At 44.2% G+C, this 246905-nt stretch overlaps 3 protein-coding genes and 1 long non-coding RNA gene across 5 annotated transcripts; 1 reads left to right on the forward strand and 3 right to left on the reverse strand.

Annotated features, from left to right (window-relative positions):
• Nucleotides 1-20672: 20672 nt before the first annotated feature.
• Nucleotides 20673-111104, reverse strand: LOC120940329 (tetratricopeptide repeat protein 30A). 2 transcript variants are annotated; one of them, XM_040353106.1, is made up of 20 exons: nucleotides 110955-111104; nucleotides 110040-110105; nucleotides 106736-106945; nucleotides 105314-105370; nucleotides 100872-101007; nucleotides 98774-98878; nucleotides 92779-92907; nucleotides 87805-87854; nucleotides 82679-82831; nucleotides 77057-77122; nucleotides 74023-74076; nucleotides 72897-72962; nucleotides 70446-70522; nucleotides 66130-66340; nucleotides 58074-58121; nucleotides 51958-52029; nucleotides 36685-36788; nucleotides 33448-33526; nucleotides 28193-28322; nucleotides 20673-20942 (listed from the first exon to the last, which is right to left on the reverse strand). In XM_040353106.1, the coding sequence occupies exons 1-20, from the start codon at nucleotides 111006-111008 to the stop codon at nucleotides 20806-20808; spliced, it is 2004 nt and encodes a 667-aa protein (XP_040209040.1). In that variant the 5' UTR covers nucleotides 111009-111104; the 3' UTR covers nucleotides 20673-20805. The 2 variants fall into 2 exon arrangements, with proteins under 2 accessions (XP_040209040.1, XP_040209041.1); XM_040353107.1 differs by lacking the exon at nucleotides 58074-58121.
• An 82-nt stretch (nucleotides 111105-111186) lies between these two features.
• NPHP3 (nephrocystin 3) lies at nucleotides 111187-226886 on the forward strand. Its single transcript, XM_040353105.1, has 28 exons — nucleotides 111187-111274; nucleotides 119504-119881; nucleotides 132621-132746; nucleotides 136445-136595; nucleotides 138734-138886; nucleotides 140259-140392; nucleotides 140476-140636; nucleotides 142826-142976; nucleotides 147614-147688; nucleotides 148774-148938; nucleotides 151211-151314; nucleotides 152681-152795; nucleotides 156592-156735; nucleotides 157972-158069; nucleotides 161914-162016; nucleotides 163474-163556; nucleotides 167767-167905; nucleotides 168832-168996; nucleotides 171286-171383; nucleotides 175897-176019; nucleotides 176192-176381; nucleotides 179330-179571; nucleotides 179673-179748; nucleotides 183904-184031; nucleotides 194335-194575; nucleotides 205578-205703; nucleotides 210609-210724; nucleotides 226516-226886. The coding sequence occupies exons 2-28, from the start codon at nucleotides 119558-119560 to the stop codon at nucleotides 226685-226687; spliced, it is 3903 nt and encodes a 1300-aa protein (XP_040209039.1). The 5' UTR covers nucleotides 111187-111274; nucleotides 119504-119557; the 3' UTR covers nucleotides 226688-226886.
• LOC120940330 (60S ribosomal protein L13-like) lies at nucleotides 153006-153755 on the reverse strand. The gene is given in 2 exon segments (XM_040353108.1): nucleotides 153006-153625; nucleotides 153627-153755. Coding segments are annotated over 2 exon segments (636 nt in total). The 5' UTR covers nucleotides 153693-153755; the 3' UTR covers nucleotides 153006-153055.
• On the reverse strand, nucleotides 185310-185682 carry LOC120940331. The gene is made up of 2 exons (XR_005749420.1): nucleotides 185609-185682; nucleotides 185310-185509 (listed from the first exon to the last, which is right to left on the reverse strand). It is a non-coding gene; the product is annotated as an uncharacterized LOC120940331 (long non-coding RNA).
• Nucleotides 226887-246905: the final 20019 nt, after the last annotated feature.

Here is a 246905-nt window from a genome sequence, read left to right on the forward strand (position 1 = left end):
CTATGGCCATAATTTCTAGGACCTATTTTGGGCAACAAAAAGGACTTCTCCTTTTTATTAACAACTCCCTTTTTGAAGGCAGTGTCAACCAATTTTGCAAGTTCCGCTTGGTCAGAGAAGGGGTCAGAACTAAGTTTCAGATACGTCGGAGACTCTTTACTACATGATCAGTCGTGTCCAATCACGGCTGATGCCCACACTGGACCACCAGGGATGCCCACCACAGGTATGCCACCCTAGACCACCAGGGATGCCAATCAGAAATAAATAATGGATGCCTAATGGATGCCAATCAGTACCCACAATGGATGCCAATCAGTGCCCACAATGGGCATCACTGATTGGCTGGCATTATTGTTTGGCACTGATTGGCATCCATTAGTACAGCACATTACAGTACATCAGTGCCACCTATAAGTGCCCATCCGTGCCACCTTTTAGTGCCCATCCATGCCCATCCGTGCCACCTATCAGTGCCCACCCATGCCACCTATTAGTGCCCATCCATGCCACCTATCAGTGCCCATCCGTGTCGCCTATCCATGCCCATCCATACTGCCTATCAATGCCCATCCCTGCCGCCTATCAATGCTCATCCGTGCCACCTATCGGTGCCCATCCGCGCTGCATATCAGTGCCCATCAGTGCCGCATATTAGTGCCCATCATCAGTGCCCATCAATGCCACCTCATCAGTGCCACCTCATTGGTGCCCATCAGTGCCGCCTTATCAGTACCCGTTTGTGGGAACAAAATTATAAAAATGTAGTTTGGCTACAGTGTAGCATGACCGCGCAATTGTCATTCAAAGTGCAACAGCGCCGAAAGCTGAAAATTGGTCTGGGCAGGAAGGTGTATAAGTGCCCTGTATGGAAGTGGTTAAAATAAACCTTTACCTAATACAATATAATGATGTCTTTACAGTTCTGGGGGAAGGATTATCTGTGACCCCTAAAAATATTTAAAAGTAATCCCTACTATAGGCATTGTCTGTGTACATTCAGCAGTATATTTCCATTGTCTGTAATGAAGAAAACCTGGATTCAGGACTGAAGGAAAAGCTTACAGATTGTAACTTTAGTGTACAGTACATCCAGAAAGGATGTTTCTTCTCATATAGAAGGATTATTCAATTTTTATACAGCAGACCTGTGTCATCTGACGGTGCTAACTACTGGGTTTCAGGATCTTTTCCAAGATCTTAATATTCTTCACTATGCCCTCACATTGTGATGGCTACTAGTACTTTCTGGCTTAAGTGCCTTCAATCTTCTCTTCGAAGCCAAGGGCATTTCTCTGCAATGAACTACAATAATGTAACTCAAAGCTGCCCCAAAAGACCTCAGTAAAAGCAAAAGTTCTCTGTTTACTGTTAAAACTTCTCATGTTTACGAGCTTTTGTATAATAAACCATTCAGAAGGTAGAACTTGGAATGAGATTTTGAGAATCTATAGCAAATGTCTGTCAAGTTCTATCTCAAAGGCTTCCCAACCTCTGACACCTTTCAATTCAAAAACAATAAATAATGCTGCATAAAAGTAGGTGCCCCTTTAACAATCTTCCTCCTTAGGGGCCCTTGTAACAGAGGCAGTTTTAAGTCCTAATAGGACCCTCTAGGCAGGATAGACAGGCAGGATGACAATGCACAGCAAGAGGAATCCAATTATTGTTTATGATACCTGTTTCCATCTATGCAATCTGCTTCCATTCGACTTGGAAAAGGTGCAGTCGCTTCTTTTGGTTCATTTTGATCCCATAGACTTCAATAGGATGGCATGAACGAGATAAGCAAGAGCATAAAAATGACTGAAAAACACATGACAGTCAGCCTTAGCCAGCCACACCAGCTGCATTCCATGTGGGACATGTACCCAAGAAGCAGTGGTTTTAGTAATGCTTAACGAAGAAGTTCAGCCAAAAGCTGGTTTGGTTGGGCTTCTCTTATGGGTCACAGGAGTGCAATTAGTTTTGACTGAAGCCTGCTCTCTGCTGACATCACAGAAACCTTGCGGATCCAGACTTTATTGTTGGGATGATGCAGTGCCTGGACTGATGCCCGTCTCAGGCTCTCAGCGAGTTGCTGAGAGCCTGAGATGGCCAATCCACCCCTCCACAACTCAGTGCTCCAGTAAGCATGGGGGGAGAGCGGAGAGCTGCTGACTGAACAGGCAGCAGCTGTCTGCTCGGGGAGCTGAGAGAACCGAGCTATTGGCGGGTTTCAATCGTGCTCCACCCAGGTAAGTATGATGGGCAAAAAAAAAACCTTCTCTTTTAAAGTAAAACAATAAAAAAGCAAAATAACATGCATTAAATAACATGCATAAGGTATGCCCTGACCCTGCCTGCGAAGTGGGGCATATGCAACCTCATACTTCCCAACTTGAGTATGATGCACACTAGAGGAAGGGAGAAATTATGGGCGGAAAAATGTGGGTGTGGCCAACCTAATAATGGGTGGGGCTTAAGATGGTTAAACAAAACCCAGACATCAGTGTCACCCACCATTAGCCCCCCTTTATCTGTCCCCAGCCATTAATCTCCCCCTCATCTGTCCCCGCCCTCAGTGTCCCCCCTCATTTGTCCCCACCATCAGTGTCCCCCTCATCTGTCTCCCGTGATCAGTGTTGCCCTCATCTGTATCCCTGCCATCAGTGTCCCCCTCATCTGTCTCCCGCCATCAGTGTCCCCCTCATCTGTCTCCCGCCATCAGTGTCCCCCCTCATCTGTCCTCACCATCAGTGTCCCCCTCATCTGTACCCTGCCATCAGTGTCCCCCCTCATATGTTCTCCACCATCGGTGTCCCCCTCATTTGTCCCCCACCATCAGTGTCCCCCTCATCTGTCCCCCCCATCAATGTCCCTGGCATCAGTGTCCCCCTCATCTGTCCTCACCATCAGTCTTCCCCTCATCTGTCTCCCACCAACAGTGTCCCCCACCATCAGTCTCCCCCTCATATGTCCCCCGCCATCAGTGTTCCACCTCATCTGTCCCCCGCAATCAGTGTTCCTGCTATCATTGTCCCCCTCAACTATCCCCCACCATCAGTGTCCCCCTCATCTGTCCCCCGCCATCAGTGTCCACCAGTCCCCCACCATCATAGTTCCCCACCATCAGTTTCCCCCTCATCTGTCCCCCACCAACAGTGTCCCCCTCATCTGTCCCCAACCATCAGTGTCCCCCTCATCTGTCCCCCGCCATCAGTGTCCCCTTCTTCTGTCCCCCACCATCAGTCTCCCCCCTCATCTGTCCCCCACCCCCGCAATCAGTCTCCCCCTCATCTGTCCCCCACCATCAGTGTCCCCCTCATCTGTCCCCCACCATCAGTCTCCCCATCATCTGTCCCCCACCATCAGTTTCCCCCTTATCTGTCCCCCACCATCAGTGTCCCCCCTCATCTGTCCCCCGCCATCAGTGTCCCCCGCCATCAGTGTTCCCGCTATCTGTGTCTGTGCCATCAGTGTCTACCTCATCTGTCCCCACCATCAGTCTCCCCCTCATCTGTCCCTCACCATCAGTCTCCCCCTCATCAGTCTCCCCCTCATCTGTCCCTCACCATCAGTCTCCCCCTCATCAGTCTCCCCCTCATCAGTCCCCCATCATCAGTCTCCCCCTCATCTGTCCCACACCATGAGTCTCCCCCTCATCTGTCCCCCAATATCAGTCTCCCCCTCATTGCATCATGGTCAGATAATGATTCAACACATCCCATGACTCATGATTGCAGGTGGCCCCAATCCTGCCAGCCTCATACTAGTCTTGAGGCTCTAGGAATTGAACAGGTTAGAAAACCTCTCCTGGTCACCACTAGGGTTACCAACCACCCATAAATTTACGGACAGTTTGTAAAAAACATACAAATTTTCCCTGCCTGTAAATGTCCAGGCATGAGCACCAAGTGCCCGTAAAAAAGATGGCTGTGGTCATGTAAGGGGGCTCTGGTGAAAAAAGACCCCCTTACATCAGAGTTTCTCTTTACATCAGAGTCCACAGCATTCTCCCTTACATCAGAGTGTAACAGGCGCTCTCAACGCCGTATTGCGTTCCACACTGGAACGCATACGGCGACCGCACAATGACGTCATCGCCCGGCGCCGCGTGCGTTCCACCGTGGAACACGGAAGTGCGCCGCAAATTAGTGCCTTACGCACTACAGCTGTCCTGCTCCTATAAACAGAACAGTGTGCAGACTGCACACTGTTCTATTATTGTCGGCCGTAGCCGGCTTGGCTACCAAAGAACTACAGCTACTATCCATCCCTGAGCTGGAGACCATCCCACTCCTGGAGCTGCGCTGCTAACCTTGCTAGAGTTGCTGCGGACACCCCAAGCTATCCCCCACCAAGAGACCATCCATAGAAGAATCCCATTGCTGCTGCAATACTTTGGAAAACACTCATCCCTGCAAAATGGATAAGTACTATTTCTGCTCTAGAATTACCCGCTTCACATATAGCCTTTACAAGTACTGTATTTAAAATTAGCTTATTTAATGCTATTCTGCTGCTTGGGATTATATTGGTGTGTCTTCAGCTGACCGCTGTGCAATATCTTAAAGGGACATACACTCTCAACTCAGTTACGCTAAAGTTGTCTCTCTTAAGTAATTTGCTATTTCATACAGTATTCTCATATGCTACGTGCTTGACATACGTTGTTACTTGTATACGGGCTTCCGCCCTTAAATACTAAATATGTTCATTATATCTTTTTCTGGGTAAGGTTGGAAGCTATGATGTAATACCTCCTCCCTTAGTAGCCCAATGCATTCCTATATGTGAGAGAGATGATGTAGTGACCCCCCAAACTCCTGTTTTCTGATTGGAGTGACGCCTGGGGCCTAGTACTGAAATCTCACAAAACATAGGGAGGTGCATTGGATTCTTTCCTTAAACGCAGTTGTGGTTCACGTCCGTTCACCATAGTTTGTGACACAGGGTCTACAGAGTCCCCCCTTGCAATGTAAGGGGGACCTTGCAGACTCTGATATAGGGGGAACCCTGTAGACTGTTGTAAAGGGGAACTCTGTAGACTCTGATGCAAGGGGGAACTCTGTGACCTCTGATGTAAGGGGGAACTCTGTGATGTAAAGGGAAACACTAATGTAAAGGTGGACTCTGATGTAAAGAGCGACTCTTGGAACCCTGATGTATAGGGAAATGTATAGGGAAATGCTGAGGACTTTGATATGAGGGGACATTGATGTCTACACATGGTTCATCCTGACTGCTGGACTTTATATTTATAAGGTAGACTAAGTCAGTCAGTCCTTTTTATGTGCACGAAAGCTTATGCAATGGAAATGTTTAAATTTAAAAAAGTTTATTTGAGTCTGTAAGGCTATCAGTTGTGATACAGTAATTAGGAATACTTTGTGGATACAAGGACTGTTGTATGTGTGCAGTGTATATGGCGACTAGGTACAAATTCTGTCCTCCCTTTAAGCCCCTTGCAACTGTTAGTCAAAAGCTAGCCATGTATTCTGATCACCGCAACGTGCTAAGCAAGCCACAGAACTTATTTTTTCATTTCATCCCAGGGTGCCCCAGGTCTTTTATCCTAGTTGTGCTCACATGTTGCCATTTTGTTTGGATTTTTTCATTGTAAAGCCTGCAGATTACTTGTTCTGCGTATTTTTAATGCTTACATATTGTTTAAACCAGCCTTTTTCAACCATGGTGCCTTGTGGTTTCTTCAGGGGTGCCCTGACAAAATGCCTAAAAATTGCCCAAACATTGTATACAAGGCGGTGTGAGGATAAAGCCTGCCTTTTAGTTACACGGAGCCACAGTTTTTCATTGTGCACCATTACGACCTTCTAGCTGCCAACCTGCTAACGACCAATGACATCATCAGTTGATAAGGAGGATGTCAGTCGCCTGTATAGCATCCTTGTTTGACCCCCCCCCCTCTCCATCAGCTTTGGGGTCACATTAGCTGAATGATGGAGAAAAACTGAGGAAGGGGAACATTAGAATACTAGTCAGTACCAGTTCACACCTCTAACATTGGGTCACCTACGTGTGTGGATGTTGCATTATGTAAAAGATTAGAATAGTGTTTACATTTTAGTTTCTGTCATATTTCAGGATGTCAGTAAAAAATGTGCTCTGTCAGAAAATTGTGCATGTTTTGTCAGTAAAACAAAGTCACTGGAGGCTGGCAATCCTGGTCACCACTTTTATCCTAAAATGTGGAAACCTCTACATCTTCCTGCGCCCGAGAGAGGTAGGATTGTTTGTGCATGACCAATTACTCTCTAAAGTTTGTGGGCAGCTTAGGATCTGCTATTGTATTATTAATATGATTATAATACACTTACCCGATAACATTAAATTCCTGGCAGCTATAAACCATGAATTTTAGAATATATTCCACTTCATAAATAAAAAATGGAATAGGAATGCTAAATGTATTTGGTCACAGTCATCTATTACATTTTTTATGGATATTAAACAGTGAATAGCAGTCAGTATATACAGTATACAGACAATTTTTACTTATGTTATCTTCTACTGAACCATCATTTGCACTTTAATGCCGCTACACACGATCATTTTTCGGCATGAAAGAAAACTTTGTTTTTCAGCATGTCCAAAAAACGACGTTTTTCCAACTTCATCATTAAAAACGACGTTGCCCACACACCATCGTTTTAAAAAAATTACGAACAAAGCGCAGTGACGTACAACACGTACAACGGCACTCTAAGGCCTTGTACACACGGTCGTTCCAAACCGATGAGAATGGTCCGACAGTCCGTTTTTATCGGTTCAGCGCTGAAGTGGCCTGATGGTCTGATGTGTGTACACACCATCATTCCAAAAACCGATCGGGTCAGAACGCGGTGACGTAAAACACACGACGTGCTGAATAAAACAAAGTTTAATGCTTCCAAGCATGCGTCGACTTGATTCTGAGCATGCGCGGGTTTTGAACCGATGCTTTTCTGTTCTAACCATCGGTTTGGACCGATCGGGCAGCGGTCCATCGGTTCGGTTTTGAAGCATGTTTTAAAATTTTGGACCGAAGGAAAACAGACCGATGGGCTATACACACGGTCGGTTTGGACCGATGAAACTGAACCTCGGTCCATTCTCATCGGTTTTGTCCGACCGTGTGTACGGGGCCTAAAGGGGAAGTTCTATTCGCCTTTGGGCTGCTTTAGCTGATTCCTTGTTAGTAAAAGACGATTTGCGCTTTTCTGTCTGTTACAGCGTGATGAATGTGCTTACTCCATTATGAACGGTAGTTTTACCAGAACGAGCGCTCCCATCTCATAACTTGCTTCTGAGCATGCGCGGGTTTAAAACGTTGTTTTAGCCCACACACTATCATGTTTTACAACCCGAAAAACTGAAAAACTATGTGCAGCCCACACACGATCATTTTAAATGAAGTTTTTAAAAACAGTGCTTATTTTCATGCCGAAAAATTATCGTGTGTACACGGCATAATGCCTAGTACACAGGATTGGTTTTCCTTTTGACTGTCGGGAAAATTGATCGCGTGTACTTGGCATTAGGAAACTAATGTGAGCAATAAAAATGTCCTTCACTTTCTTTTTATAAAACATATCAAATAAAAAAAGCCAGGACAGTACAACCGTACAACCCCCCCTCCTCCCACCCCATTTTGGAAAAGGTGATCTAATTTTTTTGCCCCTGTTTTTTGCAAATTAAAAAAATCTGGCATTGGAGTGGAAAAAACAGTGATGCCGCGTACACACAACCGTTTTTTCGGGTTCTAAAAAATGACGTTTTTAAGGGTCAAGAAAAAACAATGTTTTTTTCCCCCTGATCATTAACATGGCCTTGCCTACACACAATCATGAAAAAAAAATGCTCTAGCAAAGCGCGGTGATGTACAACACGTACGACAGCACTATAAAGGGGAAGTTCCATTCGTATGGCGCCACCCTTGGGGCTGCTTTTGCTGATTTCGTGTGAGTAAAAGACGATTCGCGCTTTTCAGTCTGTTACTGCGTGATGAATGTGCTTACTCCATTACAAACGCTAGTTTTACCAGAACGAGTGCTCCCATCTCATAACTTGCTTCTGAGCATGCGTGTTTTTTTCACGTCGTTAAAGCCCACACACGACCATTTTTTACAACCTTAAAAACGTTGTGAAAAAATAGAGCATGTTCGAAATTTCTAATGGCCATTTTTTAGACCGTGAAAAATGCTCTGGAGCCCACACACGTTTTTAATGACATTTAAAAAAAAACGTAATTTTTTAGAACCCGAAAAACGGTTGTGTGTACGCAGCATTAAACATGGAATTAGGTAATGGTGCATTAGATACAGCACATCATTATACATTAGTGCAGGTTATACAAAGAGGCAGGAAGAGGTGAAGGGATTATTGTACAGGGCACACATTAGGGGATAAGGGGGTTAATGTGCAGGATAATGAACGTGAAGGGTTATGCCGCGTATACACAACCGTTTTTCATAAAGTGAAAAATGCCATTTTTTTAATTGGTCATTAAAAACGACCGTGTGTAGGCTCCAGAGCATTTTTCTCAACGTGAAAAATAGGCATTAAAAATGTAGAACATGCTCTAATTTTTCTCGTCGTTTTTCATGTTGTTGTTTTTCACATCGTGAAAAACAGTCGTGTGTAGGCTTTAACGACTGGAAAAAAATGCGCATGCTCAGAAGCAAGTTATGAGATGGGAGCACTCGTTCTGGTAAAACTAGCGTTTGTAATGGAGATAGCACATTCGTCACGCTGTAACAGACTGAAAAGCATGAAGACTGAAAATCACGAATCGTCTCTCATCAAGGGTGGCACAATCTGAATGGAACTTCCCCTTTATAGTGCCGTCGTACGTGTTGTACGTTACTGTGCTTTGTTCGAGCATTTTTTTTTCACGATCGTGTGTATGCAAGGCAGGCTTGACAAGAATCACGTTGAGAAAAACATAGTTTTTTCTAGGACATTAAAAATGGTCGTGTATACTTGGATAAGGGTCTGGTATGGAATTTAGGGGGACCCCCACGTATTTTATTTGTTATTTTTGAATGACTTTCAATGACTTTGATCTGTATTGCCGGGACCCGACAATTCATTATAGCCGTGGGTAGTTTTAAATTACTTTTTTCCCTTAGAAATGTAATTTTGTGCAGAGATTGTTATAAACATGGGAAGCATGTGCTATTTTACAGGCATGCTATAGACACCCCCCAGTTACGAAATTTAAAGGAATAGTTCATATTTATTGTTTCACTTTTAGCATTATTAAAATCACTGTTCCCAAAAAACTTTTTTTGCATTGATACATGTTACCTGGGGCAGGACCCGGGTCCCCAAACACTTGCATATTAACCACTTCCATACAGGGCATTTTCACCTCCTTCCTGCCCAGACCAATTTTTAGTTTTCAGCGCTGTTGCACTCTGAATGACAATTGCGCCGTCATGTAACACTGTATCCAAATGAAATCTTTATGTTTTTCCCCCCACAAATAGTTTGGTGGTATTTGATCATCTCTGCGGTTTTTATTTTTTGCGCTATAAACAAAAGAAGACAATTTTGAAAAAACACCATATTTTTTACTTTTTGATTTAATAAATATCAACATTTTTTTTTTTTAAAACAATTCTTTCCTCAGTTTAGACCGATACATATTCTTCTACATATTTTTGGTATAAAAAAAAAAATCGCAATAAGCGTATATTGATTGGTTTGCGCAAAAGTTATAGCGTCTACAAAATAGGGGATAGATTTATGGCATTTTTTTTTTTTTACTAGTAATGGCGGCGATCTGCGATTTTTATTGTGACCGTGACATTGCGGCAGACATATCGGACACTTTTGACACGTTTTTGGGACCATTCACATTTATACAGCAATTAGTGCTATAAAACTGCACTGCTTACTGTGTAAATGTGACTGGCAGGGAAGGGTTTAACACTAGGGGGCGCTGAAGGGGTTAATATGTTCCCTGGGAGTGATTTCTAACTGTAGGGGCAGGGGGACTCACAAGGGGAGGAGACCGATCTGTGTTCCCCCAGTACAGAGGAACACAGAACGATCTGTGTTCCTCTGTACTGGGAACACACATCGGTCTCCTCACCTCTGACAGGAGGTGGATCTGTGTGTTTACACACACAGATCCACACTCCTGCCGTGATTGCCGGCAATCGCGGGTGCCCGGTGGACATTGCAACCGCCGGGCACGCGCACCGGGTTGCAAGCTTTGCCGCGGGCGCTCCCTAGCGGCCTCGATGCACAGGACGTCATATGACGTCCACTCTGAAGGACAGACAGTTCCTGCCGACGTCATATTATTATGGCTCAGTAGGGAACTGGTTAACCTTTAAAATGAGCACTTTAGATTTCTCCTATAGACTTTTAAAGGGTGCTCCACGGCTTTTCTAATTTGCCGCGAACACCCTAAATTGTTTGCTGTTCGGTGAGCCGGCGAACAGCCAATGTTTGAGTCAAACTCATGTTTCACCCGAACATAAAGCTCATCCCTAGTCATTTGGTGCAAGTGTAGCACAGGATGAGGGGGCATGAAAGAGGGGGGGGGGGGGTTCAGAGGGAAGGAGGTAAAACATATTTGAGAAACTTCACTTTTTTCCACATGGAGTCACTGAGTAGGCCAGCTCCCATTATAAGACCCATTTACTGCAGTATTAAACCCACGCTGTAGAGGGTGGTGTATGCTGGCAGCTTGGGTCATGCACAGGGAGAGTGGTCCGAGGTGTGCAGGGAAGCCAGGGGAAAAAATTGTGACAAAAGATAAATCAGTAAACAGGTTTTAACATTTCAGCAGTATTTAAAACAGTAGAAAGGTTCGGCCTACCAGGAAGTGGAGTACCTGGTGAGGAGGAGAGAACAAAACTGTGAAGCCCTGTACACACGGGCCAGAATCTCGTCAGGAATTTTTTTTCGTTTTTCCTGACGAGATTCTTGGCAAGAATCTATTGCCGCCCGAGTGTAAAGACACTCCTTTCAAAAGAACCGCGATTCTTTTGAAAGGCAAGAACGCGGTGATGTCATCGCGTACGATGAGCATGCGCTCGTCACAATCTTGCTGCACCCTACCTATGCCTAGGAAGCTACCGCGCATGCGTCAAAGTCATTTTGAGCATGCACGGGTTTCCACGGAGACAGGTAAGTATACACACTCTCAAGTTTCTCGGCAGGAAAACACTGCCGAGAATCCCAACGAGAATATAGAGAACATGTTCTCTATTTTTCTTGTCGAGATTTTAGGCAGTTTTCTTGACGAGAAACCTGAAAGCCTTGTACACACGCTCGGTATACTCGGCCAACCGAGCGTGTGTACGAGTAAACCAAGCGTGTGTACGAGGTTTGAGAGTCATCTTAGCTGGGGTTGAGCCAGCATGGCCGGTTGGAGAGCCATTCTGACACCAAAATGGTGCCGTAAGAGCACTCTCAATGAGGTGTGGAGGGATGTTGGTCTGGGCCTGAGGCTCTGAACCATTTTGAAGAGTCTTTGTGTGGGCTCCTTTGGTCTAGAGCAGTGATGGCGAACCTTTTTGAGCCCAAGTGCCCAAACCGCGACGCAAAACCAACCTATTTCTTTCAAAGTGCCAACACAGAATTAAACCTACCAGCGGCTCTGTACAGAGGATTGGACTGATCATCCCTCTCTGAATGAGACCCAAGGGACCAAAAACATAGGATTCTGTCAGATTTGCTCAGAATGCAGGGTTCAGTAATGCATTGTGCTCAGAATGCACTGTGCAACATACACTGACCTACCTGACACATGCATTTACCTACCTGACCATTATAATCACCTACCTGACACATGCACTTACCTACCTGACCATTATACTCACCTACCTGACACATGCACTCACCTACCTGACCATTACAGTGACCTACCTGACACATGCACTCACCTACCTGATACATGCACTTGCCTACTTGGCCATTACACTCACCTACCTGACACATGCACTCATCTACCTGACCATTACACTCGCCTACCTGATCATTACACTCGCCTACCTGACCATTACACTGACCTACCTGACACATGTACTCACCTATCTGACACATGCACTCACCTACCTGACCATTACACTGACCTACCTGACACATGCACTCACCTACCTGACACATGCAATGACACCAATAATGAGGCACAAGGTTTCCCAATGACACCAATAATGAGGCACAATGACACCAATGATGGGGCACAATGTTTCCCAATGACACTTATAATGAGGCTGTTCTTTTTGCACAATTGATTGTTTGCAGAGCTATCACCTGATGTCTGAGAGTGGGGCAGGACTGGAGCGGTGTGAACCCTTTTTTGCTTACGACTGACAAGACAACTGTACTGTACACTTCACAATAACACTTGTCTCCCAGTGTCTCACCTTGCTCCAGCAGCTCATTCCCGCCTGCACGTCTACTCTGATTCCAGCCGCGTGTTCTCCCAGTCAAGCCCAGCACGTCACCGCTGATTTGTTTGATGGTGGGTGCGGTGTAGATAAGACAGCTACTTTGATTGGATTAGTGTGCGCATGCACGCACGTCACCCCTGGCACTTCTTTTTTGTCACTCCCACTCTGACATGTCACAGCTAGCCTTGAGAACTGTGGGAGATGTAGTTTGCAGTGCGGTGTGGAAGAATGTATTTTAGTGTGTGCTTTTCTCATTTTTCATGGCGTGCCCACATAGAGGGCTCGGCATGCCAGCAGCGGCACGCGTGCCATGGGTTCACCATCACTGGTCTAGTACACGGTTGATAGAAGCTGGTCTGGAAGAGGGGCTGAGGTGTGGACCTGCGTGTAGTGATCTTAGAAAGGCCTCTGCCTCGAAATGATTGTGAAAGGAGAGCTGGTCACCATTAGGGGCTTTATACCAGAGGGTAGCTGGGGAGGCCAAGGTGAATTTGATTTGTTGCTGGTGTAGCTCCGAGCAGATTTGTTGGAATATTTTCCTTTTCTTGGATACTTCTATAAAGTAGTCCGCGAAAATCAGGATCTTTATTCCATTGATCTGGAGAGATCTGGATTGCCTGAATTTCTGTAGGATGAAAGGTTTGTCCGAGTAATTGTGGTATTTGGCAATTATAGGTCGGGGCGATTTGCGATCCGAGTTAAAAGTTCCCATGCGTATGGTGCAGGGGCCTGGGAGGCCTAGCGCTTTGGGAATGCGCCTCGCGCAAAGGTCTGTGAGGGCTGAAGGCTGTAGTTATTCTGGGATGCCCACGAATCGCAGATTGCTCCTTTTGGACCTATTTTCCAAGTCGTCTAATTTCTGAAGAATGTATCTGTTCGTCTTGTCTTGGGTCTGTTCTGTGGATTGTTCCAGATACAGTTCCTCCTCTATATTAGCTATGCTGTGCTCAGCTTCATTCAGCCTGGAGGCATGTTCCCCTATCTGGGCCTAGAGCTGTTGCATTCCTGCGCTGACAGCTTTAACCACAGAGGCTGTTATCATTGGGGAGAGGAGAGCTGCCACAGCATGTGCAATAAGGTCTGTGTTGTGGTCCCCTATGTGCTGTGTTTGGGGTGACCACATTTCCAAACTACCATTCAGGGACACCACCTCTTCCCAAAAATCAGCTTGTGCTGTAACGAATCACAGCACAGTCATTGGACACAAGAGGTGGGATTTATGATTTCCCCAATCACAAGCAGGGGGCGTGGATTGTGCTCCTCCAGGCATCCCTGGCAAGGACAAGTAATGTCAGTGAGTTAAGCGGTGATGTGGTGGCCTTTTTTGGGGCCATCAGATTGGACCAGGGGGTGGCTGTGTCAGTTTTATTCCAGGACACTGTATTGTCCTAGCATAAAGGTACCCCGGACAGACCTGCAAAAAACGGGACTGTCCCGGGCAATCCGGGACACGTGGTCACCCTAGCTGTGTTGCAGTGTCAGTTAGTGAGGAGGAGGGGGCCGAACCGCCACTTACCTCCATGTCAGGCCCCATCTCTGTGGTGGGATCCGTGTAGGCCAAAGCTGGGGCCTCGATTTGCGGCTGTGCTGTTTGCGCCGTCACGGCCACGTGCAAATCGGTTCATCTTGTGACTGGGTGTTAGGTGGAGGGTCTGCCGATAAATGTGTTAGGTTTGCGGGCATTATATGCCGTTTTAGGAGTATAGCTGGGGGAGCTGGGTTGAAGGGCAGCTACTCCATGCGGCGTCGGAACCGGAAGTGATTAATCGTTTTAATATACTGCACTCAGATGAGCGCCGCTGTTCTCCACATTATATATCTGCTGAGATGTTCACATCCACCAAAATTCTCGGTCCTGTGGCTCCATGTTATTTTGAAAAAGGGTTCCATCTCCCTTAATGACCACAGTTGTAGGCAGGACTTTCAAGCATGCCCCTTTACCTCCCCAGTGGGCAGCATTCAGCAGAGGTGATGGTGGATATTACCTCAGGGGGACATGATATACATATGAATGCCACCTCTATTTACATAGCAATGCTGCCGGTCTGCGGCTATTTACATATTAATGCCACTATTGACATATCAATGCCAGTTAATTACATGTAAACACAGGGTCTACAGGTGTGTCATCTTTACATGGCAATAGAGCAGAGCTGGGCAGCATTAGTAACAGAACTTTACACTGAGATATCGGGACACAGCACAGGACTAAACCTTCAAAGGAGAAGGGAATTTAAACTGGGATAGTTGGCAAGTATGAGGCAGCTGCTTTGGGCCCCACAACAATGATGGGGCCCAGGGCAGCTTCCACCCTTGCCCTGCCTTAAAGACAGTCCTGATGTGGGAGCACGCCCCCAAACGCACCCAGGGTGATGTTTTGGGATAGACATGATGGGGACTGCCGTCACAGGGTTACATGTATGCAATACCTGTACATCCCCATGCCAGTAAAATACGGCCTTGCCCAGGGCACGGATGTACAGTAATTGCCCATGTGAACAAGGCCTATGTAAAAATTGCCATACCTAAACTTCAGCTTTAACAAGTATACAGCACTGGATACAGCAATACTATAAATATTACACAATTTATTACAATGAACAACAATTTGATGGCAGAGGAATGACAAAGTTGTTCCTGCCACAAGCAGAGGAATAAATTCTGAAAGGCAAAGAGCAAAAATCTCATAAAACACCAAAGCAATGATTTTTTACTATGAAAGGTTTGGCTATTTATCAAAGGTACGGCAGACATAAAAAGCAATTTCCAAGAACATTTATATAGAAAGCCTTGATTTTACATGTAGAGTTAGTATTTCTTGCTCTGATATGTCACCACAGATTGTGACAAAGAAGCTCAGGTATAATCAGCTCAGGCATACACCAGGAATTTAATCACACCTTCAATCTGCAGCCTTCCAGCTCGGCTTTCTGCTGGGGTCAGGCAGGCCACTTCGACATCCATGTTTCCTACGATTACTTGTCAGACCTCTGGACCATTATTACTTTCTCCTTTCTGCTTTGGAGTTACTCCAGCTATGAGTGTTAATGTGATTCATGAGGCAGAGATAGGTGTTTATAGGTTTAGGCTTTCAGATCCATTAAAGGAAGCAAGTTATCAGGCCCATTGTAAAGCTGTCTGCACAGGTGTGCGTGGCGTAGATTGGGAGCCATGTTTATTTCATTCACAGTAGATTAATTTATTTGTTTGATTTTAGGCTTTATACATTAGATATGACAAGGCGTTCACCTCTTTCTGTAATGAAAAGAGTTGCACACATCATATCTAGCTCCCTAGGGCTCCTTCACAACAGAGGGTGCGCTGTGATGCATTGTTGCAACATATTAAATTGCTTCCTTTATTTTTATTTTTTTAAAACTTAATTCTATGGGCTGACACAAGTTGTAATTTTTGTGCACTGCGCTGAACAGAAATGCAGCATGTCTACATTGTTCCTTAGCACATATCAACACACTGCTTTGAAGTGAACAGGGCACATAGAAAACAATAGCGTTTGCTGTGTCCTGCATTAAGCAACTCAGACCAACACAGGTCAACAAACTAGGGTGTGTATTTATATAAAAAAAAAAAATGCATGTACATTCATTCTGTGCAAAAGCCAACAAAACCCAATGCAATTTTCTCTCCAGGCCTGAAAATACTGCATTATAGCCACTAGATGGGGCCGATGATAATAGGAAGTATTTATTATCTATGATCATCAGCTCCATCTAGTGGCCATAATGCAACATTTTTTATTCACTGGAAGACCCCTTTCACACTGAAGCACCTCTAAAACAGCGTTAAAGCCTAGGTCATTTTCGTAGTGCTTTCATGGCAATGTGATCTTAAAAAATATATGTATTAAAAAAACAGAATAACAACAGTTTAAGGCGCTTCGGAAGAGCTGCCTATTCATTTCAATGGGCAGGGGCATTTTTGGAGTGCTTTTTACAGTGCTCCAAACCCACCCCACAGATGCTGCTTGCAATGTCCCGCAAGTGCACCGCCCGAGTGTCAAAGCACTTATGCAAATGAATGGGAGGCAGTTTTCAGGTGCTATTTCAAGCACTAAAACGCCTAAAAAACTGCCTCAGTGTTAAAGGGCTTTTACAAGGACGGGCACATTTTTCAGGGGTTGAGATCTACCTGGACAACCCCTGATCTGCCCCTTCACATCTCCCCCCACAGTAGTGTTCTGTAAACCCCCAACACAGTGTCCTCTGTCCCCTGCACATCACCCTGCCTGTAGTGTCCTCTGCCCCTTCAACCCCCCCCCCTCAACTGTAGTGTCCTCTGCCCCCTCCTTTCCCCCCAGTAGTGTCCTGTACCCCCAAAACAGTGTCATCTGACCTCTTCACATCAAGCCCCCCCGTAGTGTCCTCTGTGCCCCTGCCACAGTGTACTGCCACCACAAGTGTAGGTAGCATTTACCTGCCAGTGTGTGTGCATCAAAGAGGAGATCAGGAGACAGCATAGTGCTGGGTGGAGGGTGGGAGTGAAAACCGCCGGTGATTGGTTGCTAAATTTTTTTAGAACTTGCTTTAAAATTGAACCGATGGACGCCTAACCGTTCGGTCAAAACCAACGGTTAGTACGCAAAAGCATCGGTTCATAACCCGTGCATGCTCAGAATCAAGTCGAAGCATGCTTGGAAGCATTGAACTTCATTTTTCTCAGCACGACGTTGTGTTTTACGTCACTGCGTTGGACTTGATCGGTTTTTTAACTGATGGTGTGCAGGCACATCAGACCATCAGTCAGCTTCATCGGTTAACCGATGAGAACGGTCCTTCGGACCGTTCGCATCGGATGGACCGACCGTGTGTACGCGGCCTAAGGCCGGCCTGATTCACACCTATACATTTTTGAGTGCGGTTTCAGGTTTGCAGAAACACACTACAATACATTTACCATGATTTTCTATGGGTCACATTCACATTTGTGCATGTTATGCAAAGGGCCAGGGACCAGCAGGTTGTGTTCTTGGTTTCATAGACTTTAATGGATCAAAAACGTGTATTAAAAAATGCAAAATGCATGGAATATACATCAACTGCGACCTGCATAGGTGTTAATCAGGCCTTAGTATAATTTTACACCTTCTTCCCATCGACAACTTTTTGGCAGAGGGCAGCAAATTTTCATCAAGAATTTGACTGTATTTTTCCCAATCAATTTTCCCATCTATCCTAACAAGTGCTCCCATCCCTGCTGCAGAGAAACACCCCCATAACAGGATATTACCACCTATATGCTTTACTGTACTGTAGAAATTGTGTTATTTAGATGGTGAGCTGTATTGGATTTCCACCAGACATATCATTTAGTGTTGAGGCCAAATAGGTACATTTTAGTCTCATCGGACCATAACCCCTTTTTTTTCTATGTAGCCTCAGAATCTTCAAGGTGCGTTCTGGCAAAGCTCATTCATGACTACATGTGGCCTTCCTTAAGTTGTGGTCTTTTTCTTGTCACCCTCCAATTCAAGCCACAATTGTGGAGAATATGTGTTGTCACATGCACACAATGACCACTCTTGGTCATAAATTCCTGCAACTACTTTAGAGTTGCTGAAGGCCTCTTGGTAGCCTCTCTGACCAGTTTCCTTCTGGCTCTTTCATCCAGTTTGGAGCGACATCCTGATCCAGAGGTCTGTGATGTACCAAATACCTTCAACGTCTTAATAGACTTCACTGTGCTTCTAGGCATTGATAAAGCCTTTGATTTATTTTTTTGCATCCATCTCCTGACTTGTGCCTGTCCACTACTTTATCCTGGAGATCTTTTGACAGTGCTGTGCCACCCATAGTTATTTTTTTTTGGTTCAGTTGCACTAACAGGCACTAAAATGCTGAGCTAATCAAAATAACTGCAGCTGATCACACTTGAAAGTCAAATGGCTTTGTGTGCCATTGAGGAGGTGATTAGCTACACCTGATTGAGTTCACAAGTCATTTGTAGGTGGGGGGGATCCTTTTTCCAACTCAGTGATTTTTTACTTATTTTGTATTCTTTTTTTTTTCTGACATGTTGGTGTTATCTTTCACTTAGATGTTACAAGTTGCATTGAGTAAATACAGCTGGATGTTTTTGGAGTAAAAAATAAAATCATAAGCGTATATTGATTGGTTTGCGCAAAAGTTATCGCGTCTACTAACTATGGGATTTTTTCTTAATTTTTATTTTCAGTAGTAATGGCAGCGATCAGTGTTTTTTTGCTGGACTGCGACATTGCAGCAGACAAATGGGACACCGAGGCCGCGTACACACGGTCGATCCATCCGATGAGAATGGTTCACCGATGAAGCAGACTGATGGCCTGATGTGCGTATACACCATCGTTCCAAAAACCGATCGGGTCAGAACGCGGTGAGGTAAAACACACGACGTGCTGAAAAAAAACGAAGTTCAATGCTTCCAAGCATGCGTCGACTTGATTCTGAGCATGCGCGGGTTTTGAACCGATGCTTTTGTGTACTAACCATCGGTTTGGACCTATCGGTCAGCGGTCCATCGGTTCGATTTTAAAGCAAGTTCTCTAACTTTTGTCCGAAGGACGAAAGACTGATGGGGCGTACACACGGACGGTTTGGACCGATGAAACTGAACTTCGGTCCGTTTTCATTGGTTTGGACCGACCGTGTGTACGTGGCCTTAAGTGATACTTTTTGGGGACTCAGTAACACTAATACAATGTTCAGTGCTAAAAAAATGCACCCTCACTGTATTAATGACACTGGCAGGGAAGAAGTAAAGTCTTCCTGTTTAATTGTGCCTACAGGTAAGCCTATAATAAGGCTTACCTGTAGGTACTGTAAATATCTCCTAAACTTGCACCATTTAGGAGATATTTACTATATACGCCACCACCGACGTCATCGGCACATGACCTCTGAAGAAACATACGCTCGTGCGGCTTCTTCAGGGCCCTGTGCTGTGACCGGCAGCTCCCGCGCATGCGCTGAAGTGTACCGGAACCCACAAACCCGAAAGAAACACTAGGGAAGATGTCAGTCACCTCTGTGATGTGCGCGTGCCGCTGAAGAGCTTTGCTCTTTGCTCTATGGTAAGCATTTCATAATGAGCTAGTATGGGGGGGTTTTTTGGGGGGGTTTACAACCTCTTTAACATCAGGGCTAATAAAAGGGTTAAATGTGCTCCTAGGGAGTGATTTCTAACTGTCTGGGGGGGTGGCTTAACTGGAGGAACACAGAGATCCGTGTTTCTGCTTAGCAGAAACACAAGATCTCCATTATCTTCTCTGACAGAACGACGGCCTGCCTTGTTTACATAGGCAGACTGTTCTGCCTCTCCTGGCAACGATCGGCGAACATCGCGTCCGCCGGACCTGTTGATTGGCTCCCGCTGTGTCCAATCACAGTAGGAGCATGTCGCGGGTGACGTGCGCCCCAGACCAGGAAGAAGAGACAACATACAAGTAAGTTGTTTCATGCAGCCGGGCTGCACTGCTGCAGTAAATGTGTGATGGGTGGTCCGGAAGCGGTTAAAGTGGTTTTAAACTCAATTTTTTTTTCACTTTAATGCATTATATGCATGATGGTAAAAAATAAAACCTTACCATATTTGTTCTCTCCCCTTCCCTATACACTTACCTAAGGCCTCTCACACTCCAGTGCTGCTCTCTCTTCCTTGATTCACATCATACACTGGAAACAAGGGGAGCCAAAAGCTCCTGCTGCTGTCAGTAAAATCCTGTGGGGGAGGCTGAGCCTCGCTGTGTGTGTCTATGGATGCAAACAGCCCAAACCTGGTAGCATGTCCGCACAGGTGCCCCCATAGCACATGGCTTGCTATATGGGCACCTGCAAGAAGAAGGAGCAGACAGCACTGGTGGGGGACTCCAGAAGAGGAGGTCAGGGGTCTGGTCTGGGCAATATTATTGTAAAAAGCAGGTAAGAAAAAAAAATGATGCTTAATATCACTTGAAATTGGCTGTGCAAGGAGGATTACAAGTATTATTGTCTACTCCGCTGCAAAACTGGATACTACTTGAGTAATGGACAGCAACCAGTGAAAGAGTTTATAACATTTATTCAAAACTACTACCAGATAGTTTTGTATTTTGTAATGGCTACAGTGGTTACTCTGTTTCAACATCCATCAGCATATATTATTACATTAGGAGTGGATTTATTTCTCATGCTTTTAGGATGGTTAGTGACTTTTATACATCTTTGCGGACACCAATTGAATTTTTTTTTATACTTTGGCTTTCATTTAATTTTCAAAAAAAGTTGTTTTTCTAAAACCAGAAAATGTAACTATTATTTATTTTTTAACAAAACGGTTTTATTGATACTATAAAATGACATTACCACATAATAAACACACAAAAAAATATATAAATATATAAATCAGCAAAACTGGAATGTACTTTTGCAATAAATTATATACTCCAGGAGGTTATTTCATAGATTAATGCTTTAAGTTGTCTGGATTCATACGTGACTGTGTTCTTGCCAATGTGCATTCTCTTCTCTTCCAGTGGTTGTTCAATTAAAGCCGTAATATTTTTACCATAAACTGAAAATACAAAATATGAACATGTACAAATTTCCAGCATGCGGGGGAAAGAAAGTCTAGATTAATTCTGAATGGTAAATGATAAAACGTATTCACAGGATTTGGAAAATACAGCTAATCTTTCTAACCACATTAACCATGAGTTATGGTGACCATGAATGTATTTTTTCTATGGTTGTGTTCACACTGGTGCGAATTGGATGCGGTTTCTGCATCCAATTCGCATGACAGGAGATTGTGACCGTCTCTCTATGGAACCGGTTCACATATCTCCATTGTGGCTGCGGAGCGGCTTGCACAGGGGTCCTGTGCGTCTTTGGCTCCATTTCAGGGCCAAATTCAGGCAAAAATTTTTCTCCGATTCGTCCCCGAAACAGATAAAGTGACACACCGGACCCCTGCTGCGAGCCGCATCCGTCGGCGGTGTGAACCCAGCCTAAAGATGCAGAAGCAGAAAAACAACTCAGTTAGGCCAAATTAACCTTCTGAATTTATTACTGTAAGGCAGTCTGGCTGCATATACAGAAAGCCCTGATTCACCCTACTGCGACTTTGCATTCTTGCTTGACTTTATTGCGGCTTGCATACAACAGAAGTCAATGTAAGTCATGTTGAAGTTACACCAAATGTAGTGCAGGAACCTTTTAATAAGTTGGAGCGATTTGAGTCGCACCAATTAGAACGGTTCCATTGCCGTGAGACTTTGAACTCTCAGGTCACATGACAAGTCCCGATAGTGTGAACCAGGGCGTATACTTGTCTATGTTATTTGTTTCTTTTCACTTACCGTGTGCTGCAGCAAAGGTTAAAATGACATAGTGTATGCAATACATTTATTTCACTTTTTGCACCAGTTTATCAAGATTTTCCATTGCGTAACAAAAGCATCATATTTAGAGGATGTAGGAGGAAGTAGGTAGTTCTCCACTTTCTTATTAGTAATAGTACTTGCTGCCAGAAAGATATGTGTGACAACATTGCAGACAACTATCAATTCCCACATTAGGGATTGCTATATTTGTAGTGGGAGGAGTTAACATTCCGGTAACTTCGGAGATAATCTGGAAAATCTCCCGCCAGAAGCAAGTAAGATTAGAACATGCCCATAGCATGTGCATCAGGTGCCCTACATGGCCACATCCCTGCCAGTATGCTGAAGAGGTGGAGGAAGATAATTTGGCTAAACGGTATGGGGTATAATACCAAAAATGTGTTACTCTTTGCGATAGTTCCCAATGATAGTATGTAGCGCCCCCTTACTTTCAGTATGGGCACTACGCTAAAGTTAGTGGGGAATGGGAGAGTTATTTTGCTCCCATTCACAATTTGTTAAATTGCAGGGCTGCTGTCCTTTCAGAACTGTCTTGTAGGTCAGTCTGCGCTTCAGGGGTGCCTTTCCACCTCTGGGCGGCAGTTGGCGCTAGAAGGGTTCTGGCGGAGCCACCTTTGCCCAGCAGCCAATTAGAGGAGTTTTTCCCTCGTTGGGCGTGCTGGGAAAGGGTATATCTGGGGCAGACGCCATTGATTCTGAGGCCTAGTACACACGAGAGGATTTATCCGCGGATACGGTCCAGCGGACCGTTTCCGCGGATAAATTCTCTCGAGGATTTCAGCGGATTTGGATCCGATGGAGTGTACTCACCATAGGATCGAAATCCGCGCCGAAATCCCCTCGCGATGACGTGTCGTGCCGTCGCCGCGATGATGACGCGGCGACGAGCACGACGCTGTCATATAAGGAATTCCACGCATGCGTCGAATCATTACGACGCATGCGGGGGATCCCTTCGGACGGATTGATCCGGTGAGTCTGTACAGACCAGCGGATCAATCCGTTGGGATCGATTCAATCGGATAGATTTGTAGACATGTCTACAAATTTTTATCTGCTGGAATCGTGAAATTCCCGCGGATAAATATCCGCAGGAATGTACACACCATAGAATCTATCCGCTGAAACTGATCCGCTGAGATTTTTCAGCGGATAGATTCTATGGTGTGTACGGGGCCTAAGTCCTTTTTCGCGGGGTCCGAGTTCCAGGTGCGGCATCCACCTTCAGGGTGCGTGCATCCATGGACCCCGCCACCGTGGCCTACCTGGCCGGAGTTGCGCACCATGCGGAGCTCCATCCTGTTGCTGAAAGGGGCCCAAGCGACTTGCTGGGTCCCACCCTTTGCTAAGAGGGTCCTAAGCTGGGAGCTGTACGGTGGGGAATCAGCTCAGGAAGAACCCGGAAAGAGGTTATCCAGGAGGCTTGAACGAACCATCGGGGATCTGGTCACCATGATGCTGACAGGTACATTGCAGCTGTCAACCGGTGACTTTAACTGAATTTACTAGGAGGATTTGCTCGTTCCTATCATCGCTCATTGAAGTCCTAAGCCTGGGGCAGAGGCCTGCTTCCTCCCAGCGATCTACAAGTGACACCTCGGTTGCCAGGCTTGTGACAGAGGTCTGTCCGGGGGCACTTCTCCCACTCTGGCTGGAGTGGCGATGAACTGATTTCATTACTACAAAGAGCAGGACTGCTCTTCTCATATCCAAGGCCTGATACTAAAGTTGTTCTTATGGTTCATCAACCTCTCCTATCTTGTCTTATGTTGATGTTGGCCATGTTGGGCCTTGGAATAAAGCATTGAAGAAAATCCAATTAATGATTGGACCTTCGCTCATTGCCTCAACTCACTAGTATCACCCCTAGACACCCTGCAAGGTAACTTAATACGCTAATCCCACAAACAACCAGCGGCTCCTGCGGGGGTAGTGCTACAAGTGCAAATCCACTTTGCACTACAAGTGCAAAGTGCACTTGGAATTGCAGTCGCTGTAGATCCGAGGGGGACATGCAAGGAAAAAAAAAAACAGCATTTTAGCTTGTACATGATTGGATAATAAAATCAGCAGAGCTTTCCCTCATTTTAGATATACCCCTCAGATTTACAGCGACTGAACTTCCAAGTACACTTTCAGTGCAATTTTAAGTGCACTTTGTACTTGTAGTGCGAAGTGGATTTGCCTTTCGTAAATAACCCCCAGTGTGTCGCCTTATAATTAGAATACGCAGCTTTTTTGAAAATTGTAAAATTTCGAGTGTAAGCTCTAACGAGCAGGGCCCTCCGATTCTTCCGATTCCTACTCTATTAAATTGCATTGTAATTGAACTGTCTGCCCTGATGTTGTAAAGCGCTGCATAAACTGTTGGTGCTATATAAATCATGTATAATAATAATAAAAACAAACTTATAGTATGCTTGTGCCTTTAGAGGCTTGTGTTGATGGGCTTTTGTTTGCATCAGACAGGTTTTTCATTCCCATACAAGTCTAGGTAAATGCAAAACCTGCTTGAAGCGGGTCAAGTGAAGCCCCTTTCAATTAATTCCGAATAACGTAAGCAGCATTTCAAGCTGATGTCATCGACACAAGCCAAAAGCCCATAGACACAGGCCCTAAAATGTCAAAAGAACTAGAATTTTTAGTAATTGGATTTAGACATCATCCTACTTTTTTACTTGAAAAGAAGGCCTGCTTTAAAGCTGATCCTCAAGCAACATCAAAATTAGCCTATCAACCAAGGTTCTGTCAAATCCTAGGGTTCCTTCAAAGGTGGCTAGGGGTTCATTGAGTAATAAGCAATCTGAGGGTGATTTACTAAAACTGGAGAGTGCAAAATCTGGTGCAGTTGTGCAAGACAGCCAATCAGATTCTAACTTTAGCTTGTTCAATTAAGCTTTGACAAAGTAACTTGGAAGCTGGTTGGTTTCTTTACAGAGCTGCACCAGATTTTGTACTGTCCAGGTTTAGTAAATCAACCCCTCTGTCTGTCTCTTATCCCCCCTGGCGGTATTCCCGAGTCTGGCTCGGGGTGGAATTTCAGGACCAAAAGCGGTAACCCCGAGCCAGACTCGGGAACGCCTCGCAGAGTCCACAGGCACAAGTTACTTACCTTGTCCCTGGATCCTGCGATGCCGCCCCGCCGTGTGATCGAGCGGTGTCCTCCTCGCTCGATTCACACTGCCGAGTGCCGCCGATGTTACGACACACGTGAGCGGAGATCGGCGCCAAATTGAAAAAAGTAAATAAAACACAATACATACAGTATACTGTAATCTTATATATTACAGTACTGTATGTAAAAAATACACAACTCCTTTGTCCCTAGTGGTCTGTCCAGTTTCCTACATGCACTTTTATATAATAAAAACATTTTTTTCTGCCTGGAAACTGGAGATTGTCCATAGCAACCAAAAAGTGTTTCTTTATGTCAAAAGTGGTTTTAGACCAGCTAGAAAACAGCGATAATAAATTAGAATCACTTGCAGAATTGAGAGATAGTGATTTGTTTGGAAATTCGTAATCAAAAAATGAAAAGTAATAATTGTTATTATTATTATATTATTTGTTATAACTATTTGTATTTATTTATTGTTTTATAATTTATGATTTTGTGTTTCAAATTGTATTACACCCGGGATGTCTACTAGACTCTTGTTTGGACAGATTTAAGTGAGTTATTCCTAAGAATTACAGGCCTACAATATAAAACGCCAAATTTCCACGCAAAATAATGGTACTACTTTCAGCACCTACAATCTGAATTAATCATACCGCCAGGGAGGTTAAATAAGTAACCACTGACACCAATCATCCCCCGTACACACGATCAGGCTTTTGCCTGGCCAAACTCACATCGGAATTCCTCCGATGGGGCATACACACGGTCGAAATTTCCGATGGAATAAGTCTGTCTGACTTTTTCCATCGGAAATTCCGATCGTGTGTACGAGGCTTTAGGCTAATTGTGAGATGGGAATTTTTCAGATTGTGAAATGAAAAATGCAAATGTTGCACGCTGCCACCTAACTCCAATACCTACTGTAAATCTCAGTAGCTGCAACGACTAAATGTGTTCCCACATGAAAGTGCAAAATACAAAAACAATATGTGGTTGCGCTGCCCAAATGCTTGAGATGCTTAAATAATATTTAAATTAAACTAAACAAGGATTGATGGAGGTTTAATTTTTATTTGAGCATCACAAGCATTTGGGCAGCACAACCCCATATTGTTTTTTTAATTTTTCACATTGTCTGTGTAAACAATGCTCCTTGCATTGGCAGTCAATCAGTGTAAGCCCAGGTTCACACTGGGCTGCGGGAATGAAGCCGTGAGAGTTCAGCTGAACTCACACGATTTTACTCCCGCTTGTAAGTGCCGATTTCGGCTGAAATTACAGAGACATCTGTGCAGGTTTCTGCAGAGATGTCAATGTAAATCGCATCCCGAAGTTGCAAAAAGTAGTACAGAAATTACTTTTTTAAATCGGTGCAGCGCAGCAGATGCGGCATTGCACTGATTAGGACGGTGCTATTGCCGGCAAATGCCGCCGATTTGACATGTCAAAACGCACCAGTGTGAACCAGGGTTTAAGGGAACCTTTTTCCAGTGACTACCAATTTAAGAGGGTAATTTTACCACTTGCCACCAATTTAAAACGGGCCATTCTCCACTAACCACTAACATAAGGGGACACTTTTCGAATAACAATCAATGATCATTTTGTACTTTTTTTTTTCTTTTCTGGACATTATTTTTTTATTTCATTGTTATTCCTGGAAACTATTTTTTTCCGTAAAGAACAGTCCTGTTTATCAAAACTAATGCAAAGTATTCCTCATTCTTTATTTTCTTTATTCTTAAACCTCAACCCACTCTTTACTCTATTGTACCGTAACGTAGACATAATTATTATCAGGGGTTCCCTGATACCCTAAAGCTACTGCAAGGGTTCTTGTTCCTGTTAAAAGGATTGAGAAACACCGATCTAAATGGTTGAATATATATGTGAACTTTTGATTTACCAAAGGATTTGTAATTCTGTTAGGCCAGGTATGTAATGCAGGCGCAGTAAAGCCAGGTCAGTGATCCCACTTTTTTCACAGTGGAAAGCAACACAGTTTGGTGACGGACTCATACATAGCGTGTTGCTGGGCAATAAAGGGGCAACAGGTTACAGATGAAGTCATCACTTGCTTTCTGTTTCTGCTAACAAGCTCTGAGTTGTTTAACTTGCATCACTGAGCAATGCAGACAAGACTGGTAGGCTGAGAGTTCTGCTCACCTCTCTTTCACTCTTACTTCTGCAATACAGGTCACTGCCCACCGTGGATATACGTTGTTACTTTGACGTTAAATACTGTTGTTATGGCAGCAGATAGCTGCTAAAACCCTGGTATTTTTTTATTATAAGAAACTAATAGGTCCTTGTACTAGTATTTTAACCACCATTTATTATTTTTAATTGAATGCATAGGCAATCCTCCTGTATCTAGAAAAAAAACAGAATTGCCACGCTAAAATAGGAGGTGATAAAACCAAAATACTAATTATATATACAGTGATAAGTCCATGAGAACATCTAAAATATTAATGTTCAAATTATAAAAGTTCTTGAATATTCGTGTCTCAGTGATGATAAACGATTGAACACCAAAAGTAGATTTCACCCTACTAGTTTCGTCATAATTGACATCATCGGGGGTGTCAGTTATGACGAAACTAGTACGGTGTAGTCTATGCTAATTCTCAACACGCTAGTTCCTGTTTGATCTGCAGATTGTTTTTTACTTTGGAAACTTTTATATCCTTGTCTGTTTGGACTTATGCTACCTCAATAAACCATCACGGTTTTATGCTATGTTAGCATTCTTCTCCTTCCTTTTATCATACTTGGGAGCGAGAAACAAAGAGAGCAGCCAACTGTGTTGATACTTTCATCATCCTGTTTGTATCCAAAAGACGGGTTGTGTGTGTTACACCAACCCACGCTTTGTTAGGCTCCTATAACGTGGAGTCTAGTGGTAAGGGCACAGCCTTTCTTTTTTCATGATGAAAGGTGCACTTTTGGTGTTCAATCTTTTATCATCACTGAGATATAAATGTTTAAGAACGTTATTTATGTTGAATTTCTTCACGCATTTGAACATTAATATTTTAGATGTTCTCGTGGACTTATCACTGTATATATAATTTATATTTTGGTTTCATCACCTCCTATTTTAGCGCGGCAATTCTGAGTTTTCTATTTTTTATGCACCAATATTCTGTTGTGCAATTGCCAGCTGCTGTTTTGATTATTTAGTATTTCACCTGCGCAATTTCTATCCATATAGTCCTGTATCTGCCTTGAGTTCAACTTTTAACATACAATATTTCAACCCATGCATGATTATCTAATTTTCTAAAAACTTACTTTCACAGTGTTCCAGAAATTGAATGCACTCATAGACGACACCGTCCTGGAGCATGATCATGTGCTTCGCCATATTTTCTAGCAAGGAGAGGAAACATCGCTTTGCATAATACCATGTGTCTGTTCCAAGCTGAAAACCAATAAATTAATTGATTAAATTACAATCTTTACCAGACAAACACACATCTGGGCTAGATTAAGTGGTTTTGGATTCTGGAAAAAAAAATTTATCTTTTGAAAAAATCCAAGAAAAAAAAAAAAAAGAACATTGGGCCTGATTCCCAAAAAAGCTGCCTAACTTAACTTTCAGCAGTTAAGTTACACTGACTTAAAATTTCTACCTAAGTGCCTGATCCACAAAGCACTTACCTAGAAATTTCAGGCCGTGTAACTTAAGTGCCGCCGTCGCAAGGCGGTCCTCCGCTCCGGGGGGCGTTTAAAATTTAAATGAGGCGCGCTCCCGCGCCGGCCGTACTGCGCATGCGTGTGACGTAATTTTCCCGACGTGCAGCGCGCGAACGTAATTGACGCCGGGCTTTGTGGATTGCGACGGGACACTAAAGTTGCGACGGGTGAAAAAAAATATACGCGCCGGGAAAACAAATAATTATAAAAAAAAATGACAGCGTCGCTCAGCATGCATTCCTGAGAGGGAGAACTCCATGCCAATTTTCAAAGAAAAAAACGGCATGGGTTCCCCCCCCCCCCCAAGAGCATACCAGGCCCTTAGGTCTGGTATGGGTTGTAAGGAGACCCCCCCCACGCCGAAAATTCGACGTAGGGGGTCCCCCTACAATCCATACCAGACCCGTATCCAAAGCACGCTACCCGGCCGGTCAGGAAGGGAGTGGGGACGAGCGAGCGCCCCCCCCCTCCTGAGCCGTGCCAGGCCGCATGCCCTCAACATGGGGGGGTTGGGTGCTCTGGGGCAGGGGGGCGCACTGCGGGCCCCCCCACCCCAGAGCACCCTGTCCCCATGTTGATGAGGACAGGACCTCTTCCCGACAACCCTTGCCGTTGGTTGTCGGGGTCTGCGGGCGGGGGCTTATCGGAATCTGGGAGTCCCCTCAAATAAGGGGGCCCCCAGATACCGGCCCCCCACCCTAAGTGAATGGATATGGGGTACATCGTACCCCTACCCATTCACCTGGAGGCAAAAAGTAAAAGTTATTAAACACACAACACAAGGGTTTTTAAAATAATTTATTATTCTGCTCCGGAGGCCCCCCCTGTCTTATTTATTAGCTCTAACACCAGGGGGGGCTTCTTCTTCCACTCTCCGGGGGTCTTCTCCGCTCTCCGGGGGGGGTTTCTTCTTCCGCTCTCCGGGGGGGGGTCTTCTTCGCTCTCCGGGGGTCTTCTTCTATCTTCGCCGCTCTCCGCTGTTGACTCGGCGAACCCCGGTTCTTCTGCAGCTGTCCGGTGCCTTCTTCTTCAGCGCTGGCTGCCTGCTATCTTCGTGTGTTAGCTCAATTACTAGCAGGCAGCCATCGCGGTCTTCTGTGACGTCAGGTTCTTCTTCTCCCCTCTTCCGATGTTGACTCGTCGCATCTTGACACTGCAATGATGGAAGCGCGCCTTGCATCCCATTTATATAGGCATCACCGTCCCATCATGCTCCGGTAGGTACCCATGTGGTGGGTGCACGTGGGTAGGCACCCACCACGTGGGTACCTGCCGGAGCATGATGGGACGGTGATGCCTATATAAATGGGATGCAAGGCGCGCTTCCATCATTGCAGTGACAAGAGGCGACGAGTCAACATCGGAAGAGGGGAGAAGAACAGAAGAGAAGAACCTGACGTCACAGAAGACCGCGATGGCTGCCTGCTAGTAATTGAGCTAACACACGAAGATAGCAGGCAGCCAGCGCTGAAGAAGAAGGCACCGGACAGCTGCAGAAGAACCGGGGTTCGCCGAGTCAACAGCGGAGAGCGGCGAAGATAGAAGAAGACCCCCGGAGAGCGGAGAAGCCCCCCCCCCGGAGAGCGGAAGAAGAAACCCCCCCGGAGAGTGGAAGAAGACCCCCGGAGAGCGGAAGAAGCCCCCCCTGGTATTAGAGCTAATAAAGAAGACAGGGGGGGCCTCCGGAGCAGAATAATAAATTATTTTAAAAACCCTTGTGTTGTGTGTTTAATAACTTTTACTTTTTGCCTCCAGGTGAATGGGTAGGGGTACGATGTACCCCATATCCATTCACTTAGGGTGGGGGGCCGGTATCTGGGGGCCCCCTTATTTGAGGGGACTCCCAGATTCCGATAAGCCCCCGCCCGCAGACCCCGACAACCAACGGCAAGGGTTGTCGGGAAGAGGTCCTGTCCTCATCAACATGGGGACAGGGTGCTCTGGGGTGGGGGGGCCCGCAGTGCGCCCCCCTGCCCCAGAGCACCCAACCCCCCCATGTTGAGGGCATGCGGCCTGGCACGGCTCAGGAGGGGGGGGGGCGCTCGCTCGTCCCCACTCCCTTCCTGACCGGCCGGGTAGCGTGCTTTGGATACGGGTCTGGTATGGATTGTAGGGGGACCCCCTACGTCGATTTTTCGGCGTAGGGGGGTCTCCTTACAACCCATACCAGACCTAAGGGCCTGGTATGCTCCTGGGGGGGGAACCCATGCCGGTTTTGAATTTAAAAATTGCCGTGGAGTTCTCCCTCAGGAATGCATACCAAATGCCGTCGCTTGAATGGGCCTTTACAAGGTGTGACTAACTTTCCACATTGTAAAACCAGTCCTAGTTTTGCGCAAGCAAATGGGAACTTACGCAAAAATCACAGTGCTGAAAAGCTGATGAAAAGCGTTGTGGATCTGCTTAAGTCCTCATTTGAATACTCAAAGCTGCATTTCCATGAGAAATGCCCCCAGCGGCGGATGCGGTACTGCATCCTAAGATCTGACCGTGTAAGTGTCTTACACATGTCAGATTTTCTGCCTAACTTTGGAAAAAGCCTTTTGAGGATCGTTTCCAAAGTTAGGCACAGACTGAACAGCAGTTCCGCCTGCGTATCTCTTTTGGGAATCAGGCCCATTGAGTTTAAGGAAACCTGTATAGAGAGAGAATAGGGGGCTCTCATTAAAAAACACTCCTTCTGAAAATGCTAGTTGTTTGGCTTCTATGTTGACCAAAGACTTTAGTATCTTCTGTGCCACTTATCTGGAACAGATCATAATTCTAGCATAATTCTAGCATCATCTCTATGATCCTCGGTGGCCAGAAGCAACGTCACTTCTGGCGTTTGCAGATGTAAACACTGCCATTTTTTGCTGGAAAGCCTTAGATCATTTTTTTTCCATCTCAGGCTTTCCAGTTTAGAGGAGAGATCTCTCCAGCATAGAGGAGAGATCTGGTCCACGGTTAGCTTTATAGTAAACTGTCGCACAAGCGGTTTCATTCTCCGGCTCTCTGATTGCACGGACAAGCCGGGGAAGATGTACCGAAGGCCATTTAGCCGCTATGAAGGCTTTTACTTTGCAGGGAATCACCTGCTGAAAAGAAAGATATCTGAATAATGCCTGGAGCTGCAGGCATCATTCAGATATCTCCACTCAAAGTCAAGGACGGCATATGATGTCCTACGGGCAGGAAGTGGTTAAGGGGGGGGTGAGTCTTTTCTATACCTACTGTATGTTTGCTTTTTTGGTTTAATAATGCTTTAAATTAAGCCATCACCATTTTCAAAAGAAGGTTAGCAATGGTAGTGTCCATATTTATCTCAGTACAGACTTTCACCACCGTGGATATACGTTGCTACTTTGATGTTAACTACCATTGTTATGGCAGCAGATAGCTGCTAAAACCCTGGTATTTTTTTTTCAACCATGGGGAGGTCTGCTTTAGGATAAAAGTGGTCTCCATGGCGGATTTGCCGCAAGATCGCTTTTAGCCGCGGTTCAAACCACATGTGAGGTATCGCTTGTTAGGGTCCCAACAAAAATGAGATAGGCCTTCAGTACATCAGGTGTGATCAGATGTGATAATTTTTTATGATTTGCACTATAGCTTGTAGACTCTAAAACTTTCACACAGACCAAATAATTTCCAAAAACTTTGGGTTATTTTTATCAAAGACATGTAGCAGTATAAATTGTGGCCAAAATTTATGAAGAAAAATTAATAATTTGCAAAATTTTATCACAGAAACTAAGAAAAAAATTGTTTTTTCCCAAATTTTCGGTCTTTTTTCATTAATAGCGCAAAAAATAAAAAACGCAGAGGTGATCAAATACCACCAAAAGAAAGCTCTATTTGTGGGAAAAAAAGGACAAAAAAATCATTTGGGTGCAGTGTTGCATGACTGAGCAATTGTCATTCAAAGTGTGAGAGCCCTGAAAGCTGAAAATTGGTCTGGTCAGGAGGGTGTTTAAGTGCCCAGTATGGAAGTGGTTAATTAAAAAAAGTGTATTTTCCCCCAAAAATTTGTTTATAAGACCGCTGCGCAAATACAGTGTGACAAAGTATTGCACCGACCGCCATCTTTTCCTCTGGGGTGTGTATATATATATATATATATATATATATATATATATATATATATATATATATATATATATATATATATAGTTTGGGGGTTCCAAGTAATTTTCTAGCAAAAAATATATTTTAACTTGTAAACAAGTGTGAAAACTATGCTTGGTCCCTGGTAAGTGGTTAAAACTTTCAATTAAAGATAAATAAATCATAAGTTAGTGGTACGCAGTTACGCATTTAGTTATATACCATATTCTACAACTTATGGTGGGCAGGGCTCTTTGATTTTCTGCATCTCTCTGGAGTTGTTGGGAGCTTCTTCATACATATGAGGCAGATACAGCCAAGTTAGTGTAATCTCCAGTAGATTTACATAAAATCTATTTTGGTTTTACAGTGTCGGCCACTTTAGTAATATTATTGATACTACACTGCTGCAAAACTGGCACTATATATCTATTTAAGTATTCTATAAGCAAATATTTTACATTTTGCAAAATAGAGTAGGAACTGAACAGACAGCAGTCACTTTGACTTAGCTGGCCAGCTTGATCATGTATTGCAATATACAGTATGTGAACCAAGAATCCCTGTTTTTTTTGCAAGTTTGCTAAAAATATATATAGGGGGGGTATAGCAATGTGCGAAGAGTTGTTTCAGTATCTTTAACGTCAACATATGGCCACATCCCTTTACCCCTAATGTGTTTTATATCTATGCAAGTTATTTGGGTTTGAGCAAAAAACATCTTTGTTTCCACTGCACCAGCACTACACCCAGCTTATACTTGCCTTTTTGTTGTATGGTTCAAGGCTTTTGATGACTCGAGAAATACCAAATTCATAGTTTCCTTTAGCACAATAAAGAGTCCTGTTAAAAAGTAGCAAACATGAAATATTCAGTGTAAGTATCAGTATTAAGCTGGCCATACAGTTTTTTTTCCCGCTTAGTCTGTGGGGTAAACAAAAAAAATCTCACCAATTCCTCCATCCCTGCAGTACAGCGTGTATGGACAAATCTCACAGACTGTCAAAATACCCAAACAATCTGATTGGATACAGCTGCTGCTTGGTCAACAATTTTCTGCCCGAGTGAGAAGTGGCTGACAGTCCCACCCAACTAGGCAAATTTCAGACAGTTCATCAGGAACCAGACACAATTCACACATTGTGTATGTCCAGCTTTATTATAAATATCAGACAAAGATAAACTAACCAAAGATAAACCAGCATGGATTAAACCTAAATTTTAACATGGCAGTAAACCCACAATCCATACGTTTCCTCATTAGAAGCAGTGTGCTATAACTTACTGGTCATGGTCAGCTTCACCATCCTCACTTGAGCCCGTTCATAGCTGTAGCCTGCTTTCTACTTTAGTGAAATGACCAGCGCATGTGCGATTTGTCCGTCAGTCAAGACGGCCTCCTGCCGTTCACGTATCACCTTTACTCATGGCATTGCATTTTAATATAGCAAGAGTACCATTCCTCAGCCATGCTCCTGAAACACTCTATGTGACTAGCCATGTCACAAGGGGTGTTACTCGGAGCAAGCAAGTAAACCAAGCAAGTAAAAGTTAACCTTGCTGGCTACAGTTTTCCTTGCAGTGAACATCCTTACAAACAAAAACGAAAATAAATAATATGGCTGGAATCTTTTGAACTAAGACTGAGAACGAGGCTTGGGTAATTCATAATGCGCATGTGCGAGTTTACGTGCTGTTATTAGAGAGAGAAGGCGGAAGCATTATCACGCTGTATTCAGAAAATACCACCCAAGATGGCGCAGGCTTCGGCCGGGATATATATAAGTGTAAGTAAAAAAAAACAAAAAACACATACAATATGAAATTTTCCATGAAATAATATGGTCATTATTTAACCTATTGCCCTTATGTTTTATGTTTCTAGTCATGGCGGCTGAGTTTACTACTGCTTTAAAGCTGACTCCCAACACCAACTCTTAAGGCCCTTTCACACGAACGTGTCCGTGTACGGGCTCCGCTTTGCTCAGCAGGGATCACTCCATCGATCCCCGATGAGCAGGCAGATGACAGGTCTGTCTCTGCACACTGTGCAGGGACCGACCTGTCAGAGCGCCGCTCTCCTCTATGGGGGATCAGATGAAGACGGACATTAGAGTCCCAGATCGCAGCAGGTCGAATGTCAGCGGACATGTCACCCCTGACATCCATCGCTCCATAGAAGTGCACGGAGCGTCCATTCAGGTCCGCCTTAAAAAACCTGACAGGCAGACCTAAACGATCCAGCAGTGTGAAAGGGGCCTTAGGCTGAAAAAATAGAAACTTGACAAGGATAATAAAAAAGTATCTATGCCTAGATTAAGCACACAAAACATAGTTGACCAACTGTTGGGCCACATACTCCCAACAGACCAGGTCTAATAAGTGACTTTACCAGCCATAATAAGCCATCCAAAGACTACACCTGTTTAAAGCCAATTGGACATTTAGTTGAAATCAGCTAAATACATACCAGGTGCATTAAAACAAAAAATATTTTAAAAATATTCTAAAGAAGTCACAAGCTAAGCAGAAGAGCCTGTTCCTTGCCAATACTGATTTAGCACGATCTTCAGGCCGGTCACGTGAATCACAGCCGATTTCCAGGGCTACTGCAGGAGGGGCTGAGTGGCCATGTGACCTCCCCGGCTGACGTCAGAGGGAGTTCTTGGCCCCTCCTGCAGTAGCCATGTATCGGAACTGTACATCGGCCGCAAGTCACTTGACCAGCCTAGAGATCGCTCTAAAATGGTATTTACAAGCCTAGTTTTTATAAAAGACTAATACAGTGTGCTATGCCTGCCTATAATAGAGGGGTTGGCAGTGATTTGTATATATGAGATTACAAACACTTTAATTGCATATTTTCTTTCTAGTGGCTATATGCATAAAAAGCAGTAAAATCAGTAATGCTAAATGACTGCTGAAATGAGACAATGGAGAGTTTGGTGTCTGCAAATGGAGCAAACTGAGAAGCTTGCTCTAAAGCGGGGTACAGTTTTTGTTGTTCAACCAGCAGGTTAAATGAAAACAAAACCTTACAGATTCCTGCATCCAAATAAACGATGTAGACACAGGAATCTCTCCCGCTGTGTTAATGTATTCTGACAGAGGGGACTCCTCCTCCCGTTAGAATACACTGTTCAGTGCGCAGCCATTGGCTGCAGTGGCTGACCAAATGCTGGTTTTCCAATAGGACTGTTCAAAAGAAGCCCAACAATTGGCTTCTATTGAACAGAGAGGGCTACACACAAATTGGTTTCTGCTGAATCGGCTGAATTTCAATATATGTGTAACCAGCTTAAGGGAGATAAACAGTAATTTACAAATTTACAAATCAATGCAAATGTGGACCCAAACTCAAAAAGTGAAGTTTTGCTATGGTAAAGGGGACATCAAATTTTGTTAAGTGTGCCTGAAAAATAAATAAATTTTGTCTTAAATTCCTATGCAATAACTGTGCATTTCCTGATATCTAAGGGTGCCTAGGCACTCATGTGGTCATATCCTCATAGCTGTATATCTGTAGTGTGAAAGGCACTACTACTTTTTATTACTAGCCTCAGGAAATATGGAGTGAGATTTGTTAGAGGTTGTGACATGAGAGGACAAAGTCTTGCCTCTACCAAGATGGTACAAACAGACACAGTGAAGAACAAGAGGCCAGGGCATGGTAAGTCAGTAGTAGGGAAGAGATCATCTGCAAAGTGGCCACTGGCAATACTGGTGACTAGTCCCTTGTCCTCTTCCGAGTTATTTTTTTTTTTTTAGACACAGTTCTGTTTCTCTTTGAAAATGCCCGTAATGTAAAAATGGAAAGACTGGATTGAAGGTCGGGACCTCAAGGAGAGCACCTAGATGGAGCTTCATTTATAGGTTCACTTCAAGATACATTGATCATCATGTAGGGGTGCAAAAGCACTTATCAGAACTGGAAATGTTTAGTACATGGCCTCATTTTGTACCATATTTCTTTAAGCAAACAAACAAAAAAAAACACTTACCCAATAACCAAGTTAACAATGCAGAGATGGTAGATTTTCTTATCAGGGTAATCATAAGCAATCTGTTCCTCCTCTTTTTCAATTTTTCTCATTAATTCTTCTGCCTAGCAAGGACAAATTTAAAGGAATTCTAAGACTCAGTGATAATGATGGGAACCCTAAATTACAATACAACTTTTTTTTTTTTTCAAATGTTTTTTATTGTATTTTTCAAAGATACACAATAAAGCACAAATAAGAGTCATAACAATACAACAGTTTCTTAGTCATACTTTGTGTTCAACAGTGTGCCTGGGTAGGCTTCAAATTATCATTTTACTAAACAGTAACCATATAGGGCCTTAGTCCAGTTGGATAGTGGTCAGATGCTTAAACAAGTAACTAGCAATCCCTGTTTACCCCAACGGGATCATGCTGTAAACAAGGGATTATGGCTCATTATCTTATATTATATTATAAAATCAAAATTAACATAAAGGGGTATCAAGGGAAAGAGGGGAGGGGAAGGTGAGTAGGAAGTTATCTTTTACATCCGGTCTAGTTTAGGAGTGTAGTCGTTCAGGAACACACTTAATAATTATTAAAATTCTTCAGAAAATTTGAGGCCCTAGGATGAGTAATCCATTCATTCCAATTTTTAATGAATTTACTTATGGTTCCTTTCCTATGTGCTAACATTAGCTCATAGTGAGCCTGAGTATTGAGTCTCTGGACAACATCAGATAAGTTAGGTGCTAAGGTAGATTTCCATAGTTTTGTTATGGTGAGTCTCGCTGCTGTAAGGAAGTTGGCAACTATAGTTCTAAATTGAGGAGGATAGACATCTAGATTTAAACCTAGTAGGGCTAATTCAGGTGTGAGTATTTTTAGATTACCAGTGAAGGATGCGATAAAGGAGGATACATTATTCCAGAAGCTAGATAAGGTTTTACAATCCCAGAGGGTATGTAACAAATTGCCAGTGTGGGATTCACATCTCCAGCATATGGGAGAGGAGCTAGGGAATATTTTGGATAGTCTGTAAGGGATCAAATACCAGCGGTTTAGTATTTTCTGGGCGTTCTCCCAATGTTCTACACATGCAGAAGAAGAACTGTTAATATGGATGGCTTTTTGCCATTCTTCCCACGTAAAAGTTAGTGATAGATCCTTCTCCCATTTAATCATATTTAAAGTTTTGGTTTGAATTGGAAAAGATGAAAGTAGTTTATATATATGGGATATGCCTCTCTTCCCACTTATTTTATAGGAAATTAAGAATTCCCACAGCGCCCTAGGGAGTTCCACACTTTTCTTTGGGTCAAAGTTTTTATTGAACGGTTTGGCTATGAGTTTATTTGTTATTTTATGTATGTCATCGGGTGATAGCTGATCAAAAAAATTGATTCCCTGTTTGGACCAGGGTGTGGTAGTAATTCTTACTTTACAGTAATCGATTACTCCTAGTGGTATTGGCATTAGGACTGGGTTACATGTCGGCTGTAATTTTGTTAGAGCAAACTTCCAGGCTGCCAGAGTAGCTCTAATTGTTAGGAAGTTGGATGTATTAATTTTTGGTAGAGCATAGCAGGCCATGGAAAGGGAAAATAGATCCTTCCCTTTAGACACTTCTCGTTCAATGTTCAACCATAATTTATCATTTGAATATCTGAACCAGTATCTCATTTGATCAAGGAGTGAGGCGAAGTAATATAGGCATAAATCTGGGAGGTTTAGGCCTCCTTTAGCTTTAACCAATGACATAGTAGATAAAGCAATTCTAGGTTTCTTTCCCAACCAGACCAAGTTGCTCAATTTCGAGTTAATTTGTGTGAAAAATTTAGTCGGTAATGGGATGGGGAGGGAGCGGAAGTAATATAGAATTTTTGGTAACGTCTTCATTTTAAAGGCTGCTATTCTTCCAATCCAAGATAGTTGTGTCTTTTTAATAGACTGTGTATCTTGAGTGATTTGAGTTAATAAGAAGAGATAATTTGCTTCATACAGTTTATTAGGTGGGTAAGTAAGTTGAATCCCAAGATAGGTAATGGAGGGGTTGTCCCAATTGTAGCTAGATTGTTGTTTTAGTTTAACAACTAGGTCTGGCGGGATGTTCATAGGTAGTACAAAACATTTACTATGATTAATCTTATAATAAGAGACTGATCCAAATTTATCTAGGATAGCGGTTACATCTTCTAGTAGTGTGTCGGTAGCGGATAAAGTTAAAAGAACGTCGTCCGCGAATAATCCCAATTTATGTTCTACAATACAACTTTTAAGGTTTTTTCACAGTTAATAGTGGTTTTAGTTTACTGCAGTTGTAGGTACTATAGTGCTGCTGTAACAAAGAGGAAGACCCCACTGAATTTAAATCTCCACAAAAGGGCAACCAATCTAAAAACACTTTCAGCAACTCTCACATCAATGGCTGCATTATTGCTGTTAGTAATGTGATCTTTATGGCTTTATATAAAAAACAATTTTCAACATTACTGAAAGTGCGAAAGAATTGATCCATGGAATACTTAAAGCGGAGTTCCGGCCACAAATTTAAAAATAAAAACTTTTTAAATATGAAAACCCCTGTAATACACAAGCTTAATGTATTCTACTACAGTTAGTCTGTAAACTAAGGTCCGTTTTGTTAGGTTGTTACAGCATTTAGACACTTTATAAAACAGAAATTGACTGGGGCCATCTTAAGTGTGGGCATCATGAAGCCAGACTGTATGACTTCCTGGATTTCAGCCTTCCAGATCTCGCACACGCTCAGTGCTGCACAAGTCTTTTAGACTCTTCTGATGGAATGCTGCCACATTTTGACTTTATTGATAGGACATTATTGCTTTTAGACTCTACTGATGAGACGCGGTCACATTTTGAATCCTTTTGAAGGAAAGCTGTCACATTTAAATGACATTATCAAGTCAAATGTAACAACACTTTAAAAGTATTTATGTGAATACTAAGCAGCCACAATCATATCGTGAAGACTTTATGAATCAATGTGCAGTGGAGGTGCAAGGTTTTTTTATTTTCCTGTGATGGCACAAACTTTACCAAGCATCTTCTCCGTACCATCAGCCTTGGGGGCGATGTGCAGCTTCCCTGTAGCAGCAGCAGACACCGGGGGTGCTTCGCACAAAACTGATGGTGTGTTGGGAGTGAATGACAGCGGTGCCTTGTGTAAGAATGTGAATGAATGAAGTGTTGCTGTGCAGGTCTCTGTGTATAATGGCATGGATGACGGAGCTGGTGCTGTGCAGGTCTCTGTGTATAAGGGCATGGATGATGGAGCTGGTGCTGTGCAGGTCTCTGTGTATAAGGGCATGGATGACGGAGCTGGTGCTGTGCAGGTCTCTGTGTATAAGGGCATGGATGACGGAGCTGGTGCTGTGCAGGTCTCTGTGTATAAGGGCATGGATGACGGAGCTGGTGCTGTGCAGGTCTCTGTGTATAAGGGCATGGATGACGGAGCTGGTGCTGTGCAGGTCTCTGTGTATAAGGGCATGGATGATGGAGCTGGTGCTGTGCAGGTCTCTGTGTATAAGGGCATGGATGACGGAGCTGGTGCTGTGCAGGTCTCTGTGTATAAGGGCATGGATGATGGAGCTGGTGCTGTGCAGGTCTCTGTGTATAAGGGCATGGATGGATGACGGAGCTGGTGCAGGTCTCTGGATAAAGGGGGATGGATGGTGAAACTGATGCTGTGTCTGGATCTGTTACGGAACCATGAACCAGACGTACAACAAGAGATAAGTGAAAATAAGAAGGCTTTATTGAAAATCAAGCTGTAAAGCAAAAGTCCAACGGATGGTGAAACCAGAGGTCAGGAACCAGAAGGGTAGTCAGACGAAGCCAGGATCAGGAACCAGCAGGGAAGTCAGACGAAGCCAGGATCAGGAACCAGCAGGGAAGTCAGACGAGGCCAGGATCAGGAACCAGCAGAGAAGTCAGACGAAGCCAGGATCAGAACCAGAAGTCTTAGAAGCATGTGCACACAGGAGGACCAAGCAAGGAACTGAAGTCACAGACCTCCTATATATGTGAGCCAGGTATCCAGCTCCTCCCAGGGGGAAGGAGGAGCCGCAGGGTGGGAGGCTACAAGAGACCTAGAAACCAAGATGGCCGCCAGCACATGTCAAACGAAGGAGACAGGAGAGAGGTAAGACCATGACAGTACCTCCCCCTCAAGGGCCCCTCCTCCGCGGTGCAAAAAACGGTTTCTGAGGGAAGCGTGCGTGGAAGGCTCGGAGCAAGGCAGGAGCATGGACATCTGCGGAGGGAATCCAGGAACGCTCCTCAGGACCATAACCACGCCAGTGGACCAAAAACTGCACCCGACCGCGGACCAGGCGTGAGTCCAGGATATTGCTCACCTCATACTCCTCGTGATTGCCCACTTGGACCGGACGAGGCCGAGGAACCGAGGAAGTGAAGCGATTGCACACCAGTGGCTTCAACAGGGAGACATGAAACACGTTGGAGATCCGCATGCCAGGTGGAAGCGCAAGGGCATAGGCTACCGGGTTTACCCTGCGAAGCACTCGGAAGGGACCAACAAAGCGAGGAGCCAGCTTGGGAGTGGGCACTCGAAGGTTGAGGTTGCGGGTGGACAACCATACACGGTCTCCGACCTGGTAGGAAGGAGCAGGCGCTCGTCTGCGATCAGCCTGGAGTTTCTGGCGCTGCGCAGAGACCTCAAGGGACCTCTGGATCTGTACCCAAGAAGCACGTAGAGCAGAAAGGTGATCCTCCACAGCCGGAATATCCTGGGGAGAGAATGCCTCCGGTAACACGGCAGGTTGGAACCCATAATTGGCCATGAAGGGAGACGTCCCAGAGGAAGAGTTCACAGCCGTGTTCCTGGCAAACTCAGCCCAAGGCAGGAGGTCAACCCAATTGTCCTGGTGATCGGAGACATAGCAACGAAGGAATTGCTCCAAGGCCTGATTGGATCGTTCTGCGGCCCCATTGGACTGAGGGTGGTAGGCCGAGGAGAAGGAGAGATGAATCCCCAACTGGGAGCAAAAGGCGCGCCAGAACCTGGACACAAACTGACTCCCCCGATCCGACACTATCTCCTTGGGCAAACCGTGCAACCGGAAGACCTCCCGGGCAAAAATCGTGGCCAACTCCTGTGCAGAGGGTAACTTCTTGAGAGGAACACAGTGGCACATTTTGGAAAACCGATCCACAATCATGAGAATGACCGTATGGCCTCGGGATGCAGGGAGGTCCACAATGAAATCCATCCCCAGGTGTGACCATGGGCGCTCCCCGGTGGCTATGGGTTGCAGCAGACCCAACGGAAGGTGCCGAGGGGACTTACTTTGGGCACAAACGGAGCATGCCGCTACATATGCGGCGATGTCGGAACGTAGGGAAGGCCACCAGAACAGACGTGAAACAGCCCAGGACAGCTGATTCTTACCAGGATGCCCCGCGGTCTTGGAGTTATGGTAGGTTCGCAACAACCGAGTGCGCAACTCCTCAGGCACAAAACATCTGCCGTTGGGTGTCCCAGAGGGAGCACCAGACTGAGCCGCCAAAATCTGCACACCAAGGGGAGAGGTCAGGCTGGTGCGAATGGCGGCCAGGATCTGATTCGGAGGTATGACCGAAGTCGGTATAGATTCCTCCCTGGACAGCTCGGAGTACTGCCGTGATAAGGCATCCGCCCTGATGTTCTTGGAACCAGGTAGGTAGGAGACCACGTAATTAAAACGTGACAAGAACAGAGCCCATCTGGCCTGACGTGGTGTCAATCTCTTGGCCTCAGAAAGGTAGGTCAGATTCTTGTGGTCCGTCAGGATGAGAACCGGAACCACCGAGCCCTCGAGCAAGTGCCTCCACTCTTTGAGAGCCTGCACTATGGCCAATAACTCCCTGTCACCAATCTGATAGTTGCACTCCGCGGGTGACAGTTTCCGGGAGTAAAACCCACAAGGAAGCAGCGGACCCTCTGGTGTCCTACGCTGAGACAGAAGGGCGCCTACTCCCGTCTCGGACGCGTCCACCTCGAGGACAAAGGGCAACCCAGGGTTGGGATGAGACAGAATCGGAGCCGACACAAAGGCGGATTTTAGGGCCTCAAAAGCCCGGATGGCCTCGAGCGGCCAGACCTGGGAATTACTGCCCTTCCTGGTCAGATCCGTGAGAGGCTTGGCCAGCATGGAGAAGTCCCTGATGAACTTCCGATAATAATTGGCGAAGCCCAAAAAACGCTGCAAGGAACGAAGACCACTGGGCTGAGGCCACTGTAAGACAGCCGAAACCTTCTCAGGATCCATGGAGAACCCCTCAGCGGAAATGATGTAACCTAGGAAGGTTACCTGGGATCGGTGAAATTCGCATTTCTCAAGCTTACCGAACAGCTTGTTCTCTCGTAACCGTTGCAACACTCGTTTGACATCCAGAATGTGGGCCTCCCTGGATTCAGAATATACCAAGATGTCATCCAAATAGACCACCACACACTGCTGCAACAGGTCACGGAAAACATCGTTGATGAATTCCTGAAAGACTGCGGGCGCATTGCACAACCCAAAGGGCATAACCAAGGATTCATAATGACCGGTCCTGGTGTTAAAGGCGGTCTTCCACTCATCGCCCGCCTTGATCCTTACCAGGTTATATGCCGCCCTCAGGTCGAGTTTGGTAAAGACCGTGGCCCCTTTAAGGCGATCGAACAGCTCGGAAATCAAGGGTATCGGGTAAGCGTTCTTGATCGTGATGCGATTGAGACCCCTGTAATCGATACAAGGCCTCAACTCACCGCCCTTCTTTTTCACAAAGAAAAATCCAGCCCCTGCCGGGGACGAGGATTTGCGAATGTGACCACGGGACAGCGCCTCCATCACGTACTCCTCCATGGCCTCATTCTCCGCAACCGACAGTGGATAGACCTTGCCGCGAGGAGGAACGGCACCAGGTTGTAACTCAATGGCACAATCATATGGGCGGTGCGGAGGTAGGGCAACTGCGCGTACCTTATCGAATACATCCCGGTACTCCTCGTATTCAGGAGGCAACAGAGAGTCCGAGGAAGTACACAGCAACTTGACAGACCCATGAATGCACTTAGCCCCACACTGTGGTGACCATGAGAGGATCTCGGCCGATCTCCAGTCAAAAGTCGGATTATGCTTCTGGAGCCAGGGGTACCCCAAGACCACCGAGTAGTGTGGAGACGAAATAACTTGGAAGCAGACCGACTCTCTGTGAGCGGCACCAATGGCTACCCCCACTGGAAGGGTTTCATGAGTCACGTGTGACGGTTGGAGGGGTCTGCCGTCTATCGCCTCTAGAGCCAGCGGGGAACCTCGAGCCTGTAGAGGAATGGAATTGGCGGCAGCGAACTCACTATCAATGAAAAAACCACCAGCACCAGAGTCCACCAACGCCTGGGTCGTCACCGAGCCCCCGACCCAGGAGAGGACAACAGTGATCAGTGGTTTATCAACACGGGAAACCGGGGACGAGGAGACTCCACCCAAGATCTGCCCCCGACAGGATCTCAGGTGCGAGCGTTTCCCGGACGGTTAGGACATGCCAACCGAAAATGCCCATCGAGACCACAGTACATGCATCGGCCCTCGCGTCTCCGGAGTACCCTCTCCCCCTCGGACAAGCGAGCAAACCCCAGCTGCGAGGGTTCACCCCCAGACAAGTCAACACCAGGAGGCGTGGGAGGAGAGGGAGGCACGGGTGGGACAGCAAACGTAGGCGCCAAACTGTTAGGAGGCCTCCGCAGGCTCACCTTAAAGGAAGGTCTCTCCCTGAGTCTGGTGTCAATCAAAATCAGGAAAGAAATAAGAGCCTCGAGCTCCACTGGTAGATCCTTAGCTGCAACCTCATCCTTCAAGGCATCCGAGAGACCATGAGAGAAAGCAGCGACCAGGGCCTCATTATTCCAACCTACCTCTGCTGCCAGGGTACGAAACTCAATGGCGTATTCGGCTACGGATCGTGAACCCTGTCTGACGGACATAAGGAGCTTCGCAGCAGAGGCGGCGCGAGCCGGCACATCGAATACCTTCCGAAGAGAAGCAACAAAACCGGAAAACTCGGCAACCACCGGATTGTTGTTCTCCCATAAAGGACTGGCCCAGGCCAAGGCCTTGTCCGAGAGCAGCGAGATCAAGAACCCCACCTTTGATCTCTCAGTGGGAAAGGCATGTGGCAGCAACTCGAAATAAATGCCCACTTGGTTAAGGAAACCTCGGCACTGAGTTGGCTCTCCCCCAAATCGCTGTGGAAGGGGGGCAGAACCGGACATACCCCGAAACACCGCAGGCGCAACAACAGGTGTCGAGGTAGACTCTGGCGCAACAGTCGGATCGGCCGTAGGAGCGGGCCCAGGAGCGACGACCGACCCATCGGCAACGGGAGCGAAATGAGCCGTGCGTTCAAGCAGGGTCTGCAACGCCACGGCGAACTGACTCATCAGGGACTCCAGCTGAACAAGTCTGGCAACCAGCGTGGGTAGCGAGGATGGCTCTGTACCGTCAAAATTCATGGCTTGGTCCTAATGTTACGGAACCATGAACCAGACGTACAACAAGAGATAAGTGAAAATAAGAAGGCTTTATTGAAAATCAAGCTGTAAAGCAAAAGTCCAACGGATGGTGAAACCAGAGGTCAGGAACCAGAAGGGTAGTCAGACGAAGCCAGGATCAGGAACCAGCAGGGAAGTCAGACGAAGCCAGGATCAGGAACCAGCAGGGAAGTCAGACGAGGCCAGGATCAGGAACCAGCAGAGAAGTCAGACGAAGCCAGGATCAGAACCAGAAGCAGCAGCAGTCTTAGAAGCATGTGCACACAGGAGGACCAAGCAAGGAACTGAAGTCACAGACCTCCTATATATGTGAGCCAGGTATCCAGCTCCTCCCAGGGGGAAGGAGGAGCCGCAGGGTGGGAGGCTACAAGAGACCTAGAAACCAAGATGGCCGCCAGCACATGTCAAACGAAGGAGACAGGAGAGAGGTAAGACCATGACAGGATCTCTGAAGGCATCAGTCTCCCTGCGGTCAGACAAGGGTTAATTCCTCCTGTTTCGTCCTGACTGATTCCAGCCAGGAAGATAGGAAGCAGCTGTTTTTTTTTTTTGTGAGCGGGGGGAGGGAATGTACCTGGTCACACAGACACTGGAGGAGATAGAGACACACACGATGCCATAGCTGAGCATCTGTGATAGAGGCAGCCTGAAAAACATCGAGCGAGTCTGCTCACACTGCACTGAAGAGGAGCCTACGATGGCATATAGCAGCACTCCCCCCCTGCACCGCAGAGACAGGACCCCCACACCTTACCGCAGAGTCACAGCAGCCAGCTCTATATGCCATCGTAGGCTCCTCTTCAGTGCAGTGTGAGCAGACTCGCTCGATGTTTTTCAGGCTGCCTCTATCACAGATGCTCAGCTATGGCATCGTGTGTGTCTATCTCCTCCAGGATCTGTGTGACCAGGTACAGTCCCTCCCCCCGCTCACAAAAAAAAAAAAAACAGCTGCTTCCTATCGTCCTGGCTGGAATCAGTCAGGACGATACAGCTATGGCTTCAGTGCACTGCGGAGTGTGAGCAGACTCGCTCGAGGTGTTTTTCAGCTGCGGCCGAAGTCCCGCGATACTTCAGCCCAGCCTCCTGGGATCGAGGAAAAACATCTCCCAGGAGGCATACATAGCAGCGCTGCCGCCGCGGCGGGAGTAATAAACTCACGGCAAGAACACAGTGAGTTTTCAAATAAAAAAAAAAAACATGCCAAATGTAATTAAGGGGGCAGTGTTAAATAGAATGATATAAACTTGAAAAAAAGGGTGGAGCTCCACTTTAAGTATATCTATAAATAATTATTTATTACAACATTATTCTGTCCGATTCTAAAATTTGTGCGCTCATGTTTGAGCAAGGAACAAAATGTTGTTGTGATGCATATCCTACGCTAAGAGTTTCTTATGCAAAGGCATTTTTACCTCTACAACTTCAAGGAGGCACATGGAAAAGAAGTTAATGGGTCACACTAACCCACACACTACCAGTTTCACCGTTTTTTTTTTTTGAGGTTCACATACACATAAGCCAATACAGTAATGGATAAACTCCTCACAGTGTCAATGGGCAAAGCAAAATCAAATAAAGAAGTGAGTGAGAGAGTGATACCTTGCACAAGGCCCTTATGAAAATAGATAAATAAATAAAATGTAGGCTGAGACTTTTATGCTCAAAAAGAAAAAAGAAGAACTTTGGACCCAGTAACTATTCGTGTGAAGTATTGTGCGCACAAACGGCTAGATTCACGTACGGCGGCGTATCTTTCTGCCGGCGTAGCGCATCCCATTTGCACTACGCCGACGTAAGATAGTGAGTCAAGTACTCTATTCACAAAGTACTTTCCTCCTAAGTTACGTTGGCGTAGCGCAAATGGCCCGGTGTAACGCCTAATTCAAAATAGGCAGGTAGAGGGCGTGTTGTATGGTAATGAATTCACAATTCATTACCATACACGTAAATGAAGCGCCGATCGTACGGAGCATGCTCAGTATCACGTCGCAATACTTCTTGCTTTCGACGTGAACGTAACCTACGCCCAGCCCCATTCTGAATCGGCTTACGCAAACGACGTGAAATTCGACGGCTGTCCGACGTCCATACTTAGCATTGGCTGCGCCATCTTTTTTGGTGGTTTATCTTTACGCCTGAAAACGCCTTACGTAAACGGCGTATCTTAGATGCGAGGGGCAAGCGTACGTGCGTGAATAGGCGTATCTACGTCATTTACATATTCTCTGCGTAAATCGACGTACACGCCCCTAGCGGCCAGTGTAAATATGCAACTAAGATACGATGGCGTAAGAGACTTACGCCGGTCGTATCTTAGCAACATTTAAGCGTATCTCAATTTGAGCATACCGCTTAAAGATACGACGGCGTGGATTCGGACTTACGACGGCGTATCTACTGATACGCCTTGGTAAGTCTTTATGAATCTAACCCATAGTTTCCTTTGGGGATATGGCCATATCTTCATCAGAAACTCTCCAGGCCATATGTCACGTACACACGAGCGGTTTTCCCTTCGAAAAAAATAAATACAAAACAATGGAATTCCTCTCAAGCCTGCCTTGCATACACATAATGTGGTCACACAAAAGTCTGGTTAACTTTTGACTGCCAAGAACGAGGTGACGTAAAAGACTACGACGAGCCGACAAAATTAGGTTCTATGCTTCCAAGCATGAGTCAAATTGTTTCCGGGCATGCATGTTTTTTTTTCCTGTCGGAAAAGCATACAGACAGTTTTCCCGCAAGATTTTTTCCTGACAGGAAAAAAGAGATCCTGCTCTCTTTTTTTTCGGCAGTTTTCCTGTGGGAAAAAGTCAGATGAAGCATACACATGATCGGGATTCCCTGAAGAAAAGCTCTCATCGCAGTTTTTCCGACGGGAAGACCGGTTGTGTGTACGGGGCATTACAGTACAATGTCCCTGCAAACAGTTTCCTGCTTCCATCTCTATTCCCTTGTAACCACATGAATCCATTATTTGACCACCGAATTTGATTCTGCATTGCAAAAAAATCCTGAAGCTAACATTCTGCTATAGAACAGCGAGTTGTTTCTAAATAGTATTGTGCATGAAGTAAAGGTCATTTTACTAAGCCAAAATCGGGTGGGCAATCAGTCTTAAAGAAGACGTTTCATCATATGTACCTGGTCCCATGGAGGATTTAACAGCAATTTAGTAGTTGTTATGATACTATATTTTAGCGTGGTGAGTACACAGCATGCTTAGTTAATAGGTTGGCAACAACAAATAGAAGTTTGCAAAATGGCCGAAAATATTGGCAGCTTTCCACGTGTGTATGTGCAATTTTAAAAAGTAACATGTTCAGTAACTATTTACTCAGCGTAACATTGTTTATAATTTTACCCAAAAAAATGAATTACCGTATTTATCGGCATATAACATGTACAGGCGTATAACACGCACCCTAACTTTAAGAGGGAAGTTTCAGGAAACAACATTTTCCACAGCCCCCTGCGTATAAAACGCAGGCACAGTTTACCCTCTATTTTCAGGGTAAAAAAGTGAGTGTTATACGCCAATAAATACAGTATATAGTGCTTTTTTTTGCATTAAAATTCCTTAAAGTGTATTTTTTCAGAAAAAATGCATTTGAAAAAACACTGCACATAAAAAATTATAATGACCGGCATTTTATTCTCTAGGGTCTCTGCTAAAAAATATAGAATGTTTAGGGGTTCCAAGTAATTTTCTTGCAAAAGATAGATTTTAACTTGTAAAAAAAATTATCAGAAGAAGGGCCTGGTCTTAAAGTGGTTAAATCAAGACTGGAGGCTTTTAGTGGATTTAACTAATACAATATATGTTTCCATTTTCCCACCCCTTGCCATCACTTATTGTTCTGAGCAAATACAATACCCATTTGCCTTCTGCACATCTTATCTTTATGGCCCAGATTCAGCAGTATAAGTTGTACAGGTAGAGTGTTACTCATTCTTTTGTGTGCCCAAGATTTACCTATATTAAGATATACTCATGGGAGGGTGAATGGAATGGCATTAATTCTTAATGGCACCCCCACACATCTAGGAAACATGCAATACTATGCATTTTGGTGCAGCGTGACTCTAAAAATTGTCAGCATTTTTTTTCTGCATTTCTCATTAATAGAGAAGTCCTTTTTAAATTAATAGGCTACCCTAAAGCAGGACACATGGGAACATGCAAAAAAGCATGCCGCATGAACGCACCTGTTGGTGTAATGGAGGCCTCGGTTTATTGAGTATTTTTACTGGATGTGAAATACAACATTTGAATTTTAAACTGGATCTTATAAAATTGCGTGCACTTGTATTTAATGTTGCTTTTAAGTGATAAGAGATCATTATTTTATTGTCATTGCAATAATGTACAATGGAATTTCTTCATATAAAAACACCCACCATACATCATATTACTGTACTTTGTTTTATTTTCCTTCATACAAATTAATATCGATGCATTTAAAACCAGTGGCGGCTGGTGCTCAAAAGTTTTGGGGGGCGCAAACAAAAAAACAAAAAAAAATTGCAGCCTCACTGTGCACATCAAATGCAGCCACTGTGCCATCAATTGTCACCACTGTGTCATGCCATCAAACGCAGCCACTGTGCCATCAATTGTCACCACTGTGCCATGCCATCAAACGCAGCCACTGTGCCATCATTTGTCACCACTGTGCCATGCCATCAAATGCAGCCACTGTGCCATCAATTATCACCACTGTGCCATGCCATCAAATGCAGTCACTATGCCATCAATTCGCACCACTGTGCCATGCCATCAAAACGCAGTCACTGTGCCATGCCATCAAACGCAGCCACTGTGCCATGTCATCAAACGCAGCCACTGTGCCATGCCATCAAACACAGCCACTGTGCCATCAATTGTCACCTCTGTGCCATGCCATCAAACGCAGCCACTGTGCCATCAATTGTCACCACTGTGCCATGCCATCAAACGCAGCCACTGTGCCATGCCATCAAACACAGCCACTGTGCCATCAATTGTCACCTCTGTGTCATGCCATCAAACACAGCCACTGTGCCATCAATTGTCACCACTGTGCCATGCCATCAAACGCAGCCACTGTGCCATGCCATCAAACACAGCCACTGTGCCATCAATTGTCACCTCTGTGCCATGCCATCAAACACAGCCACTGTGCCATCAATTGTCACCACTGTGCCATGCCATCAAACGCAGCCACTGTGCCATCAATTGTCGCCACTGTGCCAATTGTCACCACTGTGCCCTTTAATTGTTGCCACTGTGCCCATTGTCACCACTGTGCCCTTTGTCACCACTGTGCCCTTGTTGCCACTGTGCATGTCACTGTGCCCTTTGTCACCACTGTACCCATTGATGCCACTGTGCCCTTTGTAGCCTCTGTGCCCATTGTGGCCGCTGTGCCCTGTAAAATGCACTTACCTTTCTGCTTCCAAGTCCCTCGATGTCCTCTCCCTCCCTTGATGATGCTTTAGCCAATCAGGTTACCGATAACCAGAATCGGTGAACATGATTGGCTGAGACGGCCGTCAGTCTTATCCAAGGGACGCAGCCCCCTTACGTTCCGAGGATAAGACATCCGGGAGCCGAGGGGCTGTACTCGGAAAGCCTATCAGAGCCGCTGGCTCTGATAGGCACTTCCGCACAGCACACTAGCTGCCGTTATTCAGGTATCCGGCGCCCTATGTCCGGCTATCTGAATAGACCAGTGGCAGCTGGCCACAATAACATACATTCATGCAATGCATGAATGTATGTTATTTGCGAGAGCCAGAGGGGGCGGGGCTGCAGAACGACATTCTAAATGTCTTAAAGGGCCCATTTTTTTTTTATGACTACAGGAGGGGGGGGGGGGGGCACCCGGGCGCCCCCTATGGACAGGCCGCCACTGTTTAAAACCCATCCTAAACTGATCGCCAACTGAGGTTGAGCTGATATTATAGAATCTTAAACCTTGTACACACGATCGGATTTCCATCGGACAAATCCGTGGAATATTGTGCGAAGGGCGTCGGTCGTAAACTTGTTGTGCATGCAGACCGCAGAACTTTTTCAGCCAACATACACAAAACTACATTGTTTTTCAGCTATTTACCACCACCCTTTGGGCAACTTCTGCTAATGTTGTGCTATGGTGAGCATTGGTTCGGAGCATGCGTGATTGTACTTAGGATTTTTTCCCCCCGACGGATTTGTGTACACACGATCGCATAATCCGACATCACACATTTGTTGTCGGACAGTTTTAACGCATGCTATAAAACATTTGTTGTTGGAAAATCCGACAACAATTGTCCGATGGAGCATACAAAAGGTCGGATTTTCTGACAAAACCCTTCCATCACACATTTGTTGTTGGAAAATCCGACAATAATTGCTTGATGAGCATGCAAAAGGTTGGATTTTCTGACAGAACCCTTCCATCACACATTTGTTGTCGGAAAATTTGATCGTGAGTACGAGACTTATGAATGACCTCAATTGCAAACCATTTTTCTGCATTTTACTTGCATGTTAGTCTGAAGCCAATGTGAACTAGCCCTAAAAATATACACCTCAGTATACAAAGATATGTGGATCCAACACTAAACGTAAGTAAAAGGTTTCTTGTACAAAAACTGTATAGAAATATGTAAAATACTGGCAGTTAAGAAACAAAACATAATGACAGTAATTATAAATACTGCTAATTAAAAAATAACGATTACAACAAAAAGCATACCAGATCATTTTGACTTGTCATGATGTAGGAAACACACAAATTTGCAAGAACAATTGCACTGACATTCAAGATCTGAAAAAAAGACAAAATATGGATGCTTAATTAGTACTTATGTTACATTATTATTAGGAATACAAAAGTTATCATGTAGACAAGAACAATGAACATGCTATTGCATGAAAGTCACTCACAAAGCTAGTGTTTCATCATAAATTAGCAATACACTAAATACAAATAATATACAAACACAGCTTTCTAGATTAGAAAATACATTGATTTGTATATAATACGTGTATGAACACAAAGCCAAGATTTATGGGCCAGATTGACGTAGCCCGGGCGCAGCGTAACGTAACCGATTTAGGTTACACCGCCGCAAATTTTCTGTCTAAGTGCCCGATCCACAAAGCACTTACCTGGAAATTTGCGGCGTTGTATCCTAAATCTGTCCGGCGCAAGGCGGGCCAATTCAAATGGGGCGGGTACCATTTAAATTAGGCGCGCTCCCGCGCCGGACGTACTGCGCATGCTCCCGACGCAAATTTCCCGACGCGCTTTGCGCGAAATTACGACGCGCCAACGTTTTGTGAATCGCGACGTGAAAAAAAAAAAGACTTGCGCCGGGAAAAAATAAATAAAAAAAATATTCAAAAGCGACGCGGGAAAGACGGGTATACTTTTACATGGTGTACTAATTTTACACTTTGTAAAAGGTGCCCTATCTTTGCGACGGCAAACTAACACTTGCGGCGACGTAACGACGGGAAAAAGTTTTGTGGATCGCCGTAACTGCTAATTTGCATACCCGACGCTGGTTTACGACGCAAACTCCCCCCAGCGGTGGCCGCGGTACTGCATCCTAAGATCCGACAGTGAGAAACTATTACACCTGTCGGATCTTAGGGATATCTATGCGTAACTGATTCTATGAATCAGTCGCATAGATAGAAACAGAGATACGACGGCGTACAAGCAGATACGCCGTCGTATCCCTTTTGTGAATCTGGCCCTTAGTTTCTACTTTCAAAAATTCTGGTGGCAAAATGTTGCCACTGCAGTCACTGATATCTTATTTCTACAGATGTTACAATGAACCACTGAGAACTCCCTCTAGTGGATAACATACAGCTCTCTATTTTTACCAATAAAAATCTGAAAAAACTTGGAAAATTGTGAGTCATATACATTGCATGTAAAGTTGATTAAGGCCTTGTTCACATCTTTACGGGTGCAGGATTCGCAGCGATACCGGCAACCACCCACATTCAAAACGCATGGGGCTGCCATTCATTCTGAAGCCTCATACACACGACTGGTTTTCCCGGCAGGAAAACTGCCAGGAGAGCATTTGGCCGGGAATCCCGACCGTGTGTATGCTCCCTAGTAGTTTTCCCGAAAGGAAAACTGCCCGGAAAAATAGGAGAACCTGCTCTCCATTTTCCCGTCAGAATTCCCGGCAGAGTGTTTCCTTCTGAGAAAACCGGTCGTCTGTATGCTTACCTGTTCCATTGGAAACCCGCGCATGCTCGATAAGAGTTTGACGCATGCGCGGTAGCATACAAGTTTAGTGTGGGGTGTAGCAAGATGGCGGCGACGGCATCAAATGTGACGAGCTGTTTACACACACAGCTCCCGGTCCTGTCAGGGGGGGAAATGACCCATCGTCTGTTCATACAACGTATGAACAGCGATTCGTCATTTCCCCATGTCAGTCCACCCCCTCCTTCAGTTAGAACACACCCAGGAAACATGATAAACCCCTTCCTCGCCCCCTAGTGTTAACCCCTTCACTGCCAGTGGCATTTTTATAGTAATCAATGCATTTTTATAGCACTGATCGCTATAAAAAGGCCAATGGTTCCAAAAATGTGTCAAAAGTGTCCGCCATAATGTCGCAGTACCGATAAAAATCGCTGATCGCCGCCATTATCATGGCCGGCGTATCGTGGGCGCATATTTACGCTGGCGCTCCCATTGATTTTCGATTCAAATATGGAAATGAGGCAAGTACGGCGATTCACAAAGTACTTGCGCCCGGCGCATAATATACACGGTTTGCGTAAGTCGTACGTCCGGCGTAAAGTTATTCCCCATATATGAGGCGCAACCCATGCAAAGGTATGGACCAGGGAACACAAGCCGTCGTATTTTACGTAGTTTACGTTGTACGTGATTATGGCTGGGCGTAGGTTATGTTGTTTCGGCGTGATTCTGAGCATGCGCACTGGGATGCGTCCACGGGACGGCGCATGCGCCGTTCATTATCCGTATGTGTCTGGCGCTTGGCCCATCATTTGCATGGAGTCACGCCTCATTAGCATGGCTCACGCCCACTTCCACCTACGCCGGATTACGCCGAGGAAACCCAGCGCAGTTTGGGAGGCAAGTGTTTTGTCAATTCTGTGCTTGCCTCTCTGCACTGCGTCGGCGTAGCGTATATTAGATACGCTACGGCCGCATAAATATGCGCCGATGTATGTGAATCCGGGCCTATGTCTGTAATTTGATTCTAATCCGTTATGTTTAATTTTAAAATATTGTATAGTAGAGCTGCACGATTCTGGGAAAAATGAGAATCACGATTCTTTTGCTTAGAATGAAGATCACGATTCTCTCACGATTCTCAAAAACTTTTTTATTTGAAAAATGCACAATCTCTGACTTAAAATACCGGCAACCACTGAATATTATTACCACAGTAGTACAGTCTGATTCAGCTATCCGTACCCATATTATCAATATTACCACAGTCAGTCAGCTACCCCAGACTCTGGGTAGCTGACTGTTGTAATATTCATAATATGGGTAGCTGGCGCAGACTGTGGTAATATTCATAATTATAACGGGACACTGGTTGCCGGTATTTTAAGTCCTCTCCTGACAGGCTCACATGCCCCATTTTAATAGCCTGACTGTCATCTGCAAGCAAGGTCTGGGCCTCAGGCTATTAAAAGGGGGCATGTGAGGAGTGGACTTAAAATACTGGCAACCACTGTCCCTTATAATATATTATGAATATTACCACAGTCTGAGTCAGATACACATATTATGAATATTACCACAGTCAGCTACCCCAAACTCTGGGTAGCACTAGCTAGCCGACTCCTGTGATAATAATCATAATAATTATGGGGTAGCTGTAGCTCAGACTAGGTAATATTCATAATAATAAGGGACAGTGGTCCACTCATTGCTCGGCTCACTCACATGCTCATATGCCCCCCTTTAATAGCCGTGACTGTCATCATCTGCTGCAAGCCAGGCCTGGGCCGGAGGGAAGCTGACTCACGGTGTGTGTTCACGGTGTGCGCGGTGTTCATAATATAATATGTTATAGTACAAGTACAGTAAAGTTAGTGGCCCATGCAAGGAAGCTCAATTACGTTTTTTTAAATCAGATCCGGCGTGCACAGCACACTCACACAGTGCGCACTCACTGCTGTGCTCGTTTCCCGGCCAAGACTCAGAGTGAGTCAGTGAGACACTGTCTGTACCGCCCATGCCCAAGCATCACCAGCGGCAGAGATCGACATCTAGCGCGGTGCCACATTATGCTCTGAAGACTGACGTCAGTTCCGGTTGCTGACATCAGTTCCGATATCCGCCATTTGCGTTCCATGCTGGTTACGTGAAACCGGCGGAGACATATGAAAATCACGGGTCATCCAGCCTGGAGATCGCGGGGGTTAATCGAGTTTGCGATCTTTTCGCGATTAATTGTGCAGCTCTATTGTATAGTGTAAACACTCTGTATGGAATGCCCCTGAAGAAAGGGCTCCTAATTAGTGCTGAAACGTGTTGGGCTCACTAATAGGAGACTGTGGGACAGATCCACAAAGATCTGCCCCGGCGCAGCGTATCTGAGATACGCTATGCCGCCGTAACTTACTTTTTTTGTTTCGAATCCTGGAAGAAGTTACGGCGGCGTAGTGTATCTCTCGCGGCGTAATGGCGCCTAATTCAAATCGGCGAGTAGGGGGGTGTGTTTCATTTAAATGAAGCGCGTCCCCGCGCCAAACGAACTGCGCATGCGCCGTCCCTAAATTTCCCGCCGTGCATTGCGCTAAATGACGTCGCAAGGACGTCATTGTTTTGACGTGGACGTAAATTACGTCCTACACGATTCACGGACGACTTACGCAAACGAAAAAAATAAATTAAAATGATACGCGGGAACGACGGCCATACTTAACATTGAGTACGCCACCAAACAGCAGCTTTAACTATACGCCGAAAAAAAGCCGACTAGAGACGACGTAAAAGAATGCGACGGCCGCTCGTACGTTCGTGGATCGTCGGAAATAGCTAATTTGCATACTCGACGCAGAAAAACGAGGAGAACGCCACCCAGCGGACGCCAAAGAATTGCATCTTAGATCCGAAGGCGTACGAAGACGTACGCCTGTCGGATCTAACCCAGATGCCGTCGTATCTTGTTTTGAGGATTCAAAACAAAGATACGACGCGGGAAATTTAAAAGTACGCCGGCGTATCAGTAGATACGCCGGCGTACTCGCTTTGTGGATCTGCCCCTATATATTCATATGATCCGATTCTGCTATTTTTTTTATGTACTTTGATATATGGTGAGAAAAGAAATGGCTGCACATCCAGGAATTCCGATTGCCTTTTATTGTTCAAAGTGATAACACCAAAGACACCAACACAAGGTCACGTAGATGTGTTTCACAAAAACATATTGTGCTTAATCATTACTATTGATTACTAATGATTAAGCACAAGATGTATGTGTGAAACGCGTCTGCGTGACCTCGTGTTGATGTCTTTGGTGTTATCACTTTGAACAATAAAAGGCAATCGGAAATTCCTGGATGTACAGCCATTTCTTTTCTTACAAGTTTCCCACGGAGGCGGGTCGGGGCTGGCACTCTACGAGATATTCCACCTCGGGTTATCATCATACACCTGGAGCAGCGGCTCTTTTTATTTGTATATTGATATATGGTGAGGTATGCACCACATTTTTTACATTTCCAATAAAATGTGTATATTATTATAATTCTTTTGTTTATTAGTTGCCCTTAAAGTCCCTTGAGTACATTTCTGGGGGGTACCGTCTCTATATGGTAGCGGCGTAGTGCTGTTTATTTTGTTTGAAGATAGGAAATAACATACAAAAAGATTAATTTCTATTAATTTTCTGCCTTATAACCAAAATGAAGTGAGAGAAAGTGACAGAATCTCTGGCTGTCACCAGAACAATTGTCCCTACTGGAAGATTTCTTCTCTATTCCAGTTCTGGTGGCAACCCGAATTATGAGATTTTCACTTTTACTCTCGGTGATAACAGTAAAAAGGACTAACAGAGAGAGTGAACCTTTGTGACAGGGGCACAGGTGACCTGACAGGTGTTCTAATCCCTCACGACTCTATCCAAAACTGAAAAGTTTTGATCTTTAGTTATACTTTAGGTCAGGGGTCTCCAAACTTTTCAAACAAAGAGCCAGTTTATTGTTCTTCAGCCTTTAGGAGGGCCGGATTGTGGTCAACGGGGGCAGAAAAAGCCCTGGGCCCAGCATTGGTGAGAATAAATACAGCCTCATAGTTTGCAATCAGTAGGATAAGGATTAGTGCCCCTATTAGTAGGAGTAATTGTATCTCATCATTGGTATCAGTGGAAGAAAAAGTGCCCCCTTGTTGGAGTCAGTGGGAAAAATAGTGCCTCATATCAGTGGGAGGAATAAAGCCCTGGGGGCCGGATAAAGGCTGGCAAAGGGCCGCATCTGGCCCTCGGGCCGCAGTTTGGAGACCCCTGCTTTAGGTTATAACAAATTAGTGGTTTTTACGAGACCAAATGCAACAACCTTACGAGCAGCATAGGTAAGGCAAGTAGATTAAACTGTTCATGAAAAATGTAATTACTATACCTTCCATCCTAAGAAAAAAAAATGCATATTATCTATAGAGTAATAGTCATTATACAAGTCCACTATGAAAACCATTTACACAGATGACACCAGGCTGTGATAGACAAAGTGCATACTTGCAGGCCTGATAAATAGCAGCACACAGTACAGAGACAAGCACTCTGAAAAGCCATGCAACCAAAGCAAAGGAGAAAATATTAAAACAAAAATGACAAACGCTCAGTTTACCGAAACTTTTCTCTTGCAAGGACATTCTTCAATGTTACATTGTCCCAGCTGAGATGCACAGGAGAAAAATTATGCAAAGATGATGCATATGCTTCAGTAAACAGTAATAGAAAGAGCATTTGCCAAAGGTTGATTTAAGCAACTGATCAATCTCCAAATATATTGTAAGAATTAAATCTGATCTTCAATCGTTTGGTTTTATGTAATGGTTGAGAGTAATGAAAGACAGATGCTAATGAATCAGAACATGACTTGTGTACCCTTTTGGAAAATAATTTTAAATCTGAGCAGAAACATCTTAAAACTAAACTTCAGACCAACAGCACACATGAACCCACCACAGAGTTGTATTGTGCCCATTCATTCCTTAAAGCGGTGCTCCACCCAAAAGGGAAGTTCCACTTTAAGCAATTCCTCCCCCTCCTATGCCACATTTGGCATGTAATAAAAAAAAAAAAAAAAAAAGGTACCCAGTTTTGACAGGTACCTGCTCCCATTTCCACCCGGGCATCATAGGCGACTCAAATGGAAGTTCTCCTCTCCCCCTCCCTCTCATCTTCTGGTACATGTCACAGTTCCCAGAAGACTGCCCGACCATTGGAGGCCCAGTATGCACCCGGCTGTGAAGCCGCAATCTGTCACAGCCGGGTGCCCACACTTGTAATGCGATTGCCAGGGAGAGGTGAAGGAAAGAAGCAAGGGTTCGGCGGCCATATCACTGGATCCTGGGACAGGCGAGTGTGTTTATTAAAAGCCAGCAGCTACAATTTTTGTAGCTGCTGACTTTAACACAAAAACTACAGAAATGAAGCATAAAGCATTGTACTTACTACTAGTTTTTTTTTTTGTTCAACCCAGAGGGCTGAAAAAAAAAAAAATTGACAGCTCGGGAGGAGCCGCTGTGGAAAAAAAGGATTTTTGTACTCACCGTAAAATCCATTTCTCTGAGTTCATAGACGGACACAGCCTTCATTGACCTTAGGGTTATGCTTCTTCCTACCAGGAGATTTAGGCAGAATTCTACAGCACGTAAGGTGTTAAAAACTTTCCTTAATGCCGCTCCTCCCAGGGGGCGTGGCTCCCCCAGGCATAACCCACACCCTGCTCTAGCAGCCTCAGTTCGTAACAAGCAGTACAAACAAAGGAGGGGTGGGTGCTGTGTCCGTCTATGAAGTCAGAGAAATTGATTTTACGGTGAGTACAAAAATCCTTTTTTCTCTTTCGTTCATAGACGGACACAGCCTTCATTGACCTTAGGGACGTCCCCAAGCAGTGTCAAAAAATTCGAGGGGTGGGAAAAATAACACAGCAAAAACAGGTTACACCCCAAACAAAAACCGGAGTTACTCAACGGAGGAACTCCAACCTTAAACTGCCGCCTGTAACACCTGCGGCTGAAAGAGACATCAGAAGATGCACTCACCTCCACCTTATAAAACTTTGAAAAAGCGTGGACCAACGACCAGGTCGCAGCCTTACACACCTGTAACACAGAGGCTTGGTGTCGGAAAGCCCAAGAGGCCCCGATCGCCCTGGTCGAATGCGCCATGACCCGAAAGGGGGGCGCCCGCCCTTCAGGGCATAGGCCTGAAGCACAACCTGTCGGATCCACCTGGAAATGGTGGCCGACGAGACTGCCAGGCCCTTACTGGGACCGGACACAGACACGAACAGCGAGTCCGACTTCCGGAAAAGAGCTGTCGCCGACAAGTAAACTCGAAGGGCCCGAACCACATCCAGAGAATGTAAAGTGGCCTCCTTCGGGTTCTTCGGCTGAGGACATAAGGATGGAAGAACAATGTCCTCGTTAATGTGAAAAGCCGAAACGACCTTCGGAAGAAAAGAGGGCTGCGGGCGCAGCACCGCCTTATCCTGATGGATAACCAAGTAGGGGACCTTGCAGGACAAGGCCGCCAGTTCAGACACTCGTCTGATAGAGGTAATAGCTACCAGAAAAAAACACCTTCTGCGACAGATTCAGCAAAGGGATCTCCCGAATGTTCTCAAAGGGAGCATGCTAAAGCGCCGAGAGGACCAAATTCAAGTCCCATGAATGCAGTGGAGGGCGCACCGGAGGGGCCACATGGCGGACCCCCTGCACAAACGTGCAAATCAAGGAGTGCGCCGCCAAGGGACGCTGAAAGTAAACAGCCAGAGCAGAAATCTGACTCTTGATAGTGCTCAAGGCAAGAGTCTAGTCCACTCCCCGCTGCAGGAACAGCAGTATCCAGGACACCACGTAAGTACGGGGGTGCCAGTTCATCTCCCCACACACAGAGATGTAGGCCTTCCATGTATGAGGAAAAAAACCTACGTGAGGTAGACCTCCGTGCACGCAGCACGGTAGAGACCACCGAGCCCAATAGGCCTCGGTCCTTAAGCCCCTGGCTCTCAACAGCCGCGCCGCTAAGGCCGGTGGCTGTGAAAACAGGGTGGAAGATCGGACCCTGTATCAGAAGATCATTTTCCAGGGGAAGACGCTAGGGGGCATCTGCCACCAGACGCATTAGGACCGCGTACAAGAAGCGACGCGGCCAAACCGGAGCAATCAGAACTGATAGGATCCCCACAGCTTCCACCCAGCTCAGCAGGCGAGGAAGAAGCTTCCGAGGAGGGAAGGTGTAAAGTAGGCGATAGTGACCCCAAGGAGCCACCAACGCGTCTGACGCGTCCGCCCACGGGTCCTTAAACCCGGCCACGAACCGTGGCACCTACCGATAGAGATCGGTAGGTGCCATCGGACAGGATCCTGACCGGTCGGCCCTGTAGGTCCAGGGACCACCTGGCAAGGCAAGCTTGATTGCTCGGAGCTCCAGAACGTTGATCAGTAGGCAGACCTGAGTCCAGTGCCCCTGGGCTGACTGGGTGCCCCAAGCGCCCCTCCCCAACCGGAGAGGCTGGCATCCGTCGTGACCACTGTCCAGTGGCCAGCAGAAAAAATGACTTTCCGGCCCGAAGCACCGGAAACGCCAGCCACCACACCAGGGGAGACATGATCAGATGACTCAATTGAATCTGGTAATCCAGAGATGACGGAAGATAGTCCCATCGTGACAGCAGTTCCCTCCGTAGTACCCTGGCGTGGAACTGGGCATACGGAACCGCCTCGAAAGAGGCTACCAACTGACCCAGAACCTTCCTGCAGAATCGCAGAGATGACCGCTTCTGGGTCGGCAACTGCTGCACAGCAGACAGCAGAGTCTGAAGTTTTTACGTTAAGAGAAAAACACAGCCGCCACACGAGGCAGACGAAAATAGGAAAAACGGACGCCGAATGCAAAACAGCATAGGACTACAAGAAAATGGCCGCCGGGCTATATAAGGCTAGGCTTCGGCAAAATGGCCGCCAATGGCGCAGATTTAAAAAAAGACAGTGACTTTTTTTTTTTTTTTCCAGCAACTGTCACACAGAAACACCTCACAGCACACTGCAAAGGCCCAGAAGTGAACACCACAGACCCCTGCAGTGACACACACAGCCCCTGCTACACCCGGGCCCAGTGAACATGAGCCCCAGAAAAAAAAAAACCCTCACAGCCGTCACCCAAAAAGGGAAGGAGGGAGAGGAATAAGTGAGAGAGGAAAGCAGGGAAAACCCTCAGTCGACCTCCCAAGGGAAACATTCCAGCCAGACCACTTACCTGAGTAAGGGACCACTACTTACCTGTCCTGCGACTACCCGGCTGGAGGTATCCCAGACAGAACCAACGTCCGCGAACGGCATGGCTGTCGGCCAGACACACTGTGACAAGGCCATAAAAGACCGGTCATATGTGTGCCCTAGAACTGAAGTTCCCCGGCCGCCCCTGGAGCAACGGGGCCTGTCGTGGACGTCCCAAAGCTGAGCTGAGGGCCGGCACACGCTCGAAGGCCGAACATGGGGGGACTACAAGGGTCGAGGACCCAGCCTGTCACCCAGTCGGCTGTTGATAGAAGAATCGCAGGATTAAAAAATGCAGGAACAAAATAATAAAAAGCGAGAAAAATCGCAAGAAAAAACTCCAGAGTCCAGGAACTCAAGAGAGAGCCTGACCTCCTGTCGTTAGGTAGAAAACAAACTGAGGCTGCTAGAGCAAGGTGTGGGTTATGCCTGGGGGAGCCACGCCCCCTGGGAGGAGCGGCATGAAGGAAAGTTTTTAACACCTCAAGTGCTGTAGAATTCTGCCTAAATCTCCTGGTAGGAAGAAGCATAACCCTAAGGTCAATGAAGGCTGTGTCCGTCTATGAACGAAAGAGAAATTAGTATAGCGATCTCCCCCTGCTGAGCTATTGAGTTCTGATAGGAGGGAGACCCCCCCAGCCAGAACACATCAATCAGTGCTCTCAGCCATTGGCTGAGAGAGCTGATCGGATGCCGATCGGCAGACCTTCTTCGGTCACGTCCTTTGATAGAAGCCGGCCAAATGACCGTCTTCTGTCAGACTGACTGCCATACACATGGACTGAATGTTGGGCAGCCTGGAGCCCCCCCTGCTCTTGTCCCACCCAAAGCCTTTTATGGGACAGTGATAGGAGAAGCAGCAGACCAATAAGCTCATCTCTCAGCATGTTTCTTGTTAGCATATGATCACTGTAGAACAAATTAGCTACCTGTGCCACCCCTCCCTCAACCAGTCCGAGCTTCACTGTACAACAAACGCCAGAGGCTGATAATAGTTAAAATAAAATTAACATTTTTGGTTGTAGCATGACAAAATGTGGAAAAATGTTGAGGGGTATGAATACTTTTTCAAGGCACTGTGTGTGTGTATTCACATTAGTAAGCCTGAAAGTTACAGACACAAGTACACCTGCAACCAGGGCCAGATTCCAGACAAGGCCAACAAGGCCAGGCCTCGGGGCGGCAGTGGGTGCAAGGGCGGCACTGCGGCTAAGAGGAGAGAACATTTTCACTTTTATTTCGGGAGTTCCCCCCTGCCATTTCACGGATGGTGAGAGGAGAGAAAACAGAGGGAAGTGAGATGGCTCTCAATGTAATTTTCGGCAGCAGCAGCAACCCCCCCCTGTTCTCAATGTCAGTTTTGGCGGCAGCACCCCCAAAAGGGAGTAAATCCGGGCCTGCCTGCAACTAAACTGTGAAATACATTTTTTTCTTCCCACCAGGTTTGCCAACATCCATTGAGGGCTCATTCAGATGCAGTGGGATGCATTGACTACAAAATCCAGGTTATCCTATGGGCATAGTTCACACTCTTGCAGTGCAGTGAAAAAAGTACAGCATGTTGCATTCTTCTGCACTTCAAGTCGTGCGACATGAGAAATTAAAGTGAATGAGCGCCGTCTTAATGCACACTACTGAAGTCGCTCCGACTTCAGAAAAGGTTCTTGTTCTACTTTAAGGCGACTTCTAGGTGACTTGTACCCATTGATTTCAATGGAAGTTGCCTCCAAAGTCGGATCAGTGTCTTAACTGAAGCAACTTTACAGGAAGAGAAATAAGTTCTCTCAGGCAAACCCCTCCCTCCCACAGAGCTGATTATTGTTTGATTGCCACTGGCAAAGTTGCCTGTCCTGGAGGCGACTTGAATTTGCCTCGAAGTTGCCTCCCAAAGTCGTGCCGACTTTCATGTTGCTGTAGTGTGAACCGGCACAAAGTGTTTTTAATCTTGTGCAATAAAGGTTACTGTTTTAATACTACATTTAGAGAGGCACCACCCTCCCCCCCCGCCCCTTGTTACTTTTATATGTTTTGCAGAGTTGCTGGACACAGCAACTCTGCAAAACCCTACCGTGGTTTAACATTGTTTTTACCTAAAGACTGACAAACTAAGGGCATTGCCTCCTGGAGCGGCAGATACCCAATTTACCTTAACTCGAAGATGCATAAAAATGCATGTCCAAGGGGCATCACTTTGCATGCAAAAATGTGCAGTAAGCACGCTGTTTCTGGTGTGAATGGGCCCTAATTCAAATGTTAAAGGATACCCCCAATAAATGGCTACTCAACCAGTTAAATGCTCTTGCAGTGGGTGGTGCAGTCTGCTCTTGGAGTGGTATGGAGGCTGCTCCAGTTTTGTTTTTGGCAAAGGGGTATTGTTTTCTAATGTTTTATCCATTTATGCTAAACCCTTCCTAATGTAACTGTATGCATTTATTTAGATTTGCTTAGGGGGAGAATTGATCTTGTAGACACCCCTATTTTACATTCAAAATAATAAGACCCCTTTCACACTGGGACGCTTTGCAGGCAATATAACGCTAAAAATAGCGCCTGCAGAGCGCCCTAAAAGAGCCGCTGCCGTCTCTCCAGTGTGAAAGCCCCGAGGGCATTCACACTGGAGCGGTGCGCTAGCAGGACGGTAAAAAAAAACCTCCTGCTAGCAGCATCTTTGGAGCAGTGAAGGAGTGGTGTGTATACCGTTCCTCCACTGCTCCTGCCCACTAAAATCAATGGGCACCGCGGCTATACCGCTGGCAAAGTGCCTCTGCAGAGGTGCTTTGTTTTGATTTTAACCCTTTCTCGGCCGCTAGCGGGGGGTAAAAGCGCCCCGAATTTGACAGTAAAGCGCCGTTAAAAATAGCGGCGCTTTACCGCCGACGCACCCACCGCCCCAGTGTGAAAGGAGCCCAATAGGTTATGCTTAAAAATGGGTTGTCTCTAATTCACTCAGATGAGATATGGAAGGAGTAGTCTATAGAAAAGTTGGCCACACACATAAACGTCTACACACACAAAGCTACCTTATTTTAATCAGCTTCAAAAAGTGCAAAAAAGTGATTTTTTTTTTTTTATATAAAGATAATAGCCCAAATATTTCAGTTAATACATTTTGTATGCCATACATATTCTGTTGTCCTCTAATGGTTTGAAAAATCATTGTATTTGGTTCCAAATGAGACAGAAGTTTATAAGAAGTTACTAATATACCTGCCCAATAGTTAAAGTGGCATTAAACTTAAATTTAAACTTTTCCCTGTGGGCAAGCTGATAACGCTTATCTGTAGGTACCTAGAAAATGGCCAAACATTTTGTCGGTTAGTTGAGATTCACATTGGCTATAGCCGATGATGTCACTGGCGCATGCGCAGTACACTCAGCATTCTCAGCACACCGTGGGCCAGATTCAGATAGATTAGTGGATCTTTAGATCCGCGTAATCTATCTGATTTACGATCCGCCGGCGCAATTTTGCGAGGCTAGTGCAGTTTCCACAAAGCACTTACCTCGAAACTTGCAACGGCAGATCGTAACTCCCCCGGCGTAATTCAAATTCTGCGGCTAGGGGGAGTGTATTTAAATCAGGCGGGTCCCCGCGCCGTTTTAAATGCGCATGCGCCGCCGGCTAAATTTCCTGGCGTACATTGCTCACAATGACGTCAGTGGTTTCGGCGTGAGCGTAACTAGCGTCGGGCCGAATTCTGAATCGACATACGCAAACGACGTTAAAATTTAAAACTCGGCGCGGGAACGACGGCCATACTAAACATAGGATACGCCGCAGTTACCCCTGCTATAGCAAACGACGTTAAAAAAAAAAAAGCGGCGGGCGGGCATTTGTTTCTGAATCGGCGGTTTTCCTCATTTGCATATTTGTCACGTAAAAAAACGAAGCGACACCTAGCGGCCGGCGGGCGGGAGATTGCAGCCTAAGATCCGACGCTGTAAGTCACTTACACCTGTCGGATCTAAGGGAGATCTATGCGAAACTGATTCTTATGAATCAGTCGCATAGATCCGACCGTCGGATCTCAGAGATACGATGGCGTATCAGGAGATACGCCGTCGTATCTCTTTGTGAATCTGGCCCCGTGACTGCAGAGCTTCGTGAATCGATGGTGACTTCCAATGCACATGTGCTCGACCATTAAAGTGGCTGGAGAGCGTGAATTTGGAAGGAAGAACAGGACAAGAAGGAAGCGCCGGGAGCAGTGACAGCTCAGCGCTAGAGGGCTCTGTTTCACAGGTAAGTCTGTCATAATGTGGCTCTGCATACAATTACATTAGGGCATAACCACCTGGGTCCCAGTTGCACAAAAAATTGTTAAATAGCTGTGAAAAATGGAGAGAAAAAAAATAAAATAAAAAAAATCTAATTAAAAAGCAGATAATACTTACATTGTCATAGTGCTTTCTAACAATTGGCTCATAGAAACCAATCGCTTCTTTATACTTATTTTCTTGCATGAACAGAACATGAGCCACATTCAGCTTCCACACATCATGCTCATTGCAAAACTCCACTGATTTGCGGAAAGTTTGTTCCACCTCCTGATAGTTCTCCATGTTCCAGTAAATTTTTGCCTGGGCCATCAAAACAGGAATATATCTAGAATGCACAATAACAAGCAAATGTCAAAAAAAAATTCCAATTGTATCACATTGATTAATTTGTTCTTCCCCTGGAAACTACAAAGTTTAAGTGGAACTAAACCCATTGAGTTAATTGTTTCTGAAAAAGTCCAATTCAAGGCATCCCGTGAATGAGAATTGTCACAGTTGCTTAAGCTCTTAACCGAACTGCCAAATCATCGAATGGCTGGTGTCATGACTGATCACATGTGCATCACCATGGCCACTGAAGATCAAACAGAGGCCAAGACAGCAGCTACATACTGCATAGGAATAACCACTCAACGGGGCACTTACAAGACTTGACCGAGACTTCCTATGTAGCTACCATCTTGTTGACCACCTCTCTAATCCGTTACAAGAAAGCAAGAATGGCAGCCGCTCTGCTCCGTTTGCAGCTAGTCTTGGAAAGAGTTTTTTTTGTGTGCTAGTACCTTTGTACTGTTATATCTTTAGCTTGGTCCCCTTTCACCTACCGGTTGATAAAATCCCCCAGATTTAGTGATGGTGGGGTGAAGAGCACAGGAAATTGTATCGGGGGCCTCTTACTCTTCCAAAGGACTGATGCCGCGTACACACGATCGTATTTCGGCATTAAAAAAAAAAAAAAAGTTTTTCAGCATGTCCAAAAAACGACGTTTTTCCAACTTCATCATTAAAAACGATGTTGCCCACACACCATCTTTTTTGAAAAATTATGAACAAAGCGCGGTGATGTACAACGCGTACGACGGCACTCTAAAAGGGAAGTTCTATTCGCCTTTGGGCTGCTTTTAGCTCATTCCTTGTTAGTAAAAGACGATTCGCGCTTTTTTGTCTGTTACAGCGTGATGAATGTGCTTACTCCATTATAAATGGTAGTTTTACCAGAACGAGCGCTCCCGTCTCATAACTTGCTTCTGGGCATGCGTGGGTTTAAAACGTCGTTTTAGCTCACACACGATCATGTTTTACATAACCCGAAAAACAAATTTTTTTTTCAGAAGCCAAAAAACGATGTGAAGCCCACACACGATCATTTTAAATGACGCTTTTAAAAACGTAGTTTTTTTTCATGCCGAAAACCGATCGCGTGTACGCGGCATAAGGCTCAGTTCACACGGCTGCGACATGGGATCCAATTTGTGAGACCCCAAGTCACATGACATGTCAAATTCAATGTTTCCCTATGAGAGCCATCTTAACTGATACTACACAAGTTGCTTCGACTTTGGCCCGGATTCACATACATCGGCGAATATTTATGCCGCCGCAGCGTATCTCTTTTACGCTACGCCGGCGCAACGCACAGAGGCAAGCAGTGGATTCACAAAGCACTTGCTCCCACTCGCTCTTAAAGATACGCTGGGTTTCCTCGGCGTAAGCCAGTGTAGGTGGAAGTGGGCGTGAGCCATGCTAATGAGGCGTGACCCCATGCAAATGATGGACCAAGCGCCATAGAAGTACTTAAAATGAACGGCGCATGCGCCCTCCCATTGCCGCATCCCAGTGCGCATGTTTAGAATCACGTCGAAACAACTGCCTAAGATACGTAGAATCACTGCCTACGTGAACGTAACCAAGCCTAGTCATATTCACGTACAACGTAAACGACAAAAGATACGACGGCTTGGGTTCCCTGGTCCATACCTTTGCATGAGTTGCGCCTCCTATATGGGGAATAACTTTACGCCGGACGTACGACTTACGCAAACCGCGTATATTATGCGCCGGGCGCAACTATGTTTGTGAATCGGCGTATCTCCCTCATTTGCATATGTGCATAGAAAATCTATGGGAGCGGCAAATGCGCCCGGCGTAAATATTCGCCCACGATACGACGGCGTAGACAAGTTCCGTCAGTCGGTTGAAGCCTATATACTATATATATATATAAATAAATAAAAAAGAAACATATTAACATATTTTATAAATGGCAAATGCCTACTTTGGCTCAATAAGTCAGCTAACTGCCTAACAGCAGTAAAATATATATAACAAATAATTTAACATTTAAAACCGAAAACAAAAATTGCGCAGAGTTCAGAAAGATAAAATGGTAAAATAATTGGCTGTAGTCTGTATTATGTTAATCTACATGTACACATGACATCAATTACTATGAAGCAACTTTCAGTTTTCCTCCAAGCTCTGTAGATAGACAGCTCAATTCTGAGTGTTTTTATGGGTCACTGGACAACACTGCAATTTGTATGATGCAGTAAAATAAATGTAATTATTTGCCAAAGCAAGCGTCAACACCAAGGCGATGTAACCCATAGGTTAGATATCAGGGGTCTTTACAAAACTAGCAGAGGCTACAAACTGGGCAATGTGTATATTTCTTCTGAAGTGTGTGTATTTTTTAATAAAATTGTTTCAGTGGGGTAGGCAGAATTTCAAGCCAAAAAGGTGTATAAAATACACTACAAGGATGATGACAGAGAGCAAATAAAACAACAAACTAGTGATCCAGGGACATCACTCTTATCTTAACGCATACAGTATACAATTTAATTCATCAGTGAAATATATAAGAGTGAAAAAATCAATCATTTACATGTAAAGTCCATATAAGTCGAAAATATATGTAGGTAGATTCAGAGAGATTGCCGCAACCTTGCGGCGGCGTAGCTTAGTGTGTTTAGGCTACGCCGCCGTAAGTTAGCGAGGCAAGTACTTGATTCTCAAAGTACTTGCCTGCTAAGTTACGGCGGCGTAGCCTAAAGCGGGCGGGCATAAGGGTGCCTAATTCAAATTTGTCTGAGGGGGCGTGTTTTATGGTAGTGAGGCTTGACCCGACGTGATTGACGTTTTTTTGAACTGCGCATGCGCCGGGCGCCTACATTTCCCAGTGTGCATTGCGGCCAAGTCCGCCGCACGGGCCTATTGATTTCGACGTGGACGTAAACGACGTAAATCCCTATTCACGGACGACTTGCGCAAACGACGTAAAATTTTCGAATTTCGAAGCGGGAACGGTGGCCCCCATATCCCGTTCCCCCACCCTATGTGAATGAGTATGGGGTACATTGTACCCCTACCCATTTACCTGGGGGAAAAAAGTGTCAATAAAATAAAAACACACTAGGCAGGTTTTTGAAGTAATTTATTAGACAGCTCCGGGGATCTTCTTCTGACTCCGGGGGTCTTCTTTCGACTCCGGGGGTCTTCTTTCGACTCCGGGGGTCTTCTTTCGACTCCGGGGGTCTTCTTTCGACTCCGGGGGTCTTCTTTCGACTCCGGGGGTCTTCTTTCGACTCCGGGGGTCTTCTTTCGACTCCGGGGGTCTTCTTTCGACTCCGGGGGTCTCTTCTGACATCTCCGCTTTCTCCGTCCTCTTCTTCCGCTCTCCGGTGCCTTCTGCCGGTCTCCTCCGCCATCTTCTGCCAGCACTTTTGCTAGCGGTGGCCTGTCATCTTCTTCCCTCTTCTTTTCTTCCAATGTTGACTCAACGCTCTCTCCCGCTGTATTGCCATGTGCGCGGTGCGCAACCACATATATAGGCATGGGGCATGGTCACCGGGTGTTGTCACCCAGTGGTTCCATCCCTTATGACGTCACAGTCCCGGGGCATGATGGGACTGTGACGTCATAAGGGGCGGGGTTCAAAATTTCGGAGCTGCGCAGGGCCGCTTTATCAGGCATGTGATCACATGCCTGACGAATGGGCCCTGTGTGGCTCCGAAACGTTGCACTTTTCTTTGTGATGTGATCTCTTTCATTAAAGAAACCTTTGGACGGAAGTTGTTGATTCATGGTGTGCTGGCGAATATGTATGCTTGCTTGATGTACTCCAGTATAACTGCTTTCTCAGGAGACAAATTATTGGTTTGTAGTCAGAACTACAATTTGCAGTGGAATTGGAATTACATACTATATTTACATACTTACTATAAAAAGACTTTATCTATTGTCTGTATCCCCAGGTGCCATGCATTGCTATGTTAAAATAAACTGCCATGTATAATAAGTGTAAATATACATAGAGGCGTAAATGTATGTATACTATAGGTTTAGTGTACGGTGCAAAAAGTCTCCATGAGCTATGATGTTTCCAGAGATCCTTATCAACACAAATGTAGATACATTCTATAACTTACTTTTCTAGGACTTCATCATAGTCATTTACAGCCTTTTTAACTGCCTCATCATCACGGTTATGTCTTGCTTCTTGCACCTTTACAAACAAATTAGCAAATGTTTGAATTGCATGTGTACAATGGGTTTCCTTTTATCAATGACACAAAGGACACACAATTCCAAGCACTGCACAATATCTCTTTTTTGGAGTACTTTTTGCACTGCTTTAGATGTTTGAAATGGCATTGCTGCACCCACATGGTGTGCTTCCAAGTGGGCTGATACTCACACATTTCCTAAACACCCTGATTATTTGCATGAGTGCAGTATCCTACTGTTATGAGAATTGCAAAAGAGACAGTCATTGTCCTATATGGCAATGCTAGGTCTAGGGCCAATGCCAAGGCTAGGGCTAAAGTAGTATCAAACCCTCTTCTTTTTTTCTTAAACTTACATTACCTGGTACATTTTTTCTTAATATTTGTCCCAAAAAAATAAGGCACCCAACTGCTCACCGCTGCCAGTCCCAGGTCCTCAGTGTTGCTTCCCATGAACTTCTGAACTGCACAGACACGGTAAAGTACAGACAGAGCAGGCTCCAGCCTCTGCCAATCTGCAGTTAGAGGGAGGAGCAGGGATATAGCTTGACACTAGTCGGGGTTCTATACCCTGTGCCTCTGTGGATACTGGGATCAGGCTGTACATGAAGCCTAGGCTGCTTTGCTGTTTACCATTAACATTAACCTGTGGCCAGGCTATGGATTTTAAAGCATTTACCGATTTAATTTTAGCAAGCAGTAAATTTGTTTTAAAAACAAGCTCTGACTAGCTGCAGGTACCGTGGAGCGATTCATCCTCAAAGATTACAACACAGACTCTAAAGTTCACCTGCAGTCCAGTTCTCAATAGTTCACAGCATCTTTACAATTGAAGGTTGGCAGACTGCCCAATCCTGAGCTGCAATTTCAATGCCTTTGCTGTAAAATTTGAGGCTGCATTTCTCCTCAGTGACTGCAACTACACCAGGTCAGCAAAGGCTTATTTTTGAAGCTCATTTACTACTTGCTAAGAATATCTGAACTGTTTTTACGTGATCCCAGCTTGGCTAGAGGTTCACTTTAAGTCCCAATACTCCCAGCACTAAGCGCTAACCTAAGCAGTAAAAACTCTGGCATCTGACAGTTGAGGAGTGTCAGGAGGAAGCAACATTTACTCTCATCTTTGAAAATAGGTGAAGCACTTGTCCTATAATTCAAGGGACTCCAAGGACATAAAGGGATCACTTGAACACTGAGGCCCCGTACACACCATAGAATCCATCCGCAGATAAATCCCAGCAAATGGGTTTCAGCGGATAGATCCTATGGTGTGTACACTCCAGCGGATCTGTTTCCGCGGATATATCCAGATTCCAGCAGATCGAATATTCGCTGACATGCAGAACATATCCATCTGCTGGAATCCATCCCAACGGATGGATTCCGCTGGTCTGTATAGACTCACCGGATCCATCCGTCCGAAGGGATCCCCCGCATGCGTCGTAATGATTCGACGCATGCGTGGAATTCCTTATATGACAGCGTCGCGCACGTCGCGCGTCATAATCGCGGCGACGGCGCGACACGTCATCGCCAGAGGATTTCGGCGCGGATTTCAATGCGATGGTGAGTACACTCCATCGCATTAAAATCTGCTGAAATCCTCGAGAGGATTTATCCGCGGAAACGGTCCGCTGGACCGTATCCGCGGATAAATCCTCCCGTGTGTATGGGGCCTAAGGCCTTGTACACACGACCGAACATGTCTGCTGAAACTGGTCCGCGGACCAGTTTCAGCAGACATGTTCGGTCGTGTGTACGGCCGACCGGACAGGTTTCCAGCCGGACATTTGTCCAGCCGACCGTTTTGCAGCGGACAAATGTTTCTTTGCAGCGGACAAATGTTTCTTAGCATGCTAAAAAACATGTCCGCTGGAAGCCTGTCCGTCGGACATGTTCGGTCATCTGTACAGACTCACCGTACATGTCCGATCGGCCGCCATCCCTCGCATGCGTCGAAGTGATTCGACGCATGCGTGGAAGCTTTAAACTTCCAGGGCCGCGCACCTCGCCGCGTCATCGTCGCGGCGCAGCCACGTCCCCGCGTATCTTGTACGCGGGATTTCTGTCTGATGGTGTGTACAACCATCAGACAGAAATCTCTGAGGGGACATGTCCGCTGAAAACGGTCCGGCGGACCGTTTTCAGCGGACTGTCCCCTCGTCTGTACGAGGCCTAACACTACCACTGTGTTAGTGTGAAGCTAAAAAGCAAAGTAATTTTATAATACTAATATTTTGATAAAAAATAAACGTGTACAGTATATATCACACTGATCAAACATTAATTGTGCATTTTTAAGATTTCTTATACAGTATGCAGCTGGTTTAGTGGCATGTTATAGAAAATTAAAAGAATATTTCCAGTTGGTACCTGTTTTGTTAATTTTCTTAGCTGTTCTGTGAGCATCCCAGCCACTTGCTCAAGCTTGGCATAAGCCTAAAAGTACAAAATAATTAGATATATTATCAGTATAATATAATAAGCAGCTGCAGTTAACTTACACTGTACATTTAAGATTTAAAAAAAAAATTAGTTACCGGATAGTTTTATAGGAACAGTGGCCCGGATTCAGAACGAAGTTACGCTGGTGTATCTATTGATACGCCGCGTAACTTCTAGGATGCGCCGGCGTATCTTATTTCTGTATTCAGAAAACAAGATACGCCGGAATTTTGGTAAGATCCGACTGGCGTAAGCCTCTTACGCCGTCGTATCTTAGTTGCATATTTACGCTTGCCGCTAGGTGGCACTTCCGTAGATTTACGCGAAGAATATGAAAATTAGGTAGATACGCCGATTCACAAACGTACATACGCCCGGCGCGTTTTTTTACGGCATTTACGTAAGGATTTTTCTGGCGTAAAGTTACCCCTCATAAAGCAGGGGTAAGTCATGTTAGTATGGACGTCGGAAATGTACGAACAGCGTCGTATTTTATGTCGTTCGCGAATAGGGCTGTACGTAAGTTACGTTCACGTCGAAAGCATTGACAGTTTGCGGCGTAATTTGGAGCATGCGCACTTGGAAACGTTTGGAGCATGCGCCGTTCGTAAGAAACGTCAATTACGTGGGGTCACAAGTAATTTAAATAAAACACGCCCACATCATCCACATTTGAATTAGGCGGGCTTACGCCGACACATTGTGCTGCAACCGCATGCATAACATGCGTTTGTGGAGCGGCCCAATTCAGTTGAGGAGGTGATGCTCTACTATAGTACTGCACGCTGAAGATGACCTGTGGTATAACTTTTGCTGTGCCGCACCACAACTGTGGCAGAATGAACTAACATTCAGGTTTGGTAAAAACTGCGGCTTGACCACCTATTTTTACCACAGGTGGTACGGAAGGAAGCTGGGATAAATGTTTTCTGGTCATGAAAAGGTAGCAGCAGGCACTTTTAAGGCATGACTTATTTTGAAAAAAGTTTTAAAAGATTTAAAAGTGCTAGATCACTTTATGTTCTATGATAAGCTTAAAATGTACGTGACATACCTCTTCAGGTGATGTTTGGCATACAAGTATTGCATCCAGAAAACTGTATAAATACTGTAGGGAAAAGAGAAAAAAAAAAGTTATTAAACATTTTTTAATATTGCCATTTTTTTTTGCAATCGGTACTGAAGTAGCAAGCTCAATCTATAATATGTTCAGTAAAAAAAGACTTGCACAAAATGACTTCGAGTTTAAAAAAAACAAATATATTATACACTTTACCCAAAGCAGAACTTAACTCCCAAAGGGCTCATTTACACTTGCTTCGGACAGGCTTTGTTAAAGCTCTCTGAACGCTAGACAAAGCCTCTGTCACTAAATAAAATGGTTAGCTTAGAGTCATGTTTACACCTTGCTTTCGCTTTGGCTTTGCTTCAAAAATTGTACTCCATATAGCTTCAGTGATGCTTCAAAGCATCTTCAAAGCCTCCATAGAAGTCTATGGCAAAGCTCGCTTAAAGCCCCACCGAAGCCTGATCGAAGCCTCACCGAATCCCCATCGAAGCTCCACCGAAGCCTCATCAAAGCTCCACCGAAGCCTCATCGAAGCTCCACCGAAGCCTCATCGAAGCTCCACCGAAGCCTCATCGAAGCTCCACCGAAGCCTCATCGAAGCTCCACCGAAGCCTCATCGAAGCTCCACCGAAGCCTCATCGAAGCTCCACTGAAGCCCCACCGAAGCATCATTGAAGCCCCACCGAAGCACCAAGCAAAAGCAAGGTGTAAACAGGACTGTAAGCTAGCCATTTTATTTAGTGACGGGAGCTTTAACTAGCGTTCAGAGAGCTTTAACAAAGCGTTTCCGAAGCCATGTTTTGAAGCAAGTGTAAACTAGCCCAACATTTGTATTTTTTTTCATCACAAATGTCTTTTTTGTTTAATGCTGCATTCACACCTGAGCGTTTTATTTTCAGGCAGAAAGTCGTGCGATTTTGCTGCGGTTTTTACCGCGTTCTTGTACAGGTCAACAATGTAAAAAGCAGAAAAACACCTGTAATCTGACTAGAAAGAAACCTATGTACTTCTTTGAGCTTCATGAGTTTTGCTTCAGGTGACAAAACGCTCAGATGTGAACAGGTGCCATTGAAATAAATGAGATTTTGTTTGTTGGGCATTTTCCGATTTTTTTTCGAGCTTAAAACGTGTAGGTGTGAATGCAGCCTAATGCCTTGTACACACGATCGGATTTCCGATGGAATAAAATCCAATGGAATTTTCCGTCGGAATTTCGATGAAGCTGACTTTCATCAGTCTTGCCTACACACTGTCAGACTGAATTCCGACCGTCCAAAACGTGGTGACGTAAAACACTACGACTAGCCGAGAAAAATGAAGTTCGATGCTTCCGAGCATGCGTTGACTTTATTCTGAGCATGCGTGGGTTTTTTCTCCGATGAAATCCCACACAGACGATCGGAATTTCCTATCGTTTTTTTTTTCCCCCATCGGGAAAATTTAAAACATGTTCTATTTTATTACACCGATAGAAAAAAGACGATAAAACTATCGTTTTTTTCCGCTGAAAAAAGTCCATCGCTCTTTTTTTCATCGGAAAAAAAACGATCGTGTGTACACGGCATAAGATTTTTTTTCATATTTTTTTTTTTACTCTGTCCCTTATCGAGATTCTGATATGGCATGTCCCTGGTTTTGCAGCCTCCTGAGATACGCAAACAACTATATCTCCAAGGAGGATGCAGGAACAGCATGTCATTGGGAAAATTGAAGAGGACCAAAGTTGGCAGGGTGGGAAATGGCCCTTGTTACTCAAAAAAGCAGATTACAGCAGGACAGTATAAATATATGTTTGGAAGATATCCCGGCAATACAGGTAAAAAAATTGAATGGAGGGGAATTAAGTTATACTTTAAAATGTATGCAAACCTTAACAGCAAACTCTATTAGCTAGATTCAGGTAGGGCGTCCTAACTTTGCAGCGGCGTAGCGTATCGTGTTTACACTACGCCGCTGTAAGTTAGCGAGGCAAGTACATGATTCACAAAGTACTTGCCTGCCAAGTTACGGCGGCGTAGGGTAAATCAGGCGGGCGTAATGGCGCCTAATTCAAATTTAGCTGAGGGGGCGTGTTTTATGTTAATGGGGCTTGACCTGACGTGATTGACGTTTTTTTGGAACGGCGCATGCGCCGTCCGCCTACATATCCCAGTGTGCATTGCGGCAACGTACGCCGCACGGGCCTATTGGTTTCGACGTGGACCTAAATAGCGTAAATCTCTATTCACGGACGACTTACGCAAACAACGTAAAATTTTCGAATTTCGAAGCGGGAACAGCGGCCATACTTTAACATTACTATTCCAACTATTTGATGGAATATCTTTAGGCCTGATAATGCGTTATGTAAACGGCGTATCTGTTCTGCGTCGGCTGGGCGTACATTCGTGAATAGGCGTATCTAGTGATTTACATATTCTACGCCGACCGTAATGGAAGCGCCACCTAGCGGCCAGCCTAAATATTGCACCCTAAGATACGACAGCGCAAGCCGTCGTATCTTAGATAGGTTTAAGTGTATCTCTGTTTGAGAATACACTTAAACTTAGGTCAGGGCAGATTCCGAGTTAGGTCGGCGTATCTACTGATACGCCGACCTAACTCTTACTGAATCTAGCTATATATTGCTACCAATTGGTTTGTACAATTAAAAAAATGTTTTATTATATCAATCAGATAACTGCAAAAAAAAAAAAATCCAAATCAGTTTTGAATACTTTTAAGATGAGGATAGATGTTAAACTGTGCAGAGTTCACTTTTTAAATGCCCTTTCCTGTAGCATAAGTAATGCAGCGAGTGATGAGCTGGGTCAGTGGCTCAAATATTACGACAAAATGGTAAATATGACAGGCTTTTTCAGGAGCAGAGCTTAGTAATAGTATACTCCAAGCTTCACTCTTAAAAGGTTTCCTTTAATTAAAAAAAATATTCCCCTTCTTATACAAAAGGTCCCTGTTAGCAACTGGACATGCCTGTGTAAATTGAGAAAATATCTATACAAACTGACTTAATACTTACCGGAGTTAGAAACTTGTATGTCAGATGGGCATTTTCAGCCAGTACGTCTGCTGCAAGATCAAAGTACTAGAAAGAAATCAAATTTTATCAATGCATTGTAAGTAATTTACTAACAGATTTTGGGCTTGTGTTGATGGCATCAGTTCGTCACACTTCTCAGATTATTCAGGATCCACCCACAGGTACATCTGACTGCATTTGACCTGCTTTAAAGCGGAGGTTCACCCGTACAATATACTTTTTCCCCTTAGCTTCATGCTCGTTTTGTCTAGGGGAATCGGCTAGTTGTTTTAAAATATGAGCTGTACTTACGGTTTACGAGATGCATCCTCTCCGTCGCTTCCGGGTATGGGCTGCGGGACTGGGCGTTCCTATTTTGATTGACAGTCTTCCGAGAGGCTTCCGACGGTCGCATCCATCGCGTCACGATTTTCCGAAAGAAGCCGAACGTTGGTGCGCAGGCGCAGTATAGAGCCGCACCGACGTTCGGCTTCTTTCGGCTACTAGTGACGCGATGGATGCGACCGTCGGAAGCCTCTCGGAAGACTGTCAATCAAGAAGGAACGCCCGCTCCCGAAGACCCATACCCGGAAGCCGACGGAGAAGATGCATCTCGAAAACGGTAAGTACAGCTCATATTTTAAAACAAATAGCCGATTCCCCTAGACAAAACGAGCATGAAGCTAAGGGGATTGTTTAAAAAAATAGATTAATGGGTGAACTCCCGCTTTAAGCAGGTTTTGCATTCTTAAATGCATATGTTCGGGCAGTGCCGATCCTGACCTCCCTGGGGCCCTAAGCAAAATGACATGTCACATTAGGATGAGGGGCTGAAAATTACTTCTCACCAGGCGGGCCTCTAGTAATTTGGGGGGCCCTCCGCAGCTTTGCGGGGCCCTAAGCAAAATGACATGTCACATTAAAGTTGAGAAGTGGGGAAGGGGGGGCACTGCAGTGACATGTCACATTAGAGAATAAAGTTGAGAAGCGGGAGGCGGGGGTGTTCTGCGGTCGGAAATGACAAAATTACATCTTACATTAAAGTGAGAAGCAGGGGGTGCTGACTTCTTGCCTCTTCCCCCATGCAGCCAGCGAATTGAGAAGCGGGGTAAGGGGCCAAAAATTACTTCTCACCAAGCGGGGCCTCTAGTAATTTGGGGGGTCCTCCGCAGCTTTGCGGGGCCCTAAGCAGCTTGCATAGTGAGCCTATAGGGCAGATCGGCCCTGTGTTCAGGCGGCGAACATAGCGCCATCTGTCTGTTTAAAGCAGATCTTGTCGGATCGGATGGCAGGCAGGTGTCAGGGGCCACATCTCTGCTGACATCCGCCTACCTATAGAAGTCAATGAGTGGCCCGCTCAGATCTGCCTGAAAAACGGACAGGCGGATCCGAGCAGACAGATCGTGTGAAAGGAGGTTTAGGATAAAGGACATGAATAAATAAAAGCAACACCTGCTAGTGTTAAATGGCGTGTCTCATCCCTCTAAAACGGATAAGATATGCAAGAGAGCTTATTCTTTTGAAAAAAAAAACAAAAAAACAATGGATTTACTGGTTGGCTCACTAGATAAAAATAGAAGAAAAAAAAAAAGCCTAAAAAAGAAAATTAATGCAGCCACACATCTAATGCCCTGTACACATGATCGGTTCATCTGATGAAAACGGACCGATGGATTTTTTCATCAGATATCCGATGAAGCTGACTTTCATCAGTCTTGCCCACACATCAGTTAAAAATCAGTTTGTGTCAGAACGCGGTGACGTAAAACACTATGACGTGCTGAGAAAAATTAAGTTCAATGCTTCCGAGCATGCGTCGACTTGATTCTGAGCATGCGTGGATTTTTAACCGATGGACTTGCCCACAGACAATCGTTTTTTTAACCATCAGATAATTTTAAAGCAGGTTTTACGTTTTTTCACCGATGGGAAAAAAAAGGATGGGGCCTACACACGATCGGTTCGTCCGATGAAAACGGTCCATCGGACCGTTTTCATCAGACGAACCAATCGTGTGTACACAGCATTAGAATTGGTAAGCTGCAAAAATAAGATCTGCTTTTGGATTTAATACTGCTTTAACATCATTTCTAAAATTACTACTTATAATCATAAGTACACAGTCATCTATAAACATTCCAAATTTCATTGTAAACTAATTAGTGGTGAATAACATTAGTAGGTAACTCTCTGTAACGTTATGAAAATGTCTAATAAAATGCACGTTTAAGTGCTATCACATTTGTAGCTTGCTCACTGTGCTAAGAGGGTACGGTGAACACACTCTCAGCACAAAAAGCTTTATCACCCATATACGTAAAGATACGGCATGTGGGAGTTAAAGCCCCCCCTTGTTGCAGCCGCACATATGCGTTACGTGGGCAGTAAGAGTTGAAAGTAAATGTAAACCCGATTCATGAAAGCTGACCTGGGCACATAAATCTGTAGTGTTTACTTATCTCTCTCCAAAAAAACCTAAGTCCTGTGTCTTTTTTCTGCTCCGTTCCTCTGTTATCAGCACAGGAGATAAAAGAAGCTGTCAAGGAGGGAGCTTAGAGACAGATAAGCAGAGACAGATAAGTAGAGAGCTTGTTTATTCACAGCACAGCTCTGCAAGTATCTTCATTCCTCTGCCTACGTGTGTGTGTGTGTGGGGGGGTGCCTTTCCTCCAATCAGCTCTCACACAGTCCACAGTATGCCCAGACTCCCCTCCCACTGTTGAAGCAGTAAGAAAAATTTCTAAGACAATGTGTACTTTGTAAAAAGTCTAGAAAGCTGAAGACAGCAGGTATATATGTAAAACTTATGTAGGGAGATTTGCTTCATCCCTGTGTATCATGTGAGACTTCACTTCACTGGGTATATGTAAGGCCTCGTACACACCATCGAACCTGTCCGATGAAAACTGTGATATATACTGTACACGTTTATTTTTTATCAAAATATTAGTATTATAAAATTACTTTGCTTTTTAGCTTCACACTAACACAGTTGTAGTGTTAGGCCTCGTACAGACGAAGGGACAGTCCGCTGAAAACGGTCCGCCGGACCGTTTTCATCGGACATGTCCGCTCGGAGATTTCGGTCTGATGGCTGTACACACCATCAAACCGAAATCCCCGTGGACAGACAGCGCGGTGACGTGGCGGTGACGTTGACGCCGCCACGTCACCAAACCAGGAAGTAAAATACTTCCACGCATGCGTCGAATCCATTCGCCGCATGCAGGAGATATCTGTCCGCTGGTTAGGTGTACTAACCAGCGGACATGTCGGACGGACGGGTTTCCAGCCGACAAGTTTTAAAGCATGCTTTAAAACTTGTCTGCTGGAAAAACCTGTCTGCTAGGCTGTACACACGGTCGGATGAGTCCGCTGAAACTGGTCCACGGACCCGTTTCAGCAGACATGTTCGATCGTGTGTACAGGGCCTAAGGGTTTACATCCACTTTAAGTCAAAGGATACTATTGGTAAATTAGGTTTTGTTACTCATTGCTTTATAAAATAAACAATTCAGTACATTAAATTTTTGTCTTTCAAATACTGTATTTATTGGCGTATAACACTCACTTTTTTACCCTGAAAATAGAGGGTAAACTGTGCCTGCGCGTTATACGCAGGGGGCTGTGGAAAGTTTTTTTGCTGAAATTTCCCTCTTAAAGTTAGGGTGCGTGTTATACGCCGATAAATACGGTAGTTATGTTCAGCGCTTTGTATAAAGAACCAAGCTTGTACCATAATATTTTTCCAAAAAATAAATAAATAAAATAAATAAACAAACATGAATTTAGAAAAAAATAAAATAAAATCTTAAGCCTACATAAGTTCAGGTTATACCTGCTAGATATCTTAGGCCGGGTACACACAAGAGGATTTTGATCCACTAACCAGGAGATCAAAATCCCTGCGGAATTCCGTCCGCGGTGACGCGTCGCGCCGTCGCCGCGATGATGACGCGGCGACGTACGCGACGCTGTAATATTAGGACCTCCACGCATGCGTCGAATCATTACGACGCATGCGGGGGATTGATTCGGACGGATTGATCCGGTGAGTCTGTACAGACCAGCGGATCAATCCGTTGGAATGGATTCCAGCGGATAGATTTCTTAGCATGTTAAGAAATTTTTATCCGCTGGAAATCCATCCCCGGGGACAAAAATCCGCGGAAACAGATCCGCTGGATTGTACACACCAGGGGATCTATCCGCTGAAACCGGTCAGCGGATCAATTTCAGCGGATCGATCCTCTCGTGTGTACGGGGCCTTAGGCTCCATTCACACCCTAGAAATCTGAAACGTCGACAGAGTCGATACGATTTTGTCCACGATTCCAGAATCATGGCAAAACGTGGAATGCATTTACTTGGTAATGGCACCCCAATCGTGGTGCGATTTTGCCGCGGTTGTCATGTGATAAATCACGCCGCAATCGTAGTAAAATCGCACCGCTGTCACCCAAAAATAAGCTCCTGCTCCTTTTTAAGCAACAAGTGTTGCGCATTTCAATTTTGCCGCAATAGCAGCGTGATTTATTGCACGACAACCGCGGCAAAAACCCACCGTGATTGGAATGTCCTTAACAAGTAATGGCATTGTAATAGCCTCCCGCATGTTGCCACGATTCTGGAATAGTGGGTAGAATCGCCGGCGATTCTGTCCGCAGTTCAAATTGCCTAGGTGTGAATGGAGCCTTATGCCCTGTATACACGATCGGAATTTCCGATGGAATAAAATCCAATGGAATTTTCTGTCGGAATTCCGTTCAAGCTGTCTTGCATACAACCTGTCAGACCAAATTTCGACCGTCCAAAATGTGGTGACGTAAAACACTACGACGAGCCGAGAAAAATTAAGTTCAATGCTTCCGAGCATGCATCGACTTGATTCTGAGCATGCGTGTTTTTTTCTCTGTCGGAGTTGCACACAGACGATCGGAACTACCGATAGGATTTTTTCCAACCCGAAAAAAAATAAAAAAAACAAGTTGTATTTCTAAACGCCGACGGAAAAATGTCCCATTAGAGTTTCAGTGTAATTAGAGGTTTATTTTCCAAACTAAGCTGATAGCTAATCACCAGCACTAATTTTGAATGCGTTTGCTGTGACTCAGTTTACTCATATTCATATGGTGAGGTCTACACTAGTAGCAAAGTGTTATCTTGAACATATATACAAAACTATAAATTATAAAAAAAAAAAAATTAAAACCTAATTAAAAGTAGTAGTAGGATGAACAGCCTTTCCACAGTAAAACAATAGTTACATAAACCAAGCAAATACGCAGCAATGGTTTATTAAAATTAACACCCTTTCACACTACCGCAACTTCGAAGTCGTGTGATTTTGCAGCGACTTTGCGGCCGCGATTTTGAAGCGATTTCAGGGAATGCCTGTGTAACTCACATTAAAGTCGGACCAAAGTAGTGCAGGGACTACTTTGAAGTTGTCATGACTTGAAGTCCCACTAATATGAATGGTAATCATTGGAAATCATGGGGAAAGATTTGTCATACGACTTTCCATCCCCAAGTCGTAGGACAAGTCGTACAAGTGTGAAAGGGGCCTAAAGAAAAATGCAAAGCAATCCCCCTATTAATATGGTTCTAACTTCACATTACCTCATATTTGCAGTATAAAAGTAAGAGATTGCCAAATGTTTCAGGAGGAAAGAGGTTTTGCTGCAACAAAAATTGAAGTTTTTCAAAGCCATCTGTAGGCTTGGTATCCATATTCATCAGTGCCTGATTATGAAGAGTGACTGGGTCCAGTTCCTGAAAATGACACAATGCTTTGCTATTACACACAGGTTCTGGGGCAGATACGTTTTTTACAGAAACAGAAAATCAACGTTTACACCAAAGTTTTACATTGTATCGACCAAAAAAAAAAAAAAAAAAATCAGAGCGTTAAAATTAAGCCTTTTGAGTAAGGCTCCTTTCACATGGGGAACCAATCAGGTCTGCCTGTCAGCTTTTTTAGGGGGACCTGCTCGGAACATCCGTTGCCCTCTATGAAGCGGCGGGTGTCAACGGACTTGTGTTTGTTGACACAGCCGACATCCGATACAATTCTATCTGCATAAAATAGATGGATGGGGATACGTACCCCACCTACCTGGCTGGTCAGATGGCCATTGGATGTAAAACGGACAGGTGGCCTGATTCCATCCGACCGCCCATAGAGGAGAGCGGGCTGTGTCCATGTCTGGTTTGCATCAGCGGAGCGGACACAAACCTGTCATCCGCCTGCTTAGTGGGGATCAACGGAGAGAGATAAGCCATTCCCTCTGTTCTTATCTGCATAAGGAGCTCAGCAAGTTAGGGGGTGGAAAAACAGTAGCTCTATTGTCTTCCCAGTAAATGGCTGTGCAGAGGGGGTGGGATGTGTCAGCACAAGTTTGATTATTGAAGGAGAGCAGTGAGTTCCCAGCACAGTTAGAGAACTGACCACACTGTGCTCTCATGCCTAGTGTAGTCAGTATTTAATAGGAAAGCAGAGGGACTGGCAGGAACACCAGGTATTTCACACAAAGGAAGCAATACAAACAGAACAGGATACCTTTTCAATCAAGTACATGGTACAGCAGGCACATATCAGGAATAAGAAATGTTGGATTTACATACTCTTAATGTAAAATGAGAGGCCACCAGTGTTGCCAACCATCCGTATTTTTATGGACAGTTCGTAAAAACTGGCACTTTTTTCCCCCGTTCGTAAATGTCCATGGTTGTGGGAATGTGGCAGTAAAAATAGCCGAGATCGGTTCGGCTTGGAACTGCGCATGGAGATTGGAGGCAGGGGGTGATTGGAGGCAGGGGGTTATGATGGCTGCAGTGGCACCGCAGAGGGGGGTGGAGGCAGGAGGTGTTGGTGGCACTGCAGAGGGGGGTGGTGGCACCGCAGAGGGTGGGGGATGGAGGCAGGGGTTGTTGGTGGCACCCCAGAGGGGGGTGGAGGCAGGGGACGATGGAGGCAGAGGTGATTGGAGGCAGGGGGCATGGGGGAGATTGGAGGCAGGGGGAGATTGTGGCACCTGGGGGGTGAAGGCAGGGGGTGTTGGAGGCAGGGCATGATGTGACTAAATTATTTGCCCTTATTATATCGAAAATAACAAAAATATGTTTTTTTACCTTAATATCTACCTTAAATCACATTGCTATTTGACTAGTGTACTTGTTTGTAGCCTAAATACTGAAATTTGCACCTAAAAATTTAATTTAGTAACTTTTGTGAAATGGCAGTAAAAACGTGGCTGCGCCAGTGAATTTCGGGGGTCGTGCCAGTAAATTTCAATCTAGTAGGTTGGCAACACTGGAGGCCACCAAGTCTTAAAAATTGAAATCCAGTCAAACAACTGAATACATAATTAAAATGTATATATATATGAACTGTTTTGTGTGTTTTATGTTTAAATTATTTGTAATTCAGTTCAGTCCCTCTTGAGATTCATTCACCCCTGCCAGACACCACCTCGCTTTTCCCCCGCTGAATTTAAATCAATACAGCTTGGTTAAAGGGCTTGTAAAGGTAAAAAAAAATCCCTAAATAGCTTCCTTTACCTTAGTGCAGTCCTCCTTCACTTACCTCATCCTTCGATTTTGCTTTTCAATGTCCTTATTTCTTATGAGAAATCCTCACTTCCTGTTCTTCTGTCTGTAACTCCACACAGTAATGCAAGGCTTTCTCCCTGGTGTGGAGTGTCGTGCTCGCCCCCTCCCTTGGATTACAGGAGAGTCAGGATGCCCACTAACACACAGCTCCTTTCTCTATCTGCAACGTAGAGAGTGTCCTGACCCTCCTGCTCGCCCCCTCAAGAGGCTTTCTCCACACCAGGGAGAAAGCCTTGCATTACTGTGTGGAGTTACAGGCAGAAGAACAGGAAGTGAGGATTTCTCAGAAGAAATAAGGACATTTAAAAGCAAAATGGAAGGATGAGGTAAGTGAAGGAGGACTTTTTTTTTACCTTTACAACCCCTTTAAGGACTCATTTTAGACTGCAAGAGGGTGCTCAAGGATCTTCTGTACAATGACAATTCTTTTAGGCATCTTTAGAGTACAGTAATTACTTTGGGGGCGAGATAGGTTCTATATACAATGTTTAAAGCCCCATACACACTATCAATTTTCCTGCTGGTTTTCTCTTCAGATTTACCAAAACCATGTAGTACAAGGACCTGCATGATTGCATTCAAATTGAAACGCTTAAGGTTTGACCTCATATTAGATGGTTTTGGTAAACCTGAAGAGAAAACCATCAGGAAAACTGATAGTGTGTATGGGGCTTAAGTGTATGTGAGCAAAATAACATTTCTGACAGGTTTAAGAGACGTTCATCTCACTACTCTAATGCCCCATACACACGAGCGGAATTTCCGCCAGTATGCTCGGAGGCATTGAACTTCTTTTTCTCGCCTCGTCGCAGTGTTGTGCGTCACTGCGTTCTTAACGCTCGAAAGTTCAGAGAACTGTTGTGTGACCGTGTGTATGCAAGCCAAGCTTGAACCGAATTCCGGCGGAAAAACCATCCAACTTTTTTCCGACGGAAATTCCGGTTGTGTGTATTTTTTCTACTTCGATCTTGTTTGTACTTGGTACTATGTGATTTTCAAAAGAAAATGACAAGAGATCTCTGATATTTTAGGTCTACAAACCACAGTATTCAACAGGGGAATATTTAACTATGTTTTACCAGTTCAAAAGTGTAGTTCAACAAATTCCTAACCAGATAGTAGTAGGCTTCAGGGGTTGACAAATTTGCTTGGAATCTAGGAGCCAGCTAAAAAAGTTAGGAGCCAGAAAACGCGCCCCGTCCCGATGAGCTTGCGCGCAGAAGCGAACACATACGTGAGCAGCGCCCGCATATGTAAACGGTGTTCAAATCACACATGTGAGGTATCGCCGCGATTGGTAGAGCGAGAGCAATAATTCTAGCCCTAGACCTCCACTGTAACTCAAAACATGCAACCTGTAAAAAATTTTAAACGTCGCCTATGGAGATTTTAAAGGGCAAAAGTTTGTCGCCATTCCACGAGCGGATGTAATTTTGAAGCGTGACATGTTGGGTATCAATTTACTCGGCGTAACATCTTTCATAATATTAAAAAAAATGGGGATAACTTTACTGTTGTCTTATTTTTTAATTTAAAAAAGTGTAATTTTTTCCCAAAAAAGTGCGCTTGTAAGACCGCTGCGCAAATACGTTGTGACAGAAAGTATTGCAACGATCGCCATTTTATTCTCTAGGGTGTTAGGATAAAAAATATATATAATGTTTGGGGGTTCTAATTAGAGGGAAGAAGATGACAGTGAAAATAGTGAAAAATTACATTAGAATTGCTGTTTAACTTGTAATGCTTAACTTGTAATACCAACGGCCACCACCAGATGGCGCCAGCTTACACATCTGGTGGTAACAACTTGTAATACCAACGGCTCACCACCAGATGGTGCCAGCTCACAAAAAAATTTTTTTTTTTTTGCCCCCCTTCCAAGCCAAGTTGCCAGGACCCTATTTCTAGTCGCCATGGCGACCTGGCCCCCAGGATTTGTCGAGCCCTGTACAAAGAGATACAGTGGAAGCCTAAATGAATAACTTTTAGGACTCCTTAAAGTCTGTCCAGACTAGGGAAGAGGAATGTGAGGCATATGAGCCAGGTCAGTGGCTGAGGACTTCTGGATTCTGGTCACTTCCTGGTTAGAGTCCCTTGGAGTTTGCCCCTCATGGTTGGCAGCCATCTATCTTATCTCCCTGTCCTTGGCTGGGTGTTTTTGACTGGAGATCGGCACACTACATTTTCTCTCAACCTGCTAACTTTCCATTACTGCCTGGGATTACTGCTTGGCACCATGTAAGATTTATTTGATAACTTCAATAAACATCTTTCTTGGACATTAGTGTTTTATGTGGAACTTCCTTCAGACCAACACTGTGTGCACATCCCCCATACATACAACAGTTTTCAGTTTTTTTGGGGGTTTTGTTTTTTTACACTGGAGCGCCTATTTAGTGTTTGTTGCCATTCATCTGTTCCTCTACCCTAGTTGCCACATTCAAGGCTGCCCAAAGCTACCCATGCACCTGGCTCTGCAAATGGCCGCAGTTACAATTTACATGCTTGTGTTGGGGTTCATCATCCTGCCCAGCCATCTTTGTAGTTCTTGTCCAGAGGAATATGAAGGCTATTCTAATTTAATTCTAGCATGTTTTTCAATCCCTCTAAAATTCTTTATAAGCCTGTTAAATTTGTGAAACGTTATGTGTGGTATCCATACTGGGGTGCTGTGAAAGACATATAGTGGTTGATTTACTAAAGGGAAATCCACTCTGCAGCAGTGCACTTGAAAGTGCAGTCGCTGTAGATCTGAGGGGAAGCTCTGAAATTAGGGGAAGCTCTGCTGATTTCTATCGTTCAATCATGTACAAGTAAAAATGCTGTTTTTTTATTTTTCTTGCATGTCCCCCTCAGATATACAGCAACTGTACTTGCAGTGCACTTGTAGTGCAGTGGATTTGCCTTTTGTAAATAACCCCCATAGTAACTGAATTATTATAATAAAATTAACTCTCCCAGCTAATGCAATTAGTAGCTGACATCATGATAAGAGGTATATAGGCATCTATATTCACAGGCATGTTTATAAGTACAAAAAACGTAATCTAAGAGATATTTAATACAGAGAGAGGTGTATGTCGGGAGGATTGTGGGGAACTTCCATTGATCTTTGGTTAACATGATAATTATACCTCTTCAGATCGTGGCGGCATATCTGTTAGCGCTTCCTGTGCTGCATCATCTAGGGAACAATTCAATGAAAACATTTTATTTCTAAGTAAATTATGATACATAACAGAAAACAGTTTTCTAAATACAATATGAGAATGGATGATTATGTACTGTCCCTGCTATTTACTACAGTAAGAACTATTCCATCAGTTATGACTAAAATTAATACATTGTAAATACCTTATATACTTGAGTATAAGCCAAGTTATTCAGCAAATTTTTTTGTGCTGAAAATGTTCCCCTCATCGTATACTCGAATCACCTTTTTGCGCCTGATCGCCCAGACTTTGGGGACCCGGTACTGGTCGGCCTTAGGTCCCCTGGACCCCAAACTTGGCACACATGTAGCCCCACTCTTACTCTACAAGTTTGTTGTTCGAGGGACCTACGGCTGGGGAGCACCAATTTTTCAAAGCTGGGCACCCCTTCCATAGACTCCCATATTAAACGTCAGTCTAGTCATGGACACAGTAAGGCATGGGCACAGTGAGGCATGGGCACAGTGAGGCATGAACATGGACACAGTGAGTCAAAGTGAGGCATGCAGATGGACACCCTAGGCTTATACTCGAGTCAATACGTTTTCCCATTTTCTTGTGGTAGAATTAGGTGCCTCGGCTTATATTCGGGTCGGCTTATACTCGCGTATATACAGTAATTTGCTATAAGGCTGCTTAGTTTAGCAAGCATTCCTGTGTCATACTTTCACTCTTTTCAGCAAAAAAAAAAAAAAAAAAAAAAAAGCATTTTATAATTCTTGTTTAACATCTGCAAAGGGCCAAAGCCTGCAAACTGAAAAGCATTTTGTTATAGCATAAATTTAAAGGGGTTGTAAAGGTTCGTTTTTTTATTTTATAAATAAGTTCCTTTAAAGCGGGGGTTCACCCTTAGAGGGCACTTTTCCCCCTTAGATTCCTGCTCGTTTTTACTAGGGGAATCGGCTATTTGTTTTAAAATATGTGCAGTACTTACCCGTTTACGAGATGCATCCTCTCCGTCGCTTCCGGGTATGGGCTGCGGGAATGGGCGTTCCTTCTTGATTGACAGTCTTCCGAGAGGCTTCCGACGGTCGCATCCATCGCGTCACGATTTTCCGAAAGAAGCCGAACGTCGGTGCGCAGGCGCAGTATAGAGCCGCACCGACGTTCGGCTTCTTTCGGCTACGAGTGACGCGATGGATGCGACCGTCGGAAGCCTCTCGGAAGACTGTCAATCAAGAAGGAACGCCCGCTCCCGAAGACCCATACCCGGAAGCGACGGAAGAAGATGCATCTCGAAAACGGGTAAGTACTGCTCATATTTTAATACAAATAGCCGATTCCCCTAGACCGAACGAGCAGGAAGCTAAGGGGAGAAAATTTTTTTTTTTTAAATGGGTGAACTCCCGCTTTAAGGTTTTTTTTCTATTTCATACAGGGACAAGTTTTAGGGTTTAAACACTTTATTTCTTATAGTAAGGGCGGGGTGCAATCAAGCAACTATGTCTGTCTTCTGCTGGCATAACAGCACTTGCAAGGTTTAATAGTTTATTTGTGCTGAAAGAGTAATGGTCGCGGACAATATTCACAATTAATCAGGAGTTTTCTATGGGTTTTCAGATAGCGTAGTCCACTTTTTAAAATAGTCATTAAAAGAAATACCTTTCTGTTGGGGGCTGCAATTGGTTGAGTCACTGTCATGTCTACCCCAATGCAGGTGGTCATATACTATAGCTGGCTACTGTGTGCTTCACCTACCTATAGCAGCCCCCTTTCCCTTAAGGCAAGCATGTCTACTGGTACTTGGTTGCCCCCAGGACTTATACACAATGCTATAGTGCCAAGGTAGATGCGGACTGAGCAAACAAACAAACTACTTGCAGTTAGCAGACAGATAGCGTGGTACAGTCCAGGTAAAAGGTAGGCCAAGTTCAGGGAATAGTCCAATATCCGATCCAAGACATACACTGGGAAATCCAAACTACCAAAACAGGGCAGACAAATGGGGGGCTCGATCAGGAACAACACAGGTATCACTGGCTTGGATTCAAGAAGCAATTGCGCCTGTGTAACCATAGGTAACACAGGCGCACACAGGCCAATAACGGGCCAATAACGAATGCTCCTGATTCAGGAACCTCGTTACGCCGACTGCAGCCTAAGATATGCGCGGCATAAGGCTCTTATGCCCGCATATCTTAGGCTGCATTCTTGCAATGGCCGCTAGTTGGCGTTCCCGTTGTGCTCAGCGTATAGTATGCAAATTGCATACTAACACCGATACACAACGTTGCGCGAGCCCTGCGTACGCAACTTACGTCGTTTCCGTACAGCGTTTTTTGCGTAAGGCTGCCCCTGCTATTAGCAGGGGCAGCCAATGTTACGTATACCCGTCGTTCCCGCGTCGCGAAATTTGAAATTTACGTAGTTTGCGTAAGTGAATCGTGAATGGCGCTGGACGCCATTCACGTTCACTTTGAAGCAAATGACGTCCTTGAGACGTCATTTTCCGCAATGCACGTCGGGAAAGTTTCCCGACGGAGCATGCGCTCTACGATCGGCGCGGGAACGCACCTAATTTAAATGATTCCCGCCCTCTACGGGATCATTTAAATTGCGCACGCTTACGCCGGGCATTTTGCCGGCCGCGCCCGCGCAATTTACGGAGCTTCTGCTCCGTGAATCGAGGGCAGCACAAAAAAATTGCGGGGGCGCAGGGAAAAAACGTTGCCCTGCGCCTCTGTAAAAAAACGCAATTGTTACTGAATCTGGGCCACTGTCTCTATCACAAGCAAAGGACAGAGTGTTTGGCTTGCATATAACAGGTGACTGACCACATCAATCACCTAGCAGGTGGACACAGGCAGGGAGAATGCAATAGCCAAAACCCGGATGCTGGAAAAAGGAGCAGGAGCACTTAAGTGATCCTGAGAGTCACAAACTGAAAGCCAATTTTGGGGCAGTGAAGCATCTTTTCAAAATCACTACAAGTAAGGCATCTGTCCTGCAACTGGCAAGCTGCTTTCTAAATCAGACAATGGCTGCTTGCAGCTTCAGAAAGTTCACTTTAAAAAAAGAATAAACATGGAAACAGGACAACAGGTGATTTTCAATGTTCTAAAATACTGTGGGCTTATGTAGGCAAATGGTGCTGCGCATTCGTTTTATGACATGTTGACTTTAAAGAAGGTTCAAAAGGAAGCATTTTTGAGCTTTCCTACAGTGATCTGCTGGGACCACCTGATCTTCGGCTTCTCTTGGGTATCCAACCAGATGCTTCCAATATGAAGCAGTGATAAGATTGAAAGTAGGCATTATTGATTAAATAAAAAATCCTATTTATTTACATATTGAATTTCAATTATTTCTATCTTACTCCTAGTAACCTGAATAATGCCCTGTGAATAGGCACGTGTCACACGTCAAAGAGCCTGTCTTCTGAATTATATGAGGCGCTGAGAAGAGGATTTCAGAAGATAGAGTCATTACAAGATGGCAGCTTGCAGGCAGAAAGGTACCATGGGATATGTAGTCCTTAGAAATTGAAGTTGAACAGCAGAGAAGAAACTGCAAAGCTTGCAGGGAATCCATGAAGTTGTGGAAAGAGATGGCCAGCAGACAGGCAGCACTCACAGCAATAAAGTAGGATTTTTCAAGTATGCTTATATTGGATTATCAAAAATAACTATTGTTTGTATTGCTTTTACATTGCCATGTTATAAAATAAAAGTGTATGCTGTGACCATAGAGCTCATTTAATGTGCAGTTGTATCTACATCTCAGGGCTGTTCTAGCTGCTAATTCTCCAGTGATGTAAAGAACCCTATCAATTGGCCTTTGAACACAAAGCACAATGGTGTCTTCTGGACATCCTTCCACTAAATATAAATCTTCTAGTGAAACTGTTCATCACATTACAACATTTAAATGATTAAAAAATGGAGCCATGAAACTTACTTATGCATTTAATAAAATTTCATTATTATATAGCAGGCATGTCCAAAGTCAGGCCTGGGGGCCAAATGCGGCCCCCTGTTGATTTAATATGGCCCCCCTGGGGTTTTGGATATATATTGTTTGTGGCATCCAGGGCCACAAAAGATATATACTGTATTTATTGGCGCTGCCTTGGAGGGGACAGGGAGGGGGGCAGGACGAGCGCCATCAGATTACATGAAGAGAATCTCCTGTTTACTCAGCAGCGTCTCTATTGGAAGTCCCGTCTCCTGGGATACCATTGGACAACTGTTCTGTCTATCATAGGAGGCAGGACTTTGTATTAAAGAGGCCACAAGACATTCTCCTGATTGTAATCTGTCGGCACTCATCCCGCCCCCTCCCTCTGCCCTCCGTGGCTGCATTTACGGCACATGTGAGGCTGCATTGGTTGCAATGGTTAACCTGTGCGTGTTATATGCCGATAAATACGGTATAGCCAAATAACACACCCAAGCTCATCCTTAGTCCTAAGCAGCGCTCTGAGATTCGTTGGGGCCACAAATAAAATATATACAGTATATCCAAATAACACGCCCAAGCTCATCTCTTCACCACACAAAGGCTAGAGAATTATTGTTGGGCAGTGTATTAGTGCTCAGACGAACACACTTAGACAGAATTTTAATGGTTCAAAGAATGTCAGGCAAAATAGTCGGCCCTCACACGTTTACTTTTACAAATCTGGCCCTCTTTGAAAAAAGTTTGGACACCCCTGTTATATAGAATACTTACTGCAAGCAGATATATTCTTTATATTCTGTCCACAATATAACGGCTAACAGGTCTGGCTACTGCAGACAACTCTGCTGACCGCAAGATTTAGAGGTGGCAGTGTGTCTGTGGTGTAACCACAATTTTATGGAGTGTGCCTAATGGTGTCTGTGGCTTATTTTGTGCTTAAAACGATAATCAATAAACACTCCTCTTTCGTCTTTTATAAAAATGTACTGGACTTACTATTTTTTAACTGATATTCAATGGCAGCTTTGAGGTTAAAGGCTTCAATTAACGCAGTTTCATGCAGCACCAGGGTGTTTCCAACACTGCGCACATCAATGCCTTCTGTTGTCATGCCAACCCCGAGCTCTGGAGGGAAATACAAAGAACTACATTTCTAGATGCACAATAGAAAAAAATGATAAATGAATAAGACAACAATAAAGCTGAACACTTCCATTGGAGCTTTAGCACATAAAAAAAGGGGGGGGGGGGGTAGATAAGGCATGTGTAAAGATTGTGATTATTATACAAGAAGGATACAAAATGTGACTTGCCTTCAAGCTGAAGCAAAACCATACCCCTCTACCGATATACAATACAATGCTTGTGGAGTCTGTGGACATACTGAGAAGCAAAACACAATTAGGTAGATTCACGTAGATTGGCCTAACTTTAGGGCGGCCTAGCCTGTTTAGGCTACACCGCCGTACATTAGTTAGGCTAGTAGTGATTCACAATCTACTTACTTGCTAATCTACGGCGGTGTAGCCTAAAACGAGCGGGCGTAAGGGCGCCTAATTCAAATTGCTTGGAGGGGGGCGTGTTGTATGGAAATGAGGCTTGACCTCACATTTTTTTACGTTTTTTGACACTGCGCATGCGCCGGGCGACTACATTTCCCAGTGCGCATTGCGGCTAAGTACGCCGTATGGGCCTATTGATTTCGACGTGTACGTAAACGACGTAACTCCCGATTCGCGGACGACTTACGCAAACAACGCAAACATTTCGAAACCTCGCGGCGCGAACAGCGGCCATACTTTAACATTGTTATTCCACCTCAAAGGTGGAATAACTTTAGACCGCCTAAGGCCTTACGGAAACGACATAATGCGACGGTGTAGGCCTGGCGTACGTTCGTGAATCGGCGTATCCCCTCATTTACATAATCTACACCGGCCGCAATGGAAGCGCCATCTAGCGGCCATCAGAAACATTGCAAGCTAAGATAGAACGGCGCAAGCCGGCCTATCTTAGCTTTGTTTAAGTGTATCTCTGTTTGAGAATACACTTAAACTAACGCCGGCGTAGATTCAGAGTTAGGTCGGCTTATCTACTGATAAGCAGGCCTAACTCTTTGTGAATCTACCTAAATGCACCTTGAATCAAAATAATCCAACTTCACCCAAATAGGACCTTTCCTGCTTGCCAAATACAATGATCTGTGTTGTGGGCTAGAGATGGCGGCGCTGCTCATTCAAGAAAAACACAACAGGCTCATTGTACACAAGTAGATCGATAGGAATAGATAGCCTGGCCGCCGCACACCTCACCCCGCCCCTGAGTGACTAGCAGGTAAAAGCAGCCTCAGCGCGATTCATTCAGACCACAACTCCAACCCAAATTGTGGTCTAGATCAGGGGTCTTCAAACTTTTTAAACAAAGGGCCAGTTTAGTGTCCTTCAGACTTTATAGGGTCGAACTGTGGCCAGTGTGAGTAGAAAATGTCCTGGCATCAGTGGGAGTAAACATTGCTCCATCATTAGTTTTAAAATGTTTGGCTTTAGCAGGAAGAATAGTGTCCCATGGTTGGTATCAATGGAAGGAATGGTGCCCCGTCGATGGTGTCAGTGGAAGGAATAGCGCACCATGGTTTATATCAATGGAAGCGATAGTGCCCCTTTAATGGTGTCAGTGGGAGGAATAGTTTACCATCATTGGTCTCAGCAGGAGGAGTAGTGCCCCATCGATGGTGTCGATGGGAGAAATAGTGTCCCGTTAATGGTGTCAGTGGGAGAATGGTGACTCATCCTTGGTGTCAGTTGGAGGAATAATATCCTAAGGGCTGGATAGAGGCAAGCAAAGGGCCGCATCTGGTCCCCGGGCAACAGTTTGGAGACCACTGGTCTAGATGAATAGAGCTGAGGCTGCTTTTACCTGAAGCCTCATTAGTCAGTGGCATCCAACTTGTTGGACCTTGACAGCCTGAACAGGGACTTTATCGTGGGTCTCATGGATCTATTTGTGTACAACCAGCTAGCCCATGCATGGATTGAAATTAATCTGGTGCCTGCTGAACCGGCTGAATTTTGATCCATGTACGGCCGGCTTAAAGTGATTAAAACGATCACCTTGTAAAACAACCCATTCAGTATAAATTAGAAATGAAAGACAAAACATTGTATAGATATAAAAAAAAAAATATATATATATATATATATATATATACACACACCTTTTTTCATAAGTGATCACATTCCCTCTGTTTTAAGCTGCAGAAGAGCTGGGGAAGGAGAATCAGCAGCACACTGAGCTTGGCAGTGAATGGCTGTGCAGTGGGGGTGTGTCAAACCAGTCTGAAAATTGATGGAGAGCACACTGAGTGCCCAGCATAGCTAAAGAACTGACCACAATGTGTTCACCTGCTTAGTGTGGTCAGTTTATAATAGGAAAGCAAGGGGACTGGCAGGAACACCAGGGATTTCACATAAGGGAACCAATACAAAGAGAACAGGATACTCTCATACAAAGTACATGGTACAGCAAGCACATATAAGGTATATGACGTTTTGGGGTAACAAACACTTTTCCAAGAAATTATGATAGATGCCTCCACTGGAGATGAATGGAGCATTCTTATGCATGGACTTTGATGTTATTATAAACTGAATAAAAAAAATGGCCCAGATTCTCAAAGGGCTTACGACGGCGCAACGCCATGTATGCCGTCGTAAGTCCTAATCTGGGCCGTCGTATCTATGCGACTGATTCTTATAATCAGTTACGCATAGATATCCATTAGATCCGACAGGCGTAAGGCTCTTATGCTGTCGGATCTTAAATGCAATTTTTTTTTTTTTGCCGCTAGGTGTCGCCTCAGTCGTTTTCCCCGTTGAGTATGCAAACTGGCTAAATACGCAAATTCCCGAACGTACGCGCGGTCGACGCAGTGAAGTTACAACGTTTACGTTGGGTTTACGCGGCGTAAAGTTGCCCCTGCTATATGAGGGGCAACCAATGTTAAGTATGGCCGTCGTTCCCACGTCCAATTTAAAAAATGTACGTTGTTTGCGCAAGTCGTCCGTGAATGGGGCTGGACGCCATTTACGTTCATGTCGAAACCAATGACGTCCTTGCAACGTCATTTAGAGCAATGCACCCTGGGATATTTTCCGGACGGCGCATGCGCAGTACGTTCGACGCGGGAACGCGCTTAATTTAAATGCTCCATGCCCCCTACCTGGCTAATTTGAGTTAGGCGGGCTTGCGCCGGGTGATTTACGCTACGCCGCCGCAACTTTACAGGCAAGTTCTTTGTGAATAAAGCACTTGCCTGTAAAACTTGCGGCGGCGTAACGTAAATGAGATACGTTACGCCCGCGGAGTTTTACGCCCATCTACGAGAATCTGGGCCGATGATTTTATCTTCAGTGGAGGTGCTATACATTTTTTTGATGTTCCTTGTATCGTAGCGCACTGATCACATGGGAGGGAACAAACACATTTTGGATGAGCTGGTTGGACTTGTTCTAGTATTCCACAGTTATTTCTGTCTAAAAATTTGGTGGAAAGGTTGTTCCCTTACTACTATCCTTGTGACACCAGGATAAGAAATGGGTGGCATGGTTGTCACCAGCACGGGAAACCATAGTCATGATTAAAAGTATTTTTATGGTCCATGCACACTGGCTTAACCACTTCAAAACTGGGCACTTTCACCCCTTCCTGCCCAGGACAATTTTCAGCTTTCGGTGCGGTCACACTTTGAATGACAATTGCGCAGTCATACAACACTGTACCTGTGACGGGAGGGCCCGTGGAACCCAGAATCCCTTGGAAAGTATGGGATACCCTTGTTTCAGCTCCCCATGCACCTCTTATGTCTAAGTCACTCTGTGTCTATTAGGGGCACAGGGTAAGCAAGAAAATAATGGACATTAAGAATGTGGCTTGAGTTAATTAAAATGGAACCCTGTATATTCCATATTAGAAAGACTGACTGATTCATACTGTTAGTAGGTGCTGATGTCAACTCCAGCCACCTGTCTGTCTGTTGTCTGTTATAATGTAAATGAGTCTAGTTTGGCTCCTCTTTCATCCATTGTAGTCTAGGCTAATCAACCCTGCAATTGTGTGAAGGAGTTCTGTGTTGAATTGTGATAATTTTGATTGTGTCTTCTGAGCTACAAGACGGCAAGTCTGGCCTAAAAGTCACGTCTCTGAGTCATCTAGGCTGTCGAAAGGGATTAGTTAATGAGCTCATGTTAATTAGGTTTCTGTGGCAGGTGTATTTCCAGAGTAAATGAGCAGGAGGTATGCACCTCCTCTTTTGACTGTGTATAAAACTTGTATTGCTTTCAATAAAGATTCATTCCTGCTTGACCCTCAAGACAGAGCTTTGTCTCGTATTTGGGGGAGAATTATTCGTATGGCTTTCTTGTTCGACGTGTTCGGTAGCTGCCTTGGTGTTTGGGAATGGAATATCTTAAACAACTTTAACCTCTTTCATACTCTGGGGTCGTTACAGTACCCAAACAATTTTTTTTTATAATTTTCTTCCCACAAATAGAGCTATCTTTTGGTGGTATTTGATCACCTCTGCAGTTTTAATTTTTTGCTAAACAAACTAAAAAAGACCAACATGTTTGTTATAAAATTTAGTTTTCTCCTACACTGATGGGCACTGATGAGGCTGCACTAATGCGCACTGATGAAGCGGCACTGATATATAGAATTGATGGGCACCGATAGGCGGCACTGATATGTCGCACTGATACAATCTCCTTCTGCACTTTCTTGCTTGCAGACTACTACTCCTCACTCCTCCAGCACATCACCTGCTTGCACTTCCCGGATCAGCTAGCACTGTAGGCCTGACACTGGCTCAGCCAGGTCTAAAGCAGATGCTCTTTGCAGGCAGGGACCACAGGCCCCTATGGTGTAGAAAAATAGAAAGTTTCAGTGCTAGCTGTCCCTGTGGCTACTGCTCCCAGTACCACCTCTTCAGGCAATGCCAGCCCTCCAGGCTGCAGCTACCCCTTTCCTCTGCCTGTGTCACCACAATCCTCCAGACTGGCTCTGCGCACATCCCAGACTGCTGAATCTCAGTCCTCCCAGGCGTGCCTCCCAGTCCTCCAGACTGTGTGTACACACACCAGCCCTCTTGGCTGCCTCTGTGGAACTCCTGGAGACTTGCCTGGCAGTGTTTTCCCCCTGTCCTCTCTTGCTCTGTGGGTTGTAAGAGGGTCCCGTCTACACCCGAACCCAGGCCCAAGGTCACTCCTGGTGAGCTCCCTCAAAGGCCCAACAGCCTATAACACCATCTTTCACCCGATACAACTCCTCCCCAGCTGGGCCCTGGGTATTTAAGGAGGCCTGCCCCCTGCCAATTCAGATTGGGGATTGGTCAGGGCTCCTTAGAACACCCCAGACCGCTCCACCTCTCTTTCCAAAAAACTGTGGGAGCGAGAGGTCCTGGTAATGCTACCTGTGAGTCACCCAGCACTACTCTGAGCCACTCCCAGCACAGATCAAAACGCACCCAGGCTTGGCTGCCTACCTACTCTAAAAAAAAAAAACTAACAAAAAAAAATGTACTATTCTTCTAGCACACTAGAGGGTGCTACATGTGGAATGCCACAAGGAACTCATTCTCTACACAATAGTAGTTTTTCAAACAAATCTGTATAACATTTGAAGTAAGATTTCTGGAATCCTCAGCACTGTTTGCAGCCTTTCATTGATTGTGATCTACTAGCCAAGAGTAGAAAATTATGTAATCTCTGATTACACTGCGACCAATCATTTTTTAATAGGAGACAGCAACTCCTACATGGAGGATGTTATTGCCGTTTCAGTATTGACAGAACACAAGCATGTAAATCAGCTGCAATGACATTTGCTAAAATCTTGAAAATAAATATAATGTACCTGGGGATATTTCAAAAGAAATAAATAAAAACAGTCTGCAACATCTATTACTTTTAATTATACAAAAGTTACAGTAATTTACCTGGATGCTCTCTTATGCCATGTTCTATTATATCTGCAATGTGCTTTAAAGCTGGTGCATATTGTTTCATGCTATAGTAACACAAAGCAATGTTGTAAGACAAATCTGTCCAAATATAAAAAAAAAAAAAACAGAAATTAAATGAAACAATAGGTCAGTCACTGTTTTGCAATTGCCTAACAATGCTAAACATTCTAAATCAACTGCTGCAAAACCACAATACAGAAATATTGAAAACAAAATAAAGTGGACTTGGGCTCCAGATGCAGAAGTACCGTAAGTTAAAGAGATTGTAAAGTCTTGTTTTTTTTTTTTTTAATAACAAACATGTTATACTTACCTGCTCTGTGCAGTGGTTTTGCACAGGGCAGCCCAGATCCTCCTCTTCTCGGGTCCCTCTTCAGCTCGCCTAGCCTCTCCCTCCTGGTGAGTGCCCCCACAGCAAGCAGCTTGCCATGGGGGCACCCAAACCAAGCTGAAGCTCCTATTTAGACAGGGAGCTCCCATTCGGCTCCACTGCCTCTCTCCCCTAATTGGCTAACTTTGATAGACAGCTGCGGGAGCCATTGGCGCCGCTGCTGTGTCTCAGCCAAACATGGGGAAGAGTCCCGGATGGTCGAGGGACTTGTGGACATGGCTGGACAGAGATGGGGCTCAGGTAAGTAATAAGGGGGTGCTGGGGGGCTGCTACACACATAAGGCTTTTCACTGCCAGAAGTTTTTTCACCTTAATGCATATGGGTCCTGCTGCTGTCGGTGTCTCCTGTGACACCAAGAAGTGAGAGGAGGGGGTGCTGAAACCAGGTAGGTGTTTATGAATTGTGGGGAGGGACAAGTCGTGGGGAGTTTTTTCCATAATGCTTAGTGGAAAAAGAAAACTTTTTGACTTTAGAACCATGTTAAGTCCTGTAAGTTGTGAGGTGGGGCCTACATGATATGGACTTGTTTTTCCAGCACATTCCACAGATGCTCAATTGGATTGAGATCTAGAGAACTTGAAGGCCAAGTCAATGCCTGGAACTCATGGTTGCGTTCCTCAAACCACTCTTGAACCATTTTTCAGTGTGGCAGGGCACATTATTCTGCTGAGAGAGGCCACTGATCTTGGGGATTTCATGAAGGGTTGTACTTGGTAAGCAACAATGTATAGGTAGGTGGTACATGTCAACATCCACATGAATTTCAGGACCCAAGGTTTCCCAGTGGAACATTGCCTTTCAGATGCGATTGTAATGAGATAACCAATGTTATTCACTTAAAGTGGTTCTAAAGGCTGAAAGTTTTTTAACCTTAATGCATTGGAGGTAAAAAAACTTCTGAGTGCACCTTCCCACCCAGCCCCTGCTTATACTCACCTGAGTCCCATCTTGATTCAGCGATGTGCATGAAAGCAGAGGCTCTCCCGGGTCTCTCTCTCCTCATTGGCTCACACAGAAGCGGGAGCCATTGGCTTCTGCTGCTGTGAATCACAGCCAGTGTGCCAATGAGGAGAGAGCGGGGGCGGGGCTGAACCACACTCTGTGTGTGTGAGAGACGTCCATCGGGAGCGAGCTTGCCCAAGTCCCCCAATAGCAAGAGGCTTGTTGTTGGGGGGCTCTTGGCAGGGGGGGGGGGGGAGCCAAGACGGCCAGTGGGGGGACCCAAAAAGAAGAGGATCGGGGCTGCTCTGTGCACTGCACAGAGCAGGTAAGTATAACATGTTTGTTATTTAAAAAAAAAAAAATAATACACAAGCCTTTATTACTACTTTAACCTGTCAATGGTCAGAAAGTTATGGCCAATCAGTGTAGACTGCTCTATAAAATCCACAATCTTCAAAAATTTAAATCATAAGCAAAAACATCCATAACCTTAACAAGTGCATTAATTAAGGACAATGCAAAGAGCAGCGATGATGTGTACTATTCCGGGAGCCATGGCAACAAATCAATTTTACTTCAATAGGTAATAAAGCTGAAAGTGATTTTTTCATTCTTCTGTATTTTGTATTAATAAATAGGTCCATCAATATTCATTTGCCAATTACATCACCTGCTCCTTAAATGCGGTCCCCCCACTAGCAAGGTAAAAACATGTTTTGTATTTCCTCTTATTGTACCTTGTTTATATCCCACAACTTGCATGGCGGTGAGGAATTTTTTGCAAGCCTCGTCATATTGTCCTTCTTTGTAGAGCAGGCAGCCCAAATTGATCTCGCTATCTGGATCTTCAGAAGGCATCTGTTCTACTAAGCTCTGAAAGGAACACAACAACTTTAATTTAGGCTTCGAAAAGGAAAACAGAACTGCCTGATGTAAACCTTTTTCAAAAAAATTCAGAAACACTTGATATTAACCACTTGCTTATTGGGCACTAGTAGGTGGATTCATAGAGAGTTTATTCTCAAGCTGAGATACACTTACAGCTAGCTAAGATACGACAGCCTGCGCCGTCGTATCTTAGGGTGCAATATTTAGGCTGGCCGCTAGGTGGCACTTCCATTGAGTTCGGCGTAGAATATGTAAATGACTATATACGCCTATTCACGAACGTACGTGCGCCCGTCGCAGTAAAGATACGCCGTTTCCGTAAGAGATAAGCCGCCTAAAGATAAACATGCCCCCTAGGTGGCGTAGCCAATGTTAAGTATGGCCGTCGTTCCCGCGTCGAAATTTGAAAATTTTACGTCGTTTGCGTAAGTCGTCCATGAATAGGGCTGGACGTAATTTACGTCCACGTCAAAACCAATACGTCCTTGCGGCGCAATGCACACTGGGACATGTACATGTATGATATGTACGTCAATCACGTCAGGTCACCCCCCAATAACATAAAACACGCCCCCTAAGCCTAATTTGAATTAGGCGCGCTTACGCCGGCCACATTTACGCTACGCCGACGTAAGTTAGGAGGCAAGTACTTTGTGAATACAGTACTTGCCTATCTAACTTACGGCGGCGTAGCGTAAATACGATACGCTACACCGCCTTAAAGATGCGGCGCTCTTTAGGAATCCAGCTATAAGGCTCGATTCACACCTATGCATATTGCTTTTGAGCATTTTTTCAGTGCTTTTTGCGGTGCTTGCTGCGTTTTTACTGACTTGAGTTTTTACCGCTATTTGCGTTTCTTTTATAAAATTGTTTTAGCCGGCAATTTTTTTTTTATTACATATCCTTTAACAACCAGCTATAAACAGGTTAAAAAAAACGCAAACTGCAAATCGCAGCAAAATCGCGGTACCTGCGTTTTGGATGCGGGTCCATTGAATTCTATTACATGCAAAACGCTGCTTTTTGCTGGAAAAAAAAAGTCCCAGACCCTTTACAAAGACGCAGAGGCACAAAAAAGTATTGATGTGGACATGTTCCATAGGAACCCATGTTAAAAAATTTCCCTGCATTTCTGCAAAATGCATCAAAAAACGCATTAGTGTGAATGGAGCCTTATGCCCCCTTCCTGCCCAGGCTAATTTTCAGCTTTCAGTGCTGTCACACTTTGAATGACAATTGCCTGGTCATGCAACACTGTACCCAAATGACATTGTTATCGTTTTTTGAGACAAATAGAGCTTTCATTTGTTGCCATTTAATCACAACTGGGTTTTTAATTTTTTGCAAATTTTTTGCTAAACAAATGAAAAAAAGATGGAATGTTTAAAAAATAAAAAGCACATTTCTGTTGTAAAATTTTGCAAATAAGCTATTTTTTTCCATCAACTGATATGCACCGATGAGGCTGCACTGATGTGCACTGTCGAGGCTGAACTGAAGAGGCTGAACTGATAGGTGGCACAGATGGGCAGCATTGATGGCACTGATGGGGCAGCATTGATCATCAGGGTGCCGGTGATCAGTGCCCTGATAATCTGTGTACACGTCCCCTGACAGTATTTGCGGTTACTGGCTCTTCTCTCCTCACTAAGGATGAGCTCTGGCGTGTTCGCATAGAACACGTGCAGAGCCCGCCAGGAAGTGTGCACGGCGCTGTGCTAATCACAGCCAGGGAGACATTGCACACTTCCTATGAGCTAGGAGTAAGTACTGATTGTAGTGCGAAACGTCAGCTGTATGCCCCTGTCTTTGCTGTGATGTATGGTGTTTGAAAACTTTTATCAATAAAAGGCAACCAAGAAGGTTTTTTCAGAGTGCGGCTGTCCAAACATTTCTTTCTACTAGTGCACACTTCCTGGCGGGCTCTGCACGTGTTCTATGCGAACACGCCAGAGCTCATCCTTACTCCTCACACAGAGTGTGAGGAGAGGAATTCCGATAACTGGCAATCCTGTTTACACTGTGATTGGACACAGCTGATCATGTGGTAAAGGGCCGCTGTGATTGGCCTTTTAGGCTGCATTCACACCTGAACGCGGCGTATTTTAGCGCGATTTGCCACGACAAATTGCGGCGTTTTGTCCCACGATTTGCCGCGACAAAACGCGGTAAAATACGCCGCGGTAACATACACAGGAGGGGTGATCAACATTGTCGGCTATGGCCGAAAGCCGCCTGAAAAAAAGGTCCGGGACTTGTTTTGAGCTTCAGGCGTTCGGCGTGGAGATGTGAACCATCTCCATAGCCGACAATGTAAAATCACCCCTCCAGCGTATTGAAGGCTGCAATAGCGTCGCGCTACAGGCGACAATACGCCTAGGTGTGAATGCAGCCTTACCACGATCTGTTATCAAACATGTCACAGCGAAGGCTTCACTTCCTGATTCCCTTACCGAAGATGGTGGCGGCAGCACCCGAGAGCTGAGGGAAAAATATGACGGCTTCGAGACTCGATATCGCGGGCGCCCTGGAAAGGGAAGTGTCCATATATTAAAAGTCAGCAGCTGCAGTATTTGTAGCTGATGACTTTTAATATTTTTTTTTCGGTGGAACTCCGCTTTAACAATAAATTACAATGTGGCTTGTGTATCAATTGTAAGCAGTTTTCATTTGAAACTTGCATTAGGTCATATTATGGTAAATAGACTGCCAACGGTCTTCCGTCTAAACTTATTTCAGACGACTTGTTACGATATTAAAACAGGTCCACTCACATCAGATCCATAAGAGACACTTTTGGGACCCCATACAACAGACCACTGGCTTTCATTTTGTATCCTTTCTTCAGTCTACTGTATATCCAATTGGCAGGTGTTAACACACCACCCCACATCTTTTACAGCTATGCGACTCCCCTCCAGAGCACTCTACTTCCCAATTATATTCTATCCTGTCGGCTTCCTCAAACCCCAACCTCCCTACATGCACATTCCCCTATTAAAATCATCTGGAAATCTATTTTATCTATTTAAGTGTGGGGCCCCCCCCTTTTTTTTAGGGGTCGGAGGTCCCCAGGGCCCCGGACGGCTACCCCCCCTTTTTTTATTTTTTTTTATAAAAAAAAATGTTAAATATATATATATATATATATATATATATATATATATATATATATATAATTATTAGTATTAAAGGGCCCAGAGGTCTCCAGGACCCTGGCAACCCCCCTTTTTTTTATATAATAGTATATTTTTTTATTTTTTATTAAAAGGCCCAGAGGTCCCCAGGGCCCCGGATGGCAACCTCCCTTTTTTTATGTATTTTTTATAAATGTTTTTTTTTTATATATTTTTTTTAGGGCCCAGAGGTTTTTTTTTTTCTTTGTACTAAAGGGCCCAGAGGTCCCCAGGGCCCCGAATGGCAACCCCCCTTTTTATATATATATATATATTCTTTATTTCTTCTTTTTTCTGTAAAGGCCCCCCCCCCCCGCTTCTCAATTTGCGGCAGCCCCCCCGCTTCTCAATTTCAGGCGGCAGCACCCCCCCCCCTGGTTCTCTGCTCCAGGGGGCCCATGCCTTAAGCTGTGTAAGGGGCCCCAAAATTCCTGATGGCGGCCCTGCGCATACCTCCCAACACGCACGGATTCTGCTGGACTTTCCCGCACAGGCAGCTTCTTCCCGCAGTCCCGCGAAAGGGTTAATTTTCCCGCACTGCAAGAGGAGGCAGCACGGAAGCAGGAGGAACCGGAGCGGTGTGTGGAGGACTGTGGCTGCTGAAGGGAAGAAAGCCGACAGCCGGGCTAATGACAGTCTGTGGCCCCGGCTGTCGGCACAGGTGAGAGGCACTCCCCCCCCGCTCAACAACTGCAAAACCCCCCCGGAGTGGTGTGTGGATGTCTGCTGAAGGGAAGAGAGCCGACACATTCCATGCACAGGTGAGAGGCAACCCCCCCCCCCCGCTCAACAACTTTAATCCCCCCCCCCCCTCCCGCTCACCAACTTTAATGCGCACCCCCCCGCTCAACAACTTCAATTCGCCCCCCCGCTCAACAACTTTAATGCGCACCCCCCGCTCAACAACTTATTTGCCCCCCCCGGCTCAACAACTTTAATGCGCACCCCCACCCCCCCCGCTCAACATCTTTGATCCCCCCCCAATTCTCGGCTCCAGGGGGCCCCTTCAACACTCAAGCCCAGGGGCCCCCACCACCCTAAGTCCTGCCCTGGTTTCTGTATATAAAAATTTAATAAAATTGAGTTAAAAAAAACGAAAAAAAAAAGTTTACCTTAGCTGCCGACAGCTCCTCTTCCCCATATTTAATGCAAGCTTGTAGTTTCAACACCTAAGAAAAACAAGAAAGGCCATCAAGCATGCTTGTTTATATACGCTAACACTATCAGCATTGCATGCCATTCAGGATTGTAAATGCCTTGCAACAAAAGAACTAGAGGCTCACACTATAATAGCCTTACCAACCTTATAGTCTACATTCCTAAAACGCATGTGAATTAGGGTGACCACATTTCTAAACTACCATCCAGGGACACCCTCCCTTCCCAAAAATCAGCTTGTGCTGTAACGAATCACAACACAGTGATTGGACACAAGAGGCGGGATTTATGATTTCTCCAATCACAAGCAGGAGGTGGGATTGTGCTCCTCCAGGCATTCCCGGGCCAGGACAAGTACTGTCAGTGGGGCAGTTTCTCGTCCAGCGGCGTATCTTTGCGGCGGCGTAACGTATCCAATTTACGTTACGCCTCCGCAACTTAGACGGGCAAGTGCTGTATTCTCAAAGCACTTGCTCCATAAGTTGCGGCGGCGTAGCCTAAATCGGCCGGCGTAAGCCCGCCTAATTCAAATGTGGGACAGGGGGGCGTGTTTTATGTTAATCTTCTGTGACCCGACGTGATTGACGTTTTTCACGAACGGCGCATGCGCCGTCCGTGGAAATCTCCCAGTGTGCATTGCTCCTAATACGCCGCAAGGACGTATTGGTTTTGACGTGGACGTAAATTACGTCCAGCCCCATTCATTGACGAGTTACGCAAAATTTTCAAATTTAGTCGCGGGAACGACGGCCATACTTAACATTGGTACGCCGCACTTACGTCACCATATAGCAGGGGTAACTATACGCCGGGAAAAGCCTGACGTAAACGGCGTAAATGTACTGCGTCGGCCGGGCGTACATTCGTGAATTCGCGTATCTTGCTGATTTACATATTTTGACGCGTAAATCAGCATACACGCCCCTAGCGGTCAGCGTAAAAATGCAGTTACGATCCGACGGCGTAAGAGACTTACGCCTGTCGTATCTAAGGGAAATCTATGCGTAACTGATTCTAAGAATCAGGCGCATAGATACGACGGCGCGACTCAGAGATACGACGGCGTATCTGGAGATACGCCGTCGTATCTCCACTGAGAATCTGGCACAGTGAGTGAAGTGGCGGCTGTGTCAGTTTCATTCCGGGACACTGTATTGTCCTGGAATGAATGTGCCCGGGACAGACCTGCAAAATGCGGGACTGTCCCGGGCAATCCAGGACACGTGGCCACCCTAACGTGAATACAGAACACATGACAATAAAACTGTACATTGACCATAATTATTTTATATCTGCCTATTGCACATCATCTACATCATCTACTTTTTGTCATTGACCTAATAGGAAAGAAGTTGTGATACATCCATCATCATTACCTTGCTTTGGTAGGCAGGGTTATCCAACAGAAATGTGGCTTTCATTGCCTCTGGATACATGCATGCCTTGTACAAAGACTGAGCATAGTACAGTTTATACTCATCCACTTCAGGGTTGATTTGCATAAGCTGCTCATAGCAGTCAGCAGCATTCACAAAGTCTTGCATCTGAAAATAACAGTAACCCAATAGAGACAGGCCAGCCCTAGACTAGATAAGAAAATAAAATAAATTATAATTTAATTTGGGACATAATATTACACTTCTAATCCAAGGTAAAGTACGGTAGGTTATTTTAAGACAACAAGGCACAATTTGGTAATGTAATAATTTGGATAACAAGTCTTAAAAAGAACCTGAACAGGTTTGATTGACAGCCCGTCCCTTTGCTGCTGATGGACTTTTTATTTTATTTTTAAGCTATTCTGTTTCTGTTGTCAATTTGTTCAACGTTTTAGGTGGTCAAAAGACAACACAATACTACTGCATTCTCTTGGAAAAAGCGACATTTAAAATGATTGTAAAGGCTCGCTTAAAAAAACAAAAACAAACATGTTGTGTGTACCTCCTCTGTGCAGTTAGTTTTGCACAGAGCAGCCCCGATCCTCCTCTTCGTGGGTCCCTCTTTGCTGCTCCAGGCCCCTCCCTCCTTTGAGTGCCCCTCAGCCAGCAGCTTGCTACAGGTTGTCACCCAAGCCAAGTCAGAGTTCTGTGTATCCATTCAGACATGGAGCCCTGACCTGGCCCCACCCCCTCTCTCCCCTGATTGGCTGAATTTGGTTGACACTGCCGCTGCTCTGTCTCAGCCGATTAGATGGAGTGTACTGGATGGCTGAGGGGATCGTGGACATTGCCGTGGGGAGAGAAGGAGCTCAGGTAGGTAATTGGGGGTGCTGGGGAGGCTGCTACACACAAAAGTTTTTTTTTCATCTTAATGCATAGAATGTCCCCCCCCCCCCATGTGAATGAGTATAAAGGCTCATATACACGGTCAGACATCCAACAAAATTTCCCTTGGATTTTTGTCCTAATTGATTTATCCTGCCACACCCATAGCATACACACAGTCAGACTTTTCTGCAAACTTTTCTAAAAGTTTCCCAACATCATGTGTTTTTTTTTTTGCTATTTTCTGCTCTTTACCGCCACCCTTTGGTTAACTTCTGCTATTGTTTGTTGCTTTTAACATTGGTTCTGAGCATTCGTATTTGCACTTTGTCCAAAAGTTGGTTGGATTGCTGTACACACAGTCACACAAAGCACCATCGGACTTTTGTTGCCGAAAAGTTTGTCCGTTTGCAGACCCAACTTTTTGTCGGATGAAACCCTAAAAAGTTGGTCCGATGGAGCGTACACACGGTCGGACAAATTCGAAAACTTGCAGATTTTGAAGTTGGTTGGCCAAAAGTCCGACCGTGTGTATGGGGCTTAAGACCGCTTTTGACAAGTCCTTTATTAAAAATGAAGAATGTCCCTCCCGTCGTAGATCCACGTGTCTTCCTTCTCAGATTCCGCCACCGATGTCTTTTTACTCTGGTCTTCTTCCTCTGCTGATGTCTTCTTCCTCCGGTCTTCCTCCTTCGCTGCCCCGCTAAAAATAAAAAAAGGTCCTCCTCCGATGCTGGCTCCCGCTGTTGTGTCAGCTCCATTGTCTGCCATTATTATATAGCTATACGCTCGCCTAGTCCCCACCCCCTTTCCTCACTTGGCAGGCTGCATGCTCAGATAAGGGTCTGGTATGGATCTTGGGAGGTAAAGGGTAAAGAGCAGAAAAACCACATTGTACATTTATTACGTCACTACGCTTGTGTTTGTTGGCTGAAAAAGTCCTGCCGTTTGTAGGCATTAGGGATGAGCTCCGGCGTGTTCGCACAGTGCACGTGCAGAGCCCGCCAGGAAGTCTGCACGGCACTGCGCTAACCACAGGCAGGGAGACATTTTCCGATCTTTGCAGCCGAGCATCAGGAATATGCCTCCCTGCCTGTGATTAGCGCAGCGCGGTGCAGACTTCCTGGCGGGCTCTGCATGTGCACTGTGCGAACACGCCGGAGCTCATCACTAGTAGGCATTCCAAATTCACGGCTAACGCCCATTCGGAGCAAAATCCACGGAAAAGTCTGTTGGAAGTCCGATCGTGTGTATGAGTCAAAAGTATCACAGTTCACACATCCACATATTAGAAGAAATCCAGTGCAGTGAACATGACCTGTCACATTCATACATCTTCTCCAAAGTGTTACTATTAGGGTTGTACCCAATACCGATACCAGTATCGGTATCGGGACCGATACTGAGCATGTACTTGTACTCCCGCAAATGCCCCCGATGCCAGATCCGATACTACACCCCCCCGCCGCCATCACAATGCCGCCGCATACCGCAACGCCCCCGCCGCCTATTTAATCAGTGTGTGGGGAACATTACAGCTTTCATTTGAATAGCTGTGTGTTCCCCTGCCGCGCATAAACACTCCCCCTTGCTCAGGATTGGACGGGTGATCTGTATATCAAAGTGCAGATCACCCGTCCAATCCCGAGCGAGGGGAGTGTCTATACGCGGCGCGGCGGGGAACACACAGCTATTCAAATGAAAGCTGTAATGTTCCCCGCACGCTGATTAACTAGGCGGCGGCATCTAAGTATGGGGAGACATGGCTGCATATATGGGGGACATGGCTACATATGTGGGGGACATGGTTGCATAAGTGGGGGACATGGCTGCATCTGTGGGGGACATGGCTGCATATGTGGGGGACGTGGCTGCATATGTGGGGGACGTGGCTGCATATGTGGGGGACGTGGCTGCATATGTGGGCTGCATATGTGGGGGACATGGCTGCATATGTGGGGGACATGGCTGCATATGTGGGGGACATGGCTGCATATGTGGGGGACATGGCTGCATCTGTGGGGGACGTGGCTGCATATGTGGGGGACGTGGCTGCATTATGTGGGGGACGTGGCTGCATATGTGGGGGACATGGCTGCATATGTGGGGGACGTGGCTGCATATGTGGGCTGCATATGTGGGGGACATGGCTGCATATGTGGGGGACATGGCTGCATCTGTGGGGGACATGGCTGCATCTGTGGGGGACATGGCTGCATTCGTGGGGGACATGGCTGCATTTGGGGACACATTTAAAAAAAAGTATCGGTATTCGGTATCGGCGAGTACTTGGAAAAAAAGTATCGGTACTTGTACTCAGTCCTAAAAAAGGGGTATCGGGACAACCCTAGTTACTATTGTTATTGAATGATTCATCCTGCTTTAGAAACAGGATTTTAGCAAAATAATATCTTACCCGATACTGTTTCTGCAGTTCAATGCTAAGTATATGGACTGCTTCTGTATATCTTCCTTCTTTAATCTAAAAAAAAAAAAAAAAAAAGATAACAGTTATTATATAAATTAATATGCATTTGATGTATTCCAGTAATAGACAACATTCATAAAATTCCGTCTCCTCATTGGGCTGAAGTATATATTCAAATTTCAACCCAATAATATATACTCAACTCAGTAAATAAAAATATAAACTCTGGTTGGTTGTGATGCTGTTCCAACATGACTGAGTGCTCACCAGTGCACAAAGCAAGGTTCATAAAGACATGGAGGAGCGAGTTTCGGGTGGAGGAACCTGACTGGCTTGTACACTGTCCTCACCTCAACCCGATAGAACCCATTTGGGATGTATTAGAGAAGAGGCCTTCTCATCCACATCAGTGCCTGACCTCACCAGTGCGCTTGTTTTTTTAGCGTTGTTGCGCTTCGCACAAAGAGGGGCTTATTCACTTCATCAGGTCACACTGCTCACCACATAGAAGCTTGTGCACATTTGGAGCCTAAAGTGTTTTTTAACCTTTGCATTTGCTTCTGTTTTTCCATATCTTGCTTGTCGCATTTGTGGTGCTGTTAGCTACAAGTGTCGCCGCAAATGTAACACACAATTTTGGCACATTTTTTGTGCATTCATGTGTGTACACAGGCTAAGACTCTGGTAGTGCATCCCAGCTCAATGGGCAGCAGCAGAGGACTCTTGTTGTCCCAATGAGAATTGTCAAACTTGGGATCTTCACTTCCTGCTGTATTTCTAGGGACAGGAAGTGCAGGGACATCTCCCGTACTGGGACACTGCAATAATAACCTTCCCACTCTGGTGTAACACCAGCACACTCTTTCCCAAACTACTGTTTGTAATGGAAGCGCCGTGTCTCACCATTTTATAGATGGTTGCAGTGTATTCCCCATCTTTTATCTGCAGAGCAGCCATGTCGGCGGTTATTCCAGTCTTCAGGGGATAAGATTCCACAAGAATGTCTCGGTGTTCTCTCCCGCAGACGGTTACCAAGGCCGCTCACACCTCTCCATAGCAACCACCCGGAACTAGACACCCTAACCACGCCTATTCTGCGAAAAGAGCTGTCCGCTTTTCCTTTTTTTTTTCTTCAATACGATAAACTTTATTGTTCCAAAGCACCGCTGACATTAACTTGCCAACAGTGTTGATGAGTCTTCTCTCTCCGTGGCAACCAGACAGTAAGTTGTTATTTACTTTTTTTCCTGGGGCAACAAGGTGCAGTGATGATGGTTTGTAAGATGCTGATAGACTTTATCATTGTAGATAACGGTTCATGGAACTTCCCAGCTCACACTGACTAGTAAGGGAATGTTCCATAACTGCCAATTCTCCTGATTTCTTACCAAGTTCTGATCCCAGCATTGATCTTCCTCGAATTAAATCTCCTATCATGTGACAGTTTTTTTAAAAGAAAATCTTTATATTCATATCTATTTTTTTGCTTCTTAAAATATGACTCCAGAGAAAACTTCTTTATTTTTTCTTTAAAGTGGATCTTTAGTCAAAAAAAGTCCTTCAGGCTGGCCTCCTGTGCAGATCTGTGCAGTGTTTATACTGTTTAACCTCTTGACCTGCGGAAGATTTACCCCCCGCCCCCCTTTATGACCAGACCATTGTTTGCGATACGGCACTGCGTTACTTTAAGACCTCTTTCACACTGGGGCCGCCTGTGTGTTCATGGTAAAGCGCCGCTCATTTTAGAGGTGCTTTACCACTGTTTAAAGCGGGAGTTCACCCTAAAATATCTATAGAGTGTTATATCCAGCATACTGCTGACATCAACAGTAAGGATGAGCTCCGGCGTGTTCGCATAGAACACGTGCAGAGCCCGCCAGGAAGTCGGCACCCGTGCTGCGCTAATCACAGCCAGGGAGACATTGTCCGATGCTCGGCTGCAGAGATCGGGAAATGTCTGCCTGGCCGTGATTAGCGCAGCGCGGGTTCCCGACTTCCTGGCGGGCTCTGCACGTGTTCTATGCGAACACGCCGGAGCTCATTCGTAATCAACAGTATGCTGGATTTTTTTTTTTGATCTGTACTTACGTTTTTCCGTCGTTTTCACCCGGCTTCCGGGTTCTCGAGTAGGTGTTCCTAAGACGACGCATAGTGATTGACGTGCGCGTCACCGCCTTCCGAAAATATCCGAAGGGGACTCGGCACTTTACGGCGCCTGCGCAGTCAGCTCTACACGGCATGCGCAGGTGCCGTAAAGAGCCGAGTCCCCGTCGGATATTTAAGGAAGGCGATGACGCTCACGTCAATCATCTATGCAGAGCTCCCCGTCGGGGGAAAAGGAGCGACACGCCCACTCCCCACAAGGAAGAAGACCCGGAAGAGCGGCTGAAGACAGGTAGGTGTACACATTAAAAAAAAAAAAATGACAACGCTACAAGCCTTTATTAAGGCTAGAGATAGGTTAGCCAAAAAGTTAATTTTGAGGGTGAACCTCCGCTTTAAACAGCACTTGTTGGTTGTTAGCAGGGTGCTTTTAACCCCAAAAAAGAGGTTAAATTCTCCTGCTTTGCGCCGCTTTCAAATAGATTTTAATGCAATTTGAAATCGCTGGCCGTTCATTTCAATGGGCAGGGGCAATTTAGGAGCGCTGCATACAGTGTTACCAAACTGCCCCAAGGATGCTGCTTGCAGGACTTTTTTTCCCATCCCACAAGCGCACCGCCCCAGTGTGAAAAGATACACTGGAATGAATGGGAGTTTTTTTTCAGGTGCTTATCAGAGGCTATTTCTAGCGCTAAAGCACCAGAAAACCGCCCCAGTGTGAAAGGGGTCTTAGCCCCTTTTCACACATATGCGATGCGGGAACCAGCGAGATTACAGCACCGGTTCCCGCATCAAATCTCTCCCGCAGTCAGTTCACATTTCCCTCTACGAACTGCTGCGGGTGTCAATACAATGTTAAAGGGGTTGTAAGGGCTTGTGTTTTTTCACCTTAATGCATCCTATACATTGAGGTGAAAAAACACCTGGCAGTCACCGCCCCCCCTTTTTACTTTCCTGAGCCCGTTCATCTCCTTGGCACATCCCCGGCGTCCTTCTCTCCACGGAGTCCCGGCTTTGATTGGATAGATTGATAGTAGTGCAGCCATTGGCTCCAGCTGCTGTCAATCAAATCCAATGATGCCGCCTTCAGGGGGGCGGGACTAAGGATGAGCTCTGGCGTGTTCGCATGCTACACGTGCAGAGCCCGCCAGGAAGTGTGCACGGTGCTGCGCTAATCACAGCCAGGGAGACATTTCCGGATCTCTGCAGCCGAGCATCGGGACAATGTCTCCCTGGCTGTGATTAGCGCATCGCCGTGCACACTTTCTGGCGGGCTCTGCACGTGTAGCATGCGAACACGCCAGAGCTCATCCTTAGACGGGACCAAGTCAAACACTCAGCGTCTATGGACGCCGAATGAATGACTCAAGAGCGTGCCCGCAAGGTAACCCCCTCGGGAGAACGCTTCTCCTAGGGGGGTTATCTATTGCAGGGAGGAGCCGGGGGACCCCAGAAGAGGATGTTCAGGGCCACTCTGTGCAAAACGAGCTGCACAGTGGAGGTATGTATTATATGTTTGTTATTTTTTTATTTTTTTAAACCAAAGCTTTAGTATCACTTTAATGACACCCCCAGATCGGTTCACAACACAGAAATGGGATCGCATAGAACACCCATGCCATCCAATTCCAGGACAGGCAAATAAAGTCCCTGCACTATTTTCATGTGAGTTCAGCCATACAAATGTATCCATTTATTTTTAGTCCCCTTTCACACGGGGTGGACAGTGGGTGCAATCCTCTTGCTCAGCATGGGATCTGTTCTCTGATCCCCACCCCCACCCGATCAGAACATCCATGCGAAAGGGGCCTTAGTTGTTGCACAAACCAATCATAGGTGACTGTTTGTTGCCTAAATATGGCATCCGTATGGCATCCATTTAGATCCGTCAAAAGAAAAAAAAAGCACATGGCCCTGTTCCATGAAAAAAAAACGGACCTGACAAACACAGAAAAAGGCAGATGTAAACAAGTGATCATCTGTTTACACCTGTCAGACCATAGGAATGTATTGCTGTCCATTTTTCATCCAAAAACAGACAGATAAAAAAGGAGCAAACAGAACCCTCATGTGAAAGGACCCTAAGGGCCCTATTACACAGAGCTGCTCCACTCCAGTCAACATGGGATCCATGAGCAGATCCCCTGCTAAATCGGAGCTGAATGGGCCAGATGTTCGTTTTTTTTGACACCCGTGCCTGTTTGTGTCCAAAATTAGCACGGTGGACCTGTGATGGTTCCATGAGCAACTGGACCATTTACATTAGCCTACCTGCAATCTGTAACATTTCAGTCCAGGTTTTTGTTTTCCTTAACCTGGACGAGCTCAGAGGTAGGCGGGTTTACACAGACACAATTCCATTTACATCCACCTGTCCATAGAGCTGCATGGAACTTCCGGACAGGTCCGCCTGAAAAAATGACAGGCGGACCTGATGGGAAAGACCTGTGTGAAAGGGCCCTAAGGATGAGCTTGTATACATGTGATTGTGGGGTGAGGAATGTTTCTCCGCCACTAAACCGGGTTAAATGCCACTGGCCACCAACACAGGGGGTTAAATATCTTTGCCAACGACCACCAACAAATTTGGTTAGATATCTCTGCCACTCACCACCAATGCAGGGGATTAAATATCTCGACAACTGACTAACAATGCAGAGGTTAAATATCTCCGCCACCGATGTGAGTTAAATGCCACTGACCACCAACACAGGAGGTTAAATATCTCTGTCAATGACCACTAATGCAGGGGGTTAAATATCTCTGGCACTGATCACCAATGAAGGGAGTTAAATATATCTGCCACTGACCACCAATGCAGGGGGTTAAATGCCACTGATCACAAATGCAGGGGGTTAAATGCCACTGACCACAAATGCAGGGGTTAAATGCCACTGACCACAAATGCAGGGGGTTAAATGCCACTGACCACAAATGCAGGGGGTTAAATGCTACTGACCACAAATGCAGGGGGTTAAATATCACTGCCACTGACCACAAATGCAGGGGGTTAAATGCCACTGACCACAAATGCAGGGGTTAAATGCCACTGACCACCAATGCAGGGGGTTAAATGCCACTGACCACCAATGCAGGGGGTTAAATGCCACTGACCACCAATGCAGGGGGGTTAAATGCCACTGACCACAAATGCAGTGGGTTAAATGCCACTGACCACAAATGCAGTGGGTTAAATGCCACTGACCACAAATGCAGTGGGTTAAATGCCACTGACCACAAATGCAGGGGTTAAATGCCACTGACCACAAATGCAGGGGGTTAAATGCTACTGACCACAAATGCAGGGGTTAAATGCCAATGACCACAAATGCAGGGGGTTAAATGCCACTGACCACAAATGCAGGGGGTTAAATGCTACTGACCACAAATGCAGGGGGTTAAATATCACTGCCACTGGCCACCAATGCAGGGGTTGAAATACCTTTGCACACCAATGGAGGCGGGCAGGGGAGTTTAATAGTACTGCCACTGTGGGTTATAATTGCAGCTACTGACACCTATCCTGGAGATTATTATTGCAGCCATTGATACCACTTGCTCGCAGTAATTATTATGGCCACTGACACCAAAGCTGCAGGTTATTACTGAGGTAAGGCAAGGGACTGTTATTGCTGCCTCTGACACCAACGCTGGTGGTTATAGTTGCTGCCACTGACAGCAGTGCTGGAAATGACTAGTGCATGTGATAACATGAGTTTAAAAAAAAATAATTTGTTTTTCTTGGGTAACATTGTACAATATAAATACTAGGATTCACAAAGGACTTACGACGGCGTATCTCCACGTACGCCACCGTACGTCCGAATGTGCGCCGTCGTATCTTCGCGCCTGATTCATAGAATCAGATACGCCTCACGGTTGCCAAGATACGAGCGGCGTAAGTCTCCTATATTCCGTATATTTCCGCGTTGAATATGCAAATGAGCTAGATACAGCGATTCACAAACGTACTTGCGCCCGGCGTATTAAAATATGCTGTTTACGTAAGGCGTCGGACCGGCGTAACTTTACCTTTCATAAAGCAGGGGTAAGTCATGTTAGGTATGGACGTCGAAAACGTCGGAACAGCGTCGTATTTTACGTCGTTTGCGTAAGTCGTCCGTGAATGGGGATGGGTGTAGGTTACGTTCACGTCGACTAAGCATTGAGCCGGCGTAATTTTACGGAGAAAATTCGACGTGATACTGAGCATGCACCGTTCGTTAGGTGCGTCATTTACGTGGGGTCACGATTCATTACCATACAACACGCCCCCTACCAGCCTACTTTGAATTAGGCGGGCTTATGCCGGCCCATATACGCTACGCCGCCATAACTTCGAGCGCAACTTCTTTCTGAATACACTACTCACCTGACGAAGTTACGGCGGCGTAGCGCATATGCGATGCGCTACGCCCGCCTAAAGATACGCGATTCTTTCTGAATGCGGGCCTAGGTCTAAAAAAAAAATGTCACCTATAAAGGAATGCTTGATAACGTAACATTACTACAAAGTGGCTTTCTTTTACTCAGCTTGTCAGTGTCTAGATTAAAGGGGCAGTGTCTTAAAAAACAAAAACAAAAAAAAACAAAACTGTGTAAGAGGGCAATAATGGATGCAGCTTTTTTTTTTTCTTTTTTTAATATGTGCTATTCGTTCCTAAGCAGTGACTCTGTGTATTGATCTAGCTTCACTGTTTTAGAACTAACTAGTGTGTGGTGTATAAAGAGGGATTTGCAGCTTCCATCAAAACCTTCTCACACAGGTATTCTGCTTTGTGACAGATGAAAGCGGGGGTTCACCCTAAAAAACATTCTTACATTACATCCAGGATACTAACAACATGTACAGTATGCAGGTTTTTTTTTTTTTAATCGCTGTACATACCGTTATATTGTGATTTTTCCCCCCCGGCTTCCGGGTTCTGATTGCTGCGGGACTGGGCGTTCCTATCCCTGGGTTAGATGATTGACGTCTGGTTAAACGGTTCCCATGTCACACAAGGCGCGTCACCAGATTTCCGTAAATAGCTGAGCTGCGAGTCAGCGCTATACGGCGCTTGCGCCCGCCGTGTAGAGCTGACTGCGCAGGCGCCGTATAGCGTTGACTCGCAGCTTGGCTATTTACTGAACTCTGGTGACGCGCCTTGTGTGACATGGGAACTTTTTCACCAGACGTCAATCATCTAACCCAGGGGTAGGAACGTCCAGTCCCGCAGCAATCAGAACCCGGAAGCCAGGGAGTAAATCACAATATAACGGTATGTACGGCGATTAAAAAAACAAAAGACCTGCATACTGTAAATGTTGTTAGTATCCTGGATGTAATGTTAGAAAATTTGTTTTTAGGGTAAACCCCCGCTTTAAGGCCCCTTTCACAGTGCTCCGACTTGAAAAAACATGTGATTTTGACAGGATTTTGGCGTGATTTCAGGGAATGCCTGTGTAAACTTGAGGTCTATGCACCTCAACTCGCATCAAAGTCAGAACAGGGACTACTTTGAAGTCGGTGCAACTTGATGTCGCACAGATATGAATGGTTATCATTGTGAATCATGGGGTACGACTTGTCATGCAACTCTGATGTCCAAAGTTGCAGGGAAAGTCGCACAAGTGTAAAAGGGACCTTAAGTATATCACAATGTGCAGAGAAAAAGAGACTGGCCCAGATTCAAGAAGCAATTGATTTTTCTCCAGACATACGCAAATAAAGCGCAAATGTACCTGAATCTGGGCCACTGCTGTCAATAAGGGAATTGACAACTCCTAGGCCCCGTACTCACGACCAAACATGTCTGCTGAAACTGGTCCGCAGGCCAGTTTCAGCAGACATGTTTGGTCGTGTGTGGGCGCGAGCGGGCCGAATTCCAGCAAACATTTGCCCGCCGGGCCTTTTCCCAGCAGACAAATATTCCTGGACTTGTTTTAAAACCGTCCGCTGGAATCCTGCCCGCTCGGACATGTACGGTCGTCAGTACAGACCTACCGTACATGTCCAGGCGCCCGCCGTCCCTCGCATGCGTCGAATGACTTCGACGCATGCGTGGAAGCATTTTAAAGGCGGGCCGCCCACGTCGCTGCGTCATTGTCGCGGCGACACCGCGTCATCGACGCGGCAACACCACGGACACGCCCCGCGTATTGTTTACGCGCGGACTTCTGTACGATGGTGTGTACAACCATCGTACAGAAGCCCTCTGGCAGACATGTATGGTGAAAACGGTCCGACGGACCGCTTTCACCATACATGTTTGCTCGTGAGTACCCGGCCCTACACTTTCAGATTTCTCTGACTCCACGACTATACTCAACTAAGTCCATGAGTACAATAAAGAAAATGGGAGGTTTAAGCGTATGTCTGGAGAAAAATTGCTTACTTGCTCCGGCGTAGCGAATGCTCCTGATTCAGTAACATCGCTACGCCGACTGCAGCCTAAAATCTGCGTGGCATAAGGCTCTTATGCCACGCAGATTTTAGGCTGCATTCTAGCGATGACCGCTAGGGGGCGCTCCCATTGTGATCTGTGTATAGTATGCAAATTGCATACTAACACCGATTCACAACGTTGCGCGAGCCCTAGACGTAGTTTGCGTACGTCGGGTTTCGCTTAACGTTATACATCCTTATAGCAGGCGCAGACAATGCTATAGGATACCCACGTTCCCGCGTCGCGAGATTTAAAATCTACGTCGTTTGCGTAAGTGATTCGTGAATGGCGCTGGACGCCATTCACTCTGAAGCAAATGACGTCCTTGCGACGTCATTTGCCGCAATGCACGTCGGGAAAGTTTCCCGACGGAGCATGCGCTATACGCTCGGCGCGGGAGCACGCCTAATTTAAATGATTCCCGCCCCAGGCGGGATCATTTACATTGCGCGCGCTTACGCCGGGCAATTTTGCCGGCGCGCCCTCGCAATTTACGGAGCTACTGCTCCGTGAATCGAGGGCAGTGCAAAATATGCCCTGTGCCTCCGCAAATAAAGCGCAAATGTACCTGAATCTGGGCCACTGCTGTCAATAAGGGAATTGACAACTTCTACACTTTCAGATTTCTCTGACTCCACGACTATACTCCACTAAGTCCATGAGTACAATGAAGGAAATGGGAGGTTTAAGCGTATGTCTGGAGAAAAATCTTTTTAGAACCTCTGTCTTATACTTGCACGACTTCCCATGTTTTGCCTCCTTATAACAGCTGTATGTAGAGAAAAGTACACATTGATCCTGCCAGAAATACAGGGATCTCCTGACTTCCCGCTGTTGGTTCAAAACCAAAGCAGTGGGATATAATAGTACATAAAGCAGTGATCCATGACAAGGATAATTTTGTATAATTGTGTCTTCCAGAATTCATGATGATGGAGAGGTAGCGGTGTTTCCTAAATCTTTACAAATCTCATCATGGGGACAGCATCGTCCATGGTCAGCCCCGGAGAAGTTATTGAAGATACATATGGCGGTGGAGGGGGAGAAGCTTGTGAGATTCCTGTGGAGGTAAAGCCCAAGGCACGCCTTCTACGCAGTTCTTTTAGACGTGGACCACGGGTGATTGGGGCTAGTTTTAAATCCACTGCATCAGTGGACCTTGAGTATGCTGCTGAATATGAACGCCTGAAGAAGGAATATGAGATCTTTCGGGTCAGCAAGAATAATGAGATTGCTTCTATGCAGAAGAAAGAGGTGAAACTGGATGAGGAAAATAAAAGACTGAGAGCAGAGCTACAGGTAGGACAACAAATAGTTCATATTTTGGATAGAGTGGGATATTTGGGGACAGCAGACTTACCATACTTTTTGGGTTGACATTACAGCCACAGATGACCTAGGAATTGGACTCTTCTTATTTCAATGCTCATGGCCCTCTCAATGGTTCTACATTTAGTCCCTATACTTACAATATGTGCAAGCCTTCACTGAAGGGATAGCTGCTGTCTATGGTGGATGCAGTTAGCCATGGACACATTCCTGGTGCATTTAGGTGTGTTGAGGGTTGTAAACCTACATGTTTTTTCACCTATGCATTAAGGTGAAAAAACACCTTGCAGTGTCCGTCCCAGCAGCCCCCCCCCCAGTTTACTTACCTGAGCCCCAAGTTTCCGTGGGGGCGTCCCCGCCGTCCTTCTCTCCACGGAGTCCCAGCTTTGATTGGATAGATTAATGGCAGCACAGCCATTGGCTCCCGCTGCTGTCAATCAAATCCAATGACGCGAGTGGCGGGGCCGAGTCATACACTCGGCGTCTATGGACGCCATGTGTATGGCTCAGGAGCGCGCCCGCAAAGTAACCCCCTCGGTAGAGAGCTTCCCAGTTGGGGTTATCTAATGCGGGAAGGAGCCGCAAGATGCACCTTGTAACCCCAGAACAGGTTGATTGGGGCCACTCGCAAACACGCAAACCTTTCGTATCACTTTTGTCTATAAGCATTGACAAACTGTATTTAAGACATGGAATAGAAGATGGTAGCAGGGATAAGATGTGTAGGAGTTCTAGCTGTAGTATATATAAGACTTGAATGTAAGGAAATGGTCAACCTCCACTGCAAGCAACAATATGACCTTTTAAGGACTTGGTCAGTTCGCAATGACATTCCTTTGGTATGAAGTCAGCTAAGATAACAAGAATGTTGGAGGCTTTCTTTCTTAGATGTGAGACAACTCTAAATAAAGAAATATGAAGATCCCCCATCAAAGAGAGAGGTCAGAAGCATAGAGTGTATAAGAAGGTAAAGGGCAAGGAGCAGACAATCTATATAATAGGAAGTAGGAGACACAGGGATTGACTTACTAAAGGCAACTAGAAAATGCATTTCCTGCAGAAAATGCGTGGGAATGCTGAATCCCACAACAAATCCATTCACCATAACCACTACACTATCTTTAAGACATACAAGCAGTGTTCCTTTAGTACTTCTAAAGCCTCACTTTAATCATTAATCCCCACACCTTAATGAGTGAGAGAGCCCTTCAAACAAGCCTTAATAAATCCACAACAGTACATGCTATCGAAACAGCGACTTCACCGTTAGAGACACACAGCCTTTATGAATGTATCGGTATAAAATTTATGTTGATAAACTTAAAAATGTGGGCTGACATGCCCACATTTTTAAGTTTATCAACATAAATTTTAAAAAGAAGTTCACTGGGAAATCTGAATAATTTTATCAGAAAACTGAGCACATTGCCTGAAACTAGACAAAAATACCTACGTTTTGATGTATAAATTGTGTATGACAAGTAGATCTTGTGGGCGTGAGAGCAATTTATAGAGAAGGAACAAAGATATTTTTTTTAAAACTCTGTGCTGTAGCTTTGACATCATCCACTCTAACCAGACCCATAGAAACTCTGTTTAATCGATAACATTTCCTGAAAAAAATCACTAAACTTAAACAACTTTTTCACAAAAACTGTAAAAGATATCAAACTGAAAAGATATAGCCGGATAGCTGAATATTTTGTGAACATTTTAACGTTTGTTTGGTGTCTGTAGGTGAAAGTTTGAAGGAGCTGAAACTTTTGGTAGCAGAGAATATTTTAAGGATTTGAAGCATGCTCTCATTGACTTCAATGTTAAAAAAATATGTCTAAAAGCTAAATATTTTTTGCCTCTGTCCCCGACCACGGCCTGATGTACACCCGCAGGGGATGCCCGAAGAAATACAACAAGATCTGGGACAGGTGGCTGGAAGACTCCTCCACTTGCACTGCAGTGGACTAGACGTTGCCCCTGCCCGCTGTCTGCCCACTCCCTCCGTAAAAAAAAAAAAATTCCCCCGTCCCCCTTGGTTTCTTTTAACTGCAATTATCTTTGCCTGGCGACCCGCGGCCTATGCCACGTCCACATCCTCTCCTGTTGCTTGTTCCCACCAGCTCCCCACTTCCCCTTTTCTTTTCTTTGTAGTGTATACTTATCATGCAAGTCTTCATGAATGTCAGATGGATACTACTTGTACTTGTAGTGCATGTTGCACTTATGACCCGCTTGTTCATCTATTTTTTCTTTATGCTCAATAAAAGTCGTTTTGATTTAAAAATAAAAAAAAAGCTAAATATTTTAAAAAGTATAAACAGTAGAAAAAAAGTGGAAAAAGTCCCAACATTTTAAAAGTTGAATGGTCTTAATAGCTGAAAGTATGCAGAAGTTACGCAGAGCCAAAAAACGTACGGAATAATAAAAATATAATTAAAATTAAGAACTAGAAAATGCATTTCCTGGAGAAAATGCGTGGGAATTGCTAAGCCCACACCAAAGCCATTCACCATAACCACTACACTATCTTTAGGACATACAAGCAGTGTTCCTTCAGTACTTATAAAGCCTCTCTTTGATCATTAAAGGGGTTGTAAAGGTAAAAGAAAAATCCCTTAAATGGCTTCCTGTACCTTAGTGCAGTCCTCTTTCACTTACCTCATCGTTGGATTTTGCTTTTAAATGTCCTTATTTCTTCTGAGAAATCCTCAGTGAGGATTTCTCAGAAAAAATAAGGACATTTAAAAGCAAAATGGAAGGATGAGGTAAGTGAAGGAGGACTGCACTAAGGTAAAGGAAGCTATTTAGGAAGAAAAAAAAATACCTTTACAACCCCTTTAATCCCCACACCTAATGATTTTGAGAACCCTTCAAACAAGCCTTAATAAATCCACAACAGTACTTGCTATCGAAACAGCAACTTCACCGTTGGAGACACCCGGCCTTTCTGAACGTATCGGTATAACATTTATGTTGATAAACTTAAAAATGTGGGCATGTCAGCGATTTAAAAAAGAAGTTCTCTGTGCATTTTGCTGGGAAATCTGAACAATTTTTTACATGACAGTCAATGGAAGAAAGTGTGGAACTCTTGTCATTTGGAAGCTCAACCAGCCAAAAGTAAAAGGCGTATCACAAAACTAAGCACATTGCCTGAAACTAGACAAATATACCTAAGTTTTGATGCATAAATTGTGTTTGACAAGTAGATCTTGTGGGCGTGAGAGCAATTTTGTTCCTTCTCTATAAAGATAATTTTTTTAAAGCTCTGTGTGCTGTAGCGATGACATCATCCACTCGAAACAGCTCCATAGACACTCTTTTTAATCGCTAAAATTTCCTGAAAAAAATCACTTAACAGGTTTTTCACAAAAACTTTAAAAGATATCAAACTGAAAAGACATAGCCGGATAGCTGAATATTTTGTGAACATTTTAAAGTTTGTTTGGTGTCTGTAGGTGAAAGTATGAAGGCGCTGAAACTTTTGGTAGCGGAAGAATGTTTTAAGGATTTAAAGCATGCTCTTATTGACTTTAATGTTAAAAAAAAGTGCCTAAAAGCTTAATATTTTAAAAAGTATAAATAGTTGAAAAAAAGTTGAAGTTCCATCATTAGCTGAAAGAGCTGAACATATTAAAAGTTGAATGGTCTTTGTAACGGTCACCACCGTTTACGATTTCCCATCCATCAACCACGACAGCTTATCTGACACTCCAACCAACAGGACCCGATCCATCCCATTTCCCAGAATAACCGAGACACACAGTTCTGGGTTCTGGTTTCAAATGAAAGACATCTTTAATGGTACACTCTCAGGGTTTTATACCGTTCAAGCATGAAAGGAACAAAGAGACTCTCCACCCCCCTCATCACACACCGGGTGGCTTCCATACAGATTTTAGAGAGACACTTTGGCACCGGTCTATAATTAACATGACCTAATTAGTACACCTGAGAAGTCACATTCTTTTATCAATAAAATTCAAACAAAACACCATCACACAATGAGTTCCCCTCAATCCACATCTTTAGACAGACGGTCTGTCTCAGACAGAAAGGTATTCACACCTGATCATCAATAGGCTTTAAACAGTGTTATCACACAATGAAAGGTCTTTCAGGAGCCAGCCTCATTTAGCATGTCAACAGTCTACACAGAGAGATGAGTCACTATTGACCGGTTGGGTCAAAATAAACCAACACTTGCAATATCTCAAGATCCTGCAATATGAACTATCCATAATGTCCCATCTCATGTAATTTCTAATTATTATTTCCCAGTCACCCTATGCCCAAAAGGGACACAGGGTGACCCTAGACACAAGAGTTATTAGTGACGCTGGCACAGGAGTACCCCTCATCCTTCCAAAGTCTCTGTTTGTCACGGGTCATTCCGTTACAGTCTTAATAGCTGAAAGTATGCAGAAGTTACGCAAAGCCAAAAAACTTATGGAATAAAGTTAAAATAAAAAACAAATAACAATACTGGGAATGCTATTTAGCATTCCCACTAATTAAAAAACGAATAACAATACTGGGAATGCTATAGAGCATTCCCATTCCCACTAATAATAAAAAACGAATGACAATACTGGGAATGCTATAGAGCATTCCCACTAATAATAAAAAACGAATGACAATACTGGGAATGCTATTGAGCATTCCCACTAATTAATAAAAATAATAAAAAACGAATAACAATACTGGGAATGCTATTGAGCATTCCCACTAATTAATAAGAATAATAACAAATGAATAACAATACTGGGAATGCTATAGAGCATTCCCACTAATAATAAAAAACAAATGACAATACTGGGAATGCTATAGAGCATTCCCACTAATAATAAAAAACGAATGACAATACTGGGAATGCTATTGAGCATTCCCACTAATAACAATACTGGGAATGCTATTGAGCATTCCCACTAATTAATAAAAATAATAAAAAACGAATAACAATACTGGGAATGCTATTGAGCATTCCCACTAATTAATAAGAATAATAACAAATGAATAACAATACTGGGAATGCTATTGAGCGTTCCCACTAATTAATAAGAATAATAAAAAATGAATAACAATACTGGTAATGCTAGTGAGCATTCCCACTAATAAAAAACGAATAACAATACTGGGAATGCGATTGAGCATTCCCACTAATTAAGAGTTAGGAGGCATGGAGCAAGGTGAAATGGAGAACAAGGAGGCAAAGAAAGAGAGAATTTCATTGTGAGGAGAAGGCTGTATGAAAGAGAACTGAGGGGCATGAAAAAGAGAGAGCGGGCAATGTGGGAGAGTGAATTACAAGGTACAAAATGGGGAGTAAAAGCTTCGACTGTCTATGGAGGATTTACCTACTAGTACAAAATGAAAATTTTCTGGTGCACTCAGGTATGCTAAGTGACCATAAGCATTTACAACCTCATATAGTATGAAGTATAAAAGAGGAAGATAGTAGGAAACCGTTTAACGGAAAAGACCTAGCAGATGGAGTATGGAAGAGGGTGGTAGTGGGCAGGGAGCTGGGAAGATGGAAGGTAGGATATATGGAGTATTATAGGCTTTGGAGTATGAAAGATGAAGGTAGGAGACATTGAGTATGAAGGAGGAACAAAGAAGTGAAATACAAGGCATTATGGAAGCAAGGGTTAGTAGTCATTGCACAGGGTGCATTAAACAGAGAAGTAGGAGGCACAGAATATGGAAGAGAGGATTGTATAGTAAGGAGAACGCTGTATGAATGAGAGCTGAGAGGCATATGGTATGGAAGAGGGGAAGAGATGGCATGGAATATGGAAGACACAATGAGAGGGTATATAATGAGTATGAAGAAAGGGGTATGAGGCATAGACTGTATAGAGGTGGTTAGAAGACAGAAAGAAAGTGTGAGTGTGAAAGACAGAATCAGGAGTCACAGGGGGAGATTTACTTCTTCAATCAGTCTCTAGCTCCAGCTTGTTCAATTAAGCCACGACAATAAGCCCCCGTTCACATTGGCGTGATTTGACATGCGATTTGACAGGTCAAATCGCATGTCAAATCTGAGCCCATTGCCGGTGTTCTGTCAAAAGAGGCCAACTCGTCAAAATCTCCAATTACATCATTTTCGGTGACTCTCCAGCAGCAGTAATTGCAGATTCGGATGACTTGGCTGTTTTCACAGACCACTGGCAACGTTTACACTACGGTACATAAGGAGTAAAAAAGTTGTCACCGCCTAGGAGGCGGCCATGTTGTTGGTTACTAGCGGGCAGACTAACAATGTCCACTCATTATACCGTTATACCGTTCTGTGAAAACAGCCAAGTCGTCGAAATCTGCAATTACTGCTGCTGGAGAGTCACCGGAAGTGATATAATTGGAGATTTTGATGAGTTGGCACTTTTGGCAGAACACTGGCAATGGGAGCATCCCAATCGCCGAACCGACTTTGCGGCACCGCACCGATTTCCAAAAGTAGTTCCTGCACTACTTTTGGCCACTTCTATGGCGATTACAATAGACAGCTGTGCATGAACCCGCACAGATGTCTTTCAAGTCGCCCCTGAAGTCAGACGGATATGCAGCTTTGAAATCGTGCGACTTCACATAAACTCGCACAATTCCAAAGCCGTGTTCTTTTTAGGAAATTCCACCTACGCGATATTTCGGACTCCTTCAGTATCACTGTTGGGTAATGATAGGCAAGGTGGGGAGTAGATTGGAAATCTGATTATTGGAATAATGTTTGCAGCAGGTAAGAAACGACTTTGTTTGATGAGAATAAAAAATTTGAAATATCCTAAAATGTGTTTGTTAGATGAGAATCGGGACAACCTCTTTCATGAAATTCACTATCGCTAACAACTTATTTATTTTTTATTTATTACTATTATTATAAGCATTTTACAGAATAAAGGGACAGTCAGGGCTGGTGCAAGGATTTTTGACATCCTAGGCGAAACTTCGTTTTGCCACCCCCCCCCCCATGGCTCCACCCCTTTTTCCCTGCCCATGTATACCCCACCTCTTAAATGGAGTACCCATCAAATGCAGCCCACCAGTGCCCATCAATGCAGCCTCACCAGTGCACATCTATGAATGTTTGCTTGCTTCCATTCATTCGGGAGTCGGGACACAGACACAGTCCTCCGCCGCCGCTGCCCCTCTGACAATATGTGCAAACAGAGCGGCGGCTGCCCGTTGATGCTGATACTTAGTTACTAGGCGGCTGCCTAGTTTGCCTAGTGGTAGTACCGGCCCTGGGGACAGTACAGTACACTTACAATAAATTTTAATACAACATACCTATCTATGTTCGGATTGTTTCTGAAATGATACTGTATGTGGAGATGGAGAAACCGGGGATTTTGTCTCCTTACATTTTAGGGATGTTTACAATTATGTTTGTACCTTATGTACTCTCTTATCTTCTTTGTGTGTGTGTGTACTTGGCAAATAAAAACCTTTTAAAAAAATTTAATACAAGAGGGATCAGAGGGCTACAATTGCTGTTTTTTGGCAAATATGGTATATTAGAACATTACATAACTTTTCAAACTTATTGATGAAATACGTGCTTCTAAAGATGAGGGTTCTTTTTAAGCATGACTATAAGGGCTCATTTACACTTGCTTCGGCTTCAACACACATTAGCGACTAGTTTACAATTGCTTCAAAACATGACTACGGATAGGCTTTGTTAACTGCTTAAAGGGGTGGTTCCCCCTAAAACAAATTTCTAACAATACATTCGTAAGACTGCTTACACTGCGGGTAGGCTGGCTTTTGTTTTGTTTTTTTAGTACATACCTCGATATCGCAGTTTCGTCCCTTGGCGGTGGGCGTTCCTAGTTGATTGACGTTCCTCCGACGGGCACATACGTGACGTCACGACTTTCCGAAAGAAGCCGAATGTCGCTGCGCAGACTCTATACGGCGTCTGCGCAATGACGTTCGGCTTCTGTCGGAAAGTCGTGACGCGCAGTATGCGCCCGTCGGAGGAACGTCAATCAACTAGGAACGCCCACCGCCAAGGGACAAAACGGCGATATCGAGGTATGTACTAGAAAAACAAAACAAAAGCCAGCCTACCCGCAGTGTAAGCAGTCTTACGAATGTATTGTTAGAAATTTGTTTTAGGGGGAGCCCCGGACCATTTCGGTGGTTAAAGACCGGGCCACTTTTTGCAATTCAGCACTGCGTCGCTTTAACTGACAATTGCGTGGCCGTGCGACGTGGCTCCCAAACAAAATTGACGTCCTTTTGTCCCCACGAATAGAGCTTTCTTTTGGTGGTATTTGATCACCTCTGTGATTTTTATTTTTTGCGCTATAAACAAAAAATTTTGAAAACAAATCAATATTTTTTACTTTTTGCTATAATAAATATCCCCCAAAAAATATAAAAAAACATGTAATCTTCTACATATCGCAATAAGCGTTTATTGATTCGTTTGCTCAAAATTTCTAGCTTCTACAAAATAGGGGACTGTTTTATGGCATTGTTGTTAATAAAACATTTGTTTTACTAGTTATGCCGGCAATTTTAATCATGACTGCGACATTATGGCAGACACATCGGACACTTTTGACACCATTTTTGGACCATTGTCATTTTTACAGATCGGTGCTATAAAAATGCACTGATTACTGTAAAAATGACTCTGACAGTTAAGGGATTAACCACTAGGTGGCACTGCGGGTGACTTCTGTCAGGTGCTTGCTGACTATTTCATGGATAAGATTCAGAGTATTAGAGATAATATTGAAAACATTAATTACTCTGAGTCTATACCTGTGTATAGGGGCAATCGTTTGGACAGTTTTTCTCCTGTCACCCCCCCCCTGGAAATAAAAATCATCCTCAAGTCTCTTAGGGCAGGGTTTGACAAATTTGCTTGGAATCTAGGAGCCAGCTAACAATGTCCCGACGAGCTTGCACGCAGAAGCGAACACATACGTGAGCAGCGCCCGCATATGTAAACGGTGTTCAAACCACACATGTGAGGTATCGCCGCGATTGGTAGAGCGAGAGCAATAATTCTAGCCCTAGCCCTAGACCTCCTCTGTAACTCAAAACATGCAACCTGTATATTTTTTTAAACGCCGCCTATGAAGATTTTAAAGGGTAAAAGTTTGTCGGCATTCCACAAGCGGACGCAATTTTGAAGCGTGACATGTTGGGTATCAATTTACTTGGCGTAACATTATCTTTCATAATATTAAAAAAAATGGGGATAACTTTACTGTTGTCTTATTTTTTAATTAAAAAAAGTGTTATTTTTCCCCAAAAAAGTGCGCTTGTAAGACCGCTGCGCAAATACGGCGTGACAGAAAGTATTGCAACAATCACCATGTTATTCTCTAGGGTGTTAGGATAAAACATATATAATGTTTGGGGGTTTGGTTTGTCGAGCCCTGTCTTGGGGCATCGTCCTCTGCGCTCGATCCCTGCATTGCACAGCTGATGAAGGATTCTTGTGAGACCATGGCCCCTTTTATAGCAGACATTATAAGCACATCTTTTTCATCTGTGGTGTGGTGCCAAGTATTCTAAAGCAGGCGGTGGTTATACCACTGCTGAAGAAATCTAACTTGCCGCGCTCCGTGCTCAGTGACAATCGACCATTTCCACCTTACCGGTCCTTGCTAAGATCATGGAAAGAGCAGCTGTATGGCAGTATCAGTATCAGGAATCCAACAATATCTTCGATGACCTACAGTTAGGATTCCAACCTGGCAGAGGCCCTTAAACGGCCTTGGTTAAAGTCCAGGATGATCTCCTCTGGTCTTTGGATAGGAATGACACCTCAGCCTTAGTACTTCTGGATCTGTGTGCAGCTTTCGATACCATCGATCACAAAAGACTGTTGGAAAGACTAGGGACTGTGGCTGGCACTGATGGTACTGCTTTGGCATGGATGGCCTCTTTTCTGCAGGAGAGAGTTCAGCGGGTAAGATTGGGACCGTATTACTCTGCTGATCTCTCTCCTGTGGGGTCCCTCAGGGTTCGGGATTATCGCCCATCCTGTTTAATATCTACATGAGACCATTGTTGTACATCATACGTCGCCATAACCTTCTCTTCCACCAGGATGGGAGCCAATTACCTCAAGCTTAAAGGGTCAATAAAGGATTTTTTTTTTAGCCAAATAGCTTCCTTTACCTTACTGCAGTCCTGGTTTCATGTCCTCATTGTTCGTTTTTGCTCTGATGTTGCTGTAATTCTGCTCTGTTCTGGACACTTCCTGGTTGTCTGTTTCCAGTGAGGACCACAGTACTGGGAGCTTCTAGTTTCGTTTTCCAAACCATCACTTCTCTATGGCTCTATGCAGCACAGAGGCAGGATAACATGCAAAAATGAAACTGAAACTTACAGGTACATTATATGATTGATTTGTATCTATTTTTAATCGTTTTTAAAAGGAATCAGTTAACTATTATGTCTCTATACCCTGTAAACAGTCATTTGAGCAAAACAATTTTTTTCCTTTACAACTCCTTTAATGGCTCCAAAACTGAAACTATGAACTTCAGTAACCATGATTGCCCTAGTAAGATGCCCGACTGGCCTGACTCTTTTAAACCGAGTCCGGCACCAGTCTCTAAGGTCAGGGATCTGGGGGTTATCCTTGATTCTAAGTTGGCATTGCGTAGCCAGGTGAATCAAGTGGTAAGTGTATGTCACTTCCACTTGAGACTCCTGAGATCTACGTTTCGCTTTATCGAGGACTCTGATAAAATCTCTATGGTCAATGCAATGGTTGGTAGTCGACTCGATTACTGCAATGCCCTGTACATGGGTGTGTCTAAGAACATCTTGCACAAGCTCCAGCTTGTTCAGAATGCCACTGCTAGGCTACTTACGGGTTTGGGCCGGTATGATCACATCACTCCATCGCTACAGGCCTTGCACTGGCTGCCCGTGGCACAACGGGCACAGTCCAAGACGAGGTGTCTTGTGCATAAGGCCATCCATGGTTTTGGACCGGGCAATCTCAGAGAAAAATTCATCAGACATGTGCCTACCAGATCGCTGCGGTCTGAGAATTTGGCTTTGTTGAACATCCCCAAATTTGCCAAAAACAAATGCGGTGGGAGGACCCTGGAAGTTCAAGGAGCTCAGTTCTGGAACTCCTTGCCCTTTCAGATAAGACTTGAGAGTGATCTCCTAAAGCTTACGAGATTGTTAAAAACATGGCTATATATCCAGGCTTTCGGGGTGACTTAAATATTAAACATTCTAATAGCTCTAAATTTTATATTTTTAACTTTGTATGTTTTATATATCTTCTTGTTCGCTGATTGTTATTGTTTTATTGTTACCTGTTTGATCAATGTAATTTTTGCCCCTTTTCTGTTCTGTTTTTATCCCGCCAGCACATCGAGGCACGTGTGTAAGACTGCGCTGTTGTTGTTTTACAAGCATTTTAATAAATAAATAAGTGTTCCCTAGGAAGTGATTCTTACTGTTAGGGTGCGTGGCTACACGTGACACGTCACTGATGACCGTTCCTGATCATGGGCAACAGCCATCAGTGACAGTGTCACTAGGCAGAATAAGGGAATGCCTTGTTTACAAGGGCATTCCCCCTGTTCTGCTCTTGCCAACCGCAATCGCGGGACTCCCGGGAACATCTAGTTCCCGGGACCCGCGGCCACACTCTAGAGGCACGCGCCTGCTGGGCTGCAGATTCAAATGGACGTACCTGTACGCAATCTGCCTGCCCGTGCCATTCTGTCGGCGTAAATAGGCGTGCAGCGGTCGGCAAGTGGTTAAAGCTCACTGAACGCCAGTCAAAGTCTCTGTCACTAATAAAATGGTTCGCTTACAGTCCTGTTTACACAGGCTTTTGCTTTGCTTCAAAAAATATACACCATGTAGCTTCAGTGGTGCTACAAAGCGTCTTCAAAACCTCCATAGAAGTCTATGGCAAAGCTCGCTTGAAGCCCCACTGAAGTCTCATGGAAGCCCACCAAAGCCTCATCGAAGCACCAAGAAAAAGCCTGTGTAAACAGGACTGTAAGCTTACCATTTTATTTAGTGACAGGAGCGTTGACTGGCATTCAGAGAGCTTTCTTCCGATGTTGAAGTGAATCTAGCATGATGTGTCTTTCATCTGCTGCATTGAGTTTTCCTCAGCTGACCACTGTCTCTACAGCCCTCAACATTGTCCAATTCTTTGTGCTTCTTCAAAAGAGCTTAAACGGTACATATTGAAGCCCCAGTCTGCTTTGAAATCTTTGCCTGGGAGAGACCTTGCTGATGCAGTATAACTACCTTGTGCACTCAGTCTTGTTATGATGTATGACCTGTGACATGAAACTGTATTCTACAACCTCACCTTAGTAGCAGAGTTTGGCTGTGCCTCACCCGGTTTTAAGCCTCCAATACAGCTGTTTCTGTTTCATTTATTGACTGTGTTTCAATCTACATATGAAATTCATGATCATTAGCACTGGCTTGGTATAATTGGTTCATCGTACACCTGACTTTGTGCAAGTGTAAGTATTTAAGCTGGTTTGAAGCTAAAGGGTACTTGGATTTAACTTCTGTTTACTCACTTTGCATTTTGAAAATGTATGTAAATAAACAATTAAAATATATATTTTTGAAAGCATTTTTACTTTACATTTCTTTACACCTGCCTAGAACTTTTGCACAGTAATATATATTGAACAAAATATGTAATGTAGACTTTATTCTTTATTTGTTTGGTTTACTGTAGGCTCTTCAGAAGACATATCAGAAGAACCTCAGAGAGAAGGAGAGTGCAGTTGAAGCTAAATATCAAGCTATGGAGAGAGCTGCTACTTTTGAACATGATAGAGATAAAGTGAAAAGACAGTTTAAGGTATACGCCTCCTCACTGGGGAATAATTCAACAGGTGCCAAGTATTTGCATATTGTACAAATGAATTGCATTTTGTAAAAGTACAGTGTGTTAAAGTATTCATACCCCTTGAAATGTTCCCCATTTTGTCATGTTACAACCAAAAACGTAAATGTATTTTATTGGGATTTTATGTGATAGACCAACACAAAGTGACACATAATTGTGATGTGCAAGGAAAATTATAAATGGTTTTAATTTTTTTTTTCAAATACATATCTGAAAAGTGTGGTGTGCATTTGTATGTATTGAGTCAAAACTTTGTAGATCCACCTTTCACTGCAATTACAGCTGCAAGACTTTTTGGAGATGTCTCTACCAGCTTTGCACATCTAGAGAGTGTCGTTTTTGCCCATTTTTCTTTGCAAAATAGCTTAAGCTTGGTCAGATTGGATGCAGAGCGCCTGTGAACAGCAATTTTCAAGTCTTGCCACAGACTCTCAATTGGATTTAGGTCTGGGCTTTGACTGGGCCATTCTAACACATGAATATGCTTTGATCTAAACCTATCCATTGTAGCTCTGGCTGTATGTTTAGGGTCGTTGCCCTGCTGGAAGGTGAACCTCCACCCCAGTCTCAAGTCTTTAGCAGACTCTAAGACCCCTTTCACACTGAGGCGCTTTGCAGGCGCTACAGTGCTAAAAATAGTGCCTGCAAAGCCCCCTCAAAGACCTGCTCCTTTCACACTGGAGCGGTGCGCTGGCAGGACGCTAAAAAAAGTCCTGCTAGCATCATCTTTGAGGCGCTGTAGAAACCTGCTCTCTATTTTCTCGTCGGGATTCTCGGCAGAGTGTTTCCTGCAGAGAAAACCGTTTGTCAGTATGCTTACCTGTCCCCAGGTAAACCCGCGCATGCTTGATGAGACTTTGACGCATGCATGGTAGCATACAAGGGTAGTGTAGGGTGTAGCAAGATGGCGGCGACTGCATCGAATGTGACGAGCGCCGGCTCGTCGTAGTCGATGAAGTCACTGCGCTCTTGCCATTCAAAAGAACGGCGGTTCTTTTGAATGGCTGTCTGTATGCACGGCAAGCTTGCCAGGAATCCCGTCAGGAAAACCAATGTTTTTTTCCTGACGGGATTCCAGGCCATGTGTACAGGGCTTGACAGGTTTTCTTTTTTTGCCCTATATTTGCCTCCATCCATTTTTCCATCAACTCTAACCAGCTTCCCTGTCCATGCTGAAGAAAACCATCCCCACAACATGATACTTCCACCACCATGTTTCACAGTGGGGATGGTGTGTTCAGGGTAATGTGCAGTGTTGGTTTTCTGCCACAAATAGCGTTTTGCTTTTAGGCCAAAAAGTTCAATTTTGGTCTCCTCTGACCAGAGCACCTTCTTCCACATGTTTGTTGTGTCCCCAACATGGCTTCTCGCAAACAGGACTTCTTATGGCTTTCTTTCAACAATGGCCTTCTTCTTGCCACTCTTCCATAAATGCCAGATTAGTGATGTGCTCAACTAATAGTTGTCCTGTGGACAGAGTCTCCCACCTGAGCTGTGGATCTCTGCAGCCCCTCCAGAGTTACCATGGGGCTCTTGAATGCTTCTCTGATTAATGCTCTCCTTGCCCGGCCTGTTAGTTTATGTGAATAGCCATGTCTTGGTAGGTTTGCAGTTGTGCCATACTCTTTCCATTTTCAGATGTTGGATTGAACAGTGCTCCATGAGATGTTCAAAGCTTGGGATATTTTTTTTGTAACCTAACCCTGCTTTAAACTTCTCCATAACTTTAACTCTCTGATCTGTCTGGTGTGTTCCTTGGCCTTCGTGGTGCTGTTTGTTCACTAAGGTTTTCTAACAATCCTCTGAGAGCTGAGATATGCTTTGATCTAAACCATTCCATTGTAACTGGCAAAATGTTTAGGGTAGTTGACCTGCTGGAAGGTGAACCTCCACCCCAGTCTCAAGTCTTTTGCAGACTCTAACAGGTTTTCTTTTAAGATTGCTCTTTATTTGGCTCCATCTGCTGAAGAAAAGCATTCCACAACATGATGCTTCCACCACCATGTTTCACAGTGGGGATGGTGTGTTCAGGGTGATGTGCAGTGTTAGTTTTCTGCGACATAAAGCATTTTGCTTTTAGGCCAAAAAGTTTCATTTTGGTCTCATCTGACCAGAGCACCTTCTTCCACATGTCTGCTGTGTTCCCCAAGTGGCTTCTCGCAAACTGCAAACAGGACTTATGACTTTCTTTCCACAATGTCTTTCTTCTTGCCACTCTTCCATAAAAGGCCAGATTAGAACCATTAGTTCTGTTCACGTACGAGAAATATTTAGAGTTTGTCCCTATGGAAAGTCTGCCTGTCACCATAGAGTCTCTCAATCCAGATGAAACAGCTGTTTACCCAGGATGTGTTTAGTGACACTGTGTCCGGGTCCAAATAGCAAGATAGTACGAGTGAGTAAAGTATTTCTGTGAACTTACATTGACTTTCTTCAATGATTTTCTTCCTAATCAATCTTCTTGATTCAAGAGTATAAAGCCGTGTACACACGATCGGTTTGTCGGATGAAAACAGACTGTTTTCATCGGACAAACCAATCGTGTGTGGGCCCCATCGGTCTTTTTTCCATCAGTGTTAAAAAATAGAACATGTTTTAAATTTTTCCTATGGATAAAAAACCGATAGAAAAATCCGATCATCTCTGTGGAACTCCATCGGATAAAAAGCCATGCATGCTCAGAATCAAGTCGACGCATGCTCGGAAGCATTGAACTTCATTTTTTTTCCGGCTCGTCATAGTGTTTTACGTCACCGCGTTTTGGCACGGTCGGATTTTTGACCGATGGTGTGTAGGCAAGACTGATGAAAGTCAGCTTCATCGGATATCCGACGAAAAATTCAGGGCTTAAGGCGTTTAGGCCCTGATTCACAAAAGAGATACGACGGCGTATCTCCTGATACGCCGTCGTATCTCTGTTTTAGGGTCTTCCTAACTATGCGACTGATTCATAGAATCAGTTACACATAGTTAGCACTAAGATCCGACAGGTGTAATTGAATTACACTGTCGGATCTTAGGATGCAATACCTCGGCCGCAGCTGGGGGGAGTTCGCGTCGTAAACCAGCGTTGGGTATGCAAATTAGTAGTTACGGCGATCCACGACGGTTTTTCGCGTTCGCTACGTCGCTGCTAGTCTAGTTTCCCGTCGCAAAGTTAGTCGTCGTTTTTGCTGCCCTAACTTTACACAGCCCACGTATGTGCTGTATAAAGTATGGCCGTCATTCCCGCGTCGAAATTTGAAAATGTTTTGTTCTTGCGTAAGACGTCCGGGAATACGAAAGTACGCTACGCACGTCGCCGTTCGAAAAAATTACGTCACTTCGCGCAAAGCACGGCGGGAATTTCAAAACGGAGCATGCGCAGTAGGTCCGGCGCGGGAGCGCGCCTAATTTAAATGGCACACGCCCCTTTGAATTACGCGGGCTTACGCCGGAGGCTGCCAGCGTAAGTTTTCATGCAAGTGCTTTGAGAATCAGGCACTTGCGATGAAAACTTGCGGCGGTGTAACGTATCTACGTTATGGTGAAGTGCAATGTTAACCCCAAATTCCTATCAGACCCATTTATCAATGGTCCTTTTGTGTTTAGTAAGCTCTTGTTGAATTCATTTTGTAGCTTTGTGAATAATAATAAACTTTATCCAAAAGATCTTTAGAGAAACAAAGGAAAAAGAGATCCAGGATTTGCTTAGAGCCAAGCGAGACCTTGAAACCAAACTTCAGAGACTACAAGCTCAGGGGATACAAGTGTTTGATCCAGGAGAGTCAGATTCCGATGACAATGACACAGATGTGACAGGTAACTTTAATGGATGAAGATTAGAATTCCAAAATATAAGAAAAAGCCTTTGAATACAGATGTGCCCACGCAGCTGTGTTGGGTTTTGTACAGATATGGCAGCGCTGCACATTCTGTTGTTTTTGGGCCCTTTCACACTGCTCCATTGAAAAAAAAACACAGAAAAAAAATGATGTGTTTTCGGTGTGTTTCCTGCTTGCCTGACCGATTGTGCACCTATAAAACGTGGAAATGTGATTAAAAACGCATGAAAAACGCAATCTTGGTGCGTTTTTGATGTGTTTTTCATTTATTTCAGTCGAAGGTGTATTTTTTGGGCTTTTTTTAAACATGCTCCAAAATTGCAGTATACAGGACTGACTTATCAGCTGTCAACGGGATTCCCCGCTGACAGCTGAATGTAAAAACAAAAAAAAAAAACATTGCCAGCAATAAAAAAAATTGTGAAAAAACAGCGTGGGGTGCCCCCCAAATTTCATACAAGACCCTTATCCAAGCATGCTGCCTAGAAGGCTAGGAAAGGGGGGGCACACTGCATCCAGTCAAAACCCAGTAAAGTCACCACATGATTTCAGCATGCCCAATCATGCTGAGGTGTGGAGCAGCCAATCCTGGGAGAGCTGGAGAAGAACGGAGGAGGGGATCTGAAGTACACAGAATGTCTCTCTCACACTCCTGCATGAGATATGTAAATCACCTATCACTCAAAGCAAGGGGGAGAAACAGTAATCTATTTCTCTGACCATGTTTATCTCACTGAAAAAAGATAGAGGATTGCTCAGAGCTAGATTAACTCTTTGTGGCAAGACTGGTCACAGATGACATGAAATTCTATACTGTACAAGGTGCAAGTCTTAACCACTTAAAGACCCGCGTATTGTAAATGTACGTCCTCTTTTTAAATATGGATATCTCAGTAACGGCAGCAGCCGCTGCCACAACTGAGGTATCCATATTTTCTGTGGGCGGCCGTGTAAACGATAACGGCGGTCTCCGCGGCGGATTCGCCGCAAGCTCCCTGTTATCGGTGGCGGGAGAGGGCCCCCCCCTCCCGCCGCTTTTCCGCGCCCTCCGCCGCTTACCGTAGCCGTCGATAGCGGCGGAGGAGATCGGATGCTGCCGCCTGGAGAGCGAGGACTTGAGTGAGGGCAAGATGGCCCCCACCCGTCCTCATAGCTCTGCTGGGCGGAAGTGACGTCAAAACGTCAGTCCCGCCCAGCCTCTTAAAGAGACAATTTTTTTGTTGTCATTTTTTTAAATGACAAATTTTCCTTTTTTTTTTTTTTTTTTTTCTTGCATTTAAGTCTAAATATGAGATCTGAGGTCTTTTTGACCCCAGATCTCATATTTAAGAGGACCTGTCATGCTTTTTTCTATTACAAGGGATGTTTACATTCCTTGTAATACGAATAAAAGTGATAATTTTTTTTTTTATTTCAGTGTAAAAAATAATAAAATCAATAAAAATAAAAACCAAAAAAACATTTTTTTAAAGCGCCCCGTCCCGACGAGCTCGCGCGCATATGAAAACGGTGTTCAAATCACACAAGTGAGGTATCGTCGCGATCGTTAGAGCAAGAGCAATAATTATAGCCCTAGAGCTACTCTGTAGCTCAAAAAATGCAACCTATAGAATTTTTTAAACGTCGCCTATCGAGATTTTTAAGGGTAAAAGTTTGACGCCATGCCACGAGTGGGCGCAATTTTAAAGCGTGACATGTTGGGTATCATTTTACTCGGCGTAACATTATCTTTCACAATATATAAAAAAATTGGGCCAAATTTATTGTTGTCTTATTTTTTAATTAAAAAAAGTGAATTTTTTCCAAAAAAAGTGCGCTTGTAAGACCGCTGCGCAAATACGGTGTGACAAAAAGTATTGCGATGACCGCCATTTTATTCTCTAGGGTGTTAGAAAAAAAAATATATAATGTTTGGGGGTTTTAAGTAATTTTCTAGCAGAAAAAACTGTTTTAGTCTTGCAAACACCAAATCTGAAAAACACCTAAGGTCTTTAAGTGGTTAATTAAAATAAAAAAAAATCTACTTTAAGGTTTTGTTTTTTGTGTTTCATATACAGAAATGCTATTTTAAAATTATTCTAAAGAAAAAGTTAATTGTATATTTGTTGTGTTAAGTTCCTGGCACACAGTGTGACTATTGGACAAGTGGAGCCTTAGGAAGTGAGCCCTCCATGGGCAGCATGATGCAGCTTCAGCAGTCTTTTCGGGGACCAGAATTTGCTCACAGTTCTATTGATGTTGAAGGACCATTTGCCAATGTAAACAGAGGTAAGCTTGTGTCTATTGTAACTGGAGACTACATACATTATGTCAAATGTTTCAAATGTGTCTTGTATGTTGCTTCATTATTCATTTTAAAATGTTATTTAACCACTTCAATACCAGGCACTTCCTGCACAGGCTTTCAGCGCTGTCACTTTTTAAATGACAATTGTGTGGTCATGCTACACTGTACCCAAACTACATTTTTATCATTTTGTTCCCACAAACAGAGCTTTCTTTTGGTGGAATTTAATCACCTCTGTAGTTATTATTTTATGCTAAACAAATAAAAAAAGATAGTAAAAAAACGTTTTTCTTTGTTTCTGTTATAAAATTTTGTAACAAAGTTTCCTTCTTCACTGATGGGCACTGATAGGGCGGCACCAATGAGGTGGAATTAATGAGATGGCACTGGTGGGTAACACTGATATGCAGCACTGATGAGCATTGATAGGCGGCACTGATGGGCACTGGTGGACACTGATGGGCACTGATGGCTGGCACTGATAGACATCACTGGTGGCACTGGCAGGCATTTTTATTTGGCACTGATTGGCATATCCCTGGTGGTCTAGGGTGGCATACCTGGTGGTTCAGTGTGCTGGCCTTCCCTGGTGGTCCATTGCGGCATCCTGGTGGTCCTGGATGGGCGTCCGAGGGGGGGGGGGCTGCGCTGATGAACAATCAGCACAGACCCTCCCTGTCAGGAGAGCAGCCGATTGGCTCTCCTCTACTCGTGTCTGTCAGACGCGAGTGAGGAAAAGCCGATCAACGGCTCTTTCTATTTACATTGTGATCAGCCTTGATTGGACATGGCTAATCACGTGGTAAAGAACCTCTGTCAGAGGTCAGACTGACACACCGTACCAGCAATTGCCGCAATGCGCGCCCCCAGGGGGTCCAGTCAGTATAACTGAACCACCGACCGGCCGTCATTCTGCAATAGGTGGTTAATAATGAATTACATTCCAAAGCAAGCTTTGCATTCATTGAGAAAATAAACGGCATTCTCTGCATGTTGCCTGTGTCAAAGGAGCAACCTCCTGTATTCATAATGCTTCAGGGAAGCCACTCGGCATGGGAGACGGAGGCTAGTTGAGATCACTGGAGTAACAGTGCCTTCTATCATGATTTCCAGCTTCCAGGGGGATCCCGCAGGTATGGTATATACATAGTTAAATTGGTCCAAGCTGGGCCAATGCAATTTTGTAAAAATATATATATACCCTAAATTCTTATTTAAAAGCTGACAGTTCCAATTCTTCTGCACTCTATCCAAAACGGATAAAAAAAAAAAAAGTTTTGCGTTTGCACTTTGGGCATAAGGTCAGCCTGGTGTGTAAACACTTAACCAGTTTTATGTTCTCATGTTTTGCAGATGATTGGGATGTAGCAGTAGCTAGCTTGCTACAAGTCACCCCTCTTTTCTCTCAGGCAGTGTGGAGCAACACTGTACGTTGTTACCTAATCAACACTAAGGATACTCAGCCTGAAGTAGACATTTTCCTAAGAGTAAGAATCAAACTACATAGTGTATACATCACTCTCCTGTTATCTAGAATGAGCACCTGTTACAGTTTTCTGTGTACTTGTAGGAATACTCTCCAAAGCTGCAGAGGATGTGTGAAAGTTTGGGCTATTTCTTTCAAGTTGTCCATTTCCCTGAAGAATGTGAGAATCATTACACTGCTGTACGGAAGTGGGAAATTGAAAAGAGTTCCCTTGTCTTATTATTTATTTGTTCCTCCTTGCCCAGGTTTGTCTTTATTATGTGGATGTTTCATAGTCTGTATCCTTGTAATCTTGTCTCGCCCACATATAGAAACTATTTAATATCCGTCCTGTAAAGTATTAAACGGAAAACTGATATATTGAATTGAGAATGGAATCGCATTGTATTGATTCATAAAATAGTCCAATAATCTGTAACGCTTGCCTATTTAAATAACTTGGTGCAGAAAGCAATGCTGTGAATTTAGTCATATCATTTACACATCATGGGCTAGATTCATAAAGCCCGTCGTAAGTTTGTGCGGGCGTAGCGTATCTGAGATACGCTACGCCGCCGTAACTTAGTGAGGCTGGGGCTGGATTCACAAAGAACCTGCGCCCTAAGTTACGGCGGCGTAGCGTACATCTGCCGGCAAAAACGCGCCGAATTCAAATTCTGAAGTGGTGGGCGTGTTTTATGTAAATAAAACATGACCCCACGTAAATGACGTTTCTCACGAACGGCGCATGCGCCGTCCGTGAACATATCCCAGTGCGCATGCTCCTAATTCGCAAACAACTTCCGCAAACAACGTAAAATTTTCAAAATTCGACGTGGGAACGACGTCCATACTTAACATTGGCTATGCCTCATATAGCAGGAGTAACGTTACGCTGGAAAAAGCCTTACGCAAACGACGTAAAAAAATCCGCCGGGCGCACGTACGTTTCTGAATCGGCGTATCCAGCTCATTTGCATATTCTACGCTGAAATCGACGGCAGCGCCACCTAGCGGCCAGCGTAAATATGCAACTAAGATACGACGGCGTAAGAGACTTACGCCAGTCGGATCTTATCCTAATTTCGGCGTATCTTGCTTTCTAAATACAGAAAGAAGATACGCCAGCGCAGCTTTGAATTTACGCGGCGTATCAATAGATACGCCGGCATAAATTCTTGCTGAATCTAGCCCCTTGTTTGTCTGTTTAGTGCAATTAGGAACATTAAAAACTGACTTGCAGTTGGTTGCTTATAGTTTTGAAGTTATAACTTTTGCTCTTTGCAATTTTACAGTACAGTCATTTTGAAAAGCCCATTCCAAATAGGTCCACCCTACTTCTAAGTGCACTCCCAGCTTATGATTGATATATAGGGTTTAATTAATAAATGACCAGCCCTTTCCACTTTTCCAAAAATACTCTTTTATTTGTACAAATCTATAAAAGAAGTACAGCGATACTTAAAGAGGAGCTCTGTCCTCACCCGGGCCGTTTTTTGCTGGTCTTCAGGTCCCCAGAGATTGCATGTTAACTATGGGATATCAGCTGTGACACCTTGCAGCTAAACAGTCGGATTCCACTTTTGGGTGAAGTTCCACTTTAAGTAAGACAGACTGCTAACGCGGTCACTGTTTAGCTTATTATTAAATACTTACTTATCGAAGCTTATCGAAGCTGTTGCAGTGGTCCCTGTACACCGATGTGAATGGCGACATGTCTCCCAGGGTTATTTATGGATTTGCGGGCTCCGCTGCTGTGATTGGCCGGAGCCGCGATGACATCACTCCTGCACATGCACGTGGGAGCCACTGGTCACGGCACAGGCCTTTTTAGAAATGGCACGATCAAGCCTTTTTTTCAGTGCACATGCGCCCATGATTTCAGCGCAAGCGTATATGGTAAATAGCTTCTAAACCGTGCAGGTTTAGGAGATATTTACAGTACCTACAGGTAAGCCTTATTAGACTTACCTGTAGGTACAAGTGGTGTAACAGAGTTTACAACCACTTTAATAGCACTGCAGATCACTTTGGGTGGTAGAAATTTTTGCCCGTGTGCAAAAGGTCTACCTAATAATAATTCAGAGTCAGTGTCTGCATATAAAATAATAAGCTGACCTATTTATCATCCCCATAATTTAATGTATTACCTTTATGCACATGGGCTTTTTGGGGCCAATGGAGATCCATCAGGCACAGCAGGGTTGAAATCAAAGTTTTTTTTTTTTTTTTTTAAATTGAAGTGAACTCTCAGGCGGTTGATGAAGGTGAATAGTATTTTTTATGATTAATTGCAGCAATGTGCATTTTACAGCACCACTATAGCCATTCTATTGGTAGATATCGATTGAGCTGGATTAAACTCAGCTTGCTTCACAGATGCTGGTATACTGTATACAAGCCCTGGTGGACTGAATTTGAATTGAATTAATGTTGTTTCAAAACTTTATTGCAGTTCATTGTGGGAAGACTGTAAGGAAGCATTCTTGAAGAATACTGAGGCAAAACCTCGGATTGTGTATCACAAAATAGAGGACAGCAGCAGTGGTCTAGATCACATGCAGCAATTAATAGAGCAAGACCAAAACAAATCAAACAAGGCCAAGGTAGGAACTGAGACTGGCTTTGCACACTATGGACAGATATGTGAAATGACCTTATATTTGATGGTTCTCAAGTTTTCTTTTTTTAAGTCTCCAGAGAGCATAGGTGTCACAAGAACAGGAAGCAAGGAAAAATCTCCCCATTTAAGTCATATACAGAAATTCTTTGTTATTTATTTTTATGGTTGAACTAGATGGACTTGTGCCTTTTTTCAACCTGACTAACTATGTAACTATGTGGTATACAGGTTATCTCATACACTATCCAAAACTATAAATAATAATAAAAAATAAAAAAAACCTATAGCCACAGTCCAACTGTAGCTTTAAAAATGTGTATAAAGTTCATGCTAAGATCTTTTTAAATACGGTACCTAAATATCTAGCAGCTGCTTTCAGTATCACCCAGTGATCTAGAAATATAAATCCAATAAAGAAAACAGCATCTTGTGTAAAAATAAATAAGGAATAAACTAAACAACTCTTAGGTGTGCATATTTCATATGAAAATAAATATATCTGTGCAAAGATAAAAATGTGCAAACATATAACATTAAATAAAATAATATTTTTGAACTCTTATATGTTTTTTCCATTTTTTATATTTGTACAGATTTATTTATTCGGATATGATATGTGCACAAATTAGACATTTTCCAAGTTTACAAAGAGAGCTTCAGCATGACGAATATATTAAAATACATAGTCAGACATACACAATAGGGTGAAAAAGTAACACATGGGAGGTAATTAAAAATCTCTATTACATGAGAGATAATCAACAATCTCCTAAAAGGTAAACATTGTCATATCATAAGAGTCCAGGTGGCAAGTTCTCAATCAGCTGTTCAACGGTTCCTTTGTGTTTTAGCTGCAGATTTGATGACCTTGGAGAGGGGAGGGAAGTCTTGCCGCTGTTATCATGAGGGGGAACTCCACGCCAATTTTTAGATAAAAAAACAGCATGGGTTCGCCTCCATGAGCATACAAGGCCCTTAGGTCTGGTATGGATTTTAACGGGAACCCCTACGCCGGAAAAAACGCCGTGGGGGTCCCCCCAAAATCCACACCAGACCCTTATCCGAGCACGCATCCCGGCCGGTCAGGAAAGGGGGTGGGGACGAGCGAGCCCCCCCCCTGAATCGTACCAGGCCGCATGCCCTCAACATGGGGGGTGGGTGCTTTGGGGCAGGGGGCGACCTGCGGCCCCCCCACCCCAGAGCACCCTGTCCCCATGTTGATGAGGACAGGGCCTCTTCCCGACAACCCTGGCTGTTGGTTTTCTGGGTCTGCGGGTAGGGGGCTTATCGGAATCCGAGAGCCCCCTTTAATAAGAGGGCCCCCAGATCCCAGCCCCCCACCCTATGTGAATGAGTATGGGGTACCCCTACCCATTCTCCTGGTGGAAGAAAAATGTCAATAAAAAAACACTACACAGGTTTTTAAAGTAATTTATTAGGCAACTCCGGGGGTCATTCTTCCGACTCCGGGGGTCTTCTTCCGACTCCAGGGTCTTCTTCCGACTTCTGGCCTCTTCTCCCGCTTTCTGGTGCCTTCTATGCACTCTGCTGTCCTCCTCCCACTCTCCGGTGCTTTCTTACTTCTGCCGGGCACTACCACTATCTTCTTCCAGCTCTTTTACTAGCGGGGGCCCGGTTTTCCTCATCGCCTTCTTCCCTTTTCTCTTCTTGAGATGTTGACTCAACGCTCTCTCCCGCTGTAATTCCGGTTGCACCGTGCGCAACGACTTATATAGGCATGGGGCGTGGTCACCGGGTGATGTCACCTGGTGAGCCCACCCCTTTATGGCGTCACAGTCCCATCATGCCCCTGGACTGTGACGCCATAAAAGCACCCACCCCCCATGTTGAGGGCATGCGGCCTGGTACGGTTCAGGAAGGGGGTCGCTCGCACTTCCCCACCCCCTGTCCTGACCGGCTGGGCTGCGTGCTCGGATAAGGGTTTGGTATGGATTGTGGGGGGGACCCCTACGCCGTTTTTTTATTTAAAATTTGGCGTGGAGTTCCCCCTCATTATCCCTGTTCAAAATGCAACACATGTTAGAATCAGATGCGTGCCCATAGAAGATAATGGGCTTGAATTTGCACCTGAGCCGCACTGCAATGCCTAGAAAACGCACACGTTTTTTGGGCAATGCGCAGTGAGAATGCATCGCACATATGTGAACCAGCCTCATTAAAATCAATGTATTTTATAATGTTATGTGAATTGGATGCGGTTTAAGCCGCAACCAATTCACATAGGTGTGAACCCGGCCTTAATGATACACTGTGTTCATCTAACATGTTGTTAAACGTTGCATTATATATATCTTTTACAAACAGTATTCAATGTGTAACTGAGTTTGCACTCTGATAACAAATGATCACTGGGAATCTTGTTTTCTAGATAAATTGTTAGCTATCTCATTATGGAATGAAAGAGGGGGGTGGAAAGTAGGCATAGTTTTAAAATACATATGTGCTGGAGTTACGAACAAAGAACAGAAATGGAGAAGGCCATCATCAGACGAGCAGGGCAAAAGGGCAAAGTCTTGTTATAAATATATATATATATATATATATATATATATATATATATATATATATATATATATATATACAGTATATATATATATATATATATATATATATATACAGTATATATATATATATTGAGCAGGGGTGAAATCAAGAGTGTACGTGGTTAATTTACCTATGTCTGCATGCACCACAGACCACCATAGAGAAGAGGCTGAGTGTGAAAAGTTATGGAGGAGTAAGGGCATCCTATACCACCCTGAAAAAAAATTGTATCCTGCTTCCTGGGCCGTTACATTTATTGAGCCCCTATGCAGGTGGTAGAGGATTGTGTCCCATTCTTCCTCTGTGAGGTTAAGATCAACCTCACAGAGGTTAATTTCTCTGTGAGATTCAGAATTGCTTTCCCAATTTTAACACATTCTACTGGCCTTCGGGGAGCTGTATGAAGAAAGGAGGACGTATAGCATAGATGGCATGTGTCCTTGTGGTATGGGTCTGGAACATATAGCCTCAAATGGGGTGTGCAGACGGGACCAGTCGGGAGAAGATCTGGATAGTTAAAGAAGTGCTGCAAAACATAAGTCCAGAAGGAGAAAAAGGAGGTGCGCATCTTGGCTTTCAGAATTACGTAAGATAGGAAAGTGCCTCTATAGTAAAAGTGTTCTGTGGAAATCTGCTCATAAGGCCAGATATCTTTTAGGATCTGAGGGGACAAGCCTGGGGAGAAGTCAGGATTATATCGAAGAGGGGTAAGTGGGCCTGGGGATGAATAGAGGCCGGAAGAGTTGCATGCCATTCTGAAGAAAAGTGGGGATGTTCCAACCATCGGGTGAGTATGCCGCTTGGGTAGCCAAGGGATCAGGTGTAGGGTAACCGTCGAATTGGCCTGTTCTAGGCAGACCCAAGCTTTCGTATCTTGGTGTAGATTGATAGATCATGAGATAGATTCTCGTGAGATGACATGCCAAGTATTATTTGTAGACCCCCAGCAAACCTATGCCTCCCTTCAGTTTTGGTAGTGTAAGTAGGTCATAGCTAATTCCAAGATGTTTCCAACCCCAGATGAAGAGAGTACAAGAGAGTTATTTATTTTGTATTTTGTTTATAGTTTTTTTGCACCAAGTGCTGTTTCAATACGTAGTTTTATTAATATTCCTACGATGATAGGGGACAAGCCAGATCAGTAAGGTCCAGACATTGGGGGGCATGGCTGACCGCACATTTGACAGGACGCATTTAGAGGAGTTCCAGTGCTCCCTTCTGCTTTTATCCGGCCAAATAACCTGCTTATTTGGCACCCATTCTCAACGACTGTTTGTGTATGCTTTGCGACCTACACTTCTGCCTTGTGTATGCTTTCCCCCCACCATGGCCAGGTGCAACAGCAGAGCAGGCCCTGTTGAGCATAGCATCTAAGTTGGCGCTGGCAGTGCACAGACACATCATGCCAGGCTGCAAGCTAAAGAGAAAGCAAAGGAGGCAGCTTCCACTTGTCTAGAGAAGTTTGCCCAGTACCCCAGTCCGGTCCAGGAAACAGATTCTTTGTCTTTCTTGCCCCCTGAGTATAGCGCCGAACCTCCACTGAATGAACCAGACTTAGCCGTGGCCTCTCCAACAAACAGGCATGAATGGAGAGACGAACCAGCATTTACTGTAAGTACCACTACTACACTCCCTAATCCACTTAGGGACCTCATTAATAAAGGAAAGAACTCAGAATCCACACTGAGAGATGTGTTCACTTCAGTACAGCAGTGCAATGCCTCTCTGCATAGTCTGACCAGGTCCACAGGGTCTTGTCACTTTCCTGCCATGACCTAGAGAAGGTGTGTGAATGTTTCTCAGCCCTGGAGGGCCACATGAGTGATTTAGAAGACATTGTGCACCCTCTCAGACCAGACATGAAGATTGTTCGGCATGAGCCAACCCTATTCAAAAGATAGAAAGTCCAGACCCCGCTGCTGGAGGGCTACAAAGAGTGCAGCAGTCTGCGTCGCCACAATGCTACTGGGGACATTATGAGTATGCAGCACTTTTACTTAAAAAAATAAAAATACAAAGTGTTTTTTTACTGTTAATGTTGTGTGTATGTTCCAGATCATTGACCACAGCGGGGATCCTGATGAAGGAGTTTATAAGACCTATTGTCAAGTGGAAAAGGTCATAAAACAGGTAATTAGGCTCATTAGTTGTTCTGTTTTTTAATGTTATAATGTTTTGTTGCTCTGCACCTTCTTAATAACATTAGATTTAAGTCATGATGCCACATTTTTCATGGCTGCACAAAATGAAGGAAAATTGTTTAGTTTCTAAATTTTATCTAGATGTTTTAATAATGCATTTGTGTGTAAAGGATTTTTTTTTTTATGTTCTTTAAAGGGTAGGCCCTCTGCAAAGTTTTATTGTGGTCTGTGTCCTTGCTGGGAATATTCACCCATCTATTTGCCCTCATCGTCGATGAGGGCAAATCCAAAATTTAGAGTTGTCATGAAAGAAAGAGATGCAGAGAAATCTTCCAATGGACAAATGTTCTGCTGACAACTGTCTAAGGCACAGGTGTCAAACACAAGGCCCGCAGGCTTATCCTGGCCTTCCAGGCCATTTCATGTGGCCCTCGCACCTCTCCTGCAGCTGCAGGAGAGCTCCAGCCCTCCTCTGGTCCTCCTCCAGACCCTTACTTTCTGCTTTCAAGCAATGCATCCAGCTTCTACCCAGCAGTAGCATAAGGAAAGGGGGTGCACTGTAATGTAAGAGAGAGTAGGGGACTCAACTTTCTAATGGTGGGGTGGCTCTTGACATCTAATATATTGGAGGGGGGGGGGAGAGCTGGATATCGAATTTTACAGATACAACCGGCCCTTTTGAGGGCAATCCTAATGCTGATGCGGCCCACGATAAAATTGAGTTTGACTAAAGTTTGACTGGTCTAAGGTGTGAATTCCTCTGAGTTTTGGGAGGTTTCTTCTAACTTTTTGTTGCGTCTCCAAGACAGGAAGTGAAGGGAAATCTCCCTAACTGAATGCACATCACCACAAATAACTTAAGTTTTATCCCTTACCTGCTCCATGGAAAACGAAAAAAAAAAAAATTGTCTAAGCCTATACTTTAATCAAAATGAAACTCTGAAGTAAACCCCCATCTCCTACCTTGTTATTTCCAACTGTACAGTGTATGAGAGTTTAGCATTTTGCACTACCTTCCATTCATATTGACTGTAGTGTTACAATTCAAGTAGCAGATGTGACTTCTTTTTGCAGGATTTGTTGGCCGCTGAGATATCGGAGCCTGATTCCAAAGATGATACAGCAATCCAGGAAGATGATGATTTTGGAGATGTCCTGTGGGATGTTCATGATGAGCAGGAGCAGATGGAGGCTTTTCAGCATGCATCTCATTCAACATGTGAGCTTGGGTTTGACAAAGTGAGTTTAGGTTGCTCCGCCTTAAATCATCCAAACCTCACTGGGGAATAAATGAGAGGTCTCTTTTGATGCAACCCATTTTTATTTGGAGGTGTAATTTTGCATCCCACTTGCAGGAGCACTTGGTGGTGAAATTCTGCATAGTTACTTCTCCATTTCATTATAATGAGCCTCTAAAGCTTGCCATACATGGTTATTTTTTTGTTGTTCAGCCAATGGGCTGAATGACAAAAATCAAGCAGATTGCTTTTTTCATACAAAAATAAGTTGATGGAAGAATCCTCCCCCCACCAGGACATTGTAATCTTACATGGGTGGCCAGCGTTGTCAGAATACTTTATTCAGTGGCTACAGTTGATTGATTGAGGCTGCTGATCACTGGAAGATTTTCTGACCCGTCCCTTCCTTCAACAGAAGCCAATTAAATAATTGTCTTCAATCGAGCTGGGGAGGCCACACACTGATGCATGCCAGCATGGGGGCGTTGTGTACAAGCTAACTTATGTGAACAGTTTCAAACTTCAATCAGTGTATGTCCAGCCCAAGGGCATATTCACACTATAGCGGTAGCCTATGCGTGTACACACTTCTAATATCTTAAAGTATAAATCAAGGCAATTTTTTATTTTTTTGTTTTAGAAGAATGGATAGAGATTAGGGAATTCGTCAGTTGTTTTTTTTTTTTTTTTTTGCTGTCCATGTCCCTGTCCCCGTTAGAGAGATCCAGCCTCTCTATTTGTCAGAAATGAAGGGAAAATTACCTAATGCGTATATTGGCTCTGGTGACTACCATGGATTTCCCTCTTCGGAGGGATTTTCTCTCCTTTCTGTAATGTCGCGTACACACGACCGTTATTCATGTCATTGAAAAAAAACTGTTTTTCTCGACGTGATTCCTCTCAAGCCTGCCTTGCACGATAGTGAAAAAAAAATGCTCGAGCAAAGCGTGGTGACGTACAACGGCACTATAAAGCCCTTTGGGCTGCTTTTGCTGATTTCGTGTTACCGCTGTTAGATTTTAAATTTATTAATATTTTATGTGATAAAAGTTTCTGAGAATCAATATTTAAACATGGTAATTTTGAAGGTTTGTTGAGGACAAACGAAGGTCAGTTACAGGACGACACTACATCTGTCATAGGCTTCATGTATTTTAAGAGACCTACGTCAAGACAATGGGTGGAGATGTCAATTATGCTTAGCTTAGCTTTTAAACCTGTATAAGTATCCATGTGGCATGCGTAGTTAGGTAGGAAGCCTTAGGGTCACGACCCTACAGAGAAGATGGAGGTTGGAACCCAACCTGCTGTAAAGAACCTTTCCCAGCAGACAGACGTACCATCATAACATCTATTTCCTCCGTCTGTCCAAGTTTCTGAATTTTCATCCTGCAATGATGTTTTACCAGCTGTAACAATGTAAGCATTGACTGTTTGTTTGCTGTCCTGAAGAATAAATATCGTATAATGAAGGAAACCGGAGTCTGTATATTGGGAACAACGTCTGGGATGAAGGAGAGTTTTGACATATCGCATGACACGTGTTAGAGAAAATGTCTCTCTTCCCTCTCCCACCCTCATTTAACAACCGCGTGCTAGTAAAAGTTTGGTGAGAGACGAGATTCCTGCTTTTCAGTCTGTTACAACGTGACGAATGTGCTATCTCCATTACGAATGCTAGTTTTTCCAGAACGAGCGCTCCCGTCTCATAACTTGCTTCTGAGCATGTGCGTTTTTTTCCCCCTTGTTAAAGCGTACACACGATCGTTTATCACGACGTGAAATAGAACTATGTGAAAAACGATGAGAAAAAATAGAGCAGGTTCTAAATTTTTAACTCCCATTTTTCTCGTTGAGAAAAATGCTCTGGAGCCTACTCACGACCATTTTTCACGACCAATATAAAAAATAAAAATTTTCTCATCATAAAAAACGGTCGTGTGTATGCGGCATTATAGTTTTGAGACATGAAGTACAGGGTTATTGCTTCAATGAGACACAGATGGCAAAAAAATTTGATGGGCTGTAAACCTCCCATACTCTATCCAAAATGAGTAAATGTTTTTCATTCAGTTCTACTTTATTACTTCTATATTTCTGAAGTACCAATTGTTACATTTTGGATTTTTACATTTTTTTACTCTGGTTTATTCTTTTAATTAAAGTAATGTTTTTAATTAATTAAAATTCTGTCCCAGTTGATTTGATTTTAGAATGAATGTTTCTTTTTTTTTTTACTGACAATGTATAACTATGTATTTTTTTTATGCTAGTATTATGATCGTTTGAATGATTTGGTGGCTGCTCCAGCTCCTATTCCACCTCTCCTTATAACGGGAGGACCAGGCTCAGGGAAATCTCTTCTCCTATCAAAGTGGTATGATGTTTTTTGCTCAATACAGTTTGAATATTTTTGTAGGTAACAGATAATGTTGCAGTAAATTATTGGAAATATAGCATGGTATAAATAAATATAGCATATAGTGGTCTTTCTGGATTACCAGATTTTAAAACTTCTTGCTGTTTAGTCCAATTGCATCCAAAACAATTATTGATGAGTAGATTAAAAGAAGGGTTGGCTTTTATTGCTGTCTGTAGTCCTATTGAGATTTCCCCTTATGTTTCTGTTCAGAGAGGAAATGATGGGAAATTCCTCTAACGGGGACAAGAACGAATACACAGTTTTAGTAGAGTTTGTATGGTTCGGTATCACAAAATGAGTTATCAAACTAGAATACAAGGAAATGCAGTTGTATCCCCTTTGCCCAAATCTACACCCCCTATAACCCTATCCACTAATAGTTAGCAATTAATTATTATACAGAATTTATATAGCGCCAACAATTTGTGCAGCGCCATACCAATTGTGCTACCAATTTACTATAAATATTACATACAAATGTTTATTATTTAATAACAACACATGTCAACATACATAATATTAATATCCTCTAAAATAAATAAAGTATAACATACGGCATTAGAACATACACAGGGTTTCTATTACTGTCCATGTCTTCTTGTCCCAGCGTCAACCACCCCCATATTCATTATGCTAAGTTTTACAAGGACAGAAAATGAGGGAAAATCACCCAAATGTGTTTACAGACAGAAATAAAAACATGGCAAAAATGTTAACTCTTCCATGATCTATCCTGAACCAAAAAAATGGACTGTAGTAGGGGAGTAATCCTCAAACATAGACTTTCGTAACAATGTCTGGGAAGGCTTTGTTTTACAGCAATTTTATTTGTTTTATTGTTATAATTCAATCCACTTTTTTAACCATACTTTTTTATTTTTTAAAAGAACACGTTATATATATATATATATATATATATATATATATATATATATATATATATATATATATATATATATATATATATATATATATATATATATATATATATATATATTTATTATTATTATTTATTTTTATTTTTTAAAACAGAACAATAACTATTGACTTCTATTTATATTTATATTATATTATTTTTTATATTTGTTTTATAGTGCAAAGGGTTATAAATTACTGGCCCGGATGTAAACTTGTTGTAGCTTAACATTCTTCTTTTTTTAAATGCATCCAAAATATTCCTCTGATGCAAGCACTTTTACAAAATGCCACTGTGATTTTTGCTTTGTTGTGCTATAATGGTATGTTGTTGTTTTTTTTTCTATAGAAATGATCAGGTCAGCAGTTTAAGCTCTAAGTGACTAGCTGTGTTTTCTATGTACAGGATTCAGCTTCAGCAGAAGCATTCACCAAACACTCTGATGTTGTATCACTTTGTTGGAAAACCAATGTCTACCAGCTCAGAGCCTGCACTCATCATAAAAAGACTGACCCTTAAGGTAATATTCTTTATATCAACTGGTCATTGTAAATGGCGGGAGGTATGAAAACAGGCCTATAACATAAAACATATCCAACCTATATTATTGTTGGTGCACACATGTTGTTTGTAAGAGGTTCTACTGGAAAGACTTGTCTAAATCCAAAACTAAAATTGTAAAGTATTGCAGCGTAACAATCCTTAAATGTGATGGCTGCATTCCTTTTTCTTTTTTTTTTATACAACTTTGTGTGTTTATTGACAGTTCTGGGAATAGTTTTATTTTTTCTTGTCCACTACCTGCTCCGCAGCTTCCTTGGCTCTCTTGGCACGGATGCCGAAGAGGCGTGCGTTGGCGCGTGCCATACGCAGACTGGCGAAGGCTTTGAAGTTCTTCTCGTCTTCGGAGATGACACTCGCCTTTTCTTTCTTGAAAGTCTGGCGGATTGGCATGACGGGGCCCTTCAGCTGGGTGGCCATCTTCAACTCTTCAGCAGAGCCGTCTCCCTTCTTGGGGGCGGAGGGTTTGCGTGGGAAGAGGATCAGCTTGGAGCGGTACTCCTTCAGCCTCTGTACGTTGGTCTGCAGGGACTCTGTTGACTTGTTGTGGCGGCGGTGATCCACAGAGATGCCAAGGGTGCGAGCGACCTTTTTGTTGATGCCGGCGGCCTTCAGCTCCTCCAGGCTGAATCCTCTACCAGCGCGGATCTTGGTGTGATATCGGATGGTCGGACATCTCACCACCGGTCTGAGGGGTCCTGCGATCGGTTTCGGGGCGATCTCTCGGGCTTTGACCAGACGTGCCTTTCGCCTGCGGGTCTTCCTGGCGGGTTGGTTGAACCAGGTGGCCCACTCGTCTCTGCCAGTCATTGTGGAAATGAGGCTTCAAGATCATTCCATTCCTGCTGGGGGCCATGGCTGCTTATTCCCTCCACGGGGAGAAAATGGCCGAAAGGAAAGGAAGAGGCGGAGCGGTGCATTGTGGGATATGAGCGGCTCCAGCCAATTCAGAGCCCTGCATTCATTTTTTAATCTGGCCAGTAGATCTGTTATTTTTCAACTTCCTGGACAGACCAAACTTTTCCTCTGCTGTTTATTTCCGGACTTGCAAACAAGTAACCCAGCAGTGCTTACTCACAAGGCATAGTGAATATGCGTTACAAGAAAAAATAAATAAATATGTGAGGATCTTTACAATGTAAGTTTAAAAACTTCAAGATCATTCAGATTAATAAAAATTGAATATAAAAAATGAAATTCAATTTGAAAAAGAATATAAAGATATAACATTTTGACTATAGATGCACTTAAAGTGGAGCCCCACCCAAAAGGGGAAGCTCCGCTTGTCTGCCCCCCCCCCCCCTGCTGCCACATTGCGGTGTGGTGCACTGAGCCGGATGTTCACCCCCAGAAGACTGCAGCCCATTCAGCTTCGCGTAGGAATCCGGCTTCACTACAGGGTTCCCTTAATCAGGATGGTGGCGCCAGCACCCGATTGAGCCGTTGAGAAAACGGCTCAGATGAGGATATCGCTGGACAGGTAAGTGCCCTAATATTAAAAGTCAGCAGCTACAGAGTTTGTAGCTGCTGACATTTACTTTTTTAGGGGGATCTTGGAGCTCCTCTTTAAACTGTTTCTTGGAGGCTACTTTAAAGTGGAGGTCCACCCTAAAAAAAGAAAAAAAAGTGACACCAAAATCCTACAAAAAAATTTAAAACATTTTTTTTACTTACCAGAAATTGCGGTTGCTATGCGGGGCTAATCTGCCTCTTCCTAGTCCGCGGCAGGTCTTCTTCCTCGTCCTCCTCGCGTTGTCTTTTGGGGAATGGGGCGCGCTGCCTTCTGGGAACTGTGTGTATCCCAGAGAGCAGCCGCCCATACACAAAGCGCCGTGAGACTCGCGCATGCGCAGTAGGAAATGGGCAGTGAAGCCGCAAGGCTCCACTGCCTGTTTCCCTTAGTGAGGATGGCTGCACCGGGACCTGCCGCAATCGAGGGATCAGCCTCGGGGGGCTGACATTAGATGACATGTTGCCTCGACGTGTCTTCCGGGTATCGCGGCTCCAGCGCTGTGAGTGGCTGGAGCCACTGCCGGGCTTTCAGCTGAGAATCCCCGATGTGGCGCATTGCAAGGGGAATATCTCCTAAACTGTACAGGTAAGCCTTATTATAGGCTTACCTGTAGGTAAAAGTCAAAATTTTGACTGTATAACCACTTTAAGAAGGTGCTCCTAACAACAAACTCCGACCACAACATTTATTTTCTATTTTGACAATAGATATGCTTAACCGCTTAACGACCGCCGCATGTACATATGCGTCGCTGCCTTTCCACGGGTCGGTACATGCAGCGCTGCCTCCCCCCCCCCCCCCCCCGGTACATGCGGCGGTCGGAAATCGTCGGGGAGCGATCCGGGATCAGGGCGTGGCTATTCGTTTCTAGCCGCCCCCTCGCGATCGCTCCCCGGAGCTGAAGAACGGGGAGAGCCGTATGTAAACACGGCTTCCCCGTGCTTCACTGTGGCGGCTGCATCGATTGTGTCATCCCTTTTATAGGGGAGACACAATCGATGACGTCAGACCTACAGCCACACCCCCCTACAGTTGTAAACACACACTAGGTGAACCCTAACTCCTACAGCGCCCCCTGTGGTTAACTCCCAAACTGCAACTGTCATTTTCACAATAAACAATGCAATTTAAATGCATTTTTTGCTGTGAAAATGACAATGGTCCCAAAAATGTGTCAAAATTGTCCGAAGTGTCCGCCATAATGTCGCAGTCACTAAAAAAATCGCTGATCGCCGCCATTAGTAGTAAAAAAAAAAAAATGCAATAAAACTATCCCCTATTTTGTAAACGCTATAAATTTTGCGCAAACCAATCGATAAACGCTTATTGCGATTTTTTTTAACCAAAAATAGGTAGAAGAATACGTATCGGCCTAAACTGAGGGAAAAAAAATTTATATATGTTTTTGGGGGATATTTATTATAGCAAAAAGTAAAAAATATTGCATTTTTTTCAAAAATGTCGCTCTATTTTTGTTTATAGCGCAAAAAATAAAAACCGCAGAGGTGATCAAATACCACCAAAAGAAAGCTCTATTTGTGGGGAAAAAAGAACGTCAATTTTGTTTGGGAGCCACGTCGCACAACCGCGCAATTGTCTGTTAAAGCGACGCAGTGCCGAATCACAAAACCTGGCCTGGGCATTTAGCTGCCTAAAGGTCCGGGGCTTAAGTGGTTAAAGGACAGCTGTGCAGGGACTACTTGAAGTTGTGCCAAATTCAAATTAGTCCCTGCACTACTTTGGTCAGACTTTGATGCAAGTTCAGATTCATAGACCTCAAGGCCGTTTTACACTGCTGTGATGCGGAAACCCTGCGAATCCCCTGTGGGTTCCCGCATCACAGGTTTCCCAGCGGCAGTTCACACTGCCCTATGCGAACTGCTGGGAGTGTCAGTTAAAAGTTAATGACACCCCCAAATGAGTTCACATATCGCAGTGCGATCTGCAAACTTGGACAGGCATCGGATCGCATGGGTGTTCACACCCATGCGATCAGATTCTGCTGTGGACAAAAAAAAGAGTCCTGATGCGAATTCAGCCATACGATTTGTATGGCTGAAATCGCATTGCACAGAGATCGCATGTGATTTGCACAATCACGTCAAAATCACAGCAAAATCGCACGCATTTGAAGTTGTGGTAGTTTGAAAGGGGCCTAAGGTTGAGTACAAAGAAGAAAAAAAAGCACTGTTTTTAGTACATCACAAATACAACTACATGTATTTCTCTGTTCTGAGTACAGCTAATGCAGCATTCCTGGTCGGTCTCATCGCTCTCAATGGATCCTGGAAAGTTCTTAGAAGAATTTCCTCACTGGCTTGAAAAACTTTCCATTCGCTACCAGGGGAACATCATCGTCATTATTGACTCCATTGACCAAATAGAGGTAAGGACCAGTTGTTTTACAAAGTTGTATTATTTTAGTTTATAAGCATTGCCTACTATGATAAAAATGGAAAAGATATTGGATCTCTCATAAAAACCCAGTTATTAGCTTTACAATTACGTTTTTTTATTTGGTGACAGTGAGTCATAGAAGAAAATACCATCCTTTTGATCTACAATAAAATAGTTTATTAAAATAAGCTGTATAATAATGTTTAACCACTTAAGGACCGCCGCACGCCGATGTACATCGGCAGAATGGCACGGCTGGGCACAAGGGAGTACAGGTACGTCCCCTTAAAGATCCCAGCCGTGGGTCGGCACGCTCGCGACCCGGTCCTGAGCTATGTGACCGCGCCTGCAGAACTGATCGCCACCGGTGTTCCGCGATTGGGTCACAGAGCTGAAGAACGGGGAGAGGTGAGTGTAAACAAACCTTTCCCCGTTCTTCCTAGTGGCAATGTCAGCGATTGTCTGTTCCCTGTCCATAGGGAACGACGATCAGTGAGGTGTCATGTCAGGCCACGCCCCCCTACAGTAAGAATCACACGCTAGGGCACACTTAACCCCTACAGCGCCACCTAGTGGTTAACCCGTTCACTGCCATTGACATTTTCACAGTAATCGGTGCATTTTTATAGCACTGATTGCTGTAAAAATGACAATGGTCCGAAAATAGTGTCCGATGTGTCTGCCATAATGTTGCAGTCACGATAAAAATCGCTAATCGCCGCCATTACTAGTAAAAAAAAAATATTAATAAAAAAGTGCAATAAGTCTATCTCCTATTTTGTAGACGCTATAACATTTGTGAAAACCGATCAATAAACGCGTTTATTGCGTTTTTTTTTTTTTTTTCGAAAATATGTAGAAGAATACGTATCGGCCTAAACTGAGGGAAAAAAAATTATACATTTTTTGGAGATATTTATTATAGCAAAAAGTAAAACATATTGCATTTTTTTCAAAATGTTCACTCTATTTTTGTTTATAGCGTAAAAAAATAAAAACCGCAGCGGTGATCAAATACCACCAAAAGAAAACTCTATTTGTGGGAAAAAAAGGATACCAATTTTTTTTGGGAGCCACGTCGCACGACCGCGCAATTGTCAGTTAAAGCTACACAGTGCCAAATCCGAAAAAGTGACCTGGTGCTTTAGCTACAAAATGGTCCGGGGGGCCTAAGTGGTTAAATAACATGCAAAGGCTACTAACCCATCATTTATTTTATTCACAGCAACCAGAAAAGCATATGAAATGGCTCATTGATCCTTTACCAGTGAATGTACGAGTAATTGTCTCAGTGAATGTGGAAACTTGTCCTCAGGCATGGAGGTGAGTAAAGTCACTAATAACTCCTAAGGATTATTATTGGTGAGAAAACGACTAAAAATTATCTGTTGGCATATTGTAACTCTTGCCTCTGGTATCCTCCAAAGGAATATCACATTTTTAAGATGGTAGCCGCACCCTGCAATAGGTTACTGCTTATACCCCAACACTTTATATACCATATTTAAAAATAAAATAACGAATTTGATTTTATCTACTGTACATATTTATCCTCTTCTCTTAAATAAAGATAGGAATGGGAATAGAATAGGGAAGGAAGGAAAAGCAGCAGCAGAAAAAAGGAAAGAGGGGAAAAAGTTGGAATACAAGGGGATAGCACTCACATGGGCCACATCTGTACTGTATATATAGTAAAGGGGAAACAATAACTACAGGTAGATATTGATGGTCAGACTTTGAGGCCAAGGAAGTATATTTAAAAAATAAAGTTTAATATCACATTAAATTACAATCCAATATACATGATAATAAAAAATTACAAAAATGACCACTGTATACAAAATCCTTAGAAGTCGCCGACGCACGTTTCGCCGTGGGGCTTCTTCAGGACGAAAAACAAGGATTTCGTAGAGTAACGTATAACAGAGAACAAGTAGTTATATGACAAATGGTCTCTCAATGGATGCATCCATAGGGCATAAATAGCAACGGATATCACAGGATCGATAGGGAACTAGTCCACAGTTTTGGAAAAGGATCTCGTAGTGAAAACCATAGTTCACAACCTTGAGATAGGCGCAACGGATATAGTCACACGTCGTCTGTGCTAAAATGAACGGTCCTGTGGCATACTGGGACAGCCAATACCTCACAGACAGCAAGAAAGAATATAATCTGCATCTGATAGGTCCCCAATATATTGGTTACTATGCATGTACACCCTGGGACACATATCTCACCCCCCGACAGCTATATGACACTACCTTTGTAGGATGCAACACTGTTGCTCAGCATAGTAACCAATATATTGGGGACCTATCAGATGCGGATTATATTCTTTCTTGCTGTCTGTGAGGTATTGGCTGTCCCAGTATGCCACAGGACCGTTCATTTTAGCACAGACGACGTGTGACTATATCCGTTGCGCCTATCTCAAGCTTGTGAACTATGGTTTTCACTACGAGATCCTTTTCCAAAATTGTGGACTAGTTCCCTATCGATCCTGTGATATCGGTTGCTATTTATGCCCTATGGATGCATCCATTGAGAGACCATTTGTCATATAACTACTTGTTCTCTGTTATACGTTACTCTACGGAATCTGTGTTATCGTCCTGAAGAAGCCCCACGGCGAAACGTGCGTCGGCGACTTCTAAGGATTTTGTATACAGTGGTCATTTTTGTAATTTTTTATTATCGTGTATATTGGATTGTAATTTAATGTGATATTAAACTTTATTTTTTAAATATACTTCCTTGGCCTCAAAGTCTGACCATCAATATCTACCTGTAGTTATTGTTTCCCCTTTACTATCCTCTTCTCTGTCATTGGCTGACTTAGATCTGCTTAGCTTTGACTTAGATCTGCTGAGCTTTGACTTAGATCTGCTGAGCTTTGACTTAGATTTGCTTAGATTTGACTTAGATTTGCCACTCCATTTGGTTTATTGAGATTTCTTAATTCTCACAAGCACCAATCAAACACACATTAGAGAATAACTATTAGACCCTTTACCCTCCAAACTGTAAAGTAGAGATTAAGTACTGTAGAAGTAAATTATTTTGTACATCCACAATACTCCCATTTACACCGGACTACCCTTTGATCCAATCCCAAACGAAAGAGGACGGATCTCCTTCTATTTTTATTAGTAGACCAGGTCAGACCCGGAGTTAGGCGGGTGTAAACAGACGCAAGAATAACTGACAGATGGACATGATCTGATTGCCTGTGTGAAAGGGGCAACTTTTATCTACTAAACGTGGTTGTAAACACACTTTGCAAAAAAATAAAACCTGCAAGACAAAGGCATAATGAGCTTGTATGCATAGCATACTGGCTCATTATGTAAAACTCACCTGGGATCAAAGCCCCCGTTAATGTGCCCAACACAGCACCAGCCAGCGACATGTCATCCCGGAGTTACCTCTGGGTATCGGGGCTCCAGTGCTGTGATCGGCCGGAGCCGCAAAGACGTCACTCCCGCGCCTGCGCGCGAGACCCGCCAGTAACGACACAGTCACTGAAAGCAACATGTCATTGCTTCAGTGCACATGTGCCGATTACATCGGCACATACAAATCCAGGCACATACTGTTCAGGTTTAGGGGATATACAGGGTAGCTATAGGTAAGCCTTATTATAGGCTTACCTGTAGCAAAAAGTGTGTTGTAAGGGTTTACAACCACTTTAAATCTGCACAATTTTAACTCTTACGTTTAGCAAAATTTTACATCTAGGTTTAAAATTGAACGCATTGCTTAAAACCAAGGTTAAAGGGGTTGTAAAGGTATTTTTTTTCCCCTAAATGGCTTCCTTTACCTTAGTGCAGTCCTCCTTCACTTACCTCATCCTTCCATTTTGCTTTTAAGGCCCCTTTCACATGTCCGTTCATTACAAGTCCGTTAACGGACTTGTAATGAATCCCTATGGGAACGCGTCCGTTAGCGGATGGAGCATCCGCTAGCGTCCGCGTCCGTCGGGATCCGGTTTTCGGATGGAAGAAAACCCTATTTTTCTTCCGTTCGGCGGAACGGAACTGATGCAGACGGACACACGGTCCGTCTGCATCCGGTTCCCCATAGGGGATAGCGGAACAGAGACAGGGCGGTCCCTGCACTGTGTGCGGGGACCACCCTATCCGCCAAGAGCTCAGCGGGAATCCCCGCTGAGCCGACAGAGCGGACTGAAAAACTGAAAGGACCCTTAATGTCCTTATTTCTTCTGAGAAATCCTCACTTCCTGTTTTTCTGTCTGTAACTCCACACAGTAATGCAAGGCTTTCTCCCTGGTGTGGAGTGTCGTGCTCGCCCCCTCCCTTGGACTATAGGAGAGTCAGGACGACCACTGACACAGAGCTCCTTTCTCTATCTGCAATGTAGAGAGCGTCCTGTCCGTGTTCATCCGATCCGGCAGACGGAAGAAAAATAGGATTTCTTCCGTCTGCAAATGCGGATCTTTGCGGAGGCGGACAAATTACGGGTGTCAGCGGATGTTCATCCGCTGACACCCGTAATCACATAGGGACCCATGTATGTCCCGTTTTCATCCGCAAACGGACTAATGAAAATGCGGACATACGGTCCGTACGTGTGAAAGGGCCCTTAGGCACATATTTCACCCCTTGATCTCCCTAGATGTTAACCCCTTCCCAGCCAGTGTCTTTAGTACAGTGACAGTGCATATTTTTAGCACTGATTACTATAATACTGGCACTGGTGATGTCAGTGGTAGTTAGACAGTTCCCCCCAGCAATTTATGAACAATTGATTTTTTTTCAGAAATAATGTAATCTTCATTACTCAACATTTGATGGAACTTTTGCTGTGGCTATACCATGCTAATAGAACAGTGTTTTTCAAAATAACCAAGGCACAATGACTGCCGACTCCATTTAGAGCTGTCTGCAAGTGGTTGGGCAGTGATTCATTCAGTTGCTGCCTGCGCCTGGAGAAGCCACAGGTTTGTTTTTAATGTATGAAGCTTAGTATGAGTTTTAAGTATGTCCATGGGTCCATTATGTTTTTGCACAAATAGGGATTTGTTTTTTGGGGGTGCTACTTTTCATTCACTGATGTCAAGGTGGGTGATTCCGAGAAAACAGTACAAACACTTTTGATGAAAATTATGCAGAACACCTATTATTAATTTTTCTTTCATTTACAGGTTGTGGCCAACTCTTCATCTCGATCCATTAAACTCTAAAGATGTGAAAGCGCTTTTAAATCTTGAATGCAGTGGAGCCAGTATTGTATTGACCAAAGATCAGGTTAATTGCTTTACTCTTTTTATGAGTTTCTGTTCTATTGTTGCTGCTTATGTGCATAAGTCTGTTTTACATCTTTAATGTGTTTTACTGTATTTAGGCCTTGTTTACACAGGGGGCTCTTTAAATGGGCAGTTAAACTGCCAGCCCCCCCTCAAACTGTTTAGCTGCAAGTTAAAGCGGAGTTCTACCCAAAAGTGGAATTTCCACTCATCAGATTGCCCCCCTCCACTCCAGTGCCACAATTGGCCTCTTTCGGGGGGGGGGGGGGACAGGATACCTGTCAGGTGGGCCAGTAGGAGAGAGGAGCGGCCTCGTGCATGCGCAGTAGGGTTCCCGGCGTGAAGCTGAAAGGCTACACTGCCGGGTACCCTTACTTGCAATGGCGGCGGCAGCACCCAACAGCTGATGGAAACATCAGCTGTGGGTGCCGACATCACTGGACTCCAGGACAGGTAAGTGTTAATTTATTAAAAGCCAGCAGCTGCAGTATGTGTAGTTGCTGGTTTTAAATATTTTTTGGGGCGGAACATCGCTTTAACATGGCCCATGGTTAATGGCAGGACACACTGCAATCAGCAAGGCAGGTTCACTGTAAAACGCACTTCAAGTGAATAGGACTGTGCCGCAACCACTCTGTAACTGTTTGTAATGCATGCAGTGTTGCGATGGAGGCTTTTAAAGGTTAAAACAGGAGTTCAGTAGGTGACCTATTGCCTCTGAGCCGCCTGTCAAATTCTTCTGAAAAGTGATCCAGCACAGATTGCTTTTTAGCTGGAAGGTAATGATGGCCACGAGCCCTAATGAAAATATTAGAAAGGGATTTGCCAGACTTTGTTGCTACTTGAGCTTTCTCGGTGGGCTGCTTAAAGTGGAATTTCACTAAAGTCAATCAACATTGGCTATATGTAATCCTTATGTTGCTAGCACAATAAATACATAGGAAATGATATCCTATTTACTTGTTTTAAACTTTTGTTTTCCATTTCTTCAGTTACATCCCGGTTTTCATTCCTAGGCAGATAATGTCATACATCCCAGGAGTCTTCAGGAAAGGGGGATGGGCTTCCTCAGCTAAGCCCACACCTTCCTGGATTACAGGAAGTAAATGCTACATGAATTATCTGCCCTTGCTCAAGATGGCCACATCCAGAAATGCTAGGGGGTTTTCAAAGTGATTTCTCGGCAAAATAAAGCATGAAGACATTGCTTTGAATATTAAAAAGGACTTGGGGTTTTTGTTTTCTGGAACTTGGTAGTAGTGTAGTTATGCTAGATCTGACTAGACTGCTGGAATGCTTGGTGAGCATCAGAATTCACTTTGCCTGACTTGTTCTCAGTGAGGTCACCAAACTTGGTACTGTGGAGTTGGTGATGGGCCTTTTTAGCATACAGGGGCATTAAATGAAAATTCCTTTGATCTTTTATGAGTGCATTGTGTTTTGTACCATTTTTTACAGGAAAGAAAACTGGAAAAGCACTGTCGGTCTGCCACACCCTGCAATCCCTTATATGTTACTTTGCTGGCTAGATTTCTCATTTGGTATGTTAAAGAGGACTTTGGTTACTTCACTGATCTCTTTCTACCTAATTGGTCTTCTTAGACACAATCGACATGTGCAAAGAACTGGAACATCAAATTCTAGGCATAATTTGAAAACCAGTTAAGATTTTATCTTAAAGCGGAGGTTCCACCAATTTTTTTTTTTTTTAAAGTCAGCAGCTACAAATATGGCAGCTGCTGACTTTTAAAAAATGGACACTTACCTGTCCAGCGCGCCCGCGATGTCAGCAGCCGAGGCCGAGCAATCGCTCGGTCCTCGGCTGCTTCTGCCGCCATCCTCCGTGAGGGAATCAGGAAGTGAAGCCTTGTAGGTTCACTGCCCGATTCCCTACTGCACATGCGCAAGGGTCGCGGCGCGTCGTCACTGGTCCCGGCTCTCTCCTGGGAACAGTGTTTCACAGAAGACAGCGAGGGAGGTGGGGGGCTGGGGGTGACGTGACCGACAGGATTCTCCACAGGGATCAGAATCCGGAAGTGGTGCAAATACCTGTATCTGCACCCCCCTCCCTCTGAAAGGCAACAAATGTTTCACCGGAGGGGGGAGGGATCCAAAAAGCGGAGGTTCACTTTTTGTGTGAACCACCGCTTTAAGTCGAATAACTGTCAGGAGAGGCTAATTTACTAATAGTATTTTGCTATTAAAATTGGTTGCACTAGATTATATAATCCTTTGGATTTCAGTATTATATGTATGCAAATGATACCCAAATTGGTCTTTCTAGCCGCCTCTGCTGTCCTTTATTCTGAAAAAAGTGACTGCATGCCTTACTGCTGTTTTTTGATTGTATGTCCTCCCGCTGCTTAAAATGTAAAGTGGTTAATACTAAAGTGGTCATCATTCCTATTTTTCTCAACTCCTTGAAGCGGAGGTTCAACCCAAAAAAACATCTATATACCATTACATCCAGCATACTTCCGCCATCTACAGTATGCTGTTTTTTTTTTTTTTTTTGCCGTACATACCGTTTTATCGTTATTTCCCCCCCGGCTTCCGGGTTCTGGCTCCCACGGGAGTGGACGTTCCTATTGAGAGGTTAGATGATTGACGTCTGGTGAAAAACTTCCCTTGGCGCATAAGGCGCGTCACCAGTTTTCCGTAAATAGCCGACCTGCGAGTCGGCTCTATATGGCGCCTGCGCAGTCAGCTCTACACGGCGGAAAACTGGTGACGCGCCTTATGCGCCATGGGAAGTTTTTCACCAGACGTCAATCATCTAACCTTTCAATAGGAACGCCCACGCCCGCGGGAGCCAGAAGCCGGGGGGAAAATAACGATAAAACGGTATGTACGGCAAAAAATAAATAAATAAAACCAGCATACTGTAGATGGCGAAAGTATGCTGGATGTAATGGTATATAATTGTTTTAGGGTAAACCTCCGCTTTAAGCTTGCTGATTGGGGAATCATTTTGGCACTAAAGTCTCATTCTCTCCGTCTCCATTCATTCATGCCTTAACAACTGCCTTTCATCTTTGACTAAGGAATATCCAATCGGCCCTTTTTTCTCATGCATGATACATCTAAAGTAACGTACTGGTGCATGTTCAAATATTTTGCCATCTTGACTATTGCAGTACTTTCTTTTCGTCTCTTATCTAGTAAGTGGATTGGACTCATTTCAGTATATTTTGAACGCTTCAGACCAGCTCAGCAACTGCTGTTTTCACGCAGTGATTTCTGCTCCTTTTTTTAGTTCCTGCACTGTCCACATAGTACAATTAGTAATCCCTCTTCTTATATGTAAAGCCTCTAACAGTCTGGTCCTTCTTTATTTTCAAGCATATAGACATTCAGAATCTTTGCTGCGCCGATGTGCTTCCTGGTCACTTACACCTCCAGATCCTCTCACTTGGAGCTCCCCTTCTTCCATGGGTCATCAATTATTCACTATCTTTCCAAATCTTTAAATGCATTCATATTTTCCTAAAATAAATATAACCTTCATTAACAATGACATCATATCCCTTCCAAAATCTATTCTTTGATTGGGAAAACCTGTGTATATAGAAAACTCCTTCTTGCCTGCTTCTGACCTTCTTCTAGTTTTCTTCAAGCTGCTTTTTCAGTACCATTTGCCTTTACTTCTATAGGGGGGAAAGCAGTTCTCACACAAACGAGCGCCCATGTTCACAATGACATTGCAATATAAAGCTAAATGCTGTACTGGCTCTCTCCATTTTATCCAAAATGATAGTAGCAGAATGTTGATGTCCAGCTACCGTGTTTCCCCGAAACACCGTCTTATATTTATTTTTCCTCCAGAAATCACACTATGGCTTATTTTCGGGGGATGTCTTATTTTTTTTACCGGCAAGTATGGTACAACAGTATGGAGCCGACCTTACCGTATTTATGGGGCTGCCGACACCTCTCCGGTCACTTAGAGATACCGTGGAGCAGATAAGGGCTGCACGACTTCTTTACAGCTCCTGAGCTCCGCACCAGTACAGTACGCCTATTACGTCTTGTTTTCCCACCCGCGCCGCTACGCATACAACACGCCATCGCTACGTCTTATTTTCGGGGATTCGACACGCCATCGATACGTCTTATTTTCGGGGGGATGTCTTATATTTCGATCTTGCGTCGAAATCCCGCTACGGCTTATTTTCGGAGTACGTCTTATTTTCGGGGAAACACGGTATGTAGTAGTATCTAAAGTCAACACTGATAGCCCAACTAATACCCATTTATGATTGGCTTGAGCCAAGTGGGCATAAAGCAGGAATAAGGCTTGTACAGCAACAGATGCAGCAGGTATATTCTGGTTTTAACCCTTACCTTACACAGTGCTGTTTACAGATAAACTAAGGGATATCTACCGTACTGGGAACCTCCCTCAAAAAAAACTCATGTATTTTACACCTCTTCCATTAACAACCCTGTATGGGGTCATTTCCATCTTCCTGAATTCCTTGCAGTACCCAGCATGGGTTTCACCCTTTTGTATGAACTGGGCCCTTACCCTTGGCCCTGATTTATTGTTATTGTCATGAGCTGTCACCACTTTTTCTACCTTGACGTGACTACTCTTTCCATTATTATGTTTGTCATTTTGAAATTTAGAAATCAATGTGATATGCTTGTGTATTCAAGACAACTTTCCTAATATGCTCAGGTAATTTCAAATAATAATAATAAAAAAAAATAGGAAAAGGTAAAGTACACAGAATGGGAAATCCTGTTTTTTGCTGTAGAGACGTCATGTGTTGTATGCTGTTGCTCTGGAGTGAGGCTGTTTTCACTGCATTTTGACAATTCAAAATGTATACAGCCAAAGATGTTGCACCATCTTAGTGTACATATTCAGCAAGTTCAGACAGTGATGCCATTATTTTACTTTACTTTCATGTAAGCAGTTGAAGAGGAAAACGACCCAGGTGTACTTCAGGTAATGCAGGAAGAGCTTCAATGACCCAGGGATCCGTGATAGACCAATGAGACATGGGGAAACAGATTTGAGTGTGTTCATAAGGTTTCTGGTCTTTATTCAGTACCACAGTGGCTTATATGCTGAAGAAAGAAAGGAGGGGCTGTGTTTTAATGCATATGTTTCTAAAAGTTATACAAAGTCAGTACTTTCTTATCATGATTTAAACTGCTGACTTTAGTTAACAAGAACTAGCTGATGATTTTGCTTATACAACAGGCTGCTCCGTGAATCAGCTTAACCACAATGACTCACAGGGTGTGTTTCTATGCAAACTGTCAGTTACATCAAAACTCTACTTAAAGAAAAAGAAGTCTGTTATTTATACATTCTATTACAGCAGTATTTTATAGTTGTATGGATTTTGCACTTTGCAAATCATCCTTATTCTTTGCTTTATAACACTGCATAACGCAATATGATGGAGAATATAAGAACAAGCTTGCTGGATGAGTAGAGGGTTCAAGGAAGGACAGATAGGGGAACAGAAGCACATTAATTGCAAGAAGGGCCTGGAGAAGGCTTGTATAGGAAGCAAGCGTAGGTATAGTGAAGGCTTTATCTTAGTGTTCAAGAATTGGCCTAGTTTTTATTTTGTTTTTCATTTCTAAAATTGTTAATATTGAAGCTTTAAATATGCGTTTTTTGTTTGTTTTTTCCCCTTTTAATATAGCGTTGACCTTTATTTTTTGGAAATAATCTATTGCTGCATAATGCTTGAAATGTGTCCCTGAAATGTAGATATTATTTTTATGCAGGGCTGGGATTATGGGAAACATTACGGACACTTTGCAGCAATGCTTGCAGTGCCAGGATACGGTGTCACTATACAGACTTGGGCTTCGATCTGTGCAGGAGTTTATGTCAAGTGCAAAAGAGAAGAACTACATGAGAGAGGTAAGATCATAAAGGATTCCAGTTAAACTACAGTATCTCACAAAAGTGAGTACACCCCTCACATTTTTCTAAATATTTTATTATATCTTTTTATGTGACAACACCGAAGAAGTTACACTTTGCTACCATGTAAAGTAGTGAGTGTACAGCTTGTATAACCATGTAAAATTGCTGCCCCCTCAAAATAACTCAACACACAGCCATTAATGTCTAAACCTCTGGCAACAAAAGTGAGTACACCCCTAAGTGAAAATGTCCAAATTGGGCCCAATTAGCCATTTTCCCTCCCCTGTGTCATGTGACTTGTTAGTGTTACAAGGTCTTAGGTATGAGTGGGGAGCAGGTGTGTTAAATTTGGTGTTATCGCCATACTGGTCACTAGAAGTTTAACATGGCATCTCATGGCAAAGAACTCTGAGGCTGCGTACACACGGTCGGACAAAATTGATGAGAATGGACCGAGGTTCAGTTTCATCGGTCCAAACCGACCGCGTGTATAGCCTATCGGTCTGTTTTCCTTCAGTCCAAAATTTTAAAACCTGCTTCAAAATCGAACCGATGGACCGCTGCCCGATCGGTCCAAAACGATGGTTAGTACAGAAAGCATCGGTTCAAAACCCGCGCATGCTCAGAATCAAGTCGACGCATGCTTGGAAGCATTGAACTTCGATTTATTCAGCGCGTTGTGTGTTTGACGTCACCGCGTTCTGACCCGATCGGTTTTTGGAACAATGGTGTGTACGCATCATCAGACCATCAGGCCACTTCAGCGGTGAACCGATGGAAATGGCCCGTCTGACCATTCTCATTGGTTTTTGTACACAACCATGCAGTGTGAGTGCTGGAAAGTATTTTTTGCTATGTATGAACATTTGTTTATGCTGTGTATGCTGGACTTTATATTCTCCTGTCTCTTTTTTCTACAGATTCTTTGCCTTATCAGTGTCAGCCACAATGGTGTGAGTGAATGTGAACTGACGGAGCTGTGCTCAGGATTAACATGGCCAGTATTAAGTTTTCTGGTGTACCACCTTCATAAAATGGTTGTGTTAAGATACAGCTGTGGTCTGCTCCAGTTTCAGCACTTACAGGTAATGAATTACATAGGTTTTGTTTGCTAGAATGGAGTTAAAATATAGTTTAATGACCCTATATAGAAGCAACATTTTATCTAACTAGGATTATAGGGCATATTTAAATTTAATGTTGTCCATTAAAGTGTTTTGTTATTCCCAAAAAATATATACAGATCCTGGTCCCTTAAAGCAGATTACACAGTGCTTGTGCTGTGTAATCTGCACCCCTCTAAACTGTAAAAAAAAACCTCCCTGAACCTGGCACTGTATCCACTGTATCCACTCTCTATACTGACCACGAAAATCAGGGCTGCTCAGCCCTGACCACCGTGGTCAGAGTACGTCCCTGCATCATACGCTGCTGTCCCCTCTGCTCTTCTCTCTCCCCCTCACTCCCTGCTTCCAGTCTGCCATCTCCCTCTCTGTGTCTGTCTCCGCTATTCAAAAAAATAAAAAAGTACAATTGTCACTGCCAGCCCCTAGTGGCTGGCATAGCACACTATGTAAGACGTTTTCAAAAACTAGCATTCTAAATACTGAATTTGATCTGTCTTCAGGCCGGTCACGTGACTCATGGCCGCTTTACCACTATGAGGCGATCAGCCACGTGATCTCCCTGGCTGATGTCAGAGGGAGATCAGGGCTCCTCCCGCAGGAGACATCCATCTGAGCTGTAAAGCAGTTGCGAGTCATGTGACCGAAGGAAAGGATGCGCCAATCTAAGTGCAGTATGAAAAAGGATTTAAAAAAAATTGAAGAAAACAGACAGCCAAATGGCTACTCACAATTGGTATGAGATTATATAAGTTATCTAATAACTTGGGTCCGTTGTCACTTGGTGTCAGAGGATTCCTGGTCCCCAGCGAGGTCTTCAAAAAACAGGGGAGCTGTGGATGAGGCGGTATGGTGCCAGAGCAACCATAAGGAAGTGCAGCGAGCAAGTCGTGCAGGACGCCGTACAGGATGGCATGCGTCTCAGGGTGGACCGCAAACAGGATCGTCGCACCGGAAGTGACGTGGCGTACGTGAAAGGACCAATCAGATTACGCGTTCCACAGCCTCTGCGGTTTCATCAGATTTCAAAAACTAGCATTCTAAATACTGAATTTGAGCTGTCTTCAGGCCGGTCACGTGACTCATGGCCATTTTACCACTACGAGGCGATTGGCCACGTGATCTCCCTGGCTGATGTCAGAGGGAGATCAGGGCTCCTCCCGCAGAAGACATCCATCTGAGCTGTAAAGCAGCTGTGAGTCATGTGACCGGCATGAAGACAACTCAAATTAGGTATTTAGAATGTTAGTTTCTGAAAACGAATTACATAGAGTGCTATGCCAGCCTCTAATAGGGGCTGGCAGTGACAATTGTACTTTTTTTTTTTTTAAGAATAGCAGCGGGGGGAAACAGACAAAGAGAGGGAGATGACAGGCTGGAAGGAGGGGGTGAGGGGGAGAGAGGAGAGCAGAGGGGAAAGCAACGTATGATGCAGGGACGTACTCTGACCACGGTGGTCAGGGCTGAGCAGCCCTGGTTTTCGTGATCAGTATAGAGAATGGATACAGGAAGTGCCGGGTTCAGGGAGTTTTTTATTTTATTTTACAGTTTAGAGGTGGGCAGATTACACGGCACAAGCACTGTGCTCTGTAATCTGCTTTAAGGGACCAGGTTCTGTATCCTGTCTTTTATAGTGGGTTAACAAACCCTTTAACCCTAGTATTCCTCATAAAAATGAACTTGGATGTGGTTTGCATATTTTTTGGGGCCAAAATCATGCTGGAATTGCACCAAACTAGTAATAACAGGAATCTTTTTTGAAAAATCACACGGTGCTGAGATGCATTAATGTGAACAGGCACCATTGAAAACAATGTGATTTCCATTGTCGTGCGATTCTATGCGACTCATATCACATCTTAAATCACAATAGTGTGAATGGAGCCTAAAAGGAAGCTGTATTTGCTTATTGACAAAAGCACTAAGATTGCCAGCACAGAAAAGAACCCTCCTTCAACACCCTTAACAGAGTGTAACTAGCAGCCCTGAGCTGAAGCAGGACACAGATCAGTCTCCATAAAGTCAGATACTGGGCGGGCATTTCTGATCTGACAGAGGGAGGATATGGCTAACTAAAGTGTCAAATAAAGTAATACACACGCATCCAAGGGTAATCGCACACAGGCTAACTAAATAAAATAAAAAAATATGTGCAACCATTATCCAAGATAAGATAAGGCATGTTTGAATATACATTTAAAGGAAATGCATGTGTAATGTAGTGCATCATAAGTTATGATTTGTCTCTAGGCAGGAGAGGCTGTGAGAATGGAATATATGCAAGGAGGTCAAAATATTGTTTCAGAGTACAGAGAGAAACTTGTGCAATACTTCACTGTACAACTAAGGTATTGTATGCCTACCCACTTTACTTTAAAGTAATTTTTTGTGTATGTAGGATATTTTTTTCATTTTAAATCCCTGTATTATGTCTTTATGCCTTTGAATCTGCATTACTGAGGTGTGTTTATAAATGTAGTGAGAATGTGGAGGTGTTTTAAAGGGGGCTTATAGCAGAGTTTCAGTCCTGCGCTATATACACAATACTGTACATTATATACTACTTTCCAAACTGTTAATTGCCTGAACAGTTGCTGGGTTCTATGCAGCCTTTGACTATTCTAATGAAGTTCTTTATTAAGGCAGGCTCAGACAAAGCAATCAAAGCTTATTTTATAGGTACAAGGAAGCCCGGGTCTTGTTTAACCATTGCCCTTTAAGCCCCTCCCACTGTTAAGAGTTTGGTCACACCCACGTGTTGTCGGGGCACGTCACAGGTCACTTACTGCCTCATGTGTCACCTCATTCTGAAGTTCAGAAGGTACAGTGGATATAAAAAGTCTACACACTCCTGTTAAAATGTCAGGTTTCTGTGAGGCCTGGTAAACACGATAGGATTGATCCGCGGATACGGTCCGCCGGACCGTATCCGCGGATAAATCCTCTGGCGGATTTGGATCCGTTGGCATGTACTCACCATCGGATCCAAATCTGCGCGGAATTCAACCGTGGTGATGCTGTCATATAAGGAAATCCACGCATGCGTCGAATCATTACGACGCATGCGAGGGACGGGTTCGGACGGATCGATCCGGTGAGTCTGTACAGACCACCGGATCGATCCGCTGGAGCCGATTCCAGCGGATAGATTTGTTAGCATGCTAACAAATTTTTATCTGCTGGAAATCGGAAATATCCGCGGATAAATATCCGCTGGAACGTACACACCAGGGGATCTATCCGCTGAAACCGATCCGCTGAGATTTTTCAGCGGATGGATCCTCTCGTGTGTACGGGGCCTGATGAAAAAAAAATGAGACAAAAATAAATAATTTCAGTTTTCCATCTTTATTGTGACCTATAAACTGTACAACTCTGTTGAACAACAAACTGAAATCTTTGCATATGGTTGCACCTTTTGATATTATTACAGAACTCAGTCTTTTTGGGTCATGCCGCGTACACACCATCGGATTTTCTGATGAAAAAAGTCTGATGGACTTGATACATCGGAAATTCTGATCGTGTGTGGGCCCCATCGGAGTAAAAAAAATAGAACATGTTTTAAATTCTTCTTCTTTACATGTTTTTAAATTCTACGCGGCATACGCGTCTATCAGCATGGAACATCTTGACTTGGCAGTATTTTCCCAATCTTTACAGAAACACTCCAAATCTGTCAGATTTCGAGGGCATCTCCTGTGCACAGCCCTCTTCAGATTACCTCACAGATTTTCAATGGGATTTAGGTCTGGGCTCTGGCTGGGCCTTTCCAAAACTTGAATCTTCTGGTGAAGCCATTCCTTTGTTGATTTGGATGTATGCTTTAGGTCGTTGTCATGCTGAAAGATGAAGTTCCTCTTCATGTTCAACTTTCTAGCAGAAGCCTGAAGGTTTTGTGCCAATATTGACTGGTATTTGGAACTGTTCATAATTCCCTCTACCTTGACTAAGGCCCATGTTCCAGCTGAAGAAAAACAGCCCCAAAGCAATGATGCTGCCACCAACATGCTTCACTGTGGGTATGGTGTTCTCTTAGTGATGTGCAGTGTTGTTTTTACGCCAAACATATCTTTTGGAATTATGGCAAAAAAGTTTAACCTTGGTTTCATCAGACCATAACACATTTTCCCACATGCTTTTTGGAGACTTCGGATATGTTTTTGCAAAATTTAGCCTTGTTCAGATGTTTTTCTTTGTAAGAAAAGGCTTCCGTCTTGCTACTCTACCCCATAGCCCAGATATATGAAGAATATTCCTGTAGGTCCTTTAATGTTGCTGTAGGCCTCTTGGCAGCCTCCCTGATCAGTTTTCTTCTTGTCTTTTCATAAATTTTGGAGGGATGCTCAGTTCTTGGTAATGTCACTATTGTGTGCCATATTTTCTCCACTTAATGAGGACTGTCTTTACTGTGTTCCATGGTATATCTAATGCCTTGGAAATTATTTTGTACCCTTCTCATGACTGATACCTTTTAACAATGAGATCCCTCTGATGCATGCTCTCTGCGGACCATGGCTTTTGCTGTAGGATGCGACTAGGAAAATGCTAGGAAAGACCTACTAGAACAGCTGAACTTTATTTGGGGTTAATCAGAGGCACTTTAAATGAGCCACATCCCCAGTTATAAGAGGGTGTGTGCACTTATGCAACCACATTATTTTTTTTTATATTTTTTTTACTCCCTCCCCCCAAAAAAAGATTTCAGCTTGTTTTACAACTGAGTTGTGCAGTTTATAGGTCACATTAAAAGTGGAAAAAGTTCTGAAATGATTTATCTTTCTCTCTTTTTTTTACATCACAGAAACCTAACATTTTAATAGGGGTGTGTAGACTTTTTATATCCATTGTATGTGAGCTGCTAATCTCTATAACAGACGTTTTCCAACACAATGATTACAATGGAACTGTACAGCATGTGAACAAAAGCCTAGAGCTCCACCGGCTGGCTGGATAAAACACTTTATAATAATTGTTATCTTTATTTTTTGCATGATTAAAAAATATATACCGGTATATATTTTTTTTATATCCATGACCATACCAAATAAAAAAATATACTATTAGGTGGCAGTGACATGTTAGGTAACAATCAAGCTGCTGGAATATCATAATTATAGTACACTCTACTTCAGATCATTCATTTTTGAATGGGCTATTTAAAGCGGATCTCCACTCTAAAGTGAATTTGCGCTGATCGGCACCCTCCGGTGTCACATTTGACACCTTTCAGGGGGGAGGGGGGTGCAGATACCTGTCTACAGACAGGTATCTGCACCCACTTCCGGCCCTACGATGCGGGCAAAAGACGGGTTTTTTCCTTGCTTCCCGTCTGTCCCCCGTTGTATGCTGGGAACACTCGGCTCCCAGCACACAGCGGGAGCCAATCGGCGGGCGCAGCGTGACTCGTGCATGCGCCGTAGGGAACCGGGCAGTGAAGCCGGAGCGCTTCACTTCCTGGTTCCCTCACCGTGGATGGAGGGGGGAGCAGCAGGGTGACGAGCGATCGCTCGTCATCTGCTGCGATCGGCGCTGGACTCCAGGACAGGTAAGTGTCCTTATATTAAAAGTCAGCAGCTGCAGTATTTGTAGCTGCTGGCTTTTAATTTTTTTTTTTATACTGGCACATCCGCTTTAACACGGTGCAATACAATACAAGTCAGTGCAGGACAACGCGTGTGTTGCAATGGACAGCGTTGTGTTGTGAATGGAGCCCTTAGTTCAAGGTTTAAATTCCACATCCAGATTCCACATTCCAGACATCTATCCTAATAGTTCCTAAATTATCCTAAATTGTTCCTGTGTTTTATCCTGGATTTCCACCAGACAATTCAAAGACATATTGGTAGGTCAATTAGCTCCCTTCCAGATTTGCCCTAGTGTGTATTGGTTCTAAGAGCTATTGCCACCCGCTGTGTATTACGGTGAGGGGGATTCACAACCCGAGCAGACAGAAACTGGAGCAGTTATCCGTAGCAATCAATAAACATCTAGCGTGTAGCTAGAAGCTGATTGGTTGCCATGCACAGCTACACCTGATTCTGTCTGCGCCAGTCTCAGTATATTTCCCTCTGTATGTCTTAGTTATATAATTATTGGAAATAATAATACAAATGAATATTACACTCTCCCCTCCAGCATCAGTTTGTATCTACCAACATTGGCGTAGCATAAGGGGTTGCAGGAGTCACAATCGCAACCCCACCCCTAGCTCCAGGGGACCTCCCTGTCATATTATCATATCCTCCACAAAGTCCTGCTCCGATCTGCCCAAGGGCCCCACAGCCACGCTCCAATACTGTACTTCCACTTAGTTTTCTAACCCCCCTCCGTTCTCATTGGCTGAGGGACAAGCTGTGAGCCATATCCTGAATTGAGGGGAGCACAGGGTGAGAACAGCCCAGGGGCCAGGTCAACTTTTGCATCAGGGCCCACAAGCTTCAAGTTACGCCTCTGTCTACCAATATGACCAATTTAAGTTGTCAGATCTATGTGAGATTTATGTAAATTAAGAGCCGGTTCACACAGGGGCGACTCATCAGGCGACTCAGCCTCCTGACAATTCGCGCTCCGCTCTATTCCATAGAACTGTTTTAATAGGAGCGACGCAAGTCGCTCCGACTTAGAAAAAGGTTCTTGGGTGCGACTCGGGGCGAATTGCATTGACTTCAATACAGAAGTCATTTTGCAAGTCGTCTTGAGATCGCCTTGCCGAGTCGCCCCCAAAGTCGTATCGCCCCTGTGTGAACCGGCTCTAACTGTCTGTGTTTGTTTTTTTAACTGATTGATAAAAATTATTGGTGAATTTAATCAAACTAGCTATCCTGTTGTCACAAATAGTGTACATTTTTGTTATTTCAGCCATGACCGTGTGACATGGAGGAGTGCAGATGAGCTCACTTGGTTGTACCAGCAACAGGGAGAAAAACAGAAGCTACACAGATGTTTAATGAACCTCTTTGTATCCCAGAATCTCTATAAAAGGTCTGTGTTTAAAAGTTACCAGAACTATTCAAGATTTGCTGAAATGTAGCAGGAAAATATGTGTTGATGTTAAAGATCAAATAGTTCCAATAGCCACATGGCATTGACAATATGCTTGGCCATGTTTATTGAATGGAAAGGAATTTTACACACTATCTTCTTTTGTTATTAGGGGACATTTTGCTGAGCTGCTCAGCTATTGGCAGCTTGTGGGTAAGGACAAAACAGCGATGGCTACAGAATACATTGATGCTTTGAAGCGGCATGAGAAATTGTGTGAAGGAGAGGAGAGCGTGACCTGCTTGGCAGACCTCTATGAAACACTTGGAAGGTTTCTCAAAGACCTTGGTCTCCTCAATCAGGTAAGTTGAACTCTTTAATTTGGTTCTAAGGTTATAGTTTTTCTAAAGAGGACCTATAGTGTAATTGAACACTGCTGTTTTATAGCAGGAATGCCTAGTAAGGTTAATTGTGGTTAACAAATGGCCTGAAAATCTTTTTTTTGCATTAAATTCCTGATGAGAATGTGCAGTGCACTTCCTGACATGAGACTACCTAAGCACTCCTGAGCTGTAGCCTCTTGGCTACATATCTGTAATGTGAGAATATTAAAGTTCCAGCACCTCCAGCACTGAATGTGGCAAGGTATGCCGGGGGTCTATTGATTAATGTTGGCTGCCGGGGGATCTATAGTTTCTGGGGGGTCTTATGTTGCTGGAGGAATCTACTGCTGAGGGAGGGGTCTAATGAATCTGGCTGCTGGAGGGTCTATTGATGCTGTCTGTTGGGAGTCCATTGTCGCTGGGGGTTCCTCTGTTGCTGGGATAGATCTATTGTAGCTGGGGTGGATCTATTGTTGCTAGCTACAGGGGATCAATTTGACTGCTTTTCTTATCATTAACAAATTCCATACACATTACTTAGCACCACAAAATGATGCTTGGTTGGTTCTGTATTTTCTAACAGGGGTGGTACTGGTAGTTGGGTTGGTGGTGGAACCAAGGGATGTGCTCAGAGGTTGGTAGAAGGCGGAGCCAAGGGGGTGACTTGGAAGGGAGGAGTTCCTGCATCAGTTTTCTGAGGAAGCCCTGATTAAAGGCATATCCAACCCTCTCTTGACTCTGATGACTGCTGTTCTCTCAAGATGTGAAGTGTCTTCCTGAGCACTGTAGTGACAGTTGGCAATGTCACCACTGTGCTTCCCATTGTTTGCCTGTAGGAGAGGAAGCTGCACCTGAGGACCTGCAGTGCAAGGCTCTCCCACGTACTTCTGTAATTCTGTGACTCCAACATCTATCCTGCTGGCTCTGCTTCTTTTGTTGTATCTGTGACTGCTCTGCCTCTCTTGCTTGCATGTTGATCACCCCCCTCCATTTGTTTTAAGTACATTTACAATCAACAGTCATCGAGGGCGGGTCTGAAATGAGAAAGCAAAGCCCTGCTCTTCCACCACAAAGAGAGGCAGCATGGAAGAGGAACTGTATGTTGGGCTTGGGTCAAAAGATATGACACTATAGTATAGGTTCTCTTTTAACAGAACATGCTAAATTAATTTTTGTTGACCATACCAGCAGGGCTTTTCAATGCACTCATAGGAATAAGATGACTGTTGAATGATCCAGCATAGTGGTCAGATTAAGAAAATATCATATACCTATAGGCAGTCCCCTACATGTGACTACACTTCCAGGTGATTCAATCTCAAGGGTATATCAATGGTGACATTTACCAGGCATTTACTATTATTCCCAGAAAATAAGGCTGATGCCCAGAGCAGAAGTGTAGTGTCATACAGACTTTCATGGCACTTGCCACGGAGTTACATTATCCTGGCACCCAGCTCTATTCTTTCCATCTTTCAGATTCTAGGAATGGTTTTACCGTGTATGCTGCAGTGCGCATGCCCCTCAGGAAGTGTGTACACAAAAAAAATTGTTAAGAGGTAAAGAGGTTTTTAAGGAAACATCAAGTTTCTTCTTGTACAAAGTCTAACCCACTAGCATTGACACCCTACTTTAATTCTACTTTTAAGATTACATTAGCCATACTTAACTGACTAAGATGTAAGCTTTAAGCATGGATACAAATACAGATGTGACTTTCAAAGTCCTAGAGGACAGACACAATCAACCAGTAATAATAAAAGCTCCTGTAGATATAAAGGTTCCTGTAGATACAGTAAATGTTATTTCTGAGATCACCTACTTTGCCTAATTGTACTGAATTTAGCTGGACAACATTTATGATGCAATGATCCATTTGTGTAAAGTTTGTCTAATGCCGCATACACAAAATCGGACATTCCGACAACAAAACCGTGGATAAATTTCAGACGGATGTTGGCTCAAACTTGTCTTGCATACACACGGTCACACAAATGTTGTCAGAAATTCCAAACGTCAAGAACGCGGTGATGTACAACACGTACGATGACACTAGAAAAAGGAAGTTCAATACCAGTCGTGTTAGTAAAAGTTTGGTGAGAGACGATTCGTGCTTTTCAGTCTTCGTGTTTTTCAGTCCGTAACAGCGTGACGAATGTGCTATCTCCATTACCAACGCTAGTTTTACCAGACCGAGCGCTTCCGTCTCGTACTTTGTTCAGAGCACACATGTTTTTTTTGTGCGTTGGAAAAATAGAGAACCAGCTCTCAAACATTTTTTGTCGTAAATTCTGACAGCAAATGTCCGATGGAGCCTACACATGGTCGGATTATCCGACCAAAAGCTCACATCAAACATTTGTTGTCAGAAATTTTAATCGTGTGTACACGGCATTAGGCCAGCCATAGATGGAGCAAATTGCTTTCCTGCAACCACGGGTGACAGTGTTGACAGGGCAATCCCTCCCCTCCAGTCATTGTGTTCTCTTAGCGGGAAGGCGAGGGAAGCCATCCCCACCAGGAGAAGACAGTGATTATTGCCAAGGGCTATAATAGCATGTAAAATCCTGTTCGCCTGGTTCAATTGATCAACTTGGGTACATTCAGCCTGCCCATACATGGTTCAAATTCCAGCCGCTTCCTGCTGAAGGTCTATGGCTGGCTTTAGGCTCCTAGGATCAGGATTTATTATCTCTCTCTAGTGATTGTCATATGTTATCCTGCTTGTGTGTCAATCATAATCATAATTTAGAGCCTATTAACCAATGCTATATGTACCTCTAGTAGTACCCATGCAGATCCACAGGTACTATGGTGGCAGACGGCTAACTGGCATTTTCAGAAGGAGAAAATGATACATCTATCGATTACTAATCCAGATTTTGGTCACAATCATGCATTACTCCAATTATTTGTCTTTTCATTAGGCTGTGATACCTCTTCAGCGCTCACTGGAGATCCGAGAAACTGCTCTAGACCCTGACCACCCCAGTGTAGCTCAGTCTCTACACCAACTTGCAGGTGTCTATGTGCAGTCCAAAAAGTTTGGGAATGCTGAACAGCTGTATAAGCAGGCTCTGGAGATAAGCGAGAATGCCTACGGCAGTGAACACCTGAGAGTTGCCTGGGAACTGGATGCTCTGGCTGTACTTAATCAGAAGCAGAACAAGTAAGAATTACCAGCCACAGGAACACCGTACACATATTTTTTAGGAATAATTTGACTTAATTTCTAATATTTTTTATTTTTTTTATTTCTGTGTTTCAAAGATATGAACAAGCAGAGCAGCTGAGGAAACGGTCATTAAGGATTCGACAGAAAGCAGCAAGAAGAAAAGGCAGTAAGGTATGAACAGGACAAACACTTTGGCTATATTTACATATTCAATGATATTACCTTTACTCCTCTGTGCAGCTATACAGGGGCTTAGCAAGCTGATCTATGAAATTAATCTTGTAGAATCACATGTTTGATAAATATGCCCACTTTCTCTCAGCTAAGGCATCATCAGTGGGTTTAATCTCCCTGGCGGTATGATTATTTCAGAAAAAAGGTGCTGAAAGCGGTACCATTATTTGCAAGGAAATTTGGCGTTTTATACTGTAGGCCTGTAATTCTTAGGAATAACTCACTTAAATCTGACCAAACAAGAGCCTAGTAGGCATCCTGGGTATGACATTTTTTTAAAAACAAAATTATAAATTATAATATAATAAATAATTATAAATAATTATAACAAGTAATAATATAATTATAATAAAAATTATTCAATAATGTAATCAACTCAAAATCACTGAAATGTGCTCAGTTGCAGAATTGTCGCTGTCATTACAGGCATACCCCACTTTTAAGTACACAATGGGACCAGAGCATGTATGTAAAACGAAAAATGTACTTAAAGTGAAACAATTCCTTTTATTTACTTCTAGGGTATAGTGGAGGGTCAGGGGCTGTAGTGGGGGGTGTCAAGAGCTGTAGTTGAGGTCTCAGGGGCTGTAGTGGAGACGTCAGGGGCACACTGGAACATGGCGGGGTATGCTCTCTGAGCTTCAGCTGCTTCTACTGCGGCTGCAAAATGTCTGTACAGTACTTGTAAGGTACTTTACATACACTCGCGGGTATGTCCTTACTCGCGAGTGTATGTAAAGTGAGTGTACTTAAAGCGGGGTATGACTGTACTTAAATTTTTGTATGACGAATTTCCCCACAAATCGCTATCGCACAATTCTGCAAGTGATTATAATTTATTATCGCTGTTTTCTAGCTGCTCTAAAACCATTTTTGACATAAAGGGACACGTTTGGTTGCTATGGACAATCTACAGTTTGCAGGGAGAAAGAAACGTTTTTATTATATAAAATGACATGCATGACACAGGACAGACCACTAGGGACAATGGGGGTGTGTTTTTTTTACATACAGTACTGTAATCTATAAGATTACAGTATACTGTATGTAATGTGTTTGTTTACGTTTTTGAATTTGGCACCGTTCTCCGCTCCTGTGCATCGTAACGTCGCAGGGAACGGAGATCTGCGGCACAGGAGGACACTGTGTGAATCGAGCGAGGTCCCGCTCGCTCACACAGCACGGTGACATCGCTGGATCCAGGGACAAGGTAAGTAACTTTGTCTGCTGCTGCAGCGAGGCAAGCCTGTGTCTGACTCATGGTTATCGCTTTTTGTATGAAAATCTCACCCCGAGTCAGACTCGGGAATACCGTTAGGAGGGTTAATAGTCTTTGGGACCCATGTGTCATCCCCCTGTGTTTGCTCGCAATAGTTACATCACCGGCAAGAGGAAATTTTGCCAAAAGCACTGCCCCAGTCAGGGACTGCAGCAGAAGATGCACACCACTTTATTCTTCATGCTCCTGGCCTTATAAACTGTGGTTGACTTTATAAAGAGGTTCTTATGACAAATTATTTCAAAATGTTTTTTATATATATATATATATATATTTTCTACTACAGCTAGAGCTAGGTTCCATTTTAATAAGTTCTGGAGGTCAACTCTGTTTTTTTTACCCCCCCCCCCCCTCCCCCCCATCCTCAGTAATTTACTCTAATTTGCTTCCTCTCAGTCACTTTCCCCACATCCTCCCCTTGAGGTCCCCCAGTCTGTGTGTTCTTCTATTTATTTGTTATGCCTACCTTTATTGAAGTTTTCAGGCCAGTCATATGATGGTGTAGGGCCCTCTTCATTTTTCACCTGAGTGAGGGCTGTCCTCATTGATGCAGAAAACAAAGATAATGCCATTCGCACCATTGCACAGCGGAAGCATGGTGTTCTGTGCCATTATACAGTGAATGCGGGGTGCTGTGGTGACCCCCCCTTTAGGGAGTGAGCCCATGATGCCCTGAACTTGCAGTACATCCTTAGTCTTCTGGGAAGTTGGGCTTTAAAGTGATTGTAAACACCTTGTAAAACAATCATTCAGTAGAAATGCAAGGCAAAACATTTTTATATAGATATACAAATTCATTATTAATACTTCCCCCCCCCTTTTTTATAAGTGATCACACTCCCTTTGTTCTCAGCTGCATAATAGCTGGGGAGGAGAATCAGCAGCATACTGAGCCTCCCAGTGAATGACTGTGCAGCGGGGGTTTGTTAGGATAAGTCTGATCATTGCAGGAGAGCAGGCTGAGTTCCCAGCATAGCTAGGGAACTGATCACGGTGCGTTCTTATGCTTAGTGTGGTCAGTTTTTAATAGGAAAGCAGAGGGACTGGCAGGAGCACCAGGGATTTCACATAAAGGAAGCAATACAAAGAGAACAGGATACTTTCTCACACAAGTACATGGAACAGCAGGCACATATCAAGAATGTGAAGTGTCGGGGTAACAAATGCTTTAAGCTCCTAATAATTTTTATATAAATGTGCGCACTTCTCTCTAGAATGTGAATTTAAAATGTGTATACTAAATACCAAGCCAAAAAAATGAAAATATAAATTGCAATCGAGAAATATACATTTCACAGCAGCGCACAAAAGAAAGAAAAAATCAAATAAAAATAACATAAACAAGTGAAGCAATTTCTTGCAATAACATGCAGTAACATTTAAGGAGTAGTAAAGGCAGAAGGTTTTTTATCTTAATGAATTCTATGCATTAAAGGGGAAGTCCAGCCAAAGCTCGTTTGGCTGGGCTTCTCCTATGGATCACAGGAGTGCAATTCCAGTTCCTTCAGTCCTGTGACAGAAGTCCACTCTCTGCTGACATCAAACACAGACAAAAGAGCCGCTAAGAGCCCGAGATGGTCGCTCTCCGCCCCTCCACAGCTCAGCACTCCAATGAGCAAGGAAAGAGCAGAGCGGAGAGCTCTCTCCGCTTGTTACACTGCATGGCTGCCGACTGCAGTTAAGACTGGATGTCACAGCTCGAGATCAGGTACATGAGGCTGCAGATGGGCACAGTGAGGCAGGGAGACTCGAGTACAAGCCGAGGGGGGCTTTTTGAGCACAAAACAATGTGCTGAAAAACTTGGCTTATACTCGAACCGTATATACTCGAGTATAAGCCAAGTTTTTCAGCATATTTTTTTGTGCTGAAAATGACCCCTTCGGCTTATACTCAAGTCTCACTGTCCATCTTCAGCCTCATGCGCCTACTCTCCCGGGTTATACTCGAGTATATACAGTATATACGGTATGTGTATTTTTTCCTAAACATGTATGCTTTAAAAATGGCTGTGTAAATATCTTGCAACATAAAAAATTTCAACAACCACCATTTTTTTCTCCATGATTTCTGCTTTCAAAAAATATTATATAATGTTTAGAGATCTAAGTAATTTTCTGACAAAAAAAATGCTGATTTTTACATGTATGCAAGAAGTGTCAGAATTGGTCTGGGGGTCAAGTGGTTAAAGAAAAGTCTATAATGGCTTTAAAGTTCAACTACACCAGCCAGACACAAGTGAAGGTATAATTTGAATTGGACTCTTGACAGTTATTGAAGAAAATTTGTCATGAATGAAGAAGGGCTATTGCCATGCCAGGCCTGTAATGCTGAATATGTCAGTAGTCTGGCTGTCATGCTAACCTTTTGTATAAATACTTATCTTTTTTTTTTTTTTAAAGCTGTTTTAAACCCCAAAACAACATTTTTTATAATCCAAGCACCACATCCAAGGATTGGTACGATGCAAGTTGTACTGAAGTCGATCCATTTATTATCTTCATTACAACCAGCATGTCTGGTTTTTTTGTCTGATCACTGCCGGCTTTAACTGCTGGCAGTGATCATTGTATTCTGCTGGTGGGGAAGCATCCCCGCGCTCCCCACTACAGAGCACAACAGCGCAGGGGGAGGGATTCCTCCATCAACACTGACTGTGTTGATGGGGGAATAGAGTAATTTTCTTTCTTTCAACTCATGGTTGAAAGACAGAAACAAAATTGCAAAATGTATGGCTTCAGCACAATAGTACTCAGTGGAAAGAGCTTATCATTTTCTAGAACATCTTTAACACTTGTTTTTTTTTACTCTTCAGTATGGGTTTGCATTATTAAGGCGTCGTGCGCTTCAGCTGGAGGAACTAACGCTGGGCAAAGACACTGCTGACAATGCTCGAACACTGAACGAACTTGGCGTTTTGTATTACTTACAGAATAACCTTGAGTAAGTATTGATTCTTAACACAAGGAAGTCATTTTGGCCTACTTAAAATTCTGCAAATGGCTCTTTTCTATATGTCACCTTAATGTTGGTGCATTCCAGCAGCCTGATAATTTTTTGATGATCAAGTATAAAATCATTTAGAATAGAGTTGAAAAGATAGCAACAACAAATATAGGAATTGGCTGGGTATGCAGGAAATCATGTATTCTAAGTACTAATATGTTGTACCGTATCTACCACAATTCACTTTTTTTTTTATTGTTCCATTAAAGGAGCAGAATGTTACGGTATTAAAGATTGGACCTACAAGTAACATTCCAGTGCCTTAATAAACATAGATCTTAATGGGCAGCCAACAATACAGCTACTTGAAACTTATAAGTACTTTTTTGGGTGTAGAAACCAAATAACTTTGTCCCTGGTGCCCCTGAACGAAGTAAGTTATTACGAAACGGACGTAGGGCGGAGCGACGTGCTGACGTCACCTCTGTGCTCCATGCGGTTCCCCAGTAGGACGGGTTTCTGTTGTTTGTGCACTGGCCGGCACAGCAGACTCAAAGGCCTAACAAAACTGCAACATTTGTAAGTGCAATATTATTTGTTTTTAATACATTTTTATACGTTTAATGCACTTTATGGAGCGTTTATTATTTCGATTTATCGTGTGCATCTGTGGACGGTCCATTGGTTGAGAGCCACTGTTCAGGGATCGTATTTGCATTTGCTGATTCTTGGAGAGACCTGACCGATTACAGGCATACATTGATCCTCTGTCATGGGGGATCGTGGCAAGCTGGTAAGCAGTCATTTCTGCTGATTGGTGGTTGATTCAACACGATTTTTTTGAAAAAGATGAATACCTCTAAATGAGGTGAGATTTTTCGGGCAACCAAAAAAATATAGTGACAACTAGGTCATAAAAATATATAAATTTTAATACATTAATTTACAGCATAAACATTTCATAATGACAACATTAATTAAAAGAAGGGGGGGGGGGAAGGAAAAAATTATTACTGCTGGAAGATCACCACACACCCCAGGACTAGGCTAAGGGTATAGGTGATCATTAATCCGACGCGTTTCAGATGTCTCAGTAATACATCTTTCTTCATGGAATAGAAAGCAGCAAGAGTTTTTCCTAAAACAAAAGAAAAGTATATAATAACATACAGAGTATATACCTGTAACCAAAGATTTGTTCTTTGACATTTGCAACATGTAGAGAAAAGGGGGGAGAGATGGAAAGCTCAATATGTAAAAGGAAAAAGGAACTCACCCCTTTCCAGACACAGAGCGCCTAGATCATCCCCATGGAGCTTGTGTGTAAGCCGCAATCAGGGCAACCAAACCAGATGGTGTACTTAATGTCCATAACGATCCCCCAATCCAGAGGACTCCATAACCATGGGGGGGTGGAGTGACATAAGTCTCCACAAAGGAGTCAGCAGTCATAGGACAAATAAAAAGTATAATGGCTGGGGAGAGATTTGGGTAAATATGTACAGGGAGGGTATTAGATTCTTCACTAAAAGGTGAGACCAAGAATAAAAACAAACTCCCTAGAATGTACTTACCACTCCCAATGCATCAGCTCAAAGGTGAACAGCCATTCCAGTCAAAGAAAGGAAAGCAAACTTGACCAGAAGACAAAACAACCTCCAGCTCCAACAGGTGAGGGGAGGTTATTTTGTCTTCTGGTCAAGTTTGCTTTCCTTTCTTTGGTAAGTACATTCTAGGGAGTTTGTTTTTATTCTTGGTCTCACCTTTTAGTGAAGAATCTAATACCCTCCCTGTACATATTTACCCAAATCTCTCCCCAGCCATTATACTTTTTATTTGTCCTATGACTGCTGACTCCTTTGTGGAGACTTATGTCACTCCACCCCCCCATGGTTATGGAGTCCTCTGGATTGGGGGATCGTTATGGACATTAAGTACACCATCTGGTTTGGTTGCCCTGATTGCGGCTTACACACAAGCTCCATGGGGATGATCTAGGCGCTCTGTGTCTGGAAAGGGGTGAGTTCCTTTTTCCTTTTACATATTGAGCTTTCCATCTCTCCCCCCTTTTCTCTACATGTTGCAAATGTCAAAGAACAAATCTTTGGTTACAGGTATATACTCTGTATGTTATTATATACTTTTCTTTTGTTTTAGGAAAAACTCTTGCTGCTTTCTATTCCCTGAAGAAAGATGTATTACTGAGACATCTGAAACGCGTCGGATTAATGATCACCTATACCCTTAGCCTAGTCCTGGGGTGTGTGGTGATCTTCCAGCAGTAATAATTTTTTCCTTCCCCCCCCCCCTTCTTTTAATTAATGTTGTCATTATGAAATGTTTATGCTGTAAATTAATGTATTAAAATTTATATATTTTTATGACCTAGTTGTCACTATATTTTTTTGGTTGCCCGAAAAATCTCACCTCATTTAGAGGTATTCATCTTTTTCAATTGATATAGAGATGTTGGCAACCTCATGCCTCCATACATGAGCCAAATCCTTTCACAACACGATTTTTTTTGGATACGATACCTCACAATATATCGACTTTTTTCACAGAGTACTGGTGTTCAGTTTATTAATTTGAGCTCATATGCATTAGTAATTTTATGGACATACATTTTTTGGTTTCACGTATCAACATTTTGAATGTTTTTTGTTTCATATTTATTTTATAATTTTTTTTTAAGCTTATGGATTTTTGTATTGGTCATCAATTAATTCATTTTTGTTGATCTTATTTGTTATTTTGGTTTCATTCCAATTTGAATGATCACAGGGCTAGCGCAATTTATTTTTCTTCTATGTTTTATCTTTCACACTTTTTCCTGCTGGACTCTTGGAACTTTTTAGTGGCCCCTTGCAGTCCTTTGTCTCAGGCATGGTTGCACTAGGATGTTTGCTTTTTAGAGTTGCTGTGCAAAATGTGTTCTATTCCAAACCAAAGCTTCAGATACAGTGCATTAGGAAGGTTTTCACAGCGCTTCACTTTTTCCACATTTTGTTATGTTACAGCCTTATTCCAAAATGGATTAAATTCATTATGTTCCTCAAAATTCTACAAACAATACACCATAATGACAACGTGAAAGAAGGTTGTTTGAAATCTTTTTAAATTTATTTAAACACAAAAATAAATCACATGTACATACGTATTCACAGCCTTTGCACAATACTTTGTTAAAGCACCTTTGGCACCAATTACAAACTCAAGTCTTTTTTGAGTATAATGTTACAAGCTTGGCACACCTATTTTTGGGCAGTTTCTCCCATTCTTCTTTGCAGGACCTCTCAAGCTTCATCAGGTTGGAATAAGGAACGTCAGTGCACAGCCATTTTCAGATCTCTCCAGAGATGTTGAATCAGGTTCAGGTCTGGACTCTTGCTGGGCCATGCAAGGACATTCACAGTGTTGTCCTGTAGACACTATTATCTTGGCTGTATACTTGGGGTCATTGTCCTGTTGGAAAATGAACCTTCATCCCAGTCAGAGGTCCAGAGCTCGCTGGAGCAGGTTTTCATTAAGGATGTCTCTGTACATTGCTGCATTCATCTTTCCCTCGATCCTGACTAGTCTCCCAGTTCCTGCCGCTAAAAGATATCCCCACAGCATGATGCTGCCACCACCATGCTTCACTGTAGCAATGGTATTGTCCAGGTGATGAGCAGTGCCTGGTTTCCTCCAGACATGATGCTTGCCATTCAGTCCAAAAAGTTCAATCTTTGTTTCATCAGACCAGAGAATTTTGCTTCTCATAGTCTGAGAATCCTTCAGGTGCCTTTTGGCAAACTCCAGGTGGGCTTGTTTCAGTCAGAAAATATAGTGATGCTATCTTCCCACTAGAAGAGAAAATGTATAATTTTGTATTCAAATTGGATAAAAGATGTATATTCCAAGTCATAAAATTATCACAGAATCCATAAAAAAGAATGGCTTGATCAAGAAGCCTATCTTTTTTTTAAGAACATGACATGCAATGAATATTTTGGTGATGATTCTGCCCATCTTTGAAACAAAAATCCTAGACTTAAAGGAGTTGTAAAGGAAAAAGAAATTTGGCCTAAAATTAATGTCTGCAAGGTAGACAGACAGAATAGTGTAATGATTCTGTTAAAAAACGAGTAAATACATATTAAATTTCTTCATCTATATCACCTCCGGCGTTCTAGTTTCTGTTCTCTCATTCACTTCCTGGTTTGCGGCGCTCGTTCATTTAAGAACTACATTTCTCAGTATGAATTGCGGCACGCCCAGTAATTCACACCCCCTTGAAGTCTCTAACACGTAGAGAGCGTCCTGCCACGCAGATGTAGTTCCCAGGAGGGGGTGAGCACGTTACTGACCAGCGCAGTAAAGCCTCCCTTCACGGTGGTGAGTAACAATCAGACAAGCAGGAAGTGAACAGAACAGAGAAGAAATAGAGCAACTTCTGAGCAAAAACAAACAATGAGGAAGTGAAAAGAGGAATGTCTGCAGGTGAAGGATTCTTATGAAAAAAAATGTTTTCCTTTACAACCCCTTTAACACAGACTTTTCTTGAGTTTCGAAGTCTACTGGTCTGTCCTTTTACGGCATTTGAATGCTTACAGACCGCATAGATAAAAGGATAGAGGCGCTTGTAAATTGAGAATGGGAGTCCACATTTACTAACCTCAAGCTGCCACTATGTGTGTGGCAGTAATCTTGAATAATTGCTCACATCTGAAAGCAGGTCCGCCAAGGGAGAAAAGATGTTGGAATCTTTTCCCACCCTTATCAAAGCGGAGACATTTATTGCTGATGCCTCAGCAGAGTTAAGCTGGCCGAACTTGGTTTGAAATTCAACTGGTTCAGCAGCGGCCGGCTAAGGCTGCATTCACACCTTGGCGTACCTAATCGCTGCGTTTTGTCCCGCGAAGTGCGGCGACAAATTGCTGCGTTTTGTACCGCGATTTGCGGCGACAAAACGCAGCGATTGTGAATGCAGCTTACCCCCAGGTCCACATCTCTTATGCCGAACGCCGAAAGCCGCCTGAAAAAAAGGTCCGGGACTTGTTTTCAGGCAGCAGGCGTACGGCGTTCGGCGTGGAGATGTGAACCATCTCCATAGAGGGCAATGTAAAATCATCCCTCCAGGGTCTTAGGGGCTGCTGCGGCGTCGCGCTTCAGGCGTATATACGCCTAGGTGTGAACAGAGCCTAAATCTTAAACAAATGTAGGGCTGCAACTAACGATTATTTTCATAATCGATTAGTTGGCCGATTATTGTTTCGATTAATCGATTAATTGGATAATAGCCTTAAAAAAAAAAAAATTTTTTTTTTGGCCCAATTTGTTGTTGGGCAGATTACAAAACACAAATTGCCACAAAAACACATTACATGCTTTTCTGCAGCTTCTCTATTGAAGTATATTGAACCAAAAAAACAAAATAGCCCCGTTTTGCGTTAAAAAGTCCTTGCCCTTTCCAAATACGCAGCAGCTGAAAAAAAATCATGGATGTGAACGTGTCGCAAAGGAAAAAATGTGAATGAACTGTAGTGTGTTTCTGCAAAAGAAACCAGAAAACAGAGGTGTGACCCCAGCCTGAGATGTTTAGTAACATAATGGGGGTTAAAAAAACAAAAATAGGTACAAAAAGAGCAAATAATTGCTACTGTAAGGGGTTCATTTTTATTTACTGTGGGACAGTGAAAGTAATATTTACAGTAGCGATTTGCTTTCTTGCACTATAAAGGGCTAATTTTTGTTTTTTTAACCCCATTATGTTACTGGCCGATTAATCGATTATGAAAATTGTAATTGATTAATTTCATAATCGATTAGTTGTCGCTTAATCGATTAGTTGTTTCGGCCCTAAACAAATGTATGGTCACTGTGGCTGAACATATTCTCACTATAGCCAATACCACTTATAGCGCTGCTCAAGGTGCTCTGGTAGATCCGGTGTCTCATAGAAATATAAGGGTGCAGGCTGTCTTATGCTTAATCCAAAAAGCAGGGAAATGTGATGGGATGAGAGATGCCGCACACCCTTAGCTCAACAGGTGAAAAGAAATGAGAATGGCTTCAGCCTTGAGCTCCTACTGTGCACCAGACTGATACATTTCGCCCCAATGGGCGGGGTGAAATGCATCAGAGACGGGGCTCAGGAGGAGCTCAAGGCTGAGACTGTTCACATTTCTTTTCACCGGTTAAACTAGTGGTGTGTGGAGTCTATCTTTTACCCTCACACTGTGGCTGAACAGAAGTTGATCTACTGGTGGACTTCTGTTCAGCCACTAGCCTGCAGTGCTGATCTGTGTATTCTGATGAGGGGGAAGATTCCCTGCTGTCAGAATATAAAGGCAACATAAGGGAACAGGCGCAAAAACAATTATTTCTAAATGGCAACTCATATGTCAATGGAATATAAAAGGGGCATCTGTGATATAGAGATGTAGATAAAAGGCTGCCTGAAAAAGGAGCAGCTGCCATAACACGCATGTTTAGAAGCGCATTGCACTCCGGTGACATCATTGCCGCATGCCGCTCTGCCATCTGCGCACCAAGCCTCGTTTTGGGATCATCCATCGTACGGTCGTTCCCACCATCATTGGAGACCAGTGAGGATCCCATGCTTTGAAACTGACGACTTAAATCGTCATCCCTCTGGATATCTCTCTACACAGATGTGCCTTTTATACTCCATTAACATGTGAGTTGCCATTTGGATGTTTTTAAATAAATAGTTTTTACTCCTATACTTTACTTTCAGAATATAAAGACAAAGTGGGGAGGATTTACCCATGAATGTATGGCTGGGGGGAACCGATTTTTAATTCAAAATGGTTTCATAGAAAATATATAACTATATCAAAAATAAAAAAATCTTCATAACTCAAAAACCAAAGGCAGACTTCTCAAGAGTCAGGCTAGAAAAAAACATGGCCAGGACAAAAATAAAAAGTTAAAAGGAGGGTGTTTTATTCATCCCGAAGACTTGCTGGTAGTAGTAAGGTTGGACCCTTCCTATCACAATGGCAAAAGCAAAGTTTTACCCAAACATTCACATTTGGAGGTTCGTAGGAGAAGGCTACCTTCTGGAGTTTTAAAATATGCCACCTCCAAGGTTTTGTTCCTAACAACTTCTCCAAAAGATACTATGGGAACTAGTGTACGAGAAAGCCTTGATTCCTATATCTATATAAGGATATTCCAGTGGCAATACTCTGGGAATGAAGAAGATAAGGCACTTGCAGTTCATAGCTCTTCCTTTTGGTCTATTCTGGATATCCAGAATACTTTTCAAAGTGATAACTGAGGCCTTGGCACCCTGGAGACTTCACAGGACTTCTGTAATTAAATACCTAGACAATCTTCTCTTCTTTGCCATCTTGGAGGATCAATTGAAGAAGGATCTGCCAACAGCCCTGACCTATCTTCAGGGTCTAGGTTTGATTATAAATTTGATACAAGACATGTCTGACTCAAAGTAAAAGATTGTGAATTAAACTTTTGGCTATCACAGCTTTTCAAAATAATCTTCTGGTCTCCTTATGCACTGCAATGTTGGTAGTAGGTCTGATTTCGTCTTCTATTTCAGCAGTCCAAAGCGTGAAATCCCATCTGTGGATTTTCCAGTGCTTCTTTCTGAAGGTATGGGACGGAGATATGCCATCCCTAGACAGCCTGATTTATTCTTCTTCCAAGAGTGTAAATATTAATCTAATGGTGGAGCGAGAGATCAAATGTCTTGGAGGGACTTCTGTGGTCCTTTCCTGTGTTCTAGAGACTTACAACAGATTAATGGCGCTGGGTGCACACCAAGAAGGGAAATTAGCAGAGCGCCCCTGGTTCAAACCGAGTCCAGGAGGTCCTCCAACTGGAGAGGGGTGAGAGCAGTTTTGGAAGCTCTGCAAACCTTTCAACAAAATCTTAGGGGTCAACATCTCCAGGTTCTGTCCACCAATGCAACAACTGTGGCATTCCCAAACAAGCAGGTAGCCTACCCTTGTGTTATCTGGCAAACAAGATAGCTGGTCAGAGTTATAACAAAGTTATCTTCTGTCTTCTGTTTGATTTGTCCTCAAGTTCAGAAATTAAGGAGAATTCTGAGTCCAAAAGTATTTCTTACAGTGGTGGGTCCCGCCAAATTGATCTGTTTGCCAATCAGTTTAATGCAAAAGTGGAGAATTTCTCTTCCCTGAGCAGGGAGTTTGCTCTTTGTATAGATGGGTTACCTCAACCTTGGGGGTTTTGTCTTTGCTTTGCATTCTTTTTTTTCAAGATCCTTTTGCTGATTCTTAAAAACAAATTAAAAAAGCGAATACCACTCTGATGCAGTTGTCTCCCTTTTGGCCAAAAGGGCCATAGTTCATCACCCACTTTTACCTAATGGCAGCTCCTCATCTGAGTTCTTTACCCCCAGTTAAAACTCTTAAGATAGCAGTTTTGTGTCTGAACTGTTAGGCCCCGTACACACGACCGAACATGTCTGCAGACATGTTCGGTCGTGTGTACGGCCGACCGGACAGGTTTCCAGCGGACATTTGTCCAGCCGACCGTTTTCCAGCGGACAAATGTTTCTTAGCATGCCAAGGAACATGTCCGCTGGAAGCCTGTCCGTCGGACATGTTCGGTCGTCTGTACAGACTCACCGTACATGTCCGCTCGGCCGCCATCCCTCGCATGCGTCAAAGTAATTCGACGCATGCGTGGAAGCATTGACCTTCCAGGGCCGCGCACGTCGCCGCGTAATCGTCGCGGCGACGGCGCGGCCACGTCACCGCATATCGTGTACGCGCGGATTTCTGTCTGATGGTGTGTACAACCATCAGACAGAAATCTCCGGGCAGACATGTCCGCTGAAAACGGTCCGGCAGACCGATTTCAGCGGACAGTCCGTCCGTGTGTACGAGGCCTTAAAGAACAAAAGTCTGTCAGACAGGGTGGTATGAACCCCTTTTTCTAGCAGGAATAAAGTCATCAGGGCTATTTGTGGCAAAACATAGAAAGAATATTCTGCCTGGTGTTAGTAGATGAGCTTGTAGGTATTCCTTTCACCATAGAATTTCTTCAGGATGATACAGATAAAGGACGTGTTGCAAGTATCCTTAAAGTACAGATTGCATCACTGATGCCGCGTACACACGACCGGTTTGTCTGATGAAAACGGTCTGATGGACCATTTTCATCAGACCAAACCGATCGTGTGTGGGCCCCATCGGGTATTTATCCATCGGTTAAAAAAAATGGAACTTGCTTTAAAATTATCTGATGGATACCTAACCGATAGATAAAAAATGATCGTCTGTGGGTACGTCCATCGGTTAAAAATCCATGCATGCTCAGAATCAAGTCGACGCATGCTTGGAAGCATTGAACTTCATTTTTTTTAGCACGTCGTTGTGTTTTACGTCACTGCGTTCTGACACGATCGTTTTTTTAACTGATGGTGTGTAGGCACGACTGATCATCAGTCAGCTTCATCGGATATCTGATGGAAAAATCCATCAGACAGTTTTCATCAGACTAACCTATCGTGTGTACAGGGCATAAGCGTTTTACCTGAAGAAAAGATTAGCCACACAATCTACATTGGAAAACGTTGACGATCGCGTGACGTGCCTTTCCCTGCTCGTGGAGCTGTCAGCTGGGACGCCAAGCTCTGCTACGGGGGTAGCATTACTACTGAAACGACCCACACACTTATCGTACCGCAAGGTAGCGGTGACACGCTCGCAGCCCCAGTGCCGGGTAGGCACCCCTACAGTAAGAGGCCAATTTGGCTGTTTTGTTTTATATTTTTTCTACTTTGTATTTTTAATACATTTTTATCAGTATTACACTATTGGTACCTCCATTGCTTTTTTTGCATATCCTAACTGGGACTTCCTGGGATGAGGCTATTATCTGCTTCCTGTCCGATGTGTATGCAGGCACAATCCTGCATAGGCTCAATTGACTAGCTTTTTAATTAAAGTAGTCTACCTCTTCTGGTAAGCGCATCCTTTTCTCATCAAGCACAGATATTGGGTGTTTAAGAAGATTGGAATGTTTTTTTGATGTTTTGTAATTTAATTTATCGTAGATTTTGTATTTGTTATTGATGCAAATTTTCTTCCACAGGATCACTATATTTATTTATCACTGAGTGGTCTAGCGCCCTCTACTCATTTTTCCAATACTTTGTTTAGACTGACTACTGGTACACTTGACGACGTGTGATTATATAAACTAGACTTTGATTATAGAAATGTACATCTAGTGTCTTTTTAATGTCATGCAAGGTTCTTTGTCATTGTTTCACATTTGTGTCTCCTGCCTAATATAGAACAGCGGAAATGTTTCTTGAACGTTCACTGGAAATGAGGGAGCGGGTTTTAGGTCCAGATCATCCAGACTGTGCCCAGTCTCTCAATAATCTGGCTGCTTTATATAATGAGAAGAAGCAATATGACAAGGCGGAGGAGTTGTATGAGAGAGCATTAGACATAAGGAAGAGAGCTCTGTCTCCAGACCACCCATCTTTGGCTTATACAGTGAAACATTTAGCTGTGCTTTACAAAAGAAAAGTAAGTAAACCTTGTATCTTTTCAACACGTCTAAAGCCCTGGCATATAGAGAATATAATAAGCTTTGTGATTCAACTGCAGCAAACACAGAGTTGATAAAAAAAATAAAATAAGAGGAATTAGCAGTGATATGTGCAACCCTTAACAACCGCTCAGCTTCATGGTAATGAAAGTCACACCAGTGAAAGCGGATTGCTTCACCCGATACTTGTACAGTCAGGTATCGGGTGGTGGGGGGAGTTACAAGTCTTCTCTGTGTTGTCTTCTCCCCCCCCTGATGTCTTCTCCCCCGTGCCGTCTTGTTCCCCCCCCCCCCCGTGATGTCTTCTCCCCATCCGTGCCGCTCTCCCCCCGTGATGTCTTCTCCCCGTCCGTGCCGCTCTCCCCCCGTGATGTCTTCTCCCCGTCTGTGGCGCTCTCCCCCCCCCGATGTCTTCTCCCCATCCGTGCCGCTCTCCCCCCGTGATGTCTTCTCCCCATCCATGCCGCTCCCCCTCCGTGCAGCTTTCTCCCCCCGGTGATGTCTTCTCTCCGTCCATGCCGCTCCCCCTCCGTGCCGCTCTCCCCCCGTGATGTCTTCTCCCCCTCCGTGCCGCTCTCCCCCCCTCAATATGTCAGGATGGAGAGCGGAGGTGATTACTGACTTCGTCCATTCATATAACTGAAACATCGTAACCTGTGTTTACGATGCTTCAGTTTATGAATGGAGAGGAGCTGCAGAGAAAGGGACTGGGGAATCTGTGTCCCTAGTCCCTATTCCCTTTCTCTGTCTTAAAGGGGAGATGTCAGAGGTCTGTTAAGACCCCTGATATCTCACCAAAGCCCCCCAACAGGGCTAATAAAAAAAAAAAGAAAAAACGAATTTGCAATAAATAATTTAAAAAATAAAATGTTAATAAAAATAAAAAAACACACTGACAATCCACTACCCCCCCCCCCCCCCACCTCTAAAAAATAAATAAATAATCACTGTAAAAAAAAAAAATTGGTAAAAAAAAATAATTGGTAAAAAAAATGTCACATGACATTAAAAAAAAAAAGTATCGGAACTTGTACTCGGTCTCAAAAAATTGGTATCGGGAGAACCCTAATAAATATACACACACAGTGCTGTAAAAAAGTATTTGCCCCCTTCCAGATTTTTTTTTTTTTTTTTGCATATTTCTCACACTTGAATGATTCAAATCATTAAACAAATTTTAATATTACACAAAGATAACCCCAGTAAATCCAAGATGCAGTTTTTTTAATTATTTAATTTATTAAAGTGGAGTTCCACCTAAAAGTAAAACTTCCGCTCATTGTACTCCTTCCCCCCTCCGATGCCACATTTGGCACCTTTCGGGAGGGGGGGACAGGATACCTGTCCCCACTTCCGGGAGCTTCAGCCGCGGATATTTGCATCACCGCTCGGAACGCCCTCCTCCGGCTGCCAGTAGAGCCTCGCGCATGCGCAGTGGGGTTTCCCAGCGTGAAGTCGTGGAACACTGTCGATTGGAAAAGCATTCATCACTAATACACATGTGGTGAAAGGAGGAAGTGGATTAGAAGATTTTACCTGCATAACTGTTTACTATTCTAAGGACTTTTATATCAAGTATTATTGGTTGCACGGCTCTGTTTATGTACTTTCACATTTATCCTATATGGTCATTCGTATTTACACTTTTTCAATTAAGCTAGCGCCTCAACATTTATAATAGAATCAATGATTTTAATGAAGACTGTTGGAGGAAATGCCGGGATGCTGAAATACGATCCACATGTAGAAAGTTAGACTACAGAGATATGAACACTGTATTGCTATCAACATGTATGTTAATATACAAAGACTTTGGAACCAGTTTGGCCAAGATGATGCCCTCTGAATGGAAACCAGGGGCAGTTTATAAGGGGTCATGCACACTGCAGCTCAAAAAAAAAAGCTGCTTTTACAGGCATGTGAGCTTTTATTTCAGCTTTATTGAGCTTCTTTCAGTATACACCCTCCCCTCAGCTCATTTCTTTTTTTTAAGCTTCTTCAAGATATATTTAATGCTTTTTCCCCGCTTTTTTTGCTTGTTTTTGGGTACTTAGGCCCGGATTCAGAGAGATCTGCCTATCTCTCGGCGGGCGTAACGTATCTCATATACGTTACGCCGCCGTAAATTAGGGCGCAAGTTCCGTATTCAGAAAGAATTTGCGCCCTATGTTACGGCGGCGTAACGTATGTGGTCCGGCGTAAGCACGCCTAATTCAAATGTAGATGATGTGGGCGTGTTTTATTAAAATTTAGTGTGACCCCACGTATTTGACGTTTTTTACGAACGGCGCATGCGCCATTCGTGAAAGAATCCCAGTGCGCATGCTCGAAAATTACGCCGCAAATCGTCAATGCTTTAGACGTGAACGTAACTTACGTACAGCCCTATTCGCGAACGACTTGCGTAAAACGCAAATTTTCAAAATTCGACGTGGGAACGACGTCCATACTTAACATAGGATACACCTCATATAGCAGGGGTAACTTTACGCCGGAAAAAGCCTAACTTAAACAACGTAAAAAAATGTGCCAGGCGGATGTATGTTTCTGAATCGGCGTATCTACCTAATTTGCATATTCCTCACGTAAATATACGGAAGTGCCACCTAGCGGCCAGCGTAAATATGCAGCCTAAGATACGACGGTGTAAGACACTTACGCCGGTCGGATCTTAGGGAAATCTATGCGTAACTGATTCTATGAATCAGTCGCATAGATACGACCCCGCAACTCAGAGTTACGACGGCGTATCCGGACATACGCCGTCGTAACTGGTACCTGAATCCGTGCCTTAGGTATCTTTTTCTGCTTAAAATCTCCTCTCAAAAACAAGTTTTCTGCCTGTAGGAGCATATGCCTGTATATCGTGTGCATGGACACACTGGCTAACATGGAGGGGAGTTTCCATGCAGGCAGAAATGAGCGCTCAGAAGCCTGTAGGAGTCGCTTCTTTGAGCTGCAGTGTGCATGAGCCCTTAAAGAGGTTAGTAGTGTCCTGAATCTAGTTTTGAGAAATGGCATACTCAGCTATGCCAGCGATACTATACCAGATTAGTTTTGGGCTTTCCAGGGATTCCATTCTTTTGTAGTTTGGGCATCATGTAAAATGCTCTCATGTTGAGGTTGTTTGTTTTCAACACCATGATGTGAAATGCTTCTGAACAGAGTCCACTTAATAGCTGTTTCAGTTCCTTTGTGTATTGTGTGGCACGTTTATAGCATTTTGTGTTGAAATCTGTTTTCTCTTGAATACAACAGTATCAATAACAACCACTGCACCCTTTTGTCTCTTTGTCTGTTGGTTTATTATGTTTCTATTATTTCTGAGAGCCTAAATTGTAGGAAAGCTGTAAAATTCTCCCAGTAAATTGGTTCCTATTATTGTTCTGCCATCTAGTGGTATACTTTATAATGGCAGCTTTCATTAGTGCTGTGTATATTTCATACAACCATCCTAACCTGTATGGTTATAATGTCCCATTGAGTCAGGGCCGTTTGAAGGAATTTGGGGGCCCCAAGCAAAATGAACATGGAGGCCCCCCCGCATGCACGCAAAACCCCCCCCCCCCATGTTCTTTTTACTTCCTCCGGCCCCCTCCTCCCTCCCTATGTTCTTTTTATGCCCCCCTCCAGTTCCCACTCTGTACCCCCATGCACATCTGCCCCCCCCACAGCAGTCCCCACTCTGTCCCCCCCCAGTCCCCACTCTGTACCCCCCCCACACACACACTTGTCCCCCCCCACACACACGCCTGTCTCCGCCCACACCCGTTCCCACTCTGTACCACACACACACACAATCTGCCCCCCCCACAAACGTTCCCACTCTGTAACCCCCCCTCCCTACACACACATATCTGCCCCCCCCCCCCCCACACACACACAAACCAGTTCCCCCTCTGTACACAGTGCAATGTAAACTTGACAGCAGAGTACATTTTATAATTTCTTGTGACAGTGTGCAGGCTGCAGCACTGAGCGTCCTGACTGTGCTTCTATTGTTTACCTGAGCCAGCGGGGGTGAAGACTTTACTGAAGGAGAACGGCGCTGCTGCCCGTCTGTCTACTCCTCTGACAACAGATCCCCGAGCGACCAGGAGGAGGGGGGGGGGATCGGACATCGCGGCAAGCATGTGGCTTGCATGCAGGGCTTCCATCTCACCCGGCCGGTTCAACTTCCACCATGAATCATCATGCAGCACTTCCGGCTAGCTGTTGTCCCAGCTCTCTCGCCTGGGACATCACTGGTTACTAGACGCCAAGCGGGGTGGCCCTAGCAACCAGTCCAGGAAATGCAGTGGCTGACAGGCTGTGTCCTCCATTTAACTGTCCAGGACCAGGGACAGACATAGGCACCCTAAGCGGGTGCACAGTGGCGCGGTAAGGGCCCGTCCTGTTGGGGCCCCTGGCCAGCTCGGGGCCCCAAGCAGTTGCTTGCTTTGCCTGTCTTGTTTCGACGGGCCTGCATTGAGTCCTAAGTCTTATGCCCCATACACACAAGCGTAATTTCCGCCAGCAAAAGTCTGATGAGAGCTTTTCATCGAAAATTCCGACCGTGTGTATGCTCCATCCGACTTTTGCTGTCGGAATGTCCGCCAGCAGAAGTTTGAGAGCAGGTTCTCAATTTTTCAGACGGAAAAAAATCCTATCGGAAAATCGGTTCGTCTGTATGCAATTCCAACACGGAAAAAAAGCATGCATGCTCGGAAACACTTTGGCGCATGCTCGGAAGCATTGAACTTCTTTTTCTCTCCTTGTACTTCACCGCATTCTTAACGCTCGAAAGTTCAGAGAACTTTTGTGTGACCGTGTGTTTGCAAGCCAAGCTTGAGCGGAATTCCTTTGGAAAAAACATCCAACTTTGTTCCGACGAAAATTCTGCTTGTGTGTACAGGAAATAAGCCATGGTTTCCATAGACTGCACTGATGATGGCCAAAATAACCTGAAACGTCTGTATGCAAGCTGGTACTGCGATATTAGGCTATATTTTCACTAAACATCAGCAGTTCTGGATGTGCAAAACTGTCACCCTCCCAGTCAGGTCTGATCCACCCTATAGGCTCACTATGCAAGCCGCTTAGGGCCCCACAAAGCTGCAGGGGGCCCCCAAATTACTAGAGGCCCCGCTTGGTGAGAAGTCATTTTCGGCCCCTCACCCCGCTGCTCAACTCACTGGCTGCATGGGAGAAGAGGTAAGAAGTCAGCACCCCCGGCTTCTCACTTTAATGTAAGATGCCAGTTCCGATAGCAGAACACCCCCTCCCCCTGCTTCTCAACTTTAATATTCAATGTGACATGTCACTGTCGGCAGTGCCCCCCCCCCCTCCACTGCTCAACTTTAATGTGACATGTAATTTTCGGCAGCTCCCCCCCGCTTCTCAACTTTAATGTGACATGTCATTTTGCTTAGGGCCCCAGGGAGGTCAGGATCGGCACTGCTCCCAGTGTTGCCAACCGTCAGTATTTTTACTGGCAGCCAGTAAAAAATGTACACTTTTCTCCTGCCAGTAAATGGCAGTAAGAGGAAAAGGTTGCCAGTAAAAAATATGGCTGTGCCACTCGGCTCGGAACTGCGCATGCACAGTTCGGGTCTGGAGGAGGCCGAGACCGTCCGAGTGTCTGCTACAGTGTGTTCAATCTGTGCCAGCAAGGAACGAACTGGTGGAGGCAGTGTCTGAGATTGCCGTGTGATGTCATAGTGCAAGGGAGCCAAGTGGAACAGCCGGAGCCTAGTGTGGGGGTCTGAAGGACTGGAGCGAGGCAAGTCAGGAGCTGGACTGTTAGTGCTGTTTGGAGTGTAGGGACAACCTGGGGTGCAGAGAGACTGTCACTGTGACTCCGGAGAGGACGTGTCGTGTCGGTGATCTGTGCTGCTGCACACTGCTATCAAGTGTCACTGTGAGAGTCAATTTCACATGTGTGCGCCTGTACATTCTAATTTCTTGCCCTCCTGAGTCCTGTCCCTGAGCTAATTACTTACTTACTATAACGAAAAGAAAATAAGAAATAAGAAATGTTTTTTTACCTAAAATCACATTTCTAATTTCATATTGTACTTATTTTTAGCCTATATACTGAAATTTGTACTTAAAACTGTGATTTTGTAACTTTTGGAAATGCCAGTAAAAACTTGGCTGTGTCAGTAAATTTTGGGAGTCGTGTCAATAAATTTCTGGCAACACTGCACCCTCCCTTGCTGCAAATACTCACTTTGTGCCATTCAGCCACCAGAAGTAGAGAGAAGAACCTGGTACTTGTGGGTATGGGGGAGCATCTTCTTTCACATGAGAGCAGTGTGGTTCTGAAAGATTGCCAGCTCAGGGCAATGTTCACACTCCATGCGATCTGATTCTTGTCCGATTTCACAGTTCACCCTGTGATCTGCGAACCGATTTGGGGGTGTCATTAACTTTACATTGACACCCGCATCAGCTCGCAGAGGGCAGTGTGAACTGCCTATGACTGACATGCGATGCGAGAACCCGCACTGGAATCGCCCTGGTTCTCGCTTCTCACAAGTGTGAACCCAGCTTGAGTCATCATCTCTTCTCATTCTAATCACATCTTCTTTTAGCATGTTCCCTGTTAGCTTGGGTCGTTTTTCAGGTGCTTTTAGGCTAAAAATAGCGCCTGTAAAGCGCCGCATCTTAGGAGCGGTGTGTAAACCGCTCCTGCTCTATGAAATAAATGTACAGCGCGGCTGAGCAGAAGGGAAAGCGCTGCTTTTCGGCCACCAGCAGGGGTTAAAAGCACCACGCTATCGGCCGAATACCTCCACAAAAACAACGGTAAAACGCAGCTAAAAAATAGCGGCATTTTAGCATTGACGCCGCCCCTGCCCCAGTGTGAAAGGGCTCTAAGTCTTATGCCGCGTACACACGATCGGTTAAACCAATGAGAATGGTCTGATGGACCGTTTTCATCGGTCCAAACCGATCGTGTGTGGGCGCCATCGGTTATATAACAATCGGTTAGAAAAAAAAGCCAGCTTGCTTTAAATTTAACCGATCGATCACAGCCATCGGTTAAAAATCCACGCATGCTCAGAATCAAGTCGACGCATGCTTGGAAGCATTGAACTTCATTTTTTTCAGCACGTCGTTGTGTTTTACGTCACCGCGTTCTGACACGATCGTTTTTTTAACCAATGGTGTGTAGGCACGACTGACCATCAGTCAGCTTCATCGGTTAACCGGTGAAAACGGTCCATCGGTCCGTTCTCATCAGATGGACCGATCGTGTGTACGCGGCATAACCCTTTCCTGTACCAATCTGAGTGCTGCTTTTCAAGAGTTGTCAGGAGGCTGGTACCAAGACAGATTTAGGTACTTATGCTAATGCTGCATACACACGATAGGTTAGTCTGATGGACCAATTTCATCAGACCAAACCGATCGTGTGTGGGCCCCATCGTTTATTTATCCATAGGTTAAAAAAATAGGAACTTGTTTTAAAAATATCTGATGGATAAAAAACCTATAGAAAAAAACGATCGTCTGTAGGTACGTGCATCGGTTAAAAATCCACGAATGCTCAGAATCAGGTCGACGCATGCTTGGAAGCATTGAACTTTGTTTTTTTTTTAGCATGTCGTTGTGTTTTACGTCACCGCGTTCTGACACGATCGTTTTTTTAACTGATGGTGTGTAGGCACGACTGATCATAAGTCGGCTTTATCGGATCCATCAGACCGTTCTCATCAGACTAACCTATCGTGTGTACAGGGCATAACTGTTTGAAAAATAAATGTAGGTTTTGTTTTTTAAAGTATAACTAAAGGCAAAACTTTCTTTGTTTTAGATAGAGTGGAGAGGGTTTGGAATTCTTGTCAGTTTTTTGCTGTCTGTGTACCTGTTAAGGAGAATCACCTTCTCTATTTGTCCTGTTTATCATTGAAGGTAAAAGTAAAAGAAAATCCCAAATTCTGGGTTGTCCCCAAAAATGTAATAGAGGGAAAACCTTCCAATGAGGACAATGAGTTCTGGTGATCTCGGGGTCCCCAAGGAATTCCCTTAATTTACAGGGATTTCCTCTCACTTCCTGTTTTGGATATGGGACAGGAAGTGAACAGAAATCTCCACAATGGGACATAGATGGCAAAAAAAAAAAATCTGACAGGGTTTATATAGCCCTCCCTGACTCTATCCAAAATGAAAAAAACGAAGTTTTGCATATAGTTCTACTTTAACCGCTTGCTGACCAGCCGCTGTCATTATACTGCAGCAGGTTTGCTCTCCTGGACGAATCGCTGTAGGAGTAGGTCAGCTGATAGGGGGCGCGCACTCGTGATACTGGAGCCGATGCGCATGGCCGGCGGCCGCAATGTCCATTGGCCACCAGCGATCGTGCCACAGAACAGGAATCTGTCAATGTAAGCAGACATAGCACTGTCACTGAGAATATGTATTATTCCTAGGCTATGGGTTTGACTAATTATGTACCATGAATGTTCTTATCTCCTTTTGGTTACCTATTTGTGTTGTACATTCCTGGTATTCTGTACTGCTACTGTACTTCTTTTTCAAAATAAAAACTTTTCTGATTTAAAAGAAAAAATTTAAGCAGACAGATCCCCGTTCTGACAGGGGAGTAGAGAGAGATCTGCTGTTCCTAGTGATCATGGAACAGTGATCTGTCTCCTCCTCCAATCAGTCCCATCCCCACACAGTTAGAAACACCTCCCTAGGGAACGCTTAACCACTTAATCGCCCCCTAGTGTTAACTTCTTCCCTGCCCGTGACATTTATACAGTAATCGGTGGCTATTTTTAGCTCTGATCGCTGTATAAATGTCAATGGTTCCAAAAAGTGTCCGATCTGTCTGCTGCAATGTTGCAGTCCTGCTAAAAATAAACAAATAATGAAAATGCCATAAATCTATCCCCTATTTTGTAGACCCTATAACTTTTGCGCAAACCAATCAATATACGCTTATTGCGATTTTTGTTTTTATTTGTTTACCAAAAATATGTAGAAGAATACATATTGGCCTAAACTTTTTTTCTTTTTTCAAAATTGGTAGTCTGTTTTTGTTTATAGCGCAAAAAATAAAAACTACAGAGGTGAACAAATACCACCAAAATAAAGCTCTATTTGAGGGGAAAAAAAGGACGTACATTTTGTTTGAGTACAATGTTGCACGACTGCACAATTGTCAGTTAAAGCGATGCAGTGCCGAATCGTCAAAAATGGCCAGGTCATTAAGGGGGCAAATCCTTCAGGTCCTTAAGTGGTTAAAGTGGGAGTAAACTCCCTTGCAGGGGCGGACTGACCATTTGAGCACATCTGTCCCTGATATGTCCAAAACCGACATGCCTTTGATGTGAAAATCCTGAGATTTTAGCTGCCCTGCCTCTGCACTGCCTCCTGGTGTGGTGGCCATCTGTAAGCCCGGGGGCCCCATAATCTTCTGTTGCCCAGGGGCCCCATGAGTTGTCAGTCCGCCCCTGCTCCCTTGTATGCTTTTTACCTTAAGGTAAGCCTATAATAAGGGTTACCTCTAGGTACAGTAAATATCTCCTAAACCTGCACCGTGTAGGTGATATTTACGTTAGATGCTTGGGAGTGACGTCATCATCGGCTCGGGCATTCATATCACCGAAGCCCGTGAAGATGGAAGCTCCTTCAGCAGTGACAGCACGCCCCTGGAGGGCTTTGTTTTTAGGTAAGCCTGTCATAATGTGCTAGTATGCATACTAGCACATTATAACTGCATACTAGCACATTATGAATTAAACTGTCCGGTGGTTTCTTTTTTTATGCGGTTTAATACAGCTTTAACCACTTAAGGACCGCCTCCTGCACATTTACGTCGGCAGAATGGCACGGCTGGGCACAAGCACGTACGTGTACGTCCTCTTTAAGTGCCCAGCCGTGGGTCGCGGGCGCGCGCCCGCGACCCGGTCTGAAGCTCCGTCATCGCGGCCCCGATCGCCGCTGGAGTCCCGCGATCGGTCCCTGGAGCTGAAGAACGAGGAGAGCTGTGTGTAAACACAGCTTCCCCGTTCTTCACTGTGACGCTGTCATTGACCGTGTGTTCCCTGATATAGGGAAACACGATCAATAACGTCACACGTCCAGCCCCGCCCCCCTACAGTTAGAAACACATATGAGGTCACACTTAACCCCTTCAGCGCCCCCTAGTGGTTAACTCCCAAACTGCAATTGTCATTTTCACAGTAAACAATGCATTTTTATTAAAAAAATTGCTGTGAAAATGACAATTTTCCCAAAAATGTGTCAAAATTGTCCAATGTGTCCGCCATAATGTCGCGGTCACGGAAGAAATCGCTGATCGACGCCATTAGTAGTAAAAAAAAAATTATTAATAAAAATGCATTAAAACTATCCCCTATTTTGTAAACACTATACATTTTGCGCAAACCAATCGATAAACGCTTATTGCGATTTTTTTTTTACCAAAAATAGGTAGAAAAATACGTATCGGCTTAAACTGAGGAAAAAAATGTTTTTTATATATTTATTATAGCAAAAAGGAAAAAATATTGAATTTTTTTAAAAATTGTCACTTTATTTTTGATTATAGCGCAAAAAATAAAAAACGCAGAGGTGATCAAATACCACCAAAAGAAAGCTCTATTTGTGGGAAAAAAAGGACGCCAATTTTGTTTGGGAGCCACGTCGCATGACCGCGCAATTGTCAGTTAAAGCGACGCAGTGCCGAATCGCAAAAACTGGCCGGGTCCTTTACCTGCATTTTGGTCCGGGTCTTAAGTGGTTAAGGAATACACAACTGCAATAAATGTTATTTATTATATCTGCCTAAAGTTCATCTTCAGAATACGTTTTCAAAATCGCGTAGCCTAAATGATGCCAGCTGGTGAAATTGGAAATACTTTTCATTGGCTTGGATGTCTTTGGATTGTATATGGCAAATGTAGATGTACGTAAATACTACCGGCTCAGATGATTCCCTTTTACTATCCTCACTTGTGTAAATGCTTTCTGAATGTTTCCTAGGGAAAGCTGGACAAAGCTGTGCCTCTGTATGAACTCACTGTAGAAATCCGACAGAAGTCTTTTGGTCCCAAACACCCGAGTGTCGCTACTGCCTTGGTGAATCTTGCAGTATTGTTCTGTCAGATGGTAAGAATGATTGAGTGCTTGGATGCCACATTTTTATGTATATAGTTTATGGGTGGAATTTGTAAGTAATTATTTTGGTAACCATATAATCAGGGAATATTTTTTTTTATGTTCTCAATGATAATTTGTGTTTTAATTAATCCAATTACCAGATAGTGGTTTCAGTTTACCAGTTTTTAGACTTTTTTTTATCACATACAGGCTTTATATTACAGATGAACAGTTACTACAGTGTTTACCCATGACACTGATTTTGCAGAGCATTCTGGGCCCTCATATTACTCACATGAACAGGTCTGAAGTCTTAAACCTTTTCTGTGATCAGATTCACTAAGACGAATTGGTTGTTAGGGAGGTACTGTCATAGATGGTCACATTCCATAACTGAATACGTATCTAGATGAGCCCCTTCCCTTCGCCAATGCCTTAAAGATCAGATATATTTAGATAACTCAGAGGTTAGGGGAAGGTGATACTATAGATACCGTATTTACCGGCATATAACACGCACACATGGCCGTCTTTAACCACTTGCTTACTGGGCACATAAACCCCTTTCGTGCCCAGGCGAAATTTCAGCTTCCGGCACTGCGTCGCTTTAACTGACAATTGCGCGGTCGTGCGACGTGGCTCCCAAACAAAATTGACGTCCTTTTTTCCCCACAAATAGAGCTTTATTTTGGTGGTATTTGATCACTTCTGCGGTTTTTATTTTTTGCGCTATAAACAAAAAAAGAGCGACAATTTAAAAAAAAATATATATATTTTTTACTTGTTGCTATAATAAATATCCCATTTTTTTTAAAAAAAAAATATTTTTTTTCTCAGTTAAGGCCGATACGTATTTTGACGTATTTTTGTAAAAAAAAAAAAAAAAAAATCGCAATAAGCGACTGGGTTTGCGCAAAAGTTATAGCGCCTACAAAATGGGGAACAGAATTATGAATTTTTTTTAATGATTTTTTTTTTTTTACTAGTAATGGCGACGATCTGCGATTTTTGTCAGGCCTGCAATATTGCGGCGGACGTATCGGACACTTTTGACACAAATTTGGGACCATTCACATTTATACAGCTATCAGTGCTATAAAAATGCACTAATTACTGTATAAATGTGACTGGCAGGGAAGGGGTTAACACTAGGGGGTGAGGAAGGGGTTAAATGTGTATCCTGGGTGTGTTCTAACTGTGTGGGGGGTGACTGGGGGAGGTGACCGATGCTGTGTCTCTATGTACAAGAGACACATATCGGTCTCCTCTCCTCTGACAGCACGTGGAGCTCTGTGTTTACACACAGAGCTCCACGTCCCTGCTGTGTTACCGACGATTGCGTGTACCTGGCGGACATCGCGGCCGCCAGGTACACGCATCGGCTCTTCGGCGATGCGCCGGTACAGTGTTTACCCGCTGCGCGCCCCCCAGTGGCGCGCGCGGGTAATGCACATAAAAGGAGCCGTGCTGTGGACGTCTTTTGTCTATAGCCCAGGTCTCAAGTGGTTAAGGCAGGGCTAATGGGGAAGCTGCCCTGGGCTCTGTCATTGCTGTGGGGCCCAAAGCAGCTGCCTTATACTTGCCAACTATCCCAGTTTAAATTACCTTGTCCCTTGAAGTTTTAGACCTGTGCTGTGTCCTGATATCTCAGTGTGAAGTGCTGCTATTAATGCTGCCCAGCTCTGCCCTATTGTTGTGTACAGATGACTCACCTGCAGGCCCTGTGTTTACATGTAAATAACCATCATTCATATCTAAATTATGGGAGCATTCATATGTAAATACCTGAGGCCCGCGGCATTGTTATGTAAATAAAGGCGGAATTCGTATGTATATCATGCCCCTCTGCAGTGAAGAGATGATGTGCTGTAACCTCTAGCAACCAATCAGTGAGCAGTATTACTGTACAGTAATCTCTAGCAACCAGTCAACAAGAAGAAATCATGCGCTGTAACCTCTAGCAACTAATCAGTGAGCCGTAATGTGTTCTGTAACCTTTAGCAACCAGTCAGTAAGTGGTAATGTTATGCTGTAATCTCTGGCAACTAATTGCAATCACTGCCTGATCTGATACAGTAAACAGATTTTATGTAACTAATATTTTATTGTATGGAGAGCAACATTTTCCTCAGTTTAGGCCGATACGTATTCTTTTACATATTTTTGGTAAAAAAAAAATCGCAATAAGCGGTTATTGATTTGTTTGTGCAAAAGTTATAGGCCCGGATTCACAGACAGCAGGCGCACATTACGCCGCCGCAGCGCATCCTCCTGGGAAAGGCTGTCCACAAGGTTTAGGAGTGTGTCTATGGGAATGTTTTATCATTCTTCCAGAATCATATTTGTGACAACACCAGTCTTGGAGTACACCAGAAAAGGAACTGCTTTATTTTTAGAAACACTCTCAATTTATACAGCAAACCATCAGATAAGGGCTACTCCCATTATTTAAGACAAAGGTTACCTTACACAGTAGAGCTAGTCCTATTATCATAACAATGACCTCCTTACAGTCTGACTCCTCCATAGGACTAACTTGCATAAGATGCCACAAGCAATTAGTGACCAGCCCTGTCAGGATAACTTAAGAACACATTATAACAGGAGTTTTCCAGTCCATGGTTCTCCTGCAGCCCAAAGTCCATGACACTTATGTTGGATGATGAGGCCTGGCTCGCAGTCTCATCTCCAATTAATCCTAGAGGTGTTCTATCGGATTAAGGTAAGGACTCTGTGCAGGTCAGTCAAGTTCCCCCACCCCAAACTCGCTCATCCATGTCTTTATGGACCTTGGTTTGTGCACTGGTCCAAATCATTTGGTGGAGGGGGATTTTGGTGTGGGTTTGTTTTTCAGAGGTTGTGCTTGGCACCTTACTTCCAGTGAAGGCAACTCTTAAGGCATCAGCATACCAAGACATTATGGACAATTTCATGCTCCCAACAGTTTGGCAACGCCCCTGCAAGTTCCATAAAGACATGGATAAGCGAGTTTAGGATGGAGGAACTTGACTGGCCTTCACAGAGTCCTGACCTCAACCCGATTGACCCCCCCTTGGTATGAATTAGAGCAGAGACTGCAAGCCAGGCCTACTCGTTCACATCAGTGCCTGACCTCACAAATGTGCTTCTGGAAGAATAGTCACACATTCTCATAGACACACTCTGTTATAGCTGCAAAAGGGTGGACCAACTCAATATTAAACCCTACAGTCTAAGACTGGGATGCCATTAATGTTCATGTGCCTGTAAAGGCAGGCGTCCCAATACTTTTTTACAATATAGTGTATCTGCTTGCCTGTACATCCCGTACAGGCAAGCCGATACTCCCTGACAGCAAGACTCGAGGAACTTCCACAGCACCATGGTAGTTCATTGAGAACTACAATCCGACAGCCGCTAAGGATGTTGGGGCTTGTAGTTTATTCAGACACACAGCTGTGCATATGAATGATGAGGCTGTGTGGGCGAAGCTCCATACGGCCGCATTGTTTTCAAACAGTGACAGCTAGTACGGGGGAAACTTTGACCTGTACTGCCGCTTCGGCGGCTGTCTCGGCTCCCCCCGCAAGGATTTAACACCTTAATGCGAGCGAGCATGGTGTTGAGTGCTTGCGGGCGTTCTCCTGTGATACAGCCGGGGACCATAGGCGCCAACTGTATCACTTGGCCCCGCCCCCTGGCGCGCCTCGTCATTGAATGTGATTGACAGCAGCGTGAGCCAATGGCTTGCTTTCAATCAACCAATGAATGAGCCGGGAAGATGGACAAGAAGCCTGCGCGTTCACGGCATGGGACTTTCGAGGGATCAGGTACCGTATTTATCGCGGTATAACGCGCTCCTGCGTATACCGCGCACCCCTAAAGTTGCCCCCAATCCTGTGGAAAAAAAGTTTTTTTTGTACTTACAGTTTTGGTGTCTTGCGCGGCGTCCATCGGCGGCCTCGTCGGGTCTGGCGTCCTTCTGCGGCTTCGGGTGTCCTCTTCGTCGGGTCCGGCGTCCTTCTGCGGCGTCCTCCCCGCTCGTTTCCCACGCCGAGTTTGAATACTGCGCCGACATATACAGAGCGCAGTACACTCGTGTATTGTCGGCAATGCTCGGCAACTCTCGCGCAGACGTCATGTACGTCTGAACGTGAGCGCGGAAGGACCCGAGACTGCCCGACTATACCCGAGTGTACTGCGCTCGGTATATGTCGGCGCATTATTCAAAACTTGGCGCGGGTATCGGCGTATACTGCGCACCCACGATTTTGCCCTGATTTTCAGGGCAAAAAAAGTGCGCGGTATACGCCGATAAATACGGTAAGTAAAGGGGGGTTCGGGGGGCCTTTAATACTTGGATGTTTTTTCACCTTAATGCATAGAATGCATTAAGGTGAAAAAACATTTACCTTTACAACCCCTTTAAAAGAAAACACTTCGTTTACCAGGTCTTTTAGATACTGATTCTGAATGGGAGGGTATGTATCATTAAAACTAGCTGGTGCACACTCAGTGTTCTGATAAAAATAAAAATGCTGCACTGTTGGCTTCTCTTTTCCGTAGTATTCAACCCTTGAAGAGTATCTCACCAAAACTTACATTTTTGTAGCAGAGGATGCCCAAAATCTGACTTGTATCTTAGTGCAGACTTCTGGGAGAATTATTGAACCAATCACCAAGCAGGAAATTACATTTCTGGGGGCGTTCCATACACCAATGGTATACAGAATGCCTCCAGGCTGTCACATTTCTCAGAATTTTACAGAAAATTACAACTGCTGCAGATTAAAAAGAAAAGATAATTTCTAATAATAAATTACAATATGGCGTGTGTAGCACATAATGGAAAACCAGAGTTTAATGAATCGAGACTCATCCATATCCTCTCCCAGTAGTGAGTTCTGATCTGAATGTTTGTCTTTCCTCTCCTAGAAAAAACAAGTGGAAGCTTTACCTCTGTATGACCGAGCCATGAAGATTTATGAGGACAGCTTGGGACGAATGCACCCCCGGGTTGGAGAAACACTAAAGAACTTGGCTGTACTAAGGTAATCTTCAATACAGAGCTCTGGGCTGTGATTGTACACAGCCGATCAGCAGGTCCCAGTCGTGAATCATTGGCCGGGACTTTCTGATGGGTTCTCGCTGTGCACAATCGCAGTGGGTGGCGGCCGGGGGAGCGTGCCCTAAACCCGAACGTAGGCAGCAAGGTACGGGTACGTTACTATGCCTACACTGTCCGCAGTACATTACGGATGGGCGGGAAGTGGTTAAGTACTAATTAAGCGCAAAAAGTGGAATTGCCTAAGATTCAAGCAGCTTGTAATAGCAAACAATCGGCCTCCAGCTTTCATTTTCAAAGCTTAACCAATTCAAGACCGGTCTATTTCACCCCTTTCCTGCCCAGGTCAGTTTTCAGCACTGTCACACTTTGAAAGACAATTACTCATTCATTCCACACTGTACCCAAGTTAAATGTTTATCATTTTTTGAGACAGATGAAGATTTATTTTGGTGGTATTTAATCAAAACTGGGGTTTTTATTTTTTGCTATATAAAGAAAAAGAAGACCAACATTTTTTTTAGAAAAAAAGTTTTCTTAGCTACTGTTAATTTTTTGCAAATAAATCTTTTTTTTCAGATTTAACAGACATAACAAATAAAAAACAAACAAGTCACAGTTCAAAACAGTGGGCCAGATTCACGTATATCTGCGGCAGCGTAACGTATCCCCTTTACGTTACACCGCCGCAAGTTTTCAGCGCAAGTGCCTGATTCACCAAGCACTTGCGTATAAACTTACGGCGGTGTAACGTAAAGCTGTCCGGCGCAAGCCCGCCTAATTAAAATGGGGCGTGTACCATTTAAATTAGGCGCGTTCCCGCGCCGAACGTTATGCGCATGCTCCATGTGAAAATTTCTCGACGTGCTTTGCGCGAAATTACGGCGCCCCGACGTATTTTTTGAACAGCGACGTGCGTTACGTCGTTTCGTATTCCCGGACGTCTTACGCAAAAAAAAAAATTGAAATTCGACGTGGGAACGACGGCCATACTTTAACATGGCTGTTCTAAAGATAAGCCATGAAAAATCAGGCCTAAGTTTGCGACGGGAAAAACCGACTAGCGACGACGTAAGAGATTGCGACGAATGCGCGCATCTTCGTGGATCGCCGTAATTAGCTAATTTGCATACCCAACGCTGGAAAACGACGCAAACTCCACCCAGCGCCCGCCGGAAAATTACACCTAGGATCCGAAGGTGTACGAAGCCGTACGCCTGTCGGATCTTAGCCAAAAGCCGTTGTATCTTTTTTGTGAATTACAAATAAAGATACGACGCGGCAAATTTGAAAATACGCCGGAGTGTCAGTAGATACTCCGGCGTATTTCCTCTGTGAATCTGGCCCAGTAATGGCATCAATACATTGAATGCGTCAACATCTAAGTTATCCCACACGGTTCACAAATAATTAAAAATATTCAGAAATCTTCAGAAGTATTCAGAAGCACTCCAGAGCAGAGAGTAGTGTGTGTGTGTGTGTGTGTATATATATATATATATATATATATATATATATATATATATATATATATATATATTATAGAAAAATATATATATATATATATATATACAGTACAGACCAAAAGTTTGGACACACCTTCTCATTCAAAGCGTTTTCTTTATTTTCATGACTATGAAAATTGTAGATTCACACTGAAGGCATGAAAACTATGAAGTAACACATGTGGAATTATACATAACAAAAAAGTGTGAAACAACTGAAAATATATTTCATATTCTAGGTTCTTCAAAGTAGCCACCTTTTGCTTTGATTACTGCTTGGCACACTCTTGGCATTCTCTTGATGAGCTTCAAGAGGTAGTCACCTGGCGCAGCACCCCATCACTCTCCTTCTTGGTCAAATAGCCCTTACACAGCCTGGAGGTGTGTTTGTGGTCATTGTCCTGTTGAAAAATAAATGATGGTCCAACTAAACGCAAACCAGATGGAATAGCATGTCGCTGCAAGATGCTGTGGTAGCCATGCTGGTTCAGTATGCCTTCAATTTTGAATAAATCCCCAACAGTGTCACCAGCAAAGCACCCCCACACCATCACACCTCCTCCTCCATGCTTCACGGTGGGAACCAGGTATGTAGAGTCCATCTGTTCACCTTTTCTGCGTCGCACAAAGACACGGGGGTTGGAACCAAAGATCTCAAGTTTGGACTCATCAGACCAAAGCACAGATTTCCACTGGTCTAATGTCCATTCCTTGTGTTCTTTAGCCCAAACAAGTCTCTTCTGCTTGTTGCCTTTCTTTAGCAGTGGTTTCCTAGCAGATATTCTACCATGAAGACCTGATTCACAGTCTCCTCTTACCAGTTCTAGAGATGTGTCTGCTGCAAAAGGTGGCTACTTTGAAGAACCTAGAATGTGAAATATATTTTCACTTTTTTGTTATGTATAATTCCACATGTGTTCATTCATAGTTTTGATGCCTTCAGTGTGAATCTACAATTTTCATAGTCATGAAAATAAAGAAAACTCTTTGAATGAGAAGGTGTGTCCAAACTTTTGGTCTGTACTGTATATATATATATATATATATATATATATTGGGGGTTGTTAACTCTCGTGGTATGCGTTTTTTCAGTGATTCACACCAGTCAGGAACTATGTTTTAAGGGCATTGTAGCCCATTTTTATTAAAAAGGCAAAAATAAAAAGTTCAATCAAAGGTTTGCCATGCAGGGGGTTTTTCTCCATCAAATGCAAACAGAAAATACTAGCCCACCTGGCTCTCTGTAGCAGTACTTCTGCACGTTATCCTGGTCACCCAGACCAGCGAACTCCTCAACATAGGCGGCTTCCCTTCAGCATCTAAAGCTCTGCCTCTTGTAGTTACCAACTTTCTGGCTGTCTCCTACAGCCTCTCTGACTTCTGGAAACCTCCTGTCTCTTCCAGGAGCTGTCTCCAACTGGGAAGCATGAGGCCTTAGCACACTCTCATTATAAGGGCTGTGCTCACCTGAGCACACACCCTGCCGGTAGGGATGAGCTCCGCGTTCGATTCGAACGTATGTTCGACTCGAACATCGCTCGTTCGATCGTTCGTCGAAAATCGAACAAAACGGGTCGTTCGCGCCAAATTCGAATGACACAAAACGTCCCATAATTCACTGGGGCGTTGAGCGCTGATGATTGGCCAAGCATGCTGTATGTCCCGCATGCTTGGCCAATCACAGCGCTCAAAAAACGAAGAGCCATAATTGGCCAAAGCCAGGGTGGCTTTGGCCAATTATGGCTCAGGGGGATTTAGTACACGCCCCCCACTATAAAAGGCAGCCTGCACGGCTGCCTAGTGTAGTGTGTTGGCGGTTCTAGAGAAGATCAGTCAGTCAGACAGAGAGAGATAGAGACACAGTGTCTTAACTAGATAGATAGATAGATAGATAGATAGATAGATAGATAGATAGATAGATAGATAGATAGATAGAGTAGGAAGTGTAGTCAGTATAGTTAAAAGTACAGTTTGTAGAGAATATATTCACATCCTTAGGCGTTGTCAATATATTTATAAACTGTACAGCTCAGCTAGTTTATCTATTAGTATCTGTCAGGCAGGAGATTGTTCTACATGCAGCGCTCTAACGTGTTGTATTGCCTGCATTAGGGATTTACTTTAAATATAATTATTCTGTGTTATTTAACGTGTGCTAGTTAATTGCACACACAGACGCATTACCTGTTACTGCACGTGTGCAATTTATTTGCACAGAAGCGCAGTCGCTGTTAATGCAACTGGGCTATTGAATTGCACAGAAACGCAGTCGCTATTACTGTGTGCGTGCTGTTTAATAGCAACTAAAGGCAGTTGGTGTCACTGCGTGCGTGCTGTTAAATCGCATTTGACCGCAGTGGCTATTACTGCGTGCGTGCTGTTTAATAGCAACTAAAGGCAGTTGGTGTCACTGCGTGCGTGCTGTTAAATCGCATTTGACCGCAGTCGCTATTACTGCGTGCGTGCTGTTTAATAGCAACTAAAGGCAGTTGGTGTCACTGCGTGCTGTTAAATCGCATTTGACCGCAGTCGCTATTACTGCGTGCGTGCTGTTTAATAGCAACTAAAGGCAGTTGGTGTCACTGCGTGCGTGCTGTTAAATCGCATTTGACCGCAGTCGCTATTACTGCGTGCGTGCTGTTTAATAGCAACTAAAGGCAGTTGGTGTCACTGCGTGCGTGCTGTTAAATCGCATTTGACCGCAGTGGCTATTACTGCGTGCGTGCTGTTTAATAGCAACTAAAGGCAGTTGGTGTCACTGCGTGCGTGCTGTTAAATCGCATTTGACGGCAGTGGCTATTACTGCGTGCGTGCTGTTTAATAGCAACTAAAGGCAGTTGGTGTCACTGCGTGCGTGCTGTTAAATCGCATTTGACCGCAGTGGCTATTACTGCGTGCGTGCTGTTTAATAGCAACTAAAGGCAGTTGGTGTCACTGTGTGCGTGCTGTTAAATCGCATTTGACCGCAGTGGCTATTACTGCGTGCGTGCTGTTTAATAGCAACTAAAGGCAGTTGGTGTCACTGCGTGCTGTTAAATCGCATTTGACCGCAGTCGCTATTACTGCGTGCGTGCTGTTTAATAGCAACTAAAGGCAGTTGGTGTCACTGCGTGCGTGCTGTTAAATCGCATTTGACCGCAGTCGCTATTACTGCGTGCGTGCTGTTTAATAGCAACTAAAGGCAGTTGGTGTCACTGCGTGCGTGCTGTTAAATCGCATTTGACCGCAGTGGCTATTACTGCGTGCGTGCTGTTTAATAGCAACTAAAGGCAGTTGGTGTCACTGCGTGCGTGCTGTTAAATCGCATTTGACGGCAGTGGCTATTACTGCGTGCGTGCTGTTTAATAGCAACTAAAGGCAGTTGGTGTCACTGCGTGCGTGCTGTTAAATCGCATTTGACCGCAGTGGCTATTACTGCGTGCGTGCTGTTTAATAGCAACTAAAGGCAGTTGGTGTCACTGCGTGCGTGCTGTTAAATCGCATTTGACCGCAGTGGCTATTACTGCGTGCGTGCTGTTTAATAGCAACTAAAGGCAGTTGGTGTCACTGCGTGCGTGCTGTTAAATCGCATTTGACCGCAGTGGCTATTACTGCGTGCGTGCTGTTTAATAGCAACTAAAGGCAGTTGGTGTCACTGCGTGCGTGCTGTTAAATCGCATTTGACGGCAGTGGCTATTACTGCGTGCGTGCTGTTTAATAGCAACTAAAGGCAGTTGGTGTCACTGCGTGCGTGCTGTTAAATCGCATTTGACGGCAGTGGCTATTACTGCGTGCGTGCTGTTTAATAGCAACTAAAGGCAGTTGGTGTCACTGCGTGCGTGCTGTTAAATCGCATTTGACCGCAGTGGCTATTACTGCGTGCGTGCTGTTTAATAGCAACTAAAGGCAGTTGGTGTCACTGCGTGCGTGCTGTTAAATCGCATTAGACCGCAGTCGCTATTACTGCGTGCATGCTGTTTAATAGCAACTAAAGGCAGTTGGTGTCACTGCGTGCGTGCTGTTAAATCGCATTTGACCGCAGTCGCTATTACTGCGTGCGTGCTGTTTAATAGCAACTAAAGGCAGTTGGTGTCACTGCGACTATTTTGTTACTTTACACTTGAGCCAAGTCGCTCTTACTGTGTGGTTGCTGTTTAATACCATCTGAACGCAGTTGGTGTGACTGCGACTATTTTGTTACTTTACACTTGAGCCAAGTCGCTCTTACTGTGTGGTTGCTGTTTAATACCATCTGAACGCAGTTGGTGTGACTGCGACTATTTTGTTACTTTACACTTGAGCCAAGTCGCTCTTACTGTGTGGTTGCTGTTTAATACCATCTGAACGCAGTTGGTGTGACTGCGACTATTTTGTTACTTTACACTTGAGCCAAGTCGCTCTTACTGTGTGGTTGCTGTTTAATACCATCTGAACGCAGTTGGTGTGACTGCGACTATTTTGTTACTTTACACTTGAGCCAAGTCGCTCTTACTGTGTGGTTGCTGTTTAATACCATCTGAACGCAGTTGGTGTGACTGCGACTATTTTGTTACTTTACACTTGAGCCAAGTCGCTCTTACTGTGTGGTTGCTGTTTAATACCATCTGAACGCAGTTGGTGTGACTGCGACTATTTTGTTACTTTACACTTGAGCCAAGTCGCTCTTACTGTGTGGTTGCTGTTTAATACCATCTGAACGCAGTTGGTGTGACTGCGACTATTTTGTTACTTTACACTTGAGCCAAGTCGCTCTTACTGTGTGGTTGCTGTTTAATACCATCTGAACGCAGTTGGTGTGACAGCGACTATTTTGTTACTTTACACTTGAGCCAAGTCGCTCTTACTGTGTGGTTGCTGTTTAATACCATCTGAACGCAGTTGGTGTGACAGCGACTATTTTGTTACATAACACTTGAGCCAAGTCGCTCTTACTGTGTGGTTGCTGTTTAATACCATCTGAACGCAGTTGGTGTGACTGCGACTATTTTGTTACTTTACACTTGAGCCAAGTCGCTCTTACTGTGTGGTTGCTGTTTAATACCATCTGAACGCAGTTGGTGTGACTGCGACTATTTTGTTACTTTACACTTGTGCCAAGTCGCTCTTACTGTGTGGTTGCTGTTTAATACCATCTGACCGCAGTTGGTGTGACTGCGACTATTTTGTTACTTTACACTTGAGCCAAGTCGCTCTTACTGTGTGGTTGCTGTTTAATACCATCTGAACGCAGTTGGTGTGACTGCGACTATTTTGTTACTTTACACTTGAGCCAAGTCGCTCTTACTGTGTGGTTGCTGTTTAATACCATCTGAACGCAGTTGGTGTGACTGCGACTATTTTGTTACTTTACACTTGAGCCAAGTCGCTCTTACTGTGTGGTTGCTGTTTAATACCATCTGAACGCAGTTGGTGTGACTGCGACTCTTTTGTTACTTTACACTTGAGCCAAGTCGCTCTTACTGTGTGGTTGCTGTTTAATACCATCTGAACGCAGTTGGTGTGACTGCGACTATTTTGTTACTTTACACTTGAGCCAAGTCGCTCTTACTGTGTGGTTGCTGTTTAATACCATCTGAACGCAGTTGGTGTGACAGCGACTATTTTGTTACATAACACCTGAACGCATAACTATGGCTGGAAGGACAAAGAGAGGCAGAGAGTCACGAGGGCAAGCAGGCTCTGCATCTAGAGGTAACGCTGGTGATGGATGTGGTGCATCCTCTTCAGCACGTGGCCGTGGCCGCTCGTCCTTCTTTTCGGGAGCTGGCCGTGTTGAGCCTCAACATGCTGAGAAATTAGTTGAGTGGATGACCAAGCCGTCCTCATCCTCCTCATCCTCTCTCACACAGACTGATTATAGTTTGTCTGGCAAAGCAGCTGCCAAGGCGTCCTCTACCCTCTGCACAATGGGATCACACAAACCTTCCCTAGTCCCACCGTGTCCTCCTGAGGAGTCCCCCGAACTGTTTCAACACAGTGTTGGGTACATGCTAGCTGAAGATGCACAGCGTTTTGAAGACTCCGATGACGGAACACTGATAGAGGAAGGCATTGATGTGAGCCCAGGGAGAGGGGGTGGCCGAGAGGGACAACAATCTGGGAGTGATGTTCCCCCAGCTGGAGCATACTGCCAGGTTGTCGCCAGTGATGATGAGGAGGGAGGGGATGATGAGGTCATTGACTCTACCTGGGTGCCTGGTAGGAGAGAGGAGGAGGAGGAAGAGGACGAGGCACAGGCACATCTTCAAAGAGGCAGGAAGCCCTCCAGGGGTCAGCTTAAGGGCAGTACACCAACTGCATTACGTGGCGCTGCTGTGTCTCAACGGTACAGCAAAAGTTCTTTGGTGTGGGCCTTTTTTGAAACCTGTTCATCAGATCCTACCTTTGCTGTTTGCAACATATGTCTCAAGCGTATCTCGCGTGGCCAAAACATCACCCGCTTGGGCACCACATGCTTGTCCAGACATATGTCGACCTGCCATGCAGCTCGTTGGCAGGCATACCAGAAAGACCCACACCAAAGACCAAAGCGGTCCTCCCCTTGCCCTTCTGTGACCTCAAACCCCACTAGACCCCCAGTCCTCTCTGCAGCCTGCACCGAAGGTGTAGAAATAGGTGTGTCACAACGTAGTAGTGGTAGTACATACGGCCAATCTACTGATATTACCAGACAAATTTCCCTGCCCCAGCTGCTGCAGCGCCGAAAGAAGTACGCTCCCAGCCATCCACATGCCCAGCGGTTGAATGCTAGCTTAGCAAAATTGCTAGCACTTCAACTGCTACCTTTTCAGTTGGTAGATTCTGCCCCCTTCCGTGAGTTTGTGGAATGTGCAGTACCTCAGTGGCAAGTACCCAAACGCCACTTTTTTTCACGGAAGGCGATTCCGGCTCTCTACCGGCATGTGGAAGGCAATGTCCATACCTCGCTGGACAGGGCGGTCAGTGGTAAGGTGCATCTTACCGCTGACTCATGGTCCAGCAGGCATGGACAGGGACGTTACCTGTCTTTTACGGCCCATTGGGTGACTCTGCTGGCAGCTGGGAAGGACGCAGGTCAAGGTACAGTAGTTTTGGAGGTTGTTCCACCACCACGCCTCCAAAACACTACAACTGCTTGTGACACACCTCTCTCCTCCACCCCCTCCTCTTCTTCTTCCTCTGTGGCCTCTTCCTGTGGTGATGTTGGCTCAGAACCAGCCGTGCTCCGTAGGCGTACGACGGGCTACGCAGGAATGCAGGCCAAGAGATGCCATGCGGTCCTAGAGCTGGTGTGCTTGGGAGACAGGAGCCACACTGGGGAAGAGGTTCTTTCAGCTCTGCAGGGGCAGGCTCAGAGGTGGTTGACGCCACGCCAGCTGAAGCCTGGAATGGTGGTCAGCGATAATGGCACCAACCTCCTCTCTGCCCTGCGACGTGGAAAACTCACCCATGTGCCCTGTTTTGCGCATGTTCTCAATTTGGTGGTGCAGCGGTTCTTGGGCAGGTACCCTGGCTTACAGGATGTCCTGAGGCAGGCCAGGAAAGTCTGTGTGCATTTCCGGAGGTCATATAATGCCACTGCTCGGCTGACAGACCTCCAGAGGGAATACAACCTGCCCAAGAACCGCCTAATCTGTGACATTTTTATGCCCCTGTGTAACAGGGGCACCTAATAACAATTTTTGATGCAATACTTTGCACGTGGCTCCTTGTTGCGCTCCAATTACAGATATTGGGAGGGGTTGCAGTGTTATGTTGCGCCTACGGACACATTTTTATGCCCCTGTGTAACAAGGGCGCCTAATAACAATTTTTGATGCAATACTTTGCACGTGGCTCCTTGTTGCAGCTGGGAAGGACGCAGGTCAAGGTACAGTAGTTTTGGAGGTTGTTCCACCACCACGCCTCCAAAACACTACAACTGCTTGTGACACACCTCTCTCCTCCACCCCCTCCTCTTCTTCTTCCTCTGTGGCCTCTTCCTGTGGTGATGTTGGCTCAGAACCAGCCGTGCTCCGTAGGCGTACGACGGGCTACGCAGGAATGCAGGCCAAGAGATGCCATGCGGTCCTAGAGCTGGTGTGCTTGGGAGACAGGAGCCACACTGGGGAAGAGGTTCTTTCAGCTCTGCAGGGGCAGGCTCAGAGGTGGTTGACGCCACGCCAGCTGAAGCCTGGAATGGTGGTCAGCGATAATGGCACCAACCTCCTCTCTGCCCTGCGACGTGGAAAACTCACCCATGTGCCCTGTTTTGCGCATGTTCTCAATTTGGTGGTGCAGCGGTTCTTGGGCAGGTACCCTGGCTTACAGGATGTCCTGAGGCAGGCCAGGAAAGTCTGTGTGCATTTCCGGAGGTCATATGCCACTGCTCGGCTGACAGACCTCCAGAGGGAATACAACCTGCCCAAGAACCGCCTAATCTGTGACATGCCCACCAGATGGAACTCTACGTTGGCCATGCTGCAGCGGCTGCACACGCAGCAGAGGGCCATCAATGAGTACCTGTGCCAATATGGCAGCAGAACTGGCTCAGGGGAGCTTGGTTTTTTTTCACCACGCCAGTGGGCCTTGATCAGGGATGCATGCACTGTCCTGTCACCATTTGAGGAGGCCACGAGGATGGTGAGCAGTGACAGTGCATGCATCAGTGATACTGTCCCGCTTATTCACATGTTGGAGCACACCCTACGTGGAATAATGGACAGGGCCCTTGAGGCAGAACAGAGGGAGGAAGAGGAGGACTTCCTTACCTCTCAAGGCCCCCTTTATCCAGACACTGTTCCTGCTTGCCCACCTGGAACACAGGAAGAGGAGGAGGAGGATGAGGAAGAGGAGGAGGAGGAGGATTGTATCAGCAGCATGGAGGTGGAGCCTAGCACTCAGCATCAACAGCAGCAGTCTTCAAGGGATCATTTACAGTCCCAAGGAACACGTGGACTTTTACGTGGCTGGGATGAGGTGGCTGAGGATCCTGTCGTCCTCAGTGACCCAGAGGACTGTGCCCCGAATGCCTCTGCAAACCTACGCTGCATGGCCTCCCTGATCCTGCAAAGCCTGCGTAAGGATCCTCGTGTACGTGCTATCAAGGAGAGGGATCATTACTGGCTGGCAACTCTCCTTGATCCACGTTACAAGAGTAAGGTAACGGATCTTATGTTGCCATCGCAGAGGGAGCAGAAGATGAAACTACTGCGGGAGGCCTTGCAGAAGGGTCTGTGCAATGCGTTCCCAGAACCGGGGGGATTACCAAAACCTGGCCCTGGACAACGTCTTGCTGAGGCTTCGGTGAGTCAGAGAAGGAGCGGTGGAGAAGGTGGCCGTCTGACCGATGCGTTCAGACAATTTTTTAGTCCGCAGCCCCAAGGTCTGACCGGTTCCAGCAACCATCGCCAGCGTCTGGTTTACATGGTCCGGGAATACCTAGCGGCAAGATCCGACTTGGACACCTTCCCCACGAAAAATCCTCTGGCTTACTGGGTCTTGAGGATGGATCACTGGCCAGAGCTTGCACAGTACGCAATTGAGCTACTGGCTTGCCCTGCATCCAGTGTTCTTTCAGAACGTACATTCAGTGCTGCTGGAGGCTTTGTGACCGATCACAGGGTACGCCTCTCCACCGACTCTGTTGATCGACTGACCTTCATCAAAATGAATCAGGCTTGGATCAACACCGGCTACCAAGCACCTGATGCTGATGTTACTGAATAAGAATTTTGTGTTGAAATATCAGATCCCTTTGAGACTGCTGATGCTGAGTGACTGTCCTGTTGTGCTGCTGATGGAATATCCTTCTCCTCCTCACTTTTTATGCTGTTAGCTAGTAAGAAATTTTGTTTTTCTGTGCTCCGCCACCAGTGCCTAAGGCCTAATTTTTCTGCCCCTGTTTAACAGGGGCGCCTAATAACAATTTTTGATGCAATACTTTGCACGTGGCCTAAGGCACAATTTTTGTGCCCCTGTGTAACAGGGGCGCCTAATAACAATTTTTGATGCAATACTTTGCACGTGGCTCCTTGTTGCGCTCCAATTACAGATATTGGGAGGGGTTGCAGTGTTATGTTGCGCCTACGGACACATTTTTATGCCCCTGTGTAACAGGGGCGCCTAATAACAATTTTTGATGCAATACTTTGCACGTGGCTCCTTGTTGCGCTCCAATTACAGATATTGGGAGGGGTTGCAGTGTTATGTTGCGCCTACGGACACATTTTTATGCCCCTGTGTAACAAGGGCGCCTAATAACAATTTTTGATGCAATACTTTGCACGTGGCTCCTTGTTGCGCTCCAATTACAGATATTGGGAGGGGTTGCAGTGTTATGTTGCGCCTACGGACACATTTTTATGCCCCTGTGTAACAGGGGCGCCTAATAACAATTTTTGATGCAATACTTTGCACGTGGCTCCTTGTTGCGCTCCAATTACAGATATTGGGAGGGGTTGCAGTGTTATGTTGCGCCTACGGACACATTTTTATGCCCCTGTGTAACAGGGGCGCCTAATAACAATTTTTGATGCAATACTTTGCACGTGGCTCCTTGTTGCGCTCCAATTACAGATATTGGGAGGGGTTGCAGTGTTATGTTGCGCCTACGGACACATTTTTATGCCCCTGTGTAACAGGGGCGCCTAATAACAATTTTTGATGCAATACTTTGCACGTGGCTCCTTGTTGCGCTCCAATTACAGATATTGGGAGGGGTTGCAGTGTTATGTTGCGCCTACGGACACATTTTTATGCCCCTGTGTAACAGGGGCACCTAATAACAATTTTTGATGCAATACTTTGCACGTGGCTCCTTGTTGCGCTCCAATTACAGATATTGGGAGGGGTTGCAGTGTTATGTTGCGCCTACGGACACATTTTTATGCCCCTGTGTAACAAGGGCGCCTAATAACAATTTTTGATGCAATACTTTGCACGTGGCTCCTTGTTGCGCTCCAATTACAGATATTGGGAGGGGTTGCAGTGTTATGTTGCGCCTACGGACACATTTTTATGCCCCTGTGTAACAGGGGCGCCTAATAACAATTTTTGATGCAATACTTTGCACGTGGCTCCTTGTTGCGCTCCAATTACAGATATTGGGAGGGGTTGCAGTGTTATGTTGCGCCTACGGACACATTTTTATGCCCCTGTGTAACAGGGGCGCCTAATAACAATTTTTGATGCAATACTTTGCACGTGGCTCCTTGTTGCGCTCCAATTACAGATATTGGGAGGGGTTGCAGTGTTATGTTGCGCCTACGGACACATTTTTATGCCCCTGTGTAACAGGGGCGCCTAATAACAATTTTTGATGCAATACTTTGCACGTGGCTCCTTGTTGCGCTCCAATTACAGATATTGGGAGGGGTTGCAGTGTTATGTTGCGCCTACGGACACATTTTTATGCCCCTGTGTAACAAGGGCGCCTAATAACAATTTTTGATGCAATACTTTGCACGTGGCTCCTTGTTGCGCTCCAATTACAGATATTGGGAGGGGTTGCAGTGTTATGTTGCGCATACGGACACATTTTTATGCCCCTGTGTAACAAGGGCGCCTAATAACAATTTTTGATGCAATACTTTGCACGTGGCTCTTTGTTGCGCTACAATTACAGTATGTTTGAGGGGTGCCCTTTTTTCTACAATTTTGCTTTCCCAAAAAGATAATGCCACCCCCCCACCACCCCTAAAATAATCGAGATATTGTTCCCACACAGCACGTGCGCAACCAGTATTAAATTACTTTGTTCTTATAATAATTTAATGTTGTGCAGGGACATTTCTAAACATGTGCCACTACTAGAGACACACAGCAGGTGTGATATTTGAAGGAATTTTTCATTTTTTTTTTTTCACTTTAAACATCATTAAAATCGCTGCTCCGCAAAAACGTCCGTTTTTAAAATATTTTTTTTGATTGATACATGTTCCCTGGGGCAAGACCCGGGTTCTGAAAGACGTTTACCAACATTAAATTGAATATTGGTCTTTAAAATGATCGTTTTTGAATTCGAACGTTCGAGTCCCATAGACTTCAATGGGGTTCTAAATGTTTGCGCGAACCCGCGGTCTGTTCGAACGTTCTGATGCGAACCGAACCCGGGTATGTTCGGCTCATCCCTACCTGCCGGTAATTAACAAAGTCCGGATACAGGGTTGGAGATTCCGTCCCACCCCAGACACTGTGGAATCTCCAATCTACAGAGCCCCATGTCAAAATACCAAAACCTGGAGAAAGCTGCACCAGCAGTCTTCTCCAGTCCACATCTACGCTCTGTAGAGTTGCACCCAGCAAATGTGCATACCCTGTGTCCATTTTAACACTATTTCTACTGGGACAGAGCCTCGCTCTGCCACAATATATATATATATATTAGCACTGGGGAAATTAAGGATTAATTCCTCGATTTAATCTTAAATTTTTTTGATCGATCAAAATTCTTGACGTCACCGGACAGTCTGGACGGTGAGACTTACCCTGCTGGATGCGAGCAAACTGCACCCATTGGATTGAGGTACCTTTGCATCTGTGGAGCAGGAGGATGCATCAGGGGAAGGGGGCATAAATAACCATAGTTTTCCTGTCCTTAGCAGTTTTGTGCAGACAATTCTTTCTGTATCGGCAACATCTGTTTAGTTCTTCAGGGTATATTGTCAATAAAATGCGATCATGTCTGCTTCCAGAATATGGTAAACACTCTGGTATGTCTGCGTGACTGGCTAAAGTGTACTTGCCTACTATAAAGTGACTGACAGTCAATATACTAGATACGTTTTATAATTAAAGTTAAGCTAACTTTCTACGTTTTTCTTAAAGTTTGAATTTAAAACGTATTTGTGTGAACTGTGAAGTTAAATCATGGATTGTGGAAACTAGTGTCGGGTGATTGTATACAGTGTATACCACATTTACCACTGACTAATGCAGAGTTGAAATGCAAGGAGATCAGCTAAAAGTAGTTGGATCTGTACGTGCGTTCTAATTAATCAAAATTAGTCGATTAATCGATAAAAAAAAACGACGAATAGAACTTGAAAATTTTAATCAGTAACAGCCCTAATATATATATATATATATATATATATATATATATATATATATATATATAAATATATATATATATATCTTTGATGGGTCCCCCCCCCAGAATTTATACGTAATATGATGTCGGCAGGAACTGTCTCTCCCTCCGGGTGGACGTCATATGGCGTCCTTTTGCTTCGAGGCCGCTAGGGGAAGTGCGGCATCGCTCTCGACCCGGTGCGCGTGCCCGGCGACCGCTATGTCCACCGGGAACCCGCGATTGCCCTTGATCACGCCAGGAGTGTGGATCTGTCAGAGGTGAAGAGACCGATGCTGTGTTCCCAGTACAGAGGAACACAGATCGGTCTCCTCCCCTTGTGAGTCCCCCTACAGTAAGAATTACTCCCAGGGAACACATTTAACCTCTTCAGCGCCCCCTAGTGTTAACCCCTTCCCTGCCAGTCACATTTACACAGTAATCAGTGCAGTTTTATAGCACTAATCGCCGTATAAATGTGAATGGTGTCAAAAGTGTCCGATATGTCCGTCGCAATGTCAGATCACCGCCATTACTAGTAAAAAAATAAAAATGCACTAAAACTATCCCCTATTTTGTAGATGCTATAACTTTTGCGCAAACCAATCAATATACGCTTATTACGATGTTTTTTTTTTTTTTACCAAAAATATGTAGAAGAATACATATCGGCCTAAACTGAGGATTTTTTTTATTCTTTTTAAATGTGATATTTATTAAATCAAAAAGTAAAAAATATTGTGTTTTTTTCAAAATTGTCGCTCTTCTTTTGTTTATAGCGCAAAAAATAAAAATCGCAGAGGTGATCAAATACCACCAAACGAAAGCTCTATTTGTGGGGAAAAAAGGACACCAATTTTGTTTGGGAGGTACGTCGCACGACTGCGCAATTGTCAGTTAAAGCGACGCAGTGCCGAATCGCAAAAACTGGCCAGGTCCTTTAGTCCTTAAAGATTTGATTTGAGGTACAGTGTTGCATGAGCGTGCAATTGTCATTCAAAGTGCGACAGCGCTGAAAACGAAAAATTGGTCCTGGCAGGAAGGGGGTGAAAATGCCCTGTATTGAAGTGGTTAACAACCAGTTATTCACAGCTTTATGCAGTGCATGCCACACATTTAAAACGTGCTATGCATGTTATAGGCATTGCAGTGTAAAAATACATGTGCTGCAGTGTGAGAGCCGCCTTAAATTTAATTCCATTTACCAGTAATGAAAGAAACTCACTTGTAATAATTCTAATATGGTCCATCTTGTTTTTCCAGGTATGAAGAAGGTGACTTTGAAAGAGCAGCAGAGCTGTACAAAAGAGCCATGGACATTAAAGAAGCAGAGACATCTGTGTTGGGGGCTAAAGCCTCCTCTGGGCACTCCTCCAGCGGGGGAGACGCACATAGCCTCAGGAACACTGTACCGGTCAATATCTTGACTGAATGACATGAAAATTTGGAGTCGATGTGCAAATCTACCAAACCTACCAAACAATGCCAAATGCCCTTATTTTAAACCCTGCTCTAGCCTGATAGCAGAACAGGATTTTATTTACAGCCCGAAATACTGACATCACCAAATGTTACCAGTTGACAGTGGTTCATTTCCTATACAATGTCTGAAATAATAAAAAATGTAATACTTACCTTTCTGTAATTTTCCTTTCCTGTTGCCTATCCATGGCAGCATGCACATGGTTGGTTGCTGCCATGGAGGCACCAGGAAAAATGAACACGTACCTTTCAGTAATTTTCCTTTCCTGGTACCTATCCATGGCAGTTTACACTTGGTTGCCAGGCAACCAACCATGTGTATGCTGCCATGAAGGCACCAGGAAAATTGAACACGTACCTTTCAGTAATTTTCCTTTCCTGGTACCTATCCATGGCAGTTTACACTTGGTTGTGTGCCAAACAACCAACCATGTGTATGCTGCCATGGAGGCACCAGGAAAATTGAACACATAACTTTCAGTAATTTTCCTTTCTTGGTACCTATCCATGGCAGTTTACTCTTGGTTGTGTGCCAAGCAACCAACCATGTTTATGCTGCCATGGAGGCACCAGGAAAATTGAACACGTACCTTTCAGTAATTTTCCTTTCCTGGTACCTATCCATGGCCGTTTACACTTGGTTGCCAGGCAACCAACCATGTGTATGCTGCCATGGAGGCACCAGGAAAGTAATATTCAGTCTATAATCTAATATCCTGGACAATATTGCGTTTGTTATTTTTGCCCACATCCGCCACTGCCATCAATCTGTTTTGCACCACAGTAAATGAAAGAAAATGCTATTTGCACTCACAGGTACAGAACTTTTTTTTTCTGTATCAAGTTTGCCCGATTCTTACAAGATGAGTAAGAAGTGGCCACCCACAGGTCCTAATTATTTGAATTTAACTACATACACCTGTTGGGTCTCATTCTCGCGTTCAAATCGGCAGTGATGCCAAGTGGTTAGCACATCCATCTAGCAGCACTAATGTCGTTGGTTCATATCCCAACCACGGCACTACCTGCTTGGAGTTTGCATGTTTTCCCTGTGCCTGCTTGGGTTTCCTCCCACACTCCAAAGACATGCTGGTAGGTTAATTGGCTCCTGCCTAAACTGGCACTAGTATGTGTATGTATGAATGTGATATAGAGACCTTTGATTGTAAGCTCCTTGAGGGTTAGGGACTGATGTGAATGTACAACGTATATGTAAAGCGCTGTGTAAATTGACAGCGCTGTATAAGTACCTGTAATAAATAAATGTGAAAAACTGTGCCCAGGTGTGCCTTGAAAGCGGGGCAAAACTGGTCTTTTTATTTTGAAGGTCCCGTTGTCACGGGGGGAAAAAAAAACAGCCACTAGCGCCCGAAAAGTGCCGCAAAAACGAGTTTCAGTGGGAAAGTAGCCTAACTGCAGGTAATCGCTGGCTGTGAGATTACATTAGAACACCAGTGGACAGCTCTGGTTGCTGTCAGTCAGTCATCGCTTTGTACAGGCTCCCCAGTCGTGGCCGTCCGCATACACATGATCTTCAGGGTACAGGTTTTCACAACATCCATGCTGTACCACAGCCAGTTAGACATATGAATGACACCTTAGAGCAGGGGTCTCCAAACTATGGCCCGAGGACCAGATGTGGCGCTTTGCTAGCCTTTATCTGGTCACCCTTGGGGCACTATTCCTCCCAATGACACCAACTATTTCTTCCACCGATACCAATGGGATACTGTTCCTCCTACTAATAGGGACAGTACTCCCACTCCTATTGACCAGCAATCCTTAGACCATATTTATTCTCCCTCACGCCGGGCCCCGTGACATTTTCTGCCCCTGCTGGCCACAATCCGGCCCTCCTCAAGTCTGAAGGACAATAAACTAGCCCTTTGTTTGAAAAGTTTGGAGACCCCTGCCTTAGAGGAAGAGTTTTTATGAATCTGAACTGAAATTGTTGTGGCCAGTTTATCAGAATTCTTTTTTTTTTAAGCTGAACTCCAGCCAAAAAGAAGTACCTAGTTCAAAGTGAACTGATCGTTTAAGATCGTTTAATCTGTACATATAAGCAATGCAACAAGGTTACTGTATTTATTGGTGTATAACACTCACTTTTTTACCCTGAAAATAGAGGGTAAACTGTGCCTGCGTGTTATACATAGGGGGCTGTGGAAAGGGTTTTTCCTGAAACTTCCCTCTTAAAGTTAGGGTGCGTGTTATACGCCGATAAATACGGTAATTCCTTGTTACCTCTGAAGAAACAGCAGCCACTCACTCCATGTGCTTTTCCCTTAACCACTTCAGCCCCGGACCATTTTGCTGGTCAATGACCGGGCCACTTTTTGCGATTCGGCACTGCGTCGCTTTAACTGACAATTGCGCAGTTGTGCGACATGGCTCCCAAACAAAATTGGCGTTCTTTTTTTTCCCACAAATAGAGTTTCTTTTGGTGGTATTTGATCACCTCTGCCGTTTTTATTTTTTGCTCTATAAACAAAAATAGAGCGACAATTTTGAAAAAAAAATTATATTTTTTACTTTTTGCTGTAATAAATATCCCCCAAAAATATATAAAAAAAAAAAATTTTCCTCAGTTTAGGCTGATACGTATTCTTCTACATATTTTTTTCGTAAAAAAAATCGCAATAAGCGTTTATTGATTGGTTTGCGCAAAAGTTATAGCGTCTACAAAATAGGGGATAGTTTTATGGCATTTTTATTAATATATATTTTTTTTACTAGTAATGGCGGCGATCTGCAATTTTTATCGGTACTGCGACCTTATGGCGGACACTTTTGACACATTTTTGGGACCATTAGCATTTTTATAGCGATCAGTGCTATAAAAATGCATTGATTACTGTAAAAATGTCACTGACAGGGAAGGGGTTAACACTAGGGGGCGGGGAAGGAGTTAATTATGTTCCCTAGGTGTGTTCTAAATGAAGGGGGGGTGGGACTGACTAGGGGAAATGACAGATCGCTGTTCATACATTGTATGAACAGACGATAGGTCATTTCTCCCCCTGACAGGACCCGCGATCGCGGGTGCCCGGCAGTGATCGCGCCCAATGAGCATGCGCGGCGGCACCAGGGGCGAGCAGGGGGCGAGCGCCCCTAGTGGCTGAAATGCGAAATCACATTATATTACTTGATTTCGTGCAGCCGAGCCGACCTGCCGCCGTAAAACTGCGGCGGCTGGTCGGCTAGTGGTTAATAAACTCTGTGTTGTACAGAGCTGGATTGGCTTAAAGTCCCGGTCCTCCCTCTCTCTTCAGGCCTTTATGAATATGTGGGTTTCTGAAAGCTAATCTAGACAGATATTCTGTACTTATATTTGTATAAGGCACCTAGCAGTATATTTATATATTGTACATTGTTTATGATTATATTTAAAGTACAACTAAAAGCAAAGATTTTTTATTTTTTACACTTTGGATAGAGTGGAGATGCATTAGAACACCTGTGAGTTTTATTGCTGTCTGTATCCCCTTTAGGGAGATTAACCCTCTCTATTTGTCCTGTTTACCAATATCAGTGGCCCAGATTCAGGTAGAATTTGCCCCTTTTTTACGGAGGCACAGGGCAGCGTTTTTGCCCTGCGCCCCCGCAAATTTACTGCGCGCGATTCACGGAGCAGGGGCTCCGTAAATTGCGTGTGCGCTCTTTAAAATTGCCCTGCGTAAGGGCGCCTAATGTAAATGATCCCGTAGGGGGCGGGAATCATTTCAATTAGGCGCGCTCCCGCGCCGAGCGTAGAGCGCATCGTAAAAAATGCTCTGGAGGCTAAACACGATCGTTTTTAACGACCAATTAAAAAAATGGCATTTTTCACGTCATGAAAAACGGTCGTGTGTTAAAAAAAGCTCCTGAAAAGAAGCCTCATCTGCAATCCCAATGTGAAAGCCTGAGTGCTTTCACACTAAGGCGCGCTGCGCTGGCAGGGCGTCAAAAAAAAAAAGTTTTTACCAGCTTTTTCCGGGCGCTGGCAGTGTGAAAGGGCTCTCACATTGGCATTGCAGATGAGGCTTCTTTCAGGCGCTTTTTTTTATTATTTTTCTAACACCAAAGCGCCTGAAAAATGCCCCAGTGTGAAAGGGGTCTTATGCTTTCCAAAATGGGGAAAAAAAAAGTTTTGCCTATAGTTCTACTGTAATGTCTCCATCTTCATATACTGGCATAGCATTTTTACTCTCAGAACAATGCACATTTGTCCTTCAACAGGCGAATACTCTGCTTTAACTAGAAATGCCTCAAACTTTTTATACCCAAAAACTACCCCCCCAAATCAGTTAAAGCAAGACAAGCCTAGTAAACCCAGGACAACTAGTACATACGGTAGGTATAGTGTTTTCAAAAAAGGTGTCGCTTAAAGGTACAATTTAAATACATTCTTTTTACTTTTATAGCTTACAGTATTTTAGTAAAGTACAAGTTCTCTAAACTGAAATGCATATGTTACTATATGATCATTTTATTTATCATGTTATGGGCACCCCATTCCGATCAAAAGGTTGGTATTTTTTGTGACTTATGAGAAAGTGCTTGAAGCCAAATGTGAAACATTCCATATACTTGAAACTGCACTGTTTTTCTGTCATGTTAGTATTCATCAGCATAACTACTATCACTAGTGAGAATCTTTTTTATGTCACTTTATGCAGTATATGACAACATATTTATTTTTGTAATATGTTCTATGTTATTAAAATCTTAAAACAGTATTCAACTGTTTTGTGGTCTCTCTGTCTTTTTTATATATATATATATATATATATATATATATATATATATATATATATATATATATATATATATATATATATACACCCCTCACATTTTTGTAAAAAAATTATTATATCTTTTCATGTGACAACACTGAAGATATGACACTTTGCTACAATGTAAAGTAGTGAGTGTATAGCTTGTATAACAGTGTAAATTTGCTGTCCCCTCAAAATAACTCAACACGCAGCTACTAATGTCTAAACCGCTGGCAACAAAAGTGAGTACATCCCTAAAGGGAAAATGTCCAAATTGGGCCCAATTAGCCATTTTCGCCCCCGATGTCACGTGACTCGTTAAGTGTTACAAGGTCTCAGGTGTGAATGGGGAGCAGGTGTGTTGCATTTGGTGTTATCGCTCTCATTCTCTCATACTGGTCACTGGAAGATTAACATGGCAAAGAACTCTCTGAGGATCTTAAAAGAAAAAAAAGTCATTGATCTACATAAAGATGGCACCCTGGATGTTTCCCATGCACTCAGCAGTGTAGATGAGCATCATGGGAAATGTAGTTCCAAAGTTAGCCATCACTGGCCTAGGCTATAAGAAGATTGCCAAGACCCTGCAACTGAGCTGCAGCACAGTGGCCAGGACCATACAGGACAGATTCCACTCAGAACAGGCTTCATCATGGTTGACCAAAGTTGTTGAGTGCACGTGCTCAGCTTCATATCCGGAGGTTGTCTTTGGGAAATAGATGTAGGAGTGCTGCCAGCATTGCTGCAGAGGTTGAAGGGGTGGGGTCAGCCCATCAGTGCTCAGACCATACGCTGCACACTGCATCAAATTGTCTGCATGGCTGTCATCCCAGAAGGAAGCATCTTCTAAAGATGATGCACAAGAAAGCCCACAAACAGTTTGCTGAAGACAAGCAGACTAAGGACATGGATTACTGGAACCATGTCCTGTGGTCTGATGAGACCAAGATAAACTAATTTGGTTCAGATTGTTCAAGCGTGTGTGGCGGCAACCAGGTGAGGAGTACAAAGACAAGTGTCTCTTGCCTACATTCAAGCATGGTGGTGGGAGTGTCATGGGTAAAGGTAATGGACTGGCCAAGCATGTCTACAGACCTAAACCCTATTGAGCATCTGTGGGGAGTCCTCAAACGGAAGGTGGAGGAGTGCAAGGTCTCTAACATCCACCACCTTCGTGATGTTGCAGTAGAAGAGGACTCCAATGGCAACCTGTGAAGCTCTGGTGAACTCCATGCCCAAGAGGGTAAAGGCAATCTGGAAAATAATGGTGGCCACACAACATATTGACACTCTGAACCCAATTTGGACATTTTCACTTAGGGGTGTACTCACTTTTGTTGCCAGCAGTTTGGACAGTAATGGCTGTGTGTTAAATTATTTTAAGGGGTAAGCAAATTGACACGGTTATACAAGCTGTACACTCACTATGTTACATTGTAGCAAAGTGTAATTTCTTCAGTGTTGTCACATGAAAAGACAGTGAGGGTGTGCTCACTTTTGTGATATATATATATATTACACACACACTTGTTACACAATTAAGGAACCGTTAATAACCATGCATTTGTCTGGAGGTGCAATAGTAGGAATGCTAAATGAAGATATTCTAAAGGTTCTGTGCTGTTGGAGATTTTCTACACCAGGTGTTGGGCAGCAATAAAGAATAGATGGAGGTTATTCTCTTGCCCATTCTATCCAAAACAAAAATAGTGAAGGAACAGCCCTTTATCCACACATCAGTTGCTATTAAAGCATAGAATAATTACTATATAAATACTCCCCCCCCATTTCATTGGGGAACAAAGAGAAGTAGACCCTGCCTACAGGCATATTGATTATATAGTCCATCAGCCTACATAGGCCCAGATTCAGGTAGGACTGGCGCATTATTTGCGGAGGCACAGGGCAACGATTGTGCCCTACGCCCCTGCAAATTTGTGCTGCCCTCGATTCACGGAGCAGTAGCTCCGTAAATTGCGAGGGCGCGCCGGCAAAATTGCCCGGCGTAAGCGCGCGCAATGTAAATGATCCCGCCGGGGCGGGAATCATTTAAATTAGGCGCGCTCCCGCGCCGAGCGTACAGCGCATGCTCCGTCGGGAAACTTTCCTGACGTGCATTGCGGCAAATGACGTCGCAAGGACGTCATTTGCTTCAAAGTGAACGGTGTCCAGCGCCATTCACGATTCACTTACGCAAACGATGTAAAATTCGAACGTCGCAACGGGGGAATGCCGGGTATCCTTTAGCATTGGCTGCCCCTGCTTTTAGCATGGGCAGCCTTACGCTAAAGACGCCGTACGCAACCGGCGTAACTTGCGTACGCAGGGGGCGCGCAACATTGTGAATCGGCGTAAGTATGCAATTTGCATACTATACGCTGACCACAATGGGAGCGCCCCCTAGCGGTCAACGCAAGAATGCAGCCTAAAATCTGCGTGGCATAAGAGCCTTATGCCACGCAGATTTTAGGCTGCAGTCGGCGTAACGAGTTCTCTGAATCAGGAGAACTCGTTATGCCGGCGCAAGTCAGCAATTTGCGCTGCGTAACTATGGTTACGCAGGCGCAATTGCTACCTGAATCTGGGCCATAGTCTCTAGCAGGCTGATGTTGGTCAGTCTTTTTTTTTTTTTTTTTTTTTTTTTTTTACTTTTCTTTATAAAGGTTTCTCTCTTTTTTTTTTTTTTTTAATTAATGTATTGTTTATTTATTTAATTGTTTCCTTTTTATTATGATTTTTTTTTTTTTTTTTTTTTATTATTATACATATGCTATTATAACATACACATATACAATGGACCCATATAGACCCATATATGTCCCTCTTGCAAAAGAGCACATAAAAAATACCCAGAGGTTGGCCATTTCAAATTTTTACCCCCCCTTACCTCTACCCTCCCCCCCCCCTCCCCTGTCTCACCTTAGACATTTTCTTCAGACCTGTAGATCTTTCTAATATTCTTCTAGGAAAGCATTTAAAATTCTTCCCTTAGCTTTTGTGCGTAGCTCCAAGTTTTCTTGAAGATCCTCCAGTTTTCCCATTTTGTGCTTAATAATATATTATTGCCCTCTAAACCCTCTTTCAGATCTTCCATTTTGTATGTTTCTTCGACTGCGTCGATCCATTCCCAAATCAGAGGGGGGTCTGGGTCTTGCCACCTTCTAGGGATTAATCTCTTGGCGGCATTTAGGAGGTGCGGTATCAGTGATTCCCTATACCTTTTTATACCTTCTTCTCCCCCGTGGAATAGAACGACCCATGGGTCCATCTTTATCTTTTCCTTTGTGATCTCCTCAACGCATCCCAATATTTTTTCCCAGTACTCTTTTATCTTAGGGCATCCCCACCAAAGGTGTGCCATATTTCCTAGTGTACTACACCCCCTCCAGCAGTTCCCTGTCTGCCCCTCTTTGAATTGTTTTAGTTTATCCGGCGTCATATACCAACCGGCGATGCATTTAAAGCACATTTCCGCCGTGCGGCTATCCACCGCGGAGGAGTGGGTCAGAGTCAACATTCTCTCTATTTTAGTCCTATCCCGCTTTGTGCCCAGTTCCCTTTCCCATTTTTCAATGAATGGGGGTATACCCGGCTCCCCCATCTTTATTAAGATCCTATAAAGTTTTGAAACAATACCTTTGGATCTTTCCGTGGTGCAGATTTTTTCCAAGTCTGACAACTGGTCTCCTGACCTCAAAGGGTGGGGGAGACCTTGGATAAAATGGTTAAGCTGCTGATACCTCCACTCATTGATTTCCATTAAATTTTTATTAAATTTTAACTCCTGCAGTGTTCTAATGTGGCCCTCACTCATTATGTCTCTTAATTGTGCCGTGTCTTTTTTAATCCAATGCCCCCCTACTTGTGTCTTTCCCGGTGCAAAAAAATCGTTGTTTTTCAGTGCTATGAGAGGTGAATTATAATCTTTCTCCATTTTTTTATATATTAAATCCCATGTTTTCAGTGCCTTTTTTGTTATCTCGTGTAGGTTTATATCCAGTGTCCTAAACTTGGGGGGGTTCCAAATTATCTTATCTAACCTTGCCTGTGATAATTCATTTTCTAAACTTACCCATCTTTTTTCTTTATTGAGTCTGGCCCACTCCACCACCCTTGTCAATATAACCGCTTCGTAATAACTCTTAACATCCGGGACGGCGAGTCCTCCCTTTTTTTTTGGTTGCATTAATGTTTGAGAAGATATCCTATGTTTCTTATTCTTCCATATAAAGTTCATAATTAATTTATTAAGGGCTGAGAGTAGAGTTCTCGGAAGGGCAATAGGGATCATCTGGAATTTATATAGGACCTTTGGCATAATGACCATTTTGCAATAATTAATTCGTCCTATCCATGATATTGCTCTATTTTCCACCCTTTTTGTCTCTGCCTTAATTTCGTTTAGCAATGGGATAAAATTTATCTCATACATTTTTTTAATTGATTTGGCTAACGTAATCCCGAGGTATTTAAGTTCACTGACCCAGTCGAAACGATGGTTTTTTTTCAGGGATTTTTCTTCTATCTTACTAACATTTATGCTCATGATCTTCGTTTTGGTGATATTTAATTTAAAATTAGAAATTTCTCCATATTCATAGCAAAGGCTTAATAGGTTTGGAATTGATGTTTTGGGTTCAGTTAGATAGAAGAGGACGTCGTCTGCAAAAGCTGCAAGTTTGTGTTCCTCCTCTCCTATTTTGATCCCTTTTATTTTTTGGCTACTACGGATCTTGGCTAGTAGGGGTTCCATTGACAACACAAACAGCAGTGGGGACAGTGGACATCCCTGCCGTGTTCCATTTTTCATTTGGAATGTTTGCGAGAAGCTGCCGTTTATTTTAATTTTGGCCATAGGGGACTGATAGAGGGCAGCCACCCAGTTCATCATCCCCTGGCCAAACCCCATTTCCTTTAAAGTGGAGAGCATGAGTCCCCAGTCTACCCTGTCGAACGCTTTTTCTGCGTCAATTGACAGGAGTAGACCTGGGGACCCCATTGTCCTCATTTTCCGGACAATCAAAAGTGTTCTGACGCCATTGTCTCTCCCCTCTCGCCCCTGGATGAACCCCGTCTGGTCTGGATGCACCAATTTATTCATTTCCTGCTTAACTCTCCCGGCCAGGATCCTTGCGAACAGTTTTATATCCGTGTTTAGCAAGGATATTGGCCGGTACCCCGGGCATCCTTGCAGGTCTTTGCCTTCCTTCGGGATGACAGTAATAATTGCTTCTGAGGCCTCCTTACTTAATTTGTACCCCTTCCCAAGGCCGTTGAAGTACTTACATAGCCTTGGTAGTAGTATCTCTTTACATTTTTTGTAGTACATTACTGTAAAGCCATCTGGGCCTGGACTTTTACCAGAGGCTGAGTTTGTTAATGCTAGCTTAATTTCATTCTCAGTGATTGGCCTATCCATCCCTTCTGCGTCGAATTGACTAATTTTTGGGAGTCTTGCCTCTTTTAAAAAGGTTGTGATCTTATTTTCTTTTTCTCCTATCTGCCAAATCTTTTGTTCAACTGAGTATAATTTTTCATAGTATGATCTAAATGTTTCGGCAATTTCTTTTGTTGTATGGGCAACCTCTCCTTTATCATTTTTAATTTTGTCGATATAATTTCTTGATTTTTTTTTTTTCACCAACCGAGCCAGATGTTTGCTTGTTTTATTTCCCCACCTATATCTTTCCCCTGCTATTAAGTTGAATTCTTTTCTTGTATCCTGATCCATGAGATCTTTAAGTTGATTTCGTTTGTTAACGAGGGTTAGGTATACGTCTCGTTGTTTACTTTCTTTTTTGTGTATTTGTTCTAGATTGTAAATCTCAGCTATTAATTTAACTTTTTTGCTGATCGCTTCCTTTTTTCTCCTTGCCCCTTCGGAGATCAGGACCCCTCTTATTACTGCCTTATGGGCGTCCCATAGGGTAGCCGTCGAGATTTCCTCCGTTTCATTGATCTTAAAATATTCTTCTAGTTCTTTTTTGACCCTTGTTACGCTTCTTTCCTCAATCAATAGTTCCTCGTTTAATCTCCAACTTTGATAGGGTCTTTGATTGCCCGAGATTTTTATAGAAATACTAATGGGCGCGTGGTCAGAGATCGTCATGGGCTCTATTCTCGTCTCAACCACCTCCTCCAACATTCTGTGATCAACCAAGATGTGGTCGATCCGGGAGTAGCTACCATGTACCTGGGAGTAAAAAGTATAATCTCGTTGACTAGGGTTAAAAATCCTCCATGTATCCACTAACTGACTTCTGTATAAGCTAGCTTTGGCCTTTCTTAATTGTATGCCCTGAGTTTCTAATGTCCGGTGTGACTTATCCACTTTCGGATCCATACAGAAGTTTAGGTCTCCTCCTAGTATTATCTTTCCCCTGCTGAAGTCTTTTAATTTCCCCAAAATTCCCACAATGTATTTCATTGGGGAGGTGTTAGGTGCGTATACGTTTACAAGGGTATAGTCTTCCTCCTCCAGTTTTCCTCTCAGAAAGAGGAATCTCCCTTCTGGGTCAGTTAGTCTATCTATAAGCACAAACCTTGTACCCTTGGCTACCCCAATTGCGACCCCTCTAGCCCTCTTGGAGATGGTATCTCCGTAATACCAAGTGGGAAAATCTGGCGAATGCATCCTAACGTTTGATCCTATTGTCAGATGGGTCTCTTGTAGGAATGCGATATCTGCCCTATAATATTTCAGTTCCTTCAACACCTTATGTCTCTTGCATGGGCTATTCAGTCCCTTTACATTGTATGATAGACATTTAATTACTGGCATCCTCGTTTTTTTTTGTTTTTTAATCCTCGACTAGATCTACAATTTTCCTTTCTATGGTACTCACTCGCATCTAATTTTCTAGGTGAGACAGGGCATCTCCCCCCCCCCCCTCCCTCCCCCCCCCCGCCCCCCTCCCCCCCCCACTCCCCCCCTGCATCCCATCCCTCCCCACCTAACCCCTCCCCCCCTCCCTCCCTCCCACCCCCCCTATCTGGCCTATTCAAGACCTCTGAACCATCTTCCATGTCATGGTTCAGGTCGTTCTGGGTGGGGTCTGAGACCGCCTCCCCCCCTCCAGTTTTCTACCCAGGAGGGGGGGGGGGAGAGGACACGGCCCCGGTCCGCGATCGAAAGAAATACCAGACCCAAGAAAAGAAAAAAAAAAAAAGGGGAAATAATTTTCCCTTCCTTCCTCTCTTCTCCGGGGGCGTCAATTTTGGCCCAAAAAAGGGAAAGATGTAACTGGGGGTAGGGCTAAGGAAAGAAAGGAGGAGGGGGTGGAGGTTGAGTTCTCCTCCCCTCCCCCTCCTCCCTCCGCCTCCCCCCTCACCCCCAGCCTGGCAGGTCAGGGACCTGGATATCCAATTTCCTACAGAATTCATTTAAGTCCTCGGGAAATCTTAGTGTCGCAGATCTCCCCTCCTTTGTTCCAATTAGACAGGCAGGGAATCCCCAATTATACTTAATATTCATGTCTATCATCTGTTTTAAGAGTGGTTTTAACAGCCATCTCCTTGCCAGAGTTTCTGGGGCCACATCAGTGAAAATCTGCAGCTCCGTCTCTTCAAACACTATCGGGGGTTGTCCCCTCAGCTTCTTCCAAATTGCCTCTTTGTCTTCATAGAATCGGAACCTTATTATGACATCTCTTGATCGCTCGGGGTTCACTCTTTTCGGGTTTCCTACTCGATGCACCCTTTCGATCCTTATTGGATTGTCTATTGTTCTTTCCAATAATGGATTTAATATCGTCTGTGTAATTATCCTAAGGTCCTCGCCTCTCTTCTCTGGTATCGACCTTATCCTTAAGTTTTGCCTCCGGCTTCTATTTTCCTGATCCTCCAGTTTGTAGAGAATATGCCTCTGTTGATGTTGAATCTGGTCTATCTGGGCTTTTAGTGTATTTGATTCCTGTTCTTGTTTCTCTATTTGTTCCTCTGCTGTTTCTATTCTGGAGAGCATATGGCCAAAATCGGTCCTTAAGTTCTGTATTTCACTTTTTATCACATTTTCTAATCTTAACAGCATCTCTGCCATTTCTCCTTTTGTGGGGGATTGGGTGTCCGTGCTTCGTTCATCCATCCTGCTACTTTCCAGTGCACTTCCAGTAGGCCCCTCCTCTCTTAGTTCTATAGATGTTTCTCTGGAGTTATCACTCTGGGGTTTCTTATTTTCAGCCTTTTTAGCTTTATTCCCTTGTTGTTGCTTAATTGCACTCTGGGCTCCAAGCATCCGCGGGCTTTCCCCTCTGGTAACAAATGGCCTTATTGAGCTTGTTGCTATGGTGTTACTTGGGGTGATTGGGGGTCCTCCTTTTGTTGATCTACTCGTCATCCTGCTCATTTTAGTCTCCTTCTTTCTGATTCTCTTCCCCAGCTTGACCTCTTGTTCCCCCAATTAATATGCAAATCAATATAATGGTAGAGATCGAAATGAGGTACTAGACTGGGTTGGGCCGGAGATTTGCTTTGTAGGAATTTGCTGCTCCGACTCTATTTTCTCTTCCTCTACCCCTCTTTTGTCTCTTACCCCAGCGGTTCTAACAGTTTGAGCAACGCTGATCAACACTTATCAGTGTACCAGTATCCAAGTATTTATGTACACAGAGGGCGAGATAAGAGAGAGGGGATAAGAGGGTCACCTTCCGCTCCTTTGTTTTTGGGGCTTGTAGGAGGAAGCAGAATCTGACCCCCAAGTCTCCCCAAAGTTCTTTCTCCTTTTTATCCCCCACTCCCTTCTATTTATTTTGTCAAGGGTCCCTTTTATTTAATGCTACTTTCTTATGTAATATATCCAGAGGGTTTATTTATCCTCAGTCTTTTTTGTTTTGTGAAGTATCGTTGTTCCCCCTTTATTTCCCCCTTGTTGCTCTCCTTCTCCTCTCTCCCCTCTCCTCACCCCCTCCCCTGTTATATGCTTGTCCACGTTTATTTTTCCTTTTGTTTTTTGTTTTTTTCCCCCCAAAAATTTTTCTAGTCAGTTACAGCAGATGATGATTGTATCTGCAAGGGGTATGGATGGACAAAATTCCCTTATTTACCAAACAGTTCTAGGGCTTTGGATAGGGGGAGAGGGAGAGGGCAACATCAGGTATCTTTCCCCTTTTCTGCTGTTTAAACGCCCAGGGAGGCGAGAGGACTCCCCAGAGAAAAGAAAAAAAGAAAAAAAAAAAGAGATGAAGAGGAGTCAAAACCAGGGGTGCCTAGAAATTCCCCAAGAAAAATGAGGCTTATAAAATTCCCTGCAAACCAAAAAAAGAAAAAATAACTGAATTTCCCTTCTTTTTTTACAAATGAGCAGACTTTCAGGGGGACGTGCAAGTAAGATTGTGCGTTCAAAGTGTATGAGCCGACTTTACCAATTATAGATACTTCACATGCAATATATATAGTCCCTGCTCAGTCAAGTAGTATAAGAAAAATCTGTAGCAATCCATTTATCCATGATGACACATCTTGACCCTCCTTCTATACATATTCATTTAGCGTGGACAGCTAGTTATCTCTCGTTAGCCTCCTTTATTAATCTTCCATTCTCCAGTGTTTCAATTGAGTTGAATTTTTCTGTGACCATATCATACATTTACAGCTCTGATGTAAACCCGCTTAGCAAAAAAAAACATCTCTTTTCTCCATAAACCTGCATTTACTTGCTGTTTCTATTCGCTGATTTCAGGCAGACTGATTAAGCTTCGACATAATTGAGTCCCAGAATTAGAATGTACCTCTAGGTCTGGATCAGCTGCGAGGAGGGGTGTAGATGATGTCTGCCTGGGCTCAGCGTGCACGCTGGCTCAGTATACTCACTCACTTCGATGCAGGCAAGCGTCCTAGTTGAAGCCGGTGTAGTCAGCGGGGTCCGTCCTTCCTCTACTTACCCCGCGTCCTGTGTCCGTTTTTTCCGGTGCTGCGGCGTGGCGCGACACTTCACCGTCCGCATCCCTTAGCACCACGGAAGGCGATTTGGTCCGATGGTCCAATGGAGAGCCGCTGAACATCGCGTGCCACGAACGGAGCTGCCGTCTCCCCTTCTCTTTCAGCGCGGTCCGTCCTTCCTCTCAGCAGTCCCGTAGCTCTTCATTCCCCCACCCGAGAGCGCCTCGCGTCATCCCGTCACGTCCTCACGTCCTCACGTGGACGCGCATCCCGAGTGTGATGTTGGTCAGTCTTAATCAGGGCCGGCCTTAGGTGTTCAGGCGCCCTGTGCGAGCTAATCCCGTGGCGCCCCCCCCCCCCCCATCTTCACCCCCTCGTCACCTAAACATACACAAAGAGGACAAAAATATTTGTAACAAATAATTTGTTTTAATAAACAGACAATTTTAGTGCATGTGCAAACAATCCATGCATCTCTATGGACCCTTTCACACTGAGTCCTGCAAGCAGCATCTTTGGAGCAGCTTTTGGCCGCTAAAAAAATGCTACAAAAACGCCCCTCTCTGTAAAAATGCCTTAGGCCCCTTTCACACTGAGGCACTGCAAAAACACATAAAGCACTTGTTAGGCAACACAGTTAAGCCTTTAATTGCCCTAGATCAGGGGTCTCAAAACTGCGGCGTGGGGGCCAGATGTGGCCCTTTACTTGCTTTTATCTGGCCCTTGGGGCAATATTTCATCTTCTGACATACAAAATGGGGCACAATTCCTCCTAATGACACCAACAATGGGGCACAATTCCTCCTAATGACACCAACAATGGGGCACAATTCCTCCTAATGACACCAACAATGGGGCACAATTCCTCCTAATGACACCAACAATGAGGCACAATTCCTCCTAATGACACCAACAATGAGGCACAATTCCTCCTAATGACACCAACAATGAGGCACAATTCCTCCTAATGACACCAACAATGAGGAACAATTTCCTTCTAATAACACCAACAAAGGGGCACAGTTCATCCCAATTACACCAACGATGGGTTATTACTCCTCTCACTGACACCAAAAAATGTGGCATTGTTTAATGCGTCACTGGTTCCCACAAAGTGTCAGATTGTCCGTCGCAATATCGCAGCCCCGCTATAAGTCACTGATCTCCGCCATTACTAGAAAAAAAAAGAAATTCCATAAATATATCCAATAGTTTGTAGACACTTATTAGGATATTTTGTACCAAAAACATTGGCCTAAATCAGTGGTCTCCAAAATGCAGCCCGGGGGCCAGATGTGGCCTTTGCTTGCTTTTATTTCAGCCCTTGGGTACAATTCCTCCTACTGCCACCAATGATGGGACACAATTCATCCAATGACACCGATAATGGGGCACAATTTCTCTCAATGACACCAATGACGGGACACAATTTCTCCTGACAACACCGATTATAGGGCAACCATTACTCCCATTGACATCAATGATGGGACACAATATCTCTTAATGACACCAATTATGGGGCACAATTTCTCCCATTGACACCAAAGATGGAGCATTGTTTTTTCCCCACTGACATCAGGACCTTTTGTACTCCAAATGGCCCTCCTGAAGCACAACAAAAAAAATTGGATAAGGCCCCTTTCACACGTACGGACCGTATGTCCGCATTTTCATCTGTCCGTTGCGGATGAAAACGGGACATACATGGGTCCCTATGTGATTACGGGTGTCAGCGACACCCGTAATTTGTCCGCCTCTGCAAAGATCCGCAAAATTGGACGGAAGAAATCCTATTTTTCTTCCGTCTGCCGGATCGGATAAACACGGACATACGGTCCGTATTCATCCGATTCCCCATAGGGGAGAGTGGAGGAAACACAGGGCAGTCCCTGCACAGTGTGCGGGGACCGCCCTGTCAGTTGCCAGCTCAGCGGGGATTTTACGGAGGATCCCCGCTGAGCTGTGCGGACACACGGAGGCGGATCATTACTGATCCGCCCCGTGTGAAAGGGCTCCAAGTTATATAGCAGAAAGTAACATTTTCTTTTTTTTTTTTTTTTCAAATTTGGTCTTAAAAAAAAAAATATAAAATAAAAAAACATGGAAAAAATAAAATAACGCAGAGGTGATCAAATACCACAAGAAAAAAAAAATACAAATGTTATTTGTGTACAGCGTCGCATGACCGTGCGGTTGTCAGCTTAAGTTACGCAGTGCACATTGCAAAAAATGGCCTGTCATGAAGGGGGGGGGTAAATCTTCCAGAGGTCACGTGGTTAATCAGTGATTTACGCCCCCCTTCATGACAGGCCATTTTGTATATGTGCACTGCATAACTTAAGCTGACAACTGCGGGTGGTTTTTGATCACCTCTGTGTTTTATTTTTTTCCTTTTTTAGCAAAAGACCAATTTTGACAAAAAAATATAATTTTTGCTATATAACATCCTTTTTTTATTTTACGTTTTTTTAAAAAAACTGGCTCACATCTGGTGCCTGGGAAACAGGTGAGGTGGGAGGAGGGATGACACCTATCAGCCTTCTAGATAAGGTGGAGGGGACGGGCGGCCTTACCGTTACTTTTCTTCAGTCCCGTCCTGTTCTGGTCCCGCCGTTAGACTTTGAACTGCATGCATTACGCATGCACGCAACGGCGCCGCGCTACCCACCTGACCTGAGACAAGACGCGGAGGAGCGGAGGAGAGGAGGAGGAGGAGGGAGGAACGGAGGGCGTGCCAGCCAGCAGGGGGGACCAGTGTGAGAGTGTCTTGTCAGACACTTCGGGCGCGTCGGCCCCTCCCCCACTCTGCAGCGCCGGGTGCCGTGCTGGCTGCCCGAGCAGGGACCCGGACGGCGGCCTCCCGGCACACATCATTTATTTATTTAAAATGATTGCGAGCTGTGACGGCCGCACAGCGCCCCTGTTGTCATGGCGCTCTGTGCGGTCGCACAACCCGCACACCGCAAAGGCCGGCCCTGGTCTTAATATATACATTTTTGGGATCTTTTTCCAGGGGGTGTGGTCAATACAATGTGGTACTTATTAAGAGCCCAAGTCTTCTTAAAAATTCAAGAAGCTTTAATGGAAATGTTAAAAAACACACAATACGTGGCATAGCATCTATATTGATCTTAAAAGCACAGCTCCAGGTTTCTTGCCACTTTAATTAGTTCTTTTGGAACAAGCTGGTCCAAACAAATAATTTGGTTCACCAACACATGCTCCTTCGGGGTGCACTGTATAAATTATTTAATATCAGCTACATACAGGGCTGAATTTTTTTCGGCAGCAGGATAGGGACTCCCCTTGGGCCAAATCGGAGCCAATTGCTCCATCTGAATCGGTGCGATGCTGACTTTGTGGCGCTCTACCGATTCCAAAAATTTGTTCCTGCACTACTTTTGGTGACTTCAGGGGAAATTTCAATAGACATCTGTGCATGAACCCCGCACAGATGTCTCTAAAATTGCCCCCAAAGTCGGACTGAAATGCCAAACTAAACTCGCACAATTTCAAAAACTCGCATTCAGGCCATGGACTTCGGGCCCAGGGAACACCTGCCTTCACCATCACCCAGTACACTATGCTGGGCTCTATTGCAGTGTATTATCCATGCTCTGAAACCCGTTGTTGATCCCACAGCGCCCTTTCAATTATGTTATCCATCTACTATTGGTATATTTCCCTGGGTCAGACCCTTTACACTGCAGTCAGTCCATCCATGGCATGTACCCCCCCCCCCCATGTCCGCCGCGGGGGACCTCCTTTTGTGGTGCTGTAGTGTCCTGGGTCTATTAGGGGCTTCAGACATTCTCCTGATGAAGCGGTTTACACCGTAAAAACTAGTAGAGATGCCCTTCGCGACTCATGTCCCATTTGGATTTCTCCTTCACTTGGGGATTCTTCTATTGGTGATCTGTGTGGTCTGCCATCAAATGTTTTTAACTATATATGAATGTTATGGTCTTTTATTGTTTTTTTTTTATTAATAAAATTGAGTTATTTTTATACATGTGCATTTATATCTCATCTTCTTATCTGTACCGTGATAGTCCAATTGCCCGCATCCCCCCTATTTTTCGGAGTTTTGATTTGGGGACCAATCTTCTGATCTTTATATACTAATAGGTGGATTCAGAAAGACTTAGGCCGGTGCTAATTTAAGCGTATTCTGGAAACCAGATACGCTTAAATTAGGCTCAGATACGAGCGGCGTAAGTGTCTTACACCGTCGTATCCTAAAGTGTAATTTTTAGGCTGACCACTAGGTGGTGCTTCCATTGCGGTCAGCCTAGAATATGTAAATCACTAGATACGCCTATTCACGAACGTACGCCCGGCCGACGTAGTACAGATACGCCGTTTACGTAACGCATTATCAGGCCTAAAGTTATTCCATCAAATAGCTGGAATTGTAATGTTAAGTATGGCCGTCGTTCCCGCGTCAAAATTCGAAAATTTTACGTTGTTTGCGCAAGTCGTCTGTGAATAGGGATTTACGTCCACGTCGAAACCAATAGGACCATGCGGCGTACTTTGCCGCAATGCACACTGGGATATGTACACGGACGGCGCATGCGTCGTTTGTAAAATACGTCAATCACGTAAGGTCACCCCCCATTACCATAAAACACGCCCCCTCAGCTAAATTTGAATTAGGCGCCATTACGCCCGCCCGATTTACACTACGCCGCCGTAACTTAGCAGGCAAGTACTTTGTGAATCATGTACTTGCCTCGCTAACTTACGGCGGCGTAGTGTAAACACGATATACTCTACGCCGCCGCAACGATACGCCTGCCTACCTGAATCTAGCTATAAACCCGCATTCAGGATGAACCTAGGCTTCCTGTCCCTGCCCCAATAAAAAAAATGGAGTCGAGCTGAGGCTGCACTTTCTACAATTTACAATAAATGGGTTCACAAGGCCTGAGTAAACCTCCAGACACTACAGAGAGTAATTGGTGGACAGGATAGTTACTATTTACGGAACCCAATTCCATTCTGTTTAGAAATACAGTGTGGCAACGCAGACAAATAAATACACGACACATTTAAATATAGCTTAACAATTTATTAGTAATAACAACCTAACAGATTATGAGGACTGACAATTTCACAAATGCTGTGGTGAATCAGTATGTCTATCCAAAAGTATTTGCGAACACTTACTGTCTCAGTGGGCAGCAGATACTGCAATGCTATAAATCACAATATCTTCTTCATGCCGACACAGTAAACATGCAAATATGTGAGTGTAGAGTCACCCTGGAGTCTTTGGCCTAGATTCACGTAGGGCGGAATAACGTTGTGCGGGCATAGCGTATCTTATTTACGCTACGCCGCCGCTACTTAGAGAGGCAAGTGCTGTATTCACAAAGCACTTGCGTCCTAAGTTACGGCGGTGTAGCGTAAATCGGCCGGCGTAAGCGTGCGTAATTCAAAGTAGGCAGGTCGTGGGCGTGTTGTATTTAAATTAAGCGTGACCCCATGTAGATGCATGGACGAACGAACGGCGCATGCTCAGTATCACGTCGT

This window comes from Rana temporaria, chromosome 5 (assembly GCF_905171775.1).
Source record: "Rana temporaria chromosome 5, aRanTem1.1, whole genome shotgun sequence".
NCBI lineage: Eukaryota > Metazoa > Chordata > Amphibia > Anura > Ranidae > Rana > Rana temporaria.

What these genes read in the sequence shown, in the direction of transcription:
- NPHP3 (XM_040353105.1), top strand. Translation starts at nt 119,558, where the DNA reads ATGGGGACAGCATCGTCCATGGTCAGCCCCGGAGAAGTTATTGAAGAT. An exon ending in ACAAATCAAACAAGGCCAAG is followed by an intron (nt 142,977 to 147,613) that starts GTAGGAACTGAG and finishes TGTATGTTCCAG; the next exon opens with ATCATTGACCACAGCGGGGA. An exon ending in TTGTATTGACCAAAGATCAG is followed by an intron (nt 162,017 to 163,473) that starts GTTAATTGCTTT and finishes CATTTTTTACAG; the next exon opens with GAAAGAAAACTGGAAAAGCA.
- LOC120940329 (XM_040353106.1), bottom strand. Translation starts at nt 111,008, where the DNA reads ATGGCTGCTCTGCAGATAAAAGATGGGGAATACACTGCAACCATCTAT. An exon ending in AGTTGTGGGATATAAACAAG is followed by an intron (nt 98,879 to 100,871) that starts GTACAATAAGAG and finishes ATATTTGGACAG; the next exon opens with ATTTGTCTTACAACATTGCT. An exon ending in TTAGAAAGCACTATGACAAT is followed by an intron (nt 58,122 to 66,129) that starts GTAAGTATTATC and finishes TGTGCATCTCAG; the next exon opens with CTGGGACAATGTAACATTGA.